At 48.0% G+C, this 252,659-nt stretch overlaps 5 protein-coding genes, 1 long non-coding RNA gene and 2 pseudogenes across 10 annotated transcripts; 5 read left to right on the forward strand and 3 right to left on the reverse strand.

Moving 5' to 3' along the window:
* Window positions 1–6,408: 6,408 nt before the first annotated feature.
* Window positions 6,409–15,086, reverse strand: LOC144153618 (uncharacterized). Of its 3 annotated transcripts, none has more exons than XR_013319334.1 (4): window positions 14,079–15,086; window positions 11,027–11,137; window positions 10,411–10,529; window positions 6,409–6,513 (listed from the first exon to the last, which is right to left on the reverse strand). It is a non-coding gene; the product is annotated as an uncharacterized LOC144153618 (long non-coding RNA). The 3 variants fall into 3 exon arrangements; XR_013319335.1 differs by lacking the exon at window positions 14,079–15,086 and adding an exon at window positions 12,329–12,461; XR_013319336.1 differs by lacking the exon at window positions 14,079–15,086 and adding an exon at window positions 12,131–12,318.
* On the forward strand, window positions 12,462–111,034 carry LOC144153616 (beta-1,4-mannosyl-glycoprotein 4-beta-N-acetylglucosaminyltransferase-like). Of its 3 annotated transcripts, none has more exons than XM_077685267.1 (2): window positions 12,462–13,532; window positions 110,328–111,034. In XM_077685267.1, the coding sequence occupies exons 1-2, from the start codon at window positions 12,462–12,464 to the stop codon at window positions 110,532–110,534; spliced, it is 1,278 nt and encodes a 425-aa protein (XP_077541393.1). In that variant the 3' UTR covers window positions 110,535–111,034. The 3 variants fall into 3 exon arrangements, 2 of the variants coding, with proteins under 2 accessions (XP_077541393.1, XP_077541392.1); XR_013319333.1 differs by lacking the exon at window positions 12,462–13,532 and adding an exon at window positions 78,575–79,030 and having other exon boundaries at window positions 110,328–110,463; XM_077685266.1 differs by lacking the exon at window positions 12,462–13,532 and adding an exon at window positions 80,059–85,148.
* Window positions 17,376–18,982, forward strand: LOC144152338 (beta-1,4-mannosyl-glycoprotein 4-beta-N-acetylglucosaminyltransferase-like). The gene has a single exon (XM_077683603.1). It carries the CDS (start codon window positions 17,861–17,863, stop codon window positions 18,980–18,982), a length of 1,122 nt encoding a protein of 373 aa, XP_077539729.1. The 5' UTR covers window positions 17,376–17,860.
* On the forward strand, window positions 58,420–59,498 carry LOC144152342 (beta-1,4-mannosyl-glycoprotein 4-beta-N-acetylglucosaminyltransferase-like). The gene has a single exon (XM_077683608.1). The coding sequence runs from the start codon at window positions 58,497–58,499 to the stop codon at window positions 59,496–59,498; it is 1,002 nt and encodes a 333-aa protein (XP_077539734.1). The 5' UTR covers window positions 58,420–58,496.
* Window positions 61,516–66,233, reverse strand: LOC144152343 (uncharacterized; annotated as a pseudogene).
* A 1,049-nt stretch (window positions 111,035–112,083) lies between the features above and the next one.
* On the forward strand, window positions 112,084–181,484 carry LOC144152532 (beta-1,4-mannosyl-glycoprotein 4-beta-N-acetylglucosaminyltransferase-like). The gene is made up of 3 exons (XM_077683825.1): window positions 112,084–112,117; window positions 112,652–113,370; window positions 176,637–181,484. The coding sequence occupies exons 1-3, from the start codon at window positions 112,084–112,086 to the stop codon at window positions 176,841–176,843; spliced, it is 960 nt and encodes a 319-aa protein (XP_077539951.1). The 3' UTR covers window positions 176,844–181,484.
* Window positions 127,370–128,469, forward strand: LOC144153042 (beta-1,4-mannosyl-glycoprotein 4-beta-N-acetylglucosaminyltransferase-like). Its single transcript, XM_077684678.1, has one exon. It carries the CDS (start codon window positions 127,436–127,438, stop codon window positions 128,342–128,344), a length of 909 nt encoding a protein of 302 aa, XP_077540804.1. The 5' UTR covers window positions 127,370–127,435; the 3' UTR covers window positions 128,345–128,469.
* On the reverse strand, window positions 130,533–135,892 carry LOC144152344 (uncharacterized; annotated as a pseudogene).
* Window positions 181,485–252,659: the final 71,175 nt, after the last annotated feature.

Below are 252,659 nucleotides of genomic sequence, written 5' to 3' on the forward strand. Positions count from 1 at the left end.
CTGGTCTTGTTTTGTCTTGCCCACTTGCTTGTCTGTGCTGGCGACATGGAAACAAACCCCGGGCCGGAGAAATTAGATCATGTGTTGACACTTGTTAAGGAATTGATAACATCAAACCACAAATTTCAGGAGGAGGTATCTGGCAGATTGAAAGACCTCCAGCTCAGTGTGACGGATATCAAAAGACGCCTGTCTGAGCTCGAGCAATCTGATTCTGTCGGGGACCTCCGTGTAGACGTCAGTAGTGTCAGCTCCCTTCTAAAGGAATCATGCGATCAGCTTAGGAACATTGATTCAAGGCAAACTCAGCGATCGAGCCTTGTTGTGGACGACCTAGACAACCGCATACGGCGCAATAACCTCATATTTAAGGGCCTTCCTGAGACCAGCCCGGAAACGTGGGCAAAGACTGAGGAAACGGTTACGAAGTTTGTTAGCGAAAACTTAGACATAGATGTCGGTGAGATCGAGCGGGCACACAGAATAGGTGAATGGAAAGAAGGAACTGTCCGCCCTGTAGTTGTAAAATTTCTCAACTTTAAAGACAAACATAACATTCTAAAGAATGCATCGAAGCTGAAAGACGTATTGGCGCCACGTGTATGGATCGAGGAAGACTTTTCTCCAAGAATGCAATTAATCAGAAAACATCTCAGAGACTTTGCCCACGCAACGAAGCAACAATGTGAAAAATACAAGGTAATTTCTGATAAACTTCTCCTGAATAGCCGACTTTACCACCTCGACCCGGGAACTAATGGTGTCGTGCCCTTGCCGAGGCGCGGAACCCCTGCTACGGAACAGGGTGAAACACTTTTAGAGGAGCCAAGCGCCACGGCTGCTAACGAAAAGTGACTGAAAAAGCGTTCGTCCTCAAAGCTGTCAATCCTCCTGGCAAATTTTCGCAGCCTATTTAATAAACAGGACCTCCTATGCTCGTTCACTGAATCATGTTCGGCGGATATTGTGCTTGGAACTGAAACGTGGCTTTCCTCTGATGTTAGTGAATGCGAGTTGTCATTGGCTAAACACTTTTCTGTATTTAGGAAAGATAGAACAGTGTCTCGCGGTGGTGGTGTTATTGTGGCCGTTAAAAAGAATTTGCAAGCACATTTAGTCGATACAATTTCATGTATAGAGATCCTATGGGTGATAGTACGCGTATCTGCCTCTGTGCGTTGTGCTGTCGGGGTCTGCTACCGTCCGCCAGATTCTTCCCCCGAATTTATTGAGCACTTAAACGAATCGCTGTGCTTTATACAAAAGAAGTACCCAAAATACCCAATAATTCTTGCTGGAGACTTCAATTCCCCAGGGATTGATTGGCGGTCAGGCATACCACATGGCAGCACAAAAAGGCATGAATGTCAAGAATTTCTCGATGTGTTGTCTGCCTTTAGTTTGAGTCAAATGGTCAGATTGCCTACACGTGTCGACAGAATTTTAGATCTTGTGCTGACCACAGAACCAAGCAATATGCTCGTACATGTTTTAGATAACATCAACGATCACAACAACGTAGTGCATTGTGAGGTAACATTAGAAAGCTCCAAAACCGAGAATAAAACGAAAACAATTTTTGATTACAGCCGCGTGAACCACGCCATGATAGAAACCGAATTGTTATCATTTTCCGCGCAGTTCTTCACTTCCTTTGCTCTCAGAAATGTAAATGAAAACTGGCAAATAGTTCCCGATAAGCTTCTGAAACTGAAAGAAAAATACGTTCCAAGAATTAGTATCACGTCATCGACGCAAAACGCGTGGTTTACGACCGGCGTTAAACGCTGCATCAGTAAGAAAAAGCGACTTTATTCCAAGGCCAGACGATCTGATTCAGCCGATGACTGGAAGCGCTACAAAGAACACTCTAAACTGTGCAAAGCAGAAATCAAAGCAGCCAAGGATTGATTGATTGATTGATTGATTGATTGTAGGGTTTAACGCGCCGACGCAACGCAGGCGATGAGGCGCGCCGTAGTGGAGGGCTCCGGATTAATTTTGACCACCTGGGGATCTTTAACGTGCGCCGAAATCTCGTACACACGGGCGTTTTTGTTTTTCGCCTCCATCAGAAAAGCGGCCGCCGCGGCCGGGAATCGTCAAGGCAGCCAAGGAAAAATTTTTCAACAACGATATAACAAACCTACTGCAGACCGACACGAGAAAATTTTGGAAAGTGATAAATCCAAAGTACTCATCATCATCGTCCATATTGTCACGAAGACAAGGACGATGCAGTTGTGTTGAATGAGAAACACGTTTATTCACGTGTCTAAAAATGGTACAGACCTTTCCTCATCAGAGGCTGCAGAGGAATTCAATTCTGTTTTTTGTTCTGTGTTTACAAATGAAAGCCCATTACCAGCCCCTCTTACTTTACAGTCATTAGATTCAGCAATGGATGACTTGCTTATCACTCAGGAGGGTATTGCTGCAGCCATTGATAGACTCCCGACCAACTCTGCACCAGGCCCCGATGAAATATGCACCAAACTACTAAAAATGACTAAAGTGGTCATATCTCCGATCTTAGCTGCTTTATTTCAGCAATCGATAGACACAGGATGCGTACCGTTTGCTTGGAGAATTGCCCGTGTTATCCCCATCTTCAAGTCAGGTGACCCATCTGTGCCTCTTAACTACAGACCGATTTCCTTAACCAGCATAGTTTGCAAACTTCTAGAACACATAATATCGTCTGCCGTAATGAGCTACCTAACAAAACAGAGCTTCTTTTTTTCTAATCAACATGGTTTTTTGAGAGGCCGTTCTTGTGAGACTCAGTTATTCGAATTAATGACTGATCTCCATAATGCAGTACATTCGTCCTCACAAATAGATGCTATATTCATAGATTTCGCCAAGGCCTTCGACAAAGTCCCTCACATCCGTCTAATGGAAAACCTTTCTGCTCTTAATATCAACCCTAAGATTAACAGGTGGATTCAGAACTTCCTAACCCATCGGTTTCAGTCAGTAACCATTAATGATCATTCCTCCTCTTTAGCTCAAGTAACTTCCGGTGTTCCACAGGGCTCAGTCTTGGGTCCTATCTTATTTTTAATATATATCAATGACATTAACACTAATATCTCTTCTACTATCCGATTATTTGCGGATGACTGCGTCATTTATAAGCAAATTAAAAACCCCCAAGATTTCTTATCCTTGCAAGCAGACCTTAATCAACTGACGAAATGGTGTAGGGATTGGCAGATGGAAGTAAATGTGCCCAAACCTAACGCCATAAGATTTACCAGAACTAGGGCGTCTGAACCCCGTCACTATTTTCTCAATAGTATGCCTGTACAAACCGTAACCATGGTAAAATACTTGGGGGTCCACATAACGTCTGATCTAACCTGGAATCACCATATCGATACAATAACCAGCAAAGCTTCTAAACCACTCGGATTCATTAGGCGCAATCTGCATTCAGCTAACACATCCACAAAGCTTCTGGCCTACCAAACACTTGTTCGATCAAAGATTGAATATGCAGCGCTAATCTGGAACCCCCATCAGTCGTATCTCGTAAATAAACTTGAGGCACTCCGAAATAAAGCTGCCCGATTCATTCTCAGGAACTACTCACGAACATCAAGTATAACAGAAATAAAACAATCCCTGAATTTACCACCACTACAACAACGCCGGCTTTATAGTCTTTTATCGGTTTTTCATAGGCTATACCACAGCCAGTCTTCTTTCGCTGCCTCGCACATAAGACCCGCTCGTCGCGTTTTTTCCCGTTTAGATCATGCATTCAAAGTTCAACCAATATTCGCGCGTACCAACCTATTTTTCTTTTCGCCACTCTTACTTGCTATTCGTCACTGGAATCAGCTCCCAGGTAACATCGTCACCCTCAGTAATCACGACTCATTTATCAAAGAGTTGCAGTTATTCCTCAATGTATAAATCATTTTTCAGTGTTTGTGTCATTTTTGAATGTCTTAGATTGGTACAATGTTCGATGTTTGTGTTATTTGGAACCTGGGTCATTTTTTCACCCTCGCATTTTAGGAATTGGATAACTGTTGTGCGCCTTTTGTGTACCCTTTTTTTGAAACTATGCATTTCGACATGAATGTATTTGTATTCGCATTTTTTGGGTGTTGCTGTTTTTAATGTTGCAATGTGTTCTTTTTTTCATTGCGACCCCTATGTAACGCCCGTAAGGGCCTTTAGGGTAAATGAATAAATAAATAAATACTTTCCGCCTTAACTGCCTACTTTGGAAAAAAAAAAAAAAGAAGCGATAATTTTTGTTTTCACTTTCGTTTAGGCGGCTTCGACTAGCATAGCATTCTCTACACGAAACAGTGCTTGAACCAGTTCGAGTCCGCGTCCTCCAAAATAGAAGAAGCAATAGCGGAGCACATCGACAGCCGAAAGCGCTTCATTAAAAGCGTCGGATGGCTTTCACTCGCCACATCATCGGGAACGTTGGCGAGGTCTTCCCACAGTTCACCTATGCTGCTGTCTTGGTGCGGACTCGCTGACTGGACGGGTTCCGTCGTTAGTCCCGGGCGTCGGAAACAGTTACGGAAAGTGTCAGGCATCACGTCGCTCCGTTCGAGGCGCAGTGTCTCAGTCGCGGCTCTTGCTCCGTGGTCGCGGCCAATACACATCTCAATCGCCACTCCGAGACCATGCATTTCGGCGGCCATTCTAAGCGCGCAGTGTTCGATATATCGGATGTAAACTTCGTTATAAGGAGTATGTTTCCCATGTATTCTCGTAACTGAATTATTTTTGTTCGATATATAGCATAATTGGCTCTATCCGGGTTCGTTATAGCCGCGTTTGACTGTATTTATACGAAACAGCCTGAAAAAATGTGCCCTGAAACTAAAATAAAACCTTTTTTTTAAATCACAACAAGCTTTGCTCGCGGCAGACTTAATTCTGTCAACAAACAATGTGCCTCTGAAATGCGAAAATTGTCGCGTTCGCAGGCCATGTAGACATTTACAGGCATTGCGAACTTCACAATTGCGAATGTTCGTTCCCCTGAATTCGCATACAAAAAAACGCACCATGTAGAACGGGTTTATCACTTTAACCGAAAATTTTCGTTTGCCCCGTTATTTTCGTGAACTCTTTCTACTCTTCACTTGTGAAACGTCTTGTGCGATACGATTCCATTAGTGTATTTTATGCACAGCTAAAACAACAGCTTGGAATTGATTTTCTCGCAACTTTGCCAGACTTTCCGGCGTGACGAAGTGACCAATGTGCCGCTGTTAGGAGCCTGCCTACTACCAACCGGCCAATGAGAAAACGCCATGTGACGAACGGTCCGGATCGCCTGTAAACTATCATTCAGACGTGTCGCCCTTTACTAAACGTCTTGTTTTCCGAAGCCTCGAAGTAATTTTGCACAACGCGTTTCCTCCTCAGTCAGCACATCCTTGCTATGTTTTTACGACGTTCTTGTGTCCGGCGTCGCCTCTAAATGCTCCTTTTTCAGATAATTAAAAGCCTCCTCATTATTTTAATACATTGAGGAAATTGACATCGCTACGACTTTATATCCATGCGCTCATCGGTGACGGTTTACTTTTTTAAATGCAATTAATTTATTATTTTCTTTTTGATTACCATTTTTCTTGTGCCGTCTGGGGCCTTTTCCCCTTTTGCCCCTTTCTCACAGAGGACGTCGGCGAACACATGTCGGCAAGCCTCTCCGCGTTTTCCTGTGTAATAAACATCTCTTCTTGCAGAAAAGACACGTTTGTTATCAAAGCAGCGGCAACCTTTTTTCCAGCTGCGCGGCAGCTGTCCAAAGCACGGGAGTATAGCGACCTTCTGCCGGATTTCAGCGCATATGGCTCTGACTGCACGTGCGTTTCACTTTTCAGGGCAGGATAAAAGAATACATTTACTTTTGAAGCTATCGATGAATGTTGGCAGCGGGATTGTTGCCGGCCTGCTCACCAGTAGTTAGAATTCAGTTATGGAAAGAAAAACTTTCGTATGAATAAATGTAAAAGCAGCATCATGCCCAGCGAAATCATAACGAGCTATGAAAACAAGCAAATTCAGAACAAAGGAAACAGAGTAATAAAACAATCACTTGGCTTAACAAAATTTTAACGTTCTTGTGATCCCACGACGCGCCGAAACATGCACAAAACTACACGTTGACAATAGGGGAAAAAAGACTGCACACAAGTATTGTAATGCTTGAGCGTGAGACAGTAGAATGTCGAGTTGTCAACTGTCACGCAGCTACGAAGTACAAAGAAAATAATGAAAAGAAACACCATTTCAGTGCGGAAAGAAATTGTGAGTGTTAAGAATGCTTTTCTCAATTTTCGATGTCGGCAATCGTTCCTTTTCGGAGTTTGTCACGTAGATAATAACGCCGTGAGGATTTTTCAAGAGCACAACACTTTAGAGGGAGGGAATAAACATTTAATAGAGCAAACGGTGGTGCTTGAGCCGTCATTCGGTGGGGTGGGTTCGCCTCCGTCCAGGTGCCCTTGGGCCTTGGCTGCAGCCCTGGCACAGGTGACGAGAAAGATCTGGTCAGCGTGACGGGTAGCACGTGCACGTGTGCGCGGGCCTACCAGCGACTAAGAGAGAGAGAGAGACAAACATTTATTATACTGGTGAGCAGGAGGATGTTCGTAGGGCCTCCACCCAGTGAGAGGCATCCTTATTCTAAAAGAGTTTGGTGTTGGGCTTGTTGGTACATACTTTGGAGAACGGTGAAACCCAGCCTTAAATACGCGAACACGAGAGAGAGCCTACAAAGAAAACACCTAGCGCTCATGTGTGCACGCCTCGGGACGATCACCCAGCGTCCCCTGTGCACGTTTGTGAAGGCTAGCATACGCAGTTTAGAGATTGGCCAAGAATGCGGCGACCGCATGGAAGTGAAAAAAAAAGCCAAGAAAATGCCGGGTGTTCGCGCGTGCGTTCCTCGCGGCCACCGCCCAGCGTCATCGGCGCACGTTTGCAAGCCAAGCATACCCACTTGAGAGATTGGCCAAGGTTGGCCACAAAAAAAAAAAAAAAAAAAAATCTCCAGCGTTCCCCGTTATCGTTGCTGCAACACTTTTCCAGAATGAGAAAGAAAGCCAGGTCAAAGCGTACGGCCTTCCAATGTGATGTCCAATAATTATCACTTCAAAAAATGTAGGAAGCTCACACTTATAGCAACAATGATGGAGTAAAGGTCGCTGCGGCAACAGCGAAGAAGGAAATCGGCTGCAATTGCGGACTTAAACCATCGTGTTGGTCGTGGAGGTTGCGTACAGCTTCACTACCTTAACGGCTTACGCTTTTGTCTGAGCTTCATTTTTGGGGAGTATTAGGGGTGTAGCATAGTGTGCTCCATGTCTAGATGAAGTAATTTAAAGCGAACACTGTGACGTCACCAGGCAACTGAGTGTTCGTCATAACGCGCGAAACACGTAGAAGGCCATGACAGACGCTTTGGGTGGCCTTAATCATGTGAGAAGAGTTCGTGTTAACGTTCTGCCGGGCTTTCATACTTCGGTAGAGAGGCATGCCGTGCACACGCTGGGAATACCTGCCTTTACATCGGCCTCCGCACGCGCCAAACGTGCGTCATTGTGTTGCAAGCACGGACAACTCTACGTTGTACACGACATTACAAGGCACCCAAGGGTTTGGCGTTATGCTTCGAAATTCTCGAAATCAGCTTCAAAGCAAGATCAAGATGTTCATTGATAAGGGACTCTGAAGTTCGTGCAGATGGTCAGTACTATGACGGACGTGACCGTTGAATAAATGGATGACAAAAACGCTTATCGCCCCATCGTGCCGGTGATACCATTATATCTCCGTGGATCACCGAGGTGTTCAAACAGAAACGTATTGACTTCTGAAGGACGTTTAGAATTCAAAGTACAGTTGAGCCTCGTTATAGCGAACACTGATATAGCGAATTATGGGCCATAGCGAACTAAATACGAACTTTGGTTGGCCCCGCTTCACGCTACTGGTCAAAAAATATTCGACCATTAATTTGAGGACCTACGTGGAAAAACTCCCGGCATCCGAAAATGCCGAAGTAGAAAAGGCCCTTTTTTCGTGGAGACTGGGGATGACTTGTTCCTGCACAATGCTATGAAAAGCAACCAAACAAGGATCATATCCTTCCGTGAAAGAATAGGAAAGCAGGCGTGTTTTGTCAAATGAACTTTGTTCTGTTGTAATTTCGCGTTTCCCGTTGTTGTTCATTGAGATTAAAATGCCACAATTACATAGGTAAGGGTGACCTTATTTATAGTGGGTTCGAAGATTAAAATAATGCGTTTTTGTATCAAGGATTTTTGCGCGAGCCAGATTACCGGTTGATTTCAACCGATTTTTAGCTGTACTGTTACAACGAATATTGGATATAATGAACTAAATTACTCTCCCGATGTTACTTCATTATAACTAGGTTCGACTGTATTGATGTAGCGCCTTACATCCTTGCCGTTTTACAAAAAAATTACCAAAGCCTCGGCTCACACAGACCGCAAGTAGGCTTTTGAGTGCCTCGTAAACTAAAAAGCTAGGGGACAAGTACAGCGGACAAATGAAAAATAAATCCTCGGTACATCAAGAACCATACCAATAAGTACATCAAGTGTGTTGCACACGTTGTCAACAACTTCCCATTACCGATGGAAAAAAGCAGCGCAAAGAAACTACTATACATGTATATGCATGTATCTATACATGTATAAATATGATACGATTCTTCAATTAATGTTAGTAGCAAGTGAGCGCTTGTCCCGTCGTCCTTCTTTACTGTCGTTGTCCAAGTCGCTCTCTATTTTTCAATCAAAAGAAACTTACTCTTTCTTTGTCTCTTTCTCGTCTTCCGTTCAGTTTCTTTACGCTGTTTTTTGCAATCTGTATGAACCAACAAGCGCGTCTTCACACTCTTGTACAGTTTGATTCCCATTACCAAGTCGGGAAAAATGGTTGCTCAAATATGCCGATGGGCTATTAATCGGACGTGAAATCACTATACCGCTGGTAACATTCACAACCGCGGGTGCCTAGCCGTTAATTTTCGGCAGTGCACATGCACTCCTGTCTTCGATGATATCATAATTCTGGGCACAAGGAAAACAAACGTAGATAATAGATTGTTGTGTAGTTGTACAATCGTAAGACATTGAGATAGGAACAACGAAACGCGCGGCTTTCAGCAAACGCCGCGCATCCTGCCGATGGGCCGCATGTGCGGAGTAGGAACAAGCACGGCCGGTCTGGAGAGAGAGAGAGAGAGAGAGAGAGAGAGAGAGAGAGAGAGATCAGCCTTTTTTATGCAGCTCAATTCCGAGCCTCGGAGTTATCAGTCCTCGGAGGAAGGGGGTGTCCCACGGTCCGACGGTGGCGGGCTTGGCTCGCGGTGCACAAAGAGTTTAAATGTGGGCAGCCAAGAGGGGACACAGGGCTGCCCGTAAGTTTTCGGGGGAGCGGCCCAGCTAGACCACGTGTAAGGAATATCAGGGGGGAAGGGATTGATCGAAAGAAATGTGGAAGACGAGGTCGCCCGTACACAGCGCGCTCGCGAGCTCTGCGCTCGCTCGGCGGCGAGAGAGCGCAGAGCTCGCGAGTGCGTCCAGACCGGCCGTGGAACACCTTACGAGAGTTCGTGTCCAACCTTGGCATTGAAAGGCCATCGTTCGGCATGTGAGCATCTTGGTTCGTCTTCCCGCGGCGTTCGGCGTCCGCTCACACGACCTTCATCCAACTTCGTCGTTGCTCTGAGTGAAAACGACACACGCAGCTATATTCCTTCCCTTTTAAAGCGAAGTTTTAGTTTCCTCACTGATTCTATTGTATGCCAATACGCCCTGCAGAAAAAAACAACTTTCTATGGCGATGATGATGATGAATGGTCACGGGTAAAGTAAAAGAAAGAAATGGCCGCGTTTCTGCTCCTTTTGTTGCAAATGTCGACAAAAGTCGATGGTCTTTTGTCAACATTTGCAGATAGTTTTTTGCAGAATGACGAAAGACATTTGCAGAAATACGATAGCAGGCGACAGTGTGAATTTTTATTCTGCAGTGGATGTAGCATTTCATTTCGCAGAAATCAAGCCCCTATGAATTTTTTTATAAAGGACCAGTGTAACTATCCCTTGTGTATTAATTTTCTGTCTTACATTTGGGTAATGTCTTGTTCTTGTTCTCACAATGTTGACAAGTATGAACATATAAACCGGACTCAGACGTTTAGATTGGACTGTGAGTATATAAGACTATTGCGCAGACTTCGTTTCACTTTGGCCGGGTGGCTGAATCGGGTCACAGATAGACAGACAGACAGACAAACAGACATACCGACAGAGCAAAATTTCTGGGTTTAAACAGCTCAAGAAAGACTATCATCTTTAAAAATGCTTCTTGTGGCTGGAATCTTACCTCGGTACCTCGCATTACGAAGCCGGCTTCAGTCGGATTGCCTCATTCGACGTGGTCGAAACGAACGCCAAGCAGCAGGTACCGATTCTCGCCGTACACTCCAGACCCAAACGTTGGACCTACGGAATGCACACCAGAAAGTTGCTGTGGCTATTCTAGAAAAGTGGTGTGTATCTCCAGAGTAGCACATACTCTCAGTGTGGGATTGGCCAACCAAAGAATTCACCACGAGAAAGCTTCTCGTTCAACCATAGTCGTCGTTAGACGGAGGGATGCGTTTTTTATATAGGGCCGAGAGCCCAACAGACGTCTTTCCGTAAGGTTGGTCACGAACTGTTGTAACTTGTTCGTACTGCGCATACGCTTCCAGTCGCCAGAATGCGTGGTATATATGCACTGAAAGCCGCGCCCTCCGTCCTTCGCATTTGAATGTATCACGATTGTATATTTGTAAAAATAAGCATTGCGCAAAGTGCGCTGCAGTCCAACCTCATCTGTTTCATTAATAAAGATATTGATTTTTGAAACGCACAAAATATGTCGGCGCGACTGAATGAACTTTTCGTCGGTTAGGTTATGTTTGGGCTATTATCTTGGGTGGGAATTCTACACTTACGCCAATTGTAGGGGCTCTCCTTGTCATCCTTAGGATTGGAGTTGTAAGTGAAGCGTGCGCCCCACCGGTCTGTTCTCGAGTTTTCATTTAATGGTCTGTTTTTTTCTCGATCTGCAGGAGTAACCGATTTGTACATGAGCCAGCACGTTTTCACTGCTAAACGTGTTGGGAATTCTGAAATGCGAATTCTGAAATCTGTTAAGTAGGTTTTTCCCATTGGGCGAACACAATTAAATTCACGATAAGCAAGAAGAATTCGGCCACACTAAGCAAAATCGCGTATAAAAATTTCTACGTTTGAAATTACCGTTAAAATGACTTGCTTTAGGCCGCCAACTTTAAAGAAGAGTGCTTAAATATTGCGATAAGGATATACTTTGGATATTTGAGTACTGTAATTTTATGTAATGGAGGTGTTCAAGCAATGTCGAATGATTTCTTATAATGTCATGCAATGCTGCATGCTAGCGCAAACAAGCGTGTGCCATTAAGAAGACTCGACGCAATGCAGGACTTCACTCTTAAAAAAAAGGTCGTGGTACTTTCTAACAGAAAACTAACCAGTTAATTGCCCCAGTATAAACTAGGTACTTAGTTCGTTCAGTAACTGGCTATGCATAACCTAGTAAAAAAAACTACGCGTGACAATGTGGATCGTGTGAGCGTGCAGCACGACATAGAAGCATTCAACACGCACATATCACAATTACAGATCCAAAAAATTAATTGAGCAAGAAAACCAACGGAAAGCACGAGGAGGGCGAGTGTAACTTAATTACCTTACAAATACATTTGCTCTTTTTGCTTTTATAGCCAGCAGCGGAAAGTAATCTGATAGAGTTGGTTGGCTTGTCGCAAAAATCAAATACTTTAGCGATAATTTTAGAATTATGCATTTTAATGTTAGCATATACAAGCCAGCATGTGGATCTGCAACAATTTTTTAATCGTGATTTTGAGAATGAAAAGTGCTGTATTTATTACGTGCAATAATTCATATGATTTTGTTGATGTCAGTGAATGCTAGTATCAAACAAGCAGCAGTTACAAAGTGCACGGTCTAGATTAGTAATGGTTCCACACTTATTAGAAGGACCTACGTACCGTTCTAGGGGGGCAGTAAATTTCGTAAAAAGTTAAAAAATACAGCCGTTACTACCCTTTTACGAGCTTTTTTGTTAAGAGTGAATTGAGTGTCGAAGAGGCTGTTCAGCCCGAAACTTTTTCTCCCTTAACGCTGGAAGCTTGGTACCGTGTCTCCTTCGCCCAGACTAGCCGCGCACAACGCAGCCTTGCACTCACCTCGCTGAAGAGCATTGTCCTAGAGCTTGGCTAAAGCAGGGCCGATCATTCATGTGACGCAGCTGCTGTGTCGTGGTTATGGCGCGCGGCTCCTTGAAACGCTGTACCATATTCACCTTCAACTCCCGCACTCATGACTCTTACACGAGAAAAGTCTCTATTGCTGTTTTACGCACTTAGCGTCTTCCTCGTCACAGCTCTGCTATACCTGAAATGCGCGAGGTTCGCGCAATATGCGTGGAAAAGTGTCTTGATCTTTGACGAAGGTCTGACCCCAGCCAAGCGGATGTTCACAAAAAATGTGTCCATTCAGTCGACTGTGTCTCTACAGGAAGATTATTTGGAAGCGGCAGTGCTGAACACGAACACGCTGAGGCCATCCCCGTGCTTTGTGGAGGGTACAGTCCGTGGACTGGAGAATAAGATGTGCGTCTGCTCGCCAGGTTGGCATGGTGTTCATTGCTCCATTCCCGAAGCTGTGTGGAGGACTGTGAAGTTCCAGAAGCTCTACGCCAACGGTCAGATAAAGCGTCGTTCGAAGCCACGTACGCTCATCAACGGCCTCGTTTTCAACCACGAGCTCGACCTTTTCGACATCCGCGTTAAGGAGCTTGGAGACGCCGTCGACTACTACGTCATCGTCGAGTCCAACTACACCTACTTTGGCTCACTCAAGGCCCTCCACTTGCGCTCGAACTTGAGCGCCGGATTTCTTCACCAGTACAGACACAAAATCATTCCGCTTGCAATAGGAGTATACAACTACGGCGACGGCAGCCCATGGGCACCCGAAAACTACTTGCGTACATCCATCTGGCGTGAGGGTCAGCACCGACTTCCCAGCCTGCATGACGACGACCTCTTCTGGATAAGCGACGCCGACGAGATACCCAACCGCGACGTTCTGCTCTTTCTTAAGCATCACGACGGCTACGGCGAGCCGGTGGCCCTAACTCTGCGCTGGTTCTTGTACGGCTTCTTCTGGGAGAACAGGAAGCCTGTCGAAGTGGGAGGTGTGTGCACGGTGGCTTTTATGCGGAACGTCTACGGCAATGACTCTCTGCTGCTTCGTGGAATGCGGAAGTTCCGCCACGTGCGGTTGCCAAACACCGGAACCTTTCAAGAGAAGTGGACCTTGAGGGGAACGGCACCTGGCTACGCGGGTTGGCACTGTTCGTGGTGTTTCAACGCTCGAGGCATTCAGGTGGGGCTGTCTTCCGTATGTAGATCTTCAGCAGGGATTACCTCTAACAGCGTTCAACAAGATGGTAACTTAAATCTCTTCGAAGTCAGAATTGGGGGACAGCACCTTTGCACGAATTCTCTACAGAAAGCAATGTTTACAATATGTTATAAAAAAAAATAAACAGCGTTGAGGGACAGTATATTTAATAAAAAGTTTTTTCGTTGGACGAAAATTTTTATGACCACGTAATTTTGTTCTTGAGGTTTTTCGCTCCCACTTCGCAGTATTTTATTCGCGTCTCACGAGTGTGGCAAGAGCGCCGTCCAACTCTCTCTTGGAGGATGGTCTGACTAGTTCAGTTTTAAGGGTTCCAGCGTAATCCAAAGGATGACCAGCTTGCAGCGTACACGTGAAGCTATCATTACCGAGGAACTAATCTTTGGTCGGTTGCAGGACGTCCTTTCTGGCATATGAAAAATCGTGAATGCGATGTGGCACGTTGCTTTCGGTACTTGACTCCAATTCATTTTTGAGGGATGAGTGATTGTAGGGTATTCTACGTACCAGTTTAGCTGAGTAGTTTGTAGTCATTCACCGAACTAATTCCATACTGTCTTCGGATATGCTTTGCGCATTCTTCCATTTGTTTGTTTGGATGGGTAGTGCGGAGCTGTGGCTCTTTCTAATACACTTCTATTTCTTTCTACCATAAAGAAAGCTATGACGAGACTCCGAGACATGCGGGTAGAGGAGTATCTATTGTTAGTTGTATTGTTTTGTCAATTTGTCTTCTAAGGTACTGTATTGTTCTACTTTTCTAGGACGTGTTGCGGATTGTACTCATCGTTCCCGTCTCTAAATGGTTTTCAAGCTGTGGTTTTTGCATTGTACACTTCAGTGGCTGTTCCATGTGGTGATGGTCGAGGCTCAGTTAGACTTAGTGATGTCGCTGCCTGTGGTCCTGTCTAGTCTCACCCATTCAACCTGTTGTATTACCCTTGAGAAGGAGAAGTCTGGGCTTGTGTGTTTGGACACGCTATTTCCCACCCAGCATTGTATGTCATTCTGCTGTATGAGGCGGTGCTGGTGGGCAGCATTGTTGCCTTGTTTTTATTTCTTTAAGTTTCCGGCATATCGCTGTGCTACAAGGGGTGCGTTAAAATCAGCCACCGCTACCAATTTTCGGCTACAGACGAACACAAATATAGCGAAGACGATCATATCGAATTACGGTATATATAGAACAGTCTGAACATACCCTTTGAAATCCCATGCAAAAGTATGGCGCTGTTATACCCGTGTGTTTCGATTCCATGGTGTTTAATTGTTCAGTGAATGAACAACATTCAGTGTGTATATACAAGAGAAGGTCCCGAAGTCAAAGACTGCAAGGAGACCTCCTATCAGGCAGGGCCCCTGCGAGGACCTCCAGGGGGACCTCCTAACTCCCGAAGCACATCAATTCCCCTGCAAGTGCGCTTTTTCTGATAGGGAGATGCGATGATGATGATAACTTGTCGCGGGCGCTTCCGCGCTCGGTGAGGAGGAGGCATCTTCAATAGCGCTCGTCCTGTGTAATCGTCTCCTCTTGTGTCCCTGTGTTGTCGCGCTTCTTACCACGCCGCCTTCAACACCTTTTCGCACGCTATCATAGTGGGCAGCGACTTGGTAGCAAGAGCGCGGAGAGTGATTGGGTGGGAAACACAATAGAGAGGAGCGGAAACTTACCGGAAGCGCCCGGTTACTGGCATTTGTTTCTGTGTGCTTGAGCGGTTATCAGTGTTGGCTCGCCCAGGGGGACCGATGTGTCGTGGTGCGTGTTTGTTTCGACCGCGGCACGCGATTCGGAGCTAAGGTCATGGCAAAATGGAAGAGTTTGGATTTATAGACAAAAAAGGATATAATTCGACGTGTACAGTCCGGTAAAACGACGCCGGCTTCATTTCTCGCAGCATTTTTGAGCGCGATACTACGCATCAAACATGAACGGCCCGGTCGTTCCTGTATGGTTCGTGTGCGAAGAGGATTTGTTGCGTGGTTCCACAGGAGTTAGGTTCTGATACCGAATACGGTGGTGCTGAGCGCCTCGAGAGTGAATTTAGAGAGATGTCAGCATTCCCATGCGCAATTCCGAATTACACAACGGCACATGTCTTGGAGGCTCACTAAGAGGGTTCAACTTAAATTGAGAACGACTCAGCGAGCAATGGAACGAAAGATGATAGGGGTAACATTAAGGGACAAGAAGAGAGCCGTGTGGGTAAGGGAACAAACGTGGGTTAAGGACATATTAGTAGAAATTAAGAAGAAGAAATGGACGTGGGCAGGGCAGGTAATGCAAAGGCAAGATAACCGTTGGTCATTGAGGGTAACAGAGTGGATCCCTAGAGAAGGCAAGCGTGGTAGGGGGCGGCAGAAAGTTAGATGGGCAGACGAGATCAAGAAGTTTGCGGGGATACATTGGTCGCAGTTAGCACAGGACTGGGGTAATTGGAGAATAATGGGAGAGCCCTTTGCCCTGCAGTGGGCGTTGATAGGCTGGTAATGATGGTGATGATGATGATGATACGTGGCTCATCTGATACTAGCCAAATGACCCCCCATCTTCAAGATTTATCGCTTCATTGTGCGTAAATAGAAGTCCAGGGCTTTGTAAGCGCGTCCCGCTAGATAAGCTTGGAGAAGCATGGTTTGTTGCAAGATTACAAAAGAACCTCAAAAGGATGTCCTTTGGGTCGGATTTACATCTTTTAATGCAGTAAATATTCCGAACTTGCTTTTCCAATGTTTGTAGACAGCATCCCAAAACCAGCCACTCACCGCGGTGGCTTCTCAACACTGCTGGATGATTTCGGGCTGGCTTGAGAGGAACATAGCAAATAGGCTGTGGCTTTCGACTGAGAACCGTGGGTTACAGACATGTTGTTCGACTAATAGAATTAATTTCAGCATGGCCATTACAGAAGTAAGAATAAACTTCTAGCAAAGTATCTTTTCGTTAATGGCGCAATTACAAAGACGCTTGGGCAAGCCTCTGAGTTCTAGTAACTAAAAGGGAAGGAGGAAGACGCAGAGGGGAAAGAGTAATGGTGTTAATAGCCGCGTTTACGTGAATGCCACAGAAGGCGACAGTAACGCGTCGCATTTCCCAGCGCATCACTAGTTGTAGCGATGCGAGCGCATTACCCCAGGTGAGATGGTGGCGCCACTACGGTGTCGCACATCGAAGGCAAAAGAGCGTTTCTGGTGCTTTCGGTACTTCCGGCGCAACCTGTTCGCGTTTCTTTTTCTCGAGTCGCATAGTTTGGCGTCTCCCACCCGATTAAGATGTTTTTAAATGCAAAGGTGTGTTTGCATGCCTCACTGATGTTGTCGACATAATTCCTAATGCGATGCGCGCGCATTAGATGCACTTCTAAAGTCTACTTACGCGTCAAAACCTGTCTAGCGCATTAATGAGACGCGCTCTCCTAGCGCATTAGCCGCGTTTACATGGATGCGATGCGCTAGAAAGTTGATGCGATGCGATACGATGCGTCATTTAAAAGCGTCTAATGAAACGATGCTGTCGCACTACTTAACACGGGCCATCCAACACGATATGAAGAAGCTGGCGCCAACGTAGGCTCCACTTCGTAACTGCTCATGAAATGTGCGAGCAACCTTCTACGCGGCAGCTGTTCTTCGAAGTTCATCGTAGGGGCTTTTACGACGATGTATTTTCAATCGACTACATCAACAGCAGCTGTAAAAGCCATCGTGAACGGCATTGCGGAGCTGTAAAGCAGCATGGGTCACAGGACGTTGCCAAGAGAGCCAAACCAGTGGCCAACCCAGCACCAGTTGATGTGAAATCGCGCCACGACGTCAACCGAGACTGGAGCAGCCGAAACAGCGGGAAGGGTGGATTACCAGGAGGTTCGAAATCGGAGAGGTTGAAGCCGTTGTTATACGCTACGACATGTCTATCTCGACATCAGCTGCGAAGCGAATACGATCGAACGACGCTGCCCAGCAGGCGGCCGGAGAATAGTACCATGTACAATCACGGACAAGTGAAATGCGAACACAAAAATATGAGCCAGAACACGCAAAATTGAGAAACATCGTTCGTGCAGGCAAAATAATGGCACGCTATCGTTATATTTCGAAATCCAGATTTCCCAACTTTGTTACTGTAATTAATACGCGCATCCGGTACGGCTCATTGCACTCTTCCACACAGCTGCTACATCCGGACATTCGGGGATCCAGAGCGTGCTCTGTACCATTTTTCGCAGCAAACCGGCAGAATTTTTAGGAAAGCAGAATGGTAACCGTGCGTCGTCCATAGAATTCCCTCAGTCATGTCTCCTAAGCGGAAAAAGTCAGTGTTGCTGTTCTGCACATTTAGCGTCTTCTTCGGCAGTGCTCTTATACACCTGCAATATACGCGGTGTCCGCAATGTACGCGCAAAAATGCCTCGACCATGGACAATGGTGTTGCCCGAGCGAAACTTCAGTCGTCACAAAATGCATCCTCCATTCCTTCAACGGCATTTTCCCAAGGAGGGTATTCGAAAACGTCATCGGTGAAATTGAGTCCACTTAGGCCAGCCCAGTGCTTTAAGGAGGGTACAGTCCCTGGACTGGAGAATAGGATGTGTGTCTGTTTGCCGGGATGGCATGGTGTGGACTGTTCCGTTCCTGAAGCTGTGTGGAGGAGTCTCGATTTTCAGAAAGCCTACGCAAAAGGTCAGATAAAGCGTCGTTCGAAGCCGCGTACGCTCATCAACGGCCTTGTTTTCAATCACGAGCTCGACCTCCTCGACATCCGCGTTAAGGAGCTGGGAGACGCCGTCGACTACTACCTCATCGCTGAGTCCAACTACACCTACTTCGGCTCACCGAAGGGCCTCCACTTGCTTTCGAACTTAAGTGCCGGCTTTCTGCGCGAGTACAGGCATAAGATAATTCCGCTTGCACTGGGAGCCTACAGCTACGGGACCGGTGACCCCTGGGCTCCTGAAAACTACTGTTACACTTCCGTCTGGCGCGAGGGTCAGCACCGACTTCCCAGCCTTCGTGACGACGACCTCTTCTGGTTGAGCGACGCCGACGAAATAATAAGCCGCGATATTCTGCTCTTTTTGAAGTATCACGACGGCTATGGTGAGCCCGTGGCAGTTGGTCTCCGCTGGTTCTTGTACGGATTCTTCTGGGAGAACAGAAAGCCTGTCGAAGTGGGAGGAGTGTGCACGGTGGCTTTTATGCGGAACGTCTACGGCAATGACTCTCTGCTGCTTCGTGGAATGCGAGGATTTCGCCACGTGCGGTTGACAAATACCGGGACCTTTCAAGAGAAGCGGACGCTGAGGGGGACGGCACCTCGCTATGCCGGTTGGCACTGTTCCTGGTGCTTCAACTCCCTTGGCATACAGGTAAGGATGGCTTCCTTATGTCGATGTTCAGCAGGGATTATCTCTTAACAGTGTAGAACGTTGAACAACCCGGTAACTTGTATCACTTCGAAGCCTGAATCGGGGGAGAGCATCTCCGTAGGAACATAGATAGCAGTGTTTACAATATACCATAAACAATAAAAAGGTGTGGGGGAAGGCACTGTATTTGTATTCCAGTATTTCTTCGTTTGACGAAAATTCCAATCTATAAGCAGTTTTGTTGTACAGGTTTTCTTGTATTTCGAAGTATTTTCTTTCATTCGCTGCGCTCTCGTGTGGTCCTGTTTCGCATGAGTTTGGCAACAGCTCCGTTCAGCTCGCTGCTGGAGAATAATTTGACGGGTTTAGTGTTACGTGTCCCTCCGTAATCCAAAGTGTAACGGGTGGTGGTGCGTTCACTGTGGTACTGTTCCTCTGGAACAATGTTTTTTCGTTGTTGCAGGACGTCCTTTTCAGTAACCGAAAAATCGTGAAGCAGATGGGCCTCGTGTTTTTGGCAGGTGACTCGAACTCGTTCTATTTGTAGGGACGGGTGATTTTAAGATAACATAGGTACCTCTTTTGCTAATTGTCCTTTGTGACCACTCACAGAGCTATTTGCATACTATCTTGCTGATTGCTTAGCATATTCTTCCTATTGCATCTCTGGATAGGAAATGCGAATTTGTGGCTCTTTCTATTCCCGTCAATTTCTTTCACCTGTTGGGACGGCTGCGGCGAGCCTCCCAGAGCTGCAGAAATGGAGGGTGTAGTGAACAATCATCTGGTATTTGTTGAATTGCTTTTGGGAATTTTTCGTGTAACTACTCGTTTGTTCCACTTTTCAAGGTCGCATTGGGGTTTTGCTCATTTTGTTCCACTCAAAGGACCTTCCAATTTGTGATTTTGCATTGCAGACTTTGCTGGCTGGTTAATTGTGGTGGTGGTAGGAGCTCAGTTAAACTATAGTCCCGGATACGCGAACTCAACGAGGGAGGGTCGAATCAACTGCGAGTTCAGCTTACCTCGAGCACTGCTGCGTTTATAGCCCAGGTTACATGGACTCCACGAGGGAAGGTAGAGTCTACACGTGGGTTCAGCTTACCTCGACCCGCCCCACGTTTACACGAACTCCATCCAAAGAATCAAGGTGAGGGGAGCGGAGGGGTCCTGGAAAAGGAACCATTGAGCTCCGCATAGCCCGCCGACACAGTCGCACGAGCGAGTCAACCCACCTGCGGGTCGAGCGAACTCACTGCGACGGCTTTTCGACTCACCCCGTACGATTATACATGGATGGGTCACGTAAAAGGAAAGCCTGTTTTTCTCGACTCAACTCTCCCTTTTCGAGTCTAGTATACGGGACTCATGCAGTGCCGCTACCTAGTGTTCCTTCTGGCCTCACCCATTTAACCTGTTGTAGTCCCCTTGAAAAGGCGAGGTGTGGGCTTGTGCATTTCGACTCGCAAGGTCCTACACATCATTCTATAGCCCCGTTTACATTGACCCGACAAGGGCGGGTTGAGTCGAAATAAACAGGCTTTTTGGACTCGACACCCCCATGTATAAGCGGACGGGGTGGGTCAGAGAGCCGTCGCGGCGAGTCCAGTCAACTCGAAGGCAGGGGGTGGGTTAGCTCGCTTGTCGGGCTGAGTGGGCGGGCCGCGGCGAGCAGAATACCGTATTTGCGCGGTTCTAACGTGCCCCCAATCGTAACGCGCGGGTAACTTCGCGCAGGAAAATTCGAAAAAAAAAAATTGTGACACTGACGGTACTGCGCAGATGGAAAAGACATGACACCACGTACCTGGAAGAGGGAGATTTTATTTGGCATGCAGCTCTGGAAGCCAAAAATGAATTGTGCTTCACAAGGTTGCTTATCCAGCTGCTGCTGGAAATAAAGTTATAGCGGGGAACACTGAAGTTGCTTGCGATTTCAAGTGCCTTGATCTTCATAATTCTAAGCGTTGGGGGCTAACCAGAAGCACAAAAAAAAATGTGCAACAGCTGACCAGGGTATGCGGCATGCCATTGAGGAATCAGTGCGCTGAAATTCCCTCACGGGGTGTTGACGGATTGTTTTTATTGGACTGAGTTGTATTTTGCGGGTAATTCGTGTCCGTTGCGCATGGCAATGCTGCTGGTCGCTTTAAAGCCTATTTAGGTTTTGAGCCCGATTGTAACGCGCACACAAATATTGAGCTACCTTTTAGCAAAAGAGGGTGCGCGTTAGAATCGTGAAAATACGGTAGCCCCTTTTACGTGAACCCCGCCGCTCCCCTCACCTCGATTCTTTGGACGGGGTTCATATAAACTCGGTCGCGTCGAGGTAAACTGGACCCGCCACTCAACTCACCCCGCCCCCGTCGCGTCCATGTACACAGGGCTTATGTAGTTTCACTGGGTGAGTCAGTGCTGTTGGGCAGCTTTGTGGACTTGTCGCCCTTTCTTTAGGATTCAGGTATCCCTCCTCCTACATGGGCTGCATTGAAATACTCAAGCACTATCAATTTCCGGCTATTTGTCCATTTCAATACAAGACAATGTTGTGTCTCCAGGTCCCGCAGTTTGTCCGTGAGGGGATGCGGATGTGCTATTGGACAAAAAGTAAACGGACCGCAGGGGAGGCAGCCGGAGCGGCTGCAGGAACCCTCTGTGGCGCTGCTATCGCGCTCCTCGCGCTCACGCCTATAGTGTTGTACCCAGTGGCTCCTAATTTCGCTCTCACCCTCGTGAGGGTGCTTTTCACGCTTGGTGAAGCTTTAAAGCTGCGTTCGATCGCTCGCCGCTGATGTTCGCGCGAAAGGAATCGTGCATCCCTGTTAATGGAGCACGCGGCGCTGTCGCGCAGTAGAGGACGGTTGCACGTCATTAACCACGGGGCTGTGAAGGAGCGAACACCCTTTCTGTTTTTCAGCGAAGCTCTCAATGTTTAAGATCCAGCAGATCTCCTACGACTGCAGAGCGATGTAGACAAGAACGGCACGTGAGCATAGCGCCACCTTGCGGCCCCCACTCAAATCCACGGCATCGTAAAGCTGCGCTGCATCTTCAGCGTATAAAAAACTAAAAAAAAAAATATGACGCAAGCTCCCACTAATCAGGAAGACTTGAAGGTAGCGAGTACGCTTTCACGACTATCCCGAAAGTTTAAGTGTACGATTGCAGCTGATTTGCTTCTTCTTCGCTGCCTCAACGACCTTTACTCCATGATTGTTGCTATAAGTGTGACCTTCCTTCATTGGTTTTTTGAAGAGAGAATCATTGGGCATCACCTTGGAGGGGCGTAAGGAATGACGTGTCTTTCTCGTTCCGAGCAAGTTTGGCCATGATTACGGTGAACGCTGGAGTTTTTTTTTTTTTTTTCGGCCAATCTTTGACAATTCCCTACGTGGTTATGCTTGGCTAAGCAAACGTACGCTGGGGACGCTGGGTGGTTGCCGCCGGAAACGCACACACGAGCGCTCGGCCTTCCATTGGTGGTTTTAAATCTGGGCGATCGCCGCGAGGCACGCGCTCAAGTGCGCGCGTTGACGTGCGCTTGGCATTTTCTTGGTATTTTTAACGGCGGACACGAGAAAACAATTTGCTAAACATCTTCACTGTTAACATAAAAATAACGTTCCAAGGCCTTGATATTTTACTATGACCGCTGATATGTCCCCTGAAAAAAATCTGCAGAAATTCAGAGAATTTTTACTAATGCGTAGCATTCTTAATTGTCTTGAGGGGCACTACTTGATAGCCAACGTTTTGCTTTTATAAACCCTGTCCGACCAGTTACCTCCGTCTACTCTATTATTTACAGGTATTACATGCGTCAAATCTGCATTTTTTGTAAATGAGGGGCATGGCACGGCTCGCCATTTTCCGTATTTCCTAAATCTTTTTCTTGCTTTTAGTTTTTCATAAGTCTATTCGACCAATTGCTTCCATTTACGCTACTATAACGATTACAGGTGGAACTCTCTGTAAATCCTCAGTATATACCGTGTTACACCGTTCGCCATTTTCCGTATTTTTTTATATTTTTCCGATATTTTAGTTGTTGAAAATTTCGTTCGACCAATTATCTGCATTAATACTATTATAACGATTACAGCCAGAGCTTTCGCGAAATTTGCATTTTTGTAGAGGTGGAGGGCGTTACAAGGTTCGCAAATTTGCATATTTTTTATATTTTTCTTATATTTCTAGTTTTCCAAAATTTCGTTCGAAACATCTCCATTTACGCTGTTGTAGCGATTATAAGTGGAACTTTAGCGAAATCTGCATCATGTCGGAAATGCCGGGCGTAATACGGTTCGCCATTTCCGGCATATTTTTATTTTTATTATTTTGTAGTTTTTCAACATTTCGTTAAGACAATTATTTTAATCTACGCTATTATAACGATTACAGGGGGAACTTCTGCGACATCTGCATTTTTGTCAAAATAGAAGGCGTTACACGGTATTGGTTTTGGGGGGCACTCTACAAAGAATGCTACGCATTAAAATGCCTTTTCAACAATGCGCTTGTGTTTTGAGGTGAAGCCTAATTTAAGCGAATCGCTGTCAGCTTGTTTATTGTAGGATGGATTTCTCACCTTGAGTGTTGCACAGCGAAGCATGTCCATCCACGGAGGGAGTTTGATTACAGAATGCGGCCCTAACTCATATTTTGCTGAAAGTATCCATGAATCTTTTAAATAACAAGTAGCCTCTAAGACAACTATCATACGGCGTGTTTCATTGACGCGCCGTAATTAGTCAGTTCACAGTGGCTATAAATATTGTGGAATTATCGTTTGCTGCCAATACATTGTAGTCTGCGGAGGAAGTACGGTCACAGAAAATGGTTGTAGCTCTTATTTTATCAGACCTACCCTAAAACAAACTAAATGACAATTATCCGCTCAGACAAACCCTGTATTACGAGGTGTTTCACTTACTTTGTAAGCGAAGTTGTAAATGTTGTGGCATTCCCGTCTGCTGTTAATACATGGCTTCTATATGAGGGAAACGGACAGCCCCATATTTGTCCACTGGAATAACACTCGAGTCCGTCGAAGTGTCATTGATGTAAATAACCAAGAAGTATGCTCAATCTCAAATTACGAACAAACGCGTTTTGTTTCGTGGACTCCATGGGCCACGCCCCGGTCCAAGCATATTGTCACTCACGTTGAGGCACAGCACCGCAGCTTCACTCATGATCCTTTTGCACAGAGTGGAAGCGTGGCACTGAATTTTTTTATTGGCGTCCGAAGCTAGCGGCGCGCTTTTTGAATGGATGCCAAGGCGAGTCGGTTAAGTCGTCGGAGTCGACGCCAGCTTTTCATACCATACACGAGCCTTTAATGTCTTTGAATGCCATTCTTATTTACTCCCGTTGTTATCTACTTCCGTTTATAAACTTTTACAAAGGTACCTAATGGTTTCCGGTGCGTCTTCCCAATCATCTTTTCCTAGCGGCACGCCTGTAAAAAAAATGTCTAACCTTTAACATATATTAGTAGCCAAAAAAACACACACTCGTGCTCTTATCAATATAAAACCCATTGCCGAAGTTGATGCCGGGAAAGCAATTTTGAAAGAAAAAACTGGCGAAACTTGCACTAAGTCGCGCAAGGCCTGCACCATACGCACCACAAAAAACATTAGTTGGTAATACTCTCTTAGGGGGAGTAGGGGGAATAGGGGGGAGTATACTCTATTTTTGTCGTCCCTTGTTAAAAGTTGTGATTATTGTCACTTTTTATGAAGTTGTTGAAACCCTGATGTACGCCGTCACTTCAGTGTTGATTCCTGTCTTTTAATTTCCTTTTTTGTTATTCCTTGTTACCTTTTTTGAAGATGTTGCAACCTTGATGTGCGCCCCCCCCGCCCTTATGTAATGCCTCCGGGCCGTTAAAGGATGAATAGATGAAATGACATATCTACTCGTCGCATAGTGGAATCTTGCTGAACCCCTGTCCGTCGAGTCACACGACTCTATTGAAAGAGGGTCATGCGTACCTCATCACACTAGAGTCACAGTAGAGTATGGGTGACTATCGTTCATGGAGTCAGCCGTGACTCTGGCGTGAGCCTAATATAATGAAAGAGATAGTTGCAGGATTTCTTCCCGATGATCGTCGTATCACTGTAACAAGAGTTGCCAGGACGCTATGAAGAGTCCTGTGATTAAGCTGCAGAATTTCTTTCTACGTGAGCACTGAAGGAACCATCACCACGCATTTGTACAAGTTTGAAATTATATATTTACATATTCCGTCATTGCTTAGCTCTGTGCTGGTAGTAGTCATCGTCATATGCATAGATATCGTCGTATTCCTCATGCCAAGCATTACATTGCGCGAGCCTGCGACTCGGCGGTCGCCGTGAGGCACGGGCTCACGAGCGCTCGCCATTTTCTCGTTCCGGGAGGTTCGTGCCAGTTTTTTTTTTCCCAAAGCCACTGCCCGTGCTGGGAACGGTCGGCGCGAGGCACGCGCTCACTAGCGCTAGGCATTTTCTTGCTATTTTTTTTCCCTAGAACACTGAAATTCCTGCTTATAAAACAGCTCCCCTGTTAAAATTCTCCTTTCCCGTAGAAACACACTGAAATAACCGCAAATTGATAGGATCAACGGTTGGGTGGGTGATTAGACCTGCGGGGAAACTACTTGCCCAAATACAACATACTGTAAGGGAGAAAACCCCCACAGCTTCTTTGCGAATGGGACTTGCCACAGCGCCAACAACTTAACCACGGCGCTTGGCAACGGAATAAAGAAACACATATTCTTGAGCGAACACCACGAAAGCAAACATGTCAAGACTACATACAAAAAAAGAAACGGCAGCCAATCACTACTCAAAGTTAAACGACACGTACCCAAAACTAGGAATTACAAACTCTAGATAAAATATAAAGTACTGTGCCCCCCAAAATGTTCAGGGTGATGAGGCGTTGTCCGCTGGGCGTCGTGGGTTCTGGTGACGATGCGAGGCGAGGCGTCGCGGGGCTACGATGAATTCGTCGCACGTGCCGGAACGTTGACGAGGAACATGAGCCATTGTCCCCGTAGAAAACGGTCTGCTAGGCACCCGCTCACGATCAGCGCCCTGCAGCAGCGGGAAGGAGGAAACCATGCACTTCCGATCGACGACGGGCCGCAGGCAGCGGGTCGTCCAGGGGCGGAGCACGCCAACGTTGCACGCCTCCAGAAGTTAGGAGTCGCGCCTCGGCTCCAGGATGCCAAGGTGCCAGGTAGACCCCTCTCGAGCTCGGGTCCCGAAAACCCGACGAGCTTCGAGTCTTCCACCGGGACGTCGCGCTCCTCGATCCTGCCCCGTCCACTCCTCCCGGCGTTCTCCTCCGTTCCATCCTGGCCTCCACAGCTTGTGGCCCGCGCCTTGCTTGTGGCCACTTCCCATTGGCCCACTTCATTCCCTCGTGTGTCTTGCCGCTTCTACTTTGTCGGCGCAACCACACTAAGGGGCAATCCCCGCAGCCCGCATTCGTGCCACGAGTACTGCGTGGGTATGTTCCCGCAACGTGGTCGTCGTCGTCGCCAACCTGCGTTTTCAACCTCACACATACATCCCGCCGAGCTATCGACAGCTTAGCTCACACACATCACACATCCTTTGACGAAAGGCTCCATCCCCCACTTAGGAGGGCTTTTTCACAACGTATTAAGGACGATAGTATATCTTGGGCGACTTAAACGCAGAAATTTTGGTCTGTCTGTATGTCTGTCTGCTTGTGACTCCGTTCAGCCACCCGGCCAAAGTGAAACGGCAACTGCGTGTAGTGGCGGCAGCTTCACCCGCTAACAGCGCCACTATCATCATCACCCCTGCATTCCACAATCATCAGCAGCAGCGGTGCTTGCCCGGCTGCGTCAGCAGGGCCACGCGCCAAGAAGATCGAACACGACCGCGCAGCTGGGCGGCAGCTTGTCCACGCCACTCCCACTCCTGGCCGGGACTACGCTCCCCAAATAAATGCAGGAGGCCACCGCACACCAGCCGAGTCTGCTTCCTATAAGTGGTGACCCGGACGTGATCCCCGGCCAGCGGCACACCGACATGGTGACGTGGGGGGAACCGCCGATACCAGCGTTCGAGCCACGGCACGTCAGAGGATGGTTCTTCAAGTTCGAGGCTACCCTCTGGCTCAACCACGTCAGTGTACAGCCTCTGAAGCACTCCATCCTCTGGGAGACGCTGCCCATCGAGCTCCGCTGCGTCCTCGCTTATCACCGCCCAGCGAAACCCCCTACGACGACCTTCGTGCTGCCGTGCTCGCGCACTACGCCTTCAAGGACGACTGCTTTCGGCCTGCAGCAGATAAGGTACCCGCGCGGTCCGAGCACGCTTCGCCGCCGCACATCGTACCTTCTGCACCATTGGCGTCGTTTCCTGCCACGAGTGTCGCCATCGTAGACTTCAGTTCCAGCGCGGCGGCCACACATACACTGACGAGGCTCACAGCCGACGTCATCACGGACGCCCACCGGCCGCAGCCCTCCTCCCCTTCTACCACCCCATGCAAGGGCTCCGGTGAGTGCTCCGTGAGCGTTCCATCTTTCCCAACCTGGTCGCCCGCTACACCGCCGTTGCACGTCAAGTCCACCACGACAGGGACACAGAGTCCGGCTCCATTCCTGTCGCAGCATAACTCGGGTGCAGCGCATGTAGTGGCACCCTCCGCGGACCCCGACAACACAGCCGCGACCCTGACTCTACATGAAACGCCCCGCGCCCACCCCGTCAACCACGACGTGCACGATTACCAGGAAAAGCCCGACCCACTGGCGACAGACGTCCAGCCTCATAACTCACCGATGTCGCCACCAGAGGAGCGCGTTCCCGAAACTCGACGCCGACGTCGCCATCGACTTCGTAAGCACCAGTCGAGAAAGCGAGTTTCGTCACTGCCACTGCTTCGGCGCACATCGACGAGGCGTCAGTGCCGTCTTGCCAAACAACGTCTTGCATGCCGGCTACGACCAGCGTTGTGGGCTCATATCCGTCGGCGTTCCGGGACGTGGAGGCCTCGCTGTAGCCGCTGTCACCATAGGAGTCGTACGGCGGTTACGCTTAGAGCATGCGCAACGATGTCGCGCCACACACCGTGCTCAAACATTCACCGCCGACAGTATAAGCCTCCTCGTACTGGCACACGAACGCCAGTGTACACATGTCGCAAGAGACTGGTAATGGAGCGCCCGTTCTACCGGCCCCGCCAAGTATGTACTGTGGCCGCGGTTTATGCCTCTCTAACTTCGGGACTACTCCACCGTACACCAGTTCGTCCCACCTTGCACTCCCAGCCAAGGCCACCTGAGGCCAATCAACGCTCCGGAGCCCCACAACGGACTGACCAGGACTGCTCCCATAGTTTACCCGCGATTTGACCTGGACCGTCTAAGGGCCTTTACCGTGGATAGGCCTAGTTAATTATCTGCACATAGCTTGTACTTCGGCTTCTTTCTTAACGCGCTACGCGCTAGGGGGGGGAGCCCTGTAGTGGCGGCAGCTTCACCCACTAACAGCGCCACTATCACCATCACCCCTGCATCCCACAATCATCAGCAGCGGTGCTTGCCCGGCTGCGTCAGCAGGGCCACGCGCCCAGAAGATCGAACACGACCTTACAGCTGGGCGGCAGCTTGTCCACGCCGCTCCCACTCCTGGCCGGGACTACGCTCGCCAAATAAATGTAGGAGGCCACCGCACACCTGCCGAGTCTGCTTCCTATACGCGCAATAGTCTTATATACCCACAGACAAATCTAAACGTCTAAGTCCGGTGTTAATGTTCATAATTACCAAGTGTTGAACGACAGCAATACATTACGCAAATATGAGGCAGAAAATCAATACATGAGTGGCAGTTGCAGTGTTCCTTTACTAAAAATTCACGGATGCCTGGATTATGCGATAGCAAATGAAATACTACCTCAACTGAAGAAAACCGTCGCCTGCTGTGGCCCGCGCTACCTGGCGACATTTAAAAACGTCAAGCGGAAACAGCAATGAAAGGTTCCATAACATAGGTTCCACGTTCCACTTGGAACGGTCGTGGAGTAGGGCACCGTGGTTCTATAAACGTTGTAGTAAGGAACCTCGGTTCACGCTCGTCTCCCGCTTACGCCAGCGCTGGCATCGAGACACCCGACGTGGAGCAATGACAGGCGGTAAATTTTTCTTGACTTGAGCATACCTCTACCGTGTTATCTTGGGAAGAACGAGACGGGAGAGGAACAGCATAAGAGGTGAGCGGGAAAGAGAATGCAGGCATTTACTTGCCAAGGGCACCAGTCGACTATCGTTTTTCGTCGACATTTGCAACGAAAGGAGCAGATACGCGGCCGATTTCCCCCACAAATTTTCATTCCGGTGAAGTCGATTTACTCGGCGCCGCTCCGGGGCTCCTCCTCGCCGCCGCTGACACCTCTTTCACAACTATATTCTCCTCGCCTTCACTGATGTCTCTTTGACAAGTTGCGCAGTCGGCTGCTAACGGTCGAGGTGCCGTTATCAGATGATTCCGAAAAACCAACACAAGTGACGATCGGCGTAAAAAGGCAGTGACGATTACTTCATATCCTAATGCGGAGTTTGTGCGCAGTGCGACCTGCAGTCTTTTCCGTCACGGCGAATATCTGCTGCTTCTCAGGAAGGGATCGCATGCCGTGCTACTCTGCTGTTACCTCGCAGCACGTAGACGCCGCCCAGCAGCGTGTTGTTGCAAATTGTGCTTGAACCTCCCGCGTAAATGTCACGTGGTTTTGGACTATTGGAGAACAGACCAGCGTTTCAGGAAAGTGTCAGGGGGAGGGCGCTGCTTGGCGGCGACGCATTAAACAAGGCTGAGGGGAAAGCAGTGAGAGAGATGAGGCCATAGCAGCGCCTGCCGCCATCCTTTTCATTCCTCATCAGATGCTCCTTGGTTTTCTCTCTGTCGTCGCTGCTGACTTCGCTCACTTGGTTACACGGAGATAAAGAGACGCCGACCCAGCGAATCCTGGTAACGGCTGCCAAAGGGCTGCGCCTTAAATCGACCGAAACCCCCCGCCGCCGCTGAACACGTAGCCGCCGTCGTTTCCGCTCAAATATTACCTCGCCCAGTAGCTGCGAATCTCCCTAGGTTGAAGAGTCACTTGTCCAGTTGGAACGCCGCCATGAGCTCATAACTCTTCTCCAGATTGGAAGGTCTCCCGAACGACATTTTCTCCGGTGTCTTTCACGACTAAGTATGCGGGGTCACTGGTAGTCGGTTTATGCGTGCACAGTTGGGGGGTTGTAGTAGGGGGCATGCACACCCAGCTAGGCTTCATGCCGCTGCCGATGAAATGCCGGTTGTGCTGGCGGGGGATTTACAGGTCGAAATGACATGGGTTTGTTGCGCTTTGTTGCCTGTCCTTAATCGAGTGGTGCTGTTCACGGTTGATGAGTAAAATGCCTATGAAGGGGAAGGAAAACGAAAAGCCACATGTTTGCACTTGAGAATAATGCTCAAGCACTTCCGGGTTCTAAATCCTTATGACACGGATGCATGCCGTTCATTTGGAGGAAGAAGAGGTAGAAGAAGAAGCATCGGCCCGAAGAGAAGCGAAAATGGGAGTGGAAACAACGGTAAGCTGCGGCAATCGCTGTAACCGCCTCAAATTCCTGTTGTCGAGTAGCGGCGAACCACTCGTGGATTAACAACTTGCCCGCTTCGACGCAGGCGTGAGCCAATATCACTTTGGATTAAGGCCTTTCACAAGGGAATTTTCGTCCGCGCCCGTCACTTCTAAGCACGCGCACATGACCGGTTGCCGGTTTACGCCTGCACAGGCTTTTAGTGGAGAATAGTGGGAGAGGGAGGGATACATGCACGTGCAGTTATACGATTCATGCCCCTACTGATGGATGACATGTTCGTTCGGATGGCGCGAGGTGTAAACCCGGACGTTACACGGTCCACGACAGGACCTGCCCGGTGTCCCTAGTGGTAGAGCGGATTGGGTTGGGGTGTTATACAGAAAGTAAGATGCTTACGACGCGGGAGGGACACAGGCAGCTCCATATTGACCCACAATAGCAAAGCTTGGGTCCTTGAAAGGTTCATTCAGCTAACTGGCTAGCAGGTACGCTCCGTCGCAAATTACAAGCAAACGTGTTTTGTTTCGCGCCCTCCGTGAACTGCGTCCAGCTTCGCAGGTCATCCTTCTTCACAGAGTGGAAGAGAACTAACTTTAGTCCTCTGGACTGTCAGAATGCTGGGCATTTGCGGAGCGGAAACAGACAGCAGTTGAAACTGATTTCCCGCTGTGAAAGGCCACGCACGTTCAATTTGGCCACTCTAAGATGTATGTGAGGGAACATGAGTGCCGTTACATGCTCGGTGACTAACTCGATGATGTGTCCACAGGCGGCGCCTCAAAAGGTAGAGCCCGCGCTCTCGCTTCTTCGCGTGTGGCCGGTCGTGCCTGGGTGGCTTACGCTTTGCTTCGCGCGAACGGACTCGTCGATTTCACAGTAGTCATCGGAAAGTACTATTTTCTAAGGTGACGTCACCAACCAGCTCATGAAGCATGGACTTTCCATTCACAAGCGCCTCAAGGCCAGTAGCAACCTCCCTACACGCACACTGCGCACTTTAAGGACTACTAGCGGACTTGCAAACCTAAGGAATACGCGACTCATAAGTAGAACATCACCACCTGCTCTCTTTAGAGTGGGTGCGTCTGATGGACCTACGTTTAGGGGCTGGTTTGCTTGAACCTGTGCTGGTTCTGGTTGAGAGACTGCAATTCATCTGGAAAGGGGTGAGTGCTCGGTCGTAGACTCCGGAATTGCTGCAGCCACGTCGGTTGCATCCACAAGATGCTCAGAAGCCACGTCGTCATGTGGAGAAGTGTGGCCACGGAGTGCGCCAGCGCACTTTGGCCCACACTCCTGAGCGGCGTGTTCGTACCTATGTAAACTGGAATAACGGCTATTCCTGAAGCTACGCCATAGTAGGCCCACACGCTTCCAAAGAAAGCAAAGCGGGGGTCGATCTGCAATTAAAACGACGGACTGACAGCCAAGGAGGTGATCAGCTGGGTCACTGTGTGAATGCACCCACATTCTAGCAATACGATTTCACGACGTCACAGCTTCTATGCCAGGTAATCCCCATTTCCCACGCTCTATGCTGTCCTCAGTACCAAGCTGCCGGGGCGTTTTCACTATACGGAAATTCTTCGCGTTCCAAAGTAGCCACAACGTCCGGTTCCTAACCTCTTGCTTGTTGGAATCAAGCACGAGACACTTCTTCCCCTGCACCTGAGAATATCCGAGTGCCTTCAGCTTCTTAAAAAAAAACGTCGTTGAAAAAGCAACTTTACATACCTGGATCACCTTATACTGCGAGGTGACACGTCCTGTTAAGCATTTATCGCTTCTTTGAGCGCGAATAATAGTCGTGGGCTCTAAGTGCGTCCAACCAGAACAGCGTGTTAAAACAAGGTGTTCGTTGCAAGATTACAAACAAAACTAGGGAAAAATGTCCTTTGGGTCAGATTCACTTTGTTTAAACCGTATATAGGTCAAAGCTTAGTTCTCGAATTTTGTGCGCAGCATCTCAAAACCAGCCGCTCAGACAATGTCTTCTCAGCCCACTTTGAGCTGATAATAAATTGTGACCTTCGACTGAGAACCGTGGGTTATAGACTTGTTCTGCTACCAAAGGATTAATTTTGTCGCGATAAGACTACTAGCAAAGTACCTTTTCGTTAATAGTGCTACAAAGATGGTTGGCGAAGCACCTCAATTGTAGCAATTGAGAGTAGAAGAGAAAGACTGGGATAGTAATAGTAATGAGACTATAAGTTGTACTGTTTGACACGTGTACCAACACGATATGAATAAGGTGGTGCCTTTGTTGGCACCATCCCGTGACTAGAGTACCAACACGATATGAATAAGGTGGTTTCTTAGTTTACACCATCCCGTGATTAGAGTTGTACTGTTTAAAGGAGCCATGAAGAGAAAACAAAAGTTTGTTTTATTCGAAAGATTAGGTGTTTCATAGTACCCCAAGCGCTTTCCCGGAAGCAAATGATGCTTTATTCACAGAGAAATAAGGCAATTTAAGCCAAAATTTTAAATCTCCCGCTAAAATTGCACATTTGGTGACGTGAGCAATGGTGTCACACGGGCCGGTCCATGAAACAGATACTTAGTATGTCGACTCCATATAGCACCCACACGCGGGAGTCGACCGAGACGGCGGCCATTTTAAAAATGCTAGTAAAACCTAGTGCACCCGCAGCCCTAGTCATGGAATCGCCTGATCCGGAGAACAAAACTCTCGCCGAGGAGCTCGGGCTTGCATTTAACAACCTCACACCACTTGAACGCTCAACGCTTCTAAGTGCACGAGCGGCAAGAGTTGTGGGATACGCGGTGGACGGGAAAGCGACCATTCCGCGATAGCCACAACAGACGAACGCCCTGCCGTCGGCACCGCTGCCTCGTCAGCGCCGTCGCCACGGACGAATACAGACTGGTACGTATGTGCCGTATTTTTATTACGGTTAATAATAGTTCAACTTCAGTAGCAGTATCGCTTATGCCAGTTGGCCGGTGTCGTGTATGGAAAGCCGTTCGCGCGAGCTCTCTGCTTCGACCAGAAAGATACGAGCGTCAATGCGCGGTGTTTACGGCATTTTTCCTCCAAGGTCAGAGCGCCTCGAACCCGAAAATTCGTCTGCGCGACGGCGAGATTTCGAGCTCGGCCAGGCGGTTGTTTCGTACGCATTGGCGCACACGCTTGCGTGTTCGTTCGGAACTTCAACCGTTTACTCCACCGTTAATTGTCATAAAAAGAATGTGCAGTATGTTTCACGGGCATTTAGCTCGCTCTGCAAACTGTAAGCCCTGCCTAACATGCGTTTGCTTTTGCCGGCCTCCGCCAATCGCAGAGCTTAGCCCATGTGACGGCATAGGTTCTGTTGCGGGAAATGAGCTGGTGGGTCGCATGACCATTCCCGTTTTTCCTAATTATGTAGCTTATTTGAGCGAAGTTTGCGTTATAAGTGGTGTCGTTATGGTTCTAACGAGGCAATCTTTCGAATGAACCAAACTTGTGTTTTCTCTTCATGGCTCCTTTAACGCGTGAACCAACACGATATGAATAAGGTGGTGCCTTTGTTGGCACCATCCCGTGACTAGAGTACCAACACGATATAAATAAGGTGGTTCCTTTGTTGACACCATCACGTGACTAGAGTTGTACTGTTTAACGCGTGAACCAACACGATATGAATAAGGTGGTTCCTTTGTTGGCACCATCCCGTGACTAGAGTTGTACTGTTTAACACGTGAACCAACACGATATGAATAAGGTGGTGCCTTTGTTGGCACCATCCCGTGACTGTACGTGAAATCAGCGAGCAACCTTCCATGCAACACTTGCTCTTGCAATTTCATTGGTGTTGCGTTTATGACGATGCATTTTCAATCGACTACATACATAAACCCCAGCTTTAAAACATGGTCGTGGGCGGCTGTGTGGAGCTGTGCAGGAGCATGAATGACAGGACGCGGCCAAGAGAGCCAAAGCAGCAGCCAACCCAGCGGAAGTGGATATCAAAGCGCACACCACGAACTAAACCGCGATTGGAGCAGTGAATATTGCAGGAAAGGTGGAGTCCCAGGTGGTCCAATGGTAAAGGAACTCTAGCTGCTGCGATGAACTAAGAAACATATATTTCAATATAGCAGCTGCGAAGCAACTATGGTCGTACGACGCTGCCCGAAAGATGGCACGCCCGCAGTACGGGCTACAAAGACATTTAAAGGGGCCACGCAGACAAAACACAGGTTTGGTTCATTCGAAAGATTGCCTCGTTGGAATTGTACTCACACCACCTTTAACGCACACTTCGGTTAAATGATCTATATAATTAGGAAAAAAGGGAATGGCCATGCGAATCACTACCTCATTTCCCGCAACAGAACGCATGGTGTCATATGCGCAGCTGTGTGATGGGCTGAGGCCGGCAAAAGCAAACGCAAATTAGGCAGGCCTTATAGACGGTATTCATTCAAAAGTTTAGCGGGCGATTTTCTTCGCTTGGCCACATTGAAAGCCGCCATGTCTGTGGCCACTGTGCTAGCGCATGCGCTGTGCGCCCACATCTCGAGAAAAAAAAACAAGGAAAAAAACACCGGTGTCCCGTTTGTCGTCTGCCGCGTTTCAACCCAATTATCGGTAGTGGCGTCAAGAGATATTATTAATCGCATTCACATTATGTGGTGGCGCTCTACCTGCCATCGATAACTTCGCATCACCGGAGGATGAAACCGCGGCAGCGAACGGCCGGAACGGCGCGCAATAGTCCGACACTGCAGTTGGCTGCCGCCGTGGATGCCGACGCATGTGCACCCGCACCGTATCCACGACTTTGTCTGGTAAGTTCCCTCTAATACATGGTTGATTACAAAAACCGAATAGTTTTTTTGGAGAGCTGTTTCACGCGTACGCCGATTTAGCGATGGTAGCGAATGCGAGGCCGCTTCCCGAGCCGTGCTGTAACCCGAGCGCTGACGGATCGCAAGCGCCCTTTGAACAAATCCCTCGAGTTTGGCTTCCGTACCGCAACATTTTCTGCATATGCCTACGCGTGACTTATCGACTCCGTCGCACCCATACGTGGGCTCTAACGTTTTTACCGCTCTACCTACTCGTGCACGCCCCCGTGTGCCAACATGTTTTCAAATAAATTGGAATGAAAACTTAGGCAGGCAGCAATGCGCCACCATCAGCTTCGCAGTCACCAGTCGCGGTCGCACGCTGGATGCCTTGTCGGTTGTTCGTACGAGGGATAAAAAACAGGCGCGCTCTTGTTTTTTATTTAAATCGCTGCAATCACTGACATCACTGAGATTTTCTTCAGACTCCAATTCCAGAGAAAATCTGCTGTTGCAGTGACCAACCCGTTCCGCTGGTGCCGTGTAGATTCAATGCGCAAGCCTTGACGCAGAAAAATTACTAGGACCCAGATTTCGGAAGTGTAGTGGACGCGCATTTCACGGCGCGCTGAAGGTGCGTTTCTCACGCTCGCTCGGGCGGCGGTTCGCGTTACCGGACCCGCCGGATGTGTGACGCGTGAGCTATCGTGTTCCACGCCTGCGCCGCCGCGCCATCGGGGACCGGGGGGGGGGGGGGGTTATTTCTCTTCGCTTAATAAAGGCCCTTGAGTTCCAGCAACCGGTCGGTGTGGTCGCTTTCATCGTCGCTCGTCAGCCGACGAGACATGGTGTCAGAAGTGGGATAAAGTTAGCGACACATCGATCAATTATTAATAGCAATCAGTCTATGGTGCGTAGCCTGCAAAACACGCTATGGCGGATGGAGATCCTTCTATCCAGTTCAGCGGCACCGGGCTTCAACCGCCACCGAAATTCGATTTTGGGAACCCAAGCTCTTGGAAAGAATGCGTCTACCAGTTCGACGACTATTGTATGCATCTGGGCTCTACCAAGCGCCGGGACAAGTACAGGTCAGAACGCTTCTTTACGACATGGGCTCCCAAGACGCCCGCCGCGTTCTCGACACTCTAGCATTGTCCAGCGAAGACTGGAGCTCGGTAGAAGTTCACCGATCACTTCATCCACCCGGTCAACGAGGTCTACGAAAGTGTCCGCTTCCACCGTCGAACCCAGGGCGAAGGCGAGACCATAGACAAGTTCTACACTGCGCTGCGTACACTTGTCAAAAAGTGCAACTACGCCTCAGCGGAAGTGGAAGAACGACTCGTTCGAGACAGGTTCGTCGTGGGTCTCCGGGACTCTAACCTTGTGGACAAACTGTGCCGAACACAAAAGCTTACCCTTGAAGAAGCAAGACTACAGGCTCGCATCAACGAAGATGCCGTGAAAGCCCGTGCAGCAGTGTTCCAAAAAGAGCCGAATCCTGCTCACGTTGTGGCCGAGGCCAAAGTTAAAAAGCGCTTCCAAAAGCCGCGACATGGCTCGGATTCTCAAGGGAGCTCCGGTAAGCGTGTTACGAAGTCCAACACAAGCGACGCTACCACGAGCTGCAGATACTGCGGTCGACCAACGCATCCTCGAGCAGATTGCCCAGCTAGGCAAGCCAAGTGCAAAGGGTGTAATCGGATTGGACACTTCGAAGCAGTCTGCGAAAAGAAAAGCAAGAAGAACATGGGAGCTCTCAAACTGCACTCCGTAGCAGCCATCACCAGAGCCAAGTTCGGAAAAGTGGCCGTCAACGGACTACGCTAACTTCAAGGTTGACTCGGGTGCGGAGGTGACAGTAGTACCGGACTCGTTTCCAGGCATACCGAAACAGCTGCAAAAGCCAGAAGGGGAACTTACGGGCCCAGGAAATTACTCCCTCACCGTTCTCGGAACATTCCAAGCGAAACTGACCTGGAAAGGAAGGTCTACAGTGCAAACAGTGTATGTTGTGCCTTCGCAAGACCCGCCGCTTCTTGGATTCCCTGCGATACAGGCTCTCGGAGTTATACGGTTCGTGGACAGTGTAACGGATTCTACCGTCACTTTGAAGGACAGTCTCTTCGATGGCTTGGGCGAGCTGCAAGACGATTACGTGATACGTCTCCAACCAGGCGCCAAACCGTTCTCACTCAGCGTGCCGAGAAGAGTACCGATTCCGCTTCACAAACCACTTCGAGAGGAGCTCACCAAGCTCGAATCCCAGGGAGTCATCCAACGGGTGGGCCGCCCACACCATGGTGTTCCGGTATGGTGGCTGTTCCAAAAGCAGGAGGAGGCTACCGAATATGCGTTGACCTCACCCGACTCAACGAAGTCGTGGTTCGGGAGCGTCACATACTACCCTCAGTCGAGAACATCCTGGGACGCCTCGGATCAGCAAAGGTATTCTCTAAGCTCGATGCTACCGCTAGCTTTCACCAGGTGAAGCTTTCAGAAGAAAGTCAAGAACTCACTACGTTCATAACACCAATGGAAAGATTCTGTTTCCAAAGGCTACTTTTCGGAATCTGCTCAGCGCCAGAGTATTTGGAGTGACAGATGAGCAGAATTCTGGAAGGCCTCGAAGGAGTTGTGAGCATGATTGACGACATTCTTGTCTACGGAGCACCGCAGCAAGAGCATGACCAACGTCTCAAGCAGGTGTTACAGCGCTTGGAAGAAGCGGGAATCAAGCTGAACCGCAAGAAATGCACGTTCTCTGCAAACCAAGTCAAGTTTCTTGGAGTCGTGGTTAGCGCACAAGGAATCAGTCCCGATCCAGAAAAGGTCGAGGCCTTGGCCAAGCTACCAACCCCATCGGATGTCACCGGTGTCCGAAGACTGCTGGGAATGGCGAACCATGTGGGCCGCTTCATTCCTCATCTTTCTGACATCACAGCACCGATCAGGGCATTGCTTCAAAAGAGAAACTCATGGCTTTGGGGACCGTGCCAGCAAGCTGCTTTCGACAATCTCAAAAGCTTGCTCAGTTCAGAGGTCTGCATGGCTAAATATGACCCATCGTACCCCACGGTTGTGTCAGCTGACGCAAGCTCATACGGTCTCGGAGCCGTATTGCTTCAAGATCAATCTCGGGAGAACGACGAGCGGTTGCTTACGCCTCACGATCCCTAACGGACACTGAAAGCCGCTACAGTCAAACAGAAAAAGAAGCTTTGGCTGTGACGTGGGCTGTCGAGAGGTTCGACCAGTTTCGGAGGGGCATCGCATTTCAAGTCGAAACGGATCATCGTCCTTTAGTCATGCTCCTGGGATCAGCAGAACTCGACATGATTCCGCCCAGAATCCAGCGCTTGCGAATCCGTCTTATGCGCTATCAGTTCACTGTTCTCTACGTCCCTGGCAAGCTGATTGCCACGGCAGACACGCTCTCAAGGGCTCCTATTCAGGGACACGATCCTGAGCGAGCGAAGTCAATGGCAGACAGACTCCATCGAGTTATTCATCGGGGAAGTCGTTACAGCAGCTGTCAACCTCATGTCCTCCCGCATGGATGCCTTACGCAAGCACCAAGCGGAAGACGGCATCTGTTCTGGGCTACTCCGCTTCTGTGAGAAAGGATGGCCAGAAAACGTCTGAAAGGTTCCAGTTCATCTAAGGGAGTACTGGAAGGAAAGACGCAACATCACAGTGTGCGATGGCTTCTTGCTCAAAGATCGCCGCATCATTATTCCAAGCCTGATGCGCCGTGAGGTACTTCAGCAAATCCGCGAAGGCCACCAGGGCATTGGACGGTGCAAGGCAAGGGCAAGGGACGCAGTTTGGTGGCCTACCCTTAACAGCGAAATTGAGCAGCTCGTAACATCGTGTGAGAAATGCGCTCAGACGAGAGTTCAGCGTTCGGAGCCACTAATCGCAACACCGACTCCAAATCAGCCATGGCAGCGTGTAGGCGCCGACTTGTTTGAACTTGACGGAACTCACTACATAATCGTGGTGGACTACTACTCTCGTTTTCCGGAAGTAATCAGCTTGTCGTCAACCACCTCCACAGCTGTCATTGCGGCTGTCAAGAGCACGTTCGCGCGACATGGAATACCTGATGTGTTCGTGTCCGACAACGGCCCGCAATTTTCGTCACGGGTGTTCGCCTAGTTTGCGCATACCTAGGGATTTCATCACATCACGAGCAGCCCGGGCTACCCACAGTCAAATGGCAAGGCAGAACACATGGTGCGGACCATGAAGGATCTTTTCACAAAATCCAAGGACCCACACATGGCGCTTCTTGTGTACCGCGACATGCCAGGAGTGAGCGGATACAGCCCGTCGCAGCTACTAATGGGCCGACGTCTGCAAACGACAGTGCCGAAGATGCCAGACACCCTGCAACCGGAGTGGCCGCCACACGACGAAGTCGCAGCTAAGGATAAAGCTAACCGAACAAAACAAAGTCAAGACTTCAACTGTCGTCACGCCGCCCACCAACTCCGCCCACTCGCTGACGGGGAGGATGTGTGGGTGCAGGATATGTCATGCGCAGCAAAAGTGCTCAGCCCAGCAAGAAGACCACGCTCATATGTGGTGGAAACACCGACAGGCATCATTCAGCGCAACCGTCGGCATTTGGTGCCGTTCAACGGTGCAGGCATGCCTGATGGCCTTGCGTCTGACAGTTATTCAAGCACAGACGAAACACCAGCAGTGATGGTCGAAAGCTCCGCGGATCAAACCCGCCGGATGTGTGACGCGTGAGCTATCGTGTTACACGCCTGCGCCGCTGCGCCATCGGGGACAGGGGGGTTTATTTCTCTTCGCTTAATAAAGGCACTTGAGTTCCAGCAACCGGTCGGTGTGGTCGCTTTCATCGTCGCTCGTCAGCCGACGAGACAGGAAGTACCTTAATTTGAGGAATAAAAAAAATTGGGCGTTTTAATTAGTGAACAAAGCGGAGTAGCGCTAGCTCCATCTTTGGCTCGTTCCTTTTAACTGCGCTATTTTTACTGTACACCTTAAAACACCCGGTTATTCCTCCCTCCGCCTCTGTGCATTTACTACATAGCTGCATTTATTACATGGAATGGCGAGTTGATTTTTAAGCAATGCCTTGGCCACAGATGGTATCTAGCAGGTTATTTTATGCACCATTCTTTTTTTAAGCAACCAACCTTCCCAATCGGCAAGCAGACTATTCATATGCTTGCAGGCTCTGTTTTCACCATCCTTGCGTCTGCACATATGTATATTTGTTAAACGTTGCCTGCATACCTTCTAGTCCAGACTTCATATCTGAAAAGCGGCAACTGGCCACAGTTGCCGCTGCTCTAATGGAGGCGAAAAGCAGAAATGCCCATGTTCGAGATTTTGGCACACGTTAAAACATCCCGAAGTGGTCAAAATTAACCTTAGTTATTAACCTACGGTGTGCCTCATCGCCTGTGTAGTGTCAGTGTGTTAAACCTCATAGTCAGTCAAAGTGTTCGTACAAACCTTCTACAAAGCAAGCACAAGAAGTTTTCAACTTTATGTGGTCACTGGTGAACTGACTGTTGTAAGACTGTGCATCGCAGCATGTTTAAGTTCACATGTTACTACTCACTCTTGCAGGTCTGAAGCATGAGATCAACCACTGTCTCTCAACAGCCACTCCCCCAGTCCGGCGAAGTCAACAAAAAGCCATCCAGCCACCACTAGGCACACAAGGCTGCAGAAAAAACTTGGCATAGCGTATGCATGTTTCTGGCCTATTTTTGCTTCTCTTACGAAGGTAAAGTTTATGCAGCCTGTGTTGCTTTTCAGTTTCAGTTGTGCAACTTTTTTTGATGTTGATTATGCATTTTCGTGTTGAAACGTATAAAAATGTGCAGTGCCAAAGGGACACGCACCTCCAAGGCAAACTTCATTTTAGATTTTTTTTATCCTTCACCTCCGTAAATGCTGGCATCATTACAGGAGTACTTGTCGAACGTTTTGATGTGTGGGTGTTTGCGTCTGTCCCGAATGCAAGATGGTGTGCCACTGTCCCTTAAAGGGGCTGGACCTACCCCACTTGTGATAGTGATGAAAAGCATGTCATAGTCTTCCCATAAGCCATATGATGGCCAATTCTTTAAATACGTGTGAACATCCACTGCCTGACTACTCTTTACGTCCCAACTGTCAGCCTCTCATCAGTGCTAGTAAACATCCTACGCGAGGCTGACCCCTTTGCTAAGCTGCACAGAAAAAAGGTCAACCCAACAGCTCAGCCATTATCAGCAGCTGACAATCCTTGTGAATCCTCAGGTGCTGTCAAATGCACAAATAACTCCGCCATGTGCTCACCTTTTTGAGAGAGAAACGAGCCAAGAATGCCCCAGCAACACATCAGTGATGGCCTCCCAGATGGCCGATAGGATTCTCCAGGTACAGCGCGAAGGGGTTTTGAACACCCTCCCCCAAACATTTTACTATGCTGCACATAAGCAAGTGCTAGCATTCATTTTGGCAAGGCTCCTTCCATTCTCCCATACCTCCATACACCCCCAACCCCTAAAAGTATTTCTGGCTGTACCAACAGTTGATGGACTGTGAAGAATGAGCACCCTGGAAAGAACTAAAGGAGGTATTTCAGGTGTGCATTTGGAGGCTGTCAGGTGACACACTGTTGAGTCGAGTTGATACGTGCAGCATACCACGGTAGCAATGCACCAAGCATGTGTGAGCCTGCATTCAAGGCCAGTGCACAGCAGGCGTATTAGTAACTGCACTTGCATTGGGTCAAATTAAACTACGCAGCTGTTGAGAAGAACAATGGGGTGTACTCACGGGAGCAAAACTCTAGATTGATGCAAGCAGCAGCTGAAAGGCATTACATGCTGCTGCATGAATAAGTGCCTCCTGCCAAGAAGACACTGGCTGTACGGCCTAGTTTAACAGTACGATGTTCATTTCGTGCTTGTTGCTTTGGCTACATGTGGCTTCGGCCTTGTTGAAGCGTTTTACCGATTAGCGGTCAGTAATGCATTGAACGTTTTTTTCTTGACCTCTGATTGGGAGCTTAAGCACGCAACAGGCTTAAAATCAAGTCCTAGCACTTCGGGATTTACACTCTGAGCAGATTGTGACTATTCGTGAAGGACGAGGACAATAGAAAGGAGCAGTAAAAAATTCTTTACGGCCTCATCTGGGGAGAGTGACCATTTGGGCTCCTTTCCTTGGTTGCAGCAAAGCCAAAGGAATGCGAGCTGTGGACCGGCGACCAAGGACAACTCCACCCGGAGCCGGGATTATGTGCGCTGGACGTTGCGTCGTCGGCTGTCGAGCACTGAGGGCCAAAACCATCGACGACAGGCGGCCATATCTATGCCAACAGAATCAACCTAAACAGCAAGGTGAGCTGGGCAGCTACGGTCTCCCACGGCAAACACACTCAGAGACACATGGTCCCCCAGAGTCAATACACTCACGGCAGACATTCCGATTCATGCTCAGAAATTAACAAAATCCATCACATGCTTGAGTCCATTATCATTGGAAAAAAAAAGTTCTAAAAGCAGCCCTAACTGAACTTAAGGGAGTCGACACCACTGTCAACCCCGCCTCTTCCAAAACGTCAGACCAGCATCTCAGGCCATCGTTGACTCCAGCCACAGCAGGTTACCGACCTTGGGGTCCTCAGAAATTGGGTCCGCAGATGCAATGGCCAATTCTCCATCTGGCTCTACTCAGTTAAAACACTGGGACAAGAAAATTGGCCTTGGAAAACCCCCCTTGCTTCGGGGTCGGATGATTAGTACGTTACGGAAGGTGTGCTTCGAAATTTTGGAGAACAGGTCATGGAAACCCTCGTGCGACATTCAAAGCCATGTTAGCGCAATTTGAGGATAAGATTGGTGCTGAAATCACCGGTCTCAACATTTGCATCACCGGTTCTTTGAGGACGCTGCGTGAAGGGGAATGGGCCCCATAAAATCGACTGCACGTGCTTCTGGCCTCCGTCAGCGGACAGTTCCAAAGTGCTCACCAATCGTCTAAAGGCACATTCCCCTTGGCGACTTGGCACATTGCGTGACGTCGCAAGTGATGAGCCAGGCATCGCTTTTTCTCGCTTTGCGAGGGAGGACAAGATCGCTCTAGGACTGAATCCCCTCGTTGCGCCTCGGCAATGCAAAACCGGATAGCCAATCATGGCTAAGGAGTCAGCTGACGTAGCTGAAAAGGAAAGATTTGTTTACATCCAGCAATGCAAACAATGGTGAGCCGCTGCTGCCGCACAGGGCTGACTGTGACTGCCGGGTCAGGGGTCAGGCCGGCAAGGAATTTTTCATGCGCTTCAGTTCTTTGGTCAGTGACTTCAGGGTATGCGTGTACTAATCAACAAACAGCGTAGAACTCATCAGTGTGGAAAGTCTTTTCAAATGGCAAGCACGGTGTAGAACTTGGAGCGTTCGGAGGCGTCAAAACTTCTGCGTCTGTGAAAAGAAGTGAAATTTGCCGGCCGGGATGCGAGTATTGTTGCATCGAAATAATTACTAAATGCAAAACATGGCTGACCGGCACGTTTCTCCTAAACGTATGGAGCCGTTCTCGCAACACCTCCAAATTGACCAAGCTTTTTTAGAAAACTCTTGAAATTTTCCATTTCGACACATTACTCATTGTCGGTGATTTTAATCCACATCACACTAAGTGGGGATTGCAAGCATGACACCATTAAAAAGCGAAAACCTTTGGCTTGATGCCCAACAAGAAGGCCTCACCCTTATCACTGACCATACGCATCCCACTTGCACCGGAAGTAGTGTGAGCAGTGATGAGCAGCAGTGTGAGCAGCCTTGCCTCACTTTTACAGAACACACGTAAAGGAAGACCACTTTATGCAACACATAAGAGAATCTCGGCAGCGACCACCCGGCAACATCAAACGAAGGTCTGGTAGGCCCGCTTATCCTCATTTACTGAGATGCATTTCAAGGGCTCTGAGTGGTGCAGCGGGATTCCTCACACTCGGTGATTGGTCCACATATCTGAGAAATAACTAACATCAAGGCAAAGGCGGATCAACTGGGCGTAGATGCTGAGCAGGTAACTAATTATACATTTGAAGCAGGGAACCAAAGCCAGGTTGACTTGCAGTTTCCCCACATGTGGGAGGCCAAGAGTGGTTTGCAACAGCAGCTCCGCAAGAACATAGTCAGTTGCAAGGTATTTTGTCGCCTGGATTGGCTTGACCAAAACATTAAAGAATACTCAGTTATTGTGACAAAATTGGCATGCAGCGTGCGATTGCAGTGTGAGAAGCAACTACCCAAGACATGAAACGTCGTCTGATGCTTAATCGATCTCGGTGAGAGCCAAGCCATACGTCGATGGAACCTAATGGGGAATTCCATTGAGAGAACAGGAGCAGTGGCGTCGTGCAGTGAGGAGTAGGTGACAGAACACTTGGGGGTAGGCGGGAGCAGGGCCACTGCACCTGCCATGAGTGCGGCACGCACCCGGAGAGCAGGTGGGAGAGGAAAAAACGACGAGGGGAAAACACGGTCCCGACCGGCTGGCGTGGCTTGTGTCGCCGAGATGGGCATACATGATAGCATTTATCAGGTTAAATAAGGGCAATCCGGCTACATGACTTGAAGTAGCAGCAATATGAGGCCTGTCTGCAAGATTGGCGAGTGAGGAACAGGCGGTATCACTACGAGGGCGTCTCAAATACGACAAAAACCAGTAACAGAGGCTATTTTGCTCATATGCACCATCTCTCGGGGTGAAGTAGACGTTAAACTGCCGGCTACTTGTTCTTGTAGTCGCTCGTGCGAATCTCCCCGGTGCCGTTCGTTTCTCTCTCTCTCTCTCTCTCTCTCTCTCTCTCTCTCTCTTCAGCCTTTAGCGTTTTTGAGAACTGAGGACGAATATTTCAGTAGAAGAAACACCCCCGCCCCACACAGAATCGTTAAATGATGTACAACCAAAGTGGGAAGCTCCTTCACTGGGTCTGTTTACTGAACAGCACCGTTGATTCTGGGCATGGAGTTCAGTGAGAGTAAACCCTCCTATGGGCAGGGCCGCGGCGGAGGGGCTTTAATTTAGAGCAGCCCAGCGGCGGCGCGGTGGCGCGCGCCATGTCGTCGCTCCATGTACCGTAATTACCCGATTCTAACGCGCACCCTTTTTCCGGAATAGAATCGGATTCGAAACCGAAACCGAAACAGCGGAAATTTCGTCCCACCCATCGCCATCAAGATGGCGCTAAAGCTTTTAGCAACGATTTTTCAGACGCAGGAAGCATATGCGCCTAGACTTTTCTATCGGCGTTCACACAAATCCTCAAAGTGTTCCACTTGCGCGCTTGATAACAGCAATGGCAGCAGCGGCTCTCACGCATTCGTTTGTCTGGGTTATAAAGTTCCGTGCGCATTACAAACGGAGGTGCAAGTTTTTTGGTTTTTTGTCAGGAAAATCGGGTGCGTGTTAGTATCGGGGGCGCGTTAGAATTGGATAAGTACGGTAGCTCAGAGATTTCCCGCAGCGCGAACTTTGTCGTGAAAGTTCGCTCCACGTATTCCAGCCTTTAGGCATCGCAGCAATCTCTGCGGAAAAGCATGTGTGAGCAAAGCAGGGCAAAGCACGTGTGGCGGTGCGAAGCATTCGTATGCTCGTAGGGCTCGCTGCCCATTGCACAAAGTTGCAAATGCACGATGGATACCGCCGCGCTCCCCGATACAAGGGAGCAAAACACACACACACACACACACACACACACACACACACACACACACACACACACACACACACACACACACACACACACACACACACACACACACACACACACACACACACACACACACACACACACACACACACACACACACACACACACACACACACACACACACACACACACACACACACACACACACACACACACACACACACACACACACACACACACACACACACACACACACACACACACACACACACACACACACACACACACACACACACACACACACACACACACACACACACACACACACACACACACACACACACACACACACACACACACACACACACACACACACACACACACACACACACACACACACACACACACACACACACACACACACACACACACACACACACACACACACACACACACACACACACACACACACACACACACACACACACACACACACACACACACACACACACACACACACACACACACACACACACACACACACACACACACACACACACACACACACACACACACACACACACACACACACACACACACACACACACACACACACACACACACACACACACACACACACACACACACACACACACACACACACACACACACACACACACACACACACACACACACACACACACACACACACACACACACACACACACACACACACACACACACACACACACACACACACACACACACACACACACACACACACACACACACACACACACACACACACACACACACACACACACACACACACACACACACACACACACACACACACACACACACACACACACACACACACACACACACACACACACACACACACACACACACACACACACACACACACACACACACACACACACACACACACACACACACACACACACACACACACACACACACACACACACACACACACACACACACACACACACACACACACACACACACACACACACACACACACACACACACACACACACACACACACACACACACACACACACACACACACACACACACACACACACACACACACACACACACACACACACACACACACACACACACACACACACACACACACACACACACACACACACACACACACACACACACACACACACACACACACACACACACACACACACACACACACACACACACACACACACACACACACACACACACACACACACACACACACACACACACACACACACACACACACACACACACACACACACACACACACACACACACACACACACACACACACACACACACACACACACACACACACACACACACACACACACACACACACACACACACACACACACACACACACACACACACACACACACACACACACACACACACACACACACACACACACACACACACACACACACACACACACACACACACACACACACACACACACACACACACACACACACACACACACACACACACACACACACACACACACACACACACACACACACACACACACACACACACACACACACACACACACACACACACACACACACACACACACACACACACACACACACACACACACACACACACACACACACACACACACACACACACACACACACACACACACACACACACACACACACACACACACACACACACACACACACACACACACACACACACACACACACACACACACACACACACACACACACACACACACACACACACACACACACACACACACACACACACACACACACACACACACACACACACACACACACACACACACACACACACACACACACACACACACACACACACACACACACACACACACACACACACACACACACACACACACACACACACACACACACACACACACACACACACACACACACACACACACACACACACACACACACACACACACACACACACACACACACACACACAGGGGAGGATATGATGTTAAAGGTCACGTGACTTCCTTCGTATCGTACTGTGCTCACTCCGACGTTTCAAGCGGGAGCAGATCGAACTGCTCCCAACTGTTCTCAGAGCACCGAAAGTGGTCTCGCACTACCACTGGATGACAGTGCTCCTACTTCTGTTCGACCACTGAAACACGCCTGCTCAGGAGAGAGCACTTTCAGAGTGCTTTTGAGTGCTCCTGCTCTCCCAATGGAATTTGCCATAAGTGTCATTCCCTATCAGTTTGGTAGCACGGACAAAGAACTACTGAAGGTTATTCAGGATCTTCATATTGCAAGCTGTGCTGCCAAGGTACTGCCCCCCTACTCGAGCCGGAATAACGCCCTCCTCAACATTACTTCGGGCAAGGTACGCGGCTGCCATTACCGCCCTTTGCACAAAACAAAATGTGTTTTTAGGCAAAACGACATCAGGAACAAATGCTTGTAATCTAGGTTATGACTTTTTGGAAGCCCTCACTCATTAGCTCAATATGTGTCGGGATAGAGGCCACATTCCGAAACAGTGGAAAAGAGCCAAAAATATTTTAATCCCTAAACCTGAAAAAAAGCGTACGATTGAAATTCTCCAGCCATTACCTCTCATTCCATGCATGGGAAAGGTTCTTGAACATGGAGGAAAACTCTTTCTGCATACCATGATCAGTTTCAGACGTACACTTTCTACAAAGGTTAAGGCAGCATGAGCTTTAGCTAACAGCCAAACAAGGAGTCGCATTTTAAGCACATTGGACATTAACCTTCCTTGCAGCACGACTTTACAAGTACTATTATGAGCAATATGAAAGGGAACACGGGAACGCATAGAAAACACCCTCAGACCAAGATATGCGTGATACGCAGCGGCCGCCGTCAGAAACAAAGTGGAAAGAGGGACGCTGTTCTAACAACTGTTCCCATTCCCGCTGTGCGTCTTATCGGCTGTCGGACGATACCATATTATCGGCGAAATGACGTAAGCTGCTTCTTCGTAGAAATCCCATCGTGGTGGGAGTGCCAACAGTTAGTGGAAGAGCGCCCTCCTTCTCCCTTTCATTTTCACAGCGCCATCCGCGTATCGCTCCGAGTCTGTTTCGAGGCTGTTTGTCACGCGTTCCTGTGTTCCCTTTCATATTGCTCATAATAGTACCTATTCCTACAACGCTGAGATTGCATCCTCATTCCCCCTCTTCTCGTGAAACACACCCCAATTACAACGACGAGCGACGATAGGCCAGGGCACAAGCTCTGCGCAAACGCTAAGCGAAATGTGAGGACGTGGTTTACAGGGACGCAGCCAGCTATTTTCGTCTCGACGTAGTATTACTTGCTGTAGTCAATAACCAGGGAAACTCCATTGCCTCTGGCCCGCTTCATACCCCAGTGGTGTATGAAGCAGCAGCCATTGCACTGGCAATGGTGGCCTTCACAAAAATCAGAACAGTAAAAAAATTCAGGGAAGCTTGCGCTCACGTGCAAGACTTGATCATTGACGGACACAAAGTTGAGTTTTATTGTCGTTGTGGTGCCGTGGTTGACGTCGGCGGGATGGCATTTCATTACCTTACGTTGAGCAACGCCAGAGTGAGCTCGTCGTTTTGGTCGACGTTTTCTTGTGCCGCCCTGTAAGCATGACTTATCGTCTCTAGCAGATGCTTTGCACGCCGAGCCTGTCGAAGCACACCGGCCTCTTCCTTTCCTCGGCCGTGCCAACTATCTGTGGCCTATCCACTATCCGCGACAAACTATGCACACGTATCAAGGCACGCGAGCATGAATGGTGTGCATTTTCGTAGTATTTTAAAAGCTGCGGACACCATACAGAAATGATTTGCTCAACAGCATCGCTGTTAATTAAAACCTCCAAGTCTGCAATCCTAAATTTCTCCCGAGGGCAGATCTCCGAAGAGGTGTCCGTACCTCTAACTTTTGGCTTCGACCCCGAAAAACGAACCGGCAAGTTACATCTAATCTGGACCGCTGCCCTCTTTGGCATGGCCAGAAGGGAATCCGCACACAACGCCGCTTGCGGCTTCACCGACCTAGCGCACGTCAATCTGGACGGTGGCTTCATCTCACTATCGGGAAGGAACAGAGTACAGTCAGACCCGGTTATAACGAACCCGGATAGAGCGAATTATGCTATATATCGAACAAAAATAATTCAGTCACGGAAATACATGGGAAACACATTCCTTATAACGAAGTTCACATCCGATATATCGAACTCTAGGCGCCTAGAATGGCCGCCGAAATGCCTGATCTGGGAGCGGCGATTGATTGACCGCGACCACGGAGCAAGAGCCGCGACTGAGACATTGCGCCTCTCACGGAGCGACGGAACGCCCAATACTTTCCGTAACTGTTTCCGACGCGCGGGACTCGCGACGGAACCGGCCCAGTCAGCGAGTCCGGACCAAGACAGCAGCATCGGTGAACTGTGGGAAGAGCTCGCCAACGTTCCCGATGATGTCGCGAGTGAAATCCGTCTGGCGCGTATAATGAAGCGCGTTCGGCAGTCGATGTGCTCCGCCAATGCTTCTTAGATTGTTGAGGACGCGGACTCGAACTGGTGCAAACAATATTTCGTGTAGAGAATGCAATGTTAGTTGAAGCCGCCAAAACAAAAGTGAAAACAAAAATCACTACTTTCTTTTGCAACGTGGGCAGTTAAGGAGGAAGGTAGCTTTATTACTTGCAATGAATGGACTATTTTGGTATGGTAATGGTTACTGTACTGTGTTCGTTTCTGCATACGCGGATGGCAGAGTTGGGGAGGAAGGGGGGGGGCGCTCCCGCGGATTGCGAACTCGTAAAAGTAACCTCGTTATAGGCGGGTTCGGCTATATCGAACTATTGGATATATCGAACAAATGGCGGTGCATATTGCAGTTCGCTATAAACGGGTTTGACTGTAGTGTCCTACACGGATATCCCCAACCACTGTCGGCTGACCTGAGCCTGTATCCCTCTCGGGAATCTGTGGTTTGGAGACACCTCCAGACAAATTCGTGTCGGAGCTTAATTGTCTACAGCTACTGTTACCCAGGACAGGTAACAGTAGCTGCCCCCCACCCCCCCTGCAGAGTACCACAAATGCCAGGAAGGAGCAGGCCTAGCACACATGCTATGTCAGCGTCCTCACACAGCCACACCAAGTTGCAGTGTTAATAGCAGTGAGAGACCGTACTGCACAGCTCCTACTTGGGGAGAGTAGAACAAGGGTAGGAGCAGTAAGCACCCTGGAACTATCATCACATGTCTCTGGCCCTCCAACACCTTTCACCGTATGAATTGTTCCAATTTTTACTGCCCCATTTGCTCAATTCTTAGTTCCTACCCCATTTTAATAAAAGGTGTATTGAATGTTAAATACTCCAAATCTTTGTGCATCAACCGTAAGTGCATCTATCGCAAGTGCAAGGGGCATGAATAAAAGGGGATGCTTAGAATAAAAAAAAATTACAATGTAGCAGTGAGTGTGAATTTTAGCATGTTTTAGCTATGATGGGCATGTAAATTGTTTTTCAGTGATGCTGTGTGCCAGATACTAAGTTCCCTTCTATGTACACAATGGCGAGTTTTTCCCAGCAGAGTCCTGGGTATCGCGTTTAGAATAGTGAAAATTCACTATCTGCTACTTTTTTTTTGTAGGTCTTTAAGCAAAGCCTGCAAAGCTGTTAGTAGGCAACAGGTTAGTGGGCAACAACAGAAAAAGTTTATTCAGCACACAGTATGTCATTTGTGATGTCACTGCTTAAAATGATATTTGCATTTTCCTCGTGTTAAAAAAATCATAGCAACTGGACAGTATCATACACAGAAAAGTGTTGAAACAGTTCAAAGAAATAGGGATTTAAAGGCATTATACACACAGGTAATAGTTTTCTGGTAAATACACAAAGTAATGCCACACATAACTAAAAAAATAATTGAGATTGATGTGATTTCTATAACATAGCACGTTAATAACAACTGAACAAGACGACGAGCTGCAGGCTTACAAAATTGCTTCACCGATGCAGTTGTTGTACTCAGAAAAGAAATCTGTAAATACAGGATGTGTTGAGGACAAATGGCCATCAATACCAGACGTGCCCAGTAAGTGCAGTCTTCTGCTGAATGGCAAACAGGCAAAAAAATGACTTGATACACTTAATTTACAACTAAAAACAAACTGCAAAAAATGTGAGTATAATCAGATTGCAAGGTAAAACTGACAGGACTAAATTCCTTGGCAAGTTGCAGTATTCCAAAATGGTTTTACCAATGCTGCAAATATAACCCGCCGCGGTGGCTCAGTGGCTAAGGCGTTGCGCTGCAAAGCACGAGGTGCAGTCACTTTCATTTCCGAGGGTTGGGGTGGTCGGACCAGCGACAAGCGCCTTACCGAGTCTTGCGGCATCTTAAATAACCTTGTACCAGGTGACACAGTGTTGGCTGACAGAGGATTCACAATAGGTGATGCTGTTGGCATCCACTCAGCCAAGCTAGAAATGCCGGCTTTCACTAGGGGGAAATCGCAGTTATCGGCTTGGGACGTCCAAAAAACTCGAAAATTGGCTAATGTCCGCATTTATGTAGAACAGGTGATTGGGCTACTTAGAGGACGATGCCGAATCCTGTCAAGCACTATTCCAATTGATCGCGTGACTGTGAAGCACAACGAGAGGCTCACCCAGCTAGACAAAATTGTAGCTGTCTGCGCAGCTCTAGCAAATCTGAGCCAGTCAGTTGTGCCATTCGAATAGGCATTTTCCAGCAAGCCGTGTGCATCAGTTTGGCTGAGACAACAATGTCTAGCAGTTTCCCTTATTGTGTGGGAAATAGGTGGGTGAGGCACACCGTAGTGAAAGGCTCCGCATTAATTTTGGCCACCTGGGGCAAGGGGAGGGGGGGATCTTTAACGTGCGCCGAAATCTCGCAGACACGGGCGTTTTTGCTTTTCGCCTCTTTCAGAAAAGTGGCTGGGAATCGAACCTGCAATGTCCTTGGGCCCAGCAGCACAACATCTTAGCCACACAGAAGAGGATGGAATGGGAATGGCCGCAATGAAATGCCAATACTGAGCAACAGTGAAAAGAGCAGCAGGCATCCAATGCCACTGGTTAGAAGGCGAACATGACCATTAAGACAGCCAGTATGCAACGTATGGTTAGGTGTGGTGTGCAACGGGTGTGCAAGAAATGTTGTGTGGTGGGCATCTAAAATCGCCGCAAACCATGTGTATTTATTGGAAGTATGATTTAGGGACTACCCAGCGATGGGCATAAGAGCACAATGCACAGGCTACTGTACCAGGTATTACAATTCCTGATGATTGACTTATTGATGCAATTTTTTGTTTCGCTGTACTATCTAAATGCACAGATGTTTTGGTTTTCATTGTGTGATTTGCAGTTATGTTCTGTCATGAAGATTTTAGCCCTGGTCATCTGTATGAATGCACTCTTCTGTTCAAACAGAACATTATGAGGATTTTGCTCCTGTAGACATGAAAAGCTGTTTCCTGGACTGTTGACCGACGATTTACCTCATTTCTTGGCGGTTAAAGTTTTGATGTGCCGTAATGTGTAAAATAAGCCCTCTGAATTTTCCATAATGTGAAATGCTATTCCACGCAGTGAATGGCAGCACCCATTGCGAGCCTAAAGCAATGGGAGTCTAGATGAAGACATCAAGCCCAATTTTGAACTGTTACCGTCGTGATTTTGATTCCAATGGTTTAGGTAGGTTATTTTTTGTCAGTTGTTACACCACTGTCCATTTTATGCTGCTGCTGCTGCTCTAGTAAACATTCTTCAGCTTAGTTCTGTGTCTTCACAAAAAATACAGGGTGTTTGTAATGCTGCCCAATGTCAGTATTTCTTTCCCTTTTTTGTCCAAACTGACATTGATGATTGTCGTCGTAGTATGCAAGTTTTAAAGAGTTGTTAATGTTTTGTGCAAAAAAAATTGTGCATCTTAGTTAGTGACATGAGGGGTCTCAACTCACATCAGTGAGCAAGCAAGCCACAGTCAAGAAGTTCAGTCCCACATGGGAAGGTTGCAATCCAAGAAAGGCAGGGGGGAGGGGGTGTAACAAATTGTCACCTAATGCTGCCGTTCAAACGAAACAAGTCCTTTCCCACACATTGTAAATATGCTTGGTCATTTCTGTATGGAATTTGGTGTCACCATTCGAGAAACATATCAGTACTGATCTCCAGGATGACTAAATTCTAGGCACTGATATTTGTTTTACGGTGATCCATTAGTACATCAAAAGGTAAAAAAAAATCAAAAGGTCTGCAGGCCACATGTGGCCCGGGTGTTTCACACCCTTGCTTTAGATTAACTGTGCACAATAGGGCATGGCTATGTGTATCAATCGTAACACAAAGAATGGAAAGTTACAAGGGGAAGCACCCACACACAAAAACCGAATGGAATGGGAAAAAATGGTGTTTCCGTGTTCTAGATGCGGAGTGTCTTATGCTCGGGGGTATGTCACTTGTTGACCGGTGGCGACCATCCGCACACCATCTGTGCATGCGCTCCTCTCCTCCTTTCCAAACAGCTGCGTACTCTCCTCTCCTCTCCTACCGTCTGCGCGGGCTCCTCCTCCGTTCGCTTCAGCTCTCTCGCGCGCATGCGCGGCTCTCTCTCTCGTAGTCTCCTCTCCTACAGCTGTGAATATAAAGGCGAGCGCGCAGAGCGCGCGTTCAGTGCTGCGCTTGCTTCGCTTGACTCCGGTTGACTCCGTGCTTCTTCAGATGAAGTAGGATGGAAGCAACAGCCCCGTCAGCGGGTGCGCTGACGCAATTAAACATAACGGAAACGCAAACGGAACCCCCATGACACTCCGCATCCTACTCATGGTTCCCTTCGGGGAGATGGGTGTAATTTTTTTTGTACCCCAGCAAGGCTCCTTGTCTCTGTCTAGCTCCAAGTAGTAGTGCAGAAGTGAGAACAAAAGAGAATCGGCAGACTGCATCGGTGCTCCTGTGACCTACTGCAAACTATCACTAATATTTAACTGATGGGTAATTACATTGTGAACTATTGGTTGGGTGGTGTTTTATTGATGTGTAATAAAATGTTTCTTGATAGACATGCTCTCATCATGCCATTTTAATAGTGTCCCAAGCTGCTGTTAGCAGTTACCCTAGGTGTAAGTAAGACAAGTTAACTTACCAAGCATTGCTGCTGATGCCCGGAAACACCAATGTTAAGCTTTGGTGGTGCACAAAGAACATGGGTTGGTAAGCTAGTCGGTATTGCATAATGAAAAGTTGGTCTTACAAAGCAATATGAACAAAGGCAGGACAAAGCACTGAACTGTGACTGATTGTTTATTCAAGGAATAAACATACCAATGCGATTACAACCAATGAAAAGGCTAAAAGCACACCGAAACCAACACGTCATCTCGCCCCTTCCCTGCTACATAGCAAGGTTTTGATACTCGATTTCTTTTTTTGGGAGTGCGACTGAAGGGTCTCTAATGCACACATTATTAAACATTCAATTTCAAGTACGCCTATCAATTCATGTGTGAACTTTTCCTTTTCTAAGCAATGAACGCACTTCCCAAAAAGTGGAACACAAGCGTAACTTTTCGCAGTGTGACAAAATGTGGCCCGATAATTCAATGAAGTCCTTGTGCTCACTGTACAGATCACCATTTCATAACAGTTGAATTAGCCAAAATGAAGGCGATAGCCATGCGTTATCATTTCCTGGCCAGAAACCACGTCTTGCAAAAAATATTCTAGCACATGAAGAGTATGACCAAAATGTTTTTTTAATATTCTAGCACATGAAGAGCATGACCAAAATGTGTTTCTCTTTTTTTCATTTTCCACAGTCATTGTAAATTCAAATAGCAGTAGCTGGAAAGGCACCTAAATGCACATAAAAGGGCACCAGTCGACCTCGCTATTTATTTCTGAATATTTCTGTAGATCAGTTTCGATGTGTGCTAAACACCATCACTGTATTCAAACCTGCTGCTGCTCACGGATGCCGCAAAAAACGGCACTCTTGAGGCTTGCCCTGCAGGACGCACACCAGCTCTGTGAGGGCGCCGCATTTCTTTTCTAGCAGCTGCATACACCTGCAATGAAAGAGAAAGGAAAAAAAAACGGGCTAAAGTTCGGGGTGAAGCATAAAGGCACAATTACTTCCATTATGTGCACAATTAGTTTTTCTAAACCAAGCAGGAGCTACAAGTTTTGTACGGAGACTGAAATGGCAGTTCTGCTGCCCCTAAAAACACATAATAGTAAGTTTCGCTAAGCGCTGCTGGCGCAAAACAACAGTTTGAGACGACGTTCGTTTACGGACGGCGTGATCGAACAGCAATTTCTTTAAAAGATATATCGGCCTCAAAAGTGCGCAGGATAGATAGTACCCGAGGTTTTGACCTTTAACTGATGCTCGCCGGTTTCCTCACTCCACCCAAGGACAATCGCTGAGATTGACAGAAGTAAATTGATCGCTGCATGCGATCCAATCACCGCACGAGAAAAAACAAAAAGAAAACACGTTGCTGCTTATGTTCGAGTTATTATCAAAAAAGCAGCCCTAAAAACGGCTTCCCTCAAGATGGCACGGGCGATACATTGGCACTGGGTTTCTCGTGCGCTAAATGTTTCACACTCAGCAAAACAACTCACCTGTGACATTAGAGCGCGGCGACTGGCCATCAGCTGATCTGCGGCGGCGACTTGATACGCGTCTGGCGATAGGTAGATCGCACTGTACTTAACAGTACTTAGCGTCGAGTTATTACTTTGCGTTCAGTGGGCATCAGTTTGGAAATGATGCATTTCGTGCTTACAAACGACCAATGCGCTAACGATGCAACCTTTGCGCCCCGACCGACTCGCACTCGCTCGTAGGTGTGCGCAGAGGCTGGGGTTGAATTGCAGATAAGGTTGTCACACTCATGAGCGGAACCATGAATTTTCGCGTAACCAACGCTATCGCGGTGCAACAGACTATCAAGCCACTCGCACACGCCTTGCACGAAAACACAAGCTCATATCGCGGACCGCGACCTGCCTGGCCGCCATGAAAGCACGGAGGAGAAGAGGAGGGCCTGATCTGCGGGCCGTGCGCACAACGTCGCCCAGCAACAGACGCTTGGCCACAGATATGGCGGCGCACGCATGGTTGCCTGTATGTATATGAATACGCTCTATAAGATTGCCGAACGAGCTGTTTGCGCTTAAATGTAACGCACATTCATTTTGCAGTAGTAATAATTGTGGGGTAAACAATGAAATTACGAAAATACACGTAAAAATAAAAGTGCCGATGCGCACTGCTGTTGGCACTGGGTGCACTATGCTTGTTTTAGCTGCACAGCAGTCCGCTGCTTTGGAGTTGTCTTACACGACCCTGGCCGATTGGCGTATGTGATGTTTTCTTACGTAACCCTGTTTGTCGGGCATTTCACATGTTTCCCGAAACGATTACTTTCTACCGTTACAAAAACAAGCGAGGTGCTAATACGGTCACAAAAAAAAAAAAACAACGGCGGTCAGCGATCCATGGCTTATTATGGTAGCGCCATTAGGGGGGACCCACGGTACGCATGGCTGCAGAGCCTAAGGGCGCACTGGAAGTTCGCATGAATACCCGCCCTTGTGACTTAATGGCAGACGTCACGAAAACACGCGATTTGACTGGAATATAAAAATTTTAGCCTAAATTGGTTAATTCGCCAGTGAATACAGCATCGTTTGCTGCCGGACAAGCGCGGGGGGGGGGGGCACTATAAAGCATGAAATCCTTTTAATAAACAAACTTGTATTTTGCCTGCATGGCCCATTTAAACACGCCACGAAGTCAGTCCCAAGACAAAATGCTGACGCCTAAAATACCGGAACATACGATCAAAAATATATTTCCTACATCATGCGGAGTGCTTACGTGTGCTAGAATACTTTATCAGAAAAGTCTACAGCACCGTGTCGTATTTCGATGGCAGAGGCGTTCCCGGCTTCACTATACGCTGAAGACTTCCAAACGCACTGCAATGGGGAGCGAACTAAACACACTCATAAATTCAACTGTTCCATTTTGTCATAGACCATACGCCAGGCTACACTCCCTCAGGTCTCCTTGTATGGACTTACTGCACTTTAGCTTATAAATAACAAGCCACGCACCTCTCAAATTCGGGTACGCGGGGCTCCAGCACGCACTTTTTTTTTCTATTTCCAGCAGCCACCAAGCGAAAACGCAGCAGGACAACCGTGTGTCGTCCGTGTCATCCCCGCAGTGATGTTTCCTAAGCGGCGAAAGTCAGCGCTGCTCTTCTGCGCAGTTATTGTCTTTGTCGGCGCAGCTCTTGTATGCCTGGAATATATGCGGTGTGCGCAATATACGGGCCAACATCATTCGATATTGGGCGACCGTGTTACTAGAACCCAACCTGTGTCATACGAAAATGCATCGATTCGAATAAACGGCGTTTCCCAGGGAGAACATTCAGAGGTGCCAGTGATGAACATAAGTACAGCCAAGTCATCTTCGTGCTTTGTGGAGGGTACAGTTCCTGGTATGGAGAATAAGATGTGCGTGTGCTCGCCAGGTTGGCATGGTGTCGAGTGCTCCATTCCTGATGCTGTGTGGAGGACGGTCAAGTTCGAGGAGCTCTACGCAAAAGGTCTCATAAAGCGTCGTTCGAAGCCGCGTACGCTCATCAACGGCCTTGTTCTCAATCACGAGCTCGACCTCCTCGACATCCGCGTTAAGGAGCTGGGAGACGCCGTCGACTACTACCTCATCGCTGAGTCCAACTACACCTACTTCGGCTCACCGAAGGGCCTCCACTTGCGTTCGAACTTAAGTGCCGGCTTTCTGCGCGAGTACAGGCATAAGATAATTCCGCTTGCACTGGGAGCCTACAGCTACGAGACCGGTGACCCCTGGGCTCCTGAAAACTACTGTTACACTTCCGTCTGGCGCGAGGGTCAGCACCGACTTCCCAGCCTTCGTGACGACGACCTCTTCTGGATAAGCGACGCCGACGAAATAATAAGCCGCGATGTTCTGCTCTTTTTGAAGTATCACGACGGCTATGGTGAGCCCGTGGTAGTTAGTCTTCGCTGGTTCCTCTACGGCTTCTTCTGGGAAAACAGGAAGCCGGTGAACGTGGGAGGAGTGTGCACCGTGGCTTTTATACGGAAAGTCTTAGGCAATGACTCTCTGCTGCTTCGTGGAATGCGGAAGTTGAGGCACGCGTGGTTGCCAAACACCGGGACCTTTCAGGAGAAGTGGACGTTGATGGGAACGGCACCTCGCTACGCGGGATGGCACTGTTCCTGGTGCTTCAGCACTCGAGGCATTCAGGTGAGGCTGTATTAGGTATGTCGATGTTCAACTAGGATTACCTCTAACAGCCTTGAATGACCTGGTAAATTATATCACTGATAGTAAAGGAGTCTCTGTCGTGCTTCATGAGTTCACCGTAATCATGCATTTTGGCACCATCCTTAAGGATTCGGCAGGTGGCCGTTCAGTATTTCAAAAGACATACCTTCCAATTCGGAATTTATTCTACCCTCCAGCCTTCACTCGAGGACATCCTTGACAGAGATTTTTTTACGTAAATGCATTGTGGTATCCTCCATACAGCCATGTCGAGGAAACACACGAAGTGGAGGACAGAGTCAGAATTTGGCCAATTAAATCGCAGCCGTAGACATTTATCTTAGCACAACTGAAAGTTGGGCGAGTTGGTGACACATCCTGGGAAGAAGCCCAAGAAATACTGCGTAGAAAAGAAAGAGAAGACAGGGTGGCGCGCTACATACTCATCTTTTCCTCGTTTCTTCCCGGGGTCTTATTTTGGCCTGGTTTATGCACAGTGTTACCGAATACTTCACCTTGTGCACTGGTTCTCAACAACGAATAGGCCATAGGTCTTCACCTGACGGGCTGCTGCTGCCCAATTAGCCCTTCCGAAGTTGTCATTTACTTGTACGAACCCTTGCCCGTCAACGGCAACCGCTAGAATGTCCCCGCAGCTGACAGTTGATTGCGCTATGCCCTGAGAATGAGATGCCGCAACCAGTCCCGTTAGTTCTCGGTGGCTAAGGCGTTGTGTTGCTGAGCCCAATCATGCAGGTTTCGATCCCGGCCGAGGTGGCTGCTTTTCTGATGGAAACGAAAGGCGAAAACACTCGTGTGTCGAGATTTCCGCGCCGTTAAGATCGCCAGGTGGTAAAAATTATTCCGGTGCCCTCCACTACGGCACGCCCCGTAGCCCAGGTGTAGCGTCGGCGTGTTAAGCCCCACCATCAATCAACCCGTCTGTTCTGCCTTCGCTTCGAAAACTGCTGGCCTGTTGAGAAGAATATTTCTGCACTATTGCGGCCCCCGCATTCTTCTCAGTGACTGAGTTACCGCGGCAAAACGTTCCTGTGCGGCATCTTTGCAGACGTACTTCGCAATACCCCACAATTTTTAAGACCAAATTTATATAGCACCCTACTCACAAAACACTTTCATCACACCTTATTCGATATAATATCAATGTATGCCCTACAACGCGGCCTTTAAGCAAACTTCTGGCAAGTCTACGTTTTAAAGAAAAGCTTTAGTGCCATCACTCGTGCTGTTGGCTGCCAATACGGCCTGCCGGAAATCCAGCTTTCTCTAACGACGAGGAATAATAATAGGGGGTGAAGTAAAAACGAAAAAAATTCAGGGAAGCGTTCACTCACGCGCAAGACTTGAATGGCGAACCTGTTGTAGGTGAGCATTGCCAGACACGTAGTGAATTTCTGTTATCATTGGTTATTCGCCTAGTTGTGTGAGAGTATGGCGCAAAGGCTGGGGCATTGAAGAGGCATGGCAAGGCGAATCAGAATTCTTGAAAAGACAGCGTTTATTTGCACATAGTAAAACACGACTGACCACGCCGGAGGCGGGAACAAAAGAAGGACCAACAGCGATCGCGTCCCAAAATTCGCTTTGGCCTGGAGATGCGTTGGTACTGAATGTGGCGCTAGTGATCAGCCAATGATTACGGCGCATGGGGGCGCTCCCACCGCGCCCCAGTCTGGTTGACCGCGTCTCGTGGTCAGTGATATCCTCACATTGCCCACAACAGGAACAAGACTGATACACACGGGGAAACACTGCCGCGCGCTTCACTCGAGTACAAGATCGTCTAGGTGGCTAGGCAGCCAATTAGTGCATTGTGGCCGTTTAGGCTGTGGCTGCGCTGCAGAGGTGAGTGTACACTGTGCTGCTTCCTTGCACTGGCAGTTCGATTCTCACCGAAGCGTGGTAATGGCCTTAGTCCTGGCTTCGAGGTACGTGAAAGGCGCTCCAGTCGTCTTTGGACAGGAGGCTGGCAACACTCTTTCAAACAGTCTCATGACCCCGGCGGAGCTGCGTATTCACACAGTATGCCACGCACGCTAAGCAGAAAGCCCTTGCTCGTCTTGTGGCCGAACGCTGAATGGTCGACGCTGCTACCAAACTTTCGGGCACGGGCATTGTCCTGCTGAAGCACATCGATGCCCCTCACAAAGTGGTCAGCCAGGCGCTGGCACAAGTTGTCCTTGGTCTGTTCTGGTACCACAGATGGCTCCGAGTTTGGCGGTGGCTGTGGCACAGGCCGCGGCTGGATGGCGCTGAGGACGGCTTGAAACCTGTAGGCGGTTGGGTCACGAGCGTTTGGTACATTTTCTGGCTATTGACAAAGTTATCGGCATGTTTGGGTTGCTTTAAGCACTGGGGTGGGCTGAAAGTACTTGGCGGGCGGTTCACCGACGGTATGGACTCTTTATGGTTGTTGGAGTTCTGTATGTGCTGGACTTCCTTTGTCAGAACTGGCCTGACATAGAACTCCGTTTCGTCACCCACCCGGGTCAAGCGTACGGTATTCGGGAGGCTCAGAAGAAAGCGGAGGGGGTCACAGAAGCCGTGCTGTTTGAATGGCAGCTCCTGGCTTTTGCTCCTTTTGAATTCGCACATAAGCTGAGGTAGAGTTAGCGGTCGCTTGACTCAATCAGCAAAGCACGGATGATGGCTTTGATGGTTTGTAGCTTTTTACAGTGCCCCTTGAAAGCCATGGTTCGCTTGGGCCCCTGCGTTTTCAGGAACTGCTTGCCTTCTGCAACGTACCGGTAATGGTTCCAACTGCAGGGCAACACGGTGCAGGTAGCACGTCAACGCGGTACTTCATATCAGTGAAGTGGCCAAGATAATCGTCGTGGCGAGAAAAACAGCTTTGCGTTCAGGCAATGCACCTTTTAGATGCGACGCATCTCATTCACCCGCCTTGTTCATCCATGCATGCATCCCTCCATCCATCCGGCGTCGTCGTTGTCCGCGCGAGCTGCGTATGCGCTCTCCGCCGCTCTTACCGCAGCGTTATCTGCGGGTTAGCGCTCGCTCCTCGCAATGCCAGCTGTGCGTCGGCGCGCGCTAGCGCTCGGTTAACGCATGCGCATGCGCTGCTCTCTCTCATTCCCCTCACCGTTATGCGGCGGTATACAACGCGGTACCTGCGGCGCTCCGCTCCGTCGTTCCAGTGCCGGTGCTCCGATGTCCAACGCTGCTTTGAATGGAGACTAACAAGCCTGCTATCGCGATGGTCGGCGCAACCGCAACAAGCACCGGCCAGCCCAATAACAGAACTGCTAGCACCACCGACGATGAGGCTGCAAAGCGACGTGCACGGGATGCGGGAACCCCGTAGTAGACGGAAATGCATCGTACGCGTTCATGGCACGATTCACGCGATGGGAGAATCAACCCGACGGAAACGCCGAGGGAAACCCACGATGCGTCGCATCTACACAGGGTTCCCGCGAGGGGAGGTGGGCGTAATTTTTATAACTGCGTGCTGGTTGGGAGTGGACTGGCTGCCAATTCAGTACAATGGAATATCACAATGATGGCGCACAACAACCATGACAGATGCGAGGGAGTCAGACGCTAGAGGGGCACTTCTTGAGGGCAACGTTTGGGCTGCTAACACTTGCCATGGTGGCTGCTCAGGCAAAAGCAAGGGATCATGTTGCAGGTAGTCTTTGTCACTGTGGCTGGCTTGAGGAAAAAGGACTAACCTAGCTGGGATCACAGCACTTGGAATTATGGGTACTAGTTTTTGTTTGTGATAATGATCGAGTTTGTGGTTGCATACTGCAACTGTGTTGGTTGCGGTGGCTCGAAGATCAGGCGTGCTTGTGCTGCCGCGAACCAGTCCTCACCAAGAATGAGGGGTAGTACGTTATCCTCCCAAATAGTGGCTTCAAGAACTACTGTGACTGGTCCAATGGATATCTTTAAACATGCAGCACCAACAGGAACCACTGCGCCTCCTCCGACAAGAGCAAGAGGGGCTAAGTCCACGGGGTGACCCGGCTTTCAGGCACACAGGCTTTATATATTAGTGTTACTTTTCATCCCGAGTCAGAAAACGCTTCGCATTCACCGACTCCCACAACGGTTGCGTTGAACAAGGGGCATTGCTACTTCGAGCCTTCAAGCGTAGCGGGTGCACTGTGCAATGCTTGAGGCAGCTGTGTCCAGGGCGTCGTTGGAGGTCCTGATGATACTGCGGGGGGTGCGAGTAGGACATTTGGATGCCAAGTGCCCCGATGCATGGCATTGGTAGCAGACAAGTCTTGGCCACGACGAAAAGCATGGGCGCCATACTGTGCCGAAATAGCTGCATAAGCGGGTTCTTGTTGATCAGCAGGCAGTTCTGAAATGCGCGCTCTTGGTGAACCTCGAGAAGAGTGTGGTGGCGATGGTTCTGGGTGAGGCTGCTGACGCTCCGCAGTCTTAGAGGCACGAAATAGTTGCGTCGGCCTCTTCACAGAACTGGCAACTGGCGGCGGGCTTTGGTATGTAGACGTTGCGTGCTTTTGTCGAGGCTAGTGCAGGTGGCGATAAAATCAGCTACCGTGGGTGGCCGGTTGGCTGCTATGGCGGCGAGGATGTGTTGTTCGCGTAAACCCTGCAGCAAATAGTCGATTTTCTTTGGCATCAGAGAGCTTTACCGGACAACGCTCAATGATCCTCAACTTGGCAAAGGCATGCTGGTGCAAGGTTTCGCATACGACCTGGGGTACATTCATGACCTTTTATTGCACTCGATGAGGGTCAATCCTGTGAGAAATGTGTCCTTAAAGGGACAGACAACCGATTTTTGTCGAGTATATATTCTCTATCCCAAATGAAAGGGCATCACTTAAAGCACCTTGACGAAAAACGGTTTTGCTGATAACGGCCTAGAACTTTATAAATCAAAATTTTTAGATCTGCGAGCCGTATGTGTCTCTCCCAAAAGTGATGCTGGCAACATTGACATAGAGTAGCTCGGCAACATACTTTTGTATGTAAGCGAAATGAAAAACGATATTTAAAAACTTGTCCCCAGCTAAGAAAGTGTGAATCGCAGGCTTTCCTGTTCCGTTATGTGTTTTTAATGCAACGGTCTATTGTGCACGAATGCGCCATCTGTTGGGATAGACGATAGGTAGAATCTGGCTTCACGTTGTGGAGGTGGGAAGTTTGATTATCCCCGGGCGCGACGTTTTTTTTTAAGCTGCCGTTGGCATATTTGGAAACTGAAATAAAATATTTTGGCAGAACAAACGCCTTTGACTGAGGCAGAATCGTCAAAGCTCCTTCAGTGGGTCTGTTTACTGAACGCTGCCGTTGATTCTGGGCATGATGGCTCAGTTAGCCACACTGAGATGAACCCAGCGGCGGCGGCAGGCGTATCTTTAGAATTTTTAAAATAATGTTTAGAAATACATATACAATTCAACCTTATACAAATATTTGTGTCAAAAGGTTTTCAATACGTAAATAAACATTTCAGCAGTTACAGTAGCTGCTAGATTTGCAGGTCACGTGACAGGGACACATATTGTAGTGCCAAGTTTCGACACTACGAACCGCAACCCTTCCGATTTCAGAAAGTTTGCTGCCAAATTAAAATTATTTGCGCCAATTGGTTTAGAAATTGCTCATAGTTACCGGGCTATATAAAACGCTGGCTTTCATATGAGCTAGAGAACTTATACGCGACAAAAATCGGTTCTCTGTCCCTCTAAGGGCTGCTCTCCAGGTAGCCCAAGTTGCGTGCTGGTTACCGAACGCGAGATGCCAGTTTCGCGGGGTACCTTTGAGCTTGCTAGCAGCAATAAGGCGTGTGGTGGCGTTGGCCCACGAAGCAAGCTGCTGCACTCGTTGCACGTCGTCAAGCCATACGTTGACGTTGTGGATGTGCGAACCGTCAAACAGCAGGATGGAAGATGACAGGTCGGCCAATTCGCTATTGGCCAGGAACCTATCCTGGCCAGGAACCTATTGGCCAATCCTATTCGCTATTGCGCCAGGAACCTATCGAGGTGACAGTCGACAAGGTACCGTGTTCTAAGGCCGTTTGACGGCTACCCTTTCGCCGTCGGCGACGTCTTCGCTAAGCCTACACCATGGAACAGCCGCAGACGATCGGCGGCCAGGTTGCGCTGACACCACCGCCATTTGATGACTACAAACCACAACAAGCGACGCAGACGTGTTGCACGCCGTCAAGCCATAAGTTGAAATTGTGGATGTGCGAACCGTCAAACAGCGGGATGTAAGATGACAGGTCGGTCAGTCTCGTCACCATCGCTGCAGGGCGAGGTGGCTGCTGGAACAGCAAGGCAAGGCTCTGTACCGTGGCTGGGTCTAGCGTCAAAGGCGCCGCGGCGGACGAGGCGGAAGCCTTCGCTTCAACCGGGAACCAGCTTCACGCTGCTGCCGAATGTCAGCTTCGAGTCGCTGAATAAGGTCCTCTTTGAAGCCGGCGGTGTCCAGCTGTCGCCGTGCCAATTCGTCCTGTATGAAGTCGATGCCTAGGCGCGACATTGTCACTAGGTCGAGGCGCTCGCACACAATTCCCGGCATGATATTCCGCCAAGCCGGCTCTAGGCAGGCGTTCACACACAGAACACAATCTCTCCGGCGCGTCCACTAGCAAGCGCACGGAGACGCGCACAAGGAGGCGAGTGAACGAACGGCGGTAGACGTTCGGGCGAGGACGACAGAATGGCTCACCAGCTGTTGAACGACGATGGTACGCTCAGTTATCGCGTTGGCGTACTGGCGTACTTGCATGCCTGCGTGGCTGCACAGAGGCTCGGGCGTCGACTGCGCCAGATGTGAGGGCTGGGCGTGAAGGCTGGGGCGCTGAAGAGGCATGGCCAGGTGAATCGGACTTCTTGAAAAGAAAGCATTTATTGGCACATAGTATAGAACACGGCTGACCATGCCGGAGGCGGGAACAAACAAGGAAAAACAAGCGAGCGCGTCCCAAACCTTGCTTGGGCCTGGAGCTGCGTCGGCGTAACGGCACTGAAGGTGGCTAGTGATCAGCCAATGATCACGGCGCATGCGGGCGCTCTCAGTGGCGGACTGGTAGTCGTCGTCATATGCACCAAAGAGGTCGTCGTCTTCTTCGCAGCTATTGGTGGAAGCGAAGTCATCCTCGGCGTTGCAAACTTCCACGAGCTCAACTAGCAAAGTTTGCACTTAGTCACGCATGGCTTGAACCATAGTGTAGGTGGAGAATTACTTTATACGTGTGCGAGCATTGACGGACCCATTACTACGCATTTGTAAAATTTTGTACTTCTTTATTTGCATGTTCCGGCGTTGCTTTGCGTTCTTCTAGTAGAATCGTCATATGTATCGATAACATCGATATCGATATCGGGACAGCACAGCGGTTTGACATAGGTGGCGAGGCAGTGGAAGTGGTAAGCGAATATATCTACTTAGGCCAAGTTGTGACCCCAGATCCAAACCATGAGGCAGAGATAATTAGAAGGATCAGAATGGGGTGGGGTGCATATGGCAGACATTCTCAGATAATGAATAGCAGCCTACCATTGTCGCTGAAGAAGAAACTGTATGACAGCTGCATCTTACCGGTACTCACCTGCGGGGCAGAAACTTGGAGGCTCACTAAGAGGGTTCAACTTAAATTGAGAACGACTCAGCAGGCAATGGAGCGGAAAATGATAGGTGAAACATTAAGGGACAGGAAGAGAGCGGAGTGGGTCAGGGAGCAAACTGGTGTTAAAGACATATTAGTAGAAATTAAGAAGAAGAAATGGACGTGGGCAGGACATGTAATGCGAAGGCAAGATATCCGCTGGTCATTAAGGGTAACAGAGTGGATCCCTAGAGAAGGCAAGCGTTGCAGGGGGCGGCAGAAAGTTAGATGGGCAGATGAGATAAAGAAGTTTGCAGGGATAAATTGGTCACAGTTGGCACAGGACCGAGGCTATTGGAGAATAATGGGAGAGGCCTTTGCCCTGCAGTGGGCGTAGATAGGCTGCTGGTGATGATGATGATGATGATGATGATGATGATGATTATGATGATGATGATGATGATGTATCAATATCGTCGTGTTCCTCATGCCAAGTATTACATACGCGGTAATGCTTGACGCTGGAGTATTTTTTTTTTGGCGGGGACGCAGTTTTAGTCGCGAGGCATGCATTCCCGAGGGCTCCGCATTTTCTTGGTATTTTTTTCTGCAACGGTGAACTTACGGCGAACTTACGGCTTTTACAACAGCTCCTGTGTTAAAAAAAAGCGCTTACAGGAGCCGGAATCAAACCAGGGTACCTCGGGTTATGAAGCCGGAGTCTATCCGACAGCTGCATTTCGACCTGGTCGAAGTGGTATAGAAAACTCAGATCTGACTACCAAACCTTTCCTCACGAGAAGAAGGGCGTTGCTCTGCGGGCCGTAAGGCTGCTAGCCACAAGCCGTTAGGCCTAACTTCCCATTTCGTGGTTTAGGATGTTAGGCCTCCTGTCACATCTTGGGGTTTAACACCTCAAGCCGACACCAACCCACGAAATTGTTCACGGAACGCCCAACAGCAGGTATCGATTCGCGCCGTACACCCCAAACCCAAACGTTAGCCCTACGGAGTGCACCCCCAACAGTTGCTGGGGGTATTCTAGGAAAGTGGTGCGCACCTCCAGGGCCGCACATACTCGCAGTGTTGGATTGGCCAACCAAAGAATCCATCACGAGAAAGCTTCGCGTTCCATCATCGTGGTCGTTAGACGTACGGGTACAACATTTTTTCCTTCTCCTTAGCCGGCTGCCTTCCCTTGTGCTCGACGCTGTGGAGAGAGAGGGAAAGGGAGAGGGCGGGAGGCAGGCGTAGGAAACAATTGAAGTCTGACGGTGTTCTCTCGCCTACACGCTACTCCGCAGGGATGCGGAAGACAGAATACAGGCCTTAAAGGAAGTAGGGCGAAAAAGAGAGGAAAATTTTGAAAAAGGTAAAAAAAGGGGTTTGCACGTAGCCTTGAGTGAACGACGTAAAATATCCGCACGTTTTCACACGATGAGAATATGTAGTCCGAAGTCCTTTAAGTGACGCGATTACCGTGTAGGTAATCAAACAAAGTGGCTATCACTTTCGGTTGAGCCGAGGAGGGTAGCCATGGTCCGAGAAGTGCTGTCAAGGGTATGAAGCTGTGGTGAGGCATTTGATATTGTATCTAAGGTGATCCTTCCTGGGTTATATTCCGCAACATCTAGCAAATTGTGTTTAGCTCTTTCCGGGCACCCACACTGGTCACAGTACGAATTCCAGGTTTGGCTAAGGGGATAGCGGTAGGAATTTATGACGCAACCCTGGAGCTTCATTCTCAGAACAGCATCTATATGGTGCGGGATGGAGTGGTGGTTTTCAGGAAGAGACGAGGGGTGGTTTTGCTCTTTGTAAAAGGAGCTCGTTTGGTACTGCTAAGCCAGAGTGCTTTCTGGGGGGAATTCTCTTCGCATTGCGGGACTGCAATCCTCTTCGATTAGCCTCGTTCACTCTCTCGTCGTCTTAAATGCACAGGACGGAGGGATGCACTGTAGCGACACGCGGTGCCTGGCGAGGTTGCTAGATGGTACAAGCAGGCAAAGGCGCGTGATACATTCTCTTGAACGCTAGAGCCTCTGGAGCGTCTTGGAAATTGCACCGTGGTCTTATAACTCTAAATATCCCTCACTAAGCTGGCGGATGGCGATGTATCTAAAGGCGCGCTTGCCTAAAGGGGCGGTGGGACACAAATTTTCCATCCTGGTTTTTTTGTCGCCATAAGTAGCTAGTGACCTACTTATCACCTGTAGAAACCTCATTTGCTTCAGCGTGCGACGGTTGTTTATTTAGAGGCATTTTCAATGCAGCCAGTCACTGTTTCGGTTTCAGGGGGTGCCGCAAAACGTGAGATTTTGTGTAAACAAGGCTGTCCACGTGACGGTCGGACGGATATCACAGAGCAGAGCTGCCGTAGGACTGTCGAATCCGCTTCGCCGGCAGTTTCTGCGCATGCCGCTACGTACTTATCTCGTCAGCCGCTTAATTATAGAGCGACCGTGGATGTGACGCAGGCGCTGCGAGTGGAAATAGCTTCCGCGAGTAGTGAACGACGCGCGTCGTTCGAGACAGTGGGTGGGGATATGTATTAGGCTTGACAATCCGGCGGATATTCGATTGCCGCTCTCGTAAGCGCTGCAGATGACGATTTTCATTGCAATTTGCCATCGCATCCTTAACGCCTTTCTCGTATGTGTTGCCTTGTTTGGGTTTGCAGTCCCATTTAGTGCAGCGGTACCAAGCTATGCGCAGCGACCGTGCGGCTCGCTCAGTGCGCTTTTCGAGTATCCGGTGGGTTTTCGCGTCCGGTGTAATAAAAAGCAATAACAATAGAGTGCATGGAATCACTGCAGAACACCAGTGCCAAAGCACCGACCTCCGATCGGAGCGGCAAGCCGGCGAGAAAAGCGGGCATTTGCGGAAGCGGCCACCACAAACTCGTGAGGTGTTTGGATGTTGTCTATTTACAAAATACCCAGGTAATGTCGATTGCGCGAGGTCCTCCGCTGGCTGCTCGGTTGCGTTTGGCACATTTTAAAATTGATTTTAAATATATTCTAGGCTGTATTTGCCGCTGATATTTTGCAGATGATGTATGTGTGTTCCAAGAAATATAACTCCTAAGTTATCTCGCCTTCAAAATTATGTGCCATTACCCTTTTGAAGGTATTAGGCTAGCCAGACATAGATAATGTTTTTGATGAGCGAAAAAACAGCGCGAAGAACGGGACAAGGAAGGACAAACGGACGAAGCGCTGACTAACAACCAAATGCTTTATTTCCGCGCACGGCTATAAAGGCATCGAAGAAAAGGGGGGGGGGGCGACACAAACACACACAAGCTTGAAGATTACTAGGCGAGGGGTTCAGATAGATAACTTATTTCTTTTGATAGTAAGGCCAATGATGGGGCACTCACGCACGTATCACCGAGCTTCTGAATTCTGTGCGCTTCGCTAATCTCACGAGTTCGTTGGTCCCTGTACTTTTTTATTATTTCGCACTTTTCAAATAAGGGCTTGCACCCGCATTGTCGACAATGGTCAGAAAGATGACTGGTGGGAACGCCTTTTAACGTGTTCGCATGTTCGCGCAGGCGGTCATTAATGCATCTGCCTGTTTGGCCTACATAGCATCGACCACACGGAGAAAAAGGGATTTCGTACACAACGTTGACACAGCATTTGACAAACTTTCGGGCGTGATTCTTCGTACACGATGGCTTTTTGTTGCCTTCGGCATTTACCCGCTTACAAAGACCAGATAATTTGTTCGGAGCTGAAAAAACCACCTTCACACCCGCTTTTTTCGCTACTCTTTTTACATTGTGTGATACTCGGTGAATGTAGGGTATAACGGCAAGTTTTTCTTTTTCTTTCTTTTCAGGCTGGTCACTATCTATATTGGGCTTCTTTTTTAGGTCACGAACCAGCCGTTCTGCAACACTCATGATGAAGGCATTAGGAAACCCCGCAGCATTAGGAAACCCCCCGTAGGCCAAACAGGCAGATGCATTAATGACCGCCTGCGCGAACATGCGAACACGTTAAAAGGCGTTCCCACCAGTCATCTTTCTGACCATTGTCGACAATGCGGGTGCAAGCCCTTATTTGAAAAGTGCGAAATAATAAAAAAGTACAGGGACCAACGAACTCGTGAGATTAGCGAGGCGCACAGAATTCAGAAGCTCGGTGATACGTGCGTGAGTGCCCCATCATTGGCCTTACTATCAAAAGAAATAAGTTATCTATCTGAACCCCTCGCCTAGTAATCTTCAAGCTTGTGTGTGTTTGTGTCGCCCCCCCCCCCCTTTTCTTCGATGCCTTTATAGCCGTGCGCGGAAATAAAGCATTTGGTTGTTAGTCAGCGCTTCGTCCGTTTGTCCTTCCTTGTCCCGTTCTTCGCGCTGTTTTTTCGCTCATCAAAAAAAATGTACCAACCAGCCCAAATTTCCACCTTGTTGAAGTAGATAATGTTGCGCGTTCAAGATGGTATGACAGCTCTTGGCCGGTTAATAAAACAGAAGACTCCAGATGAACTGTGGCGAGACAGAAATGAGCCGTCAGTAAAAACTGGATTATGTGAAAGTATCGGTCACCGACGTGGGAGAGCGTAGATTGATGAAGCAGAGATGGGGCACGCTTTACTCTGGGCCGCGTCCAGGTTTGTTCGTTTTGATGCAAAGAGGCGAACAAGTCAATTGTAAAAAATCAGGCGGAATGATTTGACGGCCTCTGGAAGGTACCCAAATGTTTAGAGCTGCCGTTTCTGCGAAGCAGAAATTTTCGTTGGTGTGTGCAATACAAGCAGTAAATTGGTATTGCACCGTTCACTACTACGAAACATTTCCAATATAGTAATTGAGGTATAGGCTGCATAGAAAACTAACCAACGCGACACAAAAGCGGCTATGACACGACTAGCCGTCATGGCCGTTGTAAAACAGGCGACGAGGTCTTGTTGTGTGTCCCCCATTAGACCAACCGGCCTCTGCGAGACATTACTGTATTGTTTTTCCAGCCCTTACTCCATTCTCCACGAGAACTTTCCGGTGAATTATCGAACTGCAGTTGCCGTCCCCACTACAGGCCTGCACTGTTCCAGTACAGACATTGTGCATGTTTTTCGTCTCAAGCCTTTTAGCCGCCGGCACTGGCGGTAAATATCAGCCAGGAGACCCCACTCGTCCAAGGCAAAATGAATGTGACATGTGATACACACGTTCCAGTGATCACCATCTACATACCCTTTACATAGCCCGCAGCATTTCTATGGACTAGTAGGACCATGGACAGTTCTATGGACTAGTAGTATGGACTGTTTGACTTGACAATAACCGTTGTCACTTTCACGCAAAGCTTAAGAAGGGAGCACGAACTCGTTCACATTTTTTCAACCTTTCTTTAACACAGGTTACACCTTCCCTTAACCTAGCGTTCTGTCTTCTATCCTTTCCATAAGGCATTGTTTTCAGAGAGACAAATTTTACCTGACGCTTTTCTGCGCAAGAAAGCCATCCCTTGCTATAATTTTTACCGCTGTTCGGTTTCTGAGTAGCTTCCAAGTTGTTCCTTCATAAAAGTCTTTCTTCAAAGCAGAGAAGGCCCGACAGAGCGCGACATCATTCCGAATATTGGTAGGTTGGTGCCATAGTGTTATATACTAAAATATACTACAAGGAAATCTGTCGCTGCAGTCGCGGACCGCCGTGGGCGGCACCGTTGCCGCTAGCGACGTCCCTCGCCTACTTGGCTTAGCTAGCCATTTAGCTTCTTTTTTGTCTCGAAGCCAAAATCAACAAAAAAGGGCAACATTTTTTCTTGTTCATCGTACATGAAGCTTCTAAATAATCACTGACAAATTAATCTTTTGGAAGTTCCATTTTACAGTAACAAAACGAATTTCACGATCCTTCTACAGTAATACTGTTGCTTTTTTGCAGCCAGAGCCAACTTTTCAGCCTGTTCATGAGCCATGCCAAGGACAAGTGGAACGTGCCTGCCCGTTACATGACGGAACGCTCGCTGAAGCGCGGTTGCCTTAGGCGGCGGCGCAAGATTTTTCTCTAGTATATATTAGTATGAAACTTTATGGTTGGTGCCAAGAGAATGGCTCATACCCTCTCACGGGGACTCGCCAGGCAATGGGCGCCAACTGAGAGAAAAAAAACTGCACTCGGGATAAAAGAAATACAATGAACGCACTTGAAGTACTCGTTTAGGTAAAAAATATCATTCCGAATGATCCGAATGTCTCGTAGCTACTACTTTTTCTTTCTCATCCCTGACCCAGGAACCCCGCGCTAGCCACGCGCTACCCACATTGTTTGTCTCTTTCTTTCGCTAATCAAAGCGTGGCGCAACCCCTTCGGGGACTTAGCAGTCTTAACAGCCCAGTAACTGAAACAGAAAGACAGGACTGAGTTCAGTGCTGGAGCCACCTGTTTCCTAGCCGTGCAACAGGTGTCCAAACTGCAGAAATATAGCCCCTTTCTGCTGGCTTTCAGCGCATATAGCACTGAATTCGCGTTCATTTTTCGCAGCAAGAAATAAGCACATATGTTTTCTTGAAGCTATGGCAGAATGTTGCTCGCACGTTTGGTGTCGGCGTGCCTACAAGAAGTAGTTCGAAATCAGTAATCAAGATGAAAAAGTGACGCACGAATTCAGGGCAAAACAGTATGATGCATGGGGTTGTTTAAATAAATTTAGAAAAAAAAGAAAATTCGGAACAAGAGCAACGAAAAGCCGATGGATTGACGTGGCACAAAAAATTACCCCATACGTGCGATTTGGAGGAAGCATCGAAACGTACGTAAACAACATTACCCCAAATTTAACGCTGACGAAAAAGAGAAAAAGGAGGTTACATGCAAATTGTGCAATGCTTGCTCGTGGAAAACTACAACGTCCAGTTGCTGGTTGTCACACAGCTACAAAATTGACAGAAAGTAAAGAACAACACCATTCCAGCGCGGACAAAAATCGAAATATCAGAATGTCCAGTTTTATTTCGGGTATGGGAAATTAGTCTTTATCAGATACCACCAAATATTTCATACAATCACAATATTTTCTTTGACGGTATGGAGGGTGCAGGACTACCACCTGCCTTCGAGGAACATCGACACGAATAAATTCATGGCAGTGCCGCCATGCGGCATTCTGAGCGTAGCCTGTATAATTCTAAACGTGCACTGCCGATCCAGTCACTCCGATTGGCCTCGATCGTGGGGTAAGCGTCTTGGTAACGTTCCGCCGGCCTTGTCCTTTTCAGAAGTAAGCAGTGACGTATTAACGTACGCACGGATGTGCCGCGCATGGAAAGTGTGGGACGGAAGTTAAAAGGACAAAAAAACGTTCCCTTGCTTAGCACTACTGGTGACTCTCTTCAAGACCAAACAAATGCGTTCGCAGAACACTTCCAACAAATATACAGGTCTTCCTGCCGTAAAAACATACAAACACGTTCACTCAATGCAAAAAAAAAAACAGAACAGAGGCCAACTCGTGATAACAAATGTTCAAACGAGCGGTACAAAAGTGAATTCTATGCGCAAAAGTGGATGTTTGCACTCGGTGTGTGTAAGAATTCTTCAACAGGTCCAGATAACAACAGTGCCACAATGATCCACTATCTCCACTGAAACACCTTCGGAACCCGCTTTTCTTTATTCCATAGAGTTTCATACTAATATATGCTAGAGGGAAATCAGGCGCCCCTGTCCAGGGGAGCCGCTCTTCAGTGAGCGCTCCGTCGGGTGCCCGGCAGGCACGTTCTACTTGTCCTTGGCATGGCTCGTAAACAGGCTGAAAAGTTGGCTCTGGCTGCAAAAAAGCTACAATATTACTGTAGAAGGTTCATGAAATTTGTTTTGTTATATAAAAGTGAACGTACAAAAAGATTAATTTGTCAGTAATAATTTAGAAGCTACATGTACGATGAACTAGAAGAAAATGTTACCTTTTTCTTTGATTTCGGCTTCGAAACAAACAAGAAGTCATATGGCTAGCTAAGCCAAGTAGGCGAGGAAGGTCGCTAGCGGCAATGGCACCTCCCACAGCGGCCCGCGAGTGCAGCGGCAGATTTCCCTCTAGTATATGTTAGTATGAAACTCTATGCTTTATCCGGCAATAGGTTGCCGAGTCCCTGAAACAGGACTAGAGTGCGCGCCTTCCCGCTCGTATCTCTTCCTCTTCCCCTACCCTGCTCCCCATGCATTGCTGGGTAGCAAACCGGTCTCTGCAGCTGGCTAACCTCCCGGCCTTTCAGTCCATGTTCCTCCCCTTCTCCCTCCCCTTTCTTTATAGCAAAATATGGCTGCAAGACGATTCCCTACTTCCTAGGCCAAAGCGGCTGCAGTAGCTATACTAAAGGAGGGGTAAGATGCCTCATTTCCAAAAAACTACTGCACAATCGCTCTCACCAATTCTCAGCATAAGTTTATAGAAAAAATGATTATTAGAATAGTGCTACACTTCCTTGACTACAATTAGATCCCGGACAGTGCCATGCTGGCTTTCATTCAGGGCGACGCACAACACACCAGCGGATAGCATTCGAGTCGTATTTCAAAGATACCTTGTAAATAAGCCCTTCTGTCCCACCTAGAAAAAGCATACGACAGTACTTTGCAATACACCATCCTGCGTGACATCAAATCTTTTAGTACATCGGGAAACATGCTCAACGCAATATGAACACTTGTCACAACGAAGGTTTTAAGTAGGGATTGGGCGGCACTGCCCGAACTGCCTTCGGACAAACATGGTCTGCCCCATGGCCGAGTGTTCAGCCGTACTGTTTAATTGAAATAAAAATACTCAGAAAGTTGTTACCACGTTTAATATTATGGCACATGTACAGCAATAGAGAAATGAAACACAAAAAAATTCCCTCGCACTTCCCAGAGGGGGAGAGTGTGTAAGTGGGAATGCCCTCCCGCTCTCCCGCCCGAAGTGGAGAGGAGGCGCCCAACACCCGCAGTCACTGAGCGGAGAGAGGAGGAGGAGAGTAGCGCCCGCCGTTACGGCGAGGGTACACGAGCGCCCTCACGCATCGGAATGCGGAGCGCCCGCTACGCGAGCGAGAGCTCTCCCGCCCGAAGTGGAGAGGAGGCGCCCAACACCCGCAGTCACTGAGCGGAGAGAGGAGGAGGAGAGTAGCGCGCGCCCATCTCCCCCCGTTGCTAGGGAAGACGAGGAGCGCGCGCACCCGCAGCTGTTGCTATGCGGACGACGGCGGCGGACGATTCAGGCTCGCTTAAGAAGGGCATTCGCACTTAACACGAAAATATAAACCAGAACACGCAAATAGCACGGTTTCTTTCGGTGCAAGAAAAATTGTCCCCTGGCTTTTACAGTAATAACGACTTAAAATGTGTCTTTCCAAATATACAACTAGCGAGCCATTATTTTATTCCCACTATGCATATTCCTTGGCTTTGCTTGTTCTGGTTTTTTTTTTTTCGTCTTCTCATTTCCTTGGTCCATGACTGTACGTAGATAATGTCAATATATCCTGAATGTCCTCAAACCTCGCAGTCTCCGAAAGGCCGGTACAGTTAGGTATCAACAAACTTAGCAGCTGTACAGAACAAAACGATTTCACATTAAACCTACCCGAAGTCATTGTGTCCTATTTACAAAACAGCGTGTACTACGCCTCGAACCTTACCCAATTCTTAGCGGATTACAAGTAGCCGTTACGAAAAAACATCAAGTTGCTTGGCATTGTCCCTGACAAAAATGGCGTTCATTCCACCCATTAAACAATGAAATTACAATGCAAAAAACTATATATGCAGGGTGTCCCAGCTGTCATGCACCAAGATTAAAAAAAAAACGAGTAATGGCGTAACTTGAAGAAACCCTAGTGCACAATGTTAGCAGTATGTGGAGAAGGGGGCAGTATTTTTTTCCTTTATAAGACTTAACTAATGATTTGTAATTAATTATTTAACTCGAAAAGTATTGTCCTAATCACTAAAGGGTCAATGAGGCACTTGTTGGTACCCACGAGGGGCATCTAACGGCGGTATTTTCAGCGACCAACTTATTGCGCACTCATTTATTCTGACTTATGAAGAAAACCTGCGAAATATGGAAAATACCACGTGACCGCGCCTCCGCGCGCATCGTAAAGCAATGTCCCCACACAGGCTGCCTCTGAGTTAGCCAGAATGAAACTGCAAATGAATGAATGAGTTAGCCAGAATGAATGAAACAGTCATTTGCTGACTGTTCCTTGAGATGTGTTTTAAGAACCCCCCCCCCCCCCCCCAAAAAAAAAAATCATGCAGAGAACTCTTTTTACAGCATTTTATACACATTAAACTTAAACGAACAATGTACAGTCGTCCACAGGGTTAGCTGCAGCATCTTATTCTACTTTAACATTGCATAACCCGCACACTCGTAGGTAAAACAGTGCAAACCGGGGTCGAAGTCTTGAGATGCATCTTAAGTTTAGAGCAGTGCAAAAATTGTGACTGGGGACGACTGTACTACCCGCACACTGCTTGCTATACAGATACCTTTGAGCCTTATTCTCGTGTACCACCTGCACCTCGGGCGCGAACTTTAGCACCAATAATCAGTATTACAAATACTGGCATTTTTACAGTAGAAGTGCGCGTAATCCGGATAAAAGTACACAACATCACTGAAAAGAAAACGCGGCAGTCAATTATTTTTACACAATCTTCGTACATGGTATCGCTACACTAACGGAAACCTCGTTGAAAGGTGTTCCTGGACCGAGCCATCCACGGAATAACAGCAGCATATGCTTTATGTATCATAGCATGTTGAGTGCCTGGGAACTGCACCGTAGGAGTTGAAATCGCTGACACGAATATTGAGCTGGACGCACTGCTCAAGGAACGGGAATTTTCGCAGATCATTTACCAGTACATGAGATCCGTGATTGGAAGAAAAGTCACAGACAGGTACACACTTCACAGACAAACAAAAGAGATCCACAAAAGTATCAATGTTCAGGAATATGCAGGCTTGGAAAAGACAACACACACGGTACATCATGTCTCATTAATAGTACACAACCACCTATGGACACAGAAGAATTCGTTGTTGCGGAATCGCGTACTCAGCTCTGTAACACGTAGCAGCGCGAAGGTAGACGAAGACTAAGAGAGCTTGTCATATGTCTGCTCTTACTCTTCCCCAAAACAGATTTTTCTGCATCAAATTTCTTCTGCACTTTGCTCATCTTTGTGTCGTTCGCCCGTAATTTGCGCTTGCCCGCAGCAAACGCCTTTTTGCATACCTCTCTGCAACCTATAAATATATTATACAGCAAGTAACCTTCCTATTTTTTAATATTAAAGGAAGCGCTTAGGGTAAGCATTTGTCGCTGTCAGCTTCATTGTTAAGACCTCCACGCTATAATTTAGGACCCTTTACTCGAATATAGTACGTTGTTTAGTGGTGTCCTACTCAGGCCATATACCCATATACAATTTAGCCACCACCACGACACCGAAGGAACGCCGAGTGTATTTTTAACCTCTTCGGCCTTGGACAATCTTGCGTCATAAACGCACACATGCATACAGATTCACTGCCCAGAATTTCGCTTACTTCGTCGCAAATAATTGTCCTATAGTGCGGCCACTGCAGGGTGATCATTCATGTGATTCAGCGGCAATGTAACCGGTTTATAGCGCAGTCTTCCAGCTGGTTAGCTTTTTATCTATTTTATTCCACTTTCCACGCTCATGACTATTAGGCGGAAAAAGTGTGTGCTGCTGTTTTGCGCACTTAGTGCTTTTATTGGCGCAGTTGTGCTGAACCTCGAACGTGCGCAGTTTACGGTATACTCATGGCAAAATGCCCCCATCTCAGTCGGCGGTATGACCAGGAGCCAACCGGCGTCCACAGAACGGTCTGTCGAAAATGCATCTACTCAATCAATTGGATTTTTCCAAGGAGAGCATTCGAAAACGCCATTGGTGAACGTGAGTGCCCTTAGGCCATCCCCGTGCTTTGTGGAGGGTACAGTCCCTGGGCTGGAGAATAGGATGTGTGTCTGTTCGCCAGGCTGGCATGGTGTGGACTGTTCTATTCCTGGCGCTGTGTGGAGGACCAGGGCGGCGCAGACAGCGCCGCCCTGGCGCTGTCTGGAGGCCAAGCTAGAGCGGCGGCTTGCGCGCGTCAACACAGCGCGCACCGCCGCTCTAGCCCGGCCGTGGTATAACATACCAAAAATTACGATTAGAAGAAGCGACGTTGAAGAACGTATCAATTCAGTCAACTTGAAGTTCGTCTCGAATTTCAGAAAGCCTACGCAAAAGGTCAGATAAAGCGTCGTTCAAAGCCGCGTACGCTTATCAACGGCCTCGTTTTCAACCACGAGCTCGACCTTCTCGACATCCGCGTTAAGGAGCTTGGAGACGCCGTCGACTACTACGTCATCGTTGAGTCCAACTACACCTACTTCGGCTCACTCAAGGCCCTCCACTTGCGCTCGAACTTGAGCGCCGGATTTCTTTACCGGTACAGACACAAAATCATTCCGCTTGCAATAGGAGTATACAACTACGGCGACGGCAGCCCATGGACACCCGAAAACTACTTCCGTACATCCATCTGGCGTGAAGGTCAGCATCGACTTCCCAGCCTGCGGGACGACGACCTCTTCTGGATAAGCGACGCCGACGAGATACCCGACCGCAACGTTCTACTCTTTCTGAAGCATCACGATGGCTACGGGGAACCGTTGGCCCTTACTCTGCGATGGTTCTTGTACGGATTCTTCTGGGAGAACAGGAAGCCGGTGGACGTGGGAGGAGTGTGCACGGTGGGTTTTATACGCAACGTCTACCGCAATGACTCGCTGCTGCTTCGTGGAATGCGGAAGTTCCGCCACGTGCGGTTGCCAAACACCGGGACCTTTCAGGAGAAGTGGACGTTGATGGGAACGGCACCTCGCTACGCGGGTTGGCACTGTTCGTGGTGTTTCAACGCTCGAGGCATTCAGGTGGGGCTGTCTTCCTGGTTTTCACCTCAGCAGGGTTTGTCTAGCAGCAGCATCGAGCAAGTGGGTAAGCTAGGTCAGTTTAGAAAAGAAGTGGAGAGAGGAAGTCTTTACACAAAGAAGTATTTAAGGTATGCAATTCAAAAATAAACTGGGTCAGAGGGAATCTACATTTTTAATTAAAAAGTTGCTCTTTAAACGTAAATTCCAATCTATAAGAAATTTTGTTCTGGAAACTTCGACTTGCATTTCGAAGTGTTTTATTGGGTTCTTCGCGCTCTTCCGCGGTGGTTGTTCTCATGAGTTTAGCAAGAGCGCCGTTCAACATACTGTTTCAGAATGGTCTCACTAGTTAAGTGTTAAGGGACCCTCCGTAACCTCAAGGGGTAATGGCAGGCAGCGTATAAACCGTTGGACTATTACCCACAAAGTTATGTTTCGTCGTTTACAGGACGCTCTTTTCGGTAGCCTAAAAATCGTGAATGATATGTGACACGTTATTTGGGTATTTAACCCCTATTTTTGGTTTCACGATGTGTGATTTTAGCGTATTCTACGTACCTGTTCTGCTGAGTCCTTTGTAGCCTCTCACAAACCGAATTCCTGTGCTGTCATTCCGATTACTGTGCGCATTCTTCTGCTTGTTTTGTTGGAGAGGCAAAGCGGAGTTAATGCTCTTTCTATTAGACTTTTAATCCTTCACATGCGCAGAGGCGAGCTGCGGTGAGCTTGCCAGTCGTGCTGGAGAGGAGTGTCTACTGATTAATCATCTATTGTTACCCGAATTGATTTTGTGTATCTGCCATCGAAGCTACTCTTTTGTTCCATTTTTCTAGGTATTCTTGGGGATCATCCTTACCTTGTTCCTCTTTAAAGGCCTTCCAATTTGTGATTTTCGCCTAGCGCGCTTAGGTGGGTGGTGATCGAGGCTCAGTGTCATTGTCGGTGTCGTTGTCTATGCGGTGTCGCTGCCTAGTGTTGCTTATAACCTCACCCATTCAATATGTTGCATTCAAATTGAGAAGGTGAGGTCTGGGCTTATGTCTTTTGTCACACCATTTTTCACCGGACTTTGCATGTCGTTCCACTAGGGGAGGCGGGGATGTCGGGCAGTTTTGTGCTACATGAGGTGCGTTGCAATCTCCTTAAACCTGTAATGTGACAGCAACTGATGTAGACGGTCCTGAGTGCTCGGTCATCGGTCGTAAACGCCGAAAGGGCAGCCACCTGTGTTGTATTCATCGGATCCTCCGAGACAACATTATAGTATGTCTGGAGAACTAGGGCCACGAGGTACGCTGGAGTGAGTGGGCGCAAAGACCCAGGTGACATGATTGCACTTATGACGACTGGTTCAGGGAGGAGCAGTCGAGCCCACACAAGGCCCACACGTCTGCAGAGTAAGCACAGGGGAGGGCAACCGGCGGTGAAAATGAACGACTGGCAGTGAAAGGCGTTGACAAGGTAGGGCTCGGTATCAATGAACCACACTTATTTCAGGGAGACCCTATCAATCCGGTTTCCCGAATTCAAAGCTTCCATGACATACAACCCCATCTCTCGCACTCTAATGGCAGTGGGCAGTGGAAAACTGCTGGAGTGTCCCCACAACGCGGAGGTTCTTCACATTCTAAGGTAGCCGCAATAACCCGCTTCTAACGTCTTGCCTGCTGGTATCAAGCAGAAGACACCCCTTTCCCCCAACCTGATAAATTCTGGGTTCTTTCCGGTTCTCGAAAGGAAGCGTCGTTGAAAAAGTCCTTATGTATACGTGGCCCATCTGTTACTAGGCAAGCGATAGCCATACTGAACATTTATCGTTGTATTGAGCGGAAATGTCAATTCAGGGCTTTGAATGGTAACCAGCAATTTCAGCTTGCAGAAGGCAGGTTGTGGTTGCGGGATTGCAAAAGAAAACGTTGGTAAGGATGATCTTTGGCCCAATAAATTTACTCCTTTGGAATAGTAAATATGCCGAAGCTGATTTTTCAAAATGTGGCAGAGAGCATCGAAAAGACAACCGCTCACGGCGGCGTCTTCTCAGCGCAGGTAGATAACTAAAGCTGCATTGACATAAATATACCTAATAGGTTGTGGCCCTGGACTAAGAGCCATGGGTTATAGACATTCTTTGTGATCTACATGATTATTTCGGCGTGCTATTTACTTGAGTAGCAATCAGACGACTAGAAAAGTATACTTTCGTTAATAGCAGTTACAAAGATTATAGGTCAAGCCTCAAAATTCTAGCCAGAGATATCGTTTCATTATTAGCACTTACAAAGATTATTCGGCAAGCCTCACAATTCTAGCCAGAGATATCTTTTAGTTAATAGCGCTTACAAGGATAATTGGGGAAGCCTCACAGTTCTAGCAAGAGAGGAAGTAAAAGAAGTAGATGGAGAATGTGGCTTGTGATAATGGGGCAATACAATCGCACAATTACTTAACCTGTGCCGTCCAAGACAATATGAAGAAGGTGGCGCCGCTCTGAGCGCCATCCCGTGACTGCGCGTTCAATGAGCACGCAACCTTTAACGCGACACTCGTTCTTCCAATTCTATTTGTGTGGCGCTTATTACTACGCCTTAATCGTCCCGATCAGCCGCAACGGTGAAAGGCGGTAGTGAACGGCAATGCGGCGATGAACAGGAACAGGAGGGCAGAAGGCGGAAGACAGAGCCGAACTACTGGCCAACCAAGCGAAAATGGAGGAAAATCGTCCGCCATGAAGTAGAACCCCGAGAGGAGCAGCGGAGATGGCGGAAAGACAGGAGAACCAGGAGGTGCGACAGTGAGAAAACTCAAGCTGCTGAGACGGAGTACGAGGCATCTATTTCAACAGCAACTGCGCAGCAACTGTGATCGTACGACGCTCCCCGAAGAGACGGCATGCGAACAGTACCACAGGAAAATTTAGTTGCTTTGGTGAGGTTGGGTGGTGTCTCCGTGGACGGGTGTGAAGTGCCGAAGACGATACGCGGTAAGGTAGGGCTCGAAGAAGTATATTTACAAGTATTCAGAAGTATTTACAGAAGAAACTGAAGCCCGACACAAAACTAAATGATAGTTGAGTTAACATACGCCACCGCGTACAAAGGGCACAATCGCATGATCCCTGATGGGCCACGTTAAACGAAATGGTGCCAAGCCGCTTTACGGTTGGCTAAGGGAAATGCGTGGGGCTGTCGCGCCCAGAAGGCACCAGGAGAGCGAATCTGCTTGCGACCGCTTACGGCCGCAGCTCCACATCAATTCCGGGACGTTCGGGAGTGCAGGCGCCGCCCTGACAACTTCAACAAAGCCGCCATCCCACAGCAGAGCGCTAACCACTTGAGGCTTTTAGCTCCGCCCTCCCTCCGGCTTTAGCAGTCAGGTGGAAAGGAAAACTTTCTTCCTACGCCGCGAACAAAGGCGATGGCCACAGCCATTACAAATATTTTCGACACGCCAGCGCCCGGGGCAGCTGATGGAAGGGACAGAATATAGCTACACGACTGCAGCGGAACAATAAGGAAGGGAATGGGAAGCATCACCCCGTGGGGCTCATTGGGCTAGCCATCCCTACAACCATGTACAAAGCTATTTAAACATGCCACAACATCAAACCCGACACAAAATGCTGGCGCACACAATACCAGCGTATACGATCGACAATTCATTCACTACATTATGAGGTGTAGTTAGGTCTGCTAGAATTTTTTTTAAACTCTAGAGCACCACGTCGCTTTTTGATGGCATAGAGCCGCAACCCAGACTTGCAGACTGCGAACGTTCCACAATCTGTAGCAAATCAAGGGCATTATTAAATACACATGCATACTTTTTCCAGGAAGAATATACGCCAGGCTACCCACCCTCCAATCTCCTCGTCACAACTCGTTGCACTGTGACAAATATCCGCGCGACGCAGCTCCTACATCCGGGTTATGCCGGGCTCCAGGATGTACTTTTTGCTATTTTCTGAAGCTATAAAGCGAAAACACCCGGAAAGCAGCACAACCACCGTCGGTATAATTCCCGCAGCCATGTCTCCTAATCGGCGAAAGTCAGTGTTGCTGTTCTGCGCATTTAGTGTCTTTCTCGGCACAGCTCCTCTATTCCTTAAATATACGCGGTGTGTGCATTGTACGTGCCAAAATGCCTCTACATTGGACGACGGTGTTGTCCGGGCGAAAGTTGTGTCATCAGAAAATCCACCTATTCAATCAACTGGGTTACTTCAAGGAGAGCATTCGAAAAGGCCATTGGCGAACGTGAGTGCACTTAGGCTAGCCCAGTGCTTTAAGGAGGGTACAGTTCCTGGACTGGAGAATAGGATGTGTGTCTGTTTGCCGGGCTGGCATGGCGTCGAATGCTCCGTCCCTGAAGCTGTGTGGAGGACTCTCGATTTTCAGGAAGCCTACGCAAAAGGTCAGATAAAGCGTCGTTCGAAACCGCGTACGCTCATCAACGGCCTCGTTTTCAACCACGAGCTCGACCTCCTCGACATCCGCGTTAAAGAGCTGGGAGACGCCGTCGACTACTATGTCATCGCTGAGTCCAACTACACCTACTTCGGCTCTCCCAAGGGCCTCCATTTGCGTGCGAACTTGAGCGCCGGATTTCTGCGCGAGTACAGGCATAAGATCATTACGCTTGCACTGGGAGTTTACAACTACGAGAACGGTGACCCATGGGCTCCTGAAAACTACTGTTACACTTCCGTCTGGCGCGAGGGTCAGCACCGACTTCCCAGCCTTCGTGACGATGACCTCTTCTGGTTGAGCGACGCCGACGAGATACCCAACCGCGACGTCCTACTCTTTCTGAAGCATCACGATGGCTACGGTGAGCCTTTGGCCCTTGCTCTGCGATGGTTCTTGTACGGCTTCTTCTGGGAGAAATGGGAGCCGGTGGACGTGGGAGGAGTGTGCACGGTGGCTTATATGCGCCATGTCCTCGGCAATGACTCGCTGAGGCTTCGTCGAATGCGAGCCTATGCTAAGTTGAACTCATGGAACACTGGGACAGTTCAAGGGAAGTGGACGTTGAGGGGAACGGCCCCTCGCTACGCGGGTTGGCACTGCTCCTGGTGTTTCAGCACTCGAGGCATTCAGGTGAGTCTTGTTGACACCTGTCGGTCCTGCGCACGGATTGTCTCCTAATAGCAATTATGAAATCGAAGGTTTCTTCCCCTCACTGGTGGCGACCGTACACTCCAAAAGTACTACATGAAAGCCAACCTTTTCTGACGATGATAATGACCGGGAATGAAGTAAAATGTGGTCTAACCATATTTGTCGTTAGTTAAAAAGGGCATTGATAGTGATGATCCTGGGTGTAATGAAAGACGCTTGAAACATATTTTGGCGTTAGACGAATGGGTGATGATGGAATTTTCGTGGGTCAAGTGAAAGATGGTGGAAGCATCTTTGTCGTTAGTTGAAGGGGTGTTGATGATGATCATCGTGAGGGAAGTAAAAGAGGGTTGAGCCATGGATGGCGTTATTACAAGGGATATGATGAAGATGATCGTGGGTGAAGTAGGAGGTGGTTGAACCGCCTCGATCAAAATTCAACCCACCAACAATCAAAATCAATCCTTCAAAATCTTCTCGTTTCAAGCATCTTTGTCATGTTTCAATCACCTTTGAGCATTTTTATTTTCACCATATCGTAACATACGTTCCTTCACAGTCAGTTAATCGGGGGGGGGGGGGGGGGGGCTACAACTACGGGTAGAAACTTGTTGTAGCAGCGCTTGTTACAGAAGGGGTCTCGTACTCGCATAAGTGAGCGGGCCACAGTCACGAAATTTAGCCCTGCAGGGGCTGGACAGCGTCGAAGGTTGAAACAAAATGGATGGTTAAAAAATGTCAACTAACGCAGCCATTTTAAAGAAGCAAATTCTTTTCCGCATTTTGTCAATATTCCGGAACATTTCTGAATGGAATTCGGCGTCAGGATTCGAGAAGCCTACCAATGCCGATCTCAAGGAGGATTAAAATCGGAACGCCAATTCTGAAATATAAAACATTTGTTCCACGGTGATGCTTGAACACGTGGTGATCACATTGGGCACCTCACAAACAAAATGCTTGAAGCCAGTCTTACCAGAAGAAAGCGTTATTAATCGCAATAGACGAAAAAATATCGCGAGTACGATTTAGGCCGGAAAGTCACAAAACTTTATTCCGCTTGCTTTGGCTGCCTTTATGAAGACACCTTGCTGCTTTCAGAACACAGCTTTCAGTTGAGTCACGGTGTGCTCGCGAAACTTGCCAGTAAGAGCATTATACTACTCGTGATGGCAAGACATGAAGTGCATAGAACAGTGTATTCCTTCAACACAGCCGCAGTCTGGTGGCTAATTAAGCAGGAAATCTTATCTCTTGATTCCCTGAAAACATAAGCCAGTCCCCATCGCGGTGACAGGCACTTCTGGTCTTCCACTTCCCTTTGCAGATTGCTTGGACGACGACATTGCGGCCCGCTATACCGGCTAGACTTCACGACAGAACGCTACGTTGTTTGCAGCTTGTCCAAAAAATTTATCAAAAAGACACGAAGTCACCTACTACAACAATTTTAAAAAAGCTAAACAGTATAGCAAACCTTCTCTTCCTCAGATTGAGCCACCTCTTATATTGACGGAGGCGACAGGTGCTTAGGAACACAATTATGCAGTGTGCTCGGTCGTGATTGGCTCAGGGCACCCTTACCTGCCACAGTGCTGCCAACCCCTTGTGAGACGGGGGATAGGCGAAAGTTTGCCGTCTCAATATAGCACACATACAGAGATAGGGGGCGTTTAATGCTTAAAATTGCACAGTACACAGGCGTCGTTTTCTCATTAGCGTCGTGCAGCCCCGTTCGTATACGGTCATAAAACTCCGCGGGGAGTCTCTACGCGGCCCCGTGCTCGCCCAGCCCTTTGCGAACTGTGGAGTGTTGGAGAACGCCAACTGTGAAGAACGCCAAGTAGGAAAGAAACAGAAAGCTTTTGAAAAAGTGTCTCATCTACCCGCCGCGGTGGCTCAGTGGGTAAGGCGTTTCGCTGCTGAGCACGAGGACGCGGGTTCGATTTCCGGTCGCGGCAGCCGCTTTTCGATGGAGGCAAAAAGCAAAAACGCCCGTGTGTACGAAATTTCGGCGCACGTTAACGATAGCCAGGTGGTCAAAATTAATCCGGAGCCCTCCACTACGGTGCGCCTCATTGCCTCCGTTGCGTCAGCGCGTTGAACCCTAAAATCAATCAATCAATCAATCAATCAATAAATCAATCAATCAATCAATCAATCAATCAATCAATCAATCAATCAATCAATTAAGTTTCTCATCTGACGGACACAGCAATAGTTTCTGGCTGAGGCAGTTTTTGACCCCTATTCTAAGTACCGGATGTTTTTGTTTGCGTTCTGAAGGCATTAAGCATCTAGAAAAGAGTTGAAAAGAGCATTGCGGTGTCACTTAAGGGCGACTGAGTTGAGTGGCCTCCAAGCGCAAAAGGGGTTCACTCTGGTAACATGAAGCCTGAAAGACGATATCAACGCCTTTTCGAGCAGTCTCTGGCCATTTGCGACCTCGGCTACGCAAACGAGGCACGCAGTCACGCATTCGCTCTACAAAACAAACAATAGTAAAAGAAAGCACTCCTGAGCAGGCCGGGCAGCAATCGAAAGCCCAGCGGGCCGCGTGCAACCCGCTTGGCGTGTGTTTGAGACCCCTGGGTTATAATATGCCAAAAAAAAAAAAAAAAAGGAAAGAAGTTGCAGGGGTGGATTATTGATATTGAAAACATTATTAACTGTTTACTTATTTCCATCTGTGCGCAAAAAGCTCCGATGAAAACGTTGTGAATTGAAAATTGCTGTTTTCTGCGCTCTGATCCATCCAGGTTTTTGGTGGCGAGAAACAGCACAGGACAATAGAGCACGAAAAAATGCGCACTGAAAGAGCAGCCCACGTCATAAGAAGCACAGTGACGAAACGCTCTATACAAAATGGATATTCCCGAACAAAGCCACGGAAAAACAGCGGAACGTCACAACAGCGCCCCATTGTGCGATGACCAAAGTGGCAATAATTTATCGCTGTAGGAATTATAACAACATGTCTGCAGTGTACTAAACCATTTGACGCGTTTTTTGTGTTTCATTTCTTGCTCTTTGAGAGAAAGACCAATTTCGCTGCTTTAAGCCGCGCCGCTTAGCTGTGTGCCCACTGCGTCACATACGTAGTGAGCTTGACGAACAACCGATTAGATCTTTGGTGTGTTTAATTGGAGTGCTGATACTTCTGTTTATAAATAGTTCTTCATGATCGAAATTGAAGGTCCCACCTCCTGGTCCTAAATGAAGGACCTGCCTGCGCTACGTTGAGGACATTTTTGTATACTCTTCGATTTTTTTATACTGGTCGATTCTGTATACTCGTCGATTTTGTATAGTCGTCGATGTACCCGTCGGCATCGCCGATAATCGGCCACATGGCGCCGCTGCGTAGCGGCCGACGGCGGCAGGGCGTCAAACAGCTCCGCTGGGAAGGAAAGAAGAACGTTTCTATTTTACAGCGAAGCTGTAAAATAAAAACGTTTCCCTCCCCCGCCCCCCTTAAGATCCCCCTAAGATTCCCCTCATAATCTCCAACTACGGAGCGATGCAGAGAAGAACAGCACACGGGCGCAGCACCGCCTTATAAAAAATTAAAGAACGTCCTTGGGCCTTTGTATTTTGATATGACGGCGTGGGTCTACACCCACTCGTCCCAAGGCCCCACGTGATAGGCCAACTATACTGGTCAGGAAGGCCAACTTGTCACACGGAATTTCGTATGAGCGATTCTTGTGTTACCTAAATATTCGTCACAAGGAAAATTCGCTTCAAGAGCTTGCTTTGGAACATTGAAGCAGTGTTTCCGCCTGAAGTAGCCCATACGTAGCTAAAATAGCAAAAAGGTGTAGGGGAGCGAGTGTGCATCAAAGGTTTTGACAGAGGAAGCCAGGTGAATTTGCCGCCTCCCCGCGTTAATTACATTCAAATGACAATTGCATTCAAATTGATATTACACATCACGCAGAAAAAGAAAAAAAAGTCGTACAAATGACGCTGCAAGCAGGTTGTGCATAAAATTAACAAAGCTGTTTATGTGGCCACTTAAGGTGTGATGTAGGGCAAAACAGGGTAATAATTGGAATTTTATTTTTAGTGCCAAAATATGACATTCTTTGAGAACGTCCCCGCGAAGTGGTATGCTCAGATGCGCAGCAGAAGTCATAAAGATGACGCCAAACCTGCCCCCGTGTGGCCACGCCTAGTCACTGCAAGTTTCGTGGCACACACAGTGGTATTTGCCTTGTTATTTATTTTCTTTAAAAACAGGTAATAACGTTTTTTTTAGAATTACATACAAATATAGCGTAGATATACTCGAATTTTCCTGTAGTTGAGCATATGCCGCAATGGTGGTGCGTTAGTTGAAATGGCATTGCGAATGCATTGCGAAACGTTCATTTAGGACATATGGGTCGTCCATCCTTCTGTTTGCGCTGACGTAATCGGCTTCTGTTTCGACATATCACAGCAATCTTTCACGTCAGAAGTCCCCTGTGCTAGTAGCATCGTGCCGCTTATGGTAAATCGTGTGTGGTCGTGACAATTGGAAAACAATGAAACAAAATCTTTGAGATTTCTCAAAACACCATTTCCGCTAATAAAGGGAAGATTATCTTTACAGCTGTTTGACGTTCCGAAACCATTTTGTGTGTGCTGTTTCGCAACGCTATATTTAGATTCTAAACCACAATAAGCATCTTCTCACCAACGTTTTCTTTTTTATTCTCACTTCTGCAGAAAATGATTACAATTTGTGTTTGTGCTATGTATATATTTTAAAAACGAACGTTTAATGCTACCATAATTATTCTGGTTCACAAGAAAACCCAAGGAATTTAACACATATTGAAAATGATACAGCTGTGTGCCTGTAAAATTATTTCTGCAATTTTTCCTTAAGCTGAGAAAAAGGGTGAAAAAACTTTAGAATTTTATTTTAACAACACTTAGATATTTTTGTATCAAATTTCGCACACGGTTAGTAGACATTCGTTATACGCAGCCTCCAAAATTCCAAGTTTGTTGCTCAAAAAGCAGCGTTTAGCCGACTACGTGCACTATCCACCTTCCCTTAAAACCTCAGCTCAGAAGCGGATGTTTCAAATCATGTTGTCTGGGGCTCCAGTGAAGCCACAAGGGGGCCCGCTTTCTGACCTTAGCAAAATCTTCCTGGCCCTTTCCAGACAGAGCTTTGTTTATAAATCGGGGACCAACCAAATCCAAGCGAGAAAAAAAAAGCACTCTCGCTGGACATCTTTTCTGTGCGCAAGTTTCCATGGCTAAATTGCTCTGATAGCATCCCCGCGTCCTAACACAAGTTCAGGAAGCGCTCATTTTCCCCCTTCCAACCCTCTCCCATGGACATCGCTTCAGCCGCGTTTCAAGGGTTTGAATACGTGTACCGGTCGCACCATCGCCTGGTGACACCGACCTATCGACGGCTTTCCCCAACTAGAGTTGTAACCAGAGTGGCGTTACCATGCGGGGCCCGCAGCTTTGTCAAGCTGTCCTTTCAGACAGTCTTTGTGCCGGCCTACGGCATCGTGTACTTTGTATGTAATGCCTATAAATTCCATTGTTCATTTTTCAAGCCAGCTAGGTACGCTACCTCAACTCCCCTATATAATCAGCGCTTGAAACAAGCGCAGGTCGCGCTGCCCCCTTCACCCGTCCTAATCAACAGCTATAACGAGTTTACCATTGTCGAAAACAGATACAGACCCGCTTTCAATGCGAATTTTCGGCCACCGCTTCAAGGCTTTTGTTCACACGGTCGCAATGCAACAAAATCCATGCGACGAAAGGCACCCCTCCGCCGAGTTAGCCTATGCCGTGTTCTCCGGGGGCGATGGAATTGTGACGAGTGGGCTCGTTTCCTTACCGCGTATATTGCACCTCGACTGTTCCGAGACTGTTGAGGCTCGGTGCAGGCTAATCACATATAAGAAAATAACGAATCAGTACTGTTTAGGCCACTTCAAACATTCGGCGCCACATCACCCCCTGACTAGGTGGCAATCTGTAGCATGGAGGCTTTTAGAGTCTAACACATTCCCCAACCACGGCGCCCACAACCGCCTGTATCCCGACCTCTATAAAGGCTCCTGCCAGTGGTGCGCCGCAAAAGTTAAACTTCATGATATCATTTGGGCCTGCCCAAAGCACCCCATTCGTACAACACCCACATCACCGGGATTTATCATAAAGAACCTTGAGCAGTGGTAGGCATAAAGCTAAAGGGCTATAATATAAAATAAAAGCCCAACCCGTACCACATACGTATCACGGGTGACGCCAATTAAAAATAAACAAACTGGACCGAGGTCAACTAGAGTTTTGAAGAGGAGGAAATACCCACCGAAGTGGAAAATAAAAGGGAAAAGGGAAAAATGCTACACAGCGACACCACAGCCAGGAGAGCGGGCCCGGGGAGACTCCCCTGATCTCCCTTGGGACGGTAGCAGGAAAGGTTGGGATGAGGGATGCGGATGGTGGTAATAAGGAATGGGTTATGGGAAAGTGGGTGGGAATGGGGACAGCGAGGTTTTTGTTCTAATCCTTAGATGTCTGACTCCTAAAATAGGCCTGAAAACTCAGGATGGGCGTCAGACGATTCCAATTGGAATTCAGCGGACCCCACTATAGGTTCCAACCATCTGAGCCCCGACATCGAAGAACAGGGAGAACTTGCGACGGAGTGACGACACCTAATCTCTGGACCCCTTTCACAACCAGCCCCCAGCTAACACCCACCAGGTCCCCCTAGTACCCAAGAGACACCTGCCCAGCCTACACAGGTACTAAGCCCCCTCGTCTCGACGGTTTCGGATACTGGTAAAGCTAACTGTCCGATAGACGGGGTAACTGTACCCTGTATGCATCCGTCGATCCCTATGTGCACCTGAATCACCTATCTCCATAGGAAAGCCTATGTGACTTATAGGGTTTCGGTGGACCTCTAATAGGAGCACATTGGCAGTGCTGCTCAGCTCCGTCGCGGAGTCCCAGCTACAAGCCGTCCGACTGGCTGAGGATGCCGCTAGGGCCCACGAGCTTTTGCCCGCCATCTGATGGGAAAGGACCCGCGGAACAACCTATTCCGCCCCTCTCCTCCCCCCCATTTTGGACACAATAAAGTTTATTCACTCACTCACTCTCTCCCCTGGAAAAATGTCTTCCTAACAACGCATATGTGTCTAAAAGTGAAGCCGACTTTAAGAGGATTGGTGGAAGCGAGGTTTTTGTAAGAACGCTTCCCTATTAGGTGTTGCACAGTGGGGCATGTTCATCTACAGAGGCAGTATGATTTCAGAAAATGGCTATAACTCCTGTTCTAATTAAACTATCCTGAAACCAATTATATGACAATTAGCCACCAAGATGACTCTATGTTACGCCGACTTTCATTTACTTGTCGGAAGTAGTTCATAGTGAAGTTGTAAATATTGCGGGATTCCTGTCTGCTATCAATACATGGCAATCTACGCAGGTCCACGGCAACTTTTTATCCCACTCAATATCTTTTTACACCGTTAAATGCCGTTGTTAGCTGCTTCCGGGAATAAAAAATCAGGAATATTTCTCATGGTTTCGGATTCGATTTCCCAATCATTTCTTGCCGAAGGTACGCCTGTAAAGAAAATTTGAGACTGACTACATATCGAAACAGCCAATTGAATCAGTCTCCAAACAACCCAGTGTAATAAATATTAAATCAACTGACGCAGACGATGCCGGAAACGCAAGTTCGACAGAGGAGCAGAGCCAGCAGCTAACCTTGCCGCGTCTGTAACTACCACGCCGGCGTGAAAAAGCGCGCCCCACTCCAGCAACCATTGCGGCGTATTGCGTCGCCTTGCCCAAAATCGAGCAGCGGTTGACGCAGGCGACAGGCACACGTGCGGAACATGAGGCGAACATAAATCGCCAGCAACAAAAGAAATAGACTGCCCTTCCCCTCTGTGAAGGATGACAAGCGAAGCTGAGGTGCTGAGCCTTAACGTGAGCGAAAATATGCTTTGACCAGTGCCTAGTCCGAGGAATGGTAGAAACAAAAATACGTTTCTTTGTAAATGTTGATCCAGCACACTTCACACTTGATTGGCCAAGTGAAACTTGGACAAAATAGAGTTTGTCCCAGCGGACAAACACGGGGTGGTGCCCAATGCGAATTGACGCATGTCCCGACGCTCTGCTTTTTATCGCCCGTCAAGAGCTTTCTTCACGTCTGGTCTTCGAGTGCTACGGGTCGTCCTTTTCGCTATTGCGCGAGGAACCTACCGAGCTGACAGTCGACAAGGTACCGTGTTCTAAGGCCGTTTGACGGCCACTCTTTCGCTGTCGGCGACGTCTTCGCTAAGCATACACCATGGAACAGCCGGAAACAACCGGCGGCAAGGTTGCGCCGACACCACCGCTATCTGATTACTACAAACGACAACAAGCGACGCAGATTCAAGCAGAAATGCCGCCGCGGTTACACCAACAACAAGAACGGCAAGCACGTGCCGACTTCGAAGCAACTCTTGGCGCGAGCTCCGAGGCTGGCCGCGAAGGGCCCCTGAAGGGAGAAGCCACCAGCCACCAGCATCGACGCGAACGCTCGAGGAAAACCAAGCAACGCTATGGGAGGAATCGCAGCACTCGCCTCAACTGCAACGACAGCCGACGCTCTTAGAGCCCCTCACAGAGCAGTACAACGTTTAAAAGAACGCGCCGCGACCTCTTGACGCATTCGGTTCAAGAAAATGAATCTTCCATCTCAAGCGACAAGACGGCATGGAAACGTACCTGACCAAAGATCACGCCGAGGACTGCGGCCATGAGGTTACAGCGCCTGACCCAACCATCGCAGCCACTAGTGCACATCTCATTAACGCTGTGCTCACCACTGCATCACAGGCGGACTGGTCTGCAACCAATTTTAACATTTGCGACGGTTACGGTGTTGACACCGGAGGAGCCTACCAGGTTCAACAACGACGTAAGCTTAGACAACTAAATTCTAGTTCAGAACCTCCCGTGGAAACGTATGTCCTCGTAATACGCCCGCGTGCCCACGAGAATCTCGGCACTCTACCAACTACGGACCTCCACATCGCCCTCATCTCCACAGCACCCGCAGATGAAATTACAAAACCCATGACGTACAGAGTTCATCCTGCGTCGAACACAATCACGTTGCTGGCCCATGACAAAAAACAATCCGATGCCCTACTCAAACTCATGAACCTGGAAATTCCGTGTTAGCAGATCGCTGTGAAAATCTACCAGGCTCCCGGACGAGATATGTGCCGTAGAGTTACCTATAACATCGACTGCAGATAAAGCAAGGATGAACTCCAGGCGGCGTTGGCCTGCAACCGTCAGAGAATACTTGACACTCGCCCAATGGGCAGCCGTGGAGCACGCCTGTTGACGTTTGAGGGGCGACGCCCACCCAGATCTGTGATTACGAAGGCCGCATTTCCCGAGTCACACTCTTCGAACACAAATCGGTCGTCTACAGTCGCTGCCACCGATTCGGTCACAAGAAAGACGTGTGCCCTCACCAGGCAGTATGCGACACATGCGGCAAGAACCATGGAAACGATACGGATGCCGCCACTAAATGTAAGGAATCAAATATATGATGATGATGGTTGGTGTTTCATTGCGCAAGGCCAACGAGGGCAAAGAGCGCCAGAAAAGAAGTTATATAATGAAGCGAAGTGATTACTACAAACAGGTAGGTATAAAAACATGTAAACCGAACATAGTAAAATCAATTAAATCAAATCAAATATAGGAATCAAATATAGCGACCTGCCGCAACTGCAAGATGCAGGGACATATGGCTACCGACCCAAAATGTCGTACTAAAATTAAGACTGATGCGGAACTAGCCGCAAAACGCCGACCTCGGTCACAGAACAGGGGGAACAGATACGGTCCCCTTCGATCACCGAGCTGCAGCAGAACGCTTGGGCAACGCGATGCGGAGTTAGCAGATTATGCCTCGCAAGGACGTACCACTACAGGCCTGCCATCGTCAGCACATGGCACAATGCACGGACAGCAGCGTTCGAGCTACTCGCAACCGGCACATGTTGTGCGAATACGGCACGTCTTCTACGCCGCGGCGGCCACAATAACCAGCCAGCTCCAAGAGACTGCAAAAACATCAACTAGTGCTACAAAGGAACAACCTCCACAGAAGGGCATCCTGCAAGAGAAAGCCACTATTCAAGCCGAATTGGAAAAGCTCGCGCAAGAAACAGACGACCTTCGACGAAGACTCGAAGAAACGGAAGCGCGGCATACCGCCCTCCTCCAGCGACTCCGCGCTGCACGGCGCGAACGGCCGCCAATCGGGCGACCACCTGCAGCGGAAGATTCAGCTACGGCAATCATGCAACCAACGGGCCTGGCACAGCTGCTTCATCAACTGTTTGAACCGCTGCTTCAAGCACAAAAAAACCACTACCAAGCACAAGAGCAACATTTCCGGCGTAAAAATGAGCTCCCTCAGCGGCTTATCGCGTCCCGCGCTTAGCTGCATGGCTTCGGACCTGCCACCCGGCATTCATCCCCACTTGTTGTTCGTGAGACTATCAGGAACTGGGAACGTGACCATCGATCACTCTCCGGACTCGAAAATTAATGTTAACAAGCGATGGCTCCACCACTTATAGTGCAATGAAAATGTCGCAGACTCAGCTTTAAAATCTCCGCTTTTAGGCTTTACCTTCAATCCCTCCCACACCCTCCATTTATCATACTCCTTCAGGAAACCCACGATGTATACAACTTTGCAGGGTATGATTCATTCATACAGCCCAGTATGCCCACTCGCCGCGATTCCAATCCTCGTACCTATGTTGTGACATATGTCCTTCGCACATTACCAACTCATCAGCTAGATATTTCCGCATACAACTCTATCACGTCGGAATCGGTCCTTACAATCACTCAATTTCCTGGATGCTTTGCCACACTAGTTGTCATGAATTCGCATTCGCTTCCTAAGGCGAGACCCGCTTTGGGGTGGTTAGGTAAGCTCCTTCGCTCCTACCGCGATCATGCTGTTATTTCGGCAGGGGATTTTAACGCTCCACATCCAGATTGGCTCTACACCTAAACCTCACCATCAGGTCAACTCTTAAGGCGGGTCACTCAGCGACTCCGATTTTCTCTGCTTAATGATCTAACCAGTACTACACGACAAGGCAATAGTTGCCAAAGAGATACGATTCCTGATCTCACTTGGGCAATAGGCTTACCTTCGGCTATAAGGGAAGTCTAAGATAATTCTCTAGGCAGTGATCATCACATTATTCACACAACTGTACCCTTGAATGGTGCTTCATTTCCGTCGCCGCGAAGTGCTCGCCTCACCAATTGGAGTGGTTTCCGGGAATCAATCGATACGGCTGCCATATCTAATTTACTGGATTTATGCAATTTGTGACGCCTCTCGACACCACACCACGCCTATTGCTCTCTTTGGCACACGTCCGGCTGTTGATACACATCTTTTAGGCCTTTGGGATCAGCGTCATACGCTTATGCGCCGATGGACGCGGAATAAGCTCAATCGCTCCCTCAAAGCACGCATCAATGCTCTCACAATCGAGGCTATAGGATATGCGCGCACTCTTGAAACATCCAACTGGCTGTCCTACTGTGACTCTCTGAGTGGAACAGTGCACACAACTCGAATTTGGCAACTTATCCGTTCCATGTCCGGACAGGCACAGCGATCTACGCACATCACATCGTTGCGGCTGCAGACAGGTCTTAGCTTCGCTGACTTGGCTGGCAAACTTCAAGCTTCCTTCTTTCCTTTTCCTTCTTTGCCTGCTGTCCCTCCTCCTGTCACTTGTCCCACTCGAGAACCTATTGACGCAGAATTTACGTTTGCTGAACTGCGCGCAGCATTCACCGATTGCAAACGACACACTACACCAAGACCGGACATGGTTACATATTCCAACTTAAGGAACCTTCCGGACTCCGTTCGAGAAATTCTTCTACGTTTCATCAATGAAGCATGGCGAACAGGCTGTATCCCCCCTGAGTGGAAGACTGCTAACATCCGCCCTATCCCAAAACCAGGAAAATCACTTGCTTTAAACAGTCTAGCCATATTTGACTTACGTCCTGCGTTGAAAAACTGATGGAGCGTATAGTCCTGCATCGCCTCACTTGGGTTCCTAAACAGCCAATTCTTTGACTGGACTATGGGTGGGTTCGGCGGTCACAGGTAAACATAGGATACAATGCTGCGAATACAACAAGAGGTGTACGCATATCCGAGTGCAGCCCAACTTAGAGCAATCGTTAGTCTAGACATCCAAAAGGCGTTTGATGCAGTTCCGCACTCTGCCATTCTTGAGCAAATACAGATACTGACGCCTAGCTCCCGATTGTACAATTAAATTCATGATTTTCTGACCACACGACTACACTTTTTGGTGTTAGAGGACTACCATCAAGCCCCCTGGACTCCTACCAGGGAAGTTCGTCAGGGATCTGTCCTTTCCCATACTCTGTTCAATTTAGCACTTCGCCCCCTGCCTCGTCTGCTACATTAAATTCCTAATCTCTCGTTTGGACTGTACGCCGACGACATAACCCTTGCTGTTCTACCGGCAGCCAGCTGCACTGTTCGACACACTTCAGGCTGGCATTGATGTGGTCCACTCGTTCGGGTCAAGCGTGGGTCTCAAACTATATCTGCAGAAGTCTGAGTACCTCGTGGTCACCGACGAGCGTTTGCGGGCTAAAGCTAGCGACCAACGCTCTCGAGTAGAACTCATGGTTGATGCATTCCTCTTCCATGTAAGCCCTGGCTGTGCGTCCACGGCTTCGACCTGCAGGATGGGATGATGGGAAGGCCTACAAGTAGCTCAATCGATGTAACGCTCAAAATAACCAACTAACCCACATAATCGGCGGGCTAACCCGACGTCACCAAGGCCTACGAGAACACGATATTACCCGACTTGTAAACTCTCTAATATATACTCGCGCTCTTTACGCACTGCCATAGGTAAAATGAACCTCATCGCAGCGATCTCAGCTTGAGCGGCTCCTCCGGCCTGCCACCCGTCTGGCTCTAGGGGTACCTAGATATACCCCCTCGCTAAGTTGGAGGCTGCTCAGCCGTTCGCGTCACTGTCAGATCAAGTTGATCTTCATTTCGCGGCACAACACACTCGTCTCCAGCTTACTTAGCATGGGCGTCTTCTCCTATCCTCCCTTTATTACGATATATCTTTCTTACCCGACATTACAGCGACATACCCCTCTTGGTATCCACTGCCTCGCATAACAGTTCCTACCATTCCAATCAATGTATCCGCAGCCTCACATCCAGGACGTCGTCGAGCTCGAATATGCACTCTTCGCTACCGCTATGGTGATCTACCAACAGTGACGTGCACAGATGCCTTCTTCTTCTCCAAAGACACATGCGGTGTCACAGCAGTGGTTCCTCCGGCCCACCCGACATTGCAGAAAATATACTCAGGCGTTCTTTCTGGCCTGTCTGCATAGGCCCCAAGCGATCCCCGACGCGATCTTATCCTTAGCCACTCCTTGTAATCAAGTGATCCTCAGCGACAGTCAGGATGCTCTTCGCTTGTTCCAGGAGCAGGCGCTTCCCATCAATATGATGTGAACACTCCACACTCATGTGGCCAAACACACTGCTACTAGCTACGTGCTGGACTGAGTTCCTGGTCACGCAGGCGTTCTGGGCAACGAGCTGGCGCATCAGCTCTCCCGTGCGCCGTCTCAACCGGGAGACTCGGAGACTCCCTGGCCGATCCCTTTGCACCCACCCACGCAAGTGCGACAAGCCCGTCTCCATTGACGCCAGACTGTGCAACAGTTAGTCAGGAATAGGGAGCCTCTTCCGTCTCCCTCTCACCTGTTAACAAGGGCAGAGGCTTGTCTTATCCGGCAAGCGCAAACTGACAACCTTCTAACTCCACACATACTACATGGACTGGAAGGCCATCGCAGCCCTGCACGCTGCTCTAAAGGTTCTGGCTTTCCCAATACGCCGCATTTTTTGGGGGACTGTTCTGCTTCGCAACCATCACTCGTAAGACCCTTTCGCCTCCTCCCTCTTCTCACCAAGACTGGCCCGCGCCAGCGGAGGGAACAAACCGAGTGGCCTGGTGGCGAGCTTTGGTGGCTAACGGTCATCAGGTTCTCCCTTCTGTATAGATAATTTTTTTCCTTTCAGAACCCCGGACTTTGGGGGTCTTTTTCTTTGTTTTTGTGTGTCAATAAAGTTTACCAACAACAACAACATGGGGCTGTCACTTTCCCTCCAATAGATGTACATGTAATGACAGTATACGGAAAATTCCACAATATTTGCTACTTAGAAGAACGTCTTGCTGGGCCGGTTCGTGAATAGTTGCCATGACTTGAAGCGCCACAAAAACACGGACGAAGACGCAGAGTAGAAGAGACAGGCGCTAGCTTCTAACTTCACTCACTCTGGAGTCTGCGTTAAAAAGTCTTGTGCTCACAAATGCAGGACAGATTTACCAATCAAATTGGCAGGCTTCCCTCGGCCGGTTTCCCTGGCCTTGTCGTCATCGGTGTGGTAAAGATGTTGCTAAAAAATGGCAGCATCTCCACTCCGTGGATGATGTGGAGGGTGCGGAGTACTGGGACTCGAAATGACATCCAAGTTGTGCCCCTAGTGACGTCCGATTTGCGCCCCGACCGTCATTCGATTTGAGCCGTGAGAGTTGAGTTCTTAGATGCAGGGATGATTTGTATTCGGTGAAGCTCGTTGTCTTCGTTGATGTTGAGCAGCAGCGTGACGCTTCTTACGTTCGTTTCCATCCATGGCGGGATGAGGGTGTGTGATTTGCGGAACCTGCTTGTATACGCGGTGGACTGCGGCGCCATCTCCTGTTTACGCACAGCACCATCTAGCAAGACCTAGTGACAAGGTCTTGTTGTGTACTTCAGTTCGACCAACCGGCCTTTCTGAGACATTCCTCCATCGTTTTGTTATAGCCTTTACACCATTCTCCAAGGGATTGGTTGATTGATTGTAGGGTTTAACGCGCCGACGCAACGCAGGCGATTAGGGGCGCCGTAGTGGAGGGCTCCGGATTAATTTTGACCACCTGGGGATCCTTAACGTGCGCCGAAATCTCGTATACACGGGCGTTTATGCTTTTCGCCTCCATCACAGAAGCGGCCGCCGCGGCCGGGAATCCAACCCACGTTCTCGTGCTCAGCAGCTCAAAGCCTTAGCCACTGAGCCACCGCGGCGGGTCATCCTCCAAGTGACCTCTCCAGTTAATTCTTGAACCGAACCCGCTGTCCCTACTACAGAGCGGCACTGTCCTGGTTTATAAATTGTGCGCGTTTACCGGCTCAATCCCTTTAGCCGTTGGCACTGGTCGTAAATAGCAGCCAAGAAGCCGCACTCATCAAAGCCAAAATTAATTGGACATGTGATGCGCACGTTCCAGTGGTATCTTGTCATCATGATCGTAGATTGGCCTTGCTGGTCGGTCCGCAATGAACCGAATAGTAACTGCTCCGCTTTATTCTTCCTCTCCCTCCTTCCCTATATATCTATATATATACACAGGAAAATGTGTCGGCAGTCTCCAATGCAAATGAGGCATAGGGGTGTTGTTAGGTTTTTTTTTTTTTTACTACCGTTAGATAAGTTAGATCGAAAAGCGTGGGTTCGGTCCCCACTATGGGCGCGTGTTTTTCTTTCTTTCTTTCTTTCGTTTTTTCTTACGTATATTTAAAAAAAGTTAACTTCACTAACGGTAGTAAAAAAGAGCCTAACAACCCGCCTATGTTTTCTTTGGCGTTGTAAACTGCGACATACCCTTCTGTATTTCGTCAAATATATATATATATATATATATATATATATATATATATATATATATATATATATATATATATATATATATATATATATATATATATATATATATATATACATATATATATATATATATATATATATATATATATATATATATATATATATATATATATATATATATATATACATACATATACAGAAACAAATGCCGGCAGTCTAAAACGCCAAAGGAGGCATAGGGGAATGGTTAGACTATTTTTTTTTTATCGTTAGTGACGTTACATTATTATTTTTATTAATTACGTGAGAAAGAAAGAAAGAAAAACACGCGCCCAGAGTGGGGACCGAACCGACGCCTTTCGATTAGATCTCGAATGCCTTACCAATTCGGCTATCTGGGCGACTGTGTTCTCCTTCACTTTCTGGGGTATTTATATTTACTACAACTGTATCTGACATTGGAGGGTGGTAGCCAGCGCCACTCAGACTACACGGGGAGAAGGGGACCTTCTTTTCAACCCCCGGGGTGTGACGCGAACGTCTACAGCCTGTCATATGCGGGTAACTGGCGGGAAACCCTCTTATGCTACCTTGGCATCAAGGCTGCCATAACCGAGGCCCTCGCTAAGCTTTCGCACAATAATAGTGTTTGGAAATAAGGGGCTCGTTAGGAAGGGGCTCGTCCGGCCCGAATTGTACCAGTATCTAAAAAAATTGACCGCGTATCGGCTGACTTCCTTGCAAATATCATTAAAAGATGGCAGTCTCCTGCGCCCCTGCCACGTAAATGCCTCTCTTCCCTCTCCCGTCCACCTCTCATGCTCTTCCCCTCCATTGCGGCCCTCCCACGATACGCATAGTGGATGTCTGCTCAAGCTAATTCAACTTTCTTGTGTTCCACTGCTCCCGCCATCTCCCGGTAGGAACCTTTTGTTTACTTCTGAATATGGAACACTGCCACGAGGTCCAGGCTTGCGCGAGCGCTTTCTGTATTTTCGGGTCGAAACATTTTTTCACACGCATTTCTTTTTATTTATATCTCAAAAATCAAGCAGCCATGTATACTTAATTAAAGAACACTCCAAATACCACTTGTGTATATTGCCTGCAACTCTGATTGCCTGATTGTTTTATTTTTTCCTGGACAATGTTGACAAGCATAGAGTGTGTTGCCAGTGGTTTGCAAACGTTTTGTCTATATAATCCTGTCGGTCCTTTTACTTTACCCTCAATGCCGAATGAAGGGACAGACAGACAGACAGACAGACAGACAGACAGACAGACAGACAGACAGACAGACAGACAGACAGACAGACAGACAGACGGACAGACAGACAGACAGACGGACGGACGGACGGACGGACATTTATTTTCGGATTTGAGTAGCCCAAGAAATGTATCGTCTTTAGAAGCTAGAAAAACTAAGTGTCGCTTATCGCGCCTCCGCGCTCTTACACCTCTGCTGATTGACCACGCCCGCTCCTGTCGCTGTCAGCAGAGTTACTTGATATAAGGGGCCTGGCTGTCAGTAGAGACTCGAACGCCCACGCCGGAAGCACCACACGGCGACTATGCTTGGTGTCGCCTAGCAAAGCCTCATATCGCTGGCGGGACATTGTTTCCCCCTCCGGCCTTGATTGGGAGGCTTCACAGGCCGACAGAATGGAGCTGCCTAGCAACGCTCTTTCTTCACTTTTGTCGCCGACGCATTCAGGTGCCTTGAAAAACCTGCATATTTATTTTCTAATAATACGTTCCTTCAAAATGGAATGATTTTTTGCTTGATTCATTTTTTGTGCTGTTGACTGGCTGAACTGTCCAAGTTAATTAGCCGTTTTATTGCGGGTATGGCTACTCTGCGGGTATCTAATAATGCTAGGCCTGAACCACCACCATGTTCATTTTCCGATTGCCCGAGGCATTTATTGACAGAATCCATACACCGCGACGCGAATCGAGGAAGCGCAGTAATACGCAGGCTCACGCGTAATAACAAAACGTTATCTGACTCCAACCCGGCTCCCCACGATGCCAGCGAGCGTTAGTTTTGCAGCACGTAGGTGATGAGCTGGCTTGCGCCCAAGCAGACGGTCGAAGAGAATTTATGTAGACATACGTTGATATGTTGGGGCATGATTTAAATTCGGGCCTCCTTCTGCGAGCTACCTGTCGATATTGTCGGCATTCGTCGGCGTCTATAGTCGTCACTGTCGTTTCCGATGCGGGATATGGTAGAGAAGCTCATTTTTGCACCACTTCGATTGCCGGAGCGGTGTTTATTGACGCTTGTAGAGTCATTTGCCAAAACCAACATCGTCATTTGTGTCGTCGATGTTGGAGATTGGCTGATAAATGAAATTCATGAGAATCATCGGCACTTACGGCTGGCATTGTCGTAATAATCTACAGAAGAACCATTGAACTTCTCTCGTCATGTGCATCATTCTGGAAGACTGGCAAAAAACTTATATCACTGGCTTCAAAAATCCGTTCTCCGAAAGATGCAGAACAGGCTTCCTGCTCCCATTTATCAGGGAGAGACGCCATCATTAACGCCATCAACCTGTTTGCTTTGAGCGCTATCGATGCCTTCTTGAGTAACTATCAAAAAGCACTTTCCGTTCCGCTCGCATGGCCTGAAGATACGGTCTGTGGTTTCGATTGTAACGGCCCTGATTCGGTCCTTGATTTCCGCCTGTCCATGTTTGAGCACTCACAAGCCAACCGCAGCCTCCAGCCACCCGAAACTACAAAAGAAAGCACACTGTAAACCACGATAATTATCACCGTCGATCCGTGGGAGGTATTTATCGCGGCGTGACCACAGAAAAATTGTGCCACCCTGCTCAGCAACGTTTAGCGTTTAATTTTATCCTGGAAGTTGTTTTTCTCTGAAACGCAAACAATAAATTTTACAAACTACAATTATCCTCAACACGTCCAAGGCTCTGAAGAGGACAGCATATTTTTTTTTCGTGTTTGACAAAGTGTTTGAAGATGTGTCTCAAACATTGCTTTTATGCAACCTAAGTATTCTCAACATTGACCGTAGTGTCAAATGGATTTTGTGTTTTTTTTTTTGCTAATCGTCTTCCCTACCTATACGTTGGCGGCAATAAATCAATAGTTCATGTATGCTCCGGTGTTCCCTGAGATTTCGTGCTTCGCGCATCGGCATTTCTTAAAGGAGCCATGAAGAGAAAACACAAGTTTGGTTCATTCAAAAGATTGTCTCGTTAGAATCATACTGACACCACTTTTAACGTAAACATCGCTCAAATAAGCTACATAATTCGGAAAAACGGGAATGGTCATGCGACCCACCAGCTCATTTCCCGCAACAGAACCTATGTCGTCACATGGGCTAAGCTCTGCGATTGGCGGAGGCTGGCAGAAGCAGACGCAAATTAGGTAGAACTTACAAACTAGACGAACGAGCGATTTGCGCTTAAATTTAGGGCACATTCTTTACAAAGCAATAAGAATGATGGGACATACCGTGGAAGTTACGAAAGCACATGTAAACATAGAAGTACTGATGCGTTCTGCTGTTCGTACTGCGCACAGCATGCCTGGTTTCGCTGCACAGCACTACGGGGCTTGGGGTTGTCTCAGACGACACTGGCCGATTGACGCAAGCAACGGTGTCTTACGTGACCCCATTTGTCGAGCGAGCACTGTTTCAGGGAACGAATATTTTCTCCCAGAACAAAAACAAGCCAGGTTTAAATGCGGGCAAAAACAAACCAAACGCTTGCCACGGTATGGTGGCGCCATCTAGGCTACGGAACGTAAAGAAACGCGGGAAAAAACCAACACCGCTGTACAGGGTGGAGACAACCTTCGAACGGTCCCGTGCCGCCGCAATTGGGCCAACGGGCTCAGCGCGTTATTCTTTTCGTTTCCCACGAGACCTAGCAACGCGAAACAGACAATATGATTCAAACTTCTTCAGTAAACCGCGTTGCGGCGATAATTTTAGCGCGGTTTTGACACAATGACTTGCTTCGGCGGCGAGCGAGCAACCGAAAATGGCGGCGCCAGCGTATACGTGTCTCTACCCTGTACGGCGGATGCGTGAATGAAGGTACTCCAGGCTGCAGAGCGGTCGGTTTCAGTGATGTCACTTGGGACCACAAAAACGCACGATTGAGCGGGAAAATGAAAATTTTAACCTAAATTGTTTAATTTCTCAGTGAATAAAGCACCGTTTGTATCCGGACAAGCTCTGGGGGCACTATAAAACACGAAATCTTTCGAATAAAACCAACTTGCATTTTCTCTTCATGGCTCCTTTAAGTGTGTAGCTATTGCCTTGCAACCTATGATATTCATTACAACTTTTCGCCCTCGATTCCGCCTTATACTGCGAAAAAGAACTGCCAATAGTATTGCGTTGATAAAAGAAAACATTAATGGCGTATGTAAGTGGTGCTTTCAGTGGCCAATGGCTTAAAGGAGTACTGACACGAAATTTCAAAGCTGAGATAACTATGTAAAACGCTTCCTTTTTATCAGGAGATATCTCCCAGCAAGTTTCAACAGCAACCGTTCAGCGAAACATATTTAAAATCCATTTCAATCTTCGCCCGCACGAGAAAGCCCAGAGCGGGCCGACGTGACATCATCTGCTACGTGCCCCAAACTGCCGACGTCGGGGCTCCCGTGACGAAGCCGACGCGCTGGCTGTGGTTGGCGCGCGCTGCTCGGGAGTGTGTACACGTCATGGTTTTGGGACTGACGTCATGCTGCCCGGGCCTGTGGGGACGGCGAAAACCTCGGCCGGTCTGGGCGCGCGCGTGCGCTCGCTCGCGCGTGCTTCCAGAGAGGCAGGGATACGGCAAGAATGGTGACGTCATGTTATACATGCTGTCATGGCGGCCGCTCGGCGTTTTTCAGTCGAAACCGAAACTGGCACGAATAAACGACGCCGTAAATGAACGTTTACGCTGCGCTCGACCGTCTAATCTGTCATTCTATGATTAGTGGGCTGGTAGGCATGCATAGCAGCGAAAAAAACGTAACATAAAAATTTCGTGTCAGTACTCCTTTAAGTAGAGTAGGCGCAAAGACGTGGCCTTCGCCGGCCGGAACACTCTTGCCCTCTTCTATGTGATGATGATGATAATTATGTTGATGGGGATTCTCCTTTGTTCTTCTAGTATAACTTTTAGCTTTTGCTATGCTTCTTCTTTTCATCACAAAACATTTTTTGTCGACGCCGTAAAAAGCATTTCTGTTGTGCCCAATCAGGGCTGAGAGTAAGCGAAGTAAATTAATGAATAGAAGTGAAACTCACTTACAGCTATGATGACAACGTAACTCACCTTTTGTTCATTGTCACCAACTTCTGGTATGATATATATATATATATATATATATATATATATATATATATATATATATATATATATATATATATATATATATATATATATATATACATAGTCTGGAAAGATAAAAACTCACACAGAGCGCGAAAAAATAAGGTTTGGAAAGACAGACACACGAGAAAGACATAGAATATAAAAATAAGTTTACTGACGTTTCAGACGTCACTAAACTTGTTTCTATTTTCTACGTCTTTCTCGTGTGTCTCTGTCTCTACTTACCTTATATATATATATATATATATATATATATATATATATATATATATATATATATATATATATATATATATATATATATATATATATATATATATATATATATATACATATATATATATTGCCGCGAACCATGTATTGGTTTATTTATTGTTTGTTTGTACTGCCGGGCCACACCCGGCTGTGTTATCTGCGTTCCAAACGAAGCTCGTCTTCCGTTCTTTACTTTTATGCCGCACTGGCTATCACATTCAGATAAGCAGACTTTTTCGCCCTAACGTCACTAGCCCAAAATAATCTTATGTGATCTAGAATGTTCTGGATGTGAATCGACTGTTCCAAAAACACTTACGCCGAAAGATAAGAGCCGCGGCATTGGATCTCCGACGCTCGCTTGAGTACGTCACTTTACTGACTGCTGCTTCGCCGACCGTGTATTGAGTTATTAGGGGAGCACAAGTTCACTCCAATAAACTTGTTTTTCTTGAAGACAACCGCGTCGGCTTTGGCAACGTGGCTATATATATATATATATATATATATATATATATATATATATATATATATATATATATATATATATATATATATATATATATATATATATATATATATATATATATATATATATATATATATATCTGGTTCTTTAACTGTTCGGCATTCGGGTCACCAAGTTATTATGAATTAGAGGCATTATAACGTAGGAAAGAAACCAAACGCGGCTTGTAATGTCGTTGACTTTGTAGCGACAGCAAAACAACGGCAATTTTGTTTGTTCACGAATCTGGTGGCAATGATGCCGCCACTCTATGGCGTCGTCATCTCTCTTGCTTGTACGAGATTTACATAGTAGGGGCATCCAGCGTCCAACTTGGGGGCGTCCAGGCGTCCAACTCGGCTAGTGCTCCTATCTGTTGAAGCGGCTTCTTATTATTTGTTTATATATTTACAAGATACCTACATCGCCACGAGGGCATTTTTGTAGGGGGGACATGGAACATGTACAGAACAGAGTAGACAAAAACATTTATACATTCATACACTTTTCTAAAAGCACTTATTCATTTTGGTTAAAAAAAAACGAACACCACATTGATCATAAACGGGATCGAAAAAGATCGTTGTTTTGTAGGCTAACCAATTCCTCTGACAACATATTCCAGTCACATATTGTTCTTGGAAAAAAAAAAGAATTTGCAAGAATATTTTGTCTGCGGGAATACTGTAGCGTTTTTTGTGAATTGTCATGACGCAGTGATATGTAGTTTGGCTCATGAAGATACTGTTTTTTGTGGATACCGCTGTGATTTTACTAAATGCAGTGGAAAAATTTTAATCTTAACTTTTTACGTCTGGACTGTAGTGGTTCCCAGCTAAGGGTAGCTTTATACGCCGAGATGATAGCAAAAGGGTCGTAATCGTTAGTAACAAAACTAGCTGCCTGGTTTTGTAGCTTTTCTAATCTTTCTATAAGATATTTGAACCGCGGAGCTGCTCTAGGGCTGGACCTGATTAGAGTCTCTGCTGGTATCGTGCGCCCGCTCTCTGGCCAAGGTTTCTTCGCCGCGCGAAAACCGGTTGCCACTACAGAAAAAAACAATAAAAAATAAAAAAAACAGATCCTACTTGTTTGGTACGACAGCTTACTGCCCTGCAAACGTTTTTCTAGCACTCTATTCTCGTTGAAAGGTGAAGCCGACTTTAAAAACATTCTGTAAGGTTGGTTTTTGTAAGCCGGCTTTTCCACATTCCCTTTTGCGCAGTGAAGCATGACCATTTACCGAGGGGTAATGATTACAAACAAGGCTCTAACTCGAGTTATCGAAGAATTCCCGAAACAAATTAAATCACAATTAGCCTTTAAGAGGACCCTGCCATTGCGTCTAGTTTCATTCAGCTGTCATGATTACTTCACAATGAAGTTGTAAACGTTGGAGAATTAATGTATGCTGTAAATTGCTAGCCATCTTCCGACGCAGTATGGTTACAGAGAACGGCTGTCACTACTCTTTTACCAGAACTATCCCAAAACAAATTATATGGCAACTTGTAAAAGTTACCTAATTATTGTCTGCTGTCAATTGCTGGCCGTCTTCCGAGGCAGTATCGTTACAGAAAATGGCTGTCACTGCTGTCTTACCCAAACTATCCCAAAACAATTTATATGACAAGCTGTAAACGTTATCTAATCACTGTCTTCTGTCAATTGCTGGCCATCCATCGAGGCAATATGGTTACAGAAAACTGCTGCACATTGCTGTTCTGCCCAAAATATCTGAAAACGAATTACATTACAATCAGCCGCTTAGACGGCTCTAAGAACACGCGCCACAGCTTTACTGATCATCATTCTTAGCAGAGTGTATGGCAATTAATATTTTTTTAAGTGCAGAGCACTTTAAGCGCTTTCCTTGTCGTCCTAGCTCGCTCGCTCAACCCAAGTATATAGAGCACCAAGGTGGTGTTCCGGGGTGACGCTGTTGTTTGCGGCGTACCCCAGAGCCTTCGAAAGCCAAGCGGTTTATATAGTCACAACCGTTCGAAACTCGGTAAACGCTGGCGCTTGTAATACATCTTCCCGTTGTTTAGCGCAAAGAAATCTATAGGTACATTTGAGGAAAAAAAAGGCCGCGTATCTGCTCCTTTTGTTGCAAATGTCATCAAAAGACGATAGTCTTTATCGACTTTTGCCAAGTAAATGCCTCCCTTCGCTTTCCCGCTCACTTCTCATGTTGTTCCTCTTGCGTCGCGCTCCTCCCAAGGTAAAGACGCCAAAGGTTTGCTTAAATCATTTTAAATTTCCCGCGTTCCACTGCTCCAATTCGGGTGTCTCGATGCCAATTAACGCTGCCGTACGGCGAAGACGCGCGTGAATCGAGGCGCCCTACTTTTACGTTTATAGAACCGCGTTTCCCTAGTCTACGTGCGTTCCAAGCAGAACGTGGAATCTATCTAGTGGAACCTTTCGTAACTGTTTCCACTTGATTTCTTCAAATGCCGCCTGAAGCTATATGGCGCGGGCGACACCAGGCGACGCTGGAGTGATATTTTTTTCTTCAGTTGATGAAGTATTTATTCTCGCCAAAATCAAACATGCACGATTTTTTATAAAGGAACGCTGCAAATATAACTTCTGTATTAATTTGTTGTCTTATATGTGAATAATGTCTTATTTTTTGTTCTTCAACAATATTGACAAGTCTGTCACAGGCAGACAGACGGACAGACATACAGACAGACCAAAATTTCTGGGTTTAAGTAGCCCAAGAAAGACTATCGTCTTTAATATACTTAATTAACTGGCAGCGCCAGCGTTACTTTAGTTAGGAAAGCCCGTTGTGTCGGTTTTTACAATATTAAACGCAAAATGTGGCAGTGCAATGCCGGAACGTGCGGGGAGAAAAGCACAAAGAGAATAGAACTCCCGCTTGTGCAGTTTCAGGCAGGGGGCGGGCGAGCACTGTGAAGGCGGGAAACTGGAATTGCATTTGTTGGTAACAGTGAGCGGAGAACGGCGCTACAGCCCGTTATGGCGGATCACTGCTCTGCACTTCCGACAGCTTTCGCATTTAGTGAAACGGCTTTAATTTTTATGTCTATCATTTCTAACTCTGCATCATGTAAATGGTAAGGGCGAGAACTGAGCTTTGCCCGACTGCAACAGCTGCTTAACGCCTAACCTGTTCGTCTTTGTTCCTGCAGGTGAAGCTTGCTTCAGCCCAGAGAGACGACGGGATACGGTGGGGGGACTTCGCCAACAAAAGTGACCTGGCGTACATCGAGTCGCTCAGGAAGAGTGGGCAATTCTTCGACCATAAAGGGAAGCTGAAGGCGTGCGATCCAAACGACACAGCTCCAGCATACGTCAAGAACAACCAGCATTTGTTTCCATACCTTATGGTTGCCTAGAAATCGCACCTCCCGGCACACAAATCGTGCGATGTGGATTCTACTTTTATACCGTGTACGATTGTGTGCGGCGTTGTGTAGTGTGTACTATTTTTTTAACCGCTTTTATTCTTCACTTAACCACCTTCCAACACTGATCGTATTTGCAAGTATATAGACAAGTAAGTTTCAGTATGTGCTTCGGTGTTTTTTTTTTTTCAGCAAAAACATGTTTTTTGTGCTGTGCTGTCACATTTTTAGAATAGATTCTTCGCTTCGCTCCTTAGTTTCCCAGTGCGCTCATATTTTTTTTATTGCATGTTTTTGCACACTGTACTAGGATTACGGTAGTCTTCTGTGTTTAATGTTCAATGCTGCAGAAACTGTACAGCATATTTATTGCCGTCTGCTGCCTAGCGCCTGAGTTAGGATCACAGGCTTGTCAAGCTGCTTCCGTGCAGCTTTAATTGTCGTCCTTACCATGTACAGAAACTCCGAATAAAAATTCCTGAATCCTTCAAGGATAGTCGTTCTTTTAAGCTCAACAAAGCAATAGCGTGCCGTCGCCTCCTCTGGCTTTTTTTTTTTCAGTCTGCCCACTGTGCCTCCAAGCACTCAATGGCAAGTATGATTTTGTTATATGACTATGATCAGTGTGTGTTAGTGTATCACTGTTTAGAAGGAGCTCCAATTTATAAAAGAAGACGCAGAAAAAGCCTAACAAGCCGCGTGGTCCCTGGAGAGAAAGAGGGTAAACTGTTTATTGGAGTGCTCTGCGTGTTTCTGTCGATTTGCGTGCACGTTCCACCTGCTTTTCTACAGCATTGTTTAGTTCTATTTGCCTATAATTTCCATTCAGCGACGCAGACATTTTTGGATGCGTAATATGTGGTAGAGTGGCCAGCTTCTCTCCGATTTTTTGAGACGTCTAAAATACGTTATTACTTGCCTTATGTAGATGCCATCCCATGGTACTTCGGAGCACCGATTGTGTCGCAGTCGTATTTCTTTGTGTTGATCACGGACAACACCTGATCTCTTTTCAACCCTTATATTTGTGACCAGAGCATAGTTTGTGTCCCGTGCTTCGGAAGGCCATCTGCATTCTATACACACGCGTCTTTGATGAATTTTATTCATTGCATGTATTCTATACAAGATGCATTCTGCATTATTTGCACACGCATTCTATACACTGTTACGACATTGCGACCCCACCCCTGGCAACGCGTTGTTGCCAATGGGAAGGCGCCCTAAAACCGGGCTCCATCGCCTCCGTCATGTGTGTTGGGGCGTGTTGAGGAGCGGTCAGCAAATGCTGCTGCCGTGGAGAAGACGACCAGAATCCGAAGGCAAACTAAACTGGTTTACTGCATGGCGAGAGATGAGCCAAAGAAATACAGGAACAACGCCCTTCCGGGAAGGTTACAGTACAGGACTCGAGCAGAATGACAGCATTGATTCGCTGCTCTAAAACGAATAAACTACTGCGCTTGGGGCCCCCGTATTTATACCCAGAGTGCTAACGGTCAAACAAGTTCTCCTCCTGCTTTTTGCACACAGCGCGAACATGTACACAACACTCTTTTCAGAGTTCGTGAGGGGTGGGTAGTAGCGGCGCACGCTCAACCTGAGAGAGAGGAGGTCTCCGATGCGACGTCTGCCTCGCCGGGACACGTCTCAACTTGCGCCTGCCGCCGGCCGCCGTAGTTTGAATCCCGCGGACAGCGAGGCGCCCGCGATCCGCCCGTTCCCAGAAACGTTTCGGCTTGTCCGAGGCAGCTTTGCTTCACACCGGGAGACTCCGCAAAACTATGCGGGACGCGCGAACACGGTTGCGGCGCGCAGAATCGTAACAACACACGCTTCTTCCGCACGCTTCTTGATGTTAGTTGTACGCGTCGTTTTAGAAATGTTTTTTGCTAGGTCAGATAGTACTTGCACACTTATTTCAATGAATTTTATGTATGGCATGAAGAATTTATATTGTAGGTATAACCACGGCCAAGCTAGAGCGGCGGCTTGCGCGCGTCAACACAGCGCGCACCGCCGCTCTAGCCCGGCCGTGGTATAACATACCAAAAATTACGATGAGAAGAAGCGACGTTGAAGAACGTATCAATTCAGTCAACTTGAAGTTCGTCTCGAATTTCAGAAAGCCTACGCAAATGGTCAGATAAAGCGTCGTTCAAAGCCGCGTACGCTTATCAACGGCCTCGTTTTCAACCACGAGCTCGACCTCCTCGACATCCGCGTTAAGGAGCTGGGAGACGCCATCGACTACTACCTCATCGCTGAGTCCAACTACACCTACTTCGGCTCTCCCAAGGGCCTTCACTTGCGTTCAAACTTAAGTGCCGGCTTTCTGCAGGAGTACAGGCATAAGATAATTCCGCTTGCACTGGGAGTCTACAACTACAGGACCGATGACCCCTGGGCTCCTGAAAACTACTGTTACACTTCCGTCTGGCGCGAGGGTCAGCACCGACTTCCCAACGTGCGTGACGACGACCTCTTCTGGTTGAGCGACGCCGACGAAATAATAAGCCGCGATGTTCTGCTTTTTTTGAAGTATCACGACGGCTATGGTGAGCCCGTGGCAGTTGGTCTTCGCTGGTTCTTGTACGGCTTCTTCTGGGAGAACAGGAAGCCTGTCGAAGTGGGAGGTGTGTGCACGGTGGCTTTTATGCGGAACGTCTACGGCAATGACTCTCTGCTGCTTCGTGGAATGCAGAAGTTCCGCCACGTGCGGTTGCCAAACACCGGAACCTTTCAAGAGAAGTGGACGTTGAGGGGAACGGCACCTGGCTACGCGGGTTGGCACTGTTCGTGGTGTTTCAACGCTCGAGGAATTCAGGTGGGGCTGTCTTCCGTATGTCGATCTTCAGCAGGGATTACCTCTAACAGCGTTGAACAAGCTGGTAACTTAAATCTCTTCGAAGTCAGAATTGGGGGACAGCACCTTTGCACGAATTCTCTACAGAAAGCAATGTTTACAATATGTTATAAAAAAATTAACAGCGTTGAGGGATAGTATATTTAATGAAAAGTTTCTTTGTTGGACGAAAATGTTTATGACCACGTAATTTTGTTCTTGAGGGACGGCTGCGGCGAGCCTCCCAGCGCTGCAGAAGTGTGGTATACTGATCAATCATCTTGTGTTTGTTGAATTGCTTTTGGGAATTTTCCGTGTAACTACTCGTTTGTTCTACTTTTCAAGGCGGGGTTTTGCTCATTTTGTTCCAATCAAAGGACCTTCCCATTTGTGATTTTGCATTGCACACTTTGCTGGCTGGTTGATTGTGGTGGTGGTCGAAGCTCAGTTAAACAATTGTTACGCGATACACGAACTCGACGAGGGAGGGTAGAATCAACTGCGAGTTCAGCTTACCTCGAGCCCTGCCGCATTTATAGCCCAGGTTACATGGACTCCACGAGGGAAGGAGAGTCTACTGGCGGGTCCAGCTTACGTCGACCCGCCCCACGTTTACACGAACGCCATCCAAAGAATCAAGGCGAGAAGACGGGAGGGGTCCTGGAAAAGGAACCATTGAGCTCCTCACAGCCCGCCGACTCAGTCCCACGAGCGAGGCAACCAACCTGCGGGTCGAGCGAACTCACCGCGATGGCTTTTTGACTCACCCCGTACGATTATACATGGATGGGTCGCGTAAAAGGAAAACCTGTTTTACTCGACTCAACTCTCTCTGGTCGAGTATAGTATACGGGACTTATGCAGTGTCGTTACCTAGTGTTCCTTCTAACCTCCCCCGTTTAACCTGTTGTAGTGCCCTTGAAAAGGCGAGGTGTGGGGTTGTTCATTTCGACTCGCAATGTCCTACACATCATTCTATTTAGTTTCACTGGGTGAGGCAGTGCTGTTGGGCAGCTTTGTGGACTTGTCGCCCTTTCTTTAGGATTCATGTATCCCGCATCCTACACGGGCTGCATTGAAATCCCCAAGCACTATCAATATCCGGCTATTTGTCCATTTCAATAAAAGACAACGTTGTTTCTCCAGGTCCCGCAGTTTGTCCGTGAGGGGATGCGGATGTGCTATTGGACAAAAAGTAAACGGACCGCAGGGGAGGCAGCCGGAGCGGCTGCAGGAACCCTCTGTGGCGCTGCTATCGCGCACCTCGCGCTCACGCCTATAGTGTTGTACCCAGTGGCTCCTAATTCCGCTCTCACTTTCGTGAGGGTGCTTTTCACGCTTGGTGAATCTTTAAAGCTGCGTTCGGTCACTCGCAGCTGATGTTCGCGCGAAAGGAATCGTGCATCCCTGTTAATGGACCACGCGGCGCTGTCGCGCAATAGAGGTTGGTTGCACGTCATTAACCACGGGGCTGTGAAGGAGCGAACACCCTTTCTGTTTTTCAGCGAAACTCCCAATGGTTAAGATCCAGCAGATCTCCTACGACCGCAGTGCGATGTAGACAAAAACGGCACGTGAGCATAGCGCCACCTTGCGGCCCCCACTCAAATCCACGGCATCGTAAAGCTGCGCTGCATCTTCAGCGTATAGAAAAACTCATTAAAAAATGAAGGAAGCTCCCACTAACGAGGAAGACTTGAAGGTAGCGAAGCTGTATGCAGCCTTCACGACTATCCCGAAAGTTTGTCAACGATTGCAGCACATTTGCGTCTTCTTCGCTGCCGCGACGACCTTTACTCCATGATTGTTGCTATAAGTGTGACCTTCCTCATTTGTTTTTTGAAGAGAGAATCATTGGGCATCACCTTGGATGGGCGTGCGGAATGATGTGTCTTTCTCGTTCCGAGAAGGTTTGGCCATGAGTACGATGAACGCTGGAGTATTTTCTTTTTTGGCCAATCCTTGACAATTTCCCTACGTGGTTATGCTTGTCTAAACAAACGTACGCTGGGGACGCTGGGTGGTTGCCGCAGGGCACGCACACACGAGCGCTCGGCATTCTAATGGTGGTTTCAAATCTTGGCGGTCGCCGCGAGGCACGCGCTCAAGTGCGCGCGTTGACGTGCCCTCGGCATTTTCTTGGTATTTTTAACTGCGGACGCGACAAAACAATTTGCTAAACATCTTCACTGTTAACAACAACAAAAAAAAACGTTCCAAGGCCTTCATATTTTGGTATGACCGCTGATATGTCCCCTGAAAAAAATCTGCAGAAATTCAGAGAATTCTCTACCAACGCATAGCATTCCTAATTGTCTTGAGCGGCACTACTTGACAGCCAACTTTTGTTTTTATAAATCCTGTCCGACCAGTTACCTCCGTTTACTCTATTACTTACAGGTATTACTTGCGCAAAATCTGCATTTTTTGTAAATGAGGGGCATGGCACGGCTCGCTATTTTCCGTATTTCCTAAATCTTTTTCTTGCTTTTAGTTTTTCAAAATCATACTCGACCAATTGCCTCCTTTACGCTACTATAACGATTACAGGTGGAACTCTCGGTAAATCTTCATTATTGTGGAAATGCAGGGTGTTACACCGTTCGCCATTTTCCGTATTTTTTAATATTTTTGCAATTTTTTAGTTGTTGAAAATTTCGTTCGACCGATTATCTGCATTTACACTATTATAATGATTACAGCCAGAGCTCTCCCGAAATTCGCATTTTTGTGGAGATGGAGGGCATTACATGGTTCGGTGCACCAATTTGCGTGTTTCTTTATATTTTTCTAATATTTTCAGTCTTCCGAAATTTCGTTCGAAACATCTTCATTTAGCGAATATAGGTGGAACTTTAGCGAAATCTGAATTATGGCGGAAATATCGGGCGTTACACGGTTCGCCATTTCCGGAATTTTTTTATTTTTATTATTTTGTTGTTTTTCAAAATTTCGTAGAGTCAATTATTTTAAGCTACGCTATTCTAACGATTACAGGCGGAACTTCTGCGACATCTGCATTTTCGTCAAAATACACGGCGTTACACGGTACTGTTTTGGGGGGCACTCGACAAAGAATGCTACGCAGTAAAATGCCTTTTCAACAACGCGCTTCTGTCCCGAGGTGAAGCCTAGTTTAAGCGATTCGCTGTCAGTTTCTATTAGGCGAGGTGCCTAATGTGGGAGAAACATACAGAGAGCACCGGTTGGTGGCTAGAAATATGGCGACCAAGTACCGAGCACACGAGCCGCTAGCTAACGCGCCTCTTCGTCGTCCTCTGCTGTGCCCATCACACGGCACGTACCCACGCGGGGGATCAGCATGTCCGTCCTACTTAATAATGATCTCATACCACAGACTGGCACGTGACAATATCATACGGCGTGTTTCTTTTACGCGCCATAATTAGTCAGCTCACAGTGGCTATAAATATTGTGGAATTACCGTCGGCTGCCAATACATGGTCATCAGCGGAAGAGGTACGGTTACAGAAAATGGCTGTAACTCTTATTTTATCAGACCTATCCTAAAACAAACTAAATGACAATTATCCGGTTAGGCAAATCCTGTATTACGAGGAGTTTCACTTACTTTTAGATGCAACTCATCTCATGCTCGCCCCTCTGTCCTTCCTGCGTCCGTCCGGCGTTGTCCGCAGAGCGCGCCTCTCCTGCTCTCCTCTCTCCGATAGCGAACACTCTCTCCCAAACAGCTGCGGGTTGGCGTAGCGCGCTCTCACTCCGTTGCTAGGCGCCGGTGGGCGGCGCTGCGATCGGCGCTGCGTGCGCTGCGCATGTGCAGTATTCTCTCTCTCCGCGCTCTCCTCTCCTTCGGGCGCTGTGAATATAAAGCGGCATGCCGCGCTCCGGCGGTCTCAGTCGGTGGTCGTCCGTCCACCTCCCCTTCGCGTTTGAATCCCTGCTATAAGCGTAATCAATACGATGGAAAACGCCAATGGAACCCCCCATGAGATGCGTTGCATCCCACCAGGGTTCCCGCGAGGGGAGGTGGGCGTAATTTTTTGATGTTATATCGTACAGAATGAAGTTGTAAATGTTGTGGAATTCCCGTCTGCTGTTAATACTTGGCTTCTATATGAGGGAAACGGACAGCCCCATATTTCTCCACTGGAATAACACTCGAGTCCGTCGAAGTGTCATTGATGTAAATAACCAAGTATGCTTAATCTCAAATTACGAACAAACGCGTTTTGTTTCGTGGACTCCATGGGCTACGCCCCGGTCCAAGCATATTGTCGCTCACGTTGAGGCAGAGCACCACAGCTTCACTCATGATCCTTTTGCACAGAGTGCAAGCGTGGCACTGAATTTTTTTATTGGCGTCCGAAGCTAGCGGCGGCGCTCTTTGAATGGATGCCAAGGCGAGTCGGTCAAGTCGTCGGAGTCGACGTCAGCTTTTAATACCACAAACGAGCCTTTAATGTCTTTGAATGCTGTTGTTATTTACACCCGTTGTTATCTACTTCCGTTTATAAACTTTTACAAAGGTACCTAATGGTTTCCGGTGCGTCTTCCCAAGCATCTATTCCTAGCGGCACGCCTGCAAAAAAAAAGTTTAACCTTCACATATATTAGTAGCCAAAAAAACACACTGGTGCTCTTATCAATATAAAACCGGGCGTGCCATTACTAGCGGGCGTGCCATTACTAGCGACTGAGAACCTGCCCCAGGTTGTAGAGGCATTTGTGGACGCTGGGGCCCAAGACGGCGTTTTAACTACAGCGATCGTATGCCCCTCTCACCCAGAAGCATACCAAAACTGTGCTTATGAAACACTCCGCACCTGGCCTTCTATGCTGGCGGAGCTTACAGCCATCCGGGACGGACTGCAAGCCCTCCTACCGGCACTTCTTGAAGCTCCTGGAAGTTTTACGGCACAAATTTACACGGACTCAACGGCGGCCATACGGGATTTGCGACGTGTAGCCTCCAACTCGTCTGTCTCAAGAGACATTCATGACCTGCTGGACACGTGGCCCTGCCCTCTCCTACTGTCGTGGATACGGCGTAATACTATCACCGCTCATATTGCGGCGGATAGTTTCTGTCACGTTACGTCGGTTCCACGGCCCCTGCCCTTGCTGACAACTGACCCACATGACCGATTTGTCCAACTAAAGGAAGATCTGCGTCGCGCCACACGTGCTCTCATCCCACCGTGTGGAACAGACCTTCCCAGTGGGCTGGCCCTCTCTTCTGCGGTAACCCGGGCGTGGCCACCGCGATACCATGCCCCGTTTTCCACGACCTGCCCCTTCTGTACGGCTCCTGCCGAAGACGCCGACACCAACCACCTGCTATGGACGTGCCCTTCACTGAGTGCAGCGAGATCCCGACACCTTCGCGGCACAGGCCTGCATCCGGGGAGACCCCCCGATCTTCAGCGATGGCTGTGGGGGCCCCACCACCGCTGTCTCCTGGACTTCATCCGGGAAACGGGTGCAAACTTGTACCTGTAGGAACTTATGCCAAAGGGCATACTGTCGCAATTTAAAAAAAAAAACCATTGCCGGAGATGATGCGGGGAAAGCAATTTTGAAAGAAAAAACTGGCGAAACTTGCACTAAGTCGCGCATGGCTTGCACCATACGCACCACTAAAAACATGAGTTGGTAACACTCACTTAGGGGGAGAAGGGGGAGCAGGGGGGAGTATACTCTATTTTTGTTGTCCCTTGTTAAAAATTGTGATTATTGTCACTTTTTATGAAGTTGTTGAAACCCTGATGTACCCCGTCACTTCAGTGTTGATTCCTGTCTTTTAATTTCCTTTTTTGTTATTCCTTGTTACGTTTTTCTGAAGATGTTGCAACCTTGATGTGCGCCCCCCCCTTATGTAATGCATCCGGGTCCTTAAGGATGAATAAATGAAATGAAATATCTACTCGTCGCATAATGGAATCTTGCTAAACCGCTGTCCGTCGAGTCCCGCGACTCTATTGAAAGAGGGTCATGCGTACCTCATCACACTAGAGTCACAGTAGAGTATGGGTGACTATCGTTCATGGAGTCAGTCGTGACTCTGGCGTCAGCCTAATATACTTAAAAAGATAGTTGCAGGACTTCTTCCCGATGATCGTCGTATCCCTGTAACAAGAGTTGCGAGGGCGCTATAAAGAGTCCCGTGATTAAGCTGCAGAATTTCTTTCTACGTGAACACTGAAGGACCCATCACCACGCGTTTGTACAAGTTTGAAATTATTTATTTACATATTCCGTCGTTGCTTAGCTCTCTGCTAGTAGTAGTCATCGTCACATGCATCGATATCGTCGTGTTCCTCATGTCAAGCATTACATTGCGCGAGCCTGGGACTCAGCGGTCGCCGTGAGGCACGCGCTCACCAGCGCTCGCCATTTTCTCGCTCCAGAAGGTTTGTGTCCGTTTTTTTTTTTTTTTTTGATAAAGCCACTGCCCATGCGGAGAACGGTCGGCGCGAGGCACGCGCTCACGAGCGCTGGGCATTTTCTCGGTATTTTTTTCTTAGAACACCGAAATTCCTGCTTATACAACAGCTCCCTATTAAAATTCCCCTTTTTCGTAGAAACACACTGAAACAACCGCAAATTGATCACTAGGATCAACGGTAAAGTGAACAGACCTGCGGGGAAACTACTTGCCCAAAAACAACATACTGTAAGGGAGAAAACCCCCGCAGGTTCGTTGCAGTTATTCAGTGGTGACTGGGACTTGCCACAGCGCCAATAACTTAACCAGGGCGCTTGGCGACGGAATAAAGAAACATATATTCTTGAGCGAACACCACGAAAGCAAACATGTCAAGACTACATACAAAATCACAAACGGCAGCCAATCCCTACTCAAAGCTAAACGACACGTACCAAAACTAGGAAATACAAACTGTAAAGAAAATATAAAGTACTGTGCCCACCAAATGTTCAGGCCGATGAGACGCTGTCCGCAGGGCGTCGTGGGTTCTGGTGACGATGGGAGGCGAGGCGTCGCAGGGCTATGATGAAGTTGCACATGCCGGAACGTCGACGAGGAACATGAACCATTGTCCCCGTAGAAAACGGTCTTCTAGGCACTCGCTCAAGATCAGCGCCCTGTAGCAGCCGGAAGGAGGAAACCATGCACTTCCGGTCGACAACGGGCGAAAGGCAGCGGGTCCTCCACGGGCGGAGCACGCCAACGTTGCACGCCTCCAGAAGACAGGAGTCGCGCCTCGGCTCCAAGATGCCAAGGTGCAGGTAGACCCCTCTCGAGCTCGGGTACCGAAAGCCCGACGAGCTTCGAGTCTTCCACCTGGACGTCGCGCTCCTCGAACCTGCCCCGTCCACTCCTCCCGGCGTTCTCCTCCATTCCATCCTGGCCTCCCCTGCTTGTGGCCCGCGCCTTGCTTGTGGCCACTTCCCATTGGCCCACGGCATTCCCTCGTGTGTCTTGCCACTACTACTTTGTCGGCGCAACCACAGTAAGTGGCAATCCCCGCAGCTCGCATTCGCGCCACGAGTACTGCGTGGGTATGTTCCCGCAACGTTGTCGTCGTCGTCGCCAACCCGCATTTTCCACCTCACACATACATCCTGCCGAGCTATCGACAGCATAGCACACACACATCGCACATCTTTTAACGAAAGGCTCCATCGCCCACTTAAGAGGGCTTTTTCACAACGTATTAAGGACGATCCGTAGTATACCTTGGGCGACTTAAACGCAGAAATTGTGGTCTGTGTGTATGTCTGTCTGTCTGTCTGTGACTCCGTTCAGCCACCAGGCCAAAGTGAAACGGAAACTGCGCAATAGTCTTATATACCCACAGGCAAATCTAAACGTTTAAGTCCGGTGTTAATGTTCATACTTGTCAACAGTGTTGAACAAGAGCAATAAATTACGCAAATATAAGTCAGAAAATCAATATATGAGAGACATTTGCAGTTTTCCATTATTTAAAATTCACGGATGCCTCGATTTTGCGATAGCAAACAAAATACTACATCAACTGCAGAAAACCGTCGCCTGATATTGCCCGCGCTACCTAGCGGCATTTAAAAACATCAAACGGCAACAGCAACGAAAGGTTCCATAAGATAGTTTCCACGTTCCGCTGGGAACGGTCGTGGGGTAGGGCACCGTGGTTCTATAAACGTTGTAGAGGGTAACCTCGGTTCACGCTCGTCTCCCGCGTACGGCAGCGCTGGCATCGAGACTCCCGACGTGGAGCAATGAAAGGCGGTAAATTTAAATTGACTTGAGCATACCTCTACCGTATTATCTTGGGAGGAACGAGACGGAGAGGAACAGCATGAGAGGTGAGCGGGAAAAAGAACGCAGGCATTTACTTGCCAGAGGCGCCAGTCGACTATCGTTTTTCGTCGACATTTGCAACGAAAGGAGCCGATACGCGGCCAATTTTCCCCGCAAATTTTCATTCCGGTGAAGTCGGTTTACTCGGCGCCGCTACGGGGCTCCTCCTCGCCACCACTGACACCTCTTCCACAACTATTTTCCCCTCGCCTTCACTGACGTCTCTTTGACAAGTTGCGCAGTCGGCTGCTAACGGCCGTAGTGCGATTATGAGATGATTCAGAAAAATCAACACAAGTGAGGATCGGCGTCAAAAAGGCAGTGACGATTACTATACATCCTAATGCGGAATTTGTGTGCAATGCACCTGTAGTCTTTTAGGTCACGGCACACATCCGCTGCTTCTCAAGAAGTGATCGCGTGATCAGCGAACGAACGGCAGCTCGTGCTACTCTGCTGTTATCTCGCAGCGCGTCGCCGCCGCCCACCAGCGTATTGTTGCAAATTCTGTTTGAACCTCCCGCGCAAATGTCACGTGGTTAGGACTATATGGAGAACGGACCAGCGTCTCAGGAACGTGTCAGGGGGAGGGCAGTCCTTGGCGGCGACGCCCTAAACAAGTGTGAGGGGAAATCAGTGAGAGAGATGAGGCGATAGCAGCGCGTGCCGCCGTCCTTTTCACCCTTCGTCAGATGCTCCTCGGTTTTCTTTCTGTCGTCGCTGCTGAGTTCGCTCACTTGGTTACACGGACATAAACAGACGCCGACCCAGCGAATCCTGGTAACGGCTGCCAAAGGGCTGCGCCCTAAAACGAACGAAACCCGCCGTCGCCGCTGAACACGTAGCCGCCGCCGTTTCCGCTCAAATTGTATACCTCGCCCAGTAGCTGCGAATCCCTATCGGCTGAAGAGTCACTTGTCCAGTTGGAACGCCGCCACGAGCTCATAACTCGTCTTCAGATTGGAAGGTCTCCCGAACGACATTTTCGCCAGTGTCTTTCACGACTAAGTATGCGGGGTCACCGGTTGTCGGTTTATGAGTGCATAGTTTGGGGGTTGTAGTAGGGGGCGTGGCACATCCCGCTAGGCTTCATGCCGCTGCCGATGAAATGCCGGTTGTGCTGATGGGGGATTTACAGGTCCACGTGACATGGGTTGTTGCGCTTTGTCGCCTGTCCTTAATCGAGTTGTTCTGGTCTCGGTTGATGAGTAAGATGCCTACGAAGGGGAAAGGAAATTAACAGCCACATGTTTGCACTTGAGAATAGAGCTGAAGCGCTTCCAGGTTCTAAATCATTATGGGACGGATGCATGCCGTTCAATTGGAGGAAGAAGAGGTAGAATTGAAGAAGCATCCGCCCGAACCGAAGCGAGAATGGGAGCGGAAACAACGGTAAGCTGCGGCCATCGCTGTTACTGCCTCAAATTCCTGTTGTCGAGTAGCGTCGAATCACTCGTGGATTAACAACTTGCCCGCTTCGACGCAGGCGTGAGCCAATATCACTTCTTTGGATTAAGGGCTTTCACAAGGATATTTTCGTCCGCGTCCTTCACTTTTAAGCACGCGCACAAGACCGGTTGCCGGTTTACGCCTGCACCGGTTTGTAGTGGAGAATACTGGGAGAGGGTGGGGGACATGCACGGGCAGTTATAGGCTTCATGTCCGTACTGGTGGATGGCATGTTCGTTGGGATGGCGCGAGGTGTAAACGGGGAGGTTACACGGTCCACAATAGGACCTTCCCGGTGTCCCTAGTGGTAGAGCGGATTGGGTTGCTGTGTTACACACAGAGTAAGATGCTTACGACGCGGGAGGGACACAGGCAGCTCCATATTTGCCAACAAGAACAAAGCCTGGGTCCTTCAAAGGTTCATTCAGCTAACTGACGAGGAGGTATGCTCCGTCGCAAATTACAAGCAAAAAACGTGTTTTGTTTCGCGCCCTCCGTGGACTGCGTCCAGCTTCGCAGGTCATCCTTCTTCACAGAGTGGAAGGGCAGTAACTTTAGTCTCCTGGACTGTCAGAATGCTGGGAATATTCGGGGCGAGAACATACAGCAGTTGAAACTGATTTCACGCTGTGACAGGCCACGCACGTTCAATTTGACCACTCTAAGATGTATGCGAGGGAACATGAGTACCGTTACATGCCCGGTGACTAACTCGATGTGTCCACCGGCGGTGCCTCAAAAGGTAGGCCCCGCCCTGTCGCTTGTTCGCGTGTGGCCGGTCGTGCCTGGATGGCTTACGCTTTGCTTCGCGCGAACCGACTCGTCGATTTCACAGTAGTCATCGGAAAGTATTATTTTCTCAGGTGACGTCACCAACCAGCTCATGAAGCATGGACTTTCCATTCACAAGCGCCTCAAGGCCAGTAGCAACCTCCCTACACGCACACTGCGCACTTTAAGGACTACTAGGGGACTTGCAAACCTAAGGAATACGCGACTCATAAGTAGGACATCACCACCTGCTCTCTTTAGAGTGGGTGCGTCTGGTAGACCTACGTTTAGGGGCTGGTTTGCTTGAACCTGTGCTGGTTCTGGTTGAGAGACTGCCATTCATCTGGAAAGGGGTGAGTGCTCGGTCGTAGACTCGGGAATTGCTGCAGCCACGTCGGTTGCATCCACAAGATGCTCAGAAGCAACGTCGCCATGTGTAGAAGTGTGGCCAGGGAGTGTGCCAGCGCACTTTGGCCCACACTCCTGAGCGGCGTGTTCATACCTATGTAAACTGGAATAACGGCTATTCCTGCAGCTACGCCGTAGAAGGCCCACACGCTTCCAAAGAAACCGAAGCGGGGGTCGATCTGCAATCAAAACGACGGACTGACAGGCAAGAAGGCGATCAGCTGGGTCATGGTGTGAATGCACCCACATTCTTGTGGGGTGACTCTAGCAATACGATTTCGCGATGTCACAGCTTCTATGCCAGGTCATCCCCATTTCCCACGCTCTATGCTGTCCTCAGTACCACGCTGCCGGGGGGTTTTCACTATACGGAAATTTTTCGCTTTCCAAAGTAGCCACAACGTCCAGTTCCTAACCTCTTGCTTGTTGGAATCAAGCACGAGCACTTCTTCCCCTGCACATGAGAATATCCGAGTGCCTTCAGCTTCTTAAAAAAAGGCGTCGTTGAAAAAGCAAATTTACTTACCTGGATAATCTCATACTGCGAGGTGACACGTCCTGTTAAGCATTTATCGCTTCTTTGAGCGGGAATAATAGTCGTGGGCTCTGTAAGTGCGTCCAACCAGAACAGCGTGTTAAAACAAGGTGTTCGTTGCAAGATTACAAACAAAACTAGGGAAAAATGTCCTTTCGGTCAGATTCACTTTGCTTAAACCGTATATAGGTCAAAGCTTAGTTTTCGAATTTTGTGCGCAGCATCTCAAAAGCAGCCGCTCAGACAGTGTCTTCTCAGCCCAGCTTGAGCTGATAATAAATTGTGACCTTCGACTGAGAACCGTGGGTTATAAACTTGTTCTGCTACCAAAGGATTAATTTTGTCGCGATAAGACTACTAGCAAAGTACCTTTTCGTTAATAGTGCTACAAAGACGGTTGGCGAAGCATCTCAATTGTAGCAATTGAGAGTAGAAGAGAAAGACTGGGATAGTAATAGTAATGAGACGATAGAGTTGTACTGTTTGACACGTGAACCAACACGATATGAATAAGGTGGTGCCTTTGTTGACACCATCGCGTGACCAGAGTTGTACTGTTTAACACGTGAACCAACACTATATGAATAAGGTGGTGCCTTTGTTGGCACCATCCGTGACTGTACGTGAAATCAGCGCGCAACCTTCCATGCAACACTTGTTCTTGCAATTTCATGGGTGTTGCGTTTATGGCGATGCATTTTCAATCGACTACATACATGAACACCAGCTTTGAAACGTGGTCGTGGATGGCTGTGTGGATCTGTAAAGGAGCATGAATGACAGGACGCGGCCAAGAGAGTCAAAGCAGCGGCCAACCCAGCGGAAGTGGATGTGAAAGCGCGCACCACGAAGTAAGTCGCGATTGTAGCAGCGAAGACAGCAGGAAGGGTCGAGCGCCAGGTGGTCCAATGGTAAAGGAACTCTAGCTGCTGCGATGAACTAAGAAAAATCGATTTCAATATAGCAGCTGCGAAGCAACTATGGTCGTACGACGCTGTCCGAAAGATGGCGCGCCCGCAGTGCCAGCTACGAAAACATTTAAAGGGGCTATGCAGACAAAACACCTTTGGTTCGTTCGAAAGATTGCCTCGTTGGAATCGTACTGACACCACCTTTAACGCACACTTCGGTCAAATAAACTACATTATTAGGAAAAAAAGGAATGGCCATGCGACTCACTACCGCATTTCCCGCAACAGAACGCAGTGTGTCATATGCGCAGCTGTGTGATGGGCTGAGGCCGGCAAAAGCAAACGCAAATTAGGCAGGCCTTATAAGCTGGCCGAACGAGCTGTTTGCGCTTAAATGTAACGCGCATTCATTTTACAGTAGTAACAATTGTGGGGTAAACAATGAAATTACGAAACTACACGTAAACATAAAAGTACCGATGCGCACTGCTGCTGGAACTGGGTGCACTATGCTTGTTTTAGCTGCACAGCAGTCCGCTGCTTTGGAGTTCTTACACGACCCTGGCCAATTGGCGTAAGTGACGTTTTCTTACGTGACCGTGTTTGCCGGGCATTTCACATGTTTAACGAAACGATTACTTTCTACCGTAACAAAAACAAGCCAGGTGCTAATACGGTCACAAAAAAAAAAAAAAACAACGCCCGTCAACTATCCATGGCTTAGTATGGTAGCGCCATTAGGGGGGACCCACGGTACACATGGCTGCAGAGCCTAAGGACGCACTGGAAGTTCGCATGAATACCCGCCCTTGTGACTTAATGGCAGACGTCACGAAAACACGCGATTTGACGGGAGTATCCAAATGTTAACCTAAATTGGTTAATTTGTCAGTGAATACAGCATCGTTTGCTGCCGGACAAGCGCGGGGGGGGGGGGGGGGGGGGGGCACTATAGAACATGAAATCGTTTTAATTAACAAACTTGTATTTTGTCTGCATGGCCCATTTAAACACGCCATGACGTCAGTTCCAAGACAAAATGGCGGCACCTAAATACCGGAACACACGATCAAAAATTTATTTCCTACATCATGCGGAGTGCTTACGTGTGCTAGAATTTTTTTTCAGAAAAGTCTACAGCACCATGTCGTATTTCGATGGCAGAGGCGTTCCCAGCTTCACTATACGCTGAAGACTTCCAAACGCACTGCAATGGGGAGCGAACTAAACAGACTCATAAATTCAAGTGTCCCATTTTGTCATAGACCATACGCCAGGCTACCCTCCCTCAGGTCCCCTTGTATGGACTTACTGCACTTTAGATTTTAAATAACAAGCCCCGCACCTCTCAAATTCGGGTAAGCGGGGCTCCAGCACGCACGATCTTTTTTTTTCTATTTCCAGCGGCCACCAAGCGAAAACGCAGCAGGACAACCGTGTGTCGTCCGTGTCATCCCCGCAGTGATGTTTCCTAAGCGGCGAAAGTCAGCGCTGCTCTTCTGCGCAGTTATTGTCTTTCTCGGCGCAGCTCTTGTATGCCTGGAATATATGCGGTGTGCGCAATATACGGGCCAACATCATTCGATATTGGGCGACCGTGTTACTAGAACCCAACCTGTGTCATGCGAAAATGCATCGATTCGAATAAACGGCGTTTCCCAGGGAGAACATTCAGAGGTGCCAGTGATGAACATAAGTACAGCCAAGTCATCTTCGTGCTTTGTGGAGGGTACAGTTCCTGGTATGGAGAATACGATGTGCGTGTGCTCGCCAGGTTGGCATGGTGTCGAGTGCTCCATTCCTGATGCTGTGTGGAGGACTGTCAGGTTCCAGGAGCTCTACGGAAAAGGTCTCATAAAGCGTCGTTCGAAGCCGCGCACTCTCATCAACGGCCTCGTTTTCAACCACGAGCTAGACCTCCTCAACATCCGCGTTGAGGAGCTGGGAGACGCCGTCGACTACTACGTCATTGTTGAGTCCAACTACACCTACTTCGGATCACCGAAGGACCTCCACTTGCGTTCGAACTTGAGCGCCGGATTTATTCACCAGTACAGACACAAGATAATTCCGCTTGCAATAGGAGTATACAACTACGGTGACGGCAGCCCGTGGGCTCCCGAAAATTACTTCCGCACTTCCATCTGGCGCGAGGGTCAGAACCGACTTCCCAGCCTGCGTGACGACGACCTCTTCTGGATAAGCGACGCCGACGAGATACCCAACCGCGACGTTCTGCTCTTTCTTAAGCATCACGACGGCTACGGCGAGCCGGTGGCCCTAACTCTGCGCTGGTTCTTGTACGGCTTCTTCTGGGAAAACATTAAGCCGGTGAACGTGGGAGGAGTGTGCACCGTGGCTTTTATACGGAAAGTCTTAGGCAATGACTCTCTGCTGCTTCGTGGAATGAGGAAGTTCCCCCACGTGCGGTTGCCAAACACCGGGACCTTTCAGGAGACGTGGACGTTGATGGGAACGGCACCTCGCTACGCGGGATGGCACTGTTCCTGGTGCTTCAGCACTCGAGGCATTCAGGTGAGGCTGTCTTACGTATGTCGATGTTCAACTGGGATTACCTCCAACAGCCTTGAATGAGCTGGTAAATTATATCACTGATAGTAAAGGAGTCCCTGTCGTGCTTCATGAGTTCCACGTAATCATGCATTTTGGCACCATACTTAAGGATTCGGCAGGTGGGCGTTCAGTATTTCAAAAGACATACCTTCCAATTCTGAATTTATCCTACCCTCCAGCCTTCACTCGAGGAGATCCTTGACAGAGATGTTTTTACGTAAATGCATTGTGGTATCCTCCACACAGCCATGTCGAGAAAACACACGAAGTGGAGGACAGAGTCAGAATTCGGCCAATTAAATCGCACCCGTAGACATTTATCTTAGCAGAACTGAAAGTTGGGCGAGTTGGTGACACATCTTGGGAAGAAGCCCAAGAAATACTCCGTAGAAAAGAAAGAGAAGACAGGGTGCCGCGCTACATACTCATCTTTTCCTCGTTTCTTCCCGGGGTCTTATTTTGGCCTGGTTTATGCACAGTGTTACCGAATACTTCGCCTTGTGTAGTGGTTCTCAACAAATAATAGGCCATACGTCTTCACCCGATGGGCTGCTGCTGCCCAATTAGCCCTTCCGAAGTTGTCATTTACTTGTACGGACCCTTGCCCGTCAACGGCTGCCGCTAGAATGTCCCCGTAGGTGACAGATGATTGCGCTATGCCCTGAGAATAAGATGCCGCAACCAGTCCCGTTAGTTCTACTCGCCGCGGTGGCTCGCTGGCTAAGGCGTTGTGTTGCTGAGCCCAATCATGCGGGTTCAATCCCGGCCGAGGTGGCTGCTTTTCTGATGGAAACAAAAGGCGACAACACCCGTGTGTCGAGATTTCGGCGCCGTTAAGATCGCCAGGTGGTAAACATTATTCCGGTGCTCTCCACTACGGCACGCCCCATAGCCCAGGTGTAGCGTCGGCGTATTAAACCCCACCATCAATCAACCCGTCTGTTCTGCCTTCGCTTCGAAGACTTGCTTGCCTCTTGAGAAGAATATTTCTGCACTATGGAGGCCCCCGTATTCTTCTAAGTGTCTGAGTGACTGCGGCAAAACGTTCCTGTGCGGCATCTTTGCAGACATACTTCGCAATACCCCACAATTTTGAAGACGACATTTATATAGCACCCTACTCACAAAACACTTTCATCCCACCTTATTCGATATAATATCAATGTATGCCCTACAACGCGGCCTTTAACTTCTGGCAAGTCTACGTTTTAAAGTAAAGCTTTAGTGCCATCACTCGTGCCGTTGGCTGCCAATACGGCCTGCCGGAAATCCAGCTTTCTCTAACGACGAGGAATAATAATACCCCCTATTATTATTCCTCGTCGTAAACATGAAAAAACATGAAGTAAACATGAAAAAAAATTCAGGGAACCTTTTACTCACGCCCGAAACTTGAATGGTGAACCTGTTGTAGGTGAGCATTGCCATACACATACTGAAGTTTCGGTTGGCTGCCAATACGCCCTGCCGGAAATCCAGCTTTCTCTAACTACGAGGAATAATAATAGGGGGTGAAGTAAAAACGAAAAAAATTCAGTGAAGCTTTCACTCACGCGCAAGACTTGAATGGCGAACCTGTTGTAGGTGAGCATTGCCAGACACGTAGTGAATTTCTGTTATCATTGTTTATTCGCCTAGTTGTGTGAGAGTATGGCGCAAAGGCTGGGGCGTTGAAGAGGCATGGCAAGGCGAATCAGAATTCTTGAAAAGACAGCGTTTATTTGCACATAGTAAAACACGACTGACCACGCCGGAGGCGGGAACAAAAGAAGGACCAACAGCGAGCGCGTCCCACAATTCGCTTTGGCCTGGAGATGCGTTGGTACTGAATGTGGCGCTAGTGATCAGCCAATGATTACGGCGCATGGGGGCGCTCCCACCGCACCCCAGTCTGGTTGACCGCGTCTCGTGGTCAGTGATATCCTCACATTGCCCACAACAGGAATAAGACTGATACACACGGGGAAACACTGCCGCGCGCTTCACTCGAGCACAAGATCGTCTAGGTGGCTAGGCAGCCAATTAGTGCATTGTGGCCGTTTAGGCTGTGGCTGCGCTGCAGAGGTGAGTGTACACTGTGCTGCTTCCTTGCACTGGCAGTTCGATTCTCACCGAAGCGTGGTAATGGCCTTTGTCCTGGCTTCGTGGTACGTGAAAGGCGCTCCAGTCGTCTTTGGACAGGAGGCTGGCAACACTCTCTCAAACAGTCTCATGACCCCGGCGGAGCTGCGTATTCACACAGTATGCCACGCACGCTAAGCAGAAAGCCCTTGCTCGTCTTGTGGCCGAACGCTGAATGGTCGACGCTGCTACCAAACTTTCGGGCACGGGCATTGTCCTGCTGAAGCACATCGATGCCCCTCACAAAGTGGTCAGCCAGGCGCTGGCACAAGTTCTCCTTGGTCTGTTCTGGTACCACAGATGGCTCCGAGTTTGGCGGTGGCTGTGGCACAGGCCGCGGTTGGATGGCGCTGAGGACGGCTTGAAACCTGTAGGCGGTTGGGTAACGAGCGTTTGGTACATTTTCTGGCTATTAACAAAGTTATCGGCATGTTGGACTTGCTTTAAGCACTGGGGTGGGCTGAAAGTACTTGGCGGGCGGTTCACTGACGGTATGGACTCATTATGGTTGTTGGAGTTCTGTATGTGCTGGACTTCCCTTGTCAGAACTGGCCTGACATAGAACTCCGTTTCGTCACCCACCCGGGTCAAGCGTACGGTATTTGGGAGGCTCAGAAGAAAGCGGAGGGGGTCACAGAAGCCGTGCTGTTTGAATGACAGCTCCTGGCTTTTGCTCCTTTTGAATTCGCACATAAGCTGAGGTAGAGTTAGCGGTCGCTTGACTCAGCAAGGCACGGATGATGGCTTTGATGGTTTGTAGCTTTTTACAGTGCCCCTTGAAAGCCATGGTTCGCTTGGGCCCCTGAGTTTTCAGGAACTGCTTGCCTTCTGGAACGTACCGGTAATGGTTCCAACTGCAGGGCAATACGGTGCAGGTAGTACGTCAACGCGGTACTTCATATCAGTGAAGTGGCCAAGATAATCGTCGTGGCGAGAAAAACAGCTTTGCGTTCAGGCAATGCACCTTTTAGATGCGACGCATCTCATTCACACCGCCTTGTTCATGCATGCATGCATCCCTCCATCCATCCGGCGTCGTCGTTGTCCGCGCGAGCTGCGTATGCGCTCTCCGCCGCTCTTACCGCAGCGTTATCTGCGGGTTAGCGCTCGCTCCTCGCAATGCCAGCTGTGCGTCGGCGCGCGCTAGCGCTCGGTTAACGCATGCGCATGCGCTGCTCTCTCTCATTCCCCTCACCGTTATGCGGCGGTATACAACGCGGTACCTGCGGCGCTCCGCTCCGTCGTTCCAGTGCCGGTGCTCCGATGTCCAACGCTGCTTTGAATGGAGACTAACAAGCCTGCTATCGCGATGGTCGGCGCAACCGCAACAAGCACCGGCCAGCCCAATAACAGAACTGCTAGCACCACCGACGATGAGGCTGCAAAGCGACGTGCACGGGATGCGGGAACCCCGTAGTAGACGGAAATGCATCGTACGCGTTCATGGCACGATTCACGCGATGGGAGCCCAACGGAAACGCCGAGGGAAACACCCACGATGCGTCGCATCTACACAGGGTTCCCGCGAGGGGAGGTGGGCGTAATTTTTATAACTGCGTGCTGGTTGGGAGTGGACTGGCTGCCAATTCAGTACAATGGAATATCACAATGATGGCGCACAACAACCATGACAGATGCGAGGGAGTCAGACGCTAGAGGGGCACTTCTTGAGGGCAACGTTTGGGCTGCTAACACTTGCCATGGTGGCTGCTCTGGCAAAAGCAAGGGATCATGTTGCAGGTAGTCTTTGGCACTGTGGCTGGCTTGAGGAAAAAGGACTAACCTAGCTGGGATCACAGCACTTGGAATTATGGGTACTAGTTTTTGTTTGCGATAATGATCGAGTTTGTGGTTGCATACTGCAACTGTGTTGGTTGCGGTGGCTCGAAGATCAGGCGTGCTTGTGCTGCCGCGAACCAGTCCTCACCAAGAATGACGGGTAGTACGTTATGCTCCCAAATAGCGGCTTCAAGAACTACTGTGACTGGTCCAATGGATATCTTTAAACATGCAGCACCAACAGGAACCACTGCGCCTCCTCCGACAAGAGCAAGAGGGGCTAAGTCCACGGGGTGACCCGGCTTTCAGGCACACAGGCTTTATATATTAGTGTTACTTTTCATCCCGAGTCAGAAAACGCTTCGCATTCACCGACTCCCACAACGGTTGCGTTGAACAAGGGGCATTGCTACTTCGAGCCTTCAAGCGTAGCGGGTGCACTGTGCAATGCTTGAGGCAGCTGTGTCCAGGGCGTCGTTGGAGGTCCTGATGATACTGCGGGGGGTGCGAGTAGGACATTTGGATGCCAAGTGCCCCGATGCATGGCATTAGTAGCAGACAAGTCTTGGCCACGACGAAAAGCATGGGCGCCATACTGTGCCGAAATAGCTGCATAAGCGGGTTCTTGTTGATCAGCAGGCAGTTCTGAAATGCGCGCTCTTGGTGAACCTCGAGAAGAGTGTGGTGGCGATGGTTCTGGGTGAGGCTGCTGAAGCTCCGCAGTCTTAGAGGCACGAAATAGTTGCGTCGGCCTCTTCACAGAACTGGCAACTGGCGGCGGGCTTTGGTATGTAGACGTTGCGCGCTTTTGTCGAGGCTAGTGCAGGTGGCGATAAAATCAGCTACCGTGGGTGGCCGATTGGCTGCTATGGCGACGAGGATGTGTTGTTCGCGTAAACCCTGCAGCAAATAGTCGATTTTCTTTGGCATCAGAGAGCTTTACCGGACAACGCTCAATGATCCCGAACTTGTCACAGGCATGCTGGTGCAAGCTTTCGCATACGACCTGGGGTACCTTCATGACCTTTTATTGCCACTCGATGAGTGTCAATCCTGTGAGAAATGTGTCCTTAAAGGGACAGACAACCGATTTTTGTCGAGTATATATTCTCTATCCCAAATGAAAGGGCATCACTAAAAGCACCTCGACGAGAAACGGTTTTGCTGAGAAACGGTTTTGCCTAGAACTTTATAAATCAAATTTTTTAGATCTGTGAGCCGTACGTGTCTCTCCCAAAAATGATGCTGGCAACCTTGACACAGAGTAGCTCGGCACTATACTTTTGTCTGTAAGCGAAATGAAAAACGATATTTAAAAACTTGTCCCCCAGCTAAAAAAGTTTGAATCGCTGGCTTTCCTGTTCCGTTATGTGTTTTTAATGCAACGGTCTATTGTGCACGAATGCGCCATCTGTTGGGATAGACGATAGGTAGAATCTGGCTTCGCGTTGTGGAGGTGGGAAGTTCGATTCTCCCCGGGCGCGACGTTTTTTTTAAGCTGCCGTTGGCGTATTTGGAAACTGAAATCGAATATTTTGGCAGAACAAACGCCTCTGACGGAGGCAGAATCATCAAAGCTCCTTCAGTGGATCTGTTTACTGCACGCTGCCGTTGATTCTGGGCATGATGGCTCAGTTAGCCACACTGAGAGGAACACAGCGGCGGCGGGCGGCGTGTCTTTAGAAATTTCAAAATAATGTTTATAAATACATATACAATTTAACCTTGCACAAATATTTGTGTCAAAAGGTTTTCAATACGTAAATAAGCGTTTCAGCAGTTACAGTAGCTGCTAGGTTTGCAGGTCACGTGACAGGGACACATGTTGTAGTGCCAAGTTTCGACACTACGAACCGCCACCCTTCCGATTTCAGAAAGTTCGCTGCCAAATTAAAATTATTTGCGCCGATTCGTTTAGAAAGTGCTTGTAGTTACCGGGCTATATAACACGCTGGCTTTCATATGAGCTAGAGAACATATACGCGACAAAAATCGGTTGTCTGTCACTTTAAGGGCTGCTCTCCAGGTAGCCCAAGTGGCGTGCTGGTTACCGGACGCGAGATGCCAGTTTCGCGGAGTACCTTTGAGCTTGCTAGCAGCGATAAGGCGTGTGGTTGTGTTGGCCCACGAAGCAAGCTGTTGCACTCGTTGCACGTCGTCAAGCCATACGTTGACGTTGTGGATGTGCGAACCGTCAAACAGCGGGATGGAAGATGACAGGTCAGTCAGTCTCGTCACCATCGCTGCAGGACGAGGTAGCTGCTGGAACAGCAAGGCAAGGCTCTGTACCTTGGCTGGGCCTAGCGTCAAAGGCGCCGCTGCGGACGAGGCCGAAGCCTTCGTTTCAACCGGGAACCAGCTTCACGCTGCTGCCGAATGTCAGCTTCGAGTCGCTGAATAAGGTCCTCTTTGAAGCCGGCGGTGTCCAGCTGTCGCCGTGCCAATTCGTCCTGTATTCGTGCCAATTCGTCCGTACCAATTCGTCCCGTGCCAATTCGTCCTGCCAATTCGTCCGTGTCACAACCCTTCGGTAGCTTCAGCGTCGTTGATCAACTTGATCGCCATCACAGCGTGTCCTGTATAAGGTCGATGCCTAGGCGCGACATTGTCACTAGGTCGAGGCGCTCGCACACAATCCACGGCATGATATTCCTCCAAGCCGGCTCTAGGCAGGCGTTCACACACAGAACACAATCTCTCCGGCGCGTCCACTAGCAAGCGCACGGAGACGCGCACAAGGAGGCGAGCGAACGAGCGGCGGGAAACGTTCGGGCGAGGACGACAGAATGGCTCACCAGCTGTTGAACGACGACGGTAGGCTCAGTTGTGAGGGCTGGGCCAGATGTGAGGGCTGGGCGTGAAGGCTGGGGCGCTGAAGAGGCATGGCTAGGTAAATCGGACTTCTTGAAAAGAAAGCATTTATTGGCACATAGTATAGAACACGGCTGACCATGCCGGAGGCGGGAACAAACAAGGACAAACAAGCGAGCGCGTCCCAAACCTTGCTTGGGCCTGGAGCTGCGTCAGCGTAACGGCACTGAAGGTGGCGCTATAGTGATGAGCCAATGATCACGGCACAGGCGGGCGCTCTCAGTGGCAGACTGGTAGTCGTCGTCATATGCATCGAAGAGGTCGTCTTCTTCGCAGCGATTGGAGGAAGCGAAGACATCCTCAGCGTTGCAAACTTCCACGAGCTCAACTAGCAAAGTTTGCACTTAGTCACGCATGGCTTGAAACATAGCGAAGCTGGAGGATTACTTTATACGTGCGCGAGCACTGACGGACCCATCACCACGCATTTGTATAATTTTGTACTTCTTTATTTGCATGTTCCGGCGTTGCTTTGAACTCTTCTAGTAGAATCGTCGTATGTATCGATATCGTCGTGTTCCTCATGCCAAGTATTACATGCGTGGTAATGCTTGACGACAGCGCTGGAGTATTTTTTTTTTTTGCCTGGGACTCGGTGGTCACCGCGAGGCATGCATTCCCGAGGGCTCCGCATTTTTCTTGGTATTTTTGTCTGCAACGGTGAGCTTACGACGAACTTACGGCTTGTGCAAAAGCTCCTGTGTCAAAAAAAGCGCTTACAGGAGCCGGAATCAAACCTGGGTACCTCGGGTTAGGAAGCCGGAGTCTATCCGACAGCTCCGTGGCCGCTAGCGACATTTCTCGCCTACTTGGCTTAGCTGGCCATATGGCTTCTTTTTAAGTGCGAATGCACTTCTTAAGCGAGCCTGAATCGTCCGCCGCCGTAGTACGCATAGCAGCAGCTACGGGTGCGCGCGCTCCTCGTCTTCCTTAGCAACGGGGGGAGATGGGCGCGCGCTGCCTGGCCGCTGACATGGCACATACCCACGTGGGGGATTGGCCAGGAATCGGGCGTGAGAAGGGCTAATGCACCCGCTTAAAGGAGTACTGACACGAAATTTCAAAGATGGGCGCGCGCTGCCTGGCCGCTGACATGGCACATACCCGCGTGGGGGATTGGCCAGGAATCGGGCGTGAGAAGGGCTAATGCACCCGCTTAAAGGAGTACTGACACGAAATTTCAACGCTGAGATCCGCTCTAGCAATCAAGTACAACGACAACACAAATAGGTGTCTGTGATTAAATGCATCTTTCTTTCTTTGTAGTTGTGTGTGTGTGTGTGTGATCTCTCTTTCGCGAACATTACCGAACCGCACAAATTCAACTCGTGCATTCGCACTTTCACATTCTTCCCTTCGGGGAAATGCGGGGAATTTTTTTTGTCTCGAAGCTAAAATAAAAAAAGGGCAACATTTTTTCTTGTTCATCGTTCATGAAGCTTCTAAAATATCGCTGACAAATTATCTTTTGGAGGTTCAATTATACATTAACAAAACAAATTTCAGGAACCTTCTACAGTAATACTGTTGCTTTTTTGCAGCCAGAGCCAACTTTTCAGCCTGTTCATGAGCCATGCCAAGGACAAGTGGAACGTGCCTGCCCGGTACATGACGGAACGCTCGCTGAAGCGCGGTTCCCCTAGACAGTGGTGCCAGATTTCCCTCTAGTATATATTAGTATGAAACTTTGTGGTGGGTGCCAACAGAATGGCTTATACCCCCTCAAGGGGACTGACCAGGCAATGGGCGCTAACTGAGAGAAAAAAACTGAGCTCGGGATTAAAAGAAAAATAATGAGCGCACTTGAAGTACTTGTTTAGGTAAAAAAATATCATTCCGAATGATTCCGAATGTCTCGTAGCTACTACTTTTTCTTCTCATCCCTGACCCAGGAACTCCGCGCTAGCCACGCGCTGCCTACATCGTCTGTCTCTTCTTTTCGCTAATCCAAGCGCGGCGCAACCCCTTCGGGGACTCAGCAGTCTTAACAGCCTAGTAATTGAAAAGAAGACAGGTCTGAGTTCAGTGCTGAGGCCACCTGTTTCCTAGCCGTGCAAAAGGTGTCCAAATTGCGGAAATATAGCGACTTTCTGCTGGCTTTCAGCGCATATAGCACTGCATTCGCGTGCATTTTTCGCCGCAAGATATAAGGAAATGTTTTCTTGAAGCTATTTCAGAATGTTGCTCACACGTTTGGTGTCGGCGTGCCTACAAGGTGTAGTTCGAAAGCAGTAATGAAGATTAAAAACTGACACGCGAATACAGAGCAAAACAGTATGATGCTTGGGGTTGTTTAAATAAATTTAGAAAAATAAGAAAATTCGGAACAAGAGCAACGAAAAGCCGATGGATTGACGCGGCAAAAATAATTACCCAAAACGTGCGATTTGGAGGAAGCATCGAAACGTACGTAAGCAACATTACCCCAGATTTAACGCTAACGAAAAAGAGCAAAAGGAGATTACATGCATGCAAATTGTGCAATGGTTGCACGTGGAAAATTATAACGTCCAGTTTTTGGTTGTCACGCAGCTACAAAATTGACAGAAAGTAAAGAACAACACCATTCCAGCACGGAAAAATATCGAAATATGAGAACGTCCAGTTTTATTTCGGGTATGGGAAATTAGTCTTTATCAGATGCTACCAAATATTTAATTTAATCGCAATATTTTCCTTGACGGTATGAAGGGTGCAGGACTAGCGCCTGCCTTCGACGCATATCGACACGAATAAATTCCTGCCAGTGCCGCCATCCGTCATTCTGAGCGTAGCCTGTATAGTTCTAATCGTGCACTGCCGATCCAGTCACTCCGATTGGCCTCGATCGCGGCGTAAGCGTCTTGGTAACGTTCCGCTGGCCTTGTCCTTTTCGGAAGCAAGCAAGGACGTATTAACGTACGCACGGATGTGCCGACGCTTGCAAACTGTGGGACAGAAGTTAAAAGGACAAAAAAAAAACGTTTCCTTGCTTAGCACTACTGGTGACTCTCTTCTAGACCAAACAAATGCACTCGCAGAACACGTCCAACACATATACAGGTCTTCCTGATATACAAACATACAAACGCGTTCACTCAATGGAAAAAAAATGCAGAACGGATGCCAACTCGTGATAACAAATGTTCAATTGAGCACTACAAAAGTGAATTCTTTACGCAAATGTGGATGTTTGCACTCGGCAGGTGTAAGAATTCTTCAACAGGTCTAGATAACATCAGTGCCACAATGATCCACAATCTTCACTGAAACACCTTCGGAACCCCCTTTGTTTATCCCATAGAGTTTCTTGCTAATATATGCTAGAGGGAAATCTGGCGCCCCTGTCTAAAGGAGCCGCGCTTCAGCGAGCGTTCCGTCATGTACCCGGCAGGCACGTTCCACTTGTCCTTGGCGTGGCTTATAAACGGGCTGTAAGGTTGGCTCTGGCTGCAAAAAAAGCAACAATATTATTGTAGAAGGTTCATGAAATTTGTTTTGTTGTTATAAAAGTGAACGTACAAAAAGATTAATTTGTCAGTAATAATTTAGCAGCTACATGTTCGATGAACAATAAAAAAACGTTACCCTTTTTTTGTTGATTTTTGCTTCGAGACAAAAAAGAAGCCATATGGCTGGCTAAGCCAAGTAGGCGAGGAACGTCGCTAGCGGCAATGGCGCCGCCCACGGCAGCCCGCGACTGCAGCGGCAGATTGCCCTCTAGTATATATTATGAAACTCTATGCATGAAACTCTATGTATACATTGGCATGAAACTCTATGCTTTATCCGGCAATACGTTGTCGAGTCGCTGAAACAGGACTAGAGTGCGCGTCATTCCGCTCGTATCTCTTCCTCTTCCCCTACCCTGCTCCGCATGCATTGCTGGGTAGCAAGCCGGTCTCTGCAGCTGGCTAACCTCCCGGCCTTTCAGTCCGTGTTCCTCCCCTTTCTTTATAACAAAATATGACTGCAAGACGATTCCCTACTTCCTAGGCCAAAGCGGCTGCAGTAGCTATACTAAAGGAGGGGTAAGATGCCTCATTTCCAAAAAAACTACTGCACAATCGCTCTCACCAATTCTCGGAGTAAGTTTATATAAAAATTGATTATCAGAAGAGTGCTGCACTTCCTTGACTTCAATTATATTCGGGACAGTGCCATGCTGGCTTTCATTAAGGGTGACGCACAGCATTCGAGTCGTATTTCAAAGATACCTTATAAATAAGCCCCCCTGTCTCACCTAGAAAAAGCATGCAACAGTACTTTGCGGTACACCATCCTGCGTGACGTCAAATCTTTTAGTACATCGAGAAACATGCTCAACGCAAAATGAACACTTGTCACAACGAATGTTTGCAGTAGGGATTGGGCAACACTGTCCGAACTGCCTTCGGGCAAACATGGTCTGCCCCATGGCGGAGTGTTCAGCCGTACTCTTTAATTGAAATAAAAATACTCATAAAGTTGTTACCATGTTAAATAGTATGGCACATGTACAGAAATGGAGAAATGAAACACAAACACGAAAATATCAACCAGAACACGCAAATAGCACAGTTTCTTTCGGTGCTGTGAAATTGTCCCCTGGCTTTTACAATAATAACGACTGAAAATGTGTCTTTCCAAATATACAACAAGCGAGCTTTTATTTTATTTCCACTATGCATATTCCTTGGTTTTGCTTGTTCTGGCTTGTGGTTTCGTCTTCTCATTTCCTTGGTCCATGACTGTACGTAGATAATGTCAATATATCCTGAATGTCGTTAAACCTCGCAGTCTCCGAAAGGCCGGTACAGTTAGGTATCAACAAACTTAGCAGCTGTACAGAACACAACGATTTTAAATTAAACTACCCGAAGTCCTTGTGTCCTATTTACAAAGCAGCGTGTACTACGCCTCGAACCTTACAAAATTCTTTGCGGATTACCAGTAGCCGTTAGGAAAAAAACATCAAGTTGCTTGGCATTGTCCCTGACAAAAATGGCGTTCATTCCAAACCCATTAAAAAATCAAATTACGATGCAAAAAACTATATATGTAGGGTGTCCCTGCTGTCATGCACCAAGATTAAAAAAAAGAGTAATGGCGTAACTCGAACAAACCCTGTGCATAATGTTTGCAGTATGTGGAGAAGCGGGCAGCATTTTATTTCTTTATAAGACTTAACTAATTATTTGTAATTAATTATTTAACTCGAAAAGTACTGTCCTAATCCCTAAATTGTCAATGAGGCACTTGTTGGTACGGTACCCACGAGGGGCATCTAACGGCGGTATTTTCAGCGACCAACTTATTGCGTACTCATTTATTCTGACTGATAAAGAAAACCTGCGAAATATGGAAAATACCACTTGACCGCGCCTCCGCGCGCATCGTAAAGCAATGCCCTCAAACAGACTGTCTCTGAGTTAGCCAGAATGATATAAACAAAAAAAAAGAAGAAATCGCAGCCGAGTGTGTGCCTTATCTGCACACGCGTCCCGCAAATCTCGCTGTTGCTGCTCCTTCCTTGCATGCCATTACCAAGGTGATGCGCTGTCTCTTCGGGCGGGTGACAGGCGAAGCAGTTGCTTTCAATCAGCTTATTTTTGTACGCTGCTTTACAATGCGCGCATGCGTGTGGAAGCGCCTTCACGTGGCATTTTTTATATTTCGATTGTTTTCTTTATCAGTCAGAATAAATGAGTACGCAATTAGTTCGTCGCTGAAAATACCGCAGTTAGATGGTTGATTGTGGGGTTTAACGCGCCGACGCAACGCAGGCGATGAAGCGCGCCGAAGTGGAAGGCTCCGGATTAATTTTGACCACCTGGGGATCTTTATCGTGCGCCGAAATCTCGTACACACGGGCGTTTTTGCTTTTCGCCTCCATCAGAAAAGCGGCCGCCGCGGCCGGGAATCGAACCCGCGACCTCGTGCACCGCAGTTAGATGCTTCTCGTGGGTACCTACAAGTGGCTCAATGATACCTCAGTGATTAGGACAGTAATTCTCGAGTTAGATAATTAGTTACAATTAATAGATAAGTCTCATTAACGAAAAAATTACTGTCCGTTTCTCCACAGTACTGCAAACATTATGCACTAGGTTTTCTTCAAGTACGCCCATTGCTCTTTTTTAAAATCATGGTGGATGATAGCTGGGACACCCTGTATACCAAAACTCCTGTCCCATGAGCCCTATGGGGACGATAACGAGTGCCTCTACCATTTCTTGGCAGCCTAATGGGGCTTCTTATTGCTATATCGGTCGGCCACACACACACACACAAAAAACCTTTACCAATACTAAACCCAGTACTACAGGTTTCGCCTTGTGCTTGGCGCTTTGGGGAAAGGGCCAGAAAACAGTTTGCATATGAATTGTGGTCGGTGGTGCTTCGGTCATCAGCGCATCTTTAGTATCGACGTATTCTTTAAAGGCATCTTAGAGTATAAGACGCCCATGTAATGTCATCATCGCAATGTTCTCATAGACTATGAATCGTATTTTTAAACGGCCCGCCAATCGCTGCCTCTTTTTCTTCGACAGCGCGAGCTCAAGTCGACAAACAGAAGATATTTTCCGATGGAGACTGAAAAATCAGTATAACCAGCCATTATTTGTGTTGGTATTTGCTGACTGTTCCTTGAGATGTGTTTTTAAGGACCCCCCCCCCCCCAAAAAAAAAAAAAAGAAAAGAAAAACACATGCAGAGAACTCGTTTTACAGCATTTTCTACACATTAAACTTAAACGGAAAATGTACAGTCGTCCACAGGCTTAGCTGCAGCATCGTATTCTACTTTACATTGCATAACCCGCACACTAGTAGGTAAAACAGTTCAAACCAAGGTCAAAGACTTGAGATGCATCTTAAGTATAAAGCAGTGCAAAAGTTGTGACTTAATTGCCGTACGCTCAGACGGGACAAGACGGTAGGTGCGGACAGTGTTGCTCCAGCAACGACGGGGAACGACTCTACTACCCGCACACTGCTTGCTATACAGATACCTTTGAGCCCGATTCTCGTGTACCACCCGCACGTCGGGCGCGAACTTTAGCACCAATAATCACTATCACAACTACTGGCATTGTTACAGCAGAAGTGCGCGTAATTCGGATAACCGTACACAACATCACTGAAAAGAAAACGCGGCAGTCAATTATTTTTACACAATCTTCGTACATAGTATCGCTACACTAACGGAAACCTCGTTGAAACGTGTTCATGGACCTAGCCATCCACGGAATAACAGCAGCATGTGCTTCGTGTATCATAGCATGTTGAGTGCCTGGGAACTGCACCGTAGGAGTTGAAATCGCTGACACGAATGTTGAGCTGGACGCACTGATCAAGGAACGGGAATTTTCGCAGATCATTTACCAGTACATGAGATCCGTGATTGGAAGAAAAGTCACAGACAGGTAGACACTTCACAGACAAACAAAAGAGATCCACAGAAGTATCAATGTTAAGGAACGTGCAGGCTTGGAAAAGACAACACACACGGTACACCATGCCTCATTAATAGTACACAACCACCTATGGGCACAGAAGAATTCGTTGTTGGGGAATCGCGTACTCAGCTCTGTAACACGTAGCAGCGCGAAGGTAGACGAAGACTAAGAGAGCTTGTCACATGTCTGCTCTTACTCTTCCCCAAAACAGATTTTTCTGCATCAAATTTCTTCTGCACTTTGCTCGTCTTTGTGTCGTTCGTCCGTAATCTGCGCTTGCCCGCAGCAAACGCCTTTTTGCATACCTCTCTGCAACCTATAAATATATTATACAGCAAGTAACCTTCCTGTTTTTTAGTATTAAAGGAAGCACTTAGGGTAAGCATTTGTCGCTGTCACCTTCATTTTTAAGACCTCCACGCTATAATTTGGGACCCTTTACTCGAATATAGTACGTTGTTTAGTGGTGTCCTACTCAGGCCATATACCCATATACAATTTAGCCACCACCACGACACCGAAGGAACGCCGAGTGTATTTTTAACCTCTTCGGCCTTGGACAATCTTGCGTCATAAACGCACACATGCATACACATTCACTGCCCAGAATTTCGCTTACTTCCTCGCAAATAATTGTCCTATAGTGCGGCCACTGCAGGGTGATCATTCATGTGATTCAGCGGCAATGTAACCGGTTTATAGCGCGGTCTTCCAGCTGGTTAGCTTTTTATCTCTTTTATTCCACTTTCCACGCTCATGACTATTAGGCGGAAAAAGTGTGTGCTGCTGTTTTGCGCACTTAGTGCTTTTATTGGCGCAGTTGTGCTGAACCTCGAACGTGCGCAGTTTACGGTATACTCATGGCAAAATGCCCCCATCTCAGTCGGTGGTATGACCAGGAGCCAACCGGCGTCCGCAGAACGGTCTGTCGAAAATGCATCTACTCAATCAATTGGATTTTTCCAAGGAGAGCATTCGAAAACGCCATTGGTGAACGTGAGTGCCCTTAGGCCATCCCCGTGCTTTGTGGAGGGTACAGTCCCTGGACTGGAGAATAAGATGTGCGTCTGCTCGCCAGGTTGGCATGGTGTTCATTGCTCCATTCCCGAAGCTGTGTGGAGGACTGTGAAGTTCCAGAAGCTCTACGCCAACGGTCAGATAAAGCGTCGTTCGAAGCCACGTACGCTCATCAACGGCCTCGTTTTCAACCACGAGCTCGACCTTCTCGACATCCGCGTTAAGGAGCTTGGAGACGCCGTCGACTACTACGTCATCGTTGAGTCCAACTACACCTACTTCGGTTCACTCAAGGCCCTCCACTTGCGCTCGAACTTGAGCGCCGGATTTCTTTACCAGTACAGACACAAAATCATTCCGCTTGCTATAGGAGTATACAACTACGGCGACGGCAGCCCATGGGCACCCGAAAACTACTTCCGTACATCCATCTGGCGTGAAGGTCAGCACCGACTTCCCAGCCTTCGTGACGACGACCTCTTCTGGATAAGCGACGCCGACGAGATACCCGACCGCAACGTTCTACTCTTTCTGAAGCATCACGATGGCTACGGGGAACCGTTGGCCCTTACTCTGCGCTCGTTCTTGTACGGCTTCTTGTGGGAGAACAGAAAGCCTGTCGAGGTTGGAGGAGTTTGCACGGTGGCTTTTATACGCAACGTCTACCGCAATGACTCGCTGCTGCTTCGTGGAATGCGGAAGTTCCGCCACGTGCGGTTGCCAAACACCGGGACCTTTCAGGAGAAGTGGACGTTGATGGGAACGGCACCTCGCTACGCGGGTTGGCACTGTTCGTGGTGTTTCAACGCTCGAGGCATTCAGGTGGGGCTGTCTTCCTGATTTTGACCTCAGCAGGGTTTGTCTAGCAGCAGCATCGAGCAAGTGGGTAAGCTAGGTCAGTTTAGAAAAGAAGTGGAGAGAGGAAGTCTTTACACAAAGGAGTATTTAAGGTATGCAATTCAAAAATTAACTGGGTTAGAGGGAATCTACATTTTTAATTGAAAACTTGCTCATTAAACGTAAATTCTAATCTATAAGAAATTTTGTTCTGGAAACTTCGACTTGCATTTCGAAGTGTTTTATTGGGTTCTTTGCGCTCTTCCGCGGTGGTTGTTCTCATGAGGTTAGCAAGAGCGCCGTTCAACATACTGTTTCAGGATGGTCTTACTAGTTAAGTGTTAAGGGACCCTCCGTAACCTCAAGGGGTAATGGCAGGCAGCGTATAAACCGTTGGACTATTACCCACAAAGTTATGTTCCGTCGTTTGCAGGACGCTCTTTTCGGTAGCCTAAAAATCGTGAATGACATGTGACACGTTATTTTGGTATTTAACCCCTATTTTTGGTTTCAGGATGAGTGATTTTAGCGTATTCTACGTACCTGTTCTGCTGAGTCCTTTGTAGCCTCTCACAAACCGAATTCCTGTGCTGTCATTCCGATTACTGTGCGCATTCTTCTGGTTGTTTTGTTAGAGAGGCAAAGCGGAGTTAATGATCTTTCTATTAGACTATTAATCCTTCACATGCGCAGAGGCGAGCTGAGGTGAGCTTGCCAGTCGTGCTGGAGAGGAGGGTCTACTGATGAATCATCTATTGTTACCCGAATTGATTTTGTGTATTTGCCATCGAAGCTACTCTTTTGTTCCATTTTTCTAGGTATTCTTGGGGATCATCCTTACCTTGTTCCTCTTTAAAGGCCTTCCAAATTGTGATTTTCGCCTAGCGCGCTTAGGTGGGTGTTGATCGAGGCTCAGTGTCATTGTCGGTGTCGTTGTCTATGCGGTGTCGCTGCCTAGTGTTGCTTATAACCTCACCCATTCAATATGTTGCATTCAAATTGAGAAGGTGAAGTCTGGGCTTATGTCTTTTGTGTCACCATTTTTCACCGGACTTTGTATGTCGTTCCACTAGGGGAGGCGGGGATGTCGGGCAGTTTTGTGCTACATGAGTGCGTTGCAATCTCCTTAAACCTGTAATGTGACAGCAACTGATGTAGACGGTCCTGAGTGCTCGGTCGTCGGTCGTAAACGCCGAAAGGGCAGCCACCTGTGTTGTATTCATCGGATCCTCCGAGTCAACATTATAGTATGTCTGGAGAACTAGGGCCACGAGGTACGCCGGAGTGAGTGGGCGCAAAGACCCAGGTGACATGATTGCACTTATGACGACTGGTTCAGGGAGGAGCCGTCCAGCCCACACATGGCCCACACGTCTGCAGAGTAAGCACAGGGGAGGGCAACCGGCGGTGAAAATGAACGACTGGCAGTGAAAGGCGTTGACAAGGTAGGGCTCGGTATCAATGAACCACACTTATTTCCGGGAGACCCTATCAATCCGATTTCCCGAATTCACAGCTTCCATGACAGACAACCCCATCTCTCGCACTCTATTGGCAGTGGGCAGTGGCAAACTGCTGGAGTGTCTCCACAACGCGGATGTTCTTCACATTCTAAAGTAGCCGCAATAACCCGGTTCTAACGTCTTGCCTGCTGGTATCAAGCAGAAGACACCCCTTTCCCCGAACCTGAGAAATTCCGGGTTCTTTCCGCTTCTCGAAAGGAAGCGTCGTCGAAAAAGTCCTCATGTATACGTGGCTCATCTGTTACTAGGCAAGCGATAGCCATACTGAAAATTAATCGCTGTATTGAGCGCAAATAGAAGTCCAGGGCTTTGAAAGGTAACCAGCAATTTCAGCTTGCAGAAGGCAGGTTGTGGTTGCGGGATTGCAAAAGAAAACGTTGGTAAGGATGATCTTTGGGCCCAATAAATTTACTCCTTTGGAATAGTAAATATGCCGAAGCTGATTTTTCAAAACAAAATGTGGCAGAGAGCATCGAAACGACAACCACTCACGGCGGCGTCTTCTCAGCGCAGGTAGATAACTCAAGCTGCATTGACATAAATATACCTAATAGGTTGTGGCCCTGGACTGAGAGCCATGGGTTATAGACATTCTTTGGGATCTACGGGATTATTTTGGCGTGCCAATTACTCGAGTAGCAATCAGACGACTAGAAAAGTATCTTTTCGTTAATAGCGCTTACAAAGATTATACGTCAAGCCTCAAAATTCTAGCCAGAGATATCGTTTCATTAGTAGCACTTACCAAGACTATTCGGCAAGCCTCACAATTCTAGCCAGAGGTATCTTTTAGTCGATAGCACTTACAAGGATATTTGGGGAAGCCTCACAGTTCCAGCAAGAGGGGAGGTAAAATAAGCAGATGGAGAATGTGGCTTGTGGTAATGACACAATACAATCGCACTATTACTTAACATGTGCCGTCCAAGACAATATAAGGAAGGTGGCGCCGCTCTGAGCGCCCAGAGATATCGTTTCACTAATGGCCCTTACAAAGATTATTCGGCAAGACGCACAATTCTAGCCAGAGATACCTTTTCGTTAATAGCCCTTACAGGGATAATTGGACAAGCCTAACAGTTCTAGCAAGAGAGGAAGTAAAAGAAGTAGATGGAGAATGTGGCTTGTGATAATGGGGCAATACAATCGCACAATTACTTAACCTGTGCCGTCCAAGACAATATGAAGAAGGTGGCGCCGCTCTGAGCGCCATCCCGTGACTGCGCGTTCAATGAGCACGCAACCTTTAACGCGACACTCGTTCTTCCAATTCTATTTGTGTGGCGCTTATTACTACGCCTTCTTAATCGTCCCGATCAGCCGCTACGGTAAAAGGCGGTAGTGAACGGGAGTGCGGCGATGAACAGGAACAGGAGAGCAGAAGGCGGACAAGAGAGCCAAACTACTGGCCAACCATGCGCCAATGGAGGAGAGATCGTCCGCCATGAAGTAGAACCCGGACAGGAGCAGCGGAGATGGCGGAAAGACAGGAGAACCAGGAGGTGCGACAGTGAGAAAACTCAAGCTGCTGAGATGGAGAACGAGGCATCTATTTCAACAGCAACTGCGCAGCAACTGTGATCGTACGACGCTCCCCGAAGAGACGGCATGCGAACAGTACCACAGGAAAATTTAGTTGCTTTGGTGAGGTTGGGTGGTGTCTCCGTGGACGGGTGTGAAGTGCCGAAGACGATACGCGGTAAGGTAGGCGTCGAAGAAGTACATTTACAAGTATTCAGAAGTATTTACAGAAGAAACTGAAGCCCGACACAAAACTAAATGATAGTTGAGTTGACATACGCCACCGCGTACAAAGGGCACAATCGCATGATCCCTGATGGGCCACGTTAAACGAAATGGTGCCAAGCCGCTTTACGGTTGGCTAAGGGAAATGCGTGGGGCTGTCGCGCCCAGAAGGCACCACGAGAGCGAATCTGCTTGCGACCGCTTACGGCCGCAGCTCCACATCAATTCCGGGACGTTCGGGAGTGCAGGCGCCGCCCTGACAACTTCAACAAAGCCGCCATCCCACAGCAGAGCGCTAACCACTTGAGGCTTTTAGCTCCGCCCTCCCTCCGGCTTTAGCAGTCAGGTGGAAAGGAAAACTTTCTTCCTACGCCGCGAACAAAGGCGATGGCCACAGCCATTACAAATATTTTCGACACGCCAGCGCCCGGGGCAGCTGATGGAAGGGGCCAGAATATAGCTACACGACTGCAGCGGAACAATAAGGAAGGGAATGGGAGGCATCACCCCGTGGGGCTCATTGGGCTAGCCATCGCTACAACCATGTACAAAGCTATTTAAACATGCCACAACATCAAACCCGACACAACATGCTGGCGCACACAATACCGGCGTATACGATCGACAATTCATTCACTACGTTATGAGGTGTAGTTAGGTCTCCTAGAATTTTTTTTTAAACTCTAGAACACCACGTCGCTTTTTGATGGCATAGAGCCGACACCCAGACTTGCAGACTGCGAACGTTCCACAATCTGTAACAAGTCAAGGGCATTATTAAATACACATGCATACTTTTTCCAGGAAGAATATATGCCAGGCTACCCACCCTCCAATCTCCTCGTCACAACTCGTTGCACTGTGACAAATATCCGCGCGACGCAGCTGCTACATCCGGGTTATGCCGGGCTCCAGGATGTACTTTTTGCTATTTTCTGAAGCTATAAAGCGAAAACACCCGGAAAGCAGCACAACCACCGTCGGTATAATTCCCGCAGCCATGTCTCCTAATCGGCGAAAGTCAGTGCTGCTGTTCTGCGCATTTAGTGTCTTTCTCGGCACAGCTCCTCTATTTTTTAAATATACGCGGTGTGTGCATTGTACGTGCCAAAATGCCTCTACATTGGACGACGGTGTTGTCCGGGCGAAAGTTGTGTCATCAGAAAATCCACCTATTCAATCAACTGGGTTACTCCAAGGAGAGCATTCGAAAAGGCCATTGGCGAACGTGAGTGCACTTAGGCTAGCCCAGTGCTTTAAGGAGGGTACAGTCCCTGGACTGGAGAATAGGATGTGTGTCTGTTTGCCGGGCTGGCATGGAGTCGAATGCTCCGTCCCTGAAGCTGTGTGGAGGACTCTCGATTTTCAGGAAGGCTACGCAAAAGGTCAGATAAAGCGTCGTTCGAAACCGCGTACGCTCATCAACGGCCTCGTTTTCAACCACGAGCTCGACCTCCTCGACATCCGCGTTAAAGAGCTGGGAGACGCCGTCGACTACTATGTCATCGCTGAGTCCAACTACACCTACTTCGGCTCTCCCAAGGGCCTCCATTTGCGTTCGAACTTGAGCGCCGGATTTCTGCGCGAGTACAGGCATAAGATCATTACGCTTGCACTGGGAGTTTACAACTACGAGAACGGTGACCCATGGGCTCCTGAAAACTACTGTTATACTTCCGTCTGGCGCGAGGGTCAGCACCGACTTCCCAGCCTTCGTGACGATGACCTCTTCTGGTTGAGCGACGCCGACGAGATACCCAACCGCGACGTCCTACTCTTTCTGAAGCATCACGATGGCTACGGTGAGCCTTTGGCCCTTGCTCTGCGATGGTTCTTGTACGGCTTCTTCTGGGAGAAATGGGAGCCGGTGGACGTGGGAGGAGTGTGCACGGTGGCTTATATGCGCCATGTCCTCGGCAATGACTCGCTGAGGCTTCGTCGAATGCGAGCCTATGCCAAGTTGAACTCATGGAACACTGGGACAGTTCAAGGGAAGTGGACGTTGAGGGGAACGGCCCCTCGCTACGCGGGTTGGCACTGCTCCTGGTGTTTCAGCACTCGAGGCATTCAGGTGAGTCTTGTTGACACCTGTCGGTCCTGCGCACGGATTGTCTCCTAATAGCAATTATGAAATCGAAGGTTTCTTCCCCTCACTGGTGGCGACCGTACACTCCAAAAGTACTACATGAAAGCCAGCCTTTTCTGACGATGATAATGACCGGGAATGAAGTAAAAGGTGGTCTAACCATATTTGTCGTTAGTTAAAAAGGGCATTGATAGTGATGATCCTGGGTGTAATGAAAGACGCTTGAAACATATTTTGGCATTGGACGAATGGGTGATGATGGAGATGATGTTCGTGGGTGAAGTGAAAAATGGTTGAAGCTAATTGGCGGTAGACGAATGGGTGATGATGTGATTTTCGTGGGTCAAGTGAAAGATGGTGGAAGCATCTTTGTCGTTAGTTGAAGGGGTGTTGATGATGATCATCGTGAGGGAAGTAAAAGAGGGTTGAGCCATGGATGGCGTTATTACAAGGGATATGATGAAGATGATCGTGGGTGAAGTAGGAGATGGTTGAACCGCCACGATCAAAGTTCAAACCACCAACAATCAAAATCCACCCTTCAAAATCTTCGCGTTTCAAGCATCTTTGTCAGGTTTCAATCACCTTTGAGCATTTTTATTTGCACCATATCGTAACATACGTTCCTTCACAGTCAGTGAATCGGGAGGGGGGGGGGGGCTTCAACTACGGGTAGAAACTTGTTGTAGCAGCGCTTGTTACAGAAGGGGTCTCGTACTGGCATAAGTGAGCGGGCCTCAGTCACGAAATTTAGCCCTGCAGGGGCTGGACAGCGTCGAAGGTTGAAACAAAATGGATGCTTAAAAAATGTCAACTAACGCAGCCATTTCAAAGAAGCAAATTCTTTCCCGCATTTTGTCAATATTCCGGACCATTTCTGAATGGAATTCGGCGTCAGGATTCGAGAAGCCTACCAATGCCGATCTCAAGGAGGACTAAAATCGGAACGCCAATGCTGAAATATAAAACATTTGTTCCACGGTTATGCTTGAACACGTGGTGATCACATTGGGCACCTCACAAACAAAATGCGTGAAGCCAGTCTTACCAGAAGAAAGCGTTATTAATCGCAATAGAAAAAATATTGCGAGTACGATTTAGGCCGGAAAGTCACAAAACTTTACTCCGCTTGCTTTGGCTGCCTTTATGAAGACACCTTGCTGCTTTCAGAACACAGCTTTCAGTTGAGTCACGGTGTGCTCGCGAAACTTGCCAGTAAGAGCATTATACTACTCGTGATGGCAAGACATGAAGTGCATAGAACAGTGTATTCCTTCAACACAGCCGCAGTCTGGTGGCTAATTAAGCAGGAAATCTTGTCTCTTGATTCCCTGAAAACATAAGTCAGTCCCCATCGCGGCGACAGGCACTTCTGGTCTTCCACTTCACTTTGCAGACTGCTTGGACGACGACATTGCGGCCCGCTATACCGGCTAGACTTCACGACAGAAAGCTACGTTGTTTGCAGCTTGTCCAAAACATTTATCAAAAAGACACGAAGTCACCTGCTACAAAAGTTTTAAAAAAGCTAAACAGTATATCAAACCTTTTCTTCCTCAGATAGAGCCACCTCTCATATTGACGGAGGCGACAGGAGCCTAGGAACACAATTATGCAGTGCGCTCGGTCATGATTGGCTCAGGGCACCCTTACCTGCCACAGTGCTGCCAACCCCTTGTGAGACGGGGGATAGACGTAAAGTTTGCCGTCTCAATACAGCGCACATACAAAGATAGGGGGCGTTTAATGCTTAAAATTGCACAGTACTCAGGCGTCGTTTTCTCATTAGCATCGTGCAGCCCCGTTCGTATACGGTCATAAAACTCCGCGGGGAGTCTCTCCGCGGCACCGTGCTCGCCCAGCCCTTTGCGAACTGTGGAGTGTTGGAGAACGCCAACTGTGAAGAACGCCAAGTAGGAGAGAAAGAGAAAGCTTTTGAAAAAGTTTCTCATCTACCCGCCGCGGTGGCTCAGTGGGTAAGGCGTTTCGCTGCTGAGCACGAGGACACGGGTTCGATTTCCGGCTGCGGCGGCCGCTTTTCGATGGAGGTGAAAAGCAAAAACGCCCGTGTGTACGAGATTTCGGCCCACGTTAAAGATCGCCAGGTGGTCAAAATTAATCCAGAGCCCTCCACTACGGTGCGCCTCATTGCCTGCGTTGCGTCAGCGCGTTAAACCCTAAAATCAATCAATCAATCAATCAATCAATCAATCAATCAATCAATCAATCAATCAATCAATCAATCAATCAATCAATCAATCAATCAATCAATCAATCAATCTTCTCATCTGACGGACACAGCCTGGGTGAGGCAGTTTTTGACCCCTATTCTAAGTACCGGATGTTTTTGTTTGCGTTCTGGAGGCATTAAGAATTTAGAAAAGAGTTGAAAAGAGCATTGCGGTGTCACTTTAAGGGCGCCTGAGTTGAATGGCCTCCAAGCGCAAAAGCGGTTCACTCTGGTAACATGAAGCCTGAAAGACGATATCAACGCCTTTTCGAGCAGTCTCTGGCCATTTGCGCCCTCAGCTACGCGAACGAGGCACGCACTCACGCATTCGCTCTACAAAACAAACAAAAATAAACGAAGGCACTCCAGACCAGGCCGGCCAGCAATCGAAAGGCCAGCGGGCCGCATGTGGCCCGCGAGGCGCGTGTTTGAGACCCCTGGGTTAGAATACGCCAAAACAAGGAAAGGAGTTGGAGGGGTGGAATATTGATATTAAAAACATTATTAACTCTTTACTTATTCCCATCTATGCGCAAAAAGCTCCGATGAAAACGTGAATTCGAAATTGCTGTTTTCTGCGCTCTGATCCATCCAGGCTTTGGGTGGCGAGAAACAGCACAGGACAATAGAGCACGAACAAATGCGCACTGAAAGGGCAGCCCACGTCATAAAGAGCACAGTGACGAAACGCTCTACACAAAATGAATATTCCCGCACAAAGCGGCGGCAAAACAGCGCAACGTCACAGCAGCGCCCCATTGTGCGATGACCAAAGTGGCAATAATTTATCGTTGTAAGAATTGTGACAACATGTCTGCAGTGTACTAAACCATTTGACGCGTTTTTTTGTGTTTCATTTCTGGATCTTTGAGAGAAGGACCAATTTTGCTGCTTTGAGCCGTGCCGCTTATCTGTGTGCCCACTGCGTCACATACGTAATGAGCTTGACGAACAACCGATTAGATCTTTGGTGTGTTTAATTGGAGTTCTGATACTTCTGTTAATAAATAGTTATTCATTATCAAAATTTAAGGTCCCACCTCATGGCCCTAAATGAAGGACCTGCCTGCGCTACGTTGAGGACATTTTTGTATACTGGTCGATTTTGTATACTCATCGATTTTGTATACTCGTCGATATACTCCTCGGCATCGCCGATAATCGGGCACATGGCGCCGTTGCGTAGCGGCCGACGGCGGCAGGGCGTGAAACAGCTCCGCTGTGAAGCAAAGAAGAACGTTTCTGTTTTACAGCGAAACTGTCTGCTGCTAGGATCCCCCTCATAAACTCCGACTACGGAGCGATGCAGAGAAGAATAGCACACGGGCGTAGCACTGCCTTATAAAAAATTAAACAAGAATGTCCGTTGGCCTTTGTATTTTGATATGACGGCGTGGGTCTACACCCACTCGTCACAAGGGCACATTTGATAGGCCAACTCGTCACAGCTGTACTGGTCAGGAAGGCCAACTTGTCACACGGAATTTCGTATGAGGGATTCTTGTGTTACCTAAATATTTGTCACAAGGAAAGTTCGCTTCAAGAGCTTGCTTTGGAACATTACAACAGTGTTTCGTGCTTATGTAGCCCATACGTAGCTAAAATAGCAAAAAGGTGTAGGGGAGCGAGTGTGCATCAAAGTTTTTGACGGAGGAAGCCAGGTGAATTTGCCGCCTCCCCGCGTTAATTACATTCAAATGACAATTGCATTCAAATTGATATTACACATCACGCAGAAAAAGAAAAAAAAGTCGTACAAATGACGCTGCAAGCAGGTTGTGCATAAAATTAACAACGCTGTTTATGTGGCCACTTAAGGTGGATGTAGGGCAAAACAGGGTAATAATTGGAATTTTATTTTTAGTGCCAAAATATGACATTCTTTGAGAACGTCCCAGCGAAGTGGTATCCTCAGATGCGCAGCAGAAGTCATAAAGGTGACGCCAAACCTGCCCCCGTGTGGCCACGCCTAGTCACTGCAAGTTTCGTGGCACACACAGTGGTATTTACCTTGTTATTTCTTTTCTTTAAAAACAGGTAATAACGTTTTTTTTTTAGAATTACATACAAATATAGCGTAGATATACTCGAATTTTCCTGTAGTTGAGCATATACCGCAATGGTGGTGCGTTAGTTGAAATGGCATTGCGAATGCATTGCGAAACGTTCATTTAGGACATATCGGTCGTCCATCCTTCTGTTTGCGCTGACGTAATCGGCTCCTGTTTCGACATATCACAGCAATCTTTCACGTCAGAAGTCCCCTGTGCTAGTAGCATCGTGCCGCTTTTCTGGTAAATCGTGTGTGGTCGTGACAATTGGAAAACAATGAAACAAAATCTTTGAGATTTCTCAAAACACCATTTCCGCTAACAAAGGGAACATTATCTTTACAGCTGTTTGACGTTCCGAAACCATTTTGTGTGTGCTGTTTCGCAACGCTATATTTAGATTCTAAACCACAATAAGCATCTTCTCACCAACGTTTTCTTTTTTATTCTCACTTCTGCAGAAAATGATTACAATTTGTGTTTGTGCTATGTATATATTTTAAAAACGAACGTTTAATGCTACCATAATTATTCTGGTTCAGAAGAAAACCCAAGGAATGTAACACATATTGAAAATGATACAGCTGTGTGCCTGTAAAATTATTTCTGCAATTGTTCCTTAAGCTGAGAAAAAGGGTGAAAAAACTTTAGAATTTTATTTTAACAACACCTAGATATTTTTGTATCAAATTTCGCACACGGTTAGTACACATTCGTTATACGCAGCCTCCAAAATTCCAAGTTTGTTGCTCAAAAAGCAGCGTTTAGCCGACTACGTGCACTATCCACCTTCCCTTAAAACCTCAGCTCAGAAGCGGATGTTTCAAATCATGTTGTCTGGGGCTCCAGTGAAGCCACAAGGGGGCACGCTTTCTGACCTTAGCAAAATCTTCCTGGCCATTTCCAGACAGAGCTTTGTTTATAAATCGGGGACCAACCAAATCCAAGCGAGAAAAAAAAACACTCTCGCTGGACATCTTTTCTGTGCGCAAGTTTCCATGGCTAAATTGCTCTGATAGCATTCCCGCGTCTTAACACAAGTTCAGGAAGCGCTCATTTTCCCCCTTCCAACCCTCTCCCATGGACATCGCTTCAGCCGCGTTTCAAGGGTTTAAATACGTGTACCGGTCGCACCATCGCCTGGTGACACCGACCTATCGACGGCTTTCCCCAACCAGAGTTGTAACCAGAGTGGCGTTACCATGCGGGGCCCGCAGCTTTGTCAAGCTGTCCTTTCAGACAGTCTTTGTGCCGGCCTACGGCATCGTGTACTTTGTATGTAATGCCTATAAATTCCATTGTTCATTGTTCAAGCCAGCTAGGTACACTACCTCAACTCCCCTATATAATCAGCGCTTGAAACAAGCGCAGGTCGCGCTGCCCCCTTCACCCGTCCTAATCAACAGCTATAACGAGTTTACCATTGTCGAAAACAAATACAGAACCGCTTTCAATGCGAATTTTCGGCCACCGCTTCAAGGCTTTTGTTCACACGGTCGCAATGCAACAAAATCCATGCGACGAAAGGCACTCCTCCGCCGAGTTAGCCTATGCCGTGTTCTCCGGGGGCGGTGGGATTGTGACGAGTGGGCTCGTTTCCTTACCGCGTATATTGCACCTCGACTCTTCCGAGACTGTTCAGGCTCGGTGCAGGCTAATCACATATAAGAAAATAACGAATCACTACTGTTTAGGCCACTTCAAATATCCGGCGCCACATCACCCCCTGACTAGGTGGCAATCTGTAGCATGGAGGCTTTTAGAGTCTAACACATTCCCCAACCACGGCGCCCACAACCGCCTGTATCCCGACCTCTATAAAGGCTCCTGCCAGTGGTGCGCCGCAAAAGTTAATCTTCATGATATCATTTGGGCCTGCCCAAAGCACCCCATTCGTACAACACCCATATCACCGGGATTTATCATAAAGAACCTTGAGCAGTGGTAGGCATAAAGCTAATGGGCTATAATATAAAATAAAAGCCCAACCCGTACCACGTACGTATCGCGGGTGACGCCAATTAAAAATAAACAAACTAGACCGAGGTCAACTAGAGTTTTGAAGAGGAGGAAATACCCACCGAAGTGGAAAATAAAAGGGAAAAGGGAAAAATGCTACACAGCGACACCACAGCCAGGAGAGCGGGCCCGGGGAGACTCCCCTGATCTCCCCTGGGACGGTAGCAGGAAAGGTTGGGATGAGGGATGCGGATGGTGGTAATAAGGATTGGGTTATGGGAAAGTGGGTGGGAATGGGGACAGCGAGGTTTTTGTTCTAATCCTTAGATGTCTGACTCCTAAAATAGGCCTGAAAACTCAGGATGGGCGTCAGACGATTCCAATTGGAATTCAGCGGACCCCACTATAGGTTCCAACCATCTGAGCCCCGACATCGAAGAACAGGGAGAACTTGCGACGGAGTGACGACACCTAATCTCTGGACCCCTTTCACAACCAGCCCCCAGCTAACACCCACCAGGTCCCCCGAGTACTCAAGAGACACCTGCCCAGCCTACACAGGTACTAATCCCCCTCGTCTCGACGGTTTCGGATACTGGTAAAGCTAACTGTCCGATAGACGGGGTAACTGTACCCTGTATGCATCCGTCGATCCCTATGTGCACCTGAATCACCTATCTCCATAGGAAAGCCTATGTGACTTATAGGGTTTCGGTGGACCTCTAATAGGAGCCCATTGGCAGTGCTGCTCAGCTCCGTCGCGGAGTCCCAGCTACAAGCCGTCCGACTGGCTGAGGATGCCGCTAGGGCCCACGAGCTTTTGCCCGCCATCTGATGGGAAAGGACCCGCGGAACAACCTATTCCGCCCCTCTCCTCCCCCAGTTTTGGACACAATAAAGTTTATTCACTCACTCACTCACACTCCTGGAAAAATGTCTTCCTAACAACGCATATGTGTCTAAAAGGGAAGCCGACTTTAAGAGGATTGGTGGAAGCGAGGTTTTTGTAAGAATGCTTCCCTATTAGGTGTTGCACAGTGGGGCATGTTCATCTACAGAGGCAGTATGATTTCAGAAAATGGCTCTAACTCCTGTTCTAATTAAACTATCTTGAAACCAATTATATGACAATTAGCCACCAAGATGACTCTATGTTACGCCGACTTTCATTTACTTGTCGGAAGTAGTAATAGTGAACTTGTAAGTATTGCGAGATTCCTGTCTGCTATCAATACATGGCAATCTACGCAGGTCCACGGCAACTTTTTATCCCACTCAATATCTTTTTACACCGTTAAATGCCGTTGTTAGCTGCTTCCGGGAATAAAAAATCAGGAATATTTCTCATGGTTTCGGATTCGATTTCCCAATCATTTCTTGCCGAAGGTACGCCTGTAAAGAAAATTTGAGACTGACTACATATCGAAACAGCCAATTGAATCAGTCTCCAAACAACCCAGTGTAATAAATATTAAATCAACTGACGCAGACGATACCGGAAACGCAAGTTCGACAGAGGAGCAGAGCCAGCAGCTAACCTTGCCGCGTCTGTAAATACCGCGCCGGCGTGAAAAAGCGCGCCCCACTCCAGCAACCATTGCGGCGTATTGCGTCGCCTTGCCCAAAATCGAGCAGCTGTTGACGCAGGCGACAGGCACACGTGCGGAACATGAGGCGAACATAAATCGCCAGCAACAAAAGAAATAGACTGCCCTTCCACTCTCTGAAGGATGACCAGCGAAGCTGAGGTGCTGAGCCTTAACGTGAGCGAAAATATGCTTTGACCAGTGCCTAGTCCGAGGAATGGTAGAAACAAAAATACGTTTCTTTGTAATTGTTGATCCACCACACTTCACACTTGATTGGCCAAGTGAAACTTGGACAAAATAGAGTTTGTCCCAGCGGACAAACACGGGGTGGTGCCCAATGCGAATGGACGCATGTCCCGACGCTCTGCTTTTTATCGCCCGTCAAGAGCTTTCTTCACGTCTGGTCTTCGAGTGCTACGGGTCGTCTTCTTCGCTATTGCGCGAGGAACCTACCGAGGTGACAGTCGACAAGGTACCGTGTTCTAAGGCCGTTTGACGGCCACTCTTTCGCTGTCGGCGACGTCTTCCCTAAGCATACACCATGGAACGGCCGGAAACAACCGGCGGCAAGGTTGCGCCGACACCACCGCTATCTGATTACTACAAACGACAACAAGCGACGCAGATTCAAGCAGAAATGCCGCCGCGGTTACACCAAAAACAAGAACGGCAAGCACGTGCCGACTTCGAAGCAACTCTTGGCGCGAGCTCGGAGGCTGGCCGCGAAGGGCTTCTGAAGGGAGAAGTCACCAGCCACCAGCATCGACGCGAACGCTCGAGGAAAACCAAGCAACGCTATGGGAGGAATCGCAGCACTCGCTTCAACTGCCACGACAGCCGACGCTCTTCGAGCCCCTCACAGAGCAGTACAACGTTGAAAAGAACGCGCCGCGACCTCTTGACTCATTCGGTTCAAGAAAATGAATCTTCCATCTCAAGCGACAAGACGGCATGGAAACGTACGTGACCAAAGATCACGCCGAGGACTGCGGCCATGAGGTTACAGCGCCTGACCCAACCATCGCAGCCACTAGTGCACATCCCATTAACGCTGTGCTCACCACTGCATCACAGGCGGACTGGTCTGCAACCGATTTTAACATTTGCGACGGTGACGGTGTTGACACCGGAGGAGCCTACCAGGTTCAACAACGACGTAAGCTTAAACAACTAAATTCTAGTTCAGAACCTCCCGTGGAAACGTATGTCCTCGTCATACGCCCGCGTGCCCATGAGAATCTCGGCACTCTACCAACTAAGGACCTCCACATCGCCCTCATCTCCACAGCACCCGCAGATGAAATTACAAAACCCATGACGTACAGAGTTCATCCTGCGTCGAACACAATCACGTTGCTGGCCCATGGCAAAAAACAATCCGATGCCCTACTCAAACTCATGAACCTGGAAATTCAGGGTTAGCAGATCGCTGTGAAAATCTACCAGGCTCTCGGACGAGATATGTGCCGTGGAGTGACCTATAACATCGACTGCAGATAAAGCAAGGATGAACTCCAGGCGGCGTTGGCCTGCAACCGTCAGAGAATACTTGACACTCGCCCAATGGGCAGCCGTGGAGCACGCCTGTTGACGTTTGAGGGGCGACGCCCACCTAGATCTGTGATTACGAAGGCCGCATTTCCCGAGTCACACTCTTCGAACACAAATCGGTCGTCTACAGTCGCTGCCACCGATTCGGTCACAAGAAAGACGTGTGCCCTCACCAGGCAGTATGCGACACATGCGGCAAGAACCATGGAAACGATACGGATGCCGCCACTAAATGTAAGGAATCAAATATATGATGATGATGGTTGGTGTTTCATGGCGCAAGGCCAACGAGGGCAAAGAGCGCCAGAAAAGAAGTTATATAATGAAGCGAAGTGATTACTACAAACAGGTAGGTATAAAAACATGTAAACCGAACATAGTAAAATCAATTAAATCAAATCAAATATAGGAATCAAATATAGCGACCTGCCGCAACTGCAAGATGCAGGGACATATGGCTACCGACCCAAAATGTCGTACTAAAATTAAGACTGATGCGGATTATGCAGATTATGCCTCGCAAGGACGTACCACTACAGGCCTGCCATCGTCAGCACATGGCACAATGCACGGACAGCAGCGTTCGAGCTACTCGCAACCGGCACATGTGCGAATACGGCACGTCTCCTACGCCGCGGCGGCCACAATAACCAGCCAGCTCCAAGAGACTGCAAAAACATCAACTAGTGCTACAAAGGAACAACCTCCACTGAAGGGCATCCTGCAAGAGAAAGCCACTATTCAAGCCGAATTGGAAAAGCTCGCGCAAGAAACAGACGACCTTCGACGAAGACTCGAAGAAACGGAAGCGCGGCATACCGCCCTCCTCCAGCGACTCCGCGCTGCACGGCGCGAACGGCCGCCAATCGGGCGACCACCTGCAGTGGAAGATTCAGCTACGGCAATCATGCAACCAACGGGTCTGGCACAGCTGCTTCATCAACTGTTTGAACCGCTGCTTCAAGCAGAAAAAAAAACACTACCAAGCACAAGAGCAACATTTCCGGCGTAAAAATGAGCTCCTTCAGCGGCTTATCGCGTCCCGCGCTTAGCTGCATGGCTTCGGACCTGCCACCCGGCATTCATCCCCACTTGTTGTTCGTGAGACTATCAGGAACTGGGAACGTGACCATCGATCACTCTCCGGACTCGAAAATTAATGTTAACAAGAGATGGCTCCACCACTTATAGTGCAATGAAAATGTCGCGGACTCAGCTTTAAAATCTCCGCTTTTAGGCTTTACCTTCAATCCCTCCCACACCCTCCATTTATCATACTCCTTCAGGAAACCCATGATGTATACAACTTTGCAGGGTATGATTCATTCATACAGCCCAGTATGCCCACTCGCCCCGATTCCAATCCTCGTACCTATGTTGTGACATATGTCCTTCGCACATTACCAACTCATCAGCTAGATATTTCCGCATACAACTCTATCACGTCGGAATCGGTCCTTACAATCACTCAATTACCTAGATGCTTTGCCACACTAGTTGTCATGAATTCGCATTCGCTTCCTAAGGCGAGACCCGCTTTGGGGTGGTTAGATAAGCTACTCCGCTCCTACCGCGATCATACTGTTATTTCGGCAGGGGATTTTAACGCTCCACATCCAGAATGGCTCTACACCTAAACCTCACCATCAGGTCAACTCTTAAGGCGGGTCACTCAGCGACTCCGATTTTCTCTGCTTAATGATCTAACCAGTACTACACGACAAGGCAATAGTTGCCAAAGAGATACGATTCCTGATCTCACTTGGGCAATAGGCTTACCTTCGGCTGTAAGGGAAGTCTAAGATAATTCTCTAGGCAGTGATCATCACATTATTCACACAACTGTACCCTTGAATGGTGCTTCATTTCCGTCGCCGCGAAGTGCTCGCCTCACCAATTGGAGTGGTTTCCGGGAATCAATCGATACGGCTGCCATATCTAATTTACTGGATTTATGCAATTTGTGACGCCTCTCGACACCACACCACGCCTATTGCTCTCTCTGGCACACGTCCGGCTGTTGATACACATCTTTTACGCCTTTGGGATCAGCGTCATACGCTTATGCGCCGATGGACGCGGAATAAGCTCAATCGCTCCCTCAAAGCACGCATCAATGCTCTCACAATCGAGGCTATAGGATATGCGCGCACTCTTGAAACATCCAACTGGCTGTCCTACTGTGACTCTCTGAGTGGAACAGTGCACACAACTCGAATTTGGCAACTTATCCGTTCCATGTCCGGACAGGCACAGCGATCTACGCACATCACATCGTTGCGGCTGCAGACAGGTCTTAGCTTCGCTGACTTGGCTGGCAAACTTCAAGCTTCCTTCTTTCCTTTTCCTTCTTTGCCTGCTGTCCCTCCTCCTGTCACTTGTCCCACTCGACAACCTATTGACGCAGAATTTACGTTTGCTGAACTGCGCGCAGCATTCACCGACTGCAAACGACACACTACACCAAGACCGGACATGGTTACATACTCCAACTTAAGGAACCTTCCGGATTCCGTTCGAGAAATTCTTCTACATTTCATCAATGAAGCATGGCGAACAGGCTGTATCCCCCCAGAGTGGAAGACTGCTAACATCCGCCCTATCCCAAAACCAGGAAAATCACTTGCTTTAAACAGTCTAGCCATATTTGACTTACGTCCTGCGTTGGAAAACTGATGGAGCGTATAGTCCTGCATCGCCTCACTTGGGTTCTTAAACAGCCAATTCTTTGACTGGACTATGGGTGGGTTCGGCGGTCACAGGTAAACATAGGATACAATGCTGCGAATACAACAAGAGGTGTACGCATATCCGAGTGCAGCCAAACTTAGAGCAATCGTTAGTCTAGACATCCAAAAGGCGTTTGATGCAGTTCCGCACTCTGCCATTCTTGAGCAAATACAGATACTGACGCCTAGCTCCCGATTGTACAACTAAATTCATGATTTTCTGACCACACGACTACACTTTTTGGTGTTAGAGGACTACCATCAAGCCCCCTGGACTCCTACCAGGGAAGTTCGTCAGGGATCTGTCCTTTCCCATACTCTGTTCAATTTACCACTTCGCCCCCTGCCTCGTGTGCTACATTAAATTCCTAATCTCTCGTTTGGACTGTACGCCGACGACATAACCCTTGCTGTTCTACCGGCAGCCAGCTGCACTGTTCGACACACTTCAGGCTGGCATTGATGTGGTCCACTCGTTCGGGTCAAGCGTAGGTCTCAAACTATATCTGCAGAAGTCTGAGTACCTCGTGGTCACCGACGAGCGTTTGCGGGCTAAAGCTAGCGACCAACGCTCTCGAGTAGAACTCATGGTTGATGCATTCCTCTTCCATGTAAGCCCTGGCTGTGCGTCCACGGCTTCGACCTGCAGGATGGGATGATGGGAAGGCCTACAAGTAGCTCAATCGATGTAACGCTCAAAATAACCAACTAACTCACATAATCGGCGGGCTAACCCGACGTCACCAAGGCCTACGAGAACACGATATTACCCGACTTGTAAACTCTCTAATATATACTCGCGCTCTTTACGCACTGCCATACGTAAAATTAACCTCATCGCAGCGATCCCAGCTTGAGCGGCTCCTCCGGCCTGCCACCCGTCTGGCTCTAGGGGTACCTAGATATACCCCCTCGATAAGTTGGAGGCTGCTCAGCCGTTCGCGTCACTGTCAGATCAAGTTGATCTTCATTTGGCGGCACAACACACTCGTCTCCAGCTTACTTTGCATGGGCGTCTTCTCCTATCCTCCCTTTATTACGATATATCTTTCTTACCCGACATTACAGCGACATACCCCTCTTGGTATCTACTCCCTCGCATAACAGTTCCTACCATTCCAATCAATGTATCCGCAGCCACACATCCAGGAAGTCGTCGAGCTCGAATATGCACTCTTCGCTACCGCTATGGTGATCTACCAACAGTGACGTGCACAGATGCCTTCTTTTTCTCCAAAGACACATGCGGTGTCACAGCAGTGGTTCCTCCGGCCCACCCGACATTGCAGAAAATATACTCAGGCGTTCTTTCTGGCCTGTCTGCATAGGCCCCAAGCGATCCCCGACGCGATCTTATCCTTAGCCACTCCTTGTAATCAAGTGATCCTCAGCGACAGTCAGGATGCTCTCCGCTTGTTCCAGGAGCAGGCGCTTCCCATCAATATGATGTGAACACTCCACACTCATGTGGCCAAACACACTGCTACTAGCTACGTGCTAGACTGAGTTCCTGGTCACGCACGCGTTCTGGGCAACGAGCTGGCGCATCAGCTCTCCCGTGCGCCGTCTCAACCGGGAGACTCGGAGACTCCCTGGCCGATCCCTTTGCACCCACCCACGCAAGTGCGACAAGCTCGTCTCCATTGACGCCAGACTGTGCAACAGTTAGTCAGGAATAGGGAGCCTCTTCCGTCTCCCTCTCACCTGTTAACAAGGGCAGAGGCTTGTCTTATCCGGCAAGCGCAAACTGACAGCCTTCTAACTCCACACATACTACATGGACTGGAAGGCCATCGCAGCCCTGCACGCTGCTCTAAAGATTCTGGCTTTCCCAATACGCCGCATTTTTTGGGGGACTGTTCTGCTTCGCAACCATCACTCTCAAGACCCTTTCGCTTCCTCCCTCTTCTCACCAAGACTGGCCCGCGCCAGCGGAGGGAACAAACCGAGTGGCCTGGTGGCGAGCTTTGGTGGCTAACGGTCATCAGGTTCTCCCTTCTGTATAGATAATTTTTTTTCCTTTCAGAACCCCGGACTTTGGGGGTCTTTTTTTTGTTTTTGTGTGTCAATAAAGTTTACCAACAACAGCAACATGGGGCTGTCGCTTTCCCTCCAATAGATGTATATGTAATGACAGTATACGGAAAATTCCACAATATTTGCTACTTAGAAGAACGTCTTGCTGGGCCGGTTCGTGAATAGTTGCCGTGACTTGAAGCGCCACAAAAACACGGACGAAGACGCAGAGTAGACGAGACAGGCGCTAGCTTCTAACTTCACTCAATCTGGAGTCTGCGTTAAAAAATCTTGTGCTCACAAATGCAGGACAGTTTTACCAATCAAATTGGCAGGCTTCCCTCGGCCGGTTTCCCTGGCCTTGTCGTCATCGGTGTGGTAAAGATGTTGCTAAAAAATGGCAGCATCTCCACTCCATGGATGATGTGGAGGGTGCGGAGTACAGGGACTCGAAATGACATCCAAGTTGTGCCCCTAGTGACGTCCGATTTGCGCCCCGACCGTCATTCGATTTGAGCCGTGAGAGTTGAGTTCTTAGATGCAGGGATGATTTGTATTCGGTGAAGCTCGTTGTATTCGTTGATGATAAGCAGCAGCGTGACGCTTCTTACGTTCGTTTCCATCCATGGCGGGATCAGGGTGTGTGATTTGCGGAACCTGCTTGTATACGCGGTGGACTGCGGCGCCATCTCCTGTTTACGCGCAGCACCATCTAGCAAGACCTAGTGACAAGGTCTTGTTGTGTACTTCAGTTCGACCAACCGGCTTTTCTGAGACATTCCTCCATCGTTTTTTTATAGCCTTTACACCATTCTCCAAGGGATTGGTTGATTGATTGTAGGGTTTAACACGCCCACGCAACGCAGGCGATTAGGGGCGCCGTAGTGGAGGGCTCCGGATTAATTTTGACCACCTGGGGATCTTTAACGTGCGCCGAAATCTCGTATACACGGGCGTTTATGCTTTTCGCCTCCATCACAGAAGCGGCCGCCGCGGCCGGGAATCCAACCCGCGTTCTCGTGCTCAGCAGCACAAAGCCTTAGCCACTGAGCCACCGCGGCGGGTCATCCTCCAAGTGACCTCTCCAGTTAATTCTTGAACCGCACCCGCTGTCCCTACTACAGAGCGGCACTGTCCTGGTTTATAAATTGTGCGCGTTTACCGGCTCAATCCCTTTAGCCGTTGGCACTGGTCGTAAATAGCAGCCAAGAAGCCGCACTCATCAAAGCCAAAATTAATTGGACATGTGATGCGCACGTTCCAGTGGTATCTTGTCATCATGATCGTAGATTGGCCTTGCTGGTCGGTCCGCAATGAACCGAATAGTAACTGCTCAGCTTTATTCTTCCTCTCCCTCTTTCCCTATATATCTATATATATACACAGGAAAATGTGTCGGCAGTCTCCAATGCAAATTAGGCATAGGGGTGTTGTTAGGTTTTTTTTTTTACTATCGTTAGTGAAGTTAGATCGAAAAGCGTGGGTTCGGTCCCCACTATGGGCGCGTGTTTTTCTTTGTTTCTTTCTTTCGTTTTTTCTTGCGTATATCTAAAAAAAGTTAACTTCCCTAACGGTAGTAAAAAAGAGCCTAACAACCCGCCTATGCTTTCTTTGGCGTTGTAAACTGCGACATACCCTTCTGTATTTCGTCAACGAGCCCCTCATTTACTAACTATATATATATATATATATATATATATATATATATATATATATATACAGGGTGTCCCAGCTATCATGCACCAAGATTTAAAAAAAGAGCAATGCCGTTACTCGAAGAAAACCTAGTGCGTAATGTTTGCAGTACTGTGGAGAAGCGGAGAGTAATTTTTTCGTTAATGATACTTCACTAATGAATTGTAATTAATTATCTAACTCGAGAAGTACTGTCCCAATCACTGAAGTGTCAATGAGGCACCTGTAGGTACCAACGAGGGGCATCTAACTTCGGTGTTTTCAGCGACGAACTAATTGCGTACTCATTTATTCTGACTGATAAAGAAAACCCGCGAAATATGAAAAATACCACGTGACGGCGCTTCCGCGCGCATTGTAAAGCAGCGTCCCCAAATAAGCGGATTGGAAGCAACTGCTTCGCCTGTCACCCGCCTGAAGAGACAGCGCATCACCTTGATAATGGCATGCATCGAAAGAGCAGCAACAGCAAGATTCGCGGGGCGCGTGTGCAGATAAGGCACAAATTCGGTCGCGATTTCTTCTTTCTTTCTTTTGTTTATTTCATTCTGGTTAACTCGGAGGCCGCCTGTGTGAGGGCATTGCTTTACGATGCGCGCTAATGCGCGCGGAGGCGCCGTCACGTGGTATTTTTCATATTTCGCGGGTTTTCTTTATCAGTTCGAATAAATAAGTACGCAATTAATTCGTCGCTGAAAATACCGCAGTTAGATGCCCTTCGTGGGTACCTACAAATGCCTCATTGACACTTCAGTGATTAGGACAGTACTTCTCGAGTTAGAAAATTAATTACAATTAATTAGTGAAGTATCATTAACGAAAAAATTACTGTCCGCTTCTCCACAGTACTGCAAACATTACGCACTAGGTTTTTTTCGAGTAACGCCATTGCTCTTTTTTTAAAGCTTGGTGCATGATAGCTGGGACACCCTGTATATACATATACAGAAAGAAATGCCGGCAGTCTAAAACGCCAAAGGAGGCATAGGGGAATGGTTAAACTATTTTTTTTATCGTTAGTGACGTTACATTATTATTTTTATTAATTACGTGAGAAAGAAAGAAAGAAAAAAATTCCCCCGCATTTCCCCGAAGGGGAGTATGAGGAAGTGCGAAGCACGGGGTGATGCTATGAGGGGGAGTTTGTTGAAGTTTGGTGGCATTTTGCCCGTTAGTTACATTAACACCCCCTCGTGATCACGTTCGGCTTAACACGCCTCGTTTGTCCCTCTGCGGAAATCTTGGTGAATTAACGTGTATGTTCGAGAGGAGGAGCGCACCGCACCGCAGCGCACCGCAGCTGCGAAGCGCCGACCGGAGTGAAGGGAGAGGAGGCGCAGTCACGTGAGAGAATGCAGAACTAGCGGGTTTGTAGTATCACGTGTACACCACGCAGTTATCAAGCCGCTATAACGCCGCTGAGTCGCCAACGCACGCCGCTGACGACGTAGTTTGAATGCGTTAAAGATATAAGGCGCGTTACTAACACTGACATCACATTCCTCAGACACTGCGGAGTAGGAGACACCATGATGGAGTGGATCCAGATATGCTACACTCAAATCTCGACGAGCATAATCGTTAATGGGCAAGTAGGAACCCCCATCATGGTACAAAACTCTGTCCGCCAGGGCTGTCCAATGTCTCCACTACTTTTTGCTCTTTACCTGGAGCCGCTGTGTCGCATGGTTGCTGCGTCCACCAAAATCGAGGGACTCGTTATGGGCGGACGGGAACTCCGAGTGTTGGCATATGCCGACGACGTTGCCCTTATCTGCACAACAGCTGCCCAAGCCGGAGAAGTACTCCGACTGGCACATCAGTTCTGCGGTTTCTCCGGTGCAGAGCTCAACCTTGAAAAATCCGAGGGAGCCTGATTGGGGTGCTGGGAAAGAAAGCCGCGCAAGTGCTTCAACATGCGGTGGTCGGACCGCGTTGAGACATATCTAGGGGTAAAGATCGGAGTGGGCCAGGCGGTGGCGCCTCGATGGAAATCAAAAGTTGACGCGGCCGAATGGAAGCTTCACCCCTGGAGGAACCGTAACATATCCATTTACGCAAGGGCCCTCTTGTGCAACATGGTAGCCTACCCCGCAATTCTGTACGCAGCGCGCATTACCACCATCGATGCCGGCTCGATACAGAGGCTACACCGGTCGTGGGCAGTGTTCGTTTGGCGGTCGCAATACGAGCCCATGCGCCGCACCAATCTCTTCTGGAGCGTGGAGGGGGGTGGAATTGGACTGATAAACGCAGAACTCAAGCTCGTAGTCCAGCGCTTCCTTTTCTTCCGCGACCAGGTCGACCCGTTTCTTCAGGCGGCCATCCAATGCCTAGGCTCCTTTCACTTGCGGCCGTGGCTTGCCACATCAGCGCCTGTCGATCACGGCTCTCGCATCACCGGGTTCTTCAGGGAGATAGCCAGCGCGGTGGCTTCACTTCAGACGTGTTTTTCTTGGGAATACCTGCTCGCTGTGAAGCCGCGAAAGTTATACTGCGATCTAGTTGCTCAGACACTGCCACCACCCCTGTACCGTCAGCCACCGGTCCCTCAGGGTGGAGGCGATGTGCTCAAGCGGGTCAGGCAATCCCCCATCCCAGTCGGCACAAAAGATTTTTTCTTCCGTTTCCACGCGGCAGTGTTACCAGTCATGGCGCGTCAGCAGGAGCGGGGCTTCTTCTTCCCCTGGGGCGCCGGATGCCTCCTGTGTGGCAAACCGGAAACCGCAGAACATGCATTCCTTGACTGCAACACGGCGATGTATTTCTGGCACGAAATACAATCGTGCTTCAGAACGTCGTGGAACATCACTTGGCCGGGCCTCAAGTTCCTGTGCGCGGACACAGAGCACCCCGCTTTCCGTGATTGTGTCCTAGCCATCGGACTACACGCCCTCTGGAAAGCGAGGGTAGAAGCAGTGGAGTGCGCCCTCCACCCACAACCCGCATGGCGACACTTTCTGCGGGAGGTCCAATGGACGCATTGGGCACATCTGACTGCGACCTGGAACTGCGAAGGAAGCTCGCCCGAGGCAGCCATGTGCTGAAGCGCTACAAAACAAATGAGGAAAGGCGCAGGCAGGGAAACGCCTAAGCCATTAAAAAAAAAAAGGGGGGGGGGGGGGGGGCTGGAGCGTTTAACGGGCCAGCGTATCCACGTTGACCAAGTCCTCTTTTGAGAAACAGGAGATTTTGAGATTTTGAGAAACAGGAGCGCGACGATTCAGGCTCGCTTAAGAAGTGCATTCGCACTTATTCCTGGCCAATCTCCCACGTGGGTATGTGCCATGTCAGCGGCCAGGCAGCGCGCGCCCATCTCCCCCGTTGCTAAGGAAGACGAAAACGCGCGCACCCGCAGCTGTTGCTATGCGGACGGCGGAAGGTTCGGGGTCGCTTATAAAGTGCATTCGCACTTAAAACACGCGCCCAGAGTGGGGACCGAACCCACGCCTTTCGATTAGATCTCGAATACCTTACCAATTCGGCTATCTGGGCGACTGTGTTCTCCTTCACTTTCTGGGGTATTTATATTTACTACAACTGTATCTGATATTGGAGGGTGGTAGCCAGCGCCACTCAGACTACACGGGGAGAAGGGGACCTTCTTTTCAACCCCCGGGGCGTGACGCGAACGTCTACAGCCTGTCATATGCGGGTAACTGGCGGGAAACCCTCTTATGCTACCTTGGCATCAAGGCTGCCATAACCGAGGCCCTCGCTAAGCTTTCGCACAATAATAGTGTTTGGAAATAAGGGGCTCGTTAGGAAGGGGCTCGTCCGGCCCGAATTGTACCAGTATCTAAAAAAAATTGACCACGTATCGGCTGACTTCCTTGCAAATATCATTAAAAGATGGCAGTCTCCTGCGCCCCTGCCACGTAAATGCCTCTCTTCCCTCTCCCATCCACCTCCCATGCTCTTTCCCTCCATTGCGGCCCTCCCACGATACGCATAGTGGATGTCTGCTCAAGCTAATTCAACTTTCTCGTGTTCCACTGCTCCCGCCATCTCCCGGTAGGAACCTTTGTTTACTTCTGAATATGGAACACTGCCACGAGGTCCAGGCTTGCGCGAGCGCTTTCTGTATTTTCGGGTCGAAACATTTTTTCACACGTATTTCTTTTTATTTATATCTCAAAAATCAAGCAGCCATGTATATTTAATTAAAAAAACACTCCAAATACCACTTGTGTATATTGCCTTAAATATCCCGATTGTTTTATTTTTTCCTGGACAATGTTGACAAGCATAGAGTGTGTTGCCAGTGGTTTGCAAACGTTTTGTCTATATAATCCTGTCGGTCCTTTTACTTTACCCTCAATGCCGAATGAAGGGACAGACAGACAGACAGACAGACAGACAGACAGACAGACAGACAGACAGACAGACCGACAGACAGACAGACAGACAGACAGACAGACAGACAGACAGACAGACAGACAGACAGACAGACGGACGGACGGACGGACGGACGGACGGACGGACATTTATTTTCGGATTTGAGTAGCCCAAGAAATGTATCGTCTTTAGAAGCTAGAAAAACTAAGTGTCGCTTATCGCGCCTCCGCGCTCTTACACCTATGCTGATTGACCACGCCCGCTCCGGTCGCTGTCAGCAGAGTTACTTGATATAAGGGGTCTGGCTGTCAGTAGAGACTCGAACGCCCACGCCGGAAGCACCACACGGCGACTATGCTTGGTGTCGCCTAGCAAAGCCTCATATCGCTGGCGGGACATTGTTTCCCCCTCCGGCCTTGATTGGGAGGCTTCACAGGCCGACAGAATGGAGCTGCCTAGCAACGCTCTTTCTTCACTTTTGTCGCCGACGCATGCAGGTGCCTTGAAAAACCTGCATATTTATTTTCTAATAATACGTTCCTTCAAAATTGAATGATTTTTTGCTTGCTTCATTTTTTGTGCTGTTGACTGGCTGAACTGTCCAAGTTAATTAGCCGTTTTATTGCGGGTATGGCTACTCTGCGGGTATCTAATAATGCTAGGCCTGAACCACCACCATGTTCATTTTCCGATTGCCCGAGGCATTTATTGACAGAATCCATACACCGCGACGCGAATCGAGGAAGCGCAGTAATACGCAGGCTCACGCGTAATAACAAAACGTTATCTGACTCCAACCCGGCTCCCCACGATGCCAGCGAGCGTTAGTTTTGCAGCACGTAAGTGATGAGCTGGCTTGCGCCCAAGCAGACGGTCGAAGAGAATTTATGTAGACATACGTTGATATGTTGGGGCATGATTTAAATGTGGGCCTCCTTCTGCGAGCTACCTGTCGATATTGTCGGCATTCGTCGGCGTCTATAGTCGTCACTGTCGTTTCCGATGCGGGATATGGTAGAGAAGCTCATTTTTGCACCACTTCGATTGCCGGAGCGGTGTTTATTGACGCTTGTAGAGTCATTTGTCAAAACCAACATCGTCATTTGTGTCGTCGATGTTGGAGATTGGCTGATAAATGAAATTCATGAGAATCATCGGCACTTACGGCTGGCATTGTCGTAATAATCTACAGAAGAACCATTGAACTTCTCTCGTCATGTGCATCATTCTGGAAGACTGGCAGAAAACTTATATCACTGGCTTCAAAAATCCGTTCTCCGAAAGATGGAGAAGAGGCTTCCTGCTCCCATTTATCAGGGAGAGACGCCATCATTTAACGCCATCAACCTGTTTGCTTTGAGCGCTATCGATGCCTTCTTGAGTAGCTATCAAAAAGCACTTTCCGTTCCGCTCGCATGGCCTGAAGATACGGTCTGTGGTTTCGATTGTAACGGCCCTGATTCGGTCCTTGATTTCCGTCTGTCCATGTTTGAGCACTCACAAGCCAACCGCAGCCTCCAGCCATCCGAAACTACAAAAGAAAGCACACTGTAAACCACGATAATTATCACCGTCGATCCGTGGGAGGTATTTATCGTGGCGTGACCACAGAAAAATTGTGCCACCCTGCTCAGCAACGTTTAGCGTTTAATTTTATCCTGGAAGTTGTTTTTCTCTGAAACGCAAACAATAAATTTTACAAACTACAATTCTCCTCAACACGTCCAAGGCTCTGAAGAGGACTGCATATTTTTTTTTCGTGTTTGACAAAGTGTTTGAAGATGTGTCTCAAACATTGCTTTTATGCAACCTAAGTATTCTCAACATTGACCGTAGTGTCAAATGGGTTTTGTGTTTTTTTTGCTAATCGTCTTCCCTACCTATACGTTGACGGCAATAAATCAATAGTTCATGTATGCTCCGGTGTTCCCTGAGGTTCGTGCTTCGCGCATCGGTATTTCTTAAGTGTGTAGCTATTGCCTTGCAACCTATGATATTCATTACAACTTTTCGCCCTCGATTCCGCCTTATACTGCGAAAAAGAACCGCCAATAGTATTGCGTTGATAAAAGAAAACATTAATGGCGTATGTAAGTGGTGCTTTCAGTGGCCAATGGCCTTTAAGTAGAGTAGGCGCAAAGTAGTGGGCTTCGCCGGCCGGAACAATCTTGCCCTCTTCTATGTGATGACGATGATAATGATGTTGATGGGGAATCTCCTTTTTTCTTCTAGTATAACTTTTAGCTTTTGCTATGCTTCTTCTTTTCATCACAAAACATTTTTTGTCGACGCCGTACAAAGCGTTTCTGTTGTGCCCAATCAGGGCTCAGAGTAAGCGAAGTAAATTAATGAATAGAAGTGAAACTCACTTACAGCTATGATGACAACGTAACTCCCTTTTGTTCATTGTCACAAACTTCTGGTATGATATATATATATATATATATATATATATATATATATATATATATATATATATATAGATATATATATATATACATAGTATGTAAAGATAAAAACTCACACAGAGCGCGAAAAAATAAGGTTAGTAAAGACAGAGACACACGAGAAAGACATAGAAAATAGAAATAAGTTTAATGACGTTTCAGACGTCAGTAAACTTATTTCTATTTTCTACGTCTTTCTCGTGTGTCTCTGTCTCTACTAACCTTATATATATATATATATATATATATATATATATATATATATATATACAGAAATAAGGGTTGGCAGTCGAGAAAACCTCGGAAAGCAAAGGGGAGGATGTGGTAGATCATTGAAACAGATTAATAATTTGGAAAGAAAGAAAGAAAGTGAAGAAAAAATGCCCGCCAGGTGGGATCCGAACCCACGACCTCCAGAATACCGGTCTGGTGCGATTTTGTTATTTTCAACGAGCCCCTCATTTCCTATTCTGATTCGCTACATATATATATATATATATATATATATATATATATATATATATATATATATATATATATATATATATATATATATATATATATATATATATACATAGTAAGGAAATGAGGGGCTCGTTTAGGAAATACACAAAGATAGGTCAGCAGTCTACGACGCCAAAGGAGGCATAGGGGTGTGGTTAGGCTCTTTTTCTTTTTTACTACGGTTAATGAAGTGAACATTTTTTTTTTAATATACAGAAGAAAGAAAGAACAACACGCGCCCAGAGTGGGGACCGAACCCACGCCTTTCGATTACATGTCGAATGCCTTACCAATTCGGCGTCGTAGACTGCTGACCTATCTTTCTGTCTATATATATATATATATATATATATATATATATAAGGTTAGTAGAGACAGAGACAAACGAGAAAGACTTAGAAAATAAAAATAAGTTTACTGACGTTTCAGGGACAGGACTCCCTTTCTTCAGAGTACTCTGAAGAAAGGGAGTCCTCTCCCTGAAACGTCAGTAAACTTATTTTTTTTTCTAAGTCTTTCTCGTTTGTCTCTGTCTCTACTAACCTTATTTTTTTCGCGCTCTGTGTGAGTTTTTATCTTTTCAGTCTATATATATATATATATATATATATATATATATATATATATATATATATATATTGCCGCGAACCATCTATTGGTTTATTTATTGTTTGTTTTTACTGCCGGGCCACACCCGGCTGTGTTATCTGCGTTCCAAACGAAGCGCGTCTTCCGTTCTTTACTTTAATGCCGCACTGGCTGTCACATTCAGATAAGCAGACTTTTTCGCCCTAACGTCACTAGCCCAAAATAATCTTATGTGATCTACAATGTTCTGGATGTGAATCGACTGTTCCAGAAACACTTGCGCCGAAAGATAAAAGCCGCGGCATTCGATCTCCGACGCTCGCTTGCGTACGTCACTTTACTGACTGCTGCTTCGCCGACCGTGTATTATTTGAGTTATTAGGGGAGCACAAGTTCACTCCAATAAACTTGTTTTTCTTGAAGACAACCGCGTAGGCCTTGGCAACGTGGCTATATATATATATATATATATATATATATATATATATATATATATATATATATATATATATATATATATATATAAGAGAAGAAAAACTTCGAACAAGGTAAAGGCACGATTGTGGCTGTGGCCTACGTTTCAGCAAAGAGAACTTGCTTTCCTCAGGGAAAGCAAGTTCTGAGGAAAGCAAGGCCCTGAGGAAAGCAAGTTCTCTTTGCTGAAACGTAGGCCACAATCGTGTTTTTACCTTGTTCGAAGTTTTTCTTCTCTTGTGTTCTCTACCATCTTCAAAGTTCTACTACTCCCTATATATATATATATATATATATATATATATATATATATATATATATATATATATATATATATATATATATATATCTGGTTCTTTAACTGTTCGGCATTCGGGTCACCAAGTTATTATGAATTAGAGGCATTATAACGTAGGAAAGAAACCAAACGCGGCTTGTAATGTCGTTGACTTTGTAGCGACAGCAAAACAACGGCAATTTTGTTTATCAAATCTGGTGGCAATGATGCCGCCACTCTATGGCGTCGTCATCTCTCTTGCTTGTACGAGATTTACATAGTAGGGGCATCCAGCGTCCAACTTAGGGGCGTCCAGGCGTCCAACTCGGCTAGTGTTCCTATCGGTTGAAGCGGCTACTTATTATTTGTTTATATATTTACAAGATACCTACATCGCCACGTGGGCATTTTTGTAGGGGGGACATGGAACATGTACAGAACAGAGTAGACAAAAACATTTATACATTCATACACTTTTCTAAAAGCACTTATTCATTTTGGTTAAAAAAAACGAACACCACATTGATCATAAACGGGATCAAAAAAGATCGTTGTTTTGTAGGCTAACCAATTCCTCTGACAATATATTCCAGTCATATATTGTTCTTGGAAAAAAAAAGAATTTGCAAGAATATTTTTTCTGCGGGAATACTGTAGCGTTTTTTGTGAATTGTCATGACGCAGTGATATGTAGTTTGGCTCATGAAGATACTGTTTTTTGTCGATACCGCTGTGATTTTACTAAATGCAGTGGAAAAATTTTAATCTTAACTTTTTACGTCTGGACTGTAGTGGTTCCCAGCTAAGGGTAGCTTTATACGCCGAGATGATAGCAAAAGGGTCGTAATCGTTAGTAACAAAACTAGCTGCCTGGTTTTGTAGCTTTTCTAATCTTTCTATAAGATATTTGAACATCGTAGCTGCTCTAGGGCTGGACCTGATTAGAGTCTCTGCTGGTATCGTGCGCCCGCTCTCTGGCCAAGGTTTCTTCGCCGCGCGAAAACCGGTTGCCACTACAGAAAAAAACAATAAAAAATAAAAAAACAGATCCTACTTGTTTGGTACGACAGCTTACTGCCCTGCAAACGTTTTTCTAGCAATCTATTCTCGTTGAAAGGTGAAGCCGACTTTAAAAACATTCTGTAAGGTTGGTTTTTGTAAGCCGGCTTTTCCACATTCCCTGTTGCGCAGTGAAGCATGACCATTTACCGAGGGGTTATGATTACAAACAAGGCTCTAACTCGAGTTATCGAAGAATTCCCGAAACAAATTAAATGACAATTAGCCTTTAAGAGGACCCTGCCATTACGTATAGTTTCATTCAGTTGTCATGATTACTTCACAATGAAGTAGTAAACGTTGGAGAATTAATGTCTGCTGTAAATTGCTAGCCATCTTCCGACGCAGTATGGTTACAGAAAACGGCTGTCACTACTCTTTTACCAAAACTATCCCAAAACAAATTATATGGCAACTTGTAAAAGTTACCCAATTATTGTCTGCTGTCAATTGCCGGCCGTCTTCCGAGGCAGTATGGTTACAGAAAACTGCTGTCACTGCTGTTTTACCAAAACTATCCCAGAACAAGTTATATGACAACTTGTAAACGTTACCTAATTATTGTCTGCTGTCAATTGCTGGCCGTCTTCCGAGGCAATATGGTTACAGAAAACTGCTGCAAATTGCTGTTCTGCCCAAAATATCTGAAAACGAATTACATTACAATCAGCCGCTTAGGCGGCTCTAAGAACACGCACCCCAGCTTTACTGGTCATCATTCTTCGCAGAGTGTATGGCAATGAATTTTTTAAAGTGCAGAGCACTTTAGGCGCCCGCCTTGTCGTCCTAGCTCGCTGGCTCGACCCTAGTATATAGAGCACCAAGTTGGCGTTCCGGGGTAACGCTGGTGTTTGCGGCGTACCCCAGGGGCTTCGAAAGCCAAGCGGTTTATATAGTCACACGCGTTCGAAACTCGGGAAACGCTGGCGCTTGTAATACATCTTCCCGTTGTTTAGCGCAAAGAAATCTATAGGTACATTTGAGGAAAAAATATACGTAATTAACCGGCAGCACCCACGTTCCTTTAGTTAAGAACGCCCGTTGGGTTGGTTTTTACCATGTTAAACGCAAAATGTGGCAGTGCAACGCCGGCACGTGCGGGGAGAACAGCACAAAAAGAACAAAACTCCCGCTGGTGCAGTTTCAGGCAGGGGGCGCGCGAGCACTGCGAAGGCGGGAAACTGGAAATGCATTTGTTTATACAGTGAGCGGTAAACTACGCTACAGCCCGTTATGGCGGATCACTGCTCTGCACTTCCGACAGCTTTCGCATTGAGTGGAACGGCTTTGATTTTTATGTCTATCACTTTTAATTCTGCATCATGTAAATGGTAAGGGCGAGAACTAAGCTTTGCGAAACTGCACCAGCTGCTTTACGCCTAACCTGTACGTCTTTGTTCCTGCAGGTGAAGCTTGCTTCAGCCCAGAGAGACGACGGGATACGGTGGGGGGACTTCGTCAACAAAAGTGACCTGGCGTACATCGAGTCGCTCAGGAAGAGTGGGCAATACTTCGACCATAAAGGGAAGCTGAAGGCGTGCGATCCAAACGACACAGCTCCAGCATATGTCAAGAACAACCGGCATTTGTTTCCATACCTTATGGTTGCCTAGAAATCGCAGCTTCCGGCACAAAATCGTGCGATGTGGATTCTACTTTTATGCCGTGTACGATTGTGTACGGCGTCGTGTAGTGTGTACTATTTTTTTAAACGCTTTTATTCTTCACCTTAACCATCTTCCAACACTGATCGTATTTGCAAGTATATAGACAAGTAAGTTTCAGTATGTGCTTCGGTTTTTTTTTTCAGCAAAAACATGTTTTTCGTGCTGTGCTGTCACATTTTTAGAATAGATTCTTCTCTTCGTTCCTTAGTTTCTCAGTGCGCTCATATTTTTCTCATTGCATGTTTTTGCACCCTGTATTAGGATTACGGTAGTCTTCTGTGTTTAATGTTCAATGCTGCAGAAACTGTACACTGTACAGCATATTTATTGCCGTCTTCTGCCTAGCGCCAGAATTAGGATCACAGGCTTGTCAAGCTGCTTCCGTGCAGCTTTAATTCTCGTCCTTACCATGTACAGAACCTCCGAATAAAAATTCCTGAATCCTTGAAGGATAATTGTTCTTTTAAGCTCAACAAAGCAATGACGTGCCGTCGCCTTCTCTGGCTTTTTTTTTATATGACTATGATCAGTGTTTGTTAGTGTATCACTGTTTAGAAGGAGCTCCAATTTATAAAAGAAGACGCAGAAAAGGCCGAACAAGCCACGTGGTCCCTGGAGAGAGAGAGGGTAAACTGTTTATTGGAGTGCTCTGCGTGTTTCTCTCGATTTGCGTGCAAGTTCCACCTGCTTTTCTACAGCATTGTTTAGTTCTATTTGCCCTGTAGCGGGAAGCCACAGTGCCAGCGGCAGCAGCGTGACGCAGGCCCACGAGCACGCTCACCCGCCGGAGGGCTCGCGCGCCCCTGGCATCAGTAGATAGAGACCCCACGGCGTTCGGAATAAATCGGCCTGTCTACGTGGTCTGGTCGTCTCTGTTTCAACGCCTCCGTGGCATGCGCTCTACAGTTGGTGACCCGGACGTGATATCCCTCCCAGCGAAACTGTAGAGCGCATGCCACGGAGCCCTTTCTCATACTCCAGCAAAGTATCGGGGTGGGTAAGGAAAGGCGAGGCAGTTGTGAACAGGAGAGGGGTTGTACACTCTGATGAAGCACACAACGCTGTACGTATGCATGTATGCGCAGGAGTAGGAAAGAATAAAACCCCACTCCTGTCCATGATTATTTCGTCATTGTTATTAACCAACTCACCCGTCTTCCAACCTTAAACCCCCCCCCCCCTTCACACACACACATTTTGACTATCTCCAATGAAATGTTGGCTAAGCCGCTGTTATGGAGCAACGTTGGCTGAGAAGACCACACCATTCTCGATAGCGAGTTCAAGGCATACCAATACGTTAGGCTCTCATATTTTGTCTGTGCCCGGAACGTAAGCTGGGAGGGCGTACGAATGTTCAAGCTCTCTGCGGTGCAGTCGGCCTCCTGGTCACCGTCTAGTTCCTGATGGGCGTTAGCCCAGACAAGTGAGTGTCTTTGTTTTATAATTGTTGTAAGTAGCTTTCCAGCAAAGGTTCTTATGGCCCTAGTGTAGTCAGTTATAGTTACCGAGTTTTGTTCTTGAATTCAGCCCGTCTCATTGCTCGAATAACGGCAGTGGTTTCTGTTTCTTGAATATCGTACTGTTTCTTGAGTATCGTACTGACTGTCGTACTGAATATCGTATTATTTATTGACTACCCGCAAATATTGTCGCCCTCGCTGATTCATCATGTTTCAAATAGGCTTTGTTATCTTATATAGAAGCCGGTGATGATTTGTAGCCACTCTTTTGATGACAAGGGTGTTACGCGCGTTGACAATGCACGCTTGCTGTTCTTCAGGTGTGTTACGCATTGTTGCTGATGTCCCAGATGGATATTGTTCCCACACCATGTGTATTGTTGTCACTGTTGTACCAAGTTTATGTATCCCCCTTATGTAATGCCGTCTGGGCTTCTAAGGCATATAAATAAATAAATAAATAAATAAATAAATAAATAAATAAATAAATAAATAGGCACATAAAATTGTGCTTTTTGCTAGTGATGTAATCAAGCATCTTTCCATGTCCGTTGGTAGCTAAGGCCGATGCTTGTACGGCCTTACTTGTTTGCGGCCGCATCGATGTAGAGGGCGTTCGGTTTGTCTTGGTATATACTTCTAATGTAACGAGTTCTTGCCAATCTTCTGCCATTATTGGGAGTGGGGTCAATTTTCTTTGGAATGAGAGAGGTCTCGAAACAGCTTCTTTGATCTGGTGTTAAGTTGATGATCTAATTAATGGGCCTCCAGTTTAGATGTTTTAAGAATTTCTCTCTCCGCTCTGGTTTTGAGGAGGTGGTCTTTCGCGGCATCTAGTTTAATTCGCCTTTAAGGCTTCAAACTACAACCATTCCGCGTTTAGCGAAACGACGCCCTTTTCAGCCGAAGTGCAGCGATACTGCGTAGCTGTGGAAACGAGCACTAAGGGGCAATTTTGTAATCACGATAGTGTCAACGACACTGATGAGGAACCATCGAATAAACGATCCCGGCCATAACCTCATTCAGTTATCATGGCGTTATCGCCCCCTTGACATTCTTCCCTCGCGTGGGTTCGACCTTTCTGGAGCCTTAATCCTACGCGAGGTGGTAGCGCTTCGGAGAATCTACGGAGGAGCAGCGTTGATCTCGGCATTACGGCCTTTTGGATGACGTAAGTTGCCTTGGACACGTCCTTCTTCTTTTAAAAACGATAGTCTTTCTTGGGCTACTTCAACGGGAAACGTTTAGTCTTTCTGACTGTCTGTCTGTTTGTCTGTCTGTCTGTCACTCGATTCAGGCGCCGACCAAACTGAGCACATGTTGCGCAGTATTCTTATATGCTCACCGCCCAATCTGAACGTCTCAGTCCGGTTTTAATGTTCATACTTGTCAACATTGTTGTACCAGAACAAGACATTATGCAAATATAAGGCAGGAAATCAATACATGAGTAATATTTCCAGTGTTTTTTTTTATTAAAAAATTACGAGTGCTTGCTTTTTTGCGATAGCAAATAAGATACATCAACTGCAGAAAACTGTCTCCTACTGTAGCCCGCGCTACCTGGTGGAATTCTAAAGAATCAAACCGCAACAGCAACGAACGGTTCCCCTAGATGCGTTTCGCGTTCCGCTTTGGAAGCTCGTGAAGTAGGCCAACGTGGTTCTATAAACGTTGTAGTCGGTTGCCTCTATTCACGCCCGTCTCCGCTGTACGGCAGCGCTGGCATCGAGGCACCCGACTTGGAGCAGGGATTGTTTGGTTGGAAAAGGTTTACTCACAAAAAGGGAGAGGGGAGGGGGAGAGAAGAGTTAGGAGCGGTGAATGGCCATCCTATTCCGGTAGGCCGCGCAGGGTCACCGCCACCTTCGCCCGAGGGATCTGTGCTTCCTGGTCCTCGAGCTGGGAAATGGGCAACGCGCTCTCCCATCGCTCTTCAGAAGGGGGGTCGGGTGGTTGGGGCTCCAGTGGGCACATCCAGACCAGGTGCACGGTCGTGTTGGGAGTGTCGCAGCGTGAGCAGTTGGGTGCATAGCAGGTGGGGGAGATGCGGTGGAGGGCGACGTGGTTGTGGTATGTGTGAGTTTGAAGTCTTCGCCAGGTGCGGGCGTCGGAAACGGAGAGCGAAGGGTGAGGAGGATAAGTGCGTCGGGAGGCCCTGTAGTGGTACAGGATGTCGGTGTAGGTTTGTAGGAGGGGGGTTAGTGCAGGGGCACCGTGGTCTAGGTTGGGCCGGGAGGCCTTGTCTGGGAGGACCCGGGTAAGAAGATCGCGGGCCGTGGCATGAGCATCTTCGTTCCCAGGGAGGGATTTATGGCTCGGTGTCCCCGCATTGAACGTGGTAAATTTAAGTTGACTTGAGCAAACCTCAAGCGTGTTATCTTAAAAGAATGAGACGGGAGAGGAACAGCATCAGAGGTGAGCGGGAAAGAGAAGGGATGCGTTTACTTGCCAGGGGCGCCAGTCGGCTATCGTCTTGCGTCGACATTTGCAACGAAAGGAGCAGATACGCGGCCAGTATTTTTTAGACATTATAGACTTTCTTGGTCTACCTGAACGCGAAACATTTGGTGTGTCTGTCCATCCCTCGATTCAGCCTTCCGGCTAGACGTTAAGGCATTGCTTTAACAAGAAGTTTATATAGCCAAACCGTTCCAAACAACAATCGCTGCTGGCGGAATTTACACATGCCCCCATCATTTAACGCAAAAAAAACCTTGGGCATACTTGAGTCAAAGTGTTAGTACTTAATCGGCAGTCCCCCCGTTCTTTTAGCTTAGAGTATACGTTGGCTAGGTTTTATTGATATTGATTTGAATGTTATTTATGTTTAGAGTACTAGCTCTTATTTTAATATTGTTTTGTTGCTTTTTCATCTTGTACAACCTGTATCAACCTCTTAGGGGTGTGTTGTTTAGTCTTTTTTTAAATGTTGTTTGTGTCTAGATTGTTGATGTTATCGTTTATTCTTTTTTACATTGTGTTTGTTGCTTTTCATGTTTGTTGTATTCATGTTTCATGTTTGTTGCTTTTCAAAGATACTACCTGTATCTTTTGTTGTTTGTTTCCTCCCAACAACAATGCCCAGTTGTGCGCTGTAGGTATCTGAATAAATACATAAATAAAGGGAAAAAACAACGCGTTTAAGCGTCAATAATGGGGCAGAAGGGCTTCAGCTTGTGCGAGAAAAAGGCAAGCACAAAAAAACAGAACTTTCACTCGGCGGTTCTAAACAGAGCAAGAAACAAAAGATAAAAAAAATATGCGCTCTGTGCTCCAGCAGATGACGCGCGAGGACTGCGAAGGCGGGAAAATTGAATTGCATCGTATCTGCGTTCAATTCATCAGGAGAACATCTAGATAGGGGGGAGGGAAGGGCTAGAGGTTGTAGCGGAGTGCACAGAATGGGCTACGTTGCACAAGTGGCAGACAACTGTCGCCTTTCTGCCACATTTGCAGTGAAGCTAGCAGATCTACGCATCCCCCCTCCACCCACCCCCCTCTTTTTTGTAGAGCCTGCGCCGCGGACGTGGCTCTGAGATACCTCTTGGGGACACACCCAAGCCTCCAGTTGGCACGATTTTGCCACATGAGAGGCCCCAAATGTAGCCCAAAACGACCACCTGATTAATGTTCAAACTTAGTTTGTGTACTAGTTGGTAAATCACGATAGAATAAAAACAGCGCAAACGACAAAGACGAAAGAAGGAGATACCACAGCGTTGTGCTGTCTCCCTGCTTTGTCCTTATCTTTCGCGCTGTTTTCATTCTATCAGGCCGCCGGCTCATTGCCTCTGGACGCGTAAACCCCGATACCGGTCTCTTCAGAACTTGATTAGACTAGCCAATTTAATTTAGATTGTGCCGTAGGTCGTACTTCCGCAATACAAATCCAAATCCAATCCAATCCAATCAAATCAAATATAATCCAATCCAATCCAATCCACTGCTCCTGGCGCTTGCGCAGCACGACCCTTCAAAGTCCACGCGAGACTGCTCAACCTCGGCCAGTGTAACTTCCGCTACAAAACATACCATAGCAAGAAGATGAGAATTTGGAGACACGGCAACGTAGCAGCTTCGTGTTACTGTTAAGCGTGACTGCAGGGTCAACTTGATGCAAACAGCGCAGTTTGCTTCAACCCCCCCCCCCCCCCCCAATTCGCAACTTCCAAATCATTTTCATTATATTGGACTCGTCCAATATTTCGCCTATGTGCAACAATATCTTCTCCTAAGTTTTTTTTTATTCTTTAGCCCAGTCACATGTACCATTATGAGCAATATGAAACGGAACACAGGAACGCCTACAAAAACACCCTCAGACCCAGCTATGCGTGATACCCAGCGGCCGCCGTCGGAACCAAAGTGGAGAGGGGGACGCTGTTCTAACAACTTTTCCCATTCCCGCTGTGCGTCTTATCAGCTGTCGGACGACACCATATTACTGGCGAAATAACGTAAGCTGCTGCTTTCTAGAAAAGCCAGCTTGGTGGGAGTGCCAACAGTTAGTGGAAGAGCGCCCTCCTTTCCCCCTTTGTTTTTCACAGCGCCATCCGCGTATCGCTCCGAGTCTGCAGCTGTTTTGAGGCTGTTTGCCACGCGTTCGTGTGTTCCCTTTCATATTGCTCATAATAGTACACCAAAAATCTGAATTTACGGACCATAAAAGCAGCAATTTTGAGTTATTTCTGGAGTACTAGCCTGGAGCCTGGAGTACTATGTGTGGTAGTTTTCATTAGTTGAGTACTTATACAACATCTCGCATTCATTCGACAGTTTGTCGGGCTGCTATAGGAAGAGAAATACCCTAGAATTACCATTTTCCTGGTCCGTACACTTTTGATCGTGGCTGTACGTTTGTTTTTCGGCTGTCTCGAACAGAACAGCCGGCAATGTTGCACAGATGGGCCCATTTCTTGCCGGAGGCATTTTGGAGCTTGTTTGCGCAGCCATTTCAACAACGACCCCGGCAAAGAGGCGTACAAATCAGGCCACACGGACAGGCTTAAAAATGTCGGCGGAAAAAGCCGCGTACGGAGTTGGAGTGCTGCATATGAATTTTAAATCACTGCCCTTAGAACCTTCCACACGGGCTCCAGAGACATGCATAATGCAAAAATGTCTACTCTTGATTATGCATTTTTTTACACCGCGCCTTCCTTTGTTTCTCTCAAACCCGTAGGGTAGCGCTGTCTCTGAGAATTTCAAGCTATCCGGAAAGCAGCGGAGCAGGTGCACCCGTCGTGTGCTGAGCTAGAATATTTTACTCTGCACTGCCGAACTGAAGCAAAAAGGGCAAACGAAATACTGCTGACGAAGAGCGGGCACTAAGTCATTCGACGCACGCTGAATGTTCTGTTTTTGTTTGTCCGCTTTCATTCCGGAATTTTTGAACATACCAATCAATGGCGTTATTGCAGTAGGAAGTGTGTTATATAGGAGGCTGGGGTGATTTGGCTCTGCCCACCGTAGGATTCGCAGGTCTATTGTGAAGAGCTTTCACTGCACATGTGGGAAAAATGAAAGCAAGAAAACTTCACGATGGAATAGACAGCGGCGGTAATGTACGCAAGAGTGTCACTTCGGCAACGTGTACTTCCATGTCCGTGGTGCAGTAGTGTCTCCTGGCGAATAGCCGATCAGTTCCCTAGAGCATTACCGTTTGTACGGGCAGCAATCGAAGAATAGGTTTCAGACATTTCTCCGTTGAACACAGTGCCTTTTGAAACAACGCCTCAAGCCAAGGCAAGAATACTGTATGCTGGGTAACACGGCACTGTGTGATCCCTGGCAATGAGACCGCTGATCAAATGGCTCGTGGTGCTGCTCTCGTGACTACAGTTGACATAACAACAGTATCTCACCCCGACCTAAAGACTCATATCAGACGGCAGCTTCGTAACACATGGCAATTACACTGGAGTCAACAAACAGACAGAAAACTGCATGAAATAAAACTACAATTGGGTGCTACACAAATGACTCACACAACAGATACACTGAAGTCGCCCTACCTAGGCTGCGTATAGGCCACACACATGTAACGCGCTCCCACCTGCTCGCCGGATCTTCGACACCCATGTGTAGCAGGTGCGGAAGGGACCTATCCGCAGTCCACATACTAATCACATGCAAGGCACTTGACAAAACACGACACAAACATTTCCCTGAATTATAAAGACTACACTTTCCACTGCACGAATCATACTTTTTAGCCGACGAACTAATCTTTTCTAGTCAACGTGTTCTTAAGTTTTTAGCTGAGGTAAAATTTCTGCAGCTCTTGTCATGTCACGTGTAATCATCCTGGCCCTATACACCAGCCATCTCCATTGTGTTTTGTTTTGCGTGACTTTTTCTTCTACTGACAGTTTTCAGTATTAATGCTCTCACGAACCATTAAATAACTTCTTTGGCGCTCTTTGCCCTTGTTGGCCTTGCGCCATTAGGCACCAACCATCCTCAGCCATGGCAAGTATACAAGAATACAGTCGTAACACATACTACGCTCCCCACCTCTAAAGACCAATCAAATTGCTTTTTCTGGGTTAGTCTTCACCCGAACCGCGTAGCTCCGCTCGTCGAACCATCGCTGTTTAACGATCAGCAAACAGCTGCAGCTACGACACCCGAAATTCGGTCCACACTCTTGTCACGCTCTATGTCTACAATGCGCGCACGACAGCGGATATAGCGTTGTGCCCGCAGGCTCCCCGCGATAACGGGCGCTCGAAACACCGCCTATTAGGGAAGCGCGTAACGAAGCACAATTTCTGCTGGTCCGCAGGAACCAGTATCTTCCTCCGCGCCGTCGGCGAAACAATGGGAGCGCGCTCGTGGCCCGCACTCTCTCGTCGCTCTTTTCACTTTTAATTAGACTGTTAATGAGGCGTTTCGCAGCCCAGGGCCTCCTGCGGCCGCATACCGCCTTTCTTCTCAGTCTTATCGCCTCAGCGGTGCGCCTCTGCTCTTGTCACGGGCGCTGAGCAGGCAAAAAACGTGTCCGGCCGGACGACGGCCAAGAGCAAAGAGGAAGGGTTTGCGCGGGGCATTGTCTCTGCCGCCTTTCAAGTGGAACACGGCCGCGTGCGCCCCCAGCAAGTCCCTCTCTTCTCGTTCCCCCACCTTGCACCCCATTGTCGAGGGCGGATAAATGCACACCGTGCATGCGAAGGGTGCTGAGCGACCGGAACGCTTTTCGCAGCTTGTGTTCTTTGTTCGTCCTCCGGTGTCTCTTTTGCACGGGGCTGTGGCCGTTATGCTGACACAGCCCCTGTCGGTTCTTTTCTCTGTATGACACGTTTCAGCCCTACCTTCGTGACGCCTCGTATGGAAGCTGAGCGCTGTTAGTTTATGCTCGCTAGTGGCACTTAGCGGCCGTGGCTTTTTGGAATGGGTAGAGAAATATAGGTTCACTTCTTTAAGACATGGACACGCTGAACAGGACAAGGAAGTTGGTGATGAACAGGATGGATGGCGAGTCGTTTCTGTGCGCGAGCATGTCGTGGTAAACCCCCTAAGGCTTCGGGGGTATTTTTTTTTTTAAACCCAACTGATATAATGGTTCAAAAGAACGTAGAATGGGGCTAGATGGTGATGGTTCTTACTGAATTGCGCTAAGTATACAGACAAATAAGACGCTAACAGGACTGGGACGTTGTGCCTCGTTCCAGTCCTGTTAGCGTCCTCTTCGTCTGTATACTTAGCGCAATTCAGTATGATATAATGGGTTTCAATCATAAGCGTACGGTTGCGGAAAAAAGATGTACCCGGCTTTCTACGGAATAAAACTCTAAAGCAAATTATATATTATTTGGTAGATATGACAGGTCTATATCCAAGTTCATTTTCTTTTCAGGCCGATTACGTTTGGAGTGCTTTTAGACGAAGTCTAAGAGCGCCGTGATTCCCCGTTTTTTTTCCCCCACTTCCCAAAGCAAGCTAATCATAGTCGCAGAAAATAGTCACGTCTCTCGTTGAGTGGAACTTATTTTAAACCAGACGATGCTAAGTTTTTGCTCTAGGAAGAGTTCATAACAACGAGAAATTTTATTAAGATGAGCACGCTGTAAATGTTTTTCATCTCAGCCTTAAAACAATGAGTGTTTCCCGCCATTTTGCAGACGCAAATGCACTTGTCGGGACGCTAGGGGTATTCAGCGGGAATTCTATTGTTCATTACAAAATCCGGAAGTTTGGTTCTAATTCACGCTCTTTAAACGCGAGACCACGCATTTCAGGCTTACCGAAAGAAGCAGTATGTACATAAATCGTGTTTCGACAGCCGAGTCAACCTAATGTGGTAGGCGACCAGTGATTCGATGTCACGGCGTAGCTGACTGCGTGCCGAATCACACGAGTTGAAGCGTGGTATAAAACCACGCTTCAACTCATGTTGATGAAGGATTGATTGATTGATTGATTGTAGGGTTTAACGCGCCGACGCAACGCAGGCGATGAGGCGCGCCGTAGTGGAGGGCTCCGGATTAATTTTGACCACCAGGGGATCTTTATCGTGCGCCGAAATCTCGTACACACGGGCGTTTTTGCTTTTCGCCTCCATCAGAAAAGCGGCCGCCGCGGCCGGGAATCGAACCCGCGACCTTGTGCTCAGCAGCGCAACGCCTTAGCCACTGAGCCACCGCGGCGGGTTGTTGATGAAGGAAAGTTTGACATCCACCTGAGTGCAGCCATAGCCGTATGGCTGGACTCAGGTGGATGTCAAACTTTCCTTCATAGAAACTTACTCCACCTTGTAGATTTCCCCTAAATCTTCTCGATTAACTCATGTTGATACGGTACAAGAAAGGACACCATACGTACAGAAACAAAGAATAGTATAAACCAATGCGTGGTGGGGTTGATGACGCATAGAGCGCAAACTTGGCTCCTTAATGAACAATTTGGAAGAAAACTTTGGTCCGCCCAACGAGTCATGGAACGAAGGATGATAGGTTTAATGCTCAAGAACAGGAAACGAGCCTCCGCGATTAGAGAACAAACCATAGTAGAGGTTATCGTAGTTCAAATTAAAAGAAAGAAATGGACTTGGGCTGGCCATGCAGGGGGACGAAATGACAAGCGGTGGACCACAAGGACAACACAGCGGCTACCGAGAGACGGTTGTAGAAGAAGGGGAAGACCTTTAGCTAGATGGAGTGACAAAATAAAAATGGGAGGCTCGGGCAGCGCAGGACAGGACCGGGTGGAAGTCAGTGGGAGAGACCTTCGTCCTGCCGTGCACCCAACTAGGCTGATTATGGTTTACCCGACCACCATCATCAATACTGGAACCCCTACTTATAAGTATTCATCAGGAGCGTACCAACTACAGCGTTCACGCGCATTTCATGGGACCGTACAGAGATAACCCTTGCAATAAGAAGAACAACGCGAAACTGATTTCGACAGTCGTAGACATAACGGAAATAAAGGCTGCACAAATGAATATAACGCGAAAAAAAAATTATGTTCACTTTTTTTCCCACCATTATATCCAACTTTGCACGATAAAGTGCATACCGGTACGACCGCTAAGCATGGACACATCACACAACTGTGCATCGCCGCCTACACCCCAGTTTTGAAAGATGCCCGCGTGCTCGCTGGCATTTACGGGATGAACGAAACACACGCGAATGCCACCTTTGTGAGCCCCACCTTCAATCATACGGCAGAAAACAGGTGTACGAGCAAGACAGCCCGATCCTTCTTCGGGTTCAAACAGTAGAAACAAGGAGTCGGAAATAGATGGAAGCCAAAGATGAGTAAAGAATCGCTGAACGTACGGGACTTCGGATATAAGGTGCTCGTTCTTCATTTATTTCTCGTCTACAAAGAATGCGGGACTGCCGCTTTCAAGCCTGCCACACGCCGGTGGCAGGCTCCGGTGCTGCGCGCTATTCGCCGTTCTTCGATCCTCGCCGCGCGAAGCTCCGAAAATTGCCCGCCTATATTTGCAGGCAGTGTCCTCCGCACCTGGCGGAAGGAGCCTGATAGCGTGACACGTCTAGAGTGCGCCTCCTCGAACGCGGTTCGCCAAAGCTCTCCCCGCGCAGCGATGTTTCTATCTCTCGGTCATACCGTGTCGTTTTTATTCTTGGGCGACATTTCTTGCCCTTGTTTTGTTACACCGCTTCGCTTCCTATGCAATTGTATGCTGTGTTGTCGACAACGCTAATGCGCGCTTCGTCGGAATATTGCAAGTCTTGTGCGGTTATTTTGTCTCCTTGGCGCAGTGAAACGCTGTCACCGCCAATGTCAACGTTGGCTGGCGAGTGCTGATCGCCTAAACAAGCTCTTTTGCACGTCGGCAACCAGCGGAAAATGCCTGGCTGTGACAGGGCCAGTGACGGCGCGAAATGAGGCGATGCATGGATCCGAATAAATAGACTAAAACTAAAGAGACACGGCTCGTGCCTGAAAATAGATACAAAAAAACCTTCCCGCTTACTTGTCTACTAGAAAAAAGTTAAGTCACCTGAGCATGGCACGCAAGAAAAAGTACGTTATACCCAGTCGAAAAAGACGAAAAGAAAAATGTCTGTAGTTTTGCCGTATTTTCGCGTGTTGTACTGTCGTTCGTATTCTTGTCGTGTCGTGATACTGATGTTCTGTGATGTGCCGTATTCCTCTCCTGATTTTTATGTTCCGTCTTGCCGAATTCATGTTTTGTCGTGATCCTGATGTTCCATCAGTAGTTGCACATAATTTGAATATCATTGCCCATTGTGAAGAGTAGCATAAAAGGCAGTTCTGTTGTGACTACAGGAATCTTTGTCGTTGGGAAAATTTGCTCTGTCGTTACGACAGAAATGTGTGTCGTAAACAACAGATGGCTTTGTCGTAACAACAGGGCTTCTTAGTCACAACAAAGTTTTTTATCGTACGACAGAAATTCTTGTAAAGGTTTCGCGGTATTCATGTTGTAGTTTTAGACTGGGAAGACACCAGCCGTAAATAAGAATATTACTTGTTTAACGAACAAATAAAACTTTCTCTAGGCACTTCATTTTGCTTACGGGCTTTGAATGCAAAGCGGGGTGATACTTGTCAAAGGCTTCTTTACTAATACATTGTATTTGAGCGTCTTTTTTAGTGTGCAGCACTTTGGCGCCCGCTACTGTAGTTTGACGGCGGCGTTGGCCTCGTTACCGAGCGGACGAAGGGACAACCGAAGACAGAAAGAAAACGGAGAAAGAAATTTAGTGTGGTGAAATTGCGAGGGGAGGGTGGTATGCCGAGTCGACATGAGACGCTTCTCGGTGGCGACGCATCGCAAAAGTGTGTGGGGGAGGCAGTGAAACATGCGGGGTGGTGACGACACGCTGGGAGATTACGCCATAGCAGCGCGTGCCGTCGTGCTTTCGACTATTACGCATTCCCTTCCTGAGACGCAGTTCGTGGTCCCTTCCCGAGAAACAGTTCGCGCCGCCAACGCAGAGGCTTACCATCGCTGACATTTGCGCGGCAGGTTCAAAAACAATGTGCAACAACATGCTCGGCGGCGGCGACTAGCTGCGAGATAACGGCAGAGAGGCGCGCAGCCGTGCGTTCGCTGATCACGCGATCACTCCCTGAGACGCAGCAGCTATGCGCCGTGACCTAGAAGACTGCAATTCGTGCTGCGCACAACTCACATTAGGGAGTGTAGTAATCATCAACCATTTTTGCTTATGTTTCCTCGTCTTTTAGAATGAGCTCCTTCTACAGGATTTTTTTACTGCTAGACCGTTCTTCCGCATTTCTTTGCTTTCGTTTCTTTGTCTTTTGTCATGAGTGAGTGTAGCATTGATACTAGTTAAACACGCCACAGTTTCCCAATAATCAGAGTTGTGCGCGGTGGGGCATCCCTGTTCTAGCCATGTCCGTCACGTTCCCGTGTCATGCGGCACGTACTATTCTCTTTTTTGTTCCACAGCTGCCAACTTGCGCGCGTAGCGCGGTTCTAATACACTCGGATTTGCTAATAGGACCGGGGCAAAATTTCACACGAACTCAACTTTACAGTGCCGGTCATTTGCTGTACCGGACAACAACAACGGCGGTTTTCCGCAGAATGGGGCACTTAAGGTTCTTGCCTTAAAAATACAAAAAAGCTAACTTCAGCCAGGTTTATTAGTATATTGACGCAACTTTATCAGGTTAAAACTGAGTTGCAGCTCAGTCAGTGGCGTATGGGAGGTCCGCTTCATCTCAAAGTCATTCGATACATAGCCCCTACGAAGCCTCCATTGCGTGTCTCGTACCTTCAAAAAGAGCTCAATCAGCACCTATCCGGGTAAAAGCACCAGAGGGCATGTACAGCGAACCTTGCATCTAATACGGGAGCAAGTGCGAGGAATATCTTTTTCTCCGGAGCGGTTCGTTCTTCTAGAATAAAGTAGCAGTAACTTGTACCAGACAAAGACCGCATTTTAGGTAGCCCGGTAATGCGTTGCTCTAAATTTGTTCTCATTGTTTTGTTTGCCCTCTGGTAAGTCAAGCCGGGGCGAAAAGCTAGCGTGGTTTCATTCCTACTTTCCTTTGGGATAACAACCACCTATCAGCGTTAGCGTCACGTGTTTTCTGTTCATTTTTTTTTTTTCGGCTCCTTCGCGTTTTCTGTACCCCTATGGTCCGAGGGATGCGTCTGGTCGCGAAGGCTAAGGCTACCGGACAAAGCCCTTATTTACGGCACTTTAGAGCGTTTTCTCGAAGTAAATCACGCTTTGTTGCCACTTCTTTAGTCATTAGGAGAAGCGAGCAACGTTCGAGCACGTCGTAAAAGCCCAGCTTCAGTTTGGCGCTTTTTTTTCCTTGCACTGTACGTATTTGTTCTCAGCCGGTCGGTACACGCGTATGCTGAACCCTGCTCAACTTACTTCCTTCTTACTTGTCTAGCTGATTCGCTGTGTTACACATATCTGGTACGCTTTTTCTTCGTTAAATAAATATGAAGCGATGTATCACGATGGAGGCGGTACACTGTGAACATTTCGTTGGATCTCCTTTTTTTGTTCTCCTTCCTCATCCTCATCTCCCTGCTTTTCCTTTTCTTTTTCTTGAGTTGCTAAAAGTTAAACTCGGGTTTAATTTCACCCAGTATTTTAGGCCGCAGGCACCAGCCCCAGGGAAGAGCAAGAATGCATATCCCGGCGATCGATATTCATCACACGCTAAGTTTCATGGCCGTTATATTTGCTTGCCTGCGAGTATCGTTGTACTTCCCGTGATTAATGTAGCATTCGACCATTCTTTTTCTCTTCTCGCGTGTCGTACAAAGTAAACGTCCAACTTTATTAAAAATTACCCTCGATGGAAGTGCGAATATAAAGAAGACTACCTGAGGCCAATTTAGAAACTCGCGCGGTCAGCGCTGTTGGAATAAAGCGAGGGCTGGGAAGAAGAGATCCAACCACGATGTGGGGATTTTTTCATGGCGCGGCTGCTTCACCGAGGGGATCAGGCTGAGTGGAAACGGCGACCAAATGTAGGGTGTACGCTCAATAGAGACCGCGGGAGCCCAGCCATTGAAACCGACGTAATTGAGCTTTGCGGGAGAACCGTGCTACGTCGACGCAATACTTTAGAGTACGTTCATGCTAATTTGTCTTAGCTGGTGCTCGTGGGGAACGAGTCGCATTCAATTTCAAATCAAGACTAGGAAATGTACGAAAAAAAAGGAAGCTTGCATGTGCGGGGAAAAGACTTCTCGGTGTTCGGAGCAAAAGTGGAAAAAAGACCTTTCTTACAATATGTAAAGCTAATGAGAATATGTGTTTTTTATGGAAGGTTTGTTTGCGTTTTGAGCTGGAAGAAAGAAAAAAAAATGAAGGAAGTTCTCACTAACGCGTAAAATTTAACGGTAGCGAAGCTGTACGCAACCATCACGACGGTTTAAGTCCACGATTGCTGCCGATTCGCTTCTTCTTCGATGTCGCAATGACCTTTACTACATCGTTGTTGCTATAGTAAGTGTGAGCTCCTTTCATTTTTTGGAAATGATAATCATTGAACGTCACCTTGGAGGGGCGTATGCTATGACCTGCCTTTCTAGTTCCGAACAAGTATTGCCACGATTACGACGAACACTGGAGTTTTTTGGCTAACATTGACCAATCTACCTAAGTGGGCATGCTTGGCTTGCCGAACGTGCGCCGGGGGGCACTGGGCAGTCGTCGCGAGGCACGCAAACACAAGCGCTCGACATTTTCTTTGTTTTGTTAACTGCCGGTATGTCGCCGCAAGACCCGCGCGCACGTGCGGGTGCTCGGCAATTTCTTGGTATTTTTAACGGCGAACGGGAAAAATTACGATTTGCCAAAGAGCTTCGATCTTAAAAAAAGGGCACGCAGATGTAAGAAAAATGCAGCAACTTCGTAAGTAAAAAGGGTTGTTTGAATCGTTCATGCCAATAATATTTAGTCTATATTTGCTGTCGTGTTGGTGTACCAACGTGATACGACTCAAGGGTATACAGAAAATAACTTTTTGAAGCAAACGCAAATACGCCGCAGTGGCCGAGTGAAGCCGCATCAGAGGTTCGGAAAAAAGGGAACGACAAAATTTCTCTCAGAGCTATCTGCAGTTCTTCACGCTCAGTACCACTGTTAAGCCCGGCGCCAACACAAAGTCGGACTCCACGCAACAAATGCGTCGTCATTAGTCAGCCTCTCTTGTATGGGGTGGTTGTTTTTGGCGCGCATAAAGTATTTTAATTGCTGCAGCTGATTAGAAACTCTCTAATATGAATGACGATGACCCATGTCTGGCGCAATTCACCACAAAATGAAGCATCTGGGGTCACGATTGGCCTCAAGAATTTGAAACACAGATCAGCTCAAGCAGCCATGCAACAAGTGTATAGTGCAAGTGTCTAGTTTATGTATTGTTTTGCTGCCAACGTTTTTCTCCTTGTTTGAATTAGTATTGTGCTAATAATGTGCAACACTTATTCTTGCACTACATTTTGTTAAACCGAGTTCTTTGCTTTTTCTTATTGTACTTTAGCGCTCCCTGAGCTGTGTTCATTCTTTTTAGTTGCGTGTTTCTAGTTACTTTTTGTTTGGTTTTGCTGCTTTCTGCGTATTTTTTATATTGCAATAATAAATCAAGGGTGCCCTTGCCGTGTTTTGACTATGGGACCCTTGTATGTATACTAAGGAGAATGTATTTTAACACCGATGGAAGTATTAAAGAATAATAAAAAAGAAATGGCTTAAGTTCCCCTAAGAAGGATATAGCCAGCTTCGTTACAAAAACGTCTTAGATATCTATGCTAGTATTGTAATGAAAATAAAAAAAAGCCTCGATATACAGCGCTACAACAACGCATGAGTGCCGGAGTGAATGCAGCGAAGGGAATGATAATGCGCAAACAGCAAGAAAAGTAGCAACGGTGAAAAAATGCGGAAATTTCGTTCTATGAATGGGTTAGAGCGGGTCATCGTTAGAGTGGGTGAAATCAAAGCCTGCAAAATCAAAGCGCCTTGCCTAAGTGATGGTGATAAAGAGAAAACTTTATTTCGCCCAAACTGGGGGAGGGAAGGCGGTCGAAAGGGAGCGTTCGACGGTCCTTCCCCGTCAGATGAAAAACGGCTAAAACGCGAAGCAAATTTCTCCCATGCATTCGAATGAAAGTTAGTCCAAAATTCAAACTGCTTCGACCGCGTCTTAATGGCGCCATCTGATAGACGACGGCTTCATAGCGCGGGGGACCCAGGCTCCATCCGGCCACTAGAAGCGCTTTTTCTCTTGTGCAATCATCATCATCATCATCATCATCATCATCATCATCATCACCTGCCCTCCAGTTGTGTGAAGTTGACTTTTATGCAGTGCGTTTTCGCGTACTGTCGCCATTAGTGAGGCGAAGAAAGCTCCGCTTTATTGAACATTCGGAGAGACACTTGATTATTATGAGGTTTAACGCGCCAAGGCTGCACAGGAGATGAGGTGGGGGGCTCCAGATTAATTTTGACCCCCTGGGGATCTTTAACGCACGCCGAAATCTCGAACGCCCGGAGGTTTTCGCTTACCGCCTACATTAGAAAAGCGGCCGCCGCGACCGGAAATCGAACCCGCTTCCTTGGATCAGCAGCACATCGGAGAGACACATAAGAATTGCGTGTATCATACGCGCCCCCAGAGTGGAAAACCACCCCGAGTGGGAATGGGGGACAGAGACCAAAGACAGGGCCCGAGGCTACGGCGAGGCACTTAAGAACACGCGACTGTCCCCGCCCCATCGGGCGCTGAGCCGCGAAGAGGCGACGATTCTCAGAAAGCCACAGACATCGTCGGCCACAGAACCGGCGGCCCTACACCGCATGTGCCCAGAGGAGTACAGGAGCAGCCTATGCGAGATATGCAAATGGGGGCCGGCCAACCGATGGTACATCATGTGAGACTGCACCACCGACACAGAAGGCGGCAGCTTCGAAGAGTACCCGGCACAACTACACGGTGCCATCGAATCGAGAGACAAGACGAAGCAAGAGTGGGTCATCCAGCAGGTCTTCACCGCAACTCAAAAAGCACGGACTCCAGAAAGGGGCCTGCGCCTAGTAGGGTAGCGAAGGAGATGCGACGACGGGCCGCGTCCCGACAGGGGATCCTAACGAACGACAGCCCACTGCAGGATCGATGTGAATAAAGTCATTTCCAGTCCAGTCCCGTGTATCACAGGCGATAGCCCTGTATGTATTTATTTCCCGCTGAGTACATCTATATGAATTGGCCATGAGCTTCTGGCGGCTGCTGTCATTGTCTCTGGCCAAGCAACTTAAAAGAGATTGTTCGAATCGTGCGTGGGTTATGTTCACCTAGCAGCCAAATGGGAACCGCTGAATAGGCCGAGAGCTTTTGAGGTAGCTCTTCTCGTGACTGACCGATTTACTTGTGTAGGTATGCCAAGTTGCGGCCGCAAACAACGGGATGAGAATTGTGGGTGAGTGGATTGCGTCTCAGACAACCGTATATCCGGTGCCTCTGTGCCTGCGCAACGCCCCATACGTATACGCCTTACTTTTTTAGAATGAGCCTTGCAAGGCTGTCGCCTTGAAAACTCCCCACCGATTGGTCAAAAACGATGAACAAGTCCGCAACTGCGTGTGCTGTGCATCAGGTAGCCTATGTCTAACTGAGTTGCAAGCGGTAAGCCTAAGGGAAGGTTATCTGTTACAGCCGGCAGAAATTGAGAGGAAGAAGCTGTGTCATTATTGTAGTCTATTGGCTTTGCAATGCGTTTTGATCACAGAGTATGCAGATTCCGGAGCTCTTTCGAAAAACAGGCCTCCATGACCGCAACAAGAAGTCACTTTGTCGCCAAACGCCCCGTGCTTGCTTAATAGTCACAGACCGGAGAAACCACGCGTGCTAATCCCTGCTATGCAAATTTTATTGTCATCTAAAATGCGCGTTCCGTTTGTGCCGCTCTGAGCACAGACGTGGCGATGCATTCGCCGCTACTATTTTTGCAGAGACAAGTTCCGTGTACAGTGCGTGCCCCCGCAGTCGTTTTCGAACAGCTGTGGCACAGCAGCCATACTAAAACGGGGCTCTGTTTGTGACAGGTTGATTAAGCGCGCCATAAGGCACGCACGTGTTAGCTTTGGCTGCTGGCAAAACTGCATTCTATATGCGTGCCGGAGTTTCTTTTTGTTTCTTTTTTTATGTCAAAACGACAGGTGTGCGACAACCACTGCAAAGCATCCCGTTATAGTACCGTATCCTGCTGCTCTATTTTCAATCTGGGTGCTACGCGCACTTAAACGGGTGCATCCACAAACAAACACACTCACACCCCACGAGTGATCTCGGCAAGGAGGCGCCGAAACAACGCCGAATTTCATGTGTTTTACTGCTCAGAATAATTACGGATTGATTGTGAGGTTTAACCCGCCGAAGCTACACGTGAGCTATGAGTATGGAGGGCTCCGGATTCATTTTGACCTTCTAGGGATCTTTAACGTGCGCTTAAATCTAGCCCTCTCATGCATGAATTAAATCCAGAGAATACAAAAATTATTTTGCACCAAAAAGTATTCGCAGGGGCCACAAAGACTATGAAAAAAATTTATTTCAAGTGATCAAGAGCCTCTGTATGAAAGTATCAACGTGTCCCCATTTGAGGACATCATGCTTTAAGTTGATATTTTTCTTTGGTTTCAGCACACATGAGATATATATTACTCTAATCATTCTATTGAGCATTCATGCTAAAACACTGGTAGAAACAATTGCAATTCAAAATTGAATGCTGAAGATCAGTCTTGCACATTCAGCTTAGGTGCTGTGGAAGGACTGGAAGCACTCGGGACACAAAGGCACGTTGCACCGACCGCAGAGGTACCTTGTCTTGCTGCGGCAGGCAAGGCTTCGACAGCGGCTGGCGTACTTTTGTTCGCTCTTCTTTGGGAAATGGCGCCCGCCATCGAGCCTCTTTTCCAGGGGCACATGGTTGAACACTCTCTTCTTTATGGGGGCTGTCGGCGAATCGTTGGATGGCCGTCCTCGTCGCTTCGAGCTCTGTGCTGCTTCACCACGAAATATGAGCGCCTTGGCAACGCGACTTCGGAACTCAAGTTGGTTCATTGGATGCTCCACACCTTTGTCCCACCTCCACACAATCCAGGCGTTCACAACTGCGGCGTTTAGTAGATGGAAGAAAATCCTCAAGTAGCCCCTCTTATTCCGGACGTCGTTTCTGTACCTTGCAATCAAGGAATCCACGAGGTCAACACCTCCCATGTGTTTGTTGTAAAGTTCCACGGAGTACGGCCGGGTGACATCCATTACTTTTCTCTCTTTTCTGTTGTACCTTTTGGTAGTGCCTTCAGGCTGCCGGCCGGCGTAGCTGGAAACAACGTGAACAAGCGAGTTGTCCAGCCACCTTGTCACTGTGATGTTGTCGGCTGAGGTGCAAATTGATGTGCTTCCCCTTCCATCCGCTTTGAGCTCCTTCAAGGGCTTGAGCTTTTTATCCGCTCCTTGCAGACGGTTTGCACGGCATGTACCGACAAACAATATTCCATCCTCTCTCAGTTTCCTGACCAGGGCCATAGATGTGAATAAGTTATCAGCATAAACTTTATAATTTTTCCTTTCAAGTCCCTTGGACAACCTGATGACAACTTCTCCGGCCATACCAATTTCGCTTGAAACATTGGATCGCCCCCCTGTTGCGCCCTGGTATACCTCAAAACGGTAAATGTAGCCAGACACTCCTGCTCTCACCCATACCTTGAAACCCCAGCGCTTCGGCTTACTTGGAGGATATTGCTTTATGGAGGAGCGCCCCTTGAATGGTATCACCATCTCGTCGACGGATTGGTATTCCTCGGGATCAACTGCCGAGCAAAATGCTTCGTTGAGTGCATCAATGAAAGGCCTCATTCCAGCTACGCTGTCATTCTGGAAGCTCAGAGTGTCGCTGTTGTCTTTGAAATGCAGAAATCTTCGAATCTCCTCAAAACGGTTGACAGGCATTGAATCGGCGACAAGGTCCATTCGAAGTCCTAATTCCGTTGACCAGTAATTTCTGATTCTACGATATCTGATGTAAGTCATTACCAGGCATATGCCAAGGAAGACTTTTAGCTCTGGCAGTGTCAACCTAAGGTTCTCTTTCCCTTTTTGCACGGCATACAAGTTGGTCTGAAAAACGATGTGCTCCAGTAACGATCCAGGAAAAAGAGCCAGGAAGTAGTCAATGGGGAGCGCACCGTGCACATTGACTTTATGCTTACCAAGGAAATCGGGAGCCTTTCCTGCCCAGTCGTTGTCTTTGTCGGCGATCCACGGTGTGCTGTTCTTGCTCACCATAGATGTTCTGGAGGGGGCTTTAACTGCACCAGAGCTTGTCGAAGCGCCGTTATCACGCACAGGCTCGCTGTCTTCCCTTTCGTCTCCCGAGCTGCTCGAAGTGCCAATATCGGTGAAGAGCGGCTCCCAATCATCCGCTTCGGAATCGTCACCAGAATCAGAGGAGAGCTCTAAAAGAGCATCAATTTCTTCCCTGGAAAGTCCCCGCTTGGAACACATCTTCGAAATGTGTGGTTTTGCCCAAGGTTTATGGAAGCGGGAGACTTTTTCACATTCAATAAACCGCGCAAAAGCTAACTCAACGATGCACGTAAAGCGCGGGAAAAAACAAGCACTTTCGGCACTGGCTTGGCATTTTACGAGTATTATTTTTTTTGGTGGCGCTGCAGGTAAGGCTATACGTTTCTTGCATATTGTCCCCACTTGAGGACATCTGTTCTTTTCTTTCTGTACGGCCCACCGCCAAGAAGAAAACTTTAACAAAAGAAGCTCATAATATTCAGGAATTGTTCTTTACGACCATATTTTTTGTAGTTGAAAAACACCATAACCTGTCGAGCAAATGTTTTTTTGTTTTTTGGGAACATTGAACCACCTCAAGCAAGCCTACTGCCCCTCAGAACCTGGCGATTTAAGAAACACAGACAGCTAGCGCCATCTGTGAAACAAGTTAGGAACTCTGACGCGTCCTCAATTGAGGACACTATGCGGCTAATAGCTCGATGCAAGTAACTGGATGATGTCTGTAGTAAGATAAATATGTGTCCTCATATGAGGCCCGTATGCATGAAAGGGCTAGACACACCGAGCACAAATACGGGATCTTGCAAGTTTGACATCCACCTTAATGCAGCCGTTCGGCTGCATTGAGGTTTATGTCAAACTTTCCTTCGCAGAAACTTACTCCACCTCGGGGATTTCCCCTAAATCTGGCCGATTAAGTATTAGATGAGTCTGGTACTAATCAACATTATTAAGGCGAAAATGCGGCATCCGCGATCAGCGTGACCATAATAGGGGTGCGAAAAATGGCCGCCAACGCAAACAGATTAAAAGCAATGAAAGAAAACTAAGTGGTTCTGGGATTCCACCATTCCACCCCAGACACTATTGAATGTAAGTCGAACACGCAACACTCCCCCCCCGCTTTTGCCGAATTTTGGGAACAAGAAAGTAACACATTTAACCCAGTTTCGATGTCAACTAGCGTCGTGATCTTCGAATTTGTAACGTGTCAAATTTGAAAGGGGATATTTCAAACGTCGTAATTTATCTTCTTCATTCGTATGTTTATAGTAACAGGTAGACGTCTCAGTTTTTATCTGCGTTTCCGTTCGTGCTCATTCTTTGCGGCTACGCAGCTTCGCCTCTATTGTTTTCTTTCTGTCCTTCGTGCTCTCAAATACACGTGCACATTCGGACAGCTGATTTTCTTTCCTTGTTCGTCAACAAAAACCACGCGCCATCCTCGGGCTTAAAATAGACTTGGGGCTCACAAAAGCTCCTTGTACGCTGTCGTGTCCAGTAGGTGGTTTCATTTATTGCATTTGGCTGACTCCTCCAGCCGTAGTAGGCCTTGCCGAATGCGCGGGGAACAGCGCAAACAACCATGGTACAATGGTACAAAGCTGAAGAAGCGGGATACACGTGCCCCTCTAGCGTCGGCTGGGAACAGTGGGCATGCTGCGTACATTAATACAAACCGAACACAAGAGAGAGAGAGAGAGAGAGAGAGAGAGAGAGAGAGAGAGAGAGAGAGAGAGAGAGCTGCCTACGTCTCTCTTTCGTCCTCTCTCTCTTCACACCATTGGTGGCCGGCGTTCCTCGGTCCCCCAATGCCTATTCTACGGCTTGTTGCGGCTTCTTGTGACACGCCTTGGCCTTAGCGCCGAGAAAACGCTTTGTCTTTCCCGCCGTAGACGGGCAAGAATGGCCGTGGGAGGAGCAGCGCCTCCGCACAAGGGTGGTCCTGATTAATGAGAGTACGGTGGCGTATTCCTTCCCCAGAGCGGCGGCGGCCACCACCCGCGGAGCATGCGCGGTTCGGCGCGCTTGTATACATGCCCAGCGGGCCGAGCTATCCCTGCACGGATAGGGGAGATGCCGTCCTTGTTTAGTGGCGTGCAATTAAAGGCGCAATTTCCCGGACTCAGGTTACGACGTGCGCTCTTGTGTTTTATGCCCACGTGGCGCATCTTGGCTGGCGGCCTCGAGCACTGCGCTTCTCTGACGCCGCGGTGGTCGGTTATTATGCGGTGAAAGGTTCGCGACTATTTTCCCCGAGTTATACGCTATAGTACGCTTGTGGCCACAAGATTAAAGAAGTAAACTGAGAATTAATGGCAGACAAACTGTGCTTGTTGACAGCGTAAAGGAACGACGATAGAGAAGAGGTAAATGAGACAGTCGCTCTGTAATGAAACTTAACTGCGAGGTAAGAATGCAAGCTCTGCGAAGTCCAGAATCTGAAGTACAATTGAACCCACCCAGACGTGTGTAATGGGGTGACAGCATGAATAATGACACACGCACACATACACGCATGTACGCACAAGCATACGCGTAGTACCCCCTCCCCCCCCCCCCCCGCCCCAGACGTACGCACGCACAAGCACACTCACCCACGCACACACAGACGCACAAACACATACACACGAACATGCCCCCGCTACGCCCGCGTGCTTTCCACCTCTGGAAGACGAACCGGGAAGCCTTGCGTTGTGCTTCCGAGCATCAAAACCATGGCATTCTGGCATGTGATTTAAAGCGCATAAACGTGCGTTTATGGTTATTGTTTCTGACACATTTTGTGCGTGTGCTTTTTGATTGAGCTTGAAGGCTCTCTTTTGTCCCTCATTTACCCGCTATGGGAGGTTCATATTTTGTATTTTTTATTAATGTCAATAGTGTTTTCACTTTCTAGCCAGCATTTTTTTCTTCCTATCTTCTCTTTCTTTCTCCGCTCATGCTTTTCCGCGTGTTTTCAAATAGCACAGTTGTAAGAGTATTTAAGACTCACTGACAGCTTTCCCTACTACCAGAACGGGTTTTGGAACTACGGGCTTCAGGGTAAAGGCGCCGGGCTATGTAATGGGGGTAGTGGGGCCTGTTTCTTGTCCGTATGGTTTTGTTTTGAACGCACTTACTCAGAATCCATTGCGTTATGATGGATGAGTTACCCGGAGTTATGGCCAGTGTTGTCTTCTACAAATACGCCCGACGCTAACGAAGGCTTTGGTCATCCGTTTACAGAGCGGGAAACGATGGCGCGGAGTCTTGCATAATGCCTGCATTCTCCACGGCTTCTTGTTTTACGTTGTCAAGCGGAATTTATCGTGACAGACATGCTGTGCACATTGATCACAAATGTAAGCGCACATAGAATATTCTCCGTTGGAGCCATTTCACAAAAGGAACAGGACAACTTTTTTTTCTTTTTGCTCGGTTAGGAGGGTTTTCAAGCGCAGGGCTGTTTCGGGTACCTCGTTCGTGTTTCTGGCCTACTTTGAATTAGTAGAACCAGGAACCGATAACTGGCCTACCACATTGCAGATTCGTAGTCAAGACATATTTTTTTCGCCGATCTGAAAGGCAAAAAATATCAGAAAAACTGCGGAAGGAGGGCGTCATTTTACGCGGAGCGTTTCTTGCGCAAATATACTTCGCGCAAGAGGGCGGACTGTGTATTGCGATCCTCCCATGGCAGCATGTGTTCTAATGCCACGGTGGACGAATTCTAATACCAAGCTAAGGCACGGGGTTGTAAACAAAGGTAAAACAAAAAAAAATTCTAAAGAAGCAGGAGAAAATCTACAGAAAACCCTGGCGCCAGAACTTGAAAGGATAAGCCCCCTGAGGCATAGGGTTCCGCTGGAAACTGTTCTGCCACGGCATTTGGGGCGTTGTTCGAGATCCCCAAAGAGCTCAACTATCGGCAGAAAGTTTGGTGCGTGACCGAAATTTTACATGGGCCGGATAGAGATAGAGCGAAACACCAAAGCCTTCTTCGCGAAAACTTTCCTTAGATCAAAGAGCTATCTGTGCCTCGCAATTCCAGGCACTCGGTGCTTTCCTACTAAGAATTGCCTTTATTTTGCACTGAGTCTCTGGCACCCTCCTCGCTCGATATGTCTCGACACGCGGTGCTTTACTTGCGTTACAAGTTATTCCAAGCGTTGAGCTATAGGAGCTCACTAAGTCTAACAAAAACGTTTTCTTGTGTGGTTTAGGCGATTCTCTTTAGATTAAGTCTTGTCTGTCTGGACTCCTGTCATACATCAGCGGATTTTGTTGCTGATAATTTACTGCGCCTACATTTTTTTCTCTAACCCTCTGTTGCTGCGTTTCTTGACAAATGCACAGATTCGGAATGTTTATTTTGTTTCAATATTTGCGCATTCATCACAAAATTGTTTTGTGGTGTTTTTTTTTAAAGAGGAAAAAAATGTGCGCTCAGGGGCGAACAGAGCGAAACGGAACAATGAATACCGCAGCAAAAGGTATAAGGTCTGGGGTGAGCATTTATTTACTCGATGATGCAAGAATACTCGCTATGAGTGAATCCTTTTCGTGCTTGAGGAAGTCAGCATGCATGTTTATTTCCGCCAGCTCCAACTTACGTCGAAGCATCCTTTGAATGCAGCGGCTGAGCTCGTACAGGTAAATAGTAAAGAAAAAAATCACGCCATATCCACAGAATAAATGATGATAAGTGGGGCGAAGTTCGAGAGGGGGAGATCATCGGTAACCGTAACTCTCCCGTGAAAGTTCGCCCATTACATCATTAAGAAAGACGTAAGACTGTGTGCGTACATTGTACAAATGAAATTTTATTTTGTTCTTGTTCGTTTGTTGTTGTTGTTGTAGGGTTCGTGAGGCTGCAAGCAAGCGCTCGTATCGGTAGGCAAACCCCGATGCAGTGAGAGCTCGCGAGGCGGCTGCAAAACGCATCAAGCGAGCTTAGTCCGAAGCTGCCGACGCGCGGTTTAAGCGCGACTTTCTAGACGAGATGCTTCGGCTTCTCTTTCGCGCACGGCGGGATCCGGTCGGCGAGCGCGGGCTGCCGCCGCCCTGCGCGCCCTCCGCTCCGCAGCCTTGTCAACAACCACCTCCTCCAGCCGGTGACTCGTTGCGAAAGAGGAAGAGCGTCAACAGCGATTGCCTTTTATAGTGTCAGTCACGTGCGAGTGACGTCATCATGACGTCACTCACACCAGCGCCACCTGCGATTGAGTCATCTAACTAGGCGGTCACGTAGCGCCACCTGCGAGTGAGTCATCGAACTAGGCGGTCACGTACCACGAGACACAAGGGATGGACAGACCCACGGCTTTAGGAGCTTCGCCCCTAAAAAGTGTTCATACAAAGTCCTCAGACCGACAGAAGAATAGGCGAACGCTTGGAGTCTGGGAGGCAGTGACTAGATGCTTTGTCCTTGACCGCGTCACCAGGACGTTCATCCCCACCTCTAGTGTAGGCGGCAGCACGTGGAGGACGATAATTTTCTTTCTTTTCAGTGTTTTTTTTTTGCGCGTGGTCGATGGCTCCATCAACCTGGTGAACACATAAGCTACACACAAGCTACACCGCAAGACGCTGCTGACATGGTGGCGCACCCATACGTTAACCTCGCTCAACATAATCATTACGAGTCTACGACGTCGCAAGAATGAATAAACAATTCCCGAACGGGCGCTTCGTAATGCAAAGGTAGGACATACTGAAGCTGGTTCATTTCTCGGCTGAGAGCAGGGTGACAGTTAGCCTGCTCTTCTAAAGCATAGCCCTTGGCGAAGAACAGGGAAGAGTAATCACAAGAAAGACGGCCAAGTTGGCACTCGGGCTGCCGATCTGCGCGCTACCAAAAAGCTATTCTCTCGCAGAGTCCAAAACTTCCTTCAAGAACTTAACGAAACTCTACTCAAGGCGCACACTGAGAAGGTGATTCAGGTCTTGACGGATAGGACGTTGCTACGCACCTCTGTTTGGTAAATCTTGAAAACAGCTGTCATCCCCTATGAAATCCGCAGGCAGGTCAAAGTGCCCCAGATGCCCCAAAACATGGAACCAACCCGCTACAGGGGAATACGGGAAATACGAGCGGAGTGCGCACAACGCACGTTTTGCAACAAAAACAAGTGTACGCGTACGAAGTGACAGAAGATACCAGGAAAGGACGGAGGGTGGCTGTGCTCATAGGCTCCGTAACGATCGCCGGGTGGCGCTGCACTCTCCCCGGAGAGGGAGTACGCCGGGGCGGCGGCCTATTCGGCACGTGCTTTTTTCGCTGCGCGCGTGCTGCATTTCTCGCGCTAGGAAGAGGGCTGGGTAAAATTTTCTTTCGACTTATGAAAGCATACACATTAGCACGTGTCCAGCAAGTTCGGTTTACACGTAGAGTAGCTACTGGGCCCATTTTTGCTGGTGCTTGTCTTGTCGTCTGCTAGAGACGCGTCGTCTGCTACGTGCCAGTACGGCCGAGCGGCCCGGTGGTTTCACGGGATAAAGAGTGCTCTTGTAGGCGATCATTGGTTGGTCTTACCACCTCAGTCATCGCGAAACGACTGCGCCTGGTGAACGGCTTTTCAGCGCCCTAAGCAGACGCCCCTCGGCCCGCTCCTCCGCGCGTCTGGCAAGTGCACGCGCAGCTCGCGCTGTCTCCCGCACCGCCTGAGGCATCCAGCCTCCTACTCACGAATGCGACAAAGAGACCGCCGGCTGCGCGAGCCACTTAAGCCAGCACGTACAAAGAGCGGCGGGAACACTCCTCACTAGCCCGAAACGAAAAGATGAAACTGAAAGCGAAAAAAAAAACCCCATATTGTTGCATGGTCAGCTGCCACGACAGTAACAAGGCGAAAGAAGAGGATCCATTCGTTAAATTCTGCATATTTCCCGCGAAAGCGCACCAAAAGGATAGACGGTAAGCATGGATCACTGCAGTTCGAAAGGTGAAATAAGTTGACACATTTTTGTTTGTATCTGTGTGCTTTCAGTTTACATTACCTGGCTTTGTAAATGCGAACTACTTTTTTTAATGCATGCTGCCAATGATTGTTTTCCGCTATAATAAATGAACTTCGGAGTTGTTTAGCTGGTGCCGTTCGATATCGTCCATAGATAACACAATAGGTTGACATTTTGCATGGGTGAAAAAAAAAATAGTTTCTAGCGATTTACCTGGCTGTAGTAACTCTGGTCCATCTTGTCATTGTGACTTGTGTTCTGGACGGGATTGCTGCGTTGTTAGCTTTTTTCCCGCATTTAGAAATACTTGTAATTAAAATAGGTATACACCAAATTCTGTATATTATAGTAATTAAAAGTTATACGTCACAAGCTGTTCTGTTGTTTCCGCGAACTGTCACGCTAACCCATACTTGTACTCCAAGCGGGTGACAAACATTGCGAACAAAAGTTTCTTCAAGGACAAGTAAAATGGAAATGCGGCGCTGTCAGCGCACCCCTTAATTAGCGTGTGCCTTTCTAATGCGTTTTTATAAGATGCAGCTGATTGTTTCAAGATTAAGAAATAACCTATTAACCATAATCAATCACGTTTATCTTACATTTCTTGCAAGCGTCAGTGTTTCTGCAGTCCAGAAAGTCCGGATGTCAGAAGCGCGAGCACGCGAAGGGAGTAACAAACAAGAGAAAAGTACGCTGTGGCCAGCTGAACAGCTGTCGCCTTGCAGAAGAAAAGAGCAACCGACGACCGCCGAACAACGCGTTTCCCCCCTTAAAATCGTCGGGGCAGTCTGCCGGTCGAGCGGCGGGAAGCAGGCGGCGCGTCTGTAGCAGACGACAAGACAAACGTCGACAAAAATGAACTCAGTAACTACTCTACGTGTAAACCGAACTTGCTGGACACGTGCTAATGTGTATGCTTTCATAAGTCGAAAGAAAATTTTACCCAGCCCTCTTCCTAGCGCGAGAAATGCAGCACGCGCGCAGCGAAAAAAGCACGTGCCGAATAGGCCGCCGCCCCGGCGTACTCCCCCTCCGGGGAGAGGGCAGCGCTTCCCTCGCCCGGCAAACTTTAGCTTCGCCTCCCTATCGGCTCAGAGCAACATAAGATTATCAGTGGCCGGCTACGTCCCACCACCGGGACAAAAACCCAGGCACTAGCCGTCGCTCTTGCAGTGGAGGAGGAATTCGGGACTGGCCGATCACTAGATATAGTTTACAAGGCCCAAGAGGCCTGACGACATTTTCTGAACAGCAAAGTGAGCCACCGCATGCTTTGTGTACTCTTCGAGCTCAAAGGTGGCGTACAACTGCAACCTAAACACCCATTTCTATGCACCACAAGATCCTGCAGGTGAGCACCAGAGCACGCGTGGATAGCAGGAAACATTAAGGCGAACCGCGTAGCTCGAAGCGATAATACAAACTGAGCACCCGAAGAACCGACGTAAGTGCTCGGTGTTTTCCTATATAAGTGTATTGTTTTTGGTCTGCAAGCCTGTTCTTATATGCCTAATTCTTGCTTTTTTATTTGACCTGAGTGGCGTGATGCTGTGTTTTTTATTTGTATCGTGCCTAGCTGCTTGGAAATGTGAAAGCCCGCAGTATGAAATAAAGAAGAAATCTACAGAATATTCGATCCCACCCGCACGTTAGAGAGATCAGAGAGAAGTACCCTCCGCCACAGGAATATCTGACGAGGGCAGGCGTCAGCGACTGGCGACAGCTCAAAGCCCCTGCATTACCTAACTTAAAATACTACGCAAAATGTATCCTACTCGATATGAAGACGCATTGGTGCATTCTTAAACCTTCACTTTGTCAGACCATGTTGGAATGCCATACACTGGCGGCTATCCTCGAAATTAAAAACTATAACCCTGAGAAACGGGAAGCACTACTGGCCACCAACCACGGAGGAGGGTATATAGGCATTTTGTAACGTGTACGCGAGGCAGCAGAGGTGATTGGAGGCCTTGACCAATGGCCCCTCCGCTGCTGATCCCGGGTGGGAGCTGCAGCATCACGCCAGCAGATTCCAGGGTAGTCCCGCTCAACCCTCAAAAATACAAATAAACCAAGTGTTTATTCAGTCCAGTCCCGTCCAGCCTGCGTGATAGCACGGCTCCATCATGATGAAAAAATATTTCTTTAGTCAAAAATGCGTGACACTTTATTTATTTTTCGCTTCGTATTTTTCCTTGGTCCGCACGCGGGCAGATGCCTTAAACTTCATGCACTATAGGAGGGCCAGTTCGTTGCTCAGACCATCCCGTCAAACGAATAACAGCAAACAAGTAAAAAAAAAAACGGCTGAAAACGTTGAGTACTCAGTTTTATAGTGCCCCATGTTTTTACAACGATGTCGTTCTCAAGGCACGTAGAAGGACGTTGGGAAAGAAAAAAAAAAACCCTCAAATCCGTGGAAACTTAAACGCACACACACACACACACACACACATGCGAAAAGCGGCACGCACACTCACGCAGACATACGCTCTCGCAAAAACGGGCACAGATTCGTGCACGCAAGGCGTGAGCATGTTAGCGCTTCGATAAGAGGCTGTTTCCTCAACAGAGCTATTCGGCGTTATCTGCGCGTTTACACTTCCCGTTAAGCCTAACTTTATGAGCGTGGAGAAAGGGCCACTAGGAAAGAGAAATATAAACAAAAACCAGTATTCTTTTATTAGTGCACCAGCGGCTTCCTTTCACTGTGAAAGCATTTTATCCGAACGTTTAGTGCCGGCTCCGGCTACGCAGAATGGGCTTCTCGCCAGAGTCCAGGCAGCGGTCTTCTATTTAGCCGGGCTGGCGAGTCTCTTGAGCGGAGCGAGGAGAAAAAAATCAGAAGTAACGCGGGCGCCTTCCTCGGAGCGCTAAGCCCGGCTATCGGGAGAAATCCGATGGTTCTGTCGGGGCTGAAGGGCCATTTCTGCCTTCGGGTATTTTGCTTCCTTTTGTTTGTCTCGCAGCAACCAGACTGGAGCATTTCGCCTCAGAGACGAGTTTGAACGCTTCCAGATCTACTGCGACGTCTTCTTTCATACTGAAAAGTGCCTCTGGGCGTCGTTGCTAGGTCTGAGATTGCGTCCCATCCCATGGAAGGACGTAGCCGCAGAGGCTTATGAACTAGTTCGCTTTCTAGTCTCGCCGACCTCTTTTATTTAAGTTTGTTTATGTTGTCATTTTTCTTATTGTTCGCGTTACAAATTTTCTGACTTTTCCCCGTACGAAATAAACAAAAAAAAGAGAAAAAGAACTATGTGAAAGCGTTGTTTGAGGCAGAACCGGCATGCGCCAGTGAAACTTTAAATGGATGTGCTCCACAAATATTACAACATGTTTTGCTCACGGTATTAAACGTCAACAGTTTGTATACACTCAAGACAATGACAGTAGCACCACGCGTTGGGAAGAAGGTTTGGGTTGTAGTTAAAGTTAAGATTGCGTTACTTCAAACTGCAATTTTTGCAAATGCAGGCCTTCTGCCGCTGTCTGCGAGCAAATGTAACATACCCCTTGCGAAATGCCTCTCACGAAGTAGATAGAGCACGTCGTACGTACTCCCGCCTGAGGCAAAAAGTATCTTCAGTGTTCCCTATTCTATATTTCAGAATAAATACAAATATAAAAGAGCCCTGTGACGGGAAATGCAATTTGTTATTAGCTTTTCTTTTTTTTGTTTTTTGTTTTCTCTTGCCTTCTCCTCCTCCTCTGCCCCACGATCAGTACGACAATGAACGCCAGTGAGAATGCAGACAATACCGGGAGCTTTTATTTTGTCGGCAGTTGTATTTTTATGCCAAATGAAGCACGAAGTCAAAGCAGATAGCAAGTTATGCAGCGAATAGTGCAGAGCGACAGTTCCCCGAAAATAAATGATGACGAAGGTTTCCGCCAACCCGCTGTGAATTGTAATTGTTTATTCTGATAATGAAAGACGCCGAACCCAATTTGAGGAATCAAAGGGGAACATGATTTCTGGTCTTCTGTATGACAGCCATTTAATTCCTTAGCCTTTGCAAAACAATACCTTTGGTGTTTTAAGCGTGTCCGGGTTAATATTATGCTCACCAGCAAGGACTGAGAACATTAAATTCGATAAACTTGCGGGATGGACATCAAAGACCCCTATCCTTCAAGGGTTCCACCATCCTTTTGGGGACTCCTTTGAATTGAGGTTGCAGCTCATGACGCTTAGACGTGAAACTGTGAGAGTTAAACATTGCTTTTTTTATTGTTCCAGTTGTGTGCTGCGTGTAATTGCAGGATTTAATTGAAGAACCATAAAGCTTAGAACTATGTCCATCATGTTCTAATTAAGTCGCTCAGTGCTCGTTGTAGTGTCTTCCTTTATCGCTACTTTTGCCCGATGAGTACAGTAAGAATTGGTGACGCTCGCACAACTGTTGTTGATACAAGTTTATTCGACCGGAAAATGCTGTTGTGGGTGGCCTTCCTAGTCCGGAAAGCAGCGAGCCCTGGCAGCCACTCTTGCTCGAGACACAAGGGTAATCTTCGCCTCTCACAGGCAACTGGTCAGTTCGCGCTCGCACTGATCCAATGATGGGGTTTGGGTGGTATGGAAAAGCTCCAACTATAAATAGTAGGAGGTGTTATGGGTTTTACAGGATGGCATTCGTAAGGTTACATGGTTGGTGAAATGTTGTGCAGAACTATAGTGTTGCACGTCTGGGTTTGTAGGTGCCGCCAAAGGCGTGCGTCGCTCGCTTTGAGATATGGATGGGAGGAGTGGCAGATGAGACGGTGTTGTTAGCGGTAAACGATATCATTGTAACGACTTTGGACTGGTATGTGGTTGGGTGGTTCCGGTGGATGTTCTCTGCTTTCTGCAAAGTCCTGGGTAGTTAATTCGCAGCCAGTGGTGCGTGCCGCCTCAATCCCTGGTTCGTTGGTGCGGCCTGGTGTCCACACGATGTGGATGGAGGGCAGCTTCTTTACGTGTCGTAGTATTCTGAGGGCTTAAGGCGAGATGCATTAGTTTTTATAGTGGCGACATGCTTCCCGGAAGTGCGTGATGATGATGATATAACCTGTTGTGGCTGTGGTTGCAGCTTGGGGTATGGTACTTCTGCTGTCATGGAGGTGGTAGTGGCGATTGTGGCAGACGCCAGGAGGGTGTCTGGGGTTATGAGGGCTAACAGAATGTGAACTTGGCGGATATTGTAGCCGGCTGCGTCGCTGTATCTGGTGTCAAGGTTCTTCTAATAGTGTCTCTGGAGATATCGGATAAAGAAGTTTATTCTCTCTCGTGCGCGAGCGCTGCTCCTCGGCCTTCGTTGTAACGAGAATCACAGTCAAAGATAGTTTATTCAACATCGCGCAGGTGTTGCGAGAGCAAACAAAATGGAGCGTGGAATTGGGGCCTCTTCAATGTTGGCATGGATGTTGGGCGAAATACGAGTGGGTGCATCTATTTGAGTTGTGGCGCGGCGGCCTGTAGGTGTTAGAGGCAATTGCGTGAGTTCGTTGGCTTGCTTGGTTTCCGGAATATGTCTAACGTCGTTGCTTACTGTGCCTGTAGAGTGATTGTTGGCTTCAAGGGCGCAATTGAAAAATGAAAATGGTTCTATAGGAGCTTAATAAGGCTTCGAGTAAACTTGATGCTGTTGAACCAAATAGGTGCTCCGTACTAAATGAAAAGCCTCAAGAATATTGAAAACGTCTTCTTGGCAGACTCCTACACTTTAGTGTAAAGCCACTGAAAGCTGTTTATAACATGGCCTATTGCAGGTTAGAAAAGTGGCACTTCAAAAGAGGGCAATACTAAGCAATTACTCGGTTTCTCGGTAGCCAATTACACACATACACACACTCACACAAACACACACACACACGCACACACACACACACACACACGCACACACACGCACACGCGCACGCACACGCACACGCACACACACGCACACGCACACGCACACACATGCACACGCACACGCACGCACACACACACACACGCGCGCACGCACGCACGCGCGCACGCACGCACACGCGCACGCACACGCGCACGCACACACACGCACACACACACACACACACACACCCACACACACATACTCACACACACGCACACACACGCACGTACGCACACGCGGACGCACACGCACACGCACGCACACGCACGCACGCACACGCACACGCACGCACACACACACACACATACTCACACACACACACACGCACACACACACACACGCACACACACACACATCCACACCCACATCCACACCCACACCCACCCACCCACCCACACACACACACACATCCACACCCACATCCACACCCACACACACCCACACACACCCACACACACATACTCACACACACGCACACACACGCACGTACGCACACGCGCACGCACGCACACGCACGCACGCACACACACACGCACGCACGCACGCACGCACACGCACGCACACACAGTGAGTAAGTGAAAACTTTATTACACACCAGTTAAAAAGGGAGCGTTAGGTGCTCCCTCCACCCATCAGTAGGCCGGTATCCCTTGGGACTTGGCGGCTTCTAGGGCGAGACCGATGATCTTGCGCTGGGCTTCGGAGGTTCGGCTGAGGAGTAGTGCCTCCCAGGATGCTACGTTTTGGTGCGGTTTCTTGTACGAAGGACAAGTACACACCATGTGGACGAGGTCCGCTCGACCCTTACATTTCTTACATCTTGGGTCGACGACTTTGGGATGCCACTTACTATTTAGGACTGGGTTCTGGAAAACTCCCGTCTGCAAACGTCTCCAGTAAATCTCCTCTTTTCTACTTAGCTGCGGATCCGCAGGAGATAGTATCTTCCTCTCCAGTAGTCCCGCGGCCCTTCACTGTAGTCCCGCGGCCCTTCGTTCGCCGTCATTTGGGAAGGAGATTCGGAATGCAAGGCTGGGGCCAAGGACTGGACATCAGCAGCGGCGGCATCGGCGGCGGTCGCCCGGACTGTAAGACCTCGGGCGGTCGCATGTGCTTTCTCATTCCCAATGAGTCCCCGATGAGCTGGTGTCCAGACTAACGTTACCTCTTCGGTTGTAAAGTTTTTTACGTTTGCGATGATACTCCAAGCGGCGCTGGAGATCCTCCCTCGGTCGAAATTTCTGATGGCCGATTTAGAGTCGCTCACTATCGTTCTAATTTCCGGCCGGGTCATTGCTAAGGCAATGGCTACCTCCTCGGCCTCCGTCGCGTCCCTACTCAGTAACATGCAACACGAGACTAGTGCAAAACCGCTACTGCTGCGTAAGCGGTTTTACGCTAATATGCCGCTGCGTCGGTGTAAAGGACGTCCGTCTGTCCACCGTATCTAGTTTGCAGGACTTTGGCTCTAATCTTTTATTTAGCTTCGTGATACAAGGAATGCATGTTTCTGGGCATGGGTGCATGTTACCTTAATTTTCTCCCTGATAGACTTTGGTATCTCGCGTGTATCTTAGGCTAGTTCACTGGTCTGGTATCCCAGACGTTCGAGTATTTTGCGACCCGTCCTGCTGCCCAACAGTCTCTGCTGCTGCAATGCGTTTGCCGCCTCTATGAGTTCATTTAAAGTGTTCGATACGTCCAAACTAATAATCTCGGCCGTTGACGTGTTCGGGGGAAGACTTAGTGCAAATTTGATTCCCTTTCTTATTATTATGTCCAACTTATTCTTCTCGAATTTTGTCAGCCCCATGTAGGGGGCTACGAAAAGGATCCTATAGCGAAGGCCTGAAACACCCTGAGGAGGTTGGGCTCCTTCATCCCCCCATGCTTGTTTGAGATGCGTTTCATCACTCTGGAAACATGTTACACCGTATTTTCTAGTCGTCGTATAGTCTCCGTGTTCCTGCCGGTGTCCTGGACATAAAGCCCCTGTACTCTGATCTTGTCCCTGGCAGGGATTTGCTGTCCTCCTAATTTAAGTCTTATGTTGTGGCTGTTCCTGCTCGCTTTCCGTTTGTACTTGGGGATGAGGAACAGTGCCTTGGATTTTTCGGCCGAGCAGTTGAGTCCTAAAGTTTCTACGTAGTTTTCAATTTCATCTATGGCTTTCTGTAGTATGTCTTCAATGTGCCCGTCACTACCACGGTTGATCTACATTGTGAGATTGTCCGATAGATGGGGTATCTCAGGTCTTCTATCTTATCGAGCCACCCGGATAGTCCTATTGCTTTGGCTACGTGACACTATCATGGCACACACACACACACGCACACACGCCCGCACGCACGCACACACACGCACGAACGAACGCACGCACACACACGCACGAACGAACGCACGCACACATACACACACGCACGCGCACACACACACACGCACACGCACACAGAGAGAAAGAGAGAGAGAGAAAGAGAGGATAAAGAATGAGATATAGGGCTATTAGTCCCGGCACATCAGTCAGACACTGTCGTCCGGGCTACAGCTGCTGTGAGAAGCCGATCGTCTCCAGGCAGTAGATCAGATGGGTGAAGACTCCGCCAGAACTACTGCAATCGATCGCCAGCACAGCATCGTGATCTCTGCTGGTAGCGTCGCTGCTAAAGTTGTCCGTAGGAACTTTCAAAACTTGCTTTACCAATCCATTTTGTGTCCCCTTTCTGAAAGGCATCCATAAATATCCGCCATTTGTTTCGGCGTCGCCCGTGCCTGGAATGCAGTCCATACGCTGAATCCAGCCATTTCGGCAATGAATCGCACCTCTCTTCATGATTCTGCTTACGACGCTCCATCCGATGTAAGTAATAGCAATAAGATATAGCTTGCTGCTGATTTCTGATAGCTACTCTATCCCGCCTATATTTCCTAACAAGGAGCGCTAACGTTGGGGTTATAAATTTTGTCATTTCGACCACCTCATAGAATCCCACAGCCTATTAGGAAGACTACAGATCAGAGATAAGCGACGCACCGCAAGCGATGTCTTAATTCGCAGAACCGGAAATGTCATGCACGTGGCTAATACGCAGATATTTTAGTAAAACAGTTTCATGGAATGTATTGTTGATATCAAAAGCATCACAAGTATTTTTTAGAGAGAAAAGCTCTTTAGAATAGAAGATTTCTTTCCTGCGCCCCCTCAGGTTAGTGTTATCGCTTACTTTTAGTTTGGTTTGCTACCCGCCGCGGTGGCTCAGTGGCTAAGGCGTTGTGCTGCTGAGCGCAAGGACGCGAGTTCGATTCCCGGCCGCGGAAGCGGCTTTTATGATTGAGGCGAAATGCAAAAGCGCCCGTGTGTACGAGATGTCGGCGCACGTTGGAGATCCCCAGGTGGCCGAAGTTAATCCGGAGCCCTCCACTATGGCGTGCCTTATCGCCTGCGTTTGGTCGGTGCGCTAAACACTACAACTACAATCAATCACTTTGCTTTGCCAGTGATCTATTGATTGATTGTGGGGTTCAACCATCGCCGCAGCTACACCTGGGCTATGAGGCACGTCGTTGTGGAGGGCTCCGGATTAATTTGGCTACCTGGGGATTTTTAACGTGCGCCGAAGTATCTACACACGGGCATTTTCGCTTTCCGCCTCCATTTGAAAAGTAGCCACCGAAGCCTGGATCGAACCCACGTCTACGGGCTCAGCAGCACAACGCCTTAGCCACTGAGCCACCGTGGCGGGTGCGATAGCCTATGCCATTGATGTATTCCAGATAAAAAAACACACAAACTACTCCTCAATAAAAGGCTTTGAAATGTTTTCACATAGTGAAGAATTTTCTAGGTCCGCGAAATCGGCTGAGAAGCTAATAGTGCTTTCTCCATAAAATTAGAACATGCACTTTGGCCGGGTGAAATGCGATTAGGCGAACTCCGGTGACATTGGTCGGGGACTTCAATGTGGGCGTATGTCTCCAAGCCATACAAGAAGTAGTTTATATAGTTCCCGTGGGAAGGAATTGAACTATAGGAGGCCGGCATTGCTAGCGTTGTGCGGAGAGTCATTATTACCTCTTGGCCAATGCTCCACAAGTGTATCTTGCATGACGTCATGGGTATGTGTAAGTCGATGCTTCTGTTGACGGGGGCATACACGAAACTCCTGCCATCCTTCTCATATACAGCCTCGCACTAAAAACCTATACGGAGAGAAAACAATTAGCCGCGTATCTGCTCCTTTCGTTGCAAATGTCGACAAAAGACGATAGTCGTTGTCGACATTTGCCAATGAAATGTCTCCTTTCACTTTCCCGCTCACCCCTCATGTTGTTCCTCTTGCATCGCGCTCCTCCCAAGGTAAACACGCTAAAGGTTTGCTCAAGTCAATTTAAATTTAGCGCGTTTCACTGCTCCAGGCCGGGTGCCTCGAGGCCAGCGCTGCCGTACGGTGGAGACGCGAGTAAATCGATGCGCCCTACTTGAACGTTTATACAACCACGTTGCCCTAGTCCACGTGCGTTCCAAGCAAAACGTGGAACTGATCTAGTGGAGCCTTTAGTAACTGTTGCCGCTTGATTTCTTAAAATGGCGCCAGAAGCTACAGTGGCGCGGGCGACAGTAGGCGACAGTATGCCTATTTTTTCTGCAGTGGATGTAGTATTTCATTTCGCAAAAGTAAAGCATCTATGAATTTTTTTATCAAGTAACACGGTAAATATCCCTTCTGTATTATATTTCCGTCTTGTATTTGCGTAATATCTTGTTCTTGTTCAACAATGTTGACAAGCATGAACACATAAACCGGACTTGGACGTTTAGATTTGGCTGTGAGTATAACGACTATTGGGCAGACTTCGTTTCACTTTGGCCGGGTGGCTGATTCGAGTCACAGATAGACAGACAGACGTACAGACAGACCAAAATTTCCTGATTTAAGTAGCCCAAGAAAGACTATCGTCTTTAAAAATTTTAATTTTGTATCGGCCCCTTCAGTGCGGCCATTTTTCGTGCATCCGGGTTGGTTCCTTATGTGTTGTATGCTATTAAGGCTGAGCGCTAAATTGGGAGGTTCTCTTGGTACTGTTTGAGTGGGTTTGTGTCGGGAGCTACCAAGGAACATGAATGCACACGGTGCCTTCGACAACCACAGTGAAGGTTTAACTCGACAGGCGCCAGTGTCACAGTTGTATGGTGATTGTGTACTAATGACCTCATTGCGTACACCGTAAACCTGTTCGCACTCTGGTCTGCTACAAGTTTCCTGATGACGTTCACATATTCACCAATGCAGCTGTTTCGGAGAAGCTGTTAAAGATGCTCCAGGGCATCTGTTGCCTGAATCCGACCTGCACAGACATGCCCCAGCGTGACGGCTCTCGTAGCATTACTAACACATACTGTCTTACAGATGAAGGTGATCTCCCGGAAATCTAGCATAAAACCATCCGTTTTATTTCTTACCGCCATCCCGGATGTTTAATATTTGTATGAGCAAAAACAAAACGATAAAAATGAAGAATTTGGATAACGTTAAAAAAAGGCATCTTGTTATTTATCACAGAACTGGAGCGCACATCCGCTTCCGGCGACACCTGGCCTTTATAAATGAGAGCACTGGGACCCGACACTTTCCCCGTACAATAGGCACAAAGGTTCAAGGAAATGATAGCACCTGACGGCAAAACCCCTTCATTATTTTCTACCGAGTTACTGTGTAGTTTTCAAACACTTACTTGTTCCGCATCATATATCGAGGATTTTATTCGTGACTGTGTGTTTATCCTTTCAAACACTCAACGTAGAATTAAAGAGTCCATGTGGGAGGGTGTGCTGAAAGAAGAATGGAGAGTACAGGGAGATTTGCAGTAAATCGAACTGTTTGCACGAAGCAATGCAGAAAATTAAATGATGATTGAATGAAGTGCCCTGATTGACCATAAGGGGCTACCCTCGCCCCATTTGATCTTCACCCTGAAGTATTCAAACCACCGCGACCAACAATCGCGAAAACACGCACCCACGATGCTTCTTTTTGGTTCCTGCTAATTTGAAGTGACAGCGTGGATAATCTTAGAAAGTGCAATCCCTATCCTCTCAGCTCGAACTGAATTCATATTTTTGTCTAATGACCTACTTCATCCCAGCTGCATCGACAATACGCAGTGACACGAATGCTTTTGAGTCCAGTTGTCCAGGCCTTGGGATTAGGATAATTGTCATTTTAACTTGGAATGCATCGCTTAAAATCGTTTAGCTTAAAGGGGCCCTGAAAGGCGTTTTGAGCACACTAAATGAACTAGCGCAATCGTTAGATTGGGTCGTCAACGTCATCTGTGCCAAGTATTACTCTTTTACGCGCAGCGGAAAGCTCACACTTTTGTTGCAAAGTTTGTCACTTTTTTATCACCCTTTCCTTCGTGTTTTTGGACGCCGCCATCTTCACATGTCTACATCATCGATTCCCAGATGTTCGTCATGAGCTAGACATCCTGCTATTGGGCGGCTTTTTCACGCACTTCCGGCAAAGAGATGAGTCGTCTGCTCAGCGTCGGCTCGCCGGCTGATCTGCCGGCGGAGTGCCGGAGTGCTTGGACATTTTACGACAAACGAAACAAGTGTAAACAAACGTTTAACCGTTTGTATTAAATGCAGCACGGCCATAACACGACATGGATATTCCCTTACCTGAGTACGTTCCGTAAAGAAAGCGTTGAAGCCCCGTGGCACTTCTTTCGTGCAATCGCAGAGAACGCCCTGAGCCGAATGCCCGGGTTTGACGCATACATTTTATTCTACTTCAAAACAATCCAGAGATGGGTTTCGAACGAACACAACGTCACAACATGCGTTGCAAGTCTGAACCGCTATTGAAAGACGATGGGTTGCCTCCTCCTGCCCGTCGTAAATTCGGCACTCACCTCGCGCGCGGTTTGCGGGGACGAACAGCAAGTCACTTAACTCCGGCGCACAAGCCGAGATGGCTTTTAGCCACGCACACTGCACATACCCCATGCGAAGTTGAGTCGTACGTCGCTCGAGAAAGATAACCCAGACCATGGGAAGCACTATCCACCCGCAGAAGCACAACGTCGCATTGCATCACGAAACAAAGACGTCCACAACACACACACACCATCGCCTCCTGTAATGTCAAACGCATCTCGCACTTCCCAATGGGAGTGGGTGGTACGCCTGCAGTGCCCACATGTCGCGAGGTGGGGCCCTGAGCTGAACCGGGAACACGCAACCGTAACTGAGTTCTACAGTGGTTTGTGCCTTGTTGTCAAGGCAACCGATGTTTGAGATTCTCAAAGAAGTGGCGCTCGCTCCAGCGCTAGAAAGCTCAGAGCCGCGGTGGAGCATGCTTTGCCAACGTTGCCGCTCTCCACCACGCGTCGCCCCAAGCTGAACTGGTCACATGATTGAAGGGTTTTGTGCACGGGTTCTGTATCGATTTAAAATGCCTTTTTCACATGTCGCCGGCAGGTATTACGACCGCCGCAAAATAAGACCCGGCACCAGCGGGGCCACATCTGATACGGCACTTTTTGGATAAACAGTGTCGGTGCATCAAAGGGAACGAGCGCACGATCTTCCCCGTACGGCTGCGAGTTCGCCGCCGATAAAAAGTCACGTGCCACCGATAGCAACTGCACCAACGAACACCGCGAAAGGGCAAGGCCAGGCCGCCGCACACATGCGGCCAGATTTTTCGTTCGGTTTTCCAGCCTTGAGCGAAGTGCGGGATTCATGGTGTCAACAAAGCTTGCCCGTAGCAGACGACAGTAGCAGCGCAATAGAGGAAGTACGTCACCGCTGCGGAGCGCAGCATCATGGGAGGCAAAGCTCGCGCGCCGTCAACAGCGGAGAGTAAGTCGAAAGGAGGAGGAAACGCGGAGCGACGATAATGCGCGGTTTTTGATTTACGATTTCTCAGCTAATACTCATCGCTTTAACAAAATTCTTGCGGGAGGAGATTGCAAATACATTGCTTTATTTGGGTGCATGTACATCCATGCATCGGCGGAAGGTATTTCAGGACCCCTTTAAGTAGTCGCGACGAACGTATCCCTAATCGGAGTCAAACAGCTACATACAGATTGCAATTATTTCCGACGATGCTGTAACAAAATAAAATCAAAACCCCTTTGGAAGAGAAAAATGCAAACCGAGTCAAAGCCAAAGTCCCTAAATTCAAACTGCTGCAACCGTGTCGGAATGGCACAGTCGGATTGACGTCGGCTTCATAACGGGAGGGACCCAGTTTACATTCCAACCACAGGAAGCGTTTTCAAGACGATAGTCTTTCTTGGGCTACTTAAACCCAGAAATTTTGGTCTGTCTGTATGTCTGTCTGTCTGTCTGTCTGTCTGCGACTCGATTCAGCCACCCGGCCAAAGCAAAACAATGCCTGCGCAATAGTCTTATATAGTCACAGCTAAATGTACCCTTCTATGTCCGGTGTAATGTTCATACTTGTCAACATTGTGGAAGAAGAACAAGACATTACGCAAATATGACACAACAAAGTAATAAAGAAGTGATATTTGCAGTGTTCCTTTATAAACAATCATACATGCTTGACTTTTGCGAAATTAAATACTTCATCAACTGCAGAAAAAGAATTCACTCCGCTGTCGCCTGCTGTCACCCGCGCCACTATATAGCTTCTGGCGCCATTTTAAGAAATCAACCGGCAACAGTTACGCAAGGTTCCACTAGATAGGTTCCACGTACTCCTTGCAACGCACGTGGAGTAGGGAAACGCGGTTCTATAAACGTTGAAGTAGGGCCCCTCGATGAACGCGCGTCTTCGCCGTACGGCAGCGTTCGCATCGCGACACCCGGTTTGGAGCAGTGGAACGCGGGAAATTTAAAATTATTTAAGCAAACATTGGCGTCTTTACCTTGGAAGGAGCGCGACGCAAGAGGAACAACATGAGAGGTGAGCGGTAAAGCGAAGGGAGGCATTTACTTCGCAAAAGCCTATAAAGACTATCGTCTTTTGATGGCATTTGCAACGAAAGGAGCAGATACGCGGCCAATTTTTTCTCTGAGGCGCTTGATGTGCCTTCACTTACCATCATCATCGTCGTTTCGCGAACCCTATTGTGTAAAAGCCGGCTTTCCTGCTGTGCGTTTTGGCACGACATCAAACGCCATCAGTGGGACACAGAAAGCTTCGCTTTAAAATTGTGTTCTACTTATGCCACTACATAAGCTACTAGGAATTCTGTGTTGCACTGGTGCCTCCCCGGTTCGCGCTTTTCTACACGACCTCGCCTCAATCTGCTTCTCATACTACTGCGGCCTATCAAACCTGCTGCCGAGTGCAATGCCATCCACCTAATTTGAGTCAATTTCTGTGACCTCCAATGATCGACAAACACGGGTGCGGGTAATTGCAATGGGTGGCGGTGAGAAAAGTTGGCTTCAAATGTGCACCATGTACAGTAAAATCCCGCTCTTACATTCCTCACTGCTGCGTTTTCCCGGCTGCTACGTTGTTTTTGTTCAGTCCCGGCGCAGCTCATATAGAGATGCATGTATTAAAATCCTCACTGTTACGTCGTGGCTCAGAGTACGTTCCCGGATCCTTCGTCGTAATCTGACACTCCGAACCCACCAGGGAAACATGCACGGACCACCATTTTGACGTTTGACGAACCTTGACGAGGCTTGGCTACGAAACTTACTGCACGAACACGCACGCGGGCGCGGTTCGTCACCACTATAGATGACCCTATGTTACTCTATGCTATCACCATCATCACTGCGCTTACAACGGAAGTTTTACTTTGGAATTCCAGAAGTGCGTGTTTGCCATAACGCCCCACCGCAAGAATAGCACGCGCTTTCGTCGTCATCATGCGCTTCAAGCTTTGAGAACACCGTTGAAATTGCAGCCGCCAACTTTTTGGTGCCTTGATGGCGTCGCGAAAACGGTATGCGCTTTACCTTCAGGAAAAGCTTGACGTGCTAAACGCAGTAGACAAGCAGCAAGCGCGGAAGAGAGTCGATATCGCTAGGGACCTTGCATTGTCACGCGTGGTGTTTCCCAGCGATCGCCAAAACCAGCAATCCTATATTTTGTTGTTTTAGCCAAAGTTTGAGAAATACATGGTAGCAAGCCAAACGTACACCGCTTTCGTTGATTCTTGAAGGTTTCCTCACGGCTGTGTTTCCCTGGTTGTTACATTTTGTTTTCCCCGTCTGGTGAAAAACGTATGAACGGTGTTCCACTGTAGTAAGTTGCCGTTCTTGCCGGCATGTTGTATGGAGGAGGCGGACTATGGCATTGGTATCGGGTACACAAGTGGGAGCGCCCAAGAATCTGCCCTGCCAGCAAAGAGAGAAGTGCCATGCGATAACACATGCGGTGCACGAGCGGGATTGCCCTCATATTCAGCCACAGTTTTCGCCTCTACGCTGCTGTTTTCAGCGGAACGGGCTTGAGCGAAATGCTTTTGCTTCCCTCTAAATACTTTTGCTTGCTATTTCTTTTATTCTCCCCCCCCCCCCCCCGCCCCCCGTTGAAGCTTACCAGGGGGAAAGATCAAACAGGACTCATATAATCAGCTGACGTAAGTAAGCGTGGTGGTTTTCTTTTTTCGGTGTGCAGAAGAATTGCTGTTTCACTAGAAAGTAGCTGTGATGGAAATAACTGTTATCCCGTAAGTCTGGCTGCTGCTTCTTTCTATCCGCACTGCTGACAAGTGCTATGAATGCGCCTTAGTGACTTGCTTTGCTCATAAACTCCTACAGAAAGTATCTGCTGGGTGCAGGACTTGTGCCTGTGCATTCTGAGGTTACTTTGCATTCTGTTGATTATAAGGCTATTCTACACTCACATTTTTTTTAGAAATAGCTCGTTAATTTAGAGGCATAAATAACTGGCGTAACCAGTCCCATGACGGGAACCTGAAAAGATCCCCACTGATATTGAACGTGATTTACTAGGCTTATAAGAACATTTCAATTTGGCATAACACATTGGCTAAAACTTATAATGGTTATTTTTATAAATCTAAGTTCATTTTGTTGCTTATGCACTATTTCAAAATTCATTGGTGGAAACGGTCAGAAAAATGGCCGCGTATCTGCTCCTTTCGTTGCACAAGGTCGACGAAAGACGATAGTCGACTGGCGCACCTGCCAAGTAAATGCCTTCCATCTCTTTCCCGCTGACCTCTCATGTTATTTCTATCCCATCTCGTTCTTCCCAAGATAATACGGTAGAGGTTTGCTCAGGTCAATTTAAATTTACCGCGTTCCACTGCTCCAAGTAGGGTGTCTCGATGCCAGCACTGCCGTCCGGCGGAGACGCGCGTGAATTGAGGCACCCTACTACAACGTTTATAGAACCACGTTGCTCTACTCCACGAGCGTTGCAAGCGGAACGTGGATACCATCTAGTGGAACCTTTCGTTGCTGTTGCCGTTTGATTTCTTAACTGACGCCCGGAGGTGGCGCGTGCAACAGCAGGCGACGATTTTCTGCCGTTGATGTAGTACTTCATTTGCTATCGCAAAAACCGGCATCTATGAATCTTTTATTAAAAGAGCACTGAAAATATCATTTATGTACTGATTTGCTGCCATATATTTGCGTAATGTTTTGTTCTTGTTCAACAATGTTGACAAGTATGAACTTTTACACCGGTCTTAGACTTTTAGATTTGGCTGTGAGTTTATACCACTATTGCGCAGCATTGTTTCGCTTTGGCCGGGGGGGCTGAATCGAGTCAGAGATATACAGACAGACAGACAGACAGACAGACAGACAGACAGACATACAGACAGACAGACAGACTAAACTTTCTGTGTTTAAGTAGCCCAAGAAAGTCTATCTTCTTTAACAAATGCAATTACATAACCGTCCCCCCCCCCCCCCCCCTTCGCCTGGGGCAACAGAGAAAAAGGAATTACATCGCCGGTCAAAGCATACTTCTTTGAAGCTCGAGGTATTGGTTCGTAATATCGTCCGTATAGTTATTTACCGCACCCTGCAGAAGAGGCGCCTGGGCCTTCCTTTAAGTAAACTTGCATCGCTTTCCTGAGTCTTTCTTCTCGGGCCGAAATAGCCGCTCGGCAGCATGAGCAAACAACAAAACCTGTGGTAGTAGAAAGTTCGACCGATACGGCTTCTTGTGAGTTCCTCTAAACAAAGTACGCCCGTCTTTGTAAACAAAAAACTACAGACAATACAAGTCTCCATCTTGAGCCTATATGAGAAATACTGTTACTTGGCGAGATAACGGCAAAAAAGAATTTCTGCCCGTCGTAAAATTGAATCTGAACGTTATAAAGGGCACACGACCGACTTGAACAAACATATGAGGAAGGTTTCACGATAGCCATAAATAACAATGTACCGCGTTCTTAGCATTGTATCACACAGGAAGATAAGATTAAGCGGCATGTTGCGGAGCCAGCGAGCTACTTTTTTTTTGGGGGGGGGGGGACGAAGGAGGTAGGGCAAAACATCAAACTGTAATGATTGTTTTAAAAACTGGTTGTTTAAACAAGGGTATCTGCTTTCAAAGGAAGTAAAAGCAAGGATACACGCGCTTTTGATCAAGCCACAAATGTCCTGTGAAAACTGCGCGCTGTTTGACTTAGTGATTGCTTAGGCAATGATAATGGTTTCAATGAAAACATCAATGCTTATTTGAACCTCTCTTCGGCAGCATGATGGCTCCATACACACTGCAAGTTCATTTCAATGGCTGAGTATTTCATCAGGAGCGTGCATGACGTCATAACTCCAACTTACATCATTTCCTTTACCAATACTTGCTGAGCACGAGGTCGCGGGTTCGATTCCCGGCCGCGACGGCCGCTTTTCTGATGGAGGCGAAAAGCAAAAACGCCCGTGTGCACGAGATTTCGGCGTACGTTAAAGATCCCCAGGTGGTCAAAATTAATCCGGAGCCCTCCACTACGGCACGCCTCATCGCCTGCGTTGCGTCGGCGCGTTAAACCTACAATCAATCAATCCTTTACCAATACTAGTGCCGTCTTGATTTATTGTTAGAACAAGTCTTTGGCAATAACTAGTTACTAGTAACGGGTTACCGGTAACCAGTTACTTTTCACGGTAACTTGTAACTGTAACTAGTTACTTTTAAGATTGATGCACTTATAAATGTAACACTCTTACTTTTCTACGCAGTAACTGTAACATGAAATACCGTTATGTAACGGGATTTCCTGTTACAGTTAAAAAATGGAAGTAGCTGTACAGTTACTTCCGTTTCTTTATAAAAATTTTATAACAGCACCACTCGTTGAAGGCCGATGAACTGTTATTCAGACTTTTTTGTTTCCCATATCCTCACTACCTTTCATCTTTCCACATCACGGTTATCCTCGCAGTTTAGGACAGGAGTTCGCTAAGGCGATTATCGTCCCTGCAGAAAACCGAAGTCGAGGGTCGGTCTTAAAGGTATTTCTTTTGAACTTTTTCTTCGTCTGGGGGAAGCGAAAACAAGAAAAAGAAAGAAAGTGAAAATTATACCCCCGACAAGAGGGAACCTCTTTGATGCTAACTTGGAGTAACAACTCAACCTAAGTTTAATTAGTTGTTTCCTCGACGCGTGCATCAGCAAAGCAGTTGGTGCAACAAAATGAGGCGTACGCAATGGTCGCTGGTGTTGGTCTTGAGTGTGCCGCCTTTTAGGTTTACTTCGTCTAGGATTTTACCTCGTGCAGTTTTAACTACGCGCATGCGATCGTACGTGTCTATTAAATAAACTCTGTAATTTGTTTCATGATCTCTACTTCGTGTTAAACACAGTAACGGAAAAGTAACGACGTCTCTTTGCAAAGCAGCTGTAACTGTAACAAATTAGTTTTTTGGCTCAGGTAACTGCCCCTGTAACACTTACTTTTTACCGGTAACGTGCCTATGACGGGTTATAATGCCATGTCATCCGTTGAAAATTTACGCCGGGTTCCTCCACCTTAATGCTATTCCGAAAGCCAGTGCCCTTCCAGCATCATACCTGCAGCGCGGCTTCAGCGAGTCCAGTTTAGTGGCGCTACTCTTAGCGCACACACCCACGCCCTACAAGGCTACACGCTGCACACACGACGCTCTGCCATCCTCTATGCAAGCACTGCGGCTTTCCTGCCACGGTATACCGCATGCTATCCGATTTTTTTAAAACTTCTTCGAGCTTTTAAGAGTGCTTACGGGCCTTGAAGACGAAACCTGAAGATAGCTTTCAAAGACACAACATAAATTGTGGGCGGTACAGTTGGGACATAACTCAGTAAGGAACGTCGCGAAAAAACAAAAAGAGCGACAGAAGAGCACTCGGGCAGAGCTCTGAGTCCGCGCGCTCTTCTGTCGTCGTGTGTTTTTTTCAAGCTGTTTCTCGCTCAGGCTTATCAAAGACTTCTCAGCTGCTGTATTGTACACTATCCGAGGGGGACGAAAAATAGTCTGAATAAAACAGCAGTCTGAAAAATTCGCGAGTCGGGAAAACAAATGTTCTCTCTTTTAAGCAGGGCTGAAGAAGCCGCGAATGGTTTCTTGCCTTCAATTCCTCCTTCGTGTCTGCTTGCATCTCTGTAAGCGTCAAGTTTTCTGCGTAAACAATTATAAAAAAACGCTTAAGCGTTGACGGTTGCGGGCGGTCGGGAGTGTCTTCGTCGAAGTCAGAGTCGCTTTGCGGCACCGAGGTCACGTTGGCCACGATCTCGTCGTCCGTTAGCTCCGCGCACAACACTATGTTGCTGTCCCCTGCAGCAAACTCTCGAAATGTCGCGAACGATAAAACTTGTTTTACCCCGCGGGGAGTCAAGCCGATCCCCATCCAATGCAAAGGTAGCCAGGTGGTTAGGATTCGAAATGACGTCGTCCTGGAGTCGCACCGTGGCTCTGTTGCGGAAACGTTTGTCAGAAAAATCGAACTTCTGGCTTTATTTTGTCCGAAATATCCATTGTTCAGATATATTACTCTAAAGGGACAACTGGCGGTTCCTAAAGAAAGCCTGGAAAATCCAGCAAGTCCGAATTTTTGAAGTAAAAACAAACGGTCGGCTACTGTATTTGCATCTGTTTCTTCGCTTGTTTCTTAGTATTTTGGCACGAATTGCTTCGACAAACTCTTTCACTGCTAAATCATGCTTGCGTTTCGCCCTTCGCTTTCGTTTCTGAAGTTTGGCACGAGGTAATTCAACAAGAACAGGGCAAGCAGACTTGGGGGCCCCTCACTTCTAATCACGTGCTGTCACACCCATGTGTCACGCGGCACGCACTACTCTAACTTATGTTCCCCCGGCGACGACGCGCGGAGGTGGTTGAGTGATAACAAACTTGGCTCCTACCCTCGACTCCCGGGTTTAAATGCCATGCGAAACCAAATGTGCTTTTATTTACTCTTTCCAGGGGCGCACATTTTCTGCACTGAGCAACAACAACCGTGTTTCGGAGAATGGGGTACATAAGGCTTCCGCCTTAATGACCCCAACAATGACCCTCTCCTATACCCCCCCCCCCCCCCAAGAGCAGTGAGAGAGAGAACACGCAGGCTCTCGCCCCAGCTCCAGATGATCGAACGGGCGAAGACGGCGGGTTGCTCCAGTGGCACCCGGAATGAAGAGCTCTAATAACAGCACATTCTTAAATTTAATTATTTTGGTTTACGTTTCGGCTACGGATGCACGGACATAGGCAGCTTACCTCGTATAATTTCAATGATAACCTCAACATTGCCGTTTTTGCGACCTCAGCTTTCCCAGCCCTCTGGGGGCCGTGGCGGTGCGACTACATAGGCGGTCACTTTCCATTGAGTTTAGTTGGGCCTATAACGGACTCATGAAGCATTCTACCACAGGATTCCAAGACAGCCCCATTGTGAAGTACTCGTGTGTACGTGAGCATGGCCGGAAAAAAAATCTGAGCCATCGCAAACCGCAACGATGGCTCCGAGGTACAGCACTCACCTCGTATGCGGGAGGTTCCGGGTTAGAATCCGTGTACGGCCGGGCACCAACCAGCTTCTTTAATGAGTACAGGCGTCTCTGTTTGAGCGCGGACCCTTGAAACAGGAAATCGCGCCTGGAACGCTTCTTTTACCCTTGCGAGAGGCCCCTGACCCTTGTCCACCTGGCGGGGCCCCCGGCCATCATGCCGCTTTTCCGCATTGCCGGGGGTGAGAGTCTGGCGGCATGGCGGTTACAGAGTTGACCGTCCGCCGTGGCTGTGGAAGTAACCAAGTGCATTCGTGCGTCTTGGTGGCGCCGGGCACCTACCGATAAAATAGGTACCTACAACCGACTCCCCGGTCTGGCGCTCAGCCCTCGTGTGGTATTACAACTCTTGAGACGTTCACCCGGCTTGTACGGGAGATCGTCCCTATGGAATGGGGCGACTGCGAAAATGCAGGAACATTTAAGTGCCCTTTAGGGGTTCCCTTGTCGTGGTAGCTCGATCGCCGAACCCCAAGTAGAGCCACATGACGTTCTGTCGTCGCGGCGTCCCACAGGTGATTCGAAAGCCGGGCGTTTAATATAGTCATAAGCGTTTGAAACTCGTGAACCGCTGGCGCTTGTAATACATCTCCCCGTTGTTTATTACAAAGAAAACTGCGGGTAAATTTGAGGCAAAATATACCTAAATAGCCGCCAGCGCCCGCGTTCATTCAGTTAGGAACGCCTGTTGGGTTGCAGGCGTAGGGCCGCTCGGACCCCCAGCTCCAGCAGGAGCCCGTGAATCGAGCAGCTAAGTCGTCGCAACCCGCAGGGTTGCGCCCACCGCGCCATGATCCACTATGTAAATAAAAGTTATTTCTCTCTCTCTCTCTCTCTTATTGGGTTGTTTTTTACGATAGTAAGGCGGTAAAAAGTGGCAATGCAACGCCGGCACATGCGGGAGGAAAAGGAAGCACAAAAAGAACAGAACTATGGCGCAGTTTCAGGCAGGGACGCGCGAGCACTGCGAAGGCGGGAAATTGGAAATGCGTTGGACACACCTCCGTTGAATTCATCAGGAGAGGAATAAGACAGGGCGGCAAAGACCGTGATGGGTGGTACGAGTGAACGATAACGGCGCCACTGCCCATTATGGCGAATCACTGCTGTGCACTTCCGACTGCTTTTACATTGAGTGGAACGGCTTTAATGTGTATTTTTTTCTCGGTATGTTTCTAGTGACCCAGTTGGGCTACCTCATATTGTTGTAACTTGGATACATTAAACCGTATATCTTAAAATAGGAGCTTTCTATTTTTTCTATATTGATATGTATTGTATTTCTCGACCACCTCACAGTACCTAACACTTAGGTAGTTACAATAAACGAATAACTTTGACCTTTGGGAAAAGGAAAAGTCAAAATCCATGAACGTGGCTCACGGCTGGTAACTAAGTGACGTGCAGATAACGAATATTGCCAAAAGCTTGCAGATGAAAACTGAGAAGCAGCCTACAAAGAACTGGGAACGAAGTAATTTTTTTTTTATTCAAGGAGGGGTTAGGGACGCGAAAGAATGTAACTGCTGGAAGGGAAAAAGAGATCCCCGAAGCTGGAGGAACAGGGGTATCAAACAAGCCACGAAAAAACGACATGGGATGGGCGCCCTTTCAAGTTAGAGAATCGCAGTGCGAAATACCTTTTGAAGAACGGCTTAGACAGATGAATTACTAGAAGGGGGGGCGGGGTGAATTTCACGGTATTTTTACGCAAGACGTATCGGGTCGTTGTTGAGAAAAAAGAACCAGACAGCTTAGAAGCAGACAGCTTAGGTAAAGTATGTGAAACCTAGAACAAGCGCACGAACGCCTCAGTAGATCAGAAAGTTCAGTAATGAGGGAGAACGAAGCGGAAAGAATAAAGAAAAACAAATTCTTTGTGATTTACAGATTCGGGAAACGACAAATCAGAAGGGAAGAGTGGTGTGATTGATACAACAAATAGAAGTGCACTGGTTTTTGAAGCTCCGGCGGGTTGATTTCGTTAAGTACGCGCATACACGAATCACGTGTACGTTACGTTACCGAAGTGAACCAGTTACTATGCGCCATAATGCGACTCAGTGCAGAAATATCTTACCCGGCTTCTATAAGGGCTTCTCGAGGATCTGGTGCTTCAGCATAATGTAAAAGTGAATGAAAGGCCAGCGGAACATACTAAGAGAAGGGTATAATGTTAATGGGGAAAAAGCAGCGATCAAAGCGGGAAAGTATACTTTCCCATCATAAATCAGACTCGTCTATAAGAACGATGAACGTAAGCAGTTTCTTTTAATTAGGAAGGCGAGATGCAGCGCTGTTACTATTAACATTGCTACGCACTACCATTCCGTCCCAGACAGGTAGGCACTAATCATAATCAGCATTCCCATCATCATCATTACCAGGGGTAGCCGTTTGCTCTCAAACGTGGCAGCCTTAAATGTCGCCTTGTTCTAGTCGAATGTCACGTTTTGACCACCTTACGCCCACCGGTATGTTTAGCTATGGCGCCGTCAAATCAATATAAAGCAGATAAATCATGCCTTTTCCATGCACGAAATAAAGCTACGAAACAACTCTTTAACGCGCCAGCATCCTGCCATGTATACTATGCCCGACACATTCTGTGCTACCATTGCATTTTCCATATATAGTGCAAGAAAGGAGCGGAAACTTTTGTTTTGGTCACAGGTACACTGTCGCACCTGGTCTCAATGGCGGCCATTTTCTAAGCCTAGTCCTGGTGATTTACATTCCATGATGACATTTCATTATGTTTTTACCTTTAACTGCTATTGGTGCACTGGTCATTGCTCAAGTCCGCCAAAAGTTATTTACGTTGCTTTATCTACAACATCCAACGGTGGCCCTCAGCTACAATTTCACGCCCAGCGTTTCCGGCGCAGAAATCAAGCTCTTTTTCCTCAGCCTTGAGAAAACCGGGGCGACGTCGGTATTTACTGCACGCCGTAGGGCACCCGAAAAATAAAACAATTTCGCTTCTCCCATGTCTGCGTCCCTCCTGCCGGTGCCGCCGTATCTTTGGTTGTCGCCAAGGACGGCGACATTTCTACGCATGCCACGTCCCGCAACACAGTCGTGCGTCCAGGCTTCGCGGTTTCCGCTGTCTAGACTACTCCAGATTTATAAAAAAAAAGAAAAAGAATTTGCCACTCTCAGCCGTCTGCAACTCGGTGTGCGTCGTACAAAAAAAAAAAAAAAAAAAAAAACACCCCCTCCTTTTCTTTTACCATCTCCCTGTCCTCCACGTATTCTGAAAACGTACGGAAAGAAAGAGAAAAATAGGCGAAGAAAGCGGGAACTGTCAACAACAATAGGATGATGTAGGATGCAAACGTGATGACACGGCTCTTTTCGTAACGAGCAGTGCTCAGCCAACGCAGTTTCACGTTTCCAGGCGGTGGCGGAAAGAATCAGGAGGGCGGGTTGGTATCGTAAAGACAAAAGTGCGGAAGAAGTAAGCGGGGGGAAGAGCTTGTGTGTTTGTTCCCCGCGCGAGGGCGTGTGCGCGCAGCGCATCAGCACGCAAGAAGAAAACAACGTGATGCGTCCGAGGAGTGTGCAGATCAGATCGCGCGGCCCGTCGTAGCCAACAATGACGTACGCCAGTTGGGCGCCAGGGATGGGGTCCCATAAAGAATCGGCTGGTGCTTCTCCTCGACGACCCCATGTATCGGATTCCTTTGCTTCGGTTTTCCTCCCGCCTTTATTCCGGGTTAGCTTCCCGAAAGAAGAAAACGGAAGGCGTAAAGAAACAGTGTGCAAGAAGGAAACAATAGAAAGTGCTGTCGGCTCTAGGGAAGAAAGAGACTGAGTGAGTGCGAGCCGGGACCTCTTTTGGCAAGTGGAGTTGGGTGAGAGGGCAAGGAGCTTTGATCCCCACGGGAGGAGGGGTAACGAAAGCAGGCCGGCGCTTGGCGCTCCCGCAAAAATGCGAAGAAAATAGGGGGCTCAGGCGACATGTGTTCTCGATAGCTCGGCGGCATTTGGGCCGCCCCTTGTCTCCCCCGCTGTTGCTGCTCCCGGCCATAACTGCTCCGGTTTTCATGCGTATTTCTACTTCGAGGGGCCGGGGAAGTGCTAGACTACGCGGGAGGAGAAGGGGAGGATAACGGCAGTTGGGAGCAACGCTGTGACGAAGACAGAAAGGTCTCGGGCCCTGCAGAAGCAAAAAGTCGCCCAGTGCCACCATATGGTGCCGGCATGGGAACTACGGCAAACTACGCGCCACACCAAATGCGAGCCGAGCGTAGGCGGGCCCGCGGGCTAAGAGCCCGTACTTTATTTCGTGCTTAGCTGGAGCCACCCCCTTTTGTTTTGGATCGCTGAAATTGGCCGGGTCACACTATACTGGCACTCTGTCATGTATGTTGGCGTTTATAATGTCACTTTTTTGGAGATCTCGATAAAAACGGCCATTTTCAGGAGAAGTGCGTTACGGCAGAGCGTGTGTAAGGGCTCAATATTAGCCGAGTGGAATCTCGCGAAAGCTGTTCGTCTTCATAAAAGCTTTCTGGGTCATCAAGAAAAGAAATAACAAAAATATCTGTGAAAGCAGAATTGCTCCCAAGTACTAGTAAGCTTCGGGAGGGAGCCCCTCAGCAGCAGCTTGTAAGCCTAGTTACAGCTTAGTTTCGGTATAGTTTATCTCGTGAATTGCTCATGGCGACGCTTAAGGAGATGCTTAAAATGTACATTAGCACAAAAACATGCATTACGCTTCTCTTTTACATAGATGCACATTGAACTGAAGCACATCTCCCACTCTCTTGGTAGCTCTCATTTTTACAGACAATGAAACTCGTTAGGCTGGAAGGCGCTCTAAGATAGTTATGGACATATGCGTATTAAACGACGCATTAAAATGACGTGCACGTTTTTAAAAGGCAATATAGCCAATATAGCTGACTAACGGCATCGCATGGTGAGAAGGTTTGAAAATGAAGCTTTTGATGTTACTCTGAACAATTACAATATTTTTCCCGTTTAATATAAAATGGACTCTGCAAAGCTTTCAATAAATGCTTTCCCACTTTCCTTCGCGTCTGGAAGCATTGTCAAAGCTATAGTTATAAACAGCATGGAGTAGCACCGCGTGATTTGCGCGTCGAAGTAGAGCTATCCGCCTCCCGTTTCAGCTTCGCTTTGTGGCTTTTTCTAAAGTGGTTATCTAATGCGTTCATTGCTGCAACGGAAGTAAAGACGGCCACTAGCCGCTAAATTGCTGTGATGTCGCAATTCGACCCCCGAAAGGACGCCATAACTCGAGAAAGAGAAAAAGGTCTCTTGAGCAGGTTTTCAAGTTATCTGATGGGCATAGAGCAGTAATTTTTAGATACGACGCATCTCTTGCTCTGAGGCATGTCCCTCCTGCGTCGGCGTCGGCGGCGTCCGCACGCTACCTGCGCATGCGCGACTCTCCTCCGCTCTTCTCTCCGACAGCTGTGCGCAACACTCTCACTCCGTCTCATTATCATAAACAACAGCTGCGTGCGCGCGCTACACTCGCTTCGCTCCGCTCCTGTCGCGCAAGTGCGCGCATGTGCGACTCTCCGCCTCTCCTTCAGGCGCTGTGAATATAAAGCGGGTAGCGCGCTGCGGCGGTTCAGTCAGCGCTCCCTCTCGTTCGACTTCGCGTCACTTTGCTTGACGACTGCGGGCTTTACTTGATTCTTCCGATGAAGACGTGATGGAAGCGACAGTCCCTTCAGCGAGTGGACTGACGCAAACCAATAGCAGCGTCAGTCCAAACGCTCCCCCCTGATGCATCGCATCACATCAGGGTTCCCTTTAACAAAACAGCGCGAAGCACGGGACAAAGGGAAGATGAAGACAAAACAAGCGCTTGTTTTGTCTTCATCTTCCCTTTGTCCCGTGCTTCGCGCTGTTTTGTTAAAGTTATGTACCAACTTGCCCAACTACAAACCCTGCTGCAGGGTTCCCTCTCGGGAAGATGGGCGTAATTTTGGCTGAGGTTCTTTGTGACCCTCTATTCTAAGTACTGGAGGTGTTTTTTGGTCATCCTCTCAAAGCATTGAAGATTTAGAAAAAAGCCGAAAAAAGTGTTGCAGCGTTTCTTTAAGTCACCTACCGCGTTGAAGTCATTTATATACTGGACCATATGAAGCACCGCAGAATTTCTGCAATGTTGCAGAATAATGTACTCAAAAACGCACGTCAAAGTGGGCTCAAGGTTGATTGATCAGAAGCTTTCACAAAGCGCCCATAAAACCCTTTGCCAACATTTTCTACATCGAAGAGGCTTTTAGAACAGGGTAAATACGAACCTACAGTTTAGATTATATGGCTTCAAAAGTTCTGAGCCAAATAATACTGCTCCACACACTTCAGACGGTGGAAACTCGCTTGAGAAATTCTTCAATCTTTTCGAACTACTTCGAAGTAGGGTCATGTTCAGAGTTGTGTGCTGATGTAACGTTACGAACGTAATACCACCACCACTGTGCGTTTGTCTCTCAGCTGTAGCAATAAAATCATTCTCTATCCTGTCTAAGTGAATTCTATCAGATGCAATACTGCAATTGAAAGAGGAATCTGCTGCTGCGACTTGAGTGCTTTTGATTGCTTTCGTCATGTCACTAGCGATGAAAGAAAGAAAGAAAGCGTTTGTAAGCTTTGCTGCAGGGCAAATAAAATACCTGGTTCAATATTAATCAAATAATTAATAATTTAATTAGTTACTGCATTCGCCCAGGGTGCATTAGTTCAGGGGATATATAAAGTAATGTATTCAGTAGAAAACAGAAGCATCACCTTGCACTGGGAAAAAAATTCAAGCATTAAAAAATACAAGAACTCTTTTATCAACTTTCTTTGCTCTTTTTTTTTAATCTTAAATGCTTGCATAACGTAGTCAACCAATACAACCAGTACTCAGATTAGGGGGGTCCCAAAGTACCTCAGCCAAAAATTACTGTTATATGCCCATCAGATAACTTGCAAACTCGCTCAAAGGATTTTTCTCTCTTTCCCGGTGTTGATGCTCTTCGACGGCTGAAATTACGTCACTAAGGCCATGTAGCGGCTGTTGGCCGGTTTTCCTTCAGTAATCAATGCAATGTCCTTGTTTTCGCCGCCGTGAGGAGGCAAGCGAGTGCTTTGCACCGACTGCCGCCGGTGCCGCATGCACGGCTTCAGCAGCGGCAAAGCCAAGTTCTGAGAACTTCGGGGCCGTCGTTGTGTGAGGAGCCCCCGCCGTTGCCAACCGCGCGACACAAGCGCAGACACCGAAACAATTCGGCATATGAGCATAGTGATGCCCATTTATACCAATTTAAACTTGTTAGTTTAGTAAGTTTAACAACTGCGAGAAAGCTGAGGGAACTTTATAATTGATATTTAGCAGAACCAGTTGCTTTGCAGCAATCAACGCTTTTCGATAGCAACTTAAACAAAAGCCACAAAAACAAAACAGAAATGCAAGGTGTACGTTGTGCGACGAGCGAATCACACAGTGCCGCTCCGTGCTGGCGATAACTATAGCTTTCGCAGTGGTTCCAGATGCGAAGGAAAGAGTGAAAGCGCTTATCGAAAGTGTTGAAGGGTCCCTTTAAGTTTGGTTTATTCAAAATACTGCTATGTCCAAATACTAATCATGGCAATTTTAACGCCGACTTCGAATAAATAGGCAAAACAGGCGAAATAGTGACCATTCACCGGCGACAGTGTCGCACCGTCTTTATGACGCCTAAGGCACATGGTTTTTGTTATTCGTGACTGTCTGTGGGCATGCAGTTGTGTTTGACCGCGTAGCCTCAATGATAACATGATGCTATCGCATTGGTAGCGTTTTGAGCAGTTCCTCCCTTTACGCCATTGCTGATGTTTTGTAGCAAAACATTTCAAAGCTCTCGAGAATTCCTTTCGGCTTTGTAGTGTATGCAACATCCTTTGGCGCGGTAATGAACCTGAGTGAGTTGCAAAGGGCTAGGTCTTTCAGATAAAACAAGGTTGTGTTTTTCTTGTGTGTTTGTGGTCACTTCAAGCTTATATTCCTGCGATCACGTGGTGAGTACACCCAAAGGCATGTTATCCCTATAACATTGGTTAGTAACATTTCGGCGAAGGCCGACCGTGTTGTACCGATTGTTCCTGCCAATATTATAAATAAACTTTCTTTGCAGGCTTAACACTCAGGAACTTTCAAGAGGAAACAACACAATTCGTAAAGTACGGCGCTTTCGTTCGCTGTGGCTGGAGTCTCCCTGTAGACGATATCACATTGGCGTTGTACGGATATAGCTGGGGCAAAACCTGTTTCTTCCTGTATTCTTTCTTCCTGTATTACGGGCAAAGCACAGCATTTTGATTATCTTTTCACAATTATCTCCAACAAGGCCACCGCTGAACTCATTCCTCTGAATAAACACACAGACATGTTTACACGACAACAGTACACGACAGCAATTGAACATTCCTTTTTTAAAAGAATTGTGAGACCGTATTCCGTGATTATGTTTTTTGCAAGAAACCCTGATACAGGGCCGACTAGAATTTATCGCGTTCCTTATCACGGTTTATGGGGATCCCGTGAGAGCTGCAGCCATCGTTAACACAAGCTTGTACGCCATGATTGAATCAGTGCAGCAGATATAGCTCAATAATTTGCGAATGGGTACGTAACCTTTTTTTCGCTGTTCCATAAAGGCGTTGCGAAATGTTTCTACTGCTTCACCTGAAGCGGAGTGTGTCAGTAACCGGGATATATGTACGACGACACAGTGGGCCAGCAAAGTATGAGTGGAATGTGAATAGTACAAAAAGAATGACTGATGGTCTGCCCCCTCCAATCACAAAATTTCGTGCGAAAGCAGCATAAATTACTGATGATAAAGCGTTGTCCAATACACTTATGCGTACATGTGTTGCTTGCACCTGGCGTTAACACGAAGGCAGGAGCACGCCCCCCCCCCCCCCCCCCCCCCCCAGCCCACCTAGGTGGTTCAGTGGCTAAGGCGTTGTGCTGCTTACCCCAGGGATGCGGGATCGATCCCGGCCGCGGTGGCTGCTTTTTTTTTTTTTTTTTTGACCGAGGCTAAAATTGAAAACTCCCGTGTGTCCAGATTTCGGTGCAGGTTAAAGATCTCCAGGAGGTAAAAATTAATCCTGAGCCCCGCACTATGGCGTGCCTCATAGCCCAGGCGTTGCTTGGGTGGGTTAAACCGTATACTGTCACATCACTCAGCGTCCCTTTGCGCTGTGTTGTATAACCGAGTTTTTCAACCTTTTCAGAATGATATTTTATCCTTTTTATTTGAGTTGTTTTCTTCCTCTCTCCGCTCTTACGAATAATGACATTGGTTAATCGGCCCTTATCATCATTATTATTATTATCATTATCATAATTATCATCACCATCAGCAGCAGCAGCAGCCGGCTCCGGTCCACTGCAGGACGATGGCCTCTCCCACTGACCTCCGACCACTCCTGTCCTGCGATGCTAGAGTCCGCAGTTTACCCTGAAGTTCCGTGCTTCATCCCTCCGTCGTATTATTGGCCTTTTCTTATACGTCTCGAGCTTCGCGAAAGCTGCGCTGCCTGCCGCCGCTTCTCCGCGGCGTTGACGGGATGTACGCTACGTGGCTGATAGGGGCTCGTGCACTGTTTTGGTTGTGCTTCTTTTTTTTTTTTTTTGCCTTTCCGCGCCCGAAATAAAATTGTTATGGTGACGTCTATAAGCGATGACTACGTGTAGGTCACTTATAAGAGCTATCACTTACAAGAGGCGCGGTTCTGCGCGCATCGTCACCGCTCTTCCGGGCGTCGGCGACGGTAGCAGCATATCAGCCCTGTCACCTCCAAATACGCCAGGCACAAATGAATTCTACTGTCGCCTCGTTTAGACGTAATACTGGCACAGTGAGAGGTTGGCTTCGTTTTGCAGCGTGGACAACGAATGCGGCTTCGTTTCGAATATATACGTCGCAGAAAAACATGTTTCGGGGATGTGATTAGCCAATCCCGAACAATAACTTATGCCTTTTATAAGAATACAAACCATGCAAAAATGTTAAGTATATTACAAGCCTGTACGTCGTTAAATATGTGCCACACACGCCTTATAGCAAGAACCAAGGCTATTTAATAAGAAACCACGGAAAAATACATGCTGTGCAAGTGCGGAAGATACATAATAGCTCTAACGGAAATGAAAAAAAAAAATTAAATACAGTCCAGCTTCTGAGTTGCTAAAGACGTTCGTCGAAACGTAAGCCAGGTAGGGCTCACGAGACCAACTATACGCGAAATGCACTGCTATTTCGCGAGACATAGGTGGGAGAGGGGGGGGGGGGGGCGGTAGAGAAGGGGGACGCTGTGTAGAAATGCGGAGCGGAATCAAACAATGAATGTTTTAGTAGTCACACACACACAAATCTCGCGTTCACTATCGTTTTGTTTTTCGACTTCAACGAACAGCTGATCGTTCGGAGGACGCATTTTTTGGAAGTATACAGGGTAGGCAGTTCACAAGCGATGAAAGGTGGCGTTGGAAGAGTGTGGTATGTGATAAGGCCCTCTGATTTCAGTTTCTCGTTTATTCTGCAGGCTCCCTGTGCCATGTGACGATATTTCGAAGAAGCGTTTAGTCGCGGGCTCCGATTATTTTCTAAGCCCGTCTGCGCGCTGCTCGCAGAGGATATATGTAGCAGACGAATGTTTGCGGGCCCTCACCTCACAAAAAGACGACTCTTTGTCGTGTTCTGGTCCCCGGGTATATTTCTGCATTATCCATCGTACTTACGTTGAATATTCCCGAAATTAACACACACTGGCTTGTAAATGGTGGTGATCAATATCTGAGGTATATTATTGGCAAAAGTAACTAGCGTGCTGTCAGGTATGAGTGTTCCGGCGAATATGTAAGCGCACAAAACTGATTTACATTGTATACATATAGTGTATACCTGTAGCATTAGTATCTGAGGAACCGGGGGTTACGGAGACACTGCTAGTAAATTCAGGGCAGTGTAACTACAATCAGGTCCATGCATACGCCGATTACGCGACGCTGGCCGGTGACACACACCTGGCGCTTATACAGACCGACTACCACACTAAGATCGTGTCAGAAACATTTACACTCTCGTAAACACACCCCATTTGCGAACAGAGTGACTGCTCCAAATAAACATGGATTTCCAACGCCCGCAAACGCTAAATCTCAGTCGTGAACATGCCGCAAAAGCAGTGGCGACAGTGGGGAGTGGGACGGAGACTCCCGCGCCTGCTTTCGAAACGGGCCGCTAGGGGGATTTCAGTAGCGCCCCTACAGGCCGCGCTCGAGGCGTATATTCAGGCTTACCGTTAGGTAATCTTAGCGTTGAGCCCAACTGCATGCCCAGCGACTTAGAACTTGTTTAATATCAAGTTGCGTGCTCCCGTTGTTGACGTTCATCCTCAAACCGTTGCGTTAGGCTTGTCGTCAGGTTGTAACGTATCCGCGTTAGCGTCTCCAAGTAGAGGACATTTCGCGAGAACGTCTTTTGCTAACAAAGTTTGCTGCTTTCCTATCTGCCTTTTCTACTCGCCTAATTACCGCTTGAGTAATTAGGACACCCAAATTACACACCCAAATTAGCACACCCAAATTAGCACACCCAAATTTAAGTCTGACTACTCGTCTTCCACACATGTTTACAGGTCAAATATAGCGACGTATCCACTACTCCCAAATATTCGTACACCGTGCTTCCGCCTTATCTAGCGGTGGGGCCATTGGGAATGCGTGCTCCTCTCACATTCCAAAGACGCTAGTCTTACTACCCATCCAGACCTAAACTTGCCCGATATTGTTTTAAACTCACATACCTTATTGATACACTGTTTACGCAGACGGCGCTCTGTGCGCGATTTCCCGCTTACGACGCAGGACGCCGGATTTCTGACAGAGTGAAACCATGCTTCCGCATTAAAGGGACATCCAACCAATTTTTGTAGTAGGCTCGAAGGAAGAGACGAAATAAACTTTATTTTTCCAAACACTTTTTTAAAACATGCCAAACACCCTTAGTCCAGGGTGGCTTCAATGGAAACGAGGGCCATGTCTGCCTCCGTCGTGGATGTCAGTAGGAGCTGTGTCATTGCGGTGGGCTCAGCCAGACTCGCCTCCCAGGGAGCTCTCTACCCCACATAGAAAAGCATCCCTTAAATCGCCTTGAACTGGAACGGTTTCTCTGATACCCCGTAGGAAGTTTGAAAGCATAATTTTTAGAGGTTTCGACGTTAAAGGGACCCTGAGATGGCTTTTGAAACTTTTTTCGAAATTTTAAATGGTTGCAGAACGCAGTCAACCAACACATCCAATATTTAAAATAGGGGGTGGCAAGGCGTCTCAACCAGAAATTGCTGCTTTATGCCCATCAGATAACTTAAAAACTCGCTCATTTTCTTTTTCTCTCTTTCCTGGTCTTAGCGTTCTACGACCGCTGGAATTACGTCAATACAGTGGTGTATCGGCTATTGGCCAGTTTTCCTTCAGTTGCAGCAATAAACGCATTCTATAGCAACTTTAAAAAGGAAGCCACAAAAGCAAAGCAGAAACTTAAAGCGTATCTGGTGCGACCAGCAAATCATGCAGTGTCGCTACGAGCTGGCGATAATTATAGCTTTCGCAGTGCTTCCAGACGCAAAGGAAAGATGCATGCGCTCATCGATAGGGCGGCAGAGTCCGTTTAAGCGTGCTGCTAAAACGATAGCTGGAAACCGCGCAGCAACATACTTTTAGCTGTACTTGAGATGAAATAAGTTGTTTAAAAACTTTTCCCCGGCTAAAACAACGAGAACGTGGTCTTTCCTATTCTTTTGTGCGGATTTTGAATCGCGCATTGAAACCGAAGAAGAGCTGTTCGCATACGAAGGGTGGTGGAACATTCAGACACTACTTGGCGTCACTTTTATTATTTCAGAAAGTTTAGCGTCAAACTGAAATTGTTCCAGCCAATTTATCGAGAAATTCCTTAGCATTACCCCATCGAATGTAGAAAACCATGGCTTTCATATAAGCCAGAGGACATACATTTTCCAAAGAGCGCTTGGCCGTCCTATTAAAATCCTTTCTGGCCCCTTGCAAGCCCAAACGGTACCAGTTTCCTCGTGTGAGTACTGGAAATGCCTTTCTAGTCAGCTCTGGCTTCGGAAATGCTTGATAGGCCAGTCAATGCTTTTTAATCCTGAGAAACGTTGGGTGACCCATCGCCCTCGGACGTAGAAACCCACGTCACCCGAGCTGATGAAGCGGCCGTCACCAAGTGGGGCGTATAGATGTCACCTCCTAACGACGGCGCGACATGTCATCTTTATCAATTACCACGCCTTGCTGCGGCGGAGGCTTGACGAATGGCCATGGTGGCGCCGAGTCAACCAGTCAACCGTTTATATCGCGGCTGCCAGCCTTTCCCCAGTTCCCTGCTTCGGAACCTCTCGTACTTTGTTCATTTATACCGGGTAGATTCAGAAACATCGCGGATGTCTGAGAAAACGCGGTTTGGTTGGGGCATAGCTTAGAAGGATTAGCAAGTGTCCCGGGTAAAGATGACCCATTGATGTTTTTTGAGCAGTCTTTATAGCTGAGCAAAGCATTTCGTGGCAGTGAAGGTTGATTTTGGTGGAATTCTTGTGCGGGAAGTGACTAAAGGTCAAGGCACTGAGTGTAATTTGGATTAATAAATACATATTACAACAACGTCTAAACAGCAAAGGTTGTTGTGCTTTCCTGAAACTTCAGCAGGAGTGTCGCTGCTCTTCTATTTGTTTCCATTCACTTATCGCGTTTGCGTCTTCCTCGCGGGAGAGGATAATTAGCACGGAGTAGAGCTGAAAAATGGGATAAAAGATTTACGGTCTGCATCCATAAACTTACCTATTTACTTCCTGAAGCATGCCGGAGGTGGCCACAGGGAGCGTGTACACGAATTATTACAGGTCAACACCCACTGGTCCATCTTCAAGAATGCGCACGCACCCGCCGCAGTGGCTCAGGGGCTAAGGCACTGTTGTGCTGAGCTCGAGATCACGGGTTCGATTTCCGGCCGCGGCGGACGCTTTTCTGATGTAGGCGAGAAGCAAAAACGCCCATGTGTACGAGATTTCGGCGCACGTTAAAGATCCCCAGGTGGTCAAAATTAATCCGAAGCCCTCCACTACGGCGCGCCTCATCGCCTGCGTTGCGTCGGCACGTTAAACCCTACAATCAATCAATCAATCAATCAATCAATCAATCAATCAATCAATCAATCAATCAATCAATCAATCAATCAATCAATCAATCAATCAATCAATCAATCAATCAATCAATCAATCAATCAATGCGCACCTCGTCCCTCTCCCTCTCACTCGCTCGATGCTCGGCTCGATGCGCACGCTTTACTCCTTACTCCGGCTTCCCGTCTTAATTCTTGCACTGATGCATGCTCCGTCCTGTTCACCGCATGCAACGGGGGGCGGGAGTGACCGCGCTTCGTCTTGCCGTCATATTAACGACATTGGCGCGGTGGTTTAGGGAGAATTCTTGAAGGCAGCTGTCTCCATGCGATTCCTTCACGCTGTAATTCGGTGCTGTTTTATCGCTTGCTCTGTCGACAGGTCGACGCGACTGTGCCGAGCCACAAGAAAAACTCGCCGACATGCCTTATTTTAGATGCGACTGCATCTCATTCACTCGCCTTGTCCCTCCATACGGCGTTGTTGTTCGTCCACACCCCTCCCCCTACACTATAAAAAAAAATAATAGTTAGCGGCGCCCGGTTTCGATCCCACGACCCCGTGGGCGGAACGCGAGGTACATGGTGCTCTTCCCACTGCGCCACAAAACCGAGACAGAATCAAATGCTACGAACGCGCCTTATATCCTTGACTCATTCAAACTACGTCAAGAAGCTACTGATGGGGCAATGATTAACACTAGCAATAAAAGAAAAGAAGCTCCCACTTACAGCAACAATGATGGAGTAAAGGTCGTTGCGATAGCGAAGCCCCAAGCATACAACTTAGAGAGATTGACCAAGATTGGCCAATAAAACATAATAATAATCATAAAACATAATAATCATACGCGTTCCCGACACGTTTCACGCGATTTCAGAATCAATCCAACGGAAACACCAAGTGAACCCCACGATGCGTTGCATCTACACAGGGTTCCCCTCGCGGGGAGGTGGGCGCAATTTGTTCTCACGCATTAGAACAGGAGCCAAAGCAAGCCGATGGAATGACTGGATACAAAATGCGAGTTCGAAGCGATAGATGTACAGCGGCTAGAAGCCCTGAGCACAGAAAAGGCATCGAATGTTATGGTAACAATTTCAGTTCTATGGTATTGTACGAAGCAATGTAGAGTGGAGATTCCTAGAGAGACAGATGTGCTACCAAGGGGATATAGTCAAATATATAGTCCAGATGCGTATTGGAATACATGGCTCCAGGATGTTTATTCTAACGTTGGGGTCGCTATAAGAATCTATGAACCAAATGCGGGACGTTTCTCAAATCGGTGCAAGTGGGGTTATTAGCTGGCTCCAAATTTCTAATACAAATATGCATCCTAAAATCACCAATTAAAGGAAGATTAATACATTTTATTAATTCTTTCCATCATTCCTTTTCTTTTATGTGACTTCCTCGTTCCACTTCATACCTCATCTTTCTACAGCTTCCGATTCCTATATTGCAGAAGACAAGACGGAAGGAAGATGCTGCCGTCATCGAGCCGAATACAAATCGCCAGGTCAGTACCGTTGCGGTGGTTGTTTAGTTGCAATACAGAATGGGTCTACCGCTTGTACGGCACTTCATCTGAGCCCAAACAATGGCGTGGGCACTTTCGTGCCCACAGTGGTGCCGTCTATTTCTGTCGCTAGACGAATGGACCAAGGAAGCCGAGTTGGCGCGCGGGATGCTGCCGTGCAATGCTCGAAACGGGCGCACATCTGGCGTTGCGTGCACGGCTCGTCGGACTAAGCGGTTTCTCGAAGCATATGGGGATTGAGCTTTTTTTTGTTGCTATTTTCGCGTGGGGTTCGAGTCTATTTTTACCTAGCGCACAAGTGGACGTGATTGGTGTCCGGCTGATGGAAGGGTGTAGAGAAGGAGAACGAAATGCCTTATCTCTGAGCAAAGAGAAGAGAAGCGCTTGGATGCAGCAATGTGCTTTTCGTAACGGTCTGTGCGTCTGTGAATCTAAGCACATCTTGCTGAGCCCTGTAGCCCTTCATTTTCGTCGAAAATTTATAGTCGCTTTTTCTAAAAGTGCTTCAGCTCAGAAAGGCCCTGAAGTTGTAAAAAGAGACCTAAACAACCACACTGTTTGTGAAAGACAGCCCACCTAGCCCACCTGCCTTGACAAAAGCCACTGCCAGCTGATCGCTTATTCTAGCTCGGCGATTGGAATGAGGCTACACGAAATGCCAGACAATCTGGTCCCACCTTCACCATTTGTCTATGTTCACACTGCTGTTGCAACTTAAAACTTGTGCACAAGACTTATGCAGATTTGGAAACATTATCGAAGCCATGCGAAGAAAGCCAGGCCTACACAGCCATGTACTTTAAAATATGCGCAAGCCGGAAAATAAGGAAAAACATTTTCGGCTTTTATTATAAAAATGGCCGCGTATCTGCTCCTTTTGTTGCAAAGGTCGCCGAAATACGATAGTCGACCGGCAGCCCTGCCAAGCAAAGGCCTCCCTTCTCTTTCCCGCTCACCTCTCATGCTGTTTGTCTCCTGTCTCGCTCCTCCCAAGATAACACGCTAAAGATTTGCTCAAGTAAATTTAAATTTACCGCCTTACACTCCTCCAAGTCGGGTGTCTCTATGCCAGCGCTGCCGTACGGTGGGGACGCGCGTGAATTGAGGCCCCCTACTACAACATTTATAGAACTATGTTGCCCTACTCCACGAGCGTTCCAAGCGGTACATGGATTCCACCTAGTGGAAACTTTCGTTGCTATTGCCGTTTGATTTCTTAAATGCCGCCAGGAGGTAACGCTGGCAACAGCAGGCGACGGGTCTCTGCCGTTGATGCAGTATTTCATTTACGGTAGCAAATACCAAGCATCCATGAATTTTAAATGCGCAACACTGCAAATATCACTTGTGTTTGGTTTGCTGCCTTTTATTTGCGCAATGTCTTGTTCTTCTTCAGCAATGTTGACAGACATGAACACTGACACCGGACTTAGACGTTTATATTTGGCTGTGAGTACATAAGACTATTGCGCAGTTATCATTTCACTGTGGCCGGGTGGCTGAATTAAGTCGGAGACAGACAGACAGACAGACAGACAGACAGACAGACAGACAGACAGACAGACAGACAGACAGACAGACAGACAGACAGACAGACAGACAGACAGACAGACAGACAGACAGACAGACAGACCAAAATTTCTGCTAGGAAGCATCCCAAGAAAGGCTATCGTCTTTAAAAATCTAAATGTTTCTTGACCATCTCTTTCTATACTCTCATAAGGCCCCGTCGGTCGTATTCACCACAGATCGAAAACTTCAAAGCGCACAAAAAACGGGGACAAAGAGGAGATACACACACAAGCGCTTGTGTGTGTCGTTCCTGTTTGTCCCCGTTTTTTGTGCGCTTTGAAGTTTTTGATCATGCACCAACTAGCCCGCAGTATTGCGTCACCACAGAGCTCCAGAAAGACCAATTTGAAGTGACTAAGTGGGAAATTCGGCAGAAAACGTGCGCAGGGACAACCCGCCACTGCCGCCACCCACACGTGAATTGAGTTTTGCATTGCGTGATCTCCCTGCGCAGATGTCCTTTTTTATTCAAATTGAATGCTCGGCCACGTCATCTGTCGAATTTGCGCACAAGGCTACTTCGAGTTGTCATTCTGGGCCATTGTGGTGAAGGAGCCTTACGGGGACTTAGAGACAGCCGGTGCTAAGTTTTTTGACGAAGGCCCCCAGTCTCCGTTGATCCTAGAGTAGTGGTCAGCCATTTCTTAGTGTGGTGTCCTGTAGCCGGCAAGCTGCTGCAACGGATGGCACTTCTACTCAACACAACTGAATTCCGAATTCAAGTATAACCTCAGGGCACAATGCTCCGCATATTCGATGACGTGCACAAATAAGCCAAGTGTCACGCAAATTCAAGCTGTTCTAGCCATCTAATTTAAGAAAGCGTTTGACAGTGGATTTCACGACGCCACGCCGTATAAGCTTCAAAGCATCAACCGCGAAAGCAGCAAGGAACCTTGATGAGAGACGCAGTTCACCTTCGTGTCGTCCGTGGACGTGATTTGCTATGGCGCTGGATAGGAGTGTGTGTGCATAACCAGCACCAGTTTCGGGGCTTCGAACTTCCATATATTGAGGTTAAGCGTAACCACAGCTATCACTGTCCTCAACTACAGCGCAGGGGTGGCAATATTTCCATGTGCATTTCTTTTCCTTTTTCTTCCGCTGACTTCAATAAAACTGACAGTTTTGAGCGCGGTGTCCTACATTTGTTTGCTGGCATAATCTTCCCAGCGGATTTTTCATTACCAGAATGCATTTATTTTGTGTAACCGCGATAGCTATACTGTAGGTTTTTTCGGCGTTGTTCGCTGTCAAGTGTGATTAAGGGCTCTAAGAGGTACGAATGTTTTTATATTTATTACATAATAGTGTACCGACTGAAGTGGATTGGTAAGACATGTAACACTGTTTTCGAAGGCGCACTAGCAGGGATAAGGCTATGTTCAGACTACCGCCGCAAAAGCCATAGCGGGATCTATGAACGTGAAGAAACGGCTTGTCATGCAATTCGGTTGGCTGAGACGTGAAATGACGTCATTCTTTAAACTTATTACAACAGTTACGGCAACAGTCTGAACGCTGCCTAATTCGCGCAGTATTTTCAAAATATTGGCAGTGCAATTTAGTATTTTAAGAAAAAAAACTACAAATTCTCCTGACTTTCATCAAGAAGCATGTTTGGCTCCCCCCCAATTCAGCGAAATTGCATTCTAGGGTAAGTGAACTTTGTGGAACGTTCAAGGCCACACAGTGCTTCTCTTTTTCTTTCTTACGCTTCATGCTAGCCTGCAGTCTGTTAACGAGCTGTCCTTCTAGAGATCCTTTTCAGCTCTTAATAACTCGTATTCACTGTGCTGCCATTAATACACATCGAGAGTGGGCATAGGGAGAGTCATAGTGCGAGAAACTTTGCCATCTCTTCCTAAAAAAAGCTGAGGGAAGCGTGAAAGCTATCTGTGCGTCCAGCCTTCACCGAAAGTGCGTCCAATCGATTAGCAAACCGTCAAAGACGCAAATCGCAAACGATGAAAGAAACCATGTGACAATTTTTCTCGCACTATGTAAACGCATCCACGAACGATCTAAATGCATACAGGTACATAGTTTATGAGATAAGGATACACTATTTTACTCCTCCTTCATGATTGATGTGTGTGCTGTCTCATCTAGAACCGTTCCTTGTTCTCGATTTTCAAGTAACCGTTTTCAAACAATGGAATCCCGGTTTCGCGCATGCGCGCCGTGTATCCAGAGATTTTATCAGAGCTTTCCGGTCGACCAACCGGCATATGGGCAAATGCATTAGTTTGTTCACAGGACGCCAGCGGTCTCACTAAGAAAGTTCTTGCTTTAGAAAAGTCAGCAGGCAGCAGCATACCTACTTTATGCTGCAGATACTGGGCTGGGTTTCGGCGGCGAAATCACGTTGCCGTCTGCACTAAGGGGTTGCGAGGATTTCCTGGCGTTTCATCTCATTTCTCCTACGAAAATGGCCGCCGAGAGTTCAGGTTCCTCAGTGCTGACGACACGTTCTTTCTTTCAGACGAATAGCGATTCTGTGTCACTGTCCTTCTCTGCCTTCCACTCAGAAGGCGATTAAGGAACTGCTACACTTTCTACGGGCACCGAACTTAAAACTCCAGACTATAGTGGGAATCACTGAACTTTAACGTTTAGTGTTTCAGCACGCATACCTGTCTGCTCCAACTTTTCTTCATTCTTTCCTTTCTCTTTTTTGCCTATGTTTCCTTTCCCACGTGCAAGATAGCAAACTAGGCTCTGGCCAGGGTACCTTTCCCGCCTTCCTTCTACATCCTTCCTTCCTTCCTTCATCTCTGTTTACATTAACGCACACGCGAAGTGGAGCACTGGAACAAGAAACTGGATCCCGAGACCTGTCATTACCAGGGCAAACGGACTGCCATTTTCGTTTCTCAATGGTGCGGGGAACGAAAGCCTAGCTGTACATAAGGCACGCAATAACGTACGTTAGGTACGTTAGAGTACTTAATGTACAGGTATCTGTTAAAGTTAATCCTAGTTTTATCTCTCTCACTTTCTTGCGTCTTATACAACCTCGCTCCCACGACCCCTCGCTGAGCCCATTAAACAAAAGAATTGAATGCTGTAATACCTGGAACTTCATAAATAGTTCTCTTGAGTGTAGCTGGCGTGGGTTGTGCGAGCGGACGAGGATTGTGAGCGCATTTACACGTTCATTTTTGCCGGGTTTCAGTAGTGTTAATGAACTGATTGTACTAATGACCAGGAGTACCACTATGTCTGCTATACATTTTCGAATGAGGAAACTTCCTAATGACATCGCTCTGCTCATTTCCAAGAGGTTGAAACCGCGTGTTATCTATTTCTGGACGAGTCAAACTGACTCGTCGAGAAACTTGAAAGTAAAGTTAGTGTATATGTTTAACACAATTGAAAGTTGGGCGAGTTGGTGATACATTTTGGGAAAAGGCGCGAGAAACAACAACGCGACTACGCGCCGTCCTGTGTTCTTTTCTACGTGTAGTCGTTTTTCGCGTTTTTTCCCAAAACAGTGTAAATGTGCAAAAAGTTGCGCAAGAGGCGGCCTAGAGACTCATTATGGACAGCAGCCGTGCGGAACCCACCCTAAAACTCAGCTTAAAAGGCATTCTAGAATAGGAGGTAATGGGCACATCCCACGTTCAGCAAAATATCGCAGGCTGGTTTGCCCTCCCTCCGCATCATAGATTCAAGAATCGTTTAAGCAAGTGCCTGGTGAGAAGCGGGGCCACTCAAGCTGAAGGCTTTTAGCCCCGCGCGCAGGAACTCCGATCAATCACCGCTTATTCGCGGAAACTAAGCGCTGCAGCTGGCCCGGGCTTATGGAAAGAGGCCCGGCTAATACCCGACCATTTCACGCCAGCTTTAAATATGCACGAAGCGGGACGCCCGTTCGCACCAGTTGTTGTTTAGAGCAGCAGCCAGGCCCCGAGCGCCTCAATTGATGGAAACGGTTTTGTGTGTGCATGTGTGCGTGGCTGCTTTGTTATTATTATTGCACGCGGGTGTCTGAGCGGGAACTTGTCCTGAAAACACTGAAAGCACGGGGGGCAAATGGGGTCAAGCGTGTACTTTTTCCCTCTTTTTTCGCCATTCAGAGTTGCTAACATTCCCCTTGAGTTTCCTCACCCTCCGTTTCCTCGTTAGTTGTTGCGCGACACGCAATTAAGAACGATGCACTCGGAATTGAACACTCCATGCGTAGTTTTTGCGCTGAGCGCGCCATGTGGCCCTGAGACTCGGCGCACTCAGTTCGTTTTGAACTCATCGGTGCAATGAGCTAAAAAATTAAAGCAATTATGAAACACGCCCGTCCTAATAGGTTCACCATGGTAGCGCAATTGGTTATTTTTATCCCTTCAAAGAATCATTTATTGCAAAGAGGAAGACGAAAAATATTAGCAGTGCTCGGCTATGCGAGGACATACGTAGCGTGAGCTAAGGTTCAGCTGGTTATTCTTAGCTTTCCTGGTTGTCTAGGATTAGCTAGATTATCATGCATACTGCTGCTTCAATGACACACACACACACACCGTATACGCATTATGTGACATGTATATTTATCAAGCGCCTCCGGCGCAGCACCACCAATCGCCCCAGAGCTAAGATGGTTCCACACCCGGTTCCGGTCCCCGTTCAGAGCCATCGGTTCCACACTCGGCCACCATTCGCATGATCATCAAGTGAACCGGGCCGCCACGGGCGGAACGGGCAAAGACGCTGGGCGCGTGGGGTTTGTGAGAGACGCCGGGCAGCGAGCAACGTTCTGTGCGCCGTGTGACGTCAATGCTCCTCGCGCATGCGCAGCACGGCTCTCCAGGAGCCACGTGAAACTGCTAACCCTCGGCCAGTGTAGCTCACGCTTCAAAAACTCAACTCCATTCTCCACTATCACTGCCGATAATGCTCATTCGGCATCACAAAGCGAATAGAAGGTAGGTACAGCAGACGTCCTCGAACGCGCAAAAAGTATATGCTACAGCAGGTCTTGTTTCAGAGTAAGCGAGACATACGAGCAGGCGCGTAGCCAGGAAGTTTTTTCGGTGGGGTGGGGGGGGGGGGGGGGGGGTCGACTAAAATATGGGACGGGGAAATATGTAGGCAAGGCGTCTTGCGCGTTGTTTTTCCAACGAAGCTTGAAATAACTGACTTTAACATGCGATTTGTGTATGCTGAACGCTAACAGTAAAGCCCACCTTAAAGAGCTTAGATGATGATGATGATTATAATGATGATCTAAATTCCCGTTCGCCGGTCTATGGGTAGGCCACGGGTGATTCGTTCGTTCGTAGAGCAGGCGGTTATGCGGGCACGCGCTCGTGAGCGTGATCATGAGTCTGCTCGTGAGTGGCACGCGGTCCCCGAAGTTAGTCAGGCGGAACTCGAGGCCAACACTGGGTGTTTACTATCAAAATGCGCGTGTTTTTTTAGATTTTCTTTTTAAATGCGGAGCATTTCTTAGGCTCGCCTGGTCCTCCGTCGTTGATGGCGGCGCCGTCCACACGCTCACTGCGCATGCGCAACTCTCCTCCTTACACCCACAGCTCCGCGATACTACACGGTAAAAAAAGAAATAGTTAGCGGCGCCCGCTTTCGATCCCACGACTCTCTGGCCGCAACGGGAGGTACGCGGTGCTCTTCCCACTATGCTACAAATCCGGGACAGGAGCAAGTGCTACGAACGCGCCTTATGTCCTTGACTCATTCAAACTACGTCAAGAAGCTACTGATACAACGAAGGCACGCGAAGCTGAACGTCAACGGAAACGACGAACTGAAAACTTTAGAGGGGGATGCTCAATTTCCCGTGGGAAAGCTGTGGCAGGAAGCGCCACGCGCCTTGCAGCTCAACCAGCTCCGTCCGCAGCGCCTCTGATGCTGATTGTGGCAGGATGCCCCTAAGGATTGGCCAACCAAAGAATCCATCACGAGATAGGTTCGCGTTCAACCACCGTCGTCATCTTCCCGTAGGGGAACCGCCGAAGAAGAAGGAGGAGGAGGAGGAGGAGGAGGAAGTGGTTGTTGGGGGTGGGGGAAGGGGAGATAGAGGCCGGTAACTGTCTGGCGTTTCGCCGACACCTCAACCGGCCGAACGGAAGCGAGAGGGGGGACAGTAAAAAGAGTAGAAAAGGAGGGATGGAGGAAGAGAGGGAGAATAACAATTCGGCACGCGACTCTTCCCTGTAGCACGCACCCGTCCCTGCAGACAGGGGAAACGCGTGGTACACAGCAACCCGCCCAGGGAACATCACCACGAACCCAGGGGTGCGCCAGGGAGAGATCAGAACCCCGGTAAGTGGGTCACGAGATTAGGTCACTGTGAAGGTGAGCAGACGGTTTGTGAGGGCCTCGAGTGGCGCGAGCGCAAGACCAGATGGTAGCCGAGGGGGTAACTACGCCTGTGCCGCCGCCGCAACAGTCGCTAGGTCTGAAGAAGAAGAAGAAGAACGAGAAGACAAAGCTGCGAAGAGGAGGGCGTGTACATTGCTCTCCGCCGGTGCACCAATGTCAACAACCTTTACCTCACCAAAGCTGATGGAGACTACTGATTCTACCACAGAGACAACATCGACCAGAACATGATGGACGAGTTTCGGCGCCTCGAGAACCACCGTCTACTCACCGTAACACAAGAGCACTTGCGTGCCTTTGCCACCGGTGTGGACCCGGACGCGGAATTCCCTCTGGCGCTAGTAAAAACCAGATCACTCAACATAACGGCAACACAATGGAACCACACGGAACTGCCACGATGCTTCGCATCCACATCAGGGTTCCCCACGGGAAGATGGTGTAATTTTTTGGAAAGGGACAAATAAGTTTTCTTATCAGCTATGAAGTACTGTCGAGCACGATTTGAAGGTTATCGCGCCAGCATCGAGCGGTGCGCGTGCCAGCGTCCTACGGTTTCGTTTCGGAACCATTAAAATCAAGATTTCGCACTCTTCTCTCCCTTGTTGGCTGTTCCATGCTACAACAATGACCCACAGGACTGACTTGTCATTTTTTTCGGCTTCAAGCTTTACATTCGTTGTTATCAAGCACAGACTTGGTTGTCTTTTATCTACGACGATAACGAAACTGGCATGGAACATTTGCTAATGCTGGGGTTCTCTCTGCCTCATTTGAAAGAGTAGCTTTCCCGCGATGATCTTCGAATCGCAGTGGACTGTACGTGCAGCACGTTCGTATATTATGCCGGTGAAGCTAGCAAACGTGCGTCTTCGTCCCTATTAAGTAATCACCTTTTTGTTATTTGTTTTGGTAGTAATGTGAATAGTAATCTCACGCTTAGCGTAACCCCTTATTTTATTGCTGTTGAATGTTGAGCTTGTGGCGCGTTTCTTAAATTTCATTCCATTTATATCCCGTAAATCGAACAGACATGCCTTAAGTAAAATTCCGGTTAAGCAAATACAGAATGTTGATTCTAACCAAAAGGGAGGTCAAGGAAACAATATAATAGTGCCAAAAAGACAAAGAACCGCAATAAAGAGGATTGTACAGTTCTGTTGATATGGAGGAAATACAAGATGGGCAGAGCAATACTTTTCATGCAGCAGAAATTATGGAACTGCAATAGTCAATGAAATGCGATGTCGGTGGAACCATAAACATATCAAGGATTGATAGTTGACTGAAGAAAATACAGTGACATGCTCTGTCATGTGATTATACTTCGTACCAATATAAAGACAAGGAATGATACGCTAAGGTCCAGACAACATGTATGCCTATATGAGGCTTTTCCTGCTGTTCCGCCATTTCCCGGCCGTGCTGTTCCGCCAGTAAAACAGCAGGACTGCCTCGATTGGCTCGCGGCAGGTTCCCGGTCTGCTCGGTGTATCCGGCGCGAAATGCAGCCGGGCTGCATATGTTGACATGTACAGCATCTGGAGCGGGCACACGGATCAGACGTTGACGTAGCTCTTGTTTTCAACTCTATATCAGCAAGAATATCCTTAAAATTGCAAGTTCCGCGCCTGCAGGCGACTTCAGGCGGTTCTGCAGGCTACTTAAACCGCACGCCAGCCTGGCAAGAAACATTTCGGGGAGGGCACGGGCCCGGTGTGCCCCCCCCCCCCCTCTCCCCCTCCTGCTACGCCCCTGCATACGAGGTATATTTGATACGGAAATATTCAAAAACAGGCTGTCAGAAACATTTGTTGCGCCGCGCAAATGACAAGCGAGTCGGGTGTTGTTCGGATACGTGGTTTACTTGGTGTGGAAACTAAGCTGCTGTGATCAGGTTTTATAAACAGAGGTAAGGAACTGGCAACCTATGCTACAAACCAATTATAGTACTAATGGAGGAAACCTAAATTGCGTAGTGTACGCAATT

This window comes from Haemaphysalis longicornis, unplaced genomic scaffold (assembly GCF_048455015.1).
Source record: "Haemaphysalis longicornis isolate Haplotype H1 unplaced genomic scaffold, Haemaphysalis longicornis Haplotype H1 scaffold_9, whole genome shotgun sequence".
Lineage (NCBI taxonomy): Eukaryota > Metazoa > Arthropoda > Arachnida > Ixodida > Ixodidae > Haemaphysalis > Haemaphysalis longicornis.

What these genes read in the sequence shown, in the direction of transcription:
- LOC144152338 (XM_077683603.1), top strand. Translation starts at nt 17,861, where the DNA reads ATGTCTCCTAAGCGGAAAAAGTCAGTGTTGCTGTTCTGCACATTTAGC.
- LOC144152342 (XM_077683608.1), top strand. Translation starts at nt 58,497, where the DNA reads ATGCGGTGTGCGCAATATACGGGCCAACATCATTCGATATTGGGCGAC.
- LOC144153616 (XM_077685266.1), top strand. Translation starts at nt 83,979, where the DNA reads ATGCCGGGCTCCAGGATGTACTTTTTGCTATTTTCTGAAGCTATAAAG. An exon ending in TCAGCACTCGAGGCATTCAG is followed by an intron (nt 85,149 to 110,327) that starts GTGAGTCTTGTT and finishes TTGTTCCTGCAG; the next exon opens with GTGAAGCTTGCTTCAGCCCA.
- LOC144152532 (XM_077683825.1), top strand. Translation starts at nt 112,084, where the DNA reads ATGTACACAACACTCTTTTCAGAGTTCGTGAGGG. An exon ending in CTTTTCAGAGTTCGTGAGGG is followed by an intron (nt 112,118 to 112,651) that starts GTGGGTAGTAGC and finishes GTCAACTTGAAG; the next exon opens with TTCGTCTCGAATTTCAGAAA. An exon ending in TCAACGCTCGAGGAATTCAG is followed by an intron (nt 113,371 to 176,636) that starts GTGGGGCTGTCT and finishes TTGTTCCTGCAG; the next exon opens with GTGAAGCTTGCTTCAGCCCA.
- LOC144153042 (XM_077684678.1), top strand. Translation starts at nt 127,436, where the DNA reads ATGAACATAAGTACAGCCAAGTCATCTTCGTGCTTTGTGGAGGGTACA.